At 45.2% G+C, this 246,879-nt stretch overlaps 7 protein-coding genes across 21 annotated transcripts; 3 read left to right on the top strand and 4 right to left on the bottom strand.

The window, feature by feature from the left end:
• Nucleotides 1–11,504: 11,504 nt before the first annotated feature.
• SGSM2 (small G protein signaling modulator 2) lies at nt 11,505–69,396 on the bottom strand. Of its 4 annotated transcripts, none has more exons than XM_086475459.1 (24): nt 69,340–69,396; nt 61,240–61,315; nt 42,622–42,784; nt 38,564–38,725; nt 36,231–36,298; nt 35,554–35,699; nt 34,994–35,128; nt 34,440–34,564; nt 33,350–33,417; nt 31,425–31,588; nt 30,754–30,883; nt 29,211–29,345; nt 25,662–25,812; nt 25,060–25,124; nt 24,461–24,606; nt 23,889–24,017; nt 19,833–20,015; nt 18,384–18,788; nt 17,570–17,694; nt 16,297–16,379; nt 15,735–15,844; nt 14,309–14,405; nt 12,954–13,121; nt 11,505–11,598 (listed from the first exon to the last, which is right to left on the bottom strand). In XM_086475459.1, the coding sequence occupies exons 1-24, from the start codon at nt 69,394–69,396 to the stop codon at nt 11,510–11,512; spliced, it is 3,180 nt and encodes a 1,059-aa protein (XP_086331585.1). In that variant the 3' UTR covers nt 11,505–11,509. The 4 variants fall into 4 exon arrangements, with proteins under 4 accessions (XP_086331585.1, XP_086331586.1, XP_086331587.1 ...); XM_086475460.1 differs by having other exon boundaries at nt 31,425–31,585; XM_086475461.1 differs by lacking the exon at nt 29,211–29,345.
• A 6,887-nt stretch (nt 69,397–76,283) lies between these two features.
• On the bottom strand, nt 76,284–85,018 carry TNFAIP1 (TNF alpha induced protein 1). The gene is made up of 6 exons (XM_009953959.2): nt 84,802–85,018; nt 82,524–82,693; nt 80,619–80,708; nt 80,461–80,513; nt 77,765–77,960; nt 76,284–76,519 (listed from the first exon to the last, which is right to left on the bottom strand). The coding sequence occupies exons 1-6, from the start codon at nt 85,016–85,018 to the stop codon at nt 76,301–76,303; spliced, it is 945 nt and encodes a 314-aa protein (XP_009952261.1). The 3' UTR covers nt 76,284–76,300.
• Nucleotides 85,019–88,234: 3,216 nt separating this feature from the next.
• On the top strand, nt 88,235–90,290 carry IFT20 (intraflagellar transport 20). The gene is made up of 4 exons (XM_086475241.1): nt 88,235–88,373; nt 88,823–88,908; nt 89,720–89,823; nt 90,174–90,290. Exons 1-4 carry the CDS (start codon nt 88,247–88,249, stop codon nt 90,253–90,255), a joined length of 399 nt encoding a protein of 132 aa, XP_086331367.1. The 5' UTR covers nt 88,235–88,246; the 3' UTR covers nt 90,256–90,290.
• A 1,856-nt stretch (nt 90,291–92,146) lies between these two features.
• On the bottom strand, nt 92,147–94,667 carry TMEM97 (transmembrane protein 97). Its single transcript, XM_086475349.1, has 3 exons — nt 94,548–94,667; nt 92,917–93,061; nt 92,147–92,407 (listed from the first exon to the last, which is right to left on the bottom strand). The coding sequence occupies exons 1-3, from the start codon at nt 94,665–94,667 to the stop codon at nt 92,157–92,159; spliced, it is 516 nt and encodes a 171-aa protein (XP_086331475.1). The 3' UTR covers nt 92,147–92,156.
• Nucleotides 94,668–96,974: 2,307 nt separating this feature from the next.
• NLK (nemo like kinase) lies at nt 96,975–161,264 on the bottom strand. Of its 2 annotated transcripts, none has more exons than XM_086475079.1 (11): nt 159,956–161,264; nt 127,105–127,234; nt 125,464–125,519; nt 115,238–115,344; nt 113,356–113,441; nt 112,225–112,434; nt 107,543–107,644; nt 102,492–102,578; nt 100,589–100,787; nt 99,200–99,293; nt 96,975–98,673 (listed from the first exon to the last, which is right to left on the bottom strand). In XM_086475079.1, exons 1-11 carry the CDS (start codon nt 160,411–160,413, stop codon nt 98,619–98,621), a joined length of 1,584 nt encoding a protein of 527 aa, XP_086331205.1. In that variant the 5' UTR covers nt 160,414–161,264; the 3' UTR covers nt 96,975–98,618. The 2 variants fall into 2 exon arrangements, with proteins under 2 accessions (XP_086331205.1, XP_086331206.1); XM_086475080.1 differs by having other exon boundaries at nt 98,645–98,673; nt 99,194–99,293.
• Nucleotides 161,265–162,202: 938 nt separating this feature from the next.
• Nucleotides 162,203–202,697, top strand: LYRM9 (LYR motif containing 9). Of its 11 annotated transcripts, none has more exons than XM_086475160.1 (7): nt 162,506–162,643; nt 163,507–163,626; nt 178,456–178,530; nt 180,332–180,446; nt 199,429–199,569; nt 200,272–200,364; nt 201,575–202,697. In XM_086475160.1, exons 5-7 carry the CDS (start codon nt 199,444–199,446, stop codon nt 201,590–201,592), a joined length of 237 nt encoding a protein of 78 aa, XP_086331286.1. In that variant the 5' UTR covers nt 162,506–162,643; nt 163,507–163,626; nt 178,456–178,530; nt 180,332–180,446; nt 199,429–199,443; the 3' UTR covers nt 201,593–202,697. The 11 variants fall into 11 exon arrangements, with proteins under 11 accessions (XP_086331288.1, XP_086331285.1, XP_086331280.1 ...); XM_086475158.1 differs by having other exon boundaries at nt 199,426–199,569; XM_086475161.1 differs by lacking the exon at nt 180,332–180,446.
• Nucleotides 202,698–224,641: 21,944 nt separating this feature from the next.
• Nucleotides 224,642–242,691, top strand: NOS2 (nitric oxide synthase 2). Its single transcript, XM_009949952.2, has 26 exons — nt 224,642–224,748; nt 225,834–225,930; nt 226,515–226,637; nt 226,728–226,876; nt 228,905–229,067; nt 229,516–229,607; nt 230,002–230,143; nt 230,542–230,681; nt 231,242–231,416; nt 232,197–232,298; nt 232,942–233,136; nt 233,494–233,576; nt 233,893–234,037; nt 234,292–234,396; nt 234,565–234,614; nt 234,710–234,884; nt 235,404–235,536; nt 235,946–236,024; nt 236,881–237,059; nt 237,710–237,873; nt 238,676–238,886; nt 239,197–239,284; nt 239,698–239,819; nt 240,912–241,060; nt 241,785–241,979; nt 242,521–242,691. The coding sequence occupies exons 1-26, from the start codon at nt 224,642–224,644 to the stop codon at nt 242,632–242,634; spliced, it is 3,477 nt and encodes a 1,158-aa protein (XP_009948254.2). The 3' UTR covers nt 242,635–242,691.
• The last annotated feature ends 4,188 nt before the right edge of the window (nt 242,692–246,879 follow it).

The raw sequence follows: 246,879 nt of genomic DNA, 5'->3' as shown, positions 1-246,879 counted from the left end.
CCTTGTGGTTTAAGGGTAACAGCGTCACTATGCTGCTCGCGTACAAGTCCCCCATCTTTGCCCGTTTTTCTCTTCCCCCTTAGAGTTCCGCGGTGCCGTTAGGTCTGAGCCCCTCGGTCGGTGTTCGCCCCGCTCGGAGAACGCCTTGTCCCGCTCGGCCAGCCTGTCAGCTGGTCCGGAGGTCTTGGGTCCCCCCGTTCTCATCTGCCTTTTCCACAGCTCTCAGAAATGTTTCTTTGGGGTTTTCTGTTTGGTTTTTTTTTTTTGGTCAGCAGTCTTCTTTCTGTTCCGTGGGGAAAAGAGCAACCCGCAGCCCTTCTTTCCCCACGTCCGTCATTCCTGCTCAGAAACTCGGGATTTACGCTAATGCTCTTAGAAATCATGTTCAGTACTGTATAACAAGGGGCACTTTAGAAATGTCTCTCCTCCTTTGATATATGTGTTTTCCCTATGGAGAAAGCTATATATAAATATATATATATATGTACACTTTGGGATTCAGAAGATCTAATTTGTCCCAAAAAAATCAATAAATATGAAGTTTACAAGAAATCTCTTCTGTTGTTGAATAATATTAGTTATGGGTACCCATACCACAGATGAAATAGCAGATGGATTTTCTGTGCAGCAGTTTTGAGGAGAATGTTCTGTCCCGCCAAGGCTGACTGGGAGCCCGTAGGTTAGTGGGGCTGCTTCCACCGAGGGCAGGCTCCCGCGGGTCACGGCCCGCTGCCGGCAGAAAAACGCGCTCAAAAGCTCGATCTGGGCTTAAAACTTCAGCCAGCGCGGTCGCGTTCGTTGGAAAGAGACACCAGCAGGTCTGTGCGAGCAGCCCCCGGCCGCTGCGGCTGCGTGCGGAACGCTCTGGCGTTCGCAGCTGGCCCGTGCCCTCCCGCAGCCGAGCAGTTCCGCTCCTCGGAGCCGGGCTCCCGCGGCTGCCCCGGCGCGTGGCAGAGCCGGGGGGGCTGCGCGGGGGCAGCGGGCTGGCAGCCGGGCGCGTCCCCGGCGTGGCCCCCGGCCGCTTTCCGCTCTCACCTGCCGAGTGAGCGCAGGCGGAGAGGCATAGACCCAAACTGCTCCTTCAGAACCGCCCTGAAGGGTTCTTGCAGCTGACGCTTCAGACAGGGGAACGTGTTCCGGACCTGACGGTGAGCCAGAGCCCCGTAGCTGCGGAAGGGACGCGGCCCCGTTTCCCACGTTCTCCGCAGTCGCTTGAGCAGGGTCGGGCATCCCCGTGCGCGAGCGCCTTGGTGTGCGCGGCCGGTGCCGTCCGTGCGCCTCGCTCGCCCGCGGTGGGCGTCGGAAGGAGGGGGGGGGTGAGGCTGTTCTCCCCCAACTCCTCGGTCCGGTGACGGCACCGGCACCCGCCGGTCACCGCCTCTTGCTGCCCGGTGCTTGCTGTGGTCCTGGCTGGAGCCGCCGCTGCCCTTTGCTCATCCTCTGGAGGCTCAGGACTTCCAAAACCCATCAAAGCAGGCGGGGAGAGGGAGGAGTTTAAAAAAAAGGCAGACAAATTACCAAAAGTAATTATAGCCGTTTTGTTGCACGGTACCAGGTGGACAAGCAGTAGGAATTTTTTTATCCCCAGTCACTGATCTGTGTTTTAAAGCCCTGCTTAGGGTTGCACCCTGTCCTGGTACAGGGTGGGGGATTGTCTTGGCTGGAGGATCCTTGGCGTTAGTCAGAGTGTCAACAGTCTCCGTCGTGCCACCGCTGCGGGGGAGGCGGTGACTCGTCCCCAGACCCGGTGACGGCCAGGCTCTCGGCACAGCTTCCCCCGGAGCTCCCGCTCGGCCGCTGTGCCGCGGCGGTGGCAGCTGCCGAGGGCCACATCGCCAGGTCTTGGCTCGTTCCTTTCTCAGGCAAAACCCGCGCTGATCTCAGGAGAGACGTGAGGATGCCGGGCCCCGCCGGCGGCGGCTGCTGCCCGCTTCGGAGTGGGCACCGGGCGTGCAGTGCGGCAGGTGCCACCCCGCTCCCAAAGCTGTAAGTGACGTGCCAGCTGCATCATTCAGTAAAACTGAGCATTTTAGTTGAGTCTAAGCCAGAGCGTTGCCTTCAGCCTCCCTCTCAGACGAGGCCGTTTTTCTGCGGGCACCTGGTTTGCGAGGAGCGGGAGCGGGACGCCCGCGGAGCGCTGCCGGCGCGCGGGGCAGCCCTGGTTCGCCCAGCGCCGGTGTTAAACCACCTTCGGTGGGTTTGAGAGGTAGTTTTCGACCAAAAACATTCCTTGTGCATTTTCCCTGTACAACCACGGCCCGCAGAGGAGGAGCCGCGTGCTTTGTTTGTGCTTTGCCTTCGGCAGCGGTGCTCCCTCAAGGGGGGTGAGCCGCGAGGGGTTTGCTTGGGGAGGGGGGCGATAACGTGGGGAGGAGCAGGGGCTGCGCTTCGCTGCTCAGCGAGGCGGGCGAGCACCCCCTTGGCTCACGCCCGGGCCGTTTGGGTCTGTGCGAACCAGCTGGATCGGAGGGGAGCAGGACGGCGGCCTCCGGAGGGTTTTCCCGCGCCCGTGGTGTTGCCGGGGGCGGTGGCGGTGCCATGGTTCGCCGGCTGTTCCCCACACTGGTCCCGGGGTGCGTGCACAGCCCTGCCTGGCGAGCGGGACCCTGCTCTGCCCGCCCCGGCGGCAGCGTGTGGCTCCGGGGGCCCGGCGGGGGCCCGGCAGCGACCCCGACCCACCTCTCGCCCCCGGGAACGCAGAGCTGACGCCAAGCGCTGCCGCCGGGGCGTTTTTTCTGCACGTGTGTGTGAGTGTGGCCGCCCGTGCTGGGGTGGCCCACGGGGTGTGACGGCAAGGAGGGCTCAGGCGTCGCCGCGGGGCAGCCCCCGGCAGGGTCGGGGTTTGTTTTCTTGGGCAGAGCTGGACGGAGGTGACGTCCCTTCTGCTGAGGCTGCTGCGCTTTTAAACTGACTCGGGCACGATTTACCCGGGTAGGGAAGGTGCCACCCACGGGTTGGCATTCAGCGTGTTACCGTGCAGGGCCAAGGCCTGGCCAGGCTGCTGCCTGCTGGCGTTGGGCTACGTGTCTCTTTTTCTTTGTTTTAATTGAAAGTGGCCTTCTGTAACAAAAGAATAAAAGAAACAAAAAAAAAAAAGAAAGAAAAAACAAGACGTAAAATGCCTTTGAGTGATTTAGGTGGAGGTGAGACTATTGCTGCTTGTGTCGGTGTTGGTGTGACTGTCCGTATGCACGCCTGTTTATGTACCTGTAGGCATTCAATGCAAGACTTTATCGTGTCTCTGGTTTTCGTATGTAGCCTGTGTCTCTTTTGGACTGGTTTGCATCCTGAGTGAATTTTTTTGCATTTAAAAAAAAAAAAAAAAAGTATGACAATTGTTCCAGGTTGGGTGGGGACGAGGGGTGTTTGGAGACCCCCCTTGTGCGCCTGGGGAGGGAGGGAGGCAGGACGGCCGGGGCAGAAGATGTGATTTGCCTGGTGTGACGATGCTGTTGGTGCTTGTCGGGCCCCTTGGCTCTCCGTGGCGTGCGGTGCCGTGTCCCCAGCGCAGGTTGAGCCGCCTTGGCCGGTCGAAGCCATCGACCTCTGCTTGCCTGAGCCGCCCCCCCGGCTCAGGCCCTTGACTTTTAGGCACTTGCTTGAGCTTAGTTAGGCGAGCGGCTGGGCTGGGGCTGACCGCCTTGAGGCTCGTGGGGGTGGGCAGCTGCTGAGCACCTCCCAGGCGAGGCGCCTCTTAGACTTGGCATCTGGTTTTCTCTTCAGTGAACAGTTGGTCATTTCAGTCTTATTTTAATTCTAAAAGATACTGGAATGAGGAAAGGAAAGCTCTCGTACCTCTGGCCTTTTTCCCATCCCCTCTTATCACTTTGAACAGATTAAAGTTGATCATAACACTGGTTTTAGATTGTTTCCTTCCTTAGTCAAACATCAGTTGTCAGGAACAGATGCTTAGCGTTAAGGAGAACCAGTTGTGGATCGGGTCGGTCACGGCATCTTTCTCTTCCTGTTAAACAGAACTTAAAAATAATGGTCCAAAACTTGAGCTGTTAAAATACCAGCGTGAGCACAGGGTGGGATCGGTGCAGCCCTGGCCAACGCTGCCGTTGGCTGTTCCCAGGCCGAGCCCCAGGCCCCGCGCTCCTTCAGCCCCCGCTGCCCCGCTCGGCCGCGGAGGGACGGCCGGGCTGGTCCTGCTGCGGGTCAGGATGAGGCCCGTTACCTCGCGGCCTTTCTTCGTGCTGTGAAACCGAGTTTGAGCGTGAGGGAGCATGGGTGGCGGGACGCAGAGCCCCCCGCGGCTCGCCGGGGGACCGAGGCTCGCCTGTGTCAGCTCTTGCCTCCAGGGGAACACCCCAAACTCCCGTCCTGTCTCTGTACTGGGATTTTTTTCCCGGTCTGACTGGTAGGCACGTTCCCCCCCCCGCATCGTGTGTTCTTGCCGAAGGTGCCCGTGCTGGCAGCGGTGCCGGACGCTGGAAACGCACCGGCCAGTGCCCGCGCTGCCCGCACGGGGCTGCCGGCCGCTGGCACGAACGCCGCAGCTGCGCCTGCCCAGCCCGAGCCGAGAGGGGGTTTCTTGGCAGAGTGAGAAACCGAGCACCGGTCGCATCCACCCCGCGGTTTATTTGCCTCTGGTCAAGCGCCAGCCTTGGCGTGGCTGGGTGAGGAGCTGTGGTGGGAGCGGGGACCTCCCGCCCCTGCTGCCAGGGTCCCCCGCGCCTGTCACCGCGTGTAACCGCCCTCCGGGCTGCAGGCGTTGACCTTGATCCTCGCGGCGCTCTTCGCGTTAGGAGTGTGTCCCTGGCGATGCTGATGGCAAGCGCGGGATTGCTGCCAGCGCCGGCCACCGAGTCAAAGCCCTGGCGACGGGTTTGCCTCCCCGTGCCCCTCGCAGGAAAGCCGCCGCATCGGCACGCGCTCACGCCGGGCAAATGCAGTCTTTGTTTACAGTGAGGACGTGTCACTGTGTTACCGATTTATTGAAATACTAAATATTGAAAAACCTAGACTGTAAAGATTTTTATGTGTTTGGATACATCTGCTATGTGAAAAAAACAACTAATTTTGTACATATTGTATTTTTACTATTCAGCTGTACTATACTGGCTCTTCATGCTCCAGAATTTAGGTATCCAACATGAATAATATCCATGTAATAAGCACTTGCCTGAAATAAATATAAAACTGAAATAAACATGCACTGAAATCCAAAACAGGATTCTGCATTTTCCTCCTTGTGCTTTGCATGCAGGTGTTTCACTTCATTTGCAATTCTCCAGCTGCAAGAGCAATGCCTTTCTCTCCCTACGTAGCCACAGCTGCCCCTCCAGATGCTGCTGCTGCTGGCCAGGTCTGGTCCTCTCCCTGACCAAGCCCGGACCTTCTCCCATGTGTGTGTACGTGTGCCCCCAGCTCAGGCAGCGCCGCGCCGGGGGAGCCGCAAGCCTCGTTCCAGCCTCTGCAGCTTCGAAAACGGACGTGACTCGAACTTCCATCAGCAAAGCAGCTTTAATCCATTGGCATCCTTTAGAGATGATTAATACCTGTCACACGCGTGAGCGGGGCGGGGGTTGGGGCAGGGGAAGCCATCAGCCGCGGGGCCGGGTGCCGGTGAGCCGGACGGGCGCTTTCTGTGGGGCACGTCCCTGCGGCCCCCGCTGGCGTTGGTCATCGCTTGCTTGGGCGTGGGAGTGGGATGTCAAAATCAAAACCTGTGTCCGCGCCGCTGCAGCGGGGGTTTATGCCAGCAGGAGCCCCAGAGCACCTTCAGCCTGGGACTCTTCCTCGCCTGGGCAGGGTTTGGGGCCCCCTCTGGGCTGAGCCCCACAGCTTTGATGTCCCGGGGATCTGGTTGTGCTCCCCAGCCTTGTCCCAGGGCTGCTGGCTGGTTTTCGTCAGAAGCTGGTCGGGGTTTCAGGGACAGTCGTTCTAATGTGCCGTAGCAACGTTGCTACCACTGTTAATTGGCAGTTTAATTAATTTTAATTAGCTAGCAGCTGAAAGACTTAATGCAGCAGTCCTCGCGCCGTGTAGCTGTTGTTCTCCCTGTTTGCAGTTTGGGGAGGGGGATGGTGCTCGCTCCCAGCCCTTCTCCCCACGCACTCGGAGCCCACCCCCGCCCCCGGGCGCCCTCCCGCTGCGGGTGCCACAGGGCCGGGATGGGGGGGGGGGGTCCCACCAGGCCCCTCTGTCGGCTTTGGTGCTCGTCAGGTGAGGCTCCCGGCCCGCCGGAGAACGGTGCTGGGCACCGCACCACCGCAGCGGGACCGTCCTGTCCCGACCCACGTCGGGGTGTCCTTCTGCCGCAGTGGGTGGGCTCTGGGAGGGGGATTTGCTGGGCCCTCACCCCCGTATGACATGGAATTGGAAATAAGCCTGGCTCAACCTTCTTTGCCTAACTGGGATTTAAATGCTCTCTCCTGCAGATGATGGAGCCGGAGTCTTGGGTTTTCCCAGTTTCCTTTGCCGCCAGTACGTGGACGGGGAGCCCGGTAAGCCGGAGTGCGGGCGGGTGAGACCGTGGTGGCAGCTTTGGTGGCAGCGGGGCCTGTGTGCAGGGTCGGGGGGGGTGGGTGGGGGTGGGGGTGATGTCTGGCTGGTGTCCCCCGGGCGAGGCTGGAGCAGCGAAGCGCTCCCAGCCCTGTGAGACCCCCCCCCCCCCCCCCCCCCCCAGCCACCTCAGCCTCGCCCTGGAGGGGCGGGGGGGGGGCACCAGGCGCAGGCTGGTCCCCACTGGCCGGAGGGTGCGGGAGCCGGGGCATCCCCAGCCGCAGCGGAGCTTGGGGGGGGCTCAGCAGCCATGGGCAGCGCCCGGGAAGGGAGCTGGGGTGGTCTCAGGACACCTGAGCAGAGGCACCTTGGAAGGGAATTGCCAGCTCTCTGCAGCCCTCAACGGTTGTTTTGGCTTCTCCACCCCCACCAGAGGTTGCCGGTCGCAGCACCCAGCGGCCGACAAGCTGCCACAGGCCTTCGCAAACTTGGATGAGTGGATTAAGGGGGCACTGGGGCGTTCAAGGGCAGCGTTCGGAGCCAGAAAGGGTCGTGAGGCAAAAAAAAAAAAAATTAAAAAAAAAAAAAAAAAAATCACTGTGACGCCCTTGAACACCCTGCCCCAAAAATGTCAGTTGTCTCTTTTGAGCTATTTATGAGAGTGGGGATTCCTTCATGCACACACAGAGCCACAGAGGCTGGGGGAGCAGCCAGCCCCCCCGCACCCCAGGGCTGGCGGCCTCGTCTCGTGACCGCTGCCAGCACAGGGTGTCCCTGCCCGCTGCCCCCGGCAGCCGCCGAGGCCCCAGAGCGTTGGAGAATCTCCAGAAGGAAGCGCTCGGCAAACCACGGTCAGTGCTGGCACTGCCGAGGTGTCAGGAGGCCTCGTTCAAATCTCGGGGTGGGGGGGGTGGAGGGGTGGGGGTGGGGGGTGGGGGTGGAGGTGTGTGAAGCGTTGCCTGCCAAACCCAGCACTGCCCGTGTGCCTGCATGGGGTTGGCTTTTTGGGTTTGTTTTGGTTTTGGTTTATTTTTATTAGTTGGGAAACTAGAATATTTCTAGGCGAGGCAGACCTGAAAAGGGAAAGCAGGCCTAACTGATAGGCTGCGGCACTAAACAGTAAGGGCCAAAGTTGTTGTGTTTGGCAAAAACGCGTGGCAGAGCGGAGAAAGCAGCCGGAGCAGCTGCCAGCGCTGGCTCTGGGTGACAGAAAAGGGGCAGGAAACAGTGGAGATTTCTGTCGGTTTGGTTTTCTTCTGGCAGTCAGTAGCAGTGAGACTTTCAAGCTGATGACACTTAACTGGGATGCTGCATCTTGCTGAAATAAATTCCTGTTGCTGCAGGGGCACCGCAGCTTGGGGGGGGGGGGGGGGGCCGCCAAGTGTCTAAATATCGACTTTAAAAGGTTCTGAGAGTTTGCAGAGAGGGGGCTGCGTGTGGTGCAGTAAGACGGTTCTGTAGAAAAGCAAGCCAAGGTGCAATCCCAGCTGCAGCACCTGCCTCTCCCTGCCCACCCCAAGTCCCACCGTGCAAACAAGGTGAAGGCAGAGGACACAGTGGCCCTGGAAGATTATTTAAGCCAACATGTCACGGGATGCACTTCATAAAGGGCTTTTCCCCTTTTATAAGGATAAATACACCAGTAACAGCCGTAACAGTCACGAGCGCCGGCCGGGGGATGGCTGCACCTGCCCCAGCACAGAGGGGCACTCGTGGGGCGCTCTTACAGCAGAATGGGGAAACGCTCCCTTGTCCTGTGGGGACCCACTGCTGGGCAGAGCTTTCCAGCCTAAAAACCTGGAAGGATGCTGGAAAACCCGCCAGCAGCAAACCAGGTGAGACGGCAAGTTCTGAGAGAGGGCGCGTCCCTGCCGCAGAGCAGAAGCAGCCGGAGGATTTTTAGAGGTTTGAGGGGGACACTGGGAGCGGTGGAGGAGGATCTCTCCTGGAAGCCCAGCAGCTCGGCTGGATTTAATTCTAGCTGCAGCACGATCAGGCCTAAAGTTGTAGGATGAAACTTCTATTTTTTAACACTTGTCATCGGCCTCTTCTGCTCCCACTCCTTGCCAGGGCAGGCTGGCAGCAGGCTCTCAGGCAGCGCTGCCTGTACCTTAAATCTGCCCTTAAAGGCATCCAAGGGACATTAGCAGTCCACTTGGCGACGACCTACTTACTTCCAAAACTGCTCAGTACAATAGCCCAGGCAAGGTCGTCAGAGAACCGTTAATTACATATCACAGGCTCTTCCCAGACAGCCCTGTCCTTAGGACTCCCTGTTCTGTCTGTGAAATTACCTTGGGGGGGAGAGAAATCGCTTCCAAAGAGCTCCGCAGAATGCCTTGACGATAAGTATTTATTCGTATGTTACATTTAAACATAAATAATTGAGCAATAAAGAGAGTAGTGTGCTCCCGACGAAAATAAATAAGTCAATACACAATATTCATAAAATACAATTAGACAGAATGTTGTAACAAATACATCGAAGGTCGCAGAGGTTTGAACAGGTGTATAGTACATTCCCAACATACCAAAGAAAAATAGTGCAGTGGCATTTTTTACATCACTTCCTCAGGCTCTGTGAGTTGGAGGGTTTGCTTCGCTCTCGTCAACCTTTTAAAAACCGCCCTTTCACCCGCCGAGCGACCAGGCACCCCCACCCAAATGCTCTGGAGAGCTGCAGGGGCCCGACACGCAGCTGCAGATGGGGCGAGCCCGGACTGCAGCACAGCACCCCGCACAGCACCCCGCGTTCCCGGGCCGGGCGGTGGAGCGCGCAGAGCTGGTCCCTCTGTAGCTCCCCCTGTTGCTGTTTGAGCACCGGGTGCGCAGAAAGGGGGTTCCCTCCCCGCCAGCTGCCGCCCAGCACCGCTCTCGGCACCGAACGGGTGCTCTGGTCTCACTCCTGTGTCGGGCCCGTGATGCTCGTGAGCCCAGAGGCCAACGGGCTCGTCCCTGAAGGCATCCGGCTACACCAGCGCCAGGGGACGTCTGGTTCGGTTGGGTTTTCTACTCTCCCCTCAAATTTTGAGAGGCCAGTTTAAGGGCGGGCTTGGCTGTTGAGCTGAGCAGCACTCTGTGTGCATTTTTTCCCTTTTCAGACCATTATTTACCATTTTTACTGCAATCACAAAGGTCTGGACACCGATAGTCCTTCTAGAACCAAATCTACCTTTTCCTTGAGCAAGTACCACTCAGCGCGTGGGGAGCCCGAGGCCGCACTCGCCCAGGGCGACGAGCAGGAGCGCCCAGCGCTCGGGTAGCAACGAGACCCGTTACTAGAGTAAACCCCTCCTGTCAGTGTCTGAATCTTCAAACGGGACAGGGTTATTCCCTACGCCTCTTTTTGCAAAAAATCTGATGTTAAAAGTTCCTGTGAGCTGATCTAATTCCTGTGAATTTCTGTGAGCAACCTGCTCTGGTGGAAGGGGTCCCAGCCCGTCGCAGGGGTCCCTGCCCGTCGCAGGGGCTGGACTGGATGATCTTTAATGGTCCCTTCCAGCCCAAACCATGCCACAGTTCTGTGAAAAGCACAGAGTTCTTTTCCCTACAAGGTTCAATGGAAACAAAGCTGGGTAACCCTGTCTGCTCCGAGGGATAAAAAAAACCACCACCAAAACAGCAGAAACACAAAAGTTCAAATTCAAACTCTTTTTTTTTTTAACATCCCACAGGTCTAACGGCAAAGGGCAGGACGCTTTGCAGTCCCTGCAGCGCTCACATGAAGTCCCTGGGCTTTCTAGAAGGTCACGACTGCCCCTGCGATCAGCGGCTGAGCCCGTTAGCCAGACCCTGCCCCTCCGAGCCCCCCTCGCCGGCACCGAGGCACACTCGCTCCCGGGACGGCCGCAGACGGGTGACGGCTTCAGAGAGCGCGAAGAAGCGTGAGGGCAGCAGCAGAGCCGCCGGCGGCTCCAGGGCAGAGCCCAGCCCACCCTCAGCCGTCTGCTGCCCAGGGACGGGGCGAAACGGGCGCTGCTGCTGGGAGCACGCGGGCGAGCGGGGAAAGCGGCGGCGCGGAACCTCCCTGGGCGCACGGCGGCTCCGCAGGCCAGCGCGGCGCCGCAGCAGGGCCGGCTCCCGTGCAGCCATCGCAGCCGCCTCGTCTGGCAAGTGGCCGTGCCCGCCCGCGGGGACCAGCGCCTGGTTCAGGCTCGCAGGGTCCCGGGGAAGGTGCCCCCGGGAGCTCGGCCGAGCGGGAGGAGGCGGGTGGCAGAGCGCAGGCTGGGGGGAGGCTCGGCTCTGCCCCGTAACGCAGGGTCTGCGCGCCCGCGGAGCGGCTGCCCTGTGCCCAAGGCGTCAACCTCGGCTCCGCCGGGCAGATCTCGCCCCCCGGGAGCATTCGCAGAGTGAGTTTGCAGAGCAAAGCGAAGGCAGGGCTGGGGCGTGCGCAGGCCGGGAGGGCTCAAGGGCACGAGCTGTCGGCAAAGGCCAACTGATGGTTTTAGCGAACGTTGCCAGATCTTCACGGCTCATAGTAACCGTGGTATTTCGTTTAAGGCCGTTCCCCCAGATGGTAACCTTATTTAATTGCTGCGAAACACAAATCCGCATGTTTTACCAACAGGCGCTCACGCACGGTCTCCTCCGTGTTCAAGGCACAACGAGCCCTCGACCGTGCTCCTCCCAGGACCCCATGCAGTGCTTGCAACACTGGAGTGAGTTACTGGAGCCGGCCTCACCTCCCCGGAAGGTTCTGGCAGAGCACACAACGTGCACCCAGGCTTTCAAGGTGCAGTAAGTCAAAATATAAATGTTCTAGTATGTCAAATCCCCCCTTTTTAATATCTCAAATATGGAGACAGACGGTCTTCTAGAGAGGGAAAGAAGAGAATGCAAAAAGGGCTCGTCTCGAAATACAAAGTGAGTGTAGCAAGGACTATCAAACACAAACCTCGTCTGGTGAAGGAAAAGTTCTGGTTGTAAAAGTCTGTTACAAATCTCTTCGGTATTTATTACATTACATGGAAGATGCAATTAAAACACCATTTTGAAGTAACAGTGCAAGAACTGCTCCGTCCGATAGCTCGCAAGGCCCACAGTGACCGTCTGTTCAGCATCACTTGTTTTCAATCAGTGTCTGCACTTTGTAGACAAGGTCTCTTGCTATCCTCAGAATTTCCTCGGCATTATGATGCTCTGCCATTTCTAAAAGACAGACAAACATTCCTTACTGCCAGCGGCAGGAACTTCTCTGCCCTAGCATTGATAGTAGCATTAGCATTAAGTAATTAGTGCAACATTAGCAGCAATCCAAAAGCATCGCAGGGGGTCAGGCCTGTGGAATTAAAGACAGCGTTAAGTGGGTGAATCCCCCAGCGCTGCCGGTCCTGGCGCCGAGTTCTAACCCTGCTGCTGTCCGTTCTCTTGGGGCAGAATTCCCAGCGCCTGCGACCCCAGACCGGGAGGGAGGTCTGTACCCACACGTGCCTGTGACCAGCCCTCCCGGGACCTCAGCCTGATCTAAAGGTCCCTCTCCAGGCAGGGACTATGCTGGGGAGTCTGGGACGCACGTGATCCGTGCGGCGAGGAAGGGCTCCCCTGCCCACACGGTCCCGCGCTCTGCGGCTTGAAGCAAGATCAGAAAGTCGCTCTCGACAGACCCGAATCCTCAGTTCCACAATAAACATTTCATTCAGCTTAGGCAAGTACTGGGGTCTTTTTGTTCGGTTTTATTGGGGGTGGGGTTTTTTGGGGTTTGGGGTATTTTTTTTTTTGAGAGAAGCATTAAAGTACAGCTTTGGAGTAAGAGTGGCTGAGGCAAAACCAAAACCACATCTGGGGCTGCTGCAGCAGACGGCCGAAAGCCACGGCTTTGATCATTTAGTAAATGACTGTGATTACACAAAATTGTTTCCAAACTTCTTAGAGTACCCTAACAGGGGAGCACTTGTTTAGGACTAACTTGCGTTCTGCAGCCAGGAAGAGACCTCGCTGGCTTGGGCAGAACACTTTTTGCTCTGGCAGTGGATGCTGGCTGGCAGCTATGGACCCCTACGGCAGGCAACCAGCCGGGGAAGCACTTTGGGATGTTTTGCATGAACAGGCGCTCACACGTTTCAGCCTCAGCAGGGTCAAGCCCTGTAAACAGAAACGACTCTGACAAGCTCAAAACCTGCGAGAGGCTTCTGCAAAAAATTAAGCAACATTTTAGCACCTCCCATTAAAGCACGGGCAAGGAGTCACCGCGGCAAATCTTTTTAAGAGAAACTGTGAAGCTTGCTTTTGTGGTAAAAATGACCACTGGCACTGGAAAAGCTACAGTCTTCTGTGGTCCACATAGGCCTTAGAACGCTGCATGAGCCAAGTCAGGTCTTCCGGAAGCAGGTGAAAATCTGGGCTCTTCATTTACATGAAGGGGTAAGAGATTTGGAGCTTAAAATGACAAGGGGCTTGTCACGACAGCAAGGACCCTGCACAACTGCAGAGAGTCTGAGTGAGGGAGAAGGAGCAAACTCTCGTTACTTGCTTTTTATCAAAATGGCTCTCTTAAAGTCTCTTACCATTAAAAAACTTGATGATATCAGTGAAGTCCATGTTGTTATCACGGATAATCTCTCGATAAACTTCCACAAGTGCTAAGGCAATGAAAAGGACAAAATGTTCTGAAGAGATGTGCTTTGCTGCCCAAATAACTTCCCACACTGTAAATACATCCTCGTACAACAATTCTGAATGGGAATAAACATTACAAGAGCATCTGATTATTCAAATTGACCATTTCCCCCTCTCTAACCAACGTCTTACAGGCCTTACGCAGACACAAACAGTACTGGACTCCTTTTCCTCTCCCCCAGCCAACTCCCGTGACTGACTTGTGCCACGTTACGGCGCCAGAACTGGGTTTAAAGGAAAGCTAAGGAAGCGTAGCTGTGGTGGTGCAGACTGGAGCCCAGGAAGACGCCTGAACCGCAGTAAGCAGGCGCCAGCCGCCCGCTTGTTCTCGGCCGGGCTGCGCGACAGGCTGCACACCTGAACGTGCACCTGGGGCCCTCCGGCTTTGCAGGGACCAGCCAGCACCGGCGCTCTGCTGCTTTCAACCGGCCACAGTTCACTGCGAGGCGGGTGTGTGCGAGGTCCACACGTGCCACAGCTCACGTGTGACCCAAGGAACATTACGGGCTCGTCCTCTGCCCAGCCCGCGGCCGTGAGGTCCAGGGGACTGGGATGCGGGGGACAGGCAACCCTCTGTGAAGGGGCAGGCAACGGGTTTACTGTTCAGCTGGGAGCCACAATTCCTCCCCCCTGGCTGCCAGACCGTTGCTCATCATAAACAGCTGATGGACGCGCATCGTCTCCCTCGATCACCTTGGTGCTTTGGGGTATTTGGGAGGGATGTCCTCCTCGTTCTTGCCGAGGAGGCCGTAACTCAAAGGAGCGACTGACTTGCCTGACAGCGAGATGGGTCTCTCGACTGTAAGCAGCTGCTAGAGCGGGTGTGGGTGGGTGGGCGTGCTTGTGCGGGATCCTGGGGTGCTCCCGCAGTTTATATAAGAGTACGTCACTCGGCAACGTACAACAGCTCTTGAGCTATTGCTGAGCTGGGCCTTGTTACCTCATGGCTTAGGAAGGAGGGATCAAAGCTTACAAAGGAGTGGGATCAACTTGGGATCACCCTCTTCAGCAGGCATTTACACGGAGCAAAACTTGGCTCCAACCACATTACCAGGAATTTACAACACTCCTCTCCCAGCTCTGACTTCGTTCCAGTGCTAGCTCATCTCCGAGAGCTGCATCAGCTTTCCCAGCTACAAACTCTAGTGAGCCTCGCTGCTACTCACCAGCCAGACACAGACCAAGACACAGAGCTGTTCACAGTTTTGCACAACTCTAAGCTACAGGCGTAGAACATTATTACCTCTTTTAAAGTCAAGCAGGAACCAGCGATAGCAGAAGTAAAAGTGAGTGTAATCTCCATTCTGGTGCATCAATTCAAAAAGCTCCGAGTCTAGAATCTAAAATGCAAAACATCAGCTGTCAGGACCTTGTCTGAAAGTAGCCAAGATCAAAGGTGCTGGAGCCTGGTTAAGAGTTCCACGCTGCTCTCTACCACCTGATCCTGCATCAGTCAGAGCTGCTGCTCGGCACAGATACATCCTTCCACTGTGGGTGTTTGCAAAAGGCCCGTGATGTGGGTGCCCCGGCACAGCCTGACGGGGTGAAGAGCTACTGCTGGGCAGGTATCAGGGGACAACAGTCAGCCTTCACTGTGCTTTTAAAGGCCCAAGCAGCAAGTTACAGATCCTACTGGTTTTCAACAAGCGGCAAATGTTCATCTCCCCACCCAACTCTACTCTCAGATTGTAACACAGGAGCTGGGGCGCGAAGGCCGAGATCCATTTACCCGGAGAAAAGAAGGAGAGACCTTTCCACTGACAGTTTGTAACCCTGATGGGCAGTGGCACGGTTCTGCACCGCAACGCCCGAGCTCTCTGGAACCCAACAGCTACTTGCCAAACGCCTGACAGATGCCTCAAGTGTGTCCACAGCCGCAGTCGCTCCTCTAGATGCCATCCTACGGGCTGGATACGCCGGGTGGCACCCTCTGACACTGGCTACTCAACAGAACCGCTGCAGCCCTCTGCTCCCGTGCTGCCTGCCTCTGCCACGCTGGCCATCTGCTTTGTCGGCTGACCTCTATCTCCATTACTTTTTAATACGCCACCTATCAAACCAAATAACGGCTTTTTTGGATAGTTTTCACCCTTCTTTGTGCTAGTCTTGCTCAGGTGCCTGGTGCTTTCTGGAGTGGAATGTCTGGGCCTTAAATCTGTCCAAAAAACCCCCGTTCAGCAAGCATCCTGTGTGAATACAAGTACAGCCATGGTCTATTTAAACCTGTAAGAAATTAAGGTTGTGCCACAAATATCAGTGTTTTCTCTTCCAAGAAGCAGTGAAGACTGGACCTTACTGCTGTTTCTCACTGGCTTCAGCTGGAGCTGGACTGAGCCATCAACAGGAGCCAACGGAGCCATTGTGACACCGTGTGGGGGGTGTGCTGGAGGCAGACCTTCGGGGGGGGGGTGGTGTGGTTTTGTCTGTCAGGTTAAGACAAACTGACCTGCTCTAATCCACCCGCTCCGTTGTGACAGCAAGTGCTGTCCCGAGAAGCAGGAAGTCAGTCGGGGGCTGCATAAAACAACTCTTACCCTCCCCAGCTCTAAAGTACCAGATCACCAGGAACCCCTGTCACTGGAGTGCCTGGCCTTCCCCGCGGCATCGAGCCGGTTCTGAGCCTCTGCCACCGCCTCGTCGTCTTTCAAACCAGATTACAAAAGACTCACTTGGATTAGGGAGCGCATGTTGGCAAAGTGTGTGTCCATAGCACCGCCATTGGGGAAGTTCTGGCTCATCCTCTTCATCAGGTGGCTGAAGCAGCTGTACGCCAGCTGATCTGCAGACACAACGCAGAACCTCAGTGTTGCCAGCTGCGGGGCTGCCTTGAACCACAACAAACGGCAGCGCAAGGGAAAAACTGGGGTTTCCCCTCTGCTGTTCCCTAATCCCATCACCAGTATTTACATGAAACAGAAGACGGTACCTGACTCTGGACCATTTTTACTAGGTATGTCTCAAAAGAACCCAGCTTTCAGCTTCAGCCACTGCCAGAACACGGCTGCTTTGAAAATTCAGTAAAATTTTCAGTGAGTAAACAGGGAATCCCCAAGATACTAATGTTAGCCTTTTCAACAACAAATACACGTAGAGAAAATACAAATCAAGAGCTGCAGGTTTGAGTTTCCTGGTGAGCTCGCCCTGGGGAATGCACACAGCTTCTGAAACAGCATTTCTAAAGAAAGACCTCCCTGAAGAGACCAACGTGTTCCAAAAGAAAACCCTTCCTACCATTGTCAAGTATAACCATCAAAGGAGCCAGGAGGTCGCACATGCCTTGAACATAACCAACTTCTAGGTGCTCCCAAACATAACTGCAGAAAGAAGAAAATACAAGAGATAACAGGATTAAAAATCCTGTCGCTGCATGGCGGCCTCAGAAGTTTGTCTTACGCCTACAACACAACTCCTTTTGGAAGCTCTTAAGTGTCTTGTTCTAGAGTGCTGTAAAAGAGAAAGCTAGAAGTCCAGAGAACTACAACAATTCAAATCTTCCAACACACTGGTATAAAATGACGAGTATTTCTGCTGGGTTTTTTTTCAGGAAAAATCCTCAAGGCTCTATGAACAATCCACAATAAGGACAGAGCAGCACCTGAGACAGGAGTATCTCTTGTAACGTGACTCTTCATGTGTTGTGAAAGGGTAAAAGCACATGATCGTGTGTACTCACAGCATGAATTCATGTTCAATTTTTCTCTTCCTGCTCCTCAGAAGCTACATACTGTTACTGAAGTCTAATTTGATTCAAGCAGCCGTTGAACGTGTGTGTCTCAGAACTTTTTGACACTTCACATTCCAGGTATTTCACAGCCCTGTATTGTTTTGTGCTTGGACAGAGGGGACCACACCTCACAGGCATGGCTTGCATAGCTTGGGAAAAAACAGCTGACAAAAGCGTAACGGTCTGTGGAAAGAAGGCCAGATTTTTTAAAGGTATGTGCTTTTTTTTGGAATCTTGGTGCCTTTTCCGAGCGTTTCTGTGACACTTTTCTGCTTTAAGTGTTCAGCTGAACAGCCGCCTTCACGGAAACTTGCGTTCCAAAACGTGAAAACGACTTTTCTGTGGATCCCAGCCGCTCTCAGTGGTCAAAGATGCTGTTTTGATTTGAAGATGGGGTCTTTCTGTCTACTTAGCAGATGTCCCTCAACACACATCTGGGCACCTCACCGCTACTGTCATCTTTACAGCACGCCACTAGAGCATGGATTATTATCCTCAGAGGCAGGAAACCACAGCTAACAGTACATTTAGAGAATAGCTCCAGGTGACTGATGGGGTCTGTCTCTTGAGGCAGAAAGAGAATCTTCTCCAGACTGCATTCCGAACTTGGACCACCTATCATAGCCATGCTCTCTAACCTACCATCCTACCCGCTCCTCTTTCTTGCTAGTTTTAAGTTCATTAGTGAGAATTTTTATACAGACTATTATTTTCACGTTGTTATAGTTTACGAATTACGACTGAAATGCAAAAAGTAGTTCCGTTTACAAGCTGAGTTACCTGCACATGACATTTCGGAGTTTCTCCAGGTTATCGGCAGTAAAATACCAGTAATTCCGATCGCATCTCTGGACATCTTTATCAATTCTGTGCAAATTTAAGGCAACAGTGTCCAATAACTCTATCTAGAAAAGGAAAGTTTTAGTTAGATCTGCTGAGCGTAGAGCATTCCCAGGACTTGGTGCAGATTCGCTCTGAGAATCAACAAACCAGAAATAACTCAGTTATACTCTGGGCATATGAGAGCATCAAAATACTCGATTACTGTCAAAAATCCCAGGTAAAATGTATACACTTTCCCTGGTAAATGTTCCAAGCCTGTCCTATTTCCAAATGGTTATTTCCAGTAGAACAACTACAGCAGAGAGAGATGCAAAAACTCAACTCCTGATCTGCTGACAGCAGCACTAAGAGAGATGGTGGAGTCATGGATCTAGATTTAGATTGTGGTTCAATTTGATTAATTCAAGCTAAAACCTACATTTAAATGACACAAAACCTTACAAGTGGTGGGTTGTCCACATCCCCACACCTCCCCCCAGCCCCCAGAAAGTTTTAGCTGCTGGAACTGTACTGCATTCTTTTCCTTGACCTCCCACTCAAAAAGGTCCTAAATTTTTTTTGCTGCCTTATTACCAATCTAGCTCAAAATCCAGCTGAAAAGATTGGGATGCAAAACCCCTCAGTTATCATCCCACCACCTGTAGTTCTAGTTTGGGGTTGTCTCTCGTTAAATCCTGTCTGAAAAAGTACAAGTCGTTGCTGGAAAGGCAATGCTGCGCAGAGAGATGACGATACTTATGTCGTGACCTACTGTGTAGGATGCAGCGCAGACAGAAGCAACATCCATTAAATAATCCACCTGGGAACACAGCTGCTCTTCTGACACAGAGTCCTGAGACTGCACTACCACAGACTTGGCTCTCTGCACGCGGGGTACGTCTGGATCAGTCCTTTCCAAGTCAGTGCTAGCTTCTTCTTCAGCCCCGTCTTCAAAGGAGACACTCTGCCCGTCATCGATGCTGGACAGGATGCCCGAGGCCACCGAGTAGTTCCTCGAGGACGGCAGCCCGGAGTCGGGGGAGTCAAACTCCACAGACTGTTGCTCCACGGCAGCTACTGCTGCTGGCGTGTCGGCAGACACCACGGTGAAAGCGGGGTCATCCTGACCTTTTGAGTCCCGCTCCGCCGAGTCTGTTTCATCTACAGATATAAAGACCTGGGGGTGGGCAGGGGAGAGAAGATTCGGATAAAGCAGGGGAGAACAGAGAAGCAAGAAACATTAATGCAGTCAACAAACCTCCAGCCAGGAGAGAGAAACGACTGCGCTACTGCAGTGAACAAGATTAGTAGAGCTTCCCTGCATGCAAACAGTTGAGAGCTGCTCACTCGGTCTTTATACTGAGACTGTAAGTCTAAAAATAATACCAATGTATGATCTCATATCCATCTCCTACGAGGATGTCTCCCCCTTTCACGATCTTCAATTAGAAATACCTTGGAGAGCAGTGAAGCTTCCCCACCTGCAACACCAACGCTCAAAACACGGTCATTGCAACAGATCTGTGAAGAGGACCAGCGCACCTCAGGCCTCCGACAATCCCGTTCAGCTACTGCTGTTTGAAGTCAAGACAGGCCTTCAAATTCTTTTCACCCCGCCACCACTTTACCTCTTCTCTTGCTAAAAACCTCTTTGTTGACCTATTTCAGTTCTCTTCTCTCTTGCCTTCCTGAATCAGTTAGCTAACCGTTTGAAGTCTGCTGAAGTAATGGCTGCCCAGACACGTTTGGCACAGACCTGACAGCTCTCCTGTCCAACAACGCGAAAAGAAACCCCTTCCTTGGTTATTCAAGTTACAGAGGGGTTAATTCAGTCTGCCTTTCTACTGCTTAGCATCTGACCTTAGATTGACAAAGATCCCCTCTCTCAAAACCACAGCCAACCTGTCAATCAGGGACAGGGCAGAATCAAAAATACGCTTTAATAGGAGCAATCTTTTGCTCTATGCTGGATCTGAATAAAGGATCTACAAGTAAGAGATCTAGAAAGCTGTTCCTCTACTGAGAGAAGGATCTTCTATAGCAGGTAAACCTCAAAGCCCCTTAGGCAGGTCCTGCTTAAGAACAGCTCCAGACTACCCAAAACACAGACCTGCTCTGAGCTGCGCTAACCCACTTCTCTGCTTCCTGGGCTGTACCTCTGCAAACGCCGAGCTTCCCGCGCTGCCTGCACCGCGTGGGTGAACGGGAAGGGAGTACCTACATCGTTGCTGATGGTGGAGTCCCTGTGAATCAGTCGCTGGACGTGACTGTCGATGCTGCTGCCCGATGAAAACTTCGCCAGCGTGGCAGAATGCGATTCCTTCTCTCGCTGCTTTACAATCACCTCGCAGGCTTTCCACTCGGCCATGACCTTCTGATACCGGAGAGCAATGTCTTCGTCCACCTGCGGGCAGACAGGCAGGTCCTGAAATGCTGGTCCTCCTTGGAAGACAGCGTTAACAAGGACTGGAAGCCAGGAGGGAGAGGTCTAAAGCACGTGTCACGTCTCAACCCGAACGCCTGAAGGATCCTGCGTCCCTCTTGCCAGAGCACACAGCGCTGCGACTGCAAAGCGCAATGACTGGGGCAGCGAGATGTTGCATGTTTACTGCAGGGAATAACCCATCACTGTGGAAGCCAGAAAAGATTCATACAAGCACGGGTACACGCTACCAACAGCGCTTCGACCTTGTTTGGGAAAGAGCAAAAGATGTCACTGGCTTCCACGTGAAACCTCATGTAGAAGTCAGATGCAAATCTGGTGGAGCAACTGCTGCCTCCAACCGGATTATTCCTAATTTCATTACACCTCCTTCCCAACTCCTTCTCTGTTCCAGCTCTAACATAGCCCTGGCAGTGAGTGCCAGGTCGCGGGTTTATAGACGTCAGCCTGGAGGGAGTTAGGTGCTGGCAGAGACCTCTGAGCAGCAGCAATCCCAGCTGGCCCAGCCCAGCCGTGCGGCTGCGCTGCGCATGGCCAGATCCAACCACGCTGGTTCCCATAGTAATAAAACAGATTTTTGCCACTGCTGGCTTCCTCTGTTGTAAGACAGACACAGAACCCCTCCCCCCCCGAGCTATTAAGGGACATGTAGTAATTTTACTGCTTTGTCACTTGTCAAGAGTTGAAGAGAAACCGCAATTGTGAGTTGGCTTCAGGCTGTGGACTCTGCTGCTGGAGCTGCTACCAGAGCATTCATGCTAAGAGCTGCAGGCTATTTGTCACTTGAGGTAGCTGTCGAGTCATAAATCATAAAATACAACAGTTAGTGGAAGGCTGGAGGACAGCCACGTCTGGGAGTGCCCCGGGTACTGACGGATGACTGCAAAAACACCATCGGAAGGCACAGATGATAGATCACCCGCGATGACTTCAGTTAAGGACAAGGGAAGTTTCCTGTACATGCAAATGTTATGACTGTCTTCATGGCATTCATTTAATAGACTCTTACGTTCAAGGGTAAGCTTTAGACTCCAACAGCACACTTCTCTGAGGAGTCGGTTATTACTGTTATTTACTGCTGGTGTTGAGTAGCTCATCAGAATTTCAGATAAGGTTTGGAGCACCCTGGTGTTAGTATGGTACAAACTCAGGGAAAAAAAATTTCCTACAGGACCTTGCATTCTGCAGATCAGATCTTTTATACCTTACAACATATCTTTTTGAATTTACTGTAATTCCTCTCATACAAACGGACTCAAGTATTTATCTCTTCTTGCCAAATCTCTTAGGTTCTAGCTGTATACATGTGTGCCCTTTGAAGCTGAGGCTAGACTCCGTGAGTTGTGGCTGCAGATGTCCCACTCTAAAAACTAAGTATCTGGGTCCTTTTTTTCAGTTCCAGACATACCTTCTATTTCTACACATGGATCATAAATCTGATGGTTTATATACCTTGGAGAACAGAGATGGCAAAATGCAACCTATGCAAGAAACCTCCAATACCCTCTATTTCTTGAAAATTTGTGTTTAAAAAAAAAAAAAAAAAACAAACCAAAAAACCAGAAGAAGAATGAATGGAGCACCAAATGCAAATGTAATAAATTCACGCTGATCTGGAAGTGCTGCAGTTTAGCCAGATCGCTGCTGCTGGAGCTCTGAACCCAGTTCATAAAGGTGTTCGGAAGGGCCCTCCCTTTTTCACCAATGCAGTAAGAGTGAAGGGCCCAGTCCACATGGTGCTCTAGGAGGACTGTTTCTTTAAACCCCCTTGTGGAACAGACGTACTTTCCAGCAGGACTATGGCAACGTATCAGCCTGGGTTTGCTTCTCTTGGGCGGCAGTTTGCCTGGCCTTCAGGAGATAAGGCGTCCAGCAGGACTTACTGCCCTCGGTCGCTTCTGAGGGACTTTGTCTTCTTCCAATGCTGGTGTCATGGGAGGGCAGGAATCTACCTCAGCAGCTCTCATCGGAACTTTCCTGATGTATGCACTACAGCCTTCCGGAAAAGCTCAACATAAATACCCACACAGGTGACTGGATTCAGGATGTAGAACCTGGATTGTGACCCAGTTTGAATAGTTCAGGGGTGTATTTCTCCATCCGTGTTCAGAACTGGTTTGTAAAGATTAGCGTAAGGAAAAACCAGTCAAAATGCTCAGCAAATTTTAGTAAGAAGAATGCTGCTTCTAAAGTGCCTGCTGTTTGCAAGAGAGCTAATTCTTCCACGGCAAGGCTCTAGGTGAGGCTGCCCTTCCGATCTGCAGGTGCTCCCAGGGATATAAAGTATCCCTTGGAACATAAAATAATTGGGACTTAGCACATGCCCAACACTTTGATATATAAACCACTCCTTACCCATTTAATCCAGAACAGGATCAGCTACTGCACGAGTGCTACCTCCCTGGTAATAACACCAACAGAAAAGCAGATTCATGTGTTAGTTCCTCATTACCGCTGCAGAAAGTTCAGCAAACATTTGGGTGGTTCTCACTGTCAGTTAAAAGCCGTATGTGCCAACATCCACATCCAGCCCTGACCCGCAGGGCAGTGCCCTCCTGTAGCCCTGCGGCCCTGCGAAGGAGAACATCCCTTTCCTCGACAGCCAAGGCGTAAGCGCAGCGACAGCGCTGGGGTTTGCACTGGCAGGCTGGTGCTCCCGCCACGTAGGAGCCCAGGGACCGCGGGAGACCTTTCCGACGGCGGCGCTGCCCGGTCTGACCATCGCGGCGGTGCCACGCGGGAGCTCTGGCTCTGCGCAGGGATCAGCCCTGCAGCCGCGCCGCGGCGCGAGCCCGGGCCTCCTGCACAGCACGCGAGGGGACCGCATCGGCCGCGGCTCCGCGCTGTGGTAGATGCCAGAGGGCATTCCCAACAGCAGCCCCGCTGGATCAGAGGCAGGCTGGTGGACGGGAAGCCCACCGGCGTACGGAGCTGGAGCGCTGCTGTGTCTCCTCAGCACCCTGGCGTCGGACCCCATCCAGCTGCTGTTCCGTACGCGCAGCTGAGGCAAGGCTGGACCGTCTGCTCCTCGCCTGGCTCTGTTACCGGCCTCGTTTGTTATCAAGGCACTTACCCGGTAATTACAAGAAATGAAAGCACTCAGCAAAGTAAAAAGTGGAATTAGCAGAGGGAGATGGCGTGAGAGACAGGCAAATTGTGATTTCGTTAATGGAAACCATATACTTAACGCAGAGTTTCAGCCTGCGAAACAAGGCTGTGACATAACCTCGGCAATTATTCACTGATCGATGCTAGCAGCAGCATGGGAGATATTAAGAGGAATAATGTCTCATGTGAAAGTGCACCTTGTGTTTTACAGAGGCACATCTTATTTAAGTCTCACAAAAGCATAATGAACTTACAAACCAAACCTTCCTCTGGGGGTTTTCAGCCTCTACAAGTGCCCTTCAGAAGGTACATCTGGGCTGTTCACAGCCCCAGTAGAAGTCCACACATGCAGATAAAGTCGTTATTTCCAAGAGCACTTTGAAGTATAACTCAGCTAACACACCACATTAAAGAGGGATGACTCAAATTACTATCCAAATGTCAACCTCTCCCCATTTTATAAGTGACAAATTTATGAAAACAGGATTTGCTCAGGGCAAGGCAGAGGCTGCAGGCAGGTTTCCTGACTTCAACAAGAACTCCCTTTTAGTGATTTTCAGACATGGTAACATGATGTCACAGTCCCTCTACTAACACGTGTCACTCATGTTTTCAGCAGCATTTTCCCCTTAGGAATATTAACAGTAAGAAAGACAAACACTTGCTATGCAGAAAACAGAACCTATTCCGCAAACGTCACTCAGCCCCCCGGCGAGCTGTGCTTACCTGGTCCATTTCCTTTTTGGCCATGCCGAATTTATAGTGCCCCAACAAGAATGGCCACACTTCCTTTCGAATCTCATGCTGTACCCCGCCGTAGTAAACTCTTCTTAGTAATTCCAGTTCCTTGTAGTTCTACAACAGCAAGGAGAAAGAGGTGCTGAAGTAACACATCTTTATTTTCCTCAGGCATCCTCATACACACTTAGTACCAAGTATAAAGACTGTGAAATGCTCGTGTGGCACTAAATAAATTTCGCAGCTTGATTCAAGCCTTTAGGGCCCGAGCTCCAATCCAGTCTAAATTAAGTTGTCATGCCTCCCATGAAAAGAATCTAACTTTTAACAGACTAGAGTCATCATGAGATCAGTCGCTTTGATGTTAATTGATATCTTTGCCATTATCAGAGAAGCAAAGGATAAAAGAGATGGCGAGAATCCACTCGCTCTCCCTAGAAAGAGAAGGGATCCTGTGCAGACCAGAGAACAATTCCTGGGCCCTGTTCTAAGGGATACCACGCTCGACACAGCGGTGTATGGGAGCTGCTGTGGCGATCGTAAAGGTGCTTGTTACTGACCTTCTTGTCCTTCTGGTACTTGCTCCAGACCTCCTTAGTCAGGCCTCCTGCAGCGCTGGACGGTTTGTCAGGGGGGATGATGGTGTGGTTCACGAGGGCAGACAGATGCGTTCGCACTGTTGACAAGTGGCGGCAGTAGGCGAGCCCTGCGGTTGGGGCAGGAGGTGAACTTCGATAAACGAGCCCCCCACCTCACACCAGCTCCCCCTGCTGAAGGGGAAGCTGCGACGTTTGAAACCGGCCACTAATAATCCCGCGTGAACTAAACTCGCATTGTGCTGTGTAAGAGTGAGGAAGTGCAACAGAGCCAAAGATTAAGCAAATCTTACACAGACTAGTAAAATCCAAGTAGAGCGTTACACTGCAACGTAAGCTACGTCCTGGCTTCACCGAGCATCGGCTGGCCCATTGCTATACGCAGAACCCCCAAATAACGGAATATGAAGCTACGATACTTGAGTCACGTCCACCCTACTGCCCTGAGGTGATCTGACTCACAACAATAAATTTGGGGTTGGACTGCTTCTAAACCAAACATCACATGTTTTTCAGATAAGCACAGGGATACCACAAGGGGGGACAGGAGAAGCTTCACTTACATCCATAAAAGGCTCTGGAAACTATTTGCCTCTTCATGCTTTCACACAGCATCTTCAGAGGAGTTCTGTGGGGACACATGGACAGGAACACGATGGGTCATGAGGAGCGAGATCATCATGAATTTCATGCTGATCCCTGTGACCTACACACAGCAATTCTTTCTCTGCACCAAGGCTTATTTAGCTAAAGGACAACAATAATGACAAAGTACACTCTTTAAAGCATTTTCCCCACCAGTATTTTGACCCAAAACTGATTCACTCTGCACATTTAGCTACAACTGCTGCAGGTGCATCGTAAAGCTCCTTGCAAATTAGATGAATTCACTGTAATTGTTAATGACTTGTTAAAGAAAATGCTTCCAGAGCTGAATTGTATCAAATTAGACAAAAGAACTAGATGCAATTTTTCTATCAAACTGTGACTTGAAAGGTGTTTGAATAAACTAAATTTCTTGCTGTGTGACTCCACGTTTTTATGTTAGAAACCACTGGGAAATTGTTACTCTCTGTCTCTGGTGCTGCAACCAGTAACACCTCCCTGCGTTCAGCTGCGGCACGCACCAAGTCTCCCAGGGAAGCTCTCTGCACAACTCGCTCACCTGTCGTGGATGCAGCTGCAGCAGCTGGGTATGTCGTAGGGAGAGCTGCCCGTGGAGCAGGAGAGGCAGGAGGAGCCTTGGCTGCAGTGCTCCAGCTGCCACGAAAGCAGGTTTGCCCCAAAGCCTTGCATCTCTATCATTTCGCTGGTGTCTAGAGAAAAAAACCAAACAAAACAGCAGGCCATCAACGGCTTTTCTTCTTTCCCCCTCTTCCTTCTGTGCATCCTGGTGCCTTCATGCTTTGCTTCTCAGCAGGCTCTGAACCTTGGTTCTAAAAAGGGGAGAGCACCATCCTAGTGACCTAAGAAAATCTGCTCTCGGCACACCTAAACCAGCTGCATGCTGTGCACGGTCCCTGCCCGTGAAGTCAAATCCCTTCGCCTCTTCCCCCTTCCTTGCCCATGCCCATCCCAGTTCGTCCTTCAAGAGAACAGAGAAAAGGGTGCTGCCGTAACAACTAAAACTGGCTCTTGCTATGCTATGCTAATGTTACTTATGGCCAGAAGAGATCATCTAACCTGACCTTCTATTTAATTCACGCCTCAGAATTTCATTTTGCAGTTCCTGGAATCAGCCATGTAACTGCTAGTCCAGCTGGAGTGAAAGTTTGAGTGTAAAAGAAATTAAGACAAACTCATTCAGTTATTTTCAGAAGACGCTTCTTTCCCCCTCAGAACCAGATCCTAAAATCCTTAGTGCAGAAGGACAGTTCAAGTCCTACTAATGTCAACCCTGTGTTTATAAAAGTAGGATACTCTGCAGGAAGATGTGATCCAACAGTACAGTGCAGCTTCTTGAGTTATCATCCCTGCTCCACCGAAACTATTCGCCTCTTTAACCAGCTTCAGGAAGGCAACGCCAAGAAACCACCAGTTGCCTTCAGAAAGCTTGGCTTCAGCTCTTCAACTTTCCCAGCTGGCATTTGAGCTCGTGGGTTTTTTGTTTTATAATAAATAACTGGCCTTTCAGCTCACCCATGATTAAAATTAAGGCAAATGCCATAATACTGTATGTCACTAAATTAACATTTGTAAGCAAAATCCAGTCCCCTGGGCCGTGCTTTTAAAACATACATTTGTTGGGGGGTGGTAGGGGCAATTCCAAACCATCTCATGCATTTTAAATCAAGGTAGCAGAAAGCATTTTAGTAGTGCCTATTAGAAAGTGGGCGTAGGTGAGGAAGGAATGGAGTAAAAACATTTGTTAACAGAAAAAGCACAGGCTCATGCGGAAGCAGTCATGTGTGTTTCATTTCACAAAACAGTGTGATGCAAAAATGCTCTTCACCTTAATTCTTCAGGAAGGAGCTGAATGACCCAGTATTTATTGCAGCTTCTTATTGGGTTCAAATAAAGACCATTGGACAAGCATTTTTAGATCTTTTTTTTTTTGCCTCCCCTCTACAGACAAGAAAAGTGGGTTTTTCAGTTTTAATTTTTTTATTTTATTTTTTAGAGAAACAAGGAAAGAACCCCACAGAACCTAAATATCCAGATGAAAGGTACCTGAGTTAGTGAAGAATTAGAGTGAACAGCATCTTTTATTTAACTGTAGTGGTGTTATCTGTAACTTCAGCTACATGCAAAAGTCGAGCATGTTGCAAAATGTAAAAGCAAATGGCCAGCAAACCTGCTACAACAGTGCTGTCATTATTGAAAACGTGCTGCTGGAGAGACAACAGCCAGTCCGATCTAGGTCAGCCAGAATCACTACTCCAACAGCAGGCGTTCCTAACGCTGCCACTACCTGCAAGAGTAAATCAGCAAAAGCAGGTACCTGACAGCCGACCTAGCGGCGTAACTGAACAGTTCCGTCACCTGACTAAGGACTAAGGTGTGTGTCTCACGCTTCGGATCACAGCGTCAGCCTCTTGACGTGTGCATGTGGCACAGTTAGAGCTTCTCCCTTTCCGTCATCACCCAGATCCAGACAGGATCTGTTAAGGCACCCAAACTTCCTGAAACAGCGTCATTTTTCCAAGGGCAATGCTGTATTTTTGGAGTTTCTTTCCATCCATACCTTCTAAGAACTCTTTATTAACTTGGGCTGGGCTTTGCCAGTTTCTAGGGGCTACTACCTTGGGATAAGTGTGTGGGCAGCCTACAAGAAACAGGGAGGATCTCCTTGACTACACTTTCCCATCCTCTCTAAACAACTTAAGCACTATCAGCAGAGATCGGGGCAACAGTTGCCTCCTGCCGTCAGTCCCAACAGACCAGGGCTAACATCCATTTGGAACCAAAATCATTGCTCCGCTATTTAAAGGTGTGAGTACCTTATCTGGAGACAAGCTACACTGTGTTTTTCTTAGGAAATACAAGTACCAGAAAAAGCATGTTCACGCTAACGTCACGAATGAAAAATATAGACAAGAGCCGAATTTGCAAGCAGTTGCTCTCCTTCCTGCTTCCTCTGCAGATGTCGGACCTTTGGCAGCTACTTCACAGCCTGGTAACAGAGAAGACTCTGTTCTTGCTGATACACTCCAGTTATCAGGAAGAGGTGGAGGCTGTTTTGATTAGAACAGGAGCATGCCAGGTTTGGCACGTGCACTCGAGAGGTATCAAGGCCAAAAGTCTGGAGGTATTGAGGCTGTACAGTAACCGGCAAGTCTGGAGGGGGAAGAGATTTCACGTGGAGAGGCCTCGACAACACCTGCCCATCTTCTGAACAACTGCAAGCCGTAGAGTCCAAGCTGCGCAGGAGGGGTTTGGCCTGGGGAAGGGATTATTTTGTACAGCACTCGGCTTCCTCCTCTGAGAACGCAAGGACTTCTCCATCTCCAGGACTACACGGGCAGATCCTGAATGCTTGCCAGTACATGCCAACTTAATAAATCTGCTATGCTCTGTGCTTTAGGAAAAGAATCAGGTGACAAATATTTGGAGGGCGGGGGGTCTTGCAGCTGATCGTCTGAAACCCACCAGGTTATGAATACAAGCAGGAGGAAAGCACCTGACCACAGAAAGCTGTCGCATCTCCGTACGATCTAGATCTCTGCACACTCCTGCTGCCTTACAGAGTTATCCGAAGTGTGGGAGCACGCATACTTGAACCATCCCCGGGCTGAAACTGGAGCTCACTGCCCTGTTCTGTCTACACAGGCACACTCTGTTTCTGACTTGGCCCAGCACATCACCGTGGCTGTAATGGTTCATCTCTGATCCTTCCTACACAAGGCTGCCCTCCCCAGTCTGGTACGCTGCACCCGACCAGCTCACGGAGGCAGAACACAAAGCCCTGTTCCACTCCCTCCTCTTGGGAGGACGTGCTCTAGTATCCAGCTGTTATGAAGGGGGGGCAGGAAGCCTCTGGAAGGAGAGCAGGTTTGTCTGTTCAGCAGCACACACGCTCAAAGGAGAGGGAAGGTGCTGTTGTTTCCACCTCCCATAGGTTGTGAGCATATTCCCAGCCTCTCCGCACAGTCAATCCCCAGATCTCACGGCGTGAGTGAAATGTTCTTCCCTGTAATAATGCCAACACTGTTGTATGCATCAGTGGAACGAGCTGCAATAGAGCTCTGGGACACAGGGGGAGGAGGATAAAAACCTTTCATCCTATTAGGAGCTGTGAGGTTCCGAGAGCAGATCATTGATAGCATTGCGTGTAGCTTATCTTCCTCCTCCTCATCATCGTCAACAGAGGTAGAGCGGCTGGCAGCTAAGTGGTGGTAGTTAATAGTTACTGCTCAAAGAAAATAGTGAAAGAGGAGCATAAGAAGAGAGAACTCGGTTCTGCGGGAAAGCTCAAAAGGACACGTTCAGCAAAGACAAAGGACTTGAATCCTGCCCTCTTCTCGAAGGCCAAGCTCCTTTGAGTGGGTATGAAAAACGAGTTCCTTACACAAAAAAGCATGCTCCACCAAACACAGGCTGCGTTCCCAGAGCACACACGTCCCATCCTGGCGATGGAGAGAGGTCCCAACGCCAGCCTGCAGTAGGTGAGGATGCTTTTTAGCAGAACTCCACGGGAATTCTAGGCTCCAGCTAGCTTCTGTCCTTTGCCATGCCCTTATTAACGCTGTGGCCTCTTCTCCGCTCTGAAACCTCTGCCAGATGCCTCTGGACAGCAAACACGCTGCTCCCCAGCTCTCTCTGGCACTGCACACATGCCAGGTACAGGCCTCCTCCTAAGGAGGCCCGAGGCAGGAGCCAGCTCGCTCTGTCCTGCGCTCACCAGGCAGGTCTGTGCTGAACGTGCCCACAGAATCTGCAGTCCCCTTCACTCAGGCAAAGGCAGAACATGCTTTTGCTGGTGTGGGCACGAACTTACCTGTGCAAATCCAGAAGCCCTAATAATGCATGGCCACCACTGGGGTTCAGTCCCTGGGTAAGGAGGGTTCAGTTGAGATTTCTGCTTTTTCAGCTGCAGTTAAGTTCCAATATAAGCAGTAAATCCACAACCCCTGTAAACTTTAGGGTCTGATCTTCCTGGGAAATTCTTGCTTCTTTGCCAAGGGGAATAAAACTGAACATGCTGTTTGAGAACTAGCTCAAATGCCTTCTTGCACGTAAGGAATTTGTATTCACTGATGACATGAGGTGGTTTGGTGCTTGGGAATTCATTTAGTTTCCTTGGAAGGGCCTTTATTTATCCATTGTTAAGTTCTTGGTTCCAAGCCAGGAAAACTTAGCCCAGGGAGTTCTTGGGGCACTTTAAGAGTTGAGTTTAGGCGTTTGTTTTTTTTCTCTAATAACAACATTATGAGCAAGCAGTGTGGCCAATAAAAATATCCTCACTTCAGGAGCAAAACTGCTCTTGGCTAGTTAAACAATCTTTTTGCTTTTAGTCTCAGTTTGCAAGCCCAGGGGAGTATTTTTGAAAACTTCCTCTGCAAAACACAGAGTAAATATAAATAAGATTCCCCACCTCAACTCCATTTCCACTAAGATAACAAGTTTCACTGCTTTGGGGAAACCTACAGTAAGCTGTACCTGTTGATCACAATCATATCCCACCCCCAAACCTGGCTTGTCTGTTACCTTCAGTTACTTCCCAGGATATTACATCAAAGTTTTCTTAGTTTTTTGGTTTGTTTTGGGTTTTTGTTTGTTTGTTTGTCTTTTTAACAAAGCAGAACAAAGGCACTTACTGTTATCATGCTTGTGTCCCGGGTAGATGATTCTGAACACATAGTCTGTAGAAGTGTCTTCAGCTGGCACCTCCTCTAGGTCCACTGATTTGTTACTGTTCCGTTTTCGAAGCTTTGGAAATACCTTACCCTAGAGAAAATAAGGATTCCATATTCAGCTATGAATGACTAAGAGCTCAACAAACTAAGTACTCCAGACCTTTGGCATCTTAAATCTTAAAACTAAACTTTCAATGTGGGAAGGAGGTAAGGCAGAAAACAATAGAATCCGACATAGCAGGTGGTTTAGGGGTACTTAACACAGCTTTTCTGTGTACTTAAACCACAGCTTTTTCTCGTAATCCATGGGAGCTGGGCACCAGCTTCTTCAATAATCCAAGCCTCTGACAACACATATGTCCCAGTCCATTGGAGTCTCAGTCCCTATCGTTTGGGATCACATTTTGATACAACAGCAGATTCCAGTCCATTGCTCAATGGGGTAATGAAGGTATGAACAGTGTTTATAGACTATCTGGATAAGAATCAAATTGGAGTAAATGGAGTTACTTTGCCTCCCACTTCAGTGTAGCTGGAAGTCAACACCCAGGCTGTGGAGCAGGATGCCGGTTGAACAAAGACAGTAAGATCAGCCCTGCCTACTGCAAGCCGCTCGTCAGAAAAGGCAGTACCTTGCCCTGCTGGGACCAAAGTGGTGGCTCCAGCTGACCCCGAGGCAGAAGACCATTTTCCAGACAGGAAAGAAAGGCGAGGAGGTGACCTCCTTGGGGGAAGTGCAGCGGAGGTCTCTGAGTTCCATCCTGACTCACCAAGACTAATGTCCATCTGCTTTCTGCTGCAAAGGAGGACAAGGGGAGTCCACACTGTTACATCGGAACCTCTGGTTTTGGCTCTTACCATCTAAGTAAGTTTTATTTGTGATCACCTCTAAGTAGATAAATAAACTTCTGTAAGTCACAGTGCGATCTAGGGGTGATCTCAGTCCTTTAGTCCTGAAGAAGCTCAAGATACAAGCAAACTATGACAGGACTCATGCAGACACATTTAAAGTCATTCTGAACACTGATATAATAAGTAATAAAGGAATAACTAAACTAAGCCTCTGGTGTATGCTGTAACTTGACAAGGGACGCACAATTTAGAATGAAAACCAACCTAATAGGTATAACCAGAGGCTGTCAGCTTTATCCTTGTGAGAATTAGCAAGTCACATTCCCCGTTGTAAATTTTTCTCATCTATCTTCATTGTCACTAGAATCTTAGCACAAATAAGGAAAACCACCCTGGGCTCTGGATGCTCTTAAGCATAATAATCTGCATCTTGTACAATTTTCACATATCATAGGCTTATACGAAGCCATGTATCATAGGCTTATATGAAGAGCCTAATATAAGTGAATTAGGCTCTTAATTTCCTTTTCCAAACGGAATGAATGAGGCATCCAGAGCCACCTAGACAGAGGGAGGAATCTCTAAGCGCAGGACGTGATCCAGCTGTGCAAGTCCCGGTCCGGTAGCTAGGTGCTGTGGCAGGACCGCCAAGTGTCTCACCTTGTGCAAACAACAAAAATCACGTGATGTATGTGCCTGGCACCTGATACAGGAACCGCTTTCTCAGTGAAGAACAAAGGCTGCCATGTTCCACATCTGTTGTTTAATTCCCCTCTTCCTACCGAACTGCCACAAAGCAGCGTGGTGATGCATCTGACCAGTCGGTGAAATACTGGTCAGGCACAAAGTGTCCTGGGGAGGCTGATCGGAGAGAGGCAAACGGACCCGAACTAATGTTGCAGTTGTCATCCTCTACCAGCCAGAATTCTGGATTTTAACACTCATCCCCATACATCCCTAACTAGTTTGAAGTGTTAATGACACTGAGGAGGGAACAGCAATCATCCAACTGGCTCTCCTGCTTATGTGTTTTAAAGCAATACATATAAACCGTCTTCTAAAACAGGCTCCCAGTTCAAAAGGTCCTTTAGTCCAACTGTAACTCAACTCTGACTCCACATAAAATTTCTAAATGCTTTTTGTCTTTGCCCTGTGATTTTGACTCAAGGCTTGTGGTAAGGAAAGCAGCGGGAGAGACGTTTCGTTCCAGATTCCTTTCCTTACACTGTGCGGAATGGGCTACTGAGAACTGGATGGTCAGCGGGTGACAGGGTGGCTCTGGGTACACACACTCCCCTTCTACAGGTTGATGATCCCACTACAGACGTGGCTGACAGACCGGCTTTCCCCCCACCCCACCCCTGTTTGGCACTGCTCAGTGAACGGGGGCCCACGCCTACAAAGCCAGAGCTCCTGTGTTCGATACCTGCTGCTGCCAGCTCCTGCACAGGGGCTCAGAAAAAACAAAGCACACAGAAAAACCACAGAACACAGAAAGCGACCGACAACTGGAGCAGTGTCAGGCAGAGGAGTTCTTACCAGGCCTTTCAGCGAAGACATCGGAAGAAGAAAAATGCTCTGCCTCCTTCGGCAGTAACCCCCTAACAGGCACCCCGTGAAACGGCAGCAGCATTAGCAGCACTAACATTCACCCGGCAGAAAGGGGCTTTGGGAAGGCCCCCGGGAGAGGAAGGTTTATGCTTACGTTGCTGATGGCAGTGGATGCAGACGATCTGGCTGAGCGGCACTATTAACGCGTAGTCCCAGTAAACACTAACAGGGGAGGAAAAAGTACAGGAAACATTTGGTTTTTTTTTTCCATATTCAGGAGTGCTTGTGGTTCCAAGCACCCAATAAAAAGACTCTGCTAAGTTAATAACTGCTTATTAAATTGAGTCAATTAAGGTAAATTAATAGCCAAGTAAGAGGCAAAGGAACTAGCGCTCCGCAGTGGATACATCTGGCACCAGCCTCTTCACAACCTCCCCTTCCCCCCCACCGCCCCACACCAGGCTACAACAGCGCTCTGGCTAAGATGAACACGCCTCGGGCACAGCCTTGCAGCTGGGTGTCAGGACAGCCGGGTTCGGTTCTGCCTTGCACGTGTGATTTACAGACAGCAGCACGTAAATCCATCGGGGCTCACGCTTACAGATGAAGCGCTGGAAGCAGCTCCGAACCCTTCCGAGAACAACCTCGGCAGACTTTAGCAATAAAAGCAAGGGTAGAGGGGGTTCATTAATGTTCTGTTAAAAAATACACGTGAAGTTTTAGAAGAGTAATGGTGTGGATTAGGCATCTGAGAGCACTGTTCTGGGGTTGACTGAAACATTCCCTGAGGAGACATACCTGCCCGGTTCAAGACTTTACCAGCCTTTCTACTGAAGCAGAATGCCAAATTAGATGAATCTAATGAAAGGCAATGACAGTGCAGGTCTCTCTTTCGAGGCTGAAATTAGCCATGCTTGCCAAGTGATTTGTGACCCCCTGAAGAGAGGTACTAGAATTGTAATGATGGAAGGTAGCGGTGAGCCCTTTCTCCCAAACACCTGAGAAAGCAGGTTTTTGTTTTCCTTTTGAAAAGGCCTTAAATCCAAGTGCATTACAGGACCCTTGGAAAGTTGCTTCATCTCTGGCAAAACAGGAATAGAACCCCAGCGTCTGACACCTCTGCTTATGCACTATTCAGAAGCCCTTCAATTAAATCAGCCTTGTTACACTTATGACAGATTGCCAAGTATTACAAGAAATAAGCACCGTGAATGCTTTGATCTTTTCCCGAATGCAATGACTACCTTTTCTCCAGCTCTGAATCTCCAAGGGTTCCGTTCATCAACTGATTTGGAGTCCATTTTAATGTCAAACTATCTGCTGACTGATGAAGGGAGAGATACCCAGGGATTGCCTCCAAGTCATCCTTCTGTTCACAGAAACAAACAACGGACAATCCAGGTGACTCAAGCGCACAACTCAAATTGTCATGTTCCAGTCTTCCCAGGCCCCACAAGCTCCAGAGCACTGCATTATCTAAGAACTGCCGAGGGAAACCTTACCACCAGAAGTACTAGTAGTTAATACTGCTGTCAGAAAGAGGGGAAAAACCGCAGTACGGTCACTGGGTTTATGAAATACAGGCCAGCACGTTCGTTCCCACCTATAGGCTCACTTCACATTGGTCAGGCAGCGAAAGCATTTGTCACGTCTTAATCCACCTGAGCAGAACAGAGTCAAGTGGGAAGGCAGCGCTGTCCTGAGGACAAAGGCAAGTTATATTCTCCCCTACACTACTGACTGCTCCAGTCGCAGCCCGGCAGCAGCTGTGTGTCGGCCCAACGCTCAGCGTACTCACCGGCTGGACTAAGACGTTGTTTTTCCCGTACAAAAGGTGCGTTCGGGAATTCTGGTGCAAAGACTCCACGTATTCTCTTGCCGAAGCAGCAAAGCGATCTTCTGACGTGCTCCCACTTGAGTGTCGTTTCCGGATCTAGCACACACACAAACACAGCCAAGGCAGCTCAGGTAGGACAGGAATGGCTGTACTGGCAAGGCAAATAACAGCAACAGGTCCATTTAGACCCATCTCTGTAGAGTGGAACTTCTTCTGGAGCCAGGAGACCTTGCAGAGAAATGACCTGGACTCTTACACATCCCTGACCAAGGCAGCTCATAATTTCTTGTGAACTTCCTGGTCAGATCACAAGTGTCAGAAGCCACAGAATTTAGTCCTGGATCTCAAGCTTTTCTACATAAAGAGGACTTTGGGCCCAAATGCACTTCTAATCTGTGATAAAGGCTCCATTACGGAAGAGAAAAGAAAGGTTGTTCCAGATTCAGATCTCTCCCTCCTGGGGTTGCTTTTATTATCAACCTGTGCCTTAACTCAGAAATAGCTACGCAGTAAATACCTACTCCCAGGGCTGGGCGCTTCGAAGGAGAGTCTTGGCGGCCGTGTACTCCATGGATCCGGTGTCGCTGAACAAGCTCATCTGCTGAAGGGTCTGTCCAGTAGTGATCTGCTGTCTTCAGCTTGGTGTACTCCAGAGCACATGGTCCAACTGAGAAAACAGCCCAAAAGAGAAACTTCCGAGTCTGTTCAGAAACATACCTGGTCTTATCCTGCCGGCCAAGTACTGAAAGTGAGATTTCCTTCTCCAGCCAAGTGAATATTAATGATCACTTAATAATCCTACAGGATCAGCCCATAATAGAGACAATACATAGAACAACATATCAGGTCCTATTATCTGGGGCTGTATAAAAACATTCCTGTAGGACACAATACCCTGCCACAGCAGCACTAGTAGTTACAATCTCCTGGCGAGCATTCAGTAAAATGCCATTCCCGTTCTGTTCTCCGATCCCACCAGTAATTAATAATAAGACCAGATGACTGGTCTCTACTGGTCTCATAAGCAACAAAACAGTATTTGCTATGTTGCTGTATTATAAAAGGTTAAACTAAATGCTAGAGATAAAAAAATAAAAAATTAAAAAATCACCTTTTGTGACGCTGTCATAATACAAAATGTTTTAAGAAACAATTTATTTTCTTTAGCATAAGAAGTAGTAATTTTGCAAGAACTCACCTAGGAGAGAAGCCAGTATTGGGCCACAAACAGGATCTGCCAGTAAAGCTTCTTTTTCATAATATTTACTAGGAATAAAAGATCAGAGCCCAGTTAAAAACCCTGGTGGTTATTTATAAAGCTCTTATGCCTCCTAGCAGCATGAGTTCATTGACTTTAAAAATAGCACGTTACCGCTTACCAGAAAGTATGCCAAAGGAAGCAAAAGAGATAAGGGCAGAGACCCCAGACATGCTGTTATTAACCTGACAATTCCTTCAGCATTTGCCGCAGCCCACCAGTAGCCCAGTGGAGGTAGACTGTGGTGCAGTGGGAAGCGTGACTACTGCAGTCATGTTCCAGGTCAGACTTGGGAAAAATTGAGGCCAAACACTCTTTTCAAGAGCAAAATCAGACATGTCCATAAAAGGGACAATTTAGGAGTTTAGAGTTCTACAAGTTTTCCCAAGGCTGAGAAGGGGATCTAGGCTGTACATCTGGAGTGCTGTGCACGCACTGAAGCAGAACACGTTTTCGAAGCTTGGTTCTAGTTGCAGTTCTAACACAAAAATTCTGGCAACAGAATTTTGCTGTGATTATCAAATACACTCTCGCACACAATGGGCCAATAAGAAAACTGTATCTAAACAGCCAGAGGCAGGACCAAAGGGATCCAACCCCCACAAATTTCCTGAACCTGACAGGTAGAGGAAAAGCAGTTTCTAGGATTGCCTAGAAATCACCGATGCATCCATCTCCTCTAGAAGCTCTAACGGAGCTTGACTGGCTCCGCTACTGATCTCGCAAAGAAGGAATGTTGTGTTGGGTTTGCAGCTAAAGAAGGCTTTTACACATGGTATGTCCTGAAATATTGTTAAAGATCATTAAAATATATAGTAAGAAAGCTATGCAGAAATTAATTTAGCCTGTTTTAGAACTGGATCATTTCCTAATCTGTATCAGTAACACTGACTAGATCTCCACGGAGCATAAAAGGAGCCTAGAACAACCAGTTCAATAAAGCTACGCTCCAGCCCTCCACATTTAACAAGATGACCACCACCCCTACTTTGGACCCATATTCTGCCCTTGATCAGCTGTGTCATCTCAGGCAAGTCACCTCTCAGCATGCTCCTTCTGCCTCATCTGTTTTCGAAGGGAGCTCTTGAGAGGCAGGAGCTTGCCCTTTGCTAAATGTGTTTACCCAGTGTATTTGATTTGGGGCTTTGGGCACTAAAGCAATATGGAGACAAACAATAACTCTCTGCAAGCAATTTTGTCAGTTTTCCACAGAGACTAAGAGATCCACACATTCTTAAATATCTCTTCCATCTGTGAGGAATAATCTTGAAACACTGTCAAGAACAATGAACTACTACAAATCGTAGCTCTTGCCATGACCCCAAAGTCTTCCCATCACAGCAGGCAAAGCTGACTTATAAAACCACATAGCTAAAAAAATCAAAACACCCAAATTCCTTGGACTGTCATTATCCTCTGCCATCTCTTCCACTAGATGGGGCTCAAAGTCTAAACCACTATCTCTTCCTCAAGAACAGAAGAGCTGAAGGACTTAAACATGGAGCACTTCAGCAGCACTGTCACAAAAATGCAGGAGAACAAGCCTTATGAAGAGGTTCGTTTTATTCACTAAGTCAGGTTCTCAAAATCCCACACCTGCAATTCAGGACCTGACCCTAACTCACTGGAACGGACGGAGGAGGCAGTAAGGTGAACATCTACAACACACAGTAATGGAACAACTGAGATCAAACTCTCTTGACGTGTCTCCAGGTGAATTATGTGGAAAGAGAAACTAAAAAATCCTTGTATCCACGTATCAGCAGACATATTGATGGACTGGACTAAAATGCTTTCATTAACGTCGCTGCCAACTATGCGAACCCTCCCACTGTCTCTTCTGCACACAGCTCTTCAACTGGCACCAGATATCCCAAAGCAACAGTTTTCTCTGAACAGCAAAAAGACCTTTCTTCCATTTTCTTTCTTTTTAGTGGCAAGATACATCATGAAAACAATGACAAGGAAAACAGTAATGCAAACTTGGAAAATACTGTGAAAACAAGTTCCTCTGCCCTAGCTCTCTTCCTTGTTCAGACCCGTGGGCTTTGGACAGCCAAGAATGTGTCCACCCAGTGTGGAATTACAAGAGCACCACTGTGAACAAACTGCAATGGCAGTGGGTATCATTGAGCCTTTCTGGGACCACACCAAGCTTTAGGGTTCCTACCTTTCTCTTCTCATGGCAAATTGTCCCCAGTGTGCCCCATAATTCTTCTTTATCAGTTATGGGAGGCTAGGAAGGCTTAAGAACCTTCTGATTCTCTCCTTACCTGCAGTTATCAACAATATACTGCACAATCTTGTCGAGCACTTTCTCAATCAATGCTGTCCGAACCCATATGTGTTTGATGGCCTGAGGTGTCAGGACAGGGGTTTTGCTTGTGGTTGAGCCCTGCCTCTTCAGGGGCTCCTGCCCATTTGGCTGATTTTTCCTGCAAAAGGAGACAAGTAAAAGCAGTCAGAATTCAGGCTCTTCTTTGCCCAGAAAGCTCTCCACTGAAAGGCTACATGGAGAGGTGCTGGGATACGCAGCACGCGTCTGACATGCGCCTCTGTATACTAGCTGTCTACATCCCTGTGTTAGTACTCACTGCCTCTGGGGTGCGGAGTTTCAGTCAGTCCGTCATGAGGGATTTTTGAAAGTCACGGCTCTGATTTAGGATGCCTCTGTTCCGAGTTATGAATAGGAGAAGTCTGTAAAGGTTATCTAATTCACAGATAGAGGCTAAACAAGCTCTAAAAAAGCCCCCAAGCAGGCCTGTATTAGCTATCTTAGGCTAGGTAGTCACCTACCAAAAACCTCTTTTCTGCTTCTGTAGCTTTAGAAAAAGCCCAACATTTGAGCCCCTCAAACTCCCACATACTAGGCTGCAACAGCTGGGCTGTAAATCCACTGCAGACCATACACCCTGAAAGAATGAAAAAACTACAAAACACGAAGTGTAGCAGGAAATAAGTAGCACCTGATGAACGGGAATTTGCTTCTCATCAAACAGCGCTTCACACCTAATTGGGAAAGCCACAGGGAGGACGGTGAAAACAAGATCCTTGTCTCCCAGCTTTGTCTGGTACCTTCAGGCTGGAGCTAGCTGCGAGCCCAAGGCGGCACACAGCTGTCTCAGCATGAGATATTCCCATGGAGCAGGATCTGAGATAACACAGGCAGAGCTTTTCCAGGGACCTCCTGCCACACCATCAGCAGGCAATCCTTGGGCACAGGCCCATCTCTTCATTCTCTCTGTAAAGCACCATATATAGCTATAGCACAGTCTGTGCTAGCATCTTGGCAGCGAGATCCTATCTCCTACCACCTACAGAATGACAACAAGACAACTAAGGGATAAGCAACATCGAACTGAGAAACCAGAACTATAGGAAATGAGCATCCAAAGCCAGCTGGGAGCTTGCTTACAGTCAAGACCCCCTGCTTGTTCCTACAGCGTAAGCCAGCATGGCAACAGGTCCACCTCGGAAACGAGGAGCTTAATGCTGCCTTTTAGCGGCAGGATGGCAAGCTGGCTCTGCGAAGCAGAATCACTCCCCAAGCGCGGCTGGAAACAAGGACGCGGGGGCTGCTCAGCGCCGTGGTCTCTGAACCACGCGGGAAGTTGGCATTCCCCCCCATGGAGTTACCTGCTGCCCAGAAAGTCTACTTGACCCCAGTCCAACGAGGGACAGCAGCACGCTGTGAGGTGGTGTTCTGCCCCGTGAACAGGGTGGTGCTTTCCTCTGTAGACCCCAGCACGCCAGGCTTCCTGCAGAGCCCCCGCGCCGCTTGGCGGGGTCGGAGCAGCAATTTGCACCATGCCAAGGGGCGGTTTTGTGCGTTCTCAGCTCAACACATGGGCTGGGTGTCCTGCCACAGCAAGCATCCACCTCTCTCATCCACCGAGTACTGGTGTCCAAAACACACATTCAGGCTGACAACAATGCTCCCTTCACTTCTTCGGTGGCACTGACACAAATTATCACTTGTCACTGTAGAGATAATTAATGGCCTGAACAGATTTGGAACCAGAGACTGATTTTGAAGCTGAATGTGCTGCCTAGAGCACTCCAGTTTCTAAAAGGTGACCCACAAACAGGAAAATAGGTTTGTTCTCTCCATTTCTCTTTCCTGCTGCTTAGCAAAGTAGCTGAAATGTGAATTTGTGTTCCCTCCCTCCCCGCCAGCTTCGCCTGCGGCACGAGTTATGCAAGACAAGATGACAACACCGCTCCACGCTGAATACCCAACGGGCAGCAACAAGTGACAACGCACAGTTTTACAAGGTGGTACCAGCCACACGGAGCCTGGTGGGGCACTGCCCCAAACGCACTCCTCCTAAAACACATAATGCACCCAAGCCACACGTCCATAGCGTGGCTGGTGGTGAAGCCGCGCCAGCCCTGCCACCACGCGATGACATCTCGTGATGGGTCCATACTCCTGCATCAGGTAATGCAGTTGCAGGAGAAAGATGGGCTCTAAAGCTGAGCACTGGGAGAGCTTCCCACTCCTGCACAGTACTGCAGGTTTGCCCTGGCTCTCCCTACACTGCATAGGGCTGACAGGGAAAGACTAACCCTCTTAATTTCTTTATCGGAAAATTTTCCCCTAAAAATAGCAGAAAAAGAAGGTTCAGTGTTGTCCTAATGAGGAGGGAAACCCTGACACCTTCAACAATCTGCAGCAGGAAATCCATGTTCTCCAGTCATCCTGTTCTTTGACAGCATTCGGTGCCCTTTCAGGAAAGCGTTTGATTACAAAGAACGTCCGATGACATATTGCTTGGTGCCACTTTGAGCGAGATCTGTAATTCCCCTCTGCATTTACACAGTCCCTAGTCCTCCATGATGCCAGGACAGCACCTCTACAAGGCAACACACAGTGACAATCCCAAGTCAAGAAGCACACATGATGCCACTGACATCAGAGGAATTCAAATGCGTTTCACGGCATCCTAAACAAGGGCTAAACAGCCCCAGCAGCAATTAGATGGCTACAGCACATCTGTCTCATTTTGCACATTCAACGAAGCGAGTCTACCCCCTGCAGTATTTCCTAATAGAGTCTTGGGGCTCTGCATGTTTTCTACAGCACTTAAAATCTGTGGTTGTTAATAGCTGAAACACACAAAATTTCTCCAAGAGAAACCACAGAATTTAAGTCCATTTGCTCCCTTCTGTTAGAGGACACAGCCAAAGGGCTCTGGTGGTTCAAGTAGGGTTCATGTGGGCTCTTAACTGAGAAGCAAGGCTGGTGAATTTTCAGCAGAAAGCATCCCTCTTCCCAACGTTTAAAACACTAAAATTAATAAAATGCCAGTCTATATCAATAGGCACACAATTGAAAAATATATCAAAAAATAGGTACTTATCTGTTAAAAACTACATAGTAAAGTCTAATAAAGATAAATGCCAGAAGATTACACAGACATCTAAGTGCTGATTTAAACAACTGTCAATAATTGAAGACTTCAATGCAACACAAACTGAAGTTAAGCTCTCTTGACAAAGCCCTTCATACAGCAAGTTGATCAAGGGGCTGAAAGCTCCTCCAGTGTACAAAGACCTCTTAAGGCTCAGCAGTGCCACTGCACCACTGTCTACCAACAGAAGAAAAAAATGCTCCTGTCCCAAGTTTACAATACCAGACGCTCATCCCACAGGCTCACGCACTGTGATTCTGTCACCAGAACCACACGGCAAATTTTAATTGCACTGCTCGCCACTAGCAAGATGTTTAAGGACTTTCAGCAAAATCAAGTCCTTGACTCCAGCACTAATTCAGCTGTGCTCAAGTCTAGCATGCACTTAACTGCTTTCCTAGAATCAGTCTCTCACTGCTGACCACCTCTTCTTGAGTTCATCCTTCTTCCTATCATTCACTTAACCATTTCTACCATAATACCCACAAATCTCCTTTCACTGGTTTGGCAAGGAGCACGCCAAAACAGCTTTTCCAGTAAGTCTGTTCCTCAGTTCCTTTTGCCACCCACATCCCTTCCCACCAACAGTCCAAACTGGTCCGCCGCACCCTGACTGTGCGCACTCTCTGAAATCACCAGCTATCCTTCACTTTTGTTGCTTTGTGTGGGCTGGACGCGCTGATCCGCTATACTGAGGAGCAAAACAAAACACCGAAGACCCAGCTCCCAACCTCTGTCCCTTCGCTAGCTGCCAGCTTGATCAATTTCTTGCCTTATAGTTACGGACGCTAAAGAGACAGAGCCTTAACGAGCGTGGCCAAGAGAGACCCCTTCGCATTCACCAAGCAGCCTCTGTGTCCCCTCCAGGCTGCACACACATCTCATGAATTTTGCTAGGAAACAGACCTCAGCCTCACCTGCTTTCTACCTGCTGCTGCAGTTCCTGCACCTTCTTGCATATGTCTCCAGCTACTGCGTACGTCTTGCCCACTTTGGTGAACAGCGCAGCCACCTTGTCAGTCCGCAGGAAGCCGGCAGCCCTGCGCTTCAGCATGTGCAGGAGACACGCCTCCACAACACCTGCAAGAAAGGGACGGAGAGACAGTTACAGGTACTGGTGTCCTTCAGCCTGCTCTTCCGTGAATGCCACCTGCTAACCCCTGCTGGCCAGCAGTCAAGAGAACAGAGGAGGGGGGGGGGACAGATGGACAGACTGGATCTCCGAATCAGATGCTGCAAGCAGGGGTCTGATCTGTAAGTTACAGATAATGTCAGTACATAAATGAACCAAAGGACTGAAATACCTCCCAGTATTTTCACCCCATTTCACACGTGTCAGTGTGAAAGAATTCCCAATTCTACTGAAAATGAAGCCAAAGGCAAAACTTCTTCTCAGCTCCTCATGGCAGAACCAGGTCCCCCAACTCAAGATAGAATGAGCTAGAAATCTGCTTTTACTGATGATCTCTGTTTTGAGCAAAGGCTCCTACTTATCTTTGTGAGTTACTGCATCCGTTTCTCCCACTTGTATTTCTCCATATGGTCTGGTGTTTGCAATGAAAAGGACTAATTTGGGGTCCTGCTTTCCTGTTATTTGCTACTCATTTTTAAAATCACATTGTAGGAATTTTAGCACTGGCCTGTGAAGAATGATACTGGCAGGAGGCATCTCATGTAAGTTATACAGAGTTCAGGTTCAAACCTGACCCAATCTCTGAATGCAGAATGTAAGAAATTGCTGAGAATTCAACCAACTACTGGCATTTAGTTGATCGCTCTGTATCATTTAATCTATCTAGTGAGCACACAGCATCTTGATTTGCAGGGTAGAACAGATCATCCTTTTATTTATATTTATCTGATATTAATTCTGATTAAAATATTAACTCTTCATGTCCCAAACAGAACTGAGATACTTTCATTATGCCACCTCTCATTGGAAATAGGCGAGAAAATAACAAAAAAAGTCTACCAAAATCCACCTGTGAGGTTCAGTTTGCAAACCTTGCTGTAACATGGTCTGATGGTCACCAGTAAAAGACCGCATTGCACTATTTCAGCCTTGCAAGACTCTGCATCAGAAATCTAACCAGCCCTCATTTCAACTGCTGCAGGAAAAAGAAACAAGATAAACACAAATAAAAAACCAAAATAAAAACCAAGCCTTCCCTGTCTATCAGCTTTTAAATCGAGATGGCAGATGACTCATCCAGTCAATACTGTCCGTTAAAAGGTATGAAGGGGAACAGACCAATTCATTCACGGGGAGGGAAAAACCCCAACTTTATCTGCAAGGTATGCACTCATGAAATCCAGGCCGGCATGCCAGCCCTTACAGAAGGGTCTGAGTTCAGCATCCGAGCGATGCTCTCCTGTGTTTAATGACAGCAGGCAGCCCTGTGGCAAACTGCAGGCAGAACTGCCACATTACACTGTCGTTACGAGTAACAAATGCCACTCCATCTGCTCTGACACGCACTGCATCTCCCCAAGGTTCAGCAGCTGATTTTGAACGGCGGCAGTATTTTGTTGCGCTTTCAGCCCGATACCTGAAGAATCCCCTCCTGACTGTGCTGAATGGCCTCCACATCCCCCGACAGCCGAAAGCCTGCAGACCTATCCCCACTGCTCCGTCCCGGAAAGTAACCGCAGTCCCAGGCAAGCGCGAAGGGCACGCAGGAACACCTCCTGCCTTCAGCCTAGAGGCTCTGGCAGTCGGGGGGCCACAGCGCATGTCTGCATTGAACGGCGTTAGTGAAAACGTCCCCTTCACCTCCAGCACTGCCAGCCTATTTCTTTGCTTCGCGAGGCTGAAGAATGACCTGCTGAATGAACAAAAAAATTAAGAGACGCATTTATGAGGTACTAATATCTTCCCATTTTGTGTCTTATCACCCTGGAAAAAAGAAAACTCTAATTGGCTTCCTGCTATTGCTCACCACACAAATTAACCTCATGCGTGTTCAGAAAGCGCAACCATTTGCACTGAGAGTGCAGAAAACAGCACTGAAAAACAAATTGGAAATGCGCCGGGGGATAACCATGCCACTATTTTGCTTTCAACTGTGAAAGGAGACATGTTTTTAAGCTAAGTAGCATTGGATAAAATCTGACAGAAGAGAAAATTTCCATGGAAAGCCCTAATTTCCCTATGAGACAGCCAGTGGAATTAAAAACTGATGGCTTGGGGATTTGGGATTGTTCATTTTTAACGATTTTGATCGAATACAACTAAACTGAGTTAACGAAGCCAAGTCTTCTAATGGTATACCCTGAATTCATTCTCTGTAACATAGAGAAGCCAACATTCTCTCTTCTCCTCCTTCCTAGCCCTTTTATTTAGACTGCAAAACCTTCAGAATAAATTTGATATATTCTCTTACTGCACAACCTATATGAGAACCACCGCAACCGAACCTCCAGTTTCATCTTACAATTAAACAAGAAACAGGCACTATCTTAACAGTCTCTCCTCAAGCTGCCTAATCCAAGACATGTCACGTACATGCCCTCGGCGAGCACGCCAAAAGCCCAGGATCGTGATGCACTGCGCTGTGACCAGCTTCTTCCAACAACAGGGACGGTTCAGATAAACACAGGAAAACCCTACACACACACACAGCCATCCTCCAATAAATGAGTAACTCGGGAGGCTGGCAAGCCCTGTGGAAAGCAGTACAGCTGGTATAAATGGAACAGCATGTCTCCTGTACTTACTGATAATGAAGGACTTGGTTTTTTCTTTTGTTGCTGGGGTTTCTTTTTTATTTCCTTTTTTTTTTTTAATAAATAAAGAGCATTTGAGCATTCACAGCATCCGACTGATGTCTTCAGCGTAAATGCTCGTGCTGTGCAAATCCACACCCTCCTCTGTTTCCAGGGCAAATGGACAAAGTTGCTGTTGTGTTAAAAAGTGGACAAAAGAAATACTGGCCCATCCATGTTATTTCCATGTCGCTGTAACCCAAATAAAGCCTCACTGAGCGGCACAACAGGGTACGCACGCACTTTTACGCCCACTATCTCTCTGAACAAAATAGCATGATTCACCTTTCTTTGTGATCCCTCATTTAATTGCTTATTACCTTCCATTTTCACTTTAAACAGCACCGACAAACTGCTGTTTGGATGGATAAACAGAGTATCCTAAATTGTGAAAAACTGGTTATTACTTTCTGTATTAGACTAAGATCCCATTGCATCAAGCACTGTATAAACACATACTGAGATACAGTCACACTCATGTAGTTTAAGACCGATAAAAAGTAGAAGATGATATGTATAACTTTATCCCACTTCTTGCAGTGAGAGAACAGAATCCTTGCATAGTTAAAAGACTTATCATCAGGAACTGAGGATCAACGCACTTATCAGCATTTTCTCTGTTAGGCAGATTTACGTGGAAGTAGACAAGAGAGATTATTCAGCCTTATCCCCTTGGGAGATGGACAGTAAGTCACCGTTTCTCCTCTCTATCATATCCCCACGAAGAGAACACCAATAACCCCTCCATTGCTGCAGCTGGCCCTGGGCTGCACTGGAATAACTGTCCCGGCACTTCTTGCTGCTGTGTGCAAAGAGGGTCCTGCCCAGGCTGAACCCAGAGGAGTCCGAGCCCGGGAGAAGCAGAAACCCAGACTCACTGAGATGCTGTATGGCTGCAAAGGAACAGTGCCAACGGCCTCAGGTTTTGCAGACTCCTGTTCTCTCGGGACACGAGCCTGACCGCATCAAACAAGGCTCCCGAGCAGCAAGTCTGACACTGCTCCCCACACGGGTATACTCCCCAGGCAGAGCTACTGCCTCAGAAGACAACCACCCCCCTGCTTTTTCACCCACAGCAGGCACAAAAGCCCAAGCCGTGGCACTGCTCGCTGACAGGAGGGCCAGGACACACGGGCGCAGCCCCGCTTGACCCCTCTCAGCAACCAGCTCATGCCAGGAAACATCCCCTGCCATCGAAGGACATCCGTAGGTGGCAAAGGCAACGCCTGCGGTCTTACACAAGCGGGAGCCCAGCGCTGACGACATCTCGGCAAGCAAGGCTGTCTCCACTCAGAGGAAGAGGGAGCATCTGTGCATCTAGCACAGAAGCAGCAGCGGGGGCGAGCACTGTTTGGTTGCCCATGGGGTTTTGCAAGGCCAGGTAGAGCGGCATGGGAAGAACAAAGAGTGATGACAGCACGGGGACGTTCTTCACATCACAGTCATAGATCCTGTCTAGCAACCATCACAACAACTCTTAACCCAGCTACTGTTTTGCTCTGTCTTTCAATTAGAAATAAAGAAAATGAAAAAAGAAAAGCAGCTTTCCGGATGCCTGCAGCAATGCAGCAATAATTGGTTCCAAATCTTAAATGAAGCAACCTGCCTTTAAAAATAACTGCAAAGAAGTGCATTGCTGTTGCTTAGGAAACAGGCTCTCTTCCCACCTTCGCTGTTGTTTTTTTTATTCTTTCTTTAAAACAATAAAATATTAATGAAACAAATTCAGTGAAAAGCACAGCAGGCACAGCTTTAATTATTAATAAATGTTGCAGCTGCCACGGAGGGCAATTTCCACAGCGACTGTCCCTAAAGCCCCAATATTTAATTATTCCATTGCGACATTTCTCATCACAAGGACTTGGCATAACATCAGTCCCCAACTGCCTGTAATACACGTGTAGTGGCTATTTGCAAGGGGAGAGACACTGGAATTAGCTGCTGGATTGCCTCAAAACCTATGTTCCACGGGATGAGAGATTAACTCACCACCTCCGGTGCTGCGTGCAGGGCACCCTCAGGTCTGGGTTCAGGTCACAGTCCCAGCCTGTGTGACCTTCATGTCATTTTATTCTCCTCTACTTCACCCATGGACAGAGGCTGACACTACTGTCTGCCTCCAGCTTTTCTCTCCAGGCTCCTTTATACAGGGGAATTATTCCAGAACAGCTGACTGACTCTACACTCACATCTGACTAACCCGCGTTAGCTTTCCAACACACAGCGGCTTTTACCCAGTTACACGATGAAACACTTGAGGAGGGCAACACAGGTGCCCTCCTGTTCCAACCCTTGCTTGTACTTCTTGCACTCTGGTAATCTGCAAGGGAATTAGCGTTGCTTCTTGGCCAGCTCTTGGATTCAAATCAATTCTCCATGGCAGGCTCTCGGCATCCTGTGTGCTTGTGGGAACAGGTGAAAACAAACTGAACTTACCCTGAATATAACACACCCCCCTCCTGTCGTTCTGCTGGTGTCAGAAATTACAAGGAATTTTAACTGAATACACAAATGGGTACGGTGCGTGCCAGCACTCCCCTTCCCCATTTCCACAGTGCACCAGCACACATTTTCCATCAGCGGAACCCAATACAGATCATGTGTTACAACCACAGCCAGACACGTGCATAAAACCCAACCAGCACGCAATGGAGACAACATCAAGAATACGTGGTAGAGCTGGTGGGTGGGGAAAAATCATCTTGACATATTTTGCAGGAAGAGAGCTGGAGGGTTAGGTAAATCAGGCTTCTGCAAACCCACTTTTCTGTATTTTTGAGAAATTAAAAATAGGTAATCCCCCTGGAGTTGTAAACTGCAGAACAGAGCTCAGATTGCTGCCTTAAGAACCACACAAAACATTATAGTTAGACGAACCTTTGGGACAGGAAAATGAAGTTATTTACTTATTTTAAAGAAAATGAATCATTTTCCCCATTTCGGAATCTGACATTCTAAAAAGACGAAGATTTAGCTGTTTCTGGGGGAACTGACAGCATCAGAAAGACATCAACAGATAGTTTTGTGTACAAACAGGTAGTTTGAACACACCTACACATGCTTTTATTTGTATGTATCCATGCACGTGAGTTAAATAACTACTGCGGGCTTTCTGAGCCCAGCACAATGCGACCCTGAGCCTGCCTGCTGTCACTAACAACGATAAATACATACAAAAACTGACTACAGAAGAACACAGATACTCATTACATATAGATTGGAAGAACAGCACTGCACTTGGAATAAATTGACACAGCTCAGGTAATTCCCTTGTATGGTTCAGCTGACAGCAGCCATCTAAAAACTCATTAACTCCAGCCAGTTTTGAGGAACATCCCCTGCAGTATCCACTGCTGAATTTAATTAAGTGCAGATATGTTATTGATTTACAGTCCAAATAATCACAGTCCCCAACAAGCTTTGCAAAATGTCACTTTTTTATGACTTCAACAAGGCTTCTTCTTGCAGAGTCAGGTGAACAAGTTCAGCTTTCTCCTTTTTTGCCTTTATGAAAATCTTGACTTGACTTAATGTGAAATGAGAGCTCTAGGGATGAGGCTGGAAGGGTGGTAAGCAGAGGAAAGAAGGCCTGTGAAAGGTTTATTTATGGGGTTTATTTAGCAGACGAGATTTCCCTTAGACAGGAAGAAATACTGCAGCTAAATACCTTGTTTTCATGGAGACTGTGCACAGGGAATTGAGCTCATGAGGCTGAAGAAAATTAGAAGTGAAAAGAGGAGGACGATAAAGAAGCAATCAGATGCTCATGATCTCCAGCTGCTGCTGCTTCACCGAGCTAATCACAGACCTGCCCAGTACGAAACCGGTTTTATTACCAAGTTATAGCACGCTATGTCATGGAGAAATGCATACTGAGTGGAGGACATACCCAGCTGTACCTGCATACTAGCTAAGAAGCAAACGACTGCAGAGGAGATAACCAGACTTGCTCCTTTGTCCAAAGGGTACCGCTTTGTGCATTTTATGGAAGAGGGAAAAACTGAGTTTCAAGCATGTGTTTAAGTCTCAATCCCCATTTGACTTTGTGTCTTCAAATGCCAAGGACTGTAGACTCTCCGGATACAGCTGCGCTGCAAATAAGGGACTTCATGTGACAAATCCAAGTATGCTCATGGGATGCCAGGCAAGGTTAACAAGGAGAGAGCTGTGCCCCAGCCAAGCTCAAATCCCCACCTCACCTGATCTTCAATACCTCATTCATCAAACCCAAGCACGCAACAACCACTGCCGCTGAGATGGAAGGATCCCCTCGCCTATCAGAACAAAAAACACTAAAAAAAGAAAGTGGTTCATTTTGAACTAATATCTTCCTCAGAGCTCTGGTGCTGTGATTTAAATATCATAGCATGGGGTATGAATGACATAATGACATAAAGATATCTGTGTCCACTCCTTAATCAAGGTTAAGCACATAAACCTCTGCAAGGGAAGAGTTCATATGGCACCAAGACAGAGGAAGCACCCTTAGTACAAACGAATTGCTTCATAGAAGAGTAGGAAGCAAGAGTGTAAGAAGTAAATTAAACATTTTCTTTATAATCACAACCTCAAGCTAATGCCTCAGTAGTTAAGTACAACTCACGCTTTACAACTGGGCATCCCTTAACAGCTACATGCATCAAAATTTCCTGTGCTGATGCGTTTCTTCCATTGCTGATGTACGACTTCAGTACTTTCTTTTAGCATATACCCATTCCTCATTTCACCACAAGGCTGTGGACATCTGAAGCCTGCAGCTTCACTGCTGCAACATTCACTGCTGGTCTATTTATTACACATTCTTATTTACAGCAGCCCTACCACGGTTATGTTAGAACACCACCAGCCCTGCTAAGAGACAGGTGTCTTAGGGAGTCCAAAGGCACTGTACTCCTGCTGTAGCTCTGACTGGTCAGCTGAGAAGTCAAGATGCCCCATGTTAGATCAACTGGGAGGGCAAACTATTTTCACATGTAATTTCATTTTCATTTCAAGCTGCAAAATGAAGACCTTTAAAGTATCTATTACTTTCATTAGTGTTTGTTACAGCACTAATATAGCAAATCCCTTGGAAGCCATGCAAAGGAAAATACCAAGGTGATAGGTGCTAGAAGAACACCGAGCATTTTTATTTTACAACAGCACAAAGAGACATTATCTGCGATCAGGACTGCACAGAACTAGGTCCTGTGCAACCGTCTAGGGGGAGACAGTCTCTAAAATGGCACTTGATGACTAGCAGAAAAAAACCTTTCCATTTCTCTCGTGGAGGTTTCACATGAAAGGAGATTCATTGTTTAAGAACTGTTGAAAACGTACTACAAAAGAATGATTTAATTTGAAAACTGCACTTATAGTTAACTGGATGGTTCGAATCCATACCAGGAGAAAGCACCTCTTCCCCCTGGAAGCAAGGTAAAACCAGCAGTTACTGGGAACTGAATATCCAAGGCCGTGTGGTTTAATGGTGAAGTTCACCTGGATTCAGGCTACTTGCATTCTGCTCTGACACACAGACAGGACACAGGCATCATATTTACAATAAAGCCCTGGGGAAAAAAAATAAAATCTAAATAGGCAATCCTCAGTTCTAAAGATAGCTCTGGCTGGGAAACATCAGGGCTGGAAGTTGGTGACAGCTCCTCTTTAAAACCTTGGCCATTAAGCTTCAAGGATCTCAATAACCTTCAGAAAATTGAAGTGTCTCCATTAAACACCATTAAGGGTAAATAAAAATTACTGAGGTTTCTTTAAATAATTTAATACGATCCAGTTCGATGGCCCAGGACTGAAGTAAAATGTTTAGCAGAGTGCTCTAAAAAGCATGAGAGAGATTTCCTTTCTCAAACTAAAATCACGTGCAGTTCAAAAACTGTTAGATTTCACATCAGAGCTAATATTCACTCTATAGCACCCCACTCATCAATTTAAAGCAGTCATCTTTGGAGCACAGTCAAAAACCTTTTAAATTCGTGTGAAAAAATATTTGCCTCCTCCCAGTTATGATCATCTCTGGTACTCTCTCTGGGCTACTGTGTTTATGAAGTGAGGTAGAATCTCTGTAAATTATAAGCATTGTTCATCACCGAAAATGTTTCATTTGTTTTCCAAACAGAAGGGGTAATACAGGGAGGTTCATATTTTGTTTATGAGACCCCTGCATTTCCATAGCAGATTAACAACATTTAAAAAAATATCAATGCCAAAGGTAGAAAGCCAAAAGAATTAAAATAATAAATCACCTGGTTAGACAATATTTACATCTATTTCTACCTAAGTTACATTTCTGTGAGATAAGGAAAAAAGAGAGGAAACTGAATTCTTAATTTTTTGTCAAACCTAGGAGCACTGTGCTATTTAGAAGCCTCAAGGGAATCACCCGAAAACTCCAAAGCATAGCCATCTCTTCCTAACGGGGCTGATCTCCAGAGGAACTGGAAGGCTGCAGCCCCAGCTGAAACTGATGGGAACAGCTTGCCGTGTGGACACTCAGGACACTCTGAAAAAGAGGTCCAGGCTAGCTCCAAATCAATCTCCTGTTCCTTTCATCTGCTAACACTTTGTTGCCACACTTTAAATAGGAAGCAGAGAAAGGGCTTCTACCAGGAACTGATTTCTCACCTTAAAAACAAAGAAGAGTTGCCCACATTGCTGCCTTCCATGCAAGTCTGTGGATATTTGACACTCTTCTGAAAGCTTTATCGTCTTGAAGCGTGCCACTGGAAAAGAATCTCTGGATAAGAAATGTATTCAAGAAATACATTTCTATTCCTCAGTCGATTTTATTTTCCTGTCATGAACTTTAATCCAGTCTTGTAATTTAGGGCCATGAAGGAAAAGATTTCTGACTCATGATTTTTCATTGCTTGGGGCTCGCAATCGTGACGTTTGGTGACTCTGATAATTGCTTGGATTTCAGGTCCTGAACAAGAGAAAACAGAACACAAGCTCCAGCATCATGCAGTCATTGGTTCCTAATTAGATCTTCTCTTTCAAACACAATTAACTTTGTGCAAAATGGGATAACAAGTCATCATAAGACCAATGAAGAAAACAGTCCCACAACTAACTACATTTTTGTGGTTAACCCTTATGTATGTTAGCAGCTTAGATTCCTAACGAGCACTACCAGGCACTCCTGCAACTCAGACACGCTCCCCGTCCCAGAAATACCCCAGAGAGCTGGTCTTGAGGGCCATATTCACGTTCAACGTTTTCCTGCTTTTCCACTGCCAGCTTGGACAGCTTGGACAGAGACATATCCGTGATTTCAGCTGAAGCCATCTGACTGTATTCCTACAAATATTTACAGACCCTGAAACTTATCTTAACTGATCTCAGATTAAGCATGTGGCTCCAGAAAATCCAGCCACAGAATTGCTCTCCTATTGTCTACCACCTGAATGGACTACTCGCCTGCTTTAGGAAGATGTGACACCTAACTAAAGCTGGGAAGTAACGGTGAAATTGTTTGACAGAAAGTCCAGTCTTAGTGTTTTGCAGATTAACTGCAATCATGTTATATATTGAATTGGTTTAAAATGTTAACGGTGCCCAAGAACCACTCTGTTTCTCAGGATTTGCCAGTCCCTTCGCTGTGATCAGATACTGACTGACACAGAGCTATTCCAACTAAAACTCCCTCTACTTATCTTCCAAGAAGGAACCATCTTACACTGATGATTATCCAAGCCTAGGTGCCCCAAGACTATGCCAAAGGAAACCGCACGGAGGGATACGGGGCCTCCACATGAGGTCTCCTCTCGAGTGCGGAATTACAGCCCAAAGCACTGCTGCTTCGAAAGCACTTGTGTGCGACAGTTTTCCTCCACTTTGCTTCCACGAACAACAAATGCCCGTGCGGTCCTGATGTACGCAGACACTTTAGGAGCTCGAAAGCAAGAGCACACACTGCGAGATACACCCCGACAAGACAAACGGGGCATAAACAGCTCAAAGACACCTACTGCACCGACAGAATGCAAACTCCGAATGAGATTTCAAAACCCCACACACTTTAAAGTCTCTGAAATAAAGGTGACAGGACTTCCAGCCTCACGTCCTCCAAACCACCACACAGGCACTAGTATCGCTGGCATCAAGTCCACAGAGTATGCGAGTACCCCGACGGGGAACGCTGGCAGGCTGCGGGTAACGCTGGCAGGCTGTGGGTAACGCGCACACAGGTTAACGCAGACAAACCAGCGTGGCCGTATTGCTCCACCTGAAGAGGAATACAAATACCAGCTAAGGAGTATTTCACAGAAGCAGCCATTCTCATCCTCAGCCTGGAGTCCAGCTCTGACCTAACCCAACCTGTCCCGAGTCTCACCGCACCAAAGGAAACGCTGGGAAGCTGAAGGAGCCGCTTCACAACGCAGAGGAGCTCATGAGAGAAACTGTCCTGAGGAGCAGCAGTGTGACAATATTCACCTGCCACCTGGCACGCCCTGCCTATAGCCCTGGAAGTCACCCACAAAGGACGGGACGCAGGCGGCAGAGCCGGCCAGCTGCACGCGCAGCCCTGTACAGCCGCCGCACGGACCTCCGCACCCAGCCCCCTCCGCACCCGAGGGCTTCGCAAGCAGCTGCTTCCAGAGGAGAGCGGACTGGTGGCTGGGCAAGTCAGCGCTCGGTTGTGTTCAGGCAAGAGTCTGCTCGCTTTGGGATGGCAGATGTCGGCTGAAAGGCCTCAGGTCACCTCCCCAGCGCGTTACTCACACCGAGAAAGAGCACCGCTTGAAGGACTGCTCACTAACGCGAACTCATCGCACCACATGCTCCCCCCGTGCAGCGATCGCGCCCTTTTGTTCGAAGGGCTGCGTGCATGACTAAAGGCAGTCACAGACCGCGCGTCAACACCTTCGCTCAGCAGTCAGATCCAGCTCTGCCGTCAAACCAGGTTACCTTGCCCAGCGCATTACTGGACCCATCATGACATGGATTTTGGTTTTGCTTTTTTTAGATCTGTGATATTTAAATGCAGCATTACCCAGGGAAAAAAAAAAAAAAAAAAGTAATTTTCATCAGTTAACAAGAGAAGAAAAGCAATACAGAAATGGAAACAACAAAACCTGAGGTTAATGCAGGGCTGAGCAAGCCAAGCTCTCTAGTCTCCTCTCACAGGAGAGACTCTCTGTTCATCTTCTCGGCACTTCCAGTCTAGAATGGATCAGCACATGGAATTGCACGCTCTGCAGCGAGTATTCTCAACAAATCTATCAAGATAGAACAGTAACTAAATGTTCAGAAATAGCAAATTTTCTTCTTGGGTATAAAGGGGGAAAATGTTTCTGGTCTGTAAGTCTGGACTTGATAAAACACAGCTTTAGAACAGATTTGGAAGGCAAAGATAATTAAATGACACTGAGTAAGGAAAAATAAGTATTTCCAAATGCATCTGAAATGAAGGACTGTAACCAAGGCTAGCAGTAAATTACACTATATTAATAACTGGAAATAGGAAGAAAGAGCACACGTCAAGTATCCAAAGTATACCAAAATGATAGTATCAAGAAAACAAAAAGAACATAGGAGTTTTGTTGTTGCCCTTGACAGAAGAGCCTCAATGCCTTACAGGACTTGAGGTCAGTTTCTTTGCTTTCCAGTTTACAGGCGGTTTGGTCACACTCACACCAACACCTCTGTTTCAACGGGAACACATGATGCAATCCCGAGAGGCATGTGGATCCACAGGTCTGCCCTTCCTTGACAGCAAAAAGCTCAGCAGTACAACAAAACCAGAGCAAGCTGCCTGAAACACCAGCTCCACACTATGGCCCACTCCTGGTTGACCGGAGTTCAAGTTGAGACACTCGCGCAGACTCGCGGTGCTGAGCCGGCGTCCTGCGAGGCCAGGACCAGCCGGAGCAGCTGCGAGGCTCTACACCAAAGGAAAGCCTCTCGCCGTGCTGCACCGAGCACAGCTCCCTCTGTGCAACTCCTCGGTCATCACCCGGGGAAAAGAGAAGAAACGTGACTGCCGCAATAAAACACGCACGTAAATATTTTATTTTACACATAATGCCCATAACGACCTAAGGAGGAACGCGCCCACAGGGATGAGGGGCCTCCTTCCGAAGCCATCCAGCGGCGTCACCCCGATCCTTTCAGCCCTGAGGTTCGCTAGAGGAGCACTGAGCACAGCTACGGGGAAGGGACCGCTGCAGCGACCTCCTGTCCTCCCGCGCAAGGGGCTCCAAAGCAGAACCGACACCAGCCGCTGGCGTGGGAGGACAGGAGCAGACGCCGGCGACTCCTGCGGTGAAGCCATCCACCCCCAGCACAGCTCCTCTCCAAACCAGACGGGTCCCCAGGGAGGTCCGGCGGCACAATTCCCAGGGACAGCGACAGAAACCCCTGGCTCTCTTCCCTCCGTTCACATCCCAAGGAACACGTGCAATGCAAACCTGCAGTCCTCAAAGAAGGTTTAAAAGAAGCCTCAAGCTCAACATTAAATACTATTCTACAGCTCAAAATCAGAACCGGCCTCTTCACTTCAACCACAAAGGGATTCTTACATTTTAATTAATGGGTTTAATTACTGGTAGCAGATTTATTATCTAGGCCAAAAAAAAAAAAAAAGCTTTTTGTGCAGTTCATCCCTTCCTTAATTTGTATAAAAACCTCACTGAAAAGCCAAGTTCTACATGTTTGACAGGACCCAAGTTACTATTTTTACTCATGTTTAGTACCAACCTTCCCCCAAAATGCAGTAACTACACTCACTTTGACAAGCAGGCAGGCTGGATTTACACCTAAACAATATACATTTTGGTTCTGCCACATCCCAGCTTGTAATAATCCACCTGAAGTCTATGGCAACTATTTCACAGCATGAGAATTCAGGATTATTTCATTTAATGTACTCAAAGAATTTATTTGAAGAGAACAAACTACTGAGACTCATTTCAAACAATATAAAAATGCCTTTAGACTATAAACCAGGCCAAGCACAGTCAACTCCTACGAACAACCATTTAATTACGAGTCAATTTGAAGTTCACGTTTCCTTTAAAACAAACAGGCAGCAAATTCTGAATGTTTTGTACGATCCCAGTTTTTATGCCAGCATCCTTGCTAAGTTTAAGTAATAATTATGCCAATCAGAAGAATACACTGTTAACTTCACTGAGGGAGATACTGTCCGGACAAAGTTTGTTTTCAGAGTAGTTATCAATTTACCTTTAAAAACAAAACATTAAAAATATACTCTATATTTCATTACTATTACTACAGGAGCAGTGTCCTTCGGGCAATGTAACCCATTCATTGAGCGTGCACCATGTACAGGGCTTGCTTTAAGTGCCTTTTCCAGGAGAAGGCTCCCTACACCCTCCGCAAACGGAGCACACGGTTTGAGCACTCAGGCGCAGCGACCACAGCTCGGCACGCAGGGTAAACCAGCAAAACATGAAGCGCGTTAAACAAACGTCCCGGTGACCCGTGCCGCTGCAATGAACAGTTCGGCCACCCTTCCACCACGGATGCAATAACCAGGAGAAGGAGTACAAGTCTGCGGAAGCCTTTCCCAAAGTCTCTCTTTCCGATGTTCCCAAAGGCACAGGGACCTTGCGAACTGGGCAGAAGCCCCTGCCTGTGCCCTGCTGAAGGCACCAGCTCTGTGAAGTGTTCTTGGCTGCCCCGGTTCCTCAGGGCTGCCGAGCCGAGCAGACAGGACAACAGAGCTCATCACACTCGCATTAAACGCATCCACTGGAAATGAGACAGCTCTTTGAAAAACATCAAAATGCTGGTTTCAAGGTTGAGATGCAAAGTGTCTGAAGGGCTTTTTCATTTTTTTTGGACAAGATAAAGAGTGTCATTAAGCACAGTTTGAATTGGCTTTGTGCATCTGAAGTAAAGATACCCTAATCTAGTACATTTCTAGCTTCTGTGAAACCTTCTGTACAATTATTATTTTTTTTACATGAAAAGGGTAAAAGAAAAGAAATATTAAAAAGTGAGTTAATGAAAGATTCTGACTGGATACATAAGAGAGACCACTTGGAGCAAACCAGTCCTGTGAGATTCACGGCGTGAGCTACACGCCCTTGAAGACAAAGAACAACACTCGGGTAACCTTGTCTCGGATCCACTCACAAACAAGGCATGTTCCATGATGTTTGCCATACAAAGCCGATGTAAACAGGTTTTTGATTCTTTGCTTACAGCAGCATGTTACTGTCAGATCTAAAGATGGGCAACCACACAAAAAAAGGCTTAGCGAAGCGGCAGGTGGGTAGTTTTGGGACAAACACAGAAAGTGTAACGCAATGGACTGCAAAATGCTGCTGGCTGATCACTGGCAAATACACGCTGCGTGACTGCAGAGGCAGCAGAAGAGAAGATTCCTTTCTCTTCTCCCTTTCCCTCAGAAGTGTAAAAGCTGGGAAGGGCTCGTATTCCTGGCAAGAACACGACCAGCCATGAAAACTTCAGGGAAGCTGGTGAAAGGCCGGGTGCCGGAGGAGAGCACAGCGTTCTGCCTGGCCCGCAGAGATGGCACTCGGCTGAACCAGCAAGGCACGGTCCCTACGTCATGCGATGTCAGCTACCGTTACTAAGGAAACGGGACCAGATAACCCAGGCTGAAAACATCCACATCCAGTTTCCAACAGAAACGCCTGTCCACTGAAGAGGTTACAAACATCCACAGAGCTTGCGTCACTTCACCATACTGGGGTTGACAACACAATACAGGTGAAACTCACTCAACAGCAACCTCTAGCCCTAAGAAATTTGGAATTCTTGTCCCAACCCATTAACCACACTGCACACAGTGCAAACTGAACCGCTGTGAACCACAACGCTCTTTCAGAAATCAGACAGGGTGAAAGAGTAACTGGAATGTGACTGGGCTGAGAACAAATACGAAAACATTCATTGCTTCCCCACAAGGGTGAAGAGGGCAGCGCTGTTTTCCTTCTCTTAGGCCACACAGGTGAAGCCTATGGATTGCAAGCAGAACCACTGTGGTTCCAACAAACCTCTCCTGCTGGGCGAGCCGAACAGACCCACACGGAGGTGTCATTCCTCCAGGGGCCAGCAAGGGTGGCATGGAGCAGCCCCGGGTCAGGAGTGGCATTTCCTTCTGGAGCTTGCAAAGGCGAGCCCACTGCCTCATCCTCTGGGCTCAAGAGGCTAGACAGGGAGTTTCTCGCCCTTACAAACCCCGTGGACTGTAACGGAGAGGCACCTGTGGGTGTGGGAAAAATGCTGCACACTACTTAATGGGCACCTTTAGCCACTTAGGGCCTAGGAGATCTAGGAAATTTTCAGTTACTGATGCAGACAGGCCCTGAAAATCAACCACCATGTATTTAAGAGACTCTTGCTAAACTCACCCTTGCAGGAGAGTAAAATGATTCACAAGAATTCTATATTTATAACAAAGATTTACTGAAAGTGACTCATGTACTGAACCAATCTAATTTAAAATAGAAGGGAAAAACCTCTTGAAGAGGCACACGAAACTGTAGTGGGGGAGGGAAGAGAACTGCACACACAGGAGAGCCCCAGCCAGGAGCTGTTAGCCAAATCTACTGAAAACCGTTTCTCCTTTCAATTAGCCGAAGTGATAGCAGAACATTCAGCTTCACCTACTTCTGGTTTAGAGTTAATTAAGTCCTACATTCAAAGCAGCTGCAGGTTGGAATACTTTCTTAGGACTGCTGGGCAATAACAAGGCAGCTCACAGGGAGTTACTAGTTCTTCAGACCCTACAGAATTCAGAACACAAACCCAACTGGAATCACAGTGGGAGGGAGGAAGAAATACCAAGAAGATTTTACAGTATTCCTAATTCTGGCCGAGCAGTTTCTAACAGAAATAGCTGCCGCCCCACTCACTACCCCTTACATCAACACTGCAGCACGTCTTGCAGAATGTAACGTCAGAGACAGAGAACAGACACACAGCACCAGGAGCCCTCCAGATCCACCGGCAGCAAGGGCACTAGCTCAGGGCTCCTTCACCTCCTCCTGTCTCGGAGTAACTCCTCAGTTACTTTTTCTCCTCCGTATAGTACAGATATATGGCAGATAAAAGGGGAATACTTAACATAACCACAACCTAAATGGAGGAAACTGCTATGGTCTGTATCAATAGTAATAAAACACTAACCAGAAAACATGGCCAAATCGTGCATTCCTGCACTGAGTACATAGGGATGAATAAATCCTCCTAAGCTGCAAGTAAAAGATAACTTGGAAACAGCAAGAAGGCTAGTGAAAGATTAGCCTCACATTCGTAATAACCACGCACAGCAGAGCAAGTTGGAATTTCCGTGTTGCGACAGGAAAGGGTTACTATTCTCTGACTTTGGCTTTCAGTAACAAGTGTCTATTCTTCTTTGCCTAAGCAGCTCGCTTATCTCCAAAGCCAAATCTAACTTCCACTCTTCTTAACCTCTCCACTGTCATCAACACACAACTGGGTATGCTTGGCTGCAGATGCTCCATTCTGCGAGATCCAGAAGTGTTCAGGCAATGGCTCTTCTCCAATCATTCTCAGCATCGCTCCCAGTTAAGTCTTCAATTCGAAGCACAAAGAGAAAGCAGCCAAGAATTCACAGGCCAACACACATATTTACAACTGTACGCAGCTTTAATTCTCAGCAGTATCTTGCTGTGATGTCTCTCCACACACCAAAGTCTGATGAATAGTGTTATATTCCTATTGGCCCTAGCAAATCACGGGCTAGATTTCAGAACTGTTGAACCAGCATTCAACAGTTCCTTCTCACACACTGAACACAGTGACTGCCTCCAAAGGACTACTTGGCATGAGCTTTCAGGAGCTGACCTCTACTGCGAATCCAGCATTGGGCCACCCTTCACCCACCCACACAGGGTCTGCTTTACTCTATCATCACAACACGCACACACCATCTAAGTCTGCAGGGACCAGGCAAACCACCACCAAATTTCAGAATTCATTCAGACTTCGATCAATTCACAGAGCTCCGAAACACCAGCTGCCCCTGGTATACGTGATTTTACCTCCAAAGAAATTTTATTTTCTTGCTAATTCTTGGTAATGCAATTTCCAAAATACAGGCATGAGGAAAAGTCACCAACATAATGGCTCACTGACTATATTAAAAAATATACAAGAATGTTCAAAATGTCAAAGCCTAGACCCCAGTCTCTCAAATGCACCGTTTCTGTAACACAGCATTCAGTGCGCAGCGGAGAGCAGCAAAGTGTTGTGAAGATCTGAAACACGCCAATTAGCCAGTGGCATGATGTTGGCTAGAAAAGTCACCGAGATTTCCATTCTTCCTCTTCTTTTAAAAAACACAACAGCTCTTTCAGTGACTTTTTGGGCTGGATTCTGCCATGTATACTCAAAATGAGACACCTTGTTCTTCAAATACACTGAGACAACTTACAGAACAAAGGAATTTCAGCTGGAACACAGCTGCCAGATTTTAACCCCTGGCTGTGAAAACTTCATTTTTTGGCAGTTATTCTCTGGGTTGAATCTTATCTCAGATTCCAATATTATTTAACCTATTAGCGCTCCCTAGTAAATCACCTTGTTGTTTTGGCTTGGTACTTATTTTGGATAATACTATTTTAATAACAGTTACTTTCTTATTTGTAATGTACATACAGATGTAGGAAATGTAAAGGAAAGGTGACATGGGCCTGAACTCCACAATTACTAATATTTAAATCCCTGCATTTACCTCTCCCAGGAGAGAAATTACATTTCTATAGCAAAAGGAAGCTTATGTAGTCTTAGCTCTTTTGTGTGTCATTTACCACATAAGGCGATGATGTGACTGCTGTCTTCGTGTACAAATTTCCGGGTGACAGCTTCTTCCATGATCTGCTTTACCTAAAATAAACAGAAAGAAGGGATTGTGAGATCCCAGCACAAACCAGCACAGCACTTGGGAGGTTCAGTTTCAACCTTTGCTTGCCCTGTCCCCATCACCAAAAGACTAATAACTCACACAAGTTACGTTCTGCGGGGAAGGAAGGATCGAAGCATTTGAGGAGAGAGAGGAAGGACAAACCTGAGCAGCTTTTCATGGGATGAGGGAACCTCTGGTAGAACAACGACAGGTTTATTTGGGGCGTGCCCCTATAAAAGGCTGAATTATTTCAGAGTGCCCTCTGGAGAGCTTCTTCAGCAGAAGTTCCAAAGAGCTGGGCAAAACTTTTTACATGATTCATCCTTGGACTTCCTGTGTATAGTCACTTCTGCTCATGAAACAAGATTATGTATTGCCATGTCCTCTTTCCACTTCTGGCATTCTGCTCTTTTTCAAGCACACAGAATCCCTGAGCTACACAGACGTACATCCCAAGAGAGGTTTACAGCAACGTTTCCCCCGTTTGGGGACTTCACATGCCACAGTAAATTACAAATTAAGCTCTCAAAGCTCTGCTGCACCAGACACTATACAACAATAATATAGTACCTATAGAGGAGACAGAGCATTCAGTTTTTGCTTCTAGACACATTTTAACAATTATAGCAAATAAAATTACATTTATCACACTTCTTACTGATTTTAAACAAAGTTCCTCTCCAGTTTCAAGGCTGATGTATCAAGCTCCAGAGGGAATTCATTGCAGACTACTGACTTTCAAAAATTAAAGAAAACAGACAAATTTACAATTTGGGTCTCGAGAAGAGGCTGTAGTTACCCTCCATTCACCTGCTAGCCTACTCCTCCCCCAATGGCTTCCCCAGCCTGATACCAGATGAAACCTATTTGCCTCAACCAACTCATTTATCAGACACTCATTCCTTCCTGGCCACGGAGCACTTGCTTTTCCAGATACAAATCCACAATCATTTTTGGCTGCTCTCATTTGTGAGCTATAATTACAGGGCTAGGACATTGTGCCTAAATGGATGCCACATCCCTTTCAATATACAAAAGTAAGTGCTGCTGTGGCAGAAGATTTAACAAGATACTCTCTTCTTCCAATGTTGTGGGTTTTTTGTTTGTTTTTGGTTTTTTTCACTTGAAAACAATTTTTACAGCAGTCCTGAGCTCCATCAGACAGTGATTATCTGGCAGGTAACCACCGTGTGGCTGCTCTTCACCAACAAGCTCGGCAGCACAGCCTGTACACCAGCGTGGTCTGACTGGAGCGCCAGCGCAAGCTGTACAGCCACGGCCCCACCAGCCTGCCGCAGGGGCTAGGTCTGCACACCCAGGAGACCTCGACCCCACGCTTCTCCCTAGGGTTGGCCACCGTGCACTCAGCCCTCACTGGGCTGCACCTGGTACCCAAGATAACCAGTTTAAAGCTAGCTGGGTGACCGCTTCTTTGCGGTGCTGACAGGTCCAGAGGTTTCCAGCCTTCCCACTTGGCGCTGGAACCAGGAGAAGCTGCAGGTGCAACGCTTCATCCGCAGCTGGGCTCTGTGCTCGCACTGCTGGGATGATGAGGTGGCAGCTGCCTAGGAAGGTGCCTTCTCCAGTTTGGAGGGCTTCCTCCTTCAGTAAGATCATTTGTGACGCCAATCCTGGGTGCTGTAATCAAGCAATGCCTTCCCCCGGTAATCATCTTGAGCCTCCATGCCCACTCCTACGCCCCCACGCCGGCTGGCAGCAGTCTGCAGCTCCAGCTCTGGCACTTGCTGCACAAGCCTTTCAACACACAGCGTTGTCCTCGCCCCAACTTCAGGATCGGGTTGACCCTACAGATTTGGGGCTTCTTATCAAATAGGAGCCCTCTGGGCTGCAAAGAAAATACTGGGGGGAAAGCAAACATGTAAGAGGCTTTGAAAGTAGAATGTGTTTTATACCTGAGGACTTCAAAACAGATCTTTTGCACTTCATAAAACCTGGCTCACTGTTCACATACTGGGGCCCGACAACTAACTCCTACCAAGGCAATTTGTTTCCTTCCTAATGCATTTCTGACATGGCTGTAAGCACTTTGGACCTTACAGTAAAGCAGTGGGAATTGGAGAAGTAAAAGGATATCAAGAAGCAGCAAAGGTGTGAGAAGGTCTCATGGGTGGGAACTCATACAGGGAGCACCTGGATTATCCTGTTTATCCTTCTCACCTTTTTCTTCACATCATTGTTGATTTACAAGCTCGATGCCGGTTTGCCTTGGCAGGAACCCAACAAAATTTGTTCCAAACCTCACCCAGAGGTTTGAGGTCATCTAAAGGATAGCACCCAGGCAGGGCACAGCCCAGCAGAGGGGAGGGGACAGGACAGCTGCGCAGCTCTGGCTGTTTAAACTCCAGATCAGACCCTGACCTGCATTTTCACACGTGGGAGGCAGCACGTTCCGGCAAAGACAGCTTGCGGCAGAAGCACAGGGACAGTGCCATCCGCTGCCTCCAAGCCAACTCATCTCTGCGCCTCGGCCGACCCATCTGTGAAAGAAGGACAGTGACCCAACCTTCGCAAGCTGCTCTGACTTCACTGGGTGAAAACCTTATCTAACCGACCAAATGAAAGGCCTGGTTTCCTAAAGGGAAACGGTTCCTCCGAGCATCACTAGCATTTAGGTGGACAGAAGAGCTGTGCCAAGGCAAGTCTTGCACACGTGGCTCATGTCCCCAGACATGAACTCGGGCACCAAGAAGTACTCGGGACTACAGACTGGCTTTCAGCCTCAGCTCCCCAGAGAACAGTAACAGGAATTCTGTTCCTGATGACGGGGAGGAAGAGTCATTTACTCAGAGCAAGAGCTCTGGAGCTCAGGGGCCAATTCCCCGCTGTGACACATTTCCCAGGCACACCCCAATCATCAGTCTTTATTAGCTCAGCATGTTATTTAGATCCCAGTCTGTAGCCCAGGAACAAAATACTTAAAGCGTGTAAAAAATGAGAAAGAAAAAGGTTTCGGCTGCAATAACCAACGCTACTTTTATACAGCAGCACCATATGGTCAGTCTATCTGCAGACTTTGAATCCGGGACCTCCAGAGCGGAGCAGTACAGATAAGGCAAGCAACCAGCGTCTGCTCCCGACTGCCACCGAATACAGAGCAACCTTTGTACGTTTTCTGGAGAGTTAGTGAACGTTATTAGAAAACATTTTCAGGGCATAGTCAGTAGATGTGAATATTCAAAAGCTGGGATGCAGTGTTCTTCAATCCCACGTCATTCCTCACTGCCACGTAATTCAGGGATGCTCCAGGCAAGGAGCTAAATCAAACGTTTCTGATCAAATGGAGCAGAAGCCTTACCCCCCCCCCCCCCCCCTTGCAATTTTGTGCAGCTCTCTTTGTAGGGAATTAAGCTGTTGTGTCTCTGTTCCGGCGAGGCACTTGTCAATGAAGCTTTCTGAGCATAAGCCTACACAGACGCCCACTTGCAGATACCAGTGGACCTGACCGAACTGCAAATTAATCTCCTTAAAAGGAACATCAACAGCCAGCCCCCGCCGCATTCACCCACCCACCTGCACAGGTAGAGAACCCTCTTCAGGCTCCCTGCTCTGGAAACGTCCGTCCTGATCTCTGTGCCTCCTTTGCGAGACCAATACAGGATCTACTCATCTTAACCAGGCTGTTCATTTACACCTGCCAGGGGGCACACGCACGCAGAAAAGCGGCAAGCGCTTCGATTTCTGTGCGTGTCAGTCTCTCCATGAACCAGAGGCAGCACTGCACCACGGGAACCACAGGGAGCTACAACAGGCTGCAGCGACAGGCTCAAAGCCATCCTGCTCTCCCTGGAAAAGGTACCAGGCTCTGTGTGCACCACGTTTACCAACCACTGGAGCAAGGATAGGAAAGCTCTGCCTACCCAAGTGAAGATCTTGACATCCGAGGAGTGAAGCATGCTCTGGTGGTAGCATCATCCAGGCAAACCAAAGCAAGCTCCTCGAATAGAAGCTGATAAGCATTTGCACAATGTTATAATGGATCACTGCCCTTTCCTACAATGGCCAAAAGCAGCAGTCAAACACCGAACACAGGTCATAGTACATGGATTATTTAATAAGTTTCACCAAAGAAAAACACAAGAGAAATGCCTTTATGTTTTGGTGGTCTGGTTTTGGGTTTTTTTTTTAATTTTTGTTATGAGGAAGCTTTAAAGATGGAAATAAACTCCAATTTTGCAGCAACCTGCTAGTATAAGAGATCAAGAAAACAAAGACTACTAAGACACGATGCGCACTGGCTATATGCTACTTTATTCCCAAACACAGGGCTGGAAGAGACCCACAGGTGTTGGCTTTTCCATCCCTCTCGAGTTCCTGGTCTGCTCCAGTGAGCACACAGTTAGGACTTGCCTCACTGCCATTTTGCTCAACTGTCACAAAGATGGATTTCTGACCAGGGCTGACCCAGCACATCTCAACGTACCTGCACCCTTCAGGGTTAGGAACAACCTTTCAAAGCAGCACCACACTTTCAGAATACAGGTTGCAGCACTCCCCCAACCATGCATCACGATGGGACACTGGAGAAGCACCACAGGGGCAATGCAGCGTCAAGAGGCAAAGAACAGTGCTTGTAAGATACTGGAATAACCAGGACCACAGCTAAAACGTGCAGCAATTTTTTCCTCAATGGAGAAAACCTAATGTTCAGCATCTATGTCTGCAATAGCTTGTGCAGTTACTGTTCATCCCATTTATTGATCGCTCCCGCTGCACTGACTCTGTTACTCTTGATGAAAAACGGGGTGGTGTAAATACCAGCTGTTAAATAAGTACTACATTTCTGCTCAGAAGTGATGGTATTTTAGTTGTAAGGTGAGCAACCGCGTTTCTCAAGTGCTCTGAAATTTTTCAGGGTGAAATTGCTAAGGTGGTTGTTACCCTGTTGGTTTCACAGCTAGAAACACAGCACTGTGTTTAAATCCAGAAACGGCAAAAACCCCTCCATTTCAGTAGGTAGAAGGAAACGGACACAGAAAAGCCTGTTTTATGAGCCTGCTTGTCACAACAGATTTTCCTGCAGAGACAGATAAATGTTTGAAACGTGAACTTATAAGCAGCCTCAGCATGAATCCCAGCAGAGTTAAATTCTGAAAACACATTACATGTCCTCCTTTCTATTCGAGCCAACAAAACACATTCGTTACCAGTGGGAACTGAAAATCCATCTGAGAAAAAGCAAACAACATTAAATTTTCCCAAAGGAAACATGCAGAAGTTTCTGCTGAGAGGGAGAGACAAAATAAAAGACCACTTTGCACCAAGTGACTTTGGAGGCAACCATTTCATATTTTGCAAAGACAACCAAATTTTAATAGTCTTGGTGTAAACAACATACAGAAATAATATGCTTCCCCTGAACTCCATTAGATAGCGAGGTTACATGACAATCCTCAACATGAGGAAGAGCCTGGGTTTAAAGGGGAAGGGAACGATCGCTTTGAGAATGCACATGGACTAGCCACATTTTCAGAACAAGACCACCAACACACACCACACATGCAGGTGCAAGCGGCTGTGTAAAAAGCCACACAGAATAACAAATAAGGTTGAAAATTCTGTTGGAAAAAGCTAATTGCCATCATTAAGGGCAGCATAATCTGGAGGCTGGTATACTAGTGGTGCAAACTGAATGCGCATTCAATTCCTGGCTCCGTTAATCGATTATTTAAAAGAAAAATAAAATCTCAATCTCAGTGTCTCTGACTGCCTCCTGATGCCATTCGTCTTCAACGTGAGCAGAACAGGCACGTCCGTGCAGTGCACAGGCAAGAGGTGTCACCTTAACGTGTGTACGATCCCCCCAAAGCTCTCAGGACTATTTTAGGATTGAAAGCTGTGGGTGACCCCCCAAAAGCCAAGACAATATAAATCCTCTAAAAAAGCATTTGTGAAGATTTGGAGAATTAAAAACCAAATAAAAGACAAAACAAAAATGCAGATGACATAGAAGGTACAAATAACACTTTCAAGCATTATTCAAGTAATTTAAAAGCTAAAGCGCAATTAAAAACGTTTTAGAGACTTTAAAAACAAATTAGCCTCAGATTTTTTAATTATATACCGCTCGTTCTCCTCAGCTCAAGCTGGCTTGGATCACAAAAATCCATTTCACTTTCAATCTCGTGCATTAGCACAAGACTGCAACGTTCAGGGTTGGAAAACATTTCTCAGATTTATTTATATATTTAAACATTAACCTGGGAGAGCAAGCGCACACACTTCTCAATCAAACCTTACACTATCTTGGCTCAAAGGTCCTAGTTCAAGCTAAGATTTGTAAATGAAGCGGCAGGTTCACGGCTGTGTTAAGCCGCAGCATTTGGCACGTGAGCGAGCAGGAGGAGGCAACGCCTGCCCGGTGCCCTGCAGCCAGGGGCTGGCTGGGTCATTCCAGGACACGGTCCTACAATTCTGTGCACGGATCGTTCCTGACGTGGCTGTCCCTACTCCACCACTTCCAGCCAACCTGCACTGACTGACACGTCCGCTATTTTCTGGTTTCAACACTAATAGTAAGACACCAGATTCAGGCTCAGGAACCTCAATGAGAGCAACTTTTCACTTGAGCTTCAATGAATCCTCCTCTCTGGCTACTGATTTCCCCAGCTGTGGGCTGGGAAAGGAGCAGGAGGACAGTTAGCTTTTTAAAAATACTTTTTATTGCTGTGATGGGTAAGTACCACATTCTCACTTCGCTCCTGTGTAAGAACAGGCAGCCCCACACAGACAGTGCCACAGAAACGCAGAATATGGCCCTGGGGTGTACGGGGAGAGGTGGCCGCCCACTACGCCGGCAGTTCCACCTGGAGCACGTTCACAACGGTGCCCTTCGAGCAGGGCACGTGTGCACCACCAGGCACCTCCTCCTTGGCCGGGACCCCAAAAGCGTCCTGTTGGAGCGGGCTCAGCACGAACCCTGCTCTGCAAGGGGAGCCCCTCCACCCAAGAGCACAGCGTGGCAGGAACCGTCCCACCAGGTAACGGCGCCGTTCTCGGCCAAGACCGAAGCGCTCCCAGTCCAAACGCAACCCCGACCAAGCGCCACTGTCCCATTCCGGCACGGGGTGTTCGGCAACTGATCCCCCCAGCGGATCTCGGGTTGTCCCAGCGCACCAGTGTCACACAAACCAACCCAGTCCTCCTCCCGCCTTTCTCAGCACGCTTCCCACAGCGCGGGCATTGACACCGGAGGAGCGGGTGCTCCTGCCAGGGCTCTGGCATTTGGGGGTCAGCTCGGCTCACCCGCGGCTGTCTCGGGACCAGCTGATCATGGAGTTTCCCCCTTTCTCCTCTAAAACTCACAGCTAAGGAAAAGTTAGCAAAAAATTTTTTTAAAAAAGAGCAATAAGGGAAACATCACCCCAGGGGAAGGGAGCCGGGGCCGCCGGCTGACCACAGGCCCCTGCCTGGGCAGGTGAGCGCAGCCACCAGCCGCCGCCGGGGCAGGACGGGGCACAGGCACCCCTGCTGCCCACCTTCACTTCGGAAAACCCAGCAGACCCCCGTGCGCGTTCCCGGAGCGGCAGCACCCCGCCAGCCCCAGCACCCCGCCAGCCCCAGCAGCCCGCCAGCCCCAGCAGCCGGGCGAAGCAGCGCCTCGATTGACTCGTGTCGATCGCGGGAAGGTCGCAACCCCCCAGCAGCAGCACCGAAAGGGAGGAGCGGCTCGGGCCGAACCAACCCTCCGCTCGCCGCCTCCCGAAGGGAAGCGGGCTTTAACTCAACCCGGCCAAAGCCGCGTTTTGTCGGCGCCAAGAGCGGCTGAACGAGCTCATCAGGCGGAAGGTTCCACCCTCCGTCACCGGCCGAAGCCCGCCGCGGGAGATCGAGCCCGGCGGGAGGGCGCGCAGGGCGGCCCGAGGCCCCGGAGCCCTCTCAGGGGATGGGAACCCCCGGCTAACCCCTAGGCGCCGTCCGCAGCGCGGGGCTCTGCCCGCCGCACAGCCCCGACCCCCCCGGGGACGACGCCCGCCTCCTCCCTCACCTCCTTCTTCACGTTCCACAGCAGCTTCTCCTTCACGGCGTCCGCCGAGCAGCTCATGGCGGAGCGGGGAGCGGGGCCGCCCGCGGCGCCCCGCGCTCAGAGCCGCCCGCCCGCCGCGCCGCTGCGGGAGCGCCTGTGGGGCGAAGGCTCCGCACAGCGCGGCCGAGCGCGGGAAGGCTGCGGCGGCCCGCGCGGCTCCGCGGCCATCTTCCGCGGTGCCGCTGACGTCAGGCCGGGGCGGGGACACCGGCGCGGGGCGGGGCCAGGCCGCACCTGCGGCCGCCACCGCCCTGGCTGTGGCGGGGGGGGGAAACAGGACTCCATGGCAACCGCGCCGGGGGCGGGGCCAGGCCGAGGCGGGAGCCCGTCGCCTCCGGCCCTGAGGCGGCCCCGGAGCCGCCGTCTCGCAGCGGGCCCGCCCCGCAGCCTCGGTTCCCTTCGGTACCCGGCCCTGCCCACCGTGGTCCTGAGAGAGCCTCAGCCCGGGAGGGGCCCGGGGAGCCCCGGTGGCCGGCAGTGCCCTGGGAGCGCAGCAGCGGCACACCGGCCTCTCTAGAGAGGGGAAGGGGGTTGAAGCATCAGGTTAGTGACGTATATTAAATGTTTTTTCCTAGTGCTTATTTCCAGGTTTTCCGCTAAAATAGTGAACAGCACACTCAGCTTGAGTCACCTTCTGATCCTGGCAAAAGCCCTTTGCCAAACCCCACGGGGGCCCAGGACCCGCTCCAGCTCTTCCCTCCAAAGCGAAGGAGGGTGGAGGCGAGATCATTCTCCAGCAGAGGCTCAATAAACCCGAGCTCGCTCTCGGCGAGGCCCCAGCTCCTGCTGACAATCCTGCATGAGCTGCGGCTGCAAAGGAGCCGAGGCCGCAGGAACACCCGGGCAGGGGGAAGGGTGCACAGAGAGGGCAGGCAGGAGAAGCTGGACCACACCGAGAGCAAGACAGACCTTTGTCAGTGCAGGCAGAAAAGGGAAAAATAGAAGAGTTGTTCCATTTTTGAAAGAGACAGCAGATAAAGAAGGCTGAACCATATCATCCAGTCACAAGAACCCAAAGTCCTACCACAATGAATAAAAGTAGGGTGTTTCTACAAGCGCTCATACGACGTGAAGTTGGGAAGGAGCACCTGCCTTATAGGTAAACCAACTCTCAACAATACAACTGTGGGAAAGAACAGCCAGCATGCACTAGAAATCAGTCAGGTAAGACAGGTTTCTCACCTTTCCAAACAGGATTGCCCAACTTCTTTCAAAGACACTCAGCTACTTTGTGGAATAGTGTTTGCAGCTGTTGCTCACAACACAAAACCATAGGTTAGCTCAGAAAGCAAGGGAACAGCAGCAAAGAGAACAGCTCAATAGAACAGATTGTGTTGGCTACTTCAAAAGCACACTTACTGCAGAACACAGACTGAATCTCTGGGTTTAATTCCCTGCTAGGCTGCTCCGTCAGTCAAGAAAGGTTAAAGATTTTCAAAATACAAGTTAGGTTACCTTCGTGGTAATACAAATTGGGTGTGGACTTACTGAAAGATCAAAATGCTCTGTGATTCTTATTAAGAAATGAAGTTATTTCCAGGAACGTGAAAAACCACTGCAGCCAATGAATTGTTCTACAACAAAGGAAAAGCCCAGAGAAAAATCAAACCCAGTTGTCTGCAGAGCACCTGTAAGTACACTGATAACTCCTACAAATAGCCTGCACTTGCAGGGCATGGGTGAAAGGGAGCAAGAGCTCAGCTCCATCTAATACAAAAGCCATTTGCTGATACAGTATTTCTGTGGTTCAGGAATCCTAAATACTTGGTGAGGATCACAACTACAATGCAGAACAGAAGTGCAGAGACCAACATGATGAATAAAAAGTTACGATGCTGGAGAAAAATCACAGAAGACAAAATATAACACTTTATTAAAAATTAGTGTTCCATTTCCATTTAATGCACTGATAAAAGAGAAAACACTTTAATCAATAGCTAATACGGTTACTGCATTAACTAAGTATTTTATCCATAAGGCTGACCCTTGAAAGTTAGACATAAAAATAAAGGCTGATGCTATAAGAAAACAGCTTGATCACAGAACGTCAGTTTAAACAAGATCAGCAATCCTATTTGCTATCCTCTGGATATAAAATATTACAGAAATCCAAAGTCCTTCACTATTATTGAACAAATTAAGCTTCAACATCCCTCTGAGGTAGGGGAGGGTCTTACCACCATTTTATTACAGATGAGGAAAAAATACGCACATACAGAACAACTAACTTGCTGTATGTCACTGAGTTAGTGGCAGAGCTGGAAACAGGACTCATGCCCACTCATCTCTTAATAAAACCACAGTTCTCCCAGCACAACGGATGGTGTGAAATTCGGCTGTAAAGATTTAATGCCAAGGACTGTCAGAGGGTATAATCTCATTGTGTAAGACAGGGACTGCTGGGCCAGACACATTCAGTTAAGGTATACTTCATCAGCATTTCCTAGAGTGAATTGTGTCTGAAAAATTAAAAAACCTCAAGAAAAAAAGTAATGAAAACCACAATAAGCATTGCCTGTTCCAAGCAGAATGCAGCTTTTCAATAACTCCACAGCATCGGTCCCTCCAATGCCCTCCCAGTCTCGGTCAGCTATTTTATATTTTAACCAAGAAATGCAAGAGATAAAAAGTCATCGGAATGGAACATTCTGATAGGATAAATGTCTCCTGTTCCAAAAACTAAATGCCAAGGTGAAGGTTAAACATTTAGTTTTGTCTCAGCATTTATCAAGCAGTTAGAGGCTGCTGCCCTGAGGAACTCTCTCTTTTGACATTACTGCCTAATTAACACTGATACTGAAAAGCTGTTTAACAAGACATTCACTCAAGGCACAAGTCTCCTCTGTCGAAAGGCTGAGGTTGGTTTGCAATGTGTTAGGACCCCGTTAAAGAAACACGCAACCCTTTATTACAGTACTTGGGTATGGATGTCACAATGTTTTCCATTCATTCTCTCAGTCTGCTAATACAGTATTTGAATGCACAAAAGTTCACGTAAAGAGGACAGTAAGGTCTCAAAAAGGCTCCAGCAGCTAAGGAAGGCTAGCTGATGTAGTTAGAACTCATCGTTACGGATGAAGCAAAAAGGCATTTCTTCCTCCTAAAGGCTACGGTAAATTCACAGGCACCTCAGTAAACACATCCATTGGTGACGGTTTGTGCGGGGAGTCATTACGAGTCTCTTGACCCACAGACAAATGCATGTAATTAGAAATCTATATTGTCTTAATAGGGATCATAATTGGCGATACGTAAAGCCAGCAGAGAAGACTCTCAGGAGGCACAGCTGTGCACTCTCTAGAAGTGGACAGCTCACCACAGCAAACGCTGCAGTTTAAAACTGCATTATCCTCTTCAGCACTGCTTTTTTTCCTTTATACCAGGCTGTCAAAATGTGTTCTACAATGTTTAGAATGTTCTTGTCAAAACAATTTATAGCCTTTAATTAAGGGATGATTACAATGAGAATACAAAGCATGTGCTACATCAAAACTACAATATTCAAAATTATCAGAACCTGGTGGTACCAAGACCGTATAAATCAACATGCCGTGATGTTGGTGGAAAGGACAATCACCATCCTGAACCGGAGCAGTTCCAGATAAGCAGGACTCTTAAGAGAAAATACTGTGTTCTATCGCTTGTACTAGAAAGACGTTCAACCCATGAACTGTGTAGGTGATGGCTGCATCCATGTCCACACTGAGACTTACTGACACTTCATGGAAATGATCCAACTACGTAAGCACTCAGGTAGAAATAACGCAGGGCGTTCCAGATTTCATCAGAAGCCCGAGTACAGCAGCCCCACACAGGGAAGGGATCTCTACCACGACCACCACTTTAGCCTCGTGCACGTCCACGTAGCACCCTCCCCAGAACGCGCCCATGCAGGGGACTTCTGATGTTCTCCCATTCCCACCAGTCCATACAAGCAGAGGGAACTACAGAACTACCTGTGGTCAGGTTTGACCAGCAGTTATTTACCTGGGATCTCAGCCACATCCTGAAAATCTTATCAGGACAAAGAACACCAAGACCATGGTTCTGAAACATCTTTTGACTAGACAGAACTTTGCAATGAGATTTTCACTCTGAGTGAAGCTTACAGACAGAGTCTTCTGTCCACAGTGGCCAAGCATTGTTCCAGTTCTAGTCGTATCTTAATCTAAAAGCAGATGTTTTGTGATCAGTACTAACCGGGGCTAAAGAAGGGAGAATGAATTGGGATGAGAGAAGAGGGGGAAATGAAACTGGTATCTGTACACATTTAAACACTGATAACTGCTTACAGTCCTTACTGATACTCCACAAATACAGAGATTCTCACAACCCAGATGGTTCCCAAAACAGATTGCTTCCAAGATTAATTTAATCTAAATTCAAATGAGAAATTAATACTACTTGTTGGCTATGGGAAACAGGGAAAAGAAAACCAACACGAACTTTTCTCTGCTGCTTATAGCGCAACGATTCACAACACGAACCCGAGGAGTACAGAATCCAACCCCAGAGCGAAGGGCTCTGCACTGGCACGCAGACGTGACACTCAATTCTCTTTCACGCCCTCCCTCCCATACCTCTACTCCCCAGAGAAAAGAAATGCAAAAATATCATTTGTCTGCTTATAACTTCTTTTAAACCAAATTTTGCAAGGCTACCAGCATCACTTACTTAATCTGTTAACATTCACTACGACGGTAACAAGAAAAAAAGAATATAAATCATTTGCCAAGAAACAGAAGTGCCAATAAATTTTAAATGGCATTCTTATTTGTTACAAGATGAAAAAAAGTGCAAGAGACTAAATTGAAGCTATTAAGTCCAGCACAAAGACTCTATCACTACAGGCTCTGCTGGTAGCGTCAAAGCACCCAGCACAGTGTAATTTAAATAGTGTCAGTGGAGGGAAAAAACCCTTAAAAACCGTCCCCATCCCTCTCTAGCAGAATTAAAGAAAAAACCCCACAAAGGTCTTTGTCAAAACTAATCTCAGCAGCTGTATTTTCACTGGCACAACAGAAAAACCAGCTGGAAAACAATGACTTACAGAAAGCAATATAAAAAGAAAAGAGATTATTAGAGTTTTGAAGAGGTCTTTCACAAAAAGGCAGGTGCGTTACTCTGGCAATGCTACTTCCTGAACGCGAGAGGAATTCCGTGAACGCCTGCCACATGTGGAGGTCTGGCTAGGCAGAAAAATCCTGAAAGTTTGCAGCCATTAGTGTTTTCTTACCAAGCCTCAACAACTGCATTTTCAAAAGCCTAAATGAGTGGAAATAATGTCTTTGTTCCCTCCCCTGCTTCTATTACTACCAAACCCTCTACCATCTTAATTCTACTTATGACTTCACTGTATTTATTTGGGATTATTTTCCTGTCAGGCTTTTGCAGTAATTTGCTTTAGAACTTATCGGTAGATTTGGCACCGGTCAAAGCAGTTCCAAGACCAGCCATCGTGGAATCTGAAGCTTCCTTGTTCATGTACAATACGGGAACATAAAAGCAGCTGCAGAGCGTGCTCCACTGCTGTCACATAGCCATAACTGCCAGGCAACAGCCATCAAGTAACTATCGTTTATGACAGTGGTAAAATTTGAACCCGCACCCTACAGCTGAACCATGCAAGCAAACATTTAAAAATACAGTAAGGACTGTTCATACTGAACTCAAAACTGTTTCCAGAGACCCCACTTGCAGAGCAGCCTTGACTCCAACCTTCTGAAAGGCCCTTCACAATTACCACCCAGCCAAGCGCTCAGAATAAAAGCTATCACTTCACTTTAAAATTCAGTATAAGCTACCTCTTCTCCTGTGTCCAAAGACTCTTGCAGTTCCATGCTAGAACCAGACTTTTATGATGATCCTTCTCTTTCCACTTCTATGCTCTCGAAGGGACTCAGAACACAAAACTTGAAGTCACCCTTCAGTACATGAACATTATCTAGCCTTATAAAATGTAGTTTACTCTGTACTTCCCCAGTCACCGCAATTTTTACCCTGCTGCCTAGGAAATTTATCATCAAATAGCACTTTTGGGCCCCAGGAGGAAACTAATGTAAAACTAATTCCCCAGATTGCCATTGTTGATACCAACAGGAATATGCTACCAGAAGCCTAAACAATGGCAATCCACCCACAGCCTATTCCTGAAGTTTTCTTCCTTGAAGAAGTTTCTTCCTTCACCGTACCCATTTCTCCATCTCCCAAGACAAGTCACTACATATAAACATAAATCGTCAAAGTTTTCTCATTTTTCACAAGGGGATGTTTTTCAATGACTTGACTCTTACCTCTTTGGAAGAGCTTGCCTTAGAATTAATGACTTTTAAAGACAGCTATCTTGGAACACAAACCTTTGGAAGTGCACTGAGGGAAAGGTGGGAGAAACCACATGTGCAGTGCACCTGACTACTGGATGGCTAACCATTTCTTCTGGGGGTCATCAGATGTAGTGTGTGCTAAGAGTAGTCATGTTCAAGTTCCCTCCACCCCCTCTTTAGCACCTTGATTTAAAAACTGGAAGTTCCATTATACAAAATCCTAAAGGCAGGTATCTGGGAAGAGGCTTTCCAATCACGCCATCTCACTCGGGAAGAGCAATACAGGGAGTATGAAAACTGGTGAGTCGTTAGATATGCAAGAGCAACCACAAACTGGCAGAATCGGTGTTCCCAACTCCATTCCTCAGTGGCATGACAAGGGGGCCAGCCTGTATTTAAAGCACGTGGTGCAAAATTAGTATCTTAGTTCTCAAAGCCCTCGGCCTTTAGCGTTGCTTTGGGCGCACAAATGCCCATTTGCTTCTCTAGGGAGCCAAGCAGCCACATGAAGATCAATGCACAGAGTCCAACTGATCCCTTCCTACCTCCTGATGTCCCTCAGAGAACATCAATACAAGCCCTTCTCCTCGACTGATACGCTAGTGGCCAAGCTGACGGTCATCATAGGTGCTGTATCTCTTCACGTGGATTCGGCGCACTCGATCACGAAGTTCAAAACCTTCATCATCCTCGCTGTGAGACGCCTGGCTTCGGCTCCTGCTTGTTGCTTCCAGCAGGGAGTTATCAGGAACCCGTGGTGTTTCATATAGTAAGACATTTAGTGTTTCCTCATAAATTCGTGCCTCAGGGAATTCAACCTACAAAAAACAGCACATGTCCTTTTGCCGACCCGTACAGGATAACTCCACTGGAACACAGACCCGTAAGTCAAAAGGTACTTGAGCCATAAAAACACAGACATGACAAAGAGAGTAAAACAATTGTAAATGAGAAAGATGAGCAAAGCGGTCTTAGTTCCTGATAGAGGATTACCCCCACCACCAGCTCGCCTACCTCACCTCTTCCAGAACAGAATACACTATTTGTGATTCCTATGTGCCAATGTGGGACTCCAGCCACCTTACCTGCACCGCTGCAAGTCAGAACTCTTGAAGTTAGGGCAACTCTGTAGAGTTATCATGCTAATCACTGTCATGTTTTCATGCATGTAACTCATCTCTTGAGGACGTATTATACGTGAAAGCAAGTCTTTAGGTAACCTTTGCAAAATCAGAGGTGGGAAGACTAGGAGAAGAATTGCTGGAAACGTGGGGTAGTCAAGATAGCTTGATTACCGGGAACCTGCACTCCTGCTGAACCTTCTTCCTAACAGATATTCTGTAGATTTGCACATAAAAGCACAACGATAATAAAAACATCACATTTTTAAACAGTGTTTGAGCTCAGGTTTCCGTGTCCTTAATTTCATCCCATCCATTTCAGTTATTCAGGTTGGGACAGATTGGTTTCAGTCTTCTCCTTTTTGGCATATACTTTCCAGCACTCTGGAGAAATTTATACTCCCAGACACAACCATTTAGTTCAATTACAATGATTACATCAGTGCAAGTGAAACACAGTACAAAGTAACTGCAATGAAGTAAATTTATATAGGTATAATTAGGAGCAGAATTAGATCTTTACTTCATCCAATTAGAGAAGAATTTAAAGGCATTTACATGCTTTAGGGACACAAAAATCCATCAGCTTTAAGAGACTAGTGCTAAAATGCACATGCTTTCAGAATTACCATCCTCAGTCTTTCCTTCTTGTAACCTGCTACTATATTTAGTCTTCTCTGAGTTCTATCTATATGCAGCAAGACACCAGCTCATCCTGCAGGCCCTGAGCAGCGAGCCATTCTAGTGATTTCTATGTCACTGACCACCAATTCCAGTCAATATTCAGGAGAGTTGGTATCAAAGCTTTTCCAGCAAGTGATACTGCTCACCCCTAGCAATTTGGCTTAAGTTATACAAAATCTCTATCCTTCTCCGATGTATCATCAACCTGATTTTTTTTTTTTTTTAAACATAAGAGACAGGTGGGTAAAACTCCATTACCTTGGTCTGCTTCTTCTCCGTAGCGTACACTATAGAGGTACAACAGACTTCGGCAAGTTTCCGACCCTGTCCATAGAAAGACCAGCAGCAGATTTCATCCCCTATAACATCCTTAATGAAAAGAACTCTGCCATTGAATCGGAGAGAGAGTTTGTCAAACAGCTCTATGTTCTTCAGCAAGTTGTCATCTGAGTTACTGAAACACAGCAACAAAAGAAGGGATATGGTTTTTGCGGTTTTTCAACTGGCCATCTCGACAGAAATTATATGCCTGTTCCACCAGTTTTAAGCATTGATCTAACTGCAGCATACAAATAAGTAGTGACTCACTGCCATGTGCTGCCAAGAAAAGAGAGGGTAATAGCCAATTTCAGATACAAACAAGATGCTCTGATTCCCATGAGCAAACACACCAGCCTTTAGAGGTCAAGTTATATAATTAATAACGACAGCACAATTTCCCAAATCATTGCATCAACTATCCACAACTACCTCTTGACTGACACTCAAGACGATTACATCACACGCTAACTGCAGTTCTCTCGAGCCTAGTAACAGCAAAAGTCCAGAAAGTCAATGCATGTTAGAAGGCCAGCTAAAAAAGCAGCTGTTCTGCATGTAACACCAGTGATACCACACACAAATTTCTAGGGCAACTACATTATTTAGGAAACTAAGGTTTATTGATGCGATGTAGAATCTTGATTACTTTTCAAAGCAATATCTAGATGTTCTAGAGGAATAAAAAGCATACACTCTATTACAGCTTTAAAATCAAGAAAAGCTATCAGAAAGCTGTTCTTAAAATTTAAAATATTTTACATAAGTAACAACATCACGGCCAATCCATGTCCAGCGATTTGATTAAGTAACAAAAAAACCAAACCCCAAACCTAAAAGCCTTACTCCTCTGACATTAGGCTGAACCCAGCAGCCGTATCGAAAAAAAGTACTCTGTGCCTCTTTGTCACTTTATAGGTGCCTGGGACATTACATGAGGATACCTGGGAATTGGTGAACATGCTATTGCCTAGACCACAAAGCCAGCCTTGCTAGCTTTAACAGTAAAATTCCTTACTCTTTGGACCAGAAGCCCAAGGTTCACACCTTGCTGCCAACAGTCCTGCCCAGAGTCGTGGCATCGTACTTTTGTATGTGGCACCTGAACTTTTGCAAGTGGTCCAGGAGAGCTGTGAAATACTTAGGAGTCAAGACACTGCTGACAAGACCAGCCAGCTGGGCTCTGCACAAAATACTTAGTCTGAGAAGTATTTCTGTTCAGATCAAAAAAGAATGATGCGCGACCAGATGAAAACCTTCAGCTCGCAAGAATCATTTGATAAAGCAATCTGGGTTTCAGCCTGAGACAAGTCCCAGCCTCTATCAAGCGGCAGAGCCGGGAAACAAATGTGGAAGTCTTCATCCATTTAGTTCTTAGACCGCACTGACAACGCGGCTGAGAAAGCTCCTTTTATACTGTCGATGAGGAAGACCAGAAGGAAAAAAAAACCTTTGCTTGCTAGCAGCCAGTGTGGAATTTTAAATAAAGACGCCTCATTTAAACACCACCAAGGCATGCAGATTCATGGGCAAGGAATAATGAGAACTCTACAGCTAGCTGAGACACCAGCACCTCCCAGTATCTGGGCTCTGTCGCTCTCATTACTAGCACGCTCCCACTGCCAGCCCCACGGTGACTAATGTGCTATTCTGTGCTTGCTTTAGCACCACTGCCATAAGCTGAAGGGTAACGCAGGGAGGAGCCCCACAGGACTGGCAGAGACAGAGTGCTGTCTGCTGAAACATGGGCTGCTCTTCAGCACTCCCACAGGCAGCATTTCCTGACTACCTGAAATACCATGATAGAATCCATCTCTTCCCACAGACAGACAATCAGTCTGTCTAGAGCAAAAAAGCTTTGAGGATTGCATCTCGGACTGAAAAGGCTGAAAATGAGGATTCTGCATAGCATAAAGGATTACTGGCATTGCTTCAATGACTCGTTTGGGAAAATCCAAAGCCATTCCGACAGCACCACAACAAAGGGATCACGATAGTTACCGCATAAAACTAAATAAATCATGTTACTTTATACAGGAGGAAAGCCAGTAAATTCTTGTCCTGGCTTTAACCAGGTTGTTCCTGAGCAGAACAGGTACTTTCCTTTGTAACCAGATAATTCATTAATTTAGAGGCACTGGCACACCAACAATGTCTGTAGGTCAGAGGAGAGTGCTGGCAGAGCTACATGCAGACTCAAAAGCAAAGCCAAATGGACAAGGCAGGGATCATGGCTGCATTAGCTTTGCATTGACGAGGTAACACTCTGGTTACCGGTTTGCGCTGCGTTACCTAACTTACAGCCAGTTTCAGCCAACATTAACAGCCTCACCGTTCCCATCTCTCATCCCGAGTTTCCATTCCTCTTTCTCACACAACTGAACTGCACACTAGACTGCAACAAATATTTGTTGTGTTCTCCCCCCATTTAGAGTCACACCAGTCAAAACCAACAGCACTCACATCCATAAAAGAACACTGTGGTAAGCAAAAAACCCCAAAACAATCCAAACAGGAAAAAAAACCACAAAAAACACCCCCCCAAAACCCCCAGGTTAGGTTGTACCACATCTTCCTCCACTCCCATAGTCAAAAGAAACTTCCCCATTACAGTGGGGGAAAGAGGAATTACATACCTGGTGTAGGAGTATTTGTTGTTGCTTCTGTTATAAAGCAGCTTAACAACGGGCTGTTGGGAGAGAAGGAAAAAAAGCAGAAAAGGTTAAGTTCTGTGTTTGAATACATTCAGCAAAAATTCAGTTTTCTCACTGGATAGTTGTGGAAAAGCAGTTACTTTCATTGAAGATTCTATCAGTCTCTCCTCTTCTTTTGGAGATGTGATAATAGGGATGCTACACACAGGTTCGTACAAGTCTTTCTTGTCCTGTTTTAAAGAAAGAAAGGAGAGGGGAAATACACCAAAGTGAAATAAATGCTAAAGCTAACATCTGCTGCTGTCTTCTCCAGCCCCTCCGGCCATGTTCCCAAATCCTGTGATGCAAAGGAAAAGCTCTGTGTTGCTATAGCAACCACACAGCTCACCTTGATCTGCAACCCAGAAATACAGCCGAGATTTCTTATCCCCAGAAGGCAGCAGTAATTGAAACACCGGGACGCAGGTGGACGTCCTTCCTAGCTACAGCAAGGACTCTGAGCTCAAGGCACACTTGGTTTAAGTGGGTTTATTATTCTACCCTTTTTTGAAGAAAAGGATGGCAAGAGTTTGCACTAGTTTTCATCAACTCAAAACACTGCAGCACATAAGGTTATCAGCCACTATGAGCTGATCGTTGGGCAGGAACAGCACGTCCCCAAAACGGACTTCAGCCCCTTATGATACACAAGCAACAATCAAGAGCTTGTAGCACAGTCTGTGGCTCCAGATTCCTCGTGTAGCACATTAAGGAAAGCTCAACAGCTATTAGGGGAGCATCAGAACATTCTGGTTTTAGAAGAAAGGTTTTAAATTCCAAACCAGAAGGACAATTGTCAGTGTGGCTTTGCACTTCTTCCAGCGGATTCAAGAAGTATGTTGAACCTAGTACGTGAGGCATTTATTAATTACTAACTTTTGTCCTGCCAGAAACACTCATTTCACAATCTTAAGGCTCATAATAAGTTATATATATTGCATCTGGACTCATCTCATCAAAAAGTCCGCAGAACAAGCTGATTTGAGTCAGCTGAATGCAGAGGGACTCCAAGTGAATAAAGCTACTACGGGCTTACGGATTTGCAAAACTGATGGAACGGAAAGCCCTTAGAGCACCTAGTGCTTACCATGTACGTCTTTTTCTCCATTAAGATTCAAACTTAGAAAAAAGTTACCATGTTTGCAAAGATTCAAACCCATTCTGCCTATAAATATTATCTAATTAGAAGTGACGTAACTTGGGGGAAATTTAGACAAATGCCATAAGGTCTTTTAAATCATATGCTCAAAATAATCATGTTTATTCAATCAGTTTCCTTTAAATTTCTGGCTTTTATTTAATTTCACACGAGAGGAACTCATTCGCTGTCTATTTCCTAAATAAAATTTAAAAAAAAGAAATAGAAAAGAACCAGTCCCTCTGTTTAAATGACAAATTGAGAATCCAGTTTCTCCTTTATTCATCCCTGCGAAGTAGAAAAGTGCCACTGTCCCCATCCTGAGGGGGCAGCTGGGCAACTGAACAGAAGCAGAGGGAAATGATTTACCTGTCATCATAACAGACATCTCTGAAATGACAGCAACTGGAACCTACACTTTGCACGTTCTAGATTCATATAATCTAACCAGGGGACGATCCTTCTCCTCTTATAAAGAAATAGCTCCCTCGGTAATGCAGTCGCCCCACTAATTGTGCTAAATGCCTTCAGCGTACAGGCCCCTGTGCCCTGGAAGGCCATGCCCTGATAGCACACGGGTCTGAAAACATTTCCAGGGAGATCATAACCTCATTTTTCACCTCTTATTCAAAGCATCAGAGAATCTCAGGTGCGCGTACAGAGAAAGGATAACTCTGGCTTTGATAAACACATTGGATAAGATCTTAGAACTTTCTCGGCTGCTGTCTCATTTTCTTTCCAGGCTGTCTTGCACATCTAAAACTTGATCCCATCTCTAAGGCCATGAAATACTCTCTCAAGTTGTCTTAAGTAAATTTGATAAGCAAAACACCCACAAAAACCTTCACAGGCTACTTCTATTTCTTACCTGCAGGGCTGTTTGGCACATGTCCACTAAGCCCTGAATGAGATAATATTTGGCTTCTGCCATCAACTCTTTGATCTCCTGTCTGTGTTTAGGAAGTGCAATCGTGTCATCTCGGAGATAGTTTAAAATTGTTCCAAAGTGCTTCCCACAACGGTCTATAAGGATCCAGCCTGAAAAAAATAACCATCACATCATTTCAATCGCCTCAACACTAGGGGGCAAGAAAAAGCTCCTCAGCGTCCTCAGCGAGGTTAACTAAGCCCAACGTTTCCTGAAGCTGCACAAGGTACTCCTCCTGGTTCACTCCGTGGAAGCCTCCACTGCCTTGGAGCAAACTGAAGCTGGTCACAGTACAGAAACTGGCAGTGCAACCGCTCCTTTGGCACCTCCTGTGTGCCCTCACCGCTTTCCACCCCCCACCCAAAAGAAAAGCCTCAAGCTAACAACACTTGCCTTCCTATCACAGGACACTGAAGTCGCTGCAGGAACCCGACTGCACTGAATCACTTGATCATGTGCTGACTGACCAAAATTCTTATCCGGGCTTCGCCTTTTCTCCATTAGGTTCTGATTAAAGGAACGGACCCTTTTACCCACTGCAGGAAGTCTAAATTACATCTGTTTGACTGTCCAAGCCACCCAAATCTTGAAAAAAAGGCCAAAAAAAACAAACAACCAAAAACCGCAGCTTATTGTTAGGTAGGTTGCTTCTTTTATTGAGAGGCTTGTCATATTGCCAGCAAAATGGGAGTGTACTGTATTTGCACAGGAACACATGCAGTAACTGCTGCTACAGGGTAATGCTGGGCAGTTGGAAACAGCGCTAAGAAAGCCGGGAAACCTAGAGGAGAGAATTCACAGCTGTCTGCAACAAGAAGACCTGGGATAAGTTCTGCGGCCTAACGAGAAGGATCTGTCAGTTTTCCAGCCACACCTTCTGCTCTTGTGTGGAGTTAGAGAGAAGGGTTCCCCAGGCGCTAAAAGGCAAACTAGCCCAGAATACCCAGCATGGGCAAAAAGCTGTTCCAATCTCCAAACAGGAGAAAAGAACAGGAGAGAGACAGATCAGGAGAGGGGATGCGGCACAGGAAACAGCAGCAGACAGGCAGTCCTTGCGATGTTAAAACATCCCTAAAGTCACATTCACCAGGAAACAGGATGTCTGACCTGCTGGCAAACAATAGCAATGTAGGATGCACACAGGCAGAGGGCTTAATATGGTGTCCAACCCTTTTCCATAACATGGGAGGCAGGCAAAAAAGTGTTATTTTGGGACCTAGGTACAGAAAACAACACAGGAAAGCCGGCTGAACCACTGCTGGATTCGCCAGCTGCAGCTGTCAGGGCATGAACCTTGTTTTCTGTCCAGGCTGAGGCTCTTACACAGAACTGCTGCAGTAAACGGATTTAGTGGTACGTAACACTCAACAAGACCCAGCCTACTCAAGGGGGAACTTGGTTTAAACGACACGCAAACCCCCCAAGGAGCTGTTTCAGCCTAAGCAAGCACACGGTTGTGCGTCACGTTTAAACTGATGTCACCTGGGCACACGGAAGAGCTTTTGCATACGAGTGTTCAGAGACACCAGCTCTGCCAGCCTCTCTCAGCCTCTTCACAGCACCACAACCCTTGTTCCTAAAGCACCAATTCGCCCTGGACTACCAAAGAGAGGAAAACGAAAGCACTTGTAGCCACTGCTGATATTGGTCTTCCTACTTGTTCTACTCTCCATAACCGATTACGGATTTTTATAACGCCAATATGGGTGTCCAGCAAGAGGTGACTACTTGACTGATGGCTAAATACTGTCACAGCGTCACGAGCCACAAGTCGAACATGCTACTGGGAGGAGGAAAAAAAGGAATTTTCAATGTAGCAAGCAAGGCTGCTCTGAGTTTTGTCAGCAAGACGAAAACTGAACGTCCCTCCCCACATACGCATGTCGCATGATGCCACTACATGACACCACGCAAACAACAACCCACATACTGTCTGTTCCGTCTTCGTACCAACACCAACAATCTGCAGACCAGCTGAGACCGTAGGAAAGAGAACCAGTCCTTCCGCCAGCTAATTTTAGTAACAAAAGGACACGTTTTCGTAAGGCACAGAGGATTGTTAGCGCCAATGGGAGTCGACTGCCTAATGTTCCAAGTTATTTTTGGAATATATCTTTCCCTACATCCTTAACTGAGCGTGGTCTTTTAAAATATTAAAAAACCCACCACCAAACCCCAGTTGTTTTACAAAATTCTCAACAATAAGACATTCCCTTACCTTCCTTGTCTGTGAGCACCTCCATCCTGCCGCTGAACATGGCCTTCAGCATGGTGTCGTGCCGGGTCAGCACTTGCACTGTAGTGTAATACAGAGAGCCCCCAACGTTCAGTCGCACGTACTTGTTACCAAGGCTGCCCCCTTTGAAGCTGCAAGTTTTGGGCTTGGGCCCTGCAGCTGGACAAAGGGTGGAGGTTAGGCACGTGTCCCCCGACATCTCCTTCTGTAGGTAGATGACAACCCTGCAGAGCGTGGGCCTGACGGATTCCGCCGTGGTTGGTGAAGAGTCACGAGTCCCCAGACGAGGATGGCAAGGCAAAAGCTGTCATAACCACGGGGCCCTGGAAACAGAAACGCGCAAGATCAGTACAGAAGCCTGGAATTTCCATTTACAACAAAATCATGAAGCCCACAATGCAGAAGAGATACTTTCAGTAGACTCCTAAGGACACATTTACGCACATTCTGACAAAACAAGATTCCGGTGCTTCCGAGACAATTTACGCGGCAGTACAGCGGTTGCTCAGCACCACGCAGCTATATCACTGTCAGGAAGACACGCAAAACTCTTCCTGTTATTTCGTCTTCAGCCAGCACTGCACACACCACACAATACCGTGCCCGAGTGCAAATGCTAGCTGGAATTCCGCTCCCTCTCCACTTCCCAAAAGAACGCCAGGCTTTCTTTGTGAGAGCTGAAGGACAATGGAAGAGCTCTCTGCCCTTCCTTCAGCCGGGGCGTGTGTCTGCACACGTGGTGGCCGTTTGTTTTTTAACCAGAGACATTCACAAATGTCTCTTCAAATGCCTTGACCCTGAAATGCTGGACCACGACGTTCTAGCTCCTGGCAACTCCTTTCATTCAAAACTCTTCCTCCTCCATCCTGGAATGCCGAGCAGCCAAGGTAGTTTTACTTTAAAAAAAAAAAATAACACCATCCCCCTGCCAAGTATGTCCACTCTTTGGAATATTTGTCCCAATTAAAAAGCCAGCTGGACATTCACTGCTTCTTTCTCTCCCCAGTATCACTGTGCTTATTTTCCATCGACAACAAGCTCAAAACGGAAACAAATACAAGAGCGAAACTCCATCTAATGTGCCAGATATAAAGTTCTTTAACTGGAGAAGTACAAATACCAGTTTCTTACCTATCCTTCCAACAATCACTGCTCTCAAAAACATTTTGCTGTTTGGTTTTTTTTGATGCTGTTTTTATAAAATTTTTTCAGACCACAACTATCTCCTCCCTTCTCTGTCCTGTGCCTGTGGCACATGAGTAACCTTTCACAAATAAATATAATAACCTGATAATCATATTGCTATTCTTCTTCCATCCCTTTTTGCTCTCACATCACCTCAGCTTCCAACATCGAAGAATCCCCACAACCACCCATCAGCGCAGCAAAGTACTTGGCAGCTACAGACAGGACCTCAAAATGGCCAGAGCTGTGGGTAACTACTGAACGTAGAACAACACCTACAACAGAACGTTATTCTGCAACGCCTGGCTCAGTTGTTCTAACGAAGCAAACGCTGCAACTGATGTCTACTAAATAACGAGCAATACAAAGGTTGGGCAGACCATCAACACACAAACCAGTTCTAAGAACTGTAGCACCAAAAAAGCTCAGTTTGCCCATAAATGCTCTAACGGGCGCTCCCACTAGCTGCCAACACACTCTACTTTGAGCTAACTGCGTAAAACCCAACAGCAAGCTCCAGCCTCCACCTGGGCAAGACCACGTCTTTTCCGGCTACACCCCTTGAGTCAAGCAGCCCGTGAGCAACTCTAAGTCAAAGGCAAGTGCACACTGCGAATGGGACTGGCCAGAGCAGCAGCAACCAGAAACTGTCTGTTGGGGTCGTGGTGTTACCCAAGAAGTTAATCACTGAAAAAAGCAGCTGAGGGTTACAGAGAAATCAATCAGGACCGGCCGAGGCACTGCCAGTAACGCCGCTCCTCCTCACGAGCCACAGGCAGGCTAACAGGCAACAGCAAACAAGTAAATCCAGACCAGAAGCGACTACGCCTCGCCGGGCGGTTAAGGGCTTTGGGAAGGATGGAAACACGCCTCAGGTCTGCGCACCTGCCACCCCTGCCCTGCCTTGCTTTAGCCCCTCAGCGACCCCCTCGGCAGAGCAAAGCACATCTATAAAGGCAGCCAGGGTGATCTCGCAACGAGAGAGAAATCCAGTCGCAAACAGCTCTCCAATTCCAACGGTGCTCTGTCGGAACGGACCCGTTCGAACCAAGTTTTCGGCCCGTTGTACCCCCTCAGGCCTTCGCTCACCCCTCTGGCCGAGCAGCACGAAGCTAAGCAGGAGCAGAATCCCCGCGCAGCGGGAGCCAGCACTGTTACCCCAACGCCTTCGTTAACCAGCTCGGAGGGTCGCGCTGGAACCAGGGCTGCGACCTTCAATTACCCACGTTAACACCCGAGAGCGTTCTCTGCGCCCCCTCCTCCCTGCCCCGGGCGGGCGGCGGGAGCAGGACGGACACCCGCCAGGGAACGGCCCCTGCCGAGAACTTCCAGACAAGGAACAACCTCAGGGTTCAGGGGAGAAAACCCCAAACGCCCGACCCTCCCGCGCAGCGCCGCCGGCAAACCGGGCCCGCTCCTGCCCCAAGTTCTGCCGCCCCTCACCGCTTTACACCTAACGGTCCTCCCGGCTTCGCTGCACCCCCAGGCCCCGCCACGGCGGGGCGGAGGCGGGACCCCGGCCCCGCTGAGCCAGGCCCGGTCAGGCCCGGGGCAGCGCGGCGTGTGCCGCCAGGGGCGGCGGGGCCGCGGCGGGCACCGAAGCCCTTCCCACACCGGGGGACGGTGGCACGTCCGGGGAGAGGCCTCCGCCCGCCCCGACGCCGCGCTCCGCACGCCCGCTCCCTCCCCGCGGGGCCCAGCCCGGCACCTGGAAGGGCAAACCAAGGCTGACCCAGCGGCGGGACGGCTGCTGCAGGAGGCCCGGCCCGGCCCGGTCCCGCTCGCCACCCGCCGGTCCGTCGCACCGAGGCGCGCACACACGCACCGCGGCGTGAGGCGACCCGGCAGAGCGGCGGCCGCTCTCCCAGCCCCGGCAGAGCGGCGGCGGCGGCCCCGGCGCTCCCCCCGCTCGCTGCTCACCCGCCCGCGGCCGCCGCGGCCCCCGGCTGAGCTCATTTCCTCCGCGCCCCGCTGGGAACCGGCCGCCACCCGGAAGCGCTTCCCGCCGCCACCCCCCGCGGCTCCCAGCGTGCCCCGCGGCCGGCGCGCGCTGTCGCCGTGGCAGCGGCGGGGGGGCCGGGCCGGGCCGGGCGGCGGCGGGTCCTGGCAGGCCGCGGGTCCCGCTGGGGCCCCCAGAGCGCCCCGGGAGGGCCGTGCCCGCGGCGGGGAGGGCCGCTCCGCTCCTGTCAGCTCCGGCGTGCTCGCCCGTGCCCGGCCGGAGCCGCGGGACGCGGCCCGAGAGATGGCACAGGCGGCGCTGGGCGCGGCGGGCCTCCACTTCGACGAGCTGAACAAGCTGCGGGTCCTGGACCCCGAGGTGTCGCAGCAGACGGCGCAGCTCCGGGAGGAGTGCCGGGCCTTCCTGGACAGTGAGTCCCGCCGGGCGCCCGGGGCCGGGCCGGCCCGGGCCGCGCCGCGCTGCGGGCCAGGTGGTGCCGTGAGGGCAGCGCGGCTGGAGCCCGCCCGGCCGGGCTGGGCCGGGCCCAGCCGGGCTGAGCCGAACTGGGCCGAGCCGGGGCGGGCCGAGCCGAGCCGAGCCGGGGCGGGCCGAGCCGAGCTAGGCTGGGCCGAGCCGAGCTGAGCGCTCTCGGGAGCCCGGCGGAGGGCTGGGGGGCCGGCAGGGGCGCGGGGGGGGCTGTGGTGACTCCCAGGGGCGCTTCCCCTTTGGTACCGCTGCCCGATGGTGAGGGGAACCCTAAAACGCGCTGGGTTACTGTAGAAGAACAAAGCCGCATCTAAAATTACAGCGGGTAGTAGAAGCGTCAGTCGCCTTTAGGGGGGCTTTGAATGTGACTTGGCAATTTTTTTTTTTTTGCAGAGATAGTAGAATTTCAAAAAATCGTGGGTAGCTTAATTGAACTTGTTGATCAACTGGCAAAAGCTGCTGAAAGTGAGAAGATGAAGGTACTGTGCAATTACTGGCTTGTCACATACTCTGCTCCGTACTGTGCATGAAAAATCACGTCCCTCCCTTCCTCCTCTCACGGCACAAGCACCCTGCTTCTGTCCGGGCCGTACCGGCCTCTCCGCGGCGGTTACACCTGCCTGCGCTGCAGGGCGCGGGCCTTTCCACCCAGCACTCGCCTGTAGCAGACTTGCACAGGCACGTCGCTCCTCATCCAATGGCCCTGCTGGTCCTGCTTGGCTGTGTGCTTGTGCAGAAGTAGAACGTGTGGTTTTTAATCACTCCTGCTAGCAGAACTTTGTCCTCGAGAGGCTCTGCGAGGAGGAGGGGGGGGGGGGGAGGAGGGGGGCTTTCTAAAGACCAGATCAGTGAAGAGCTCTGTAACTACGTTTGGAGTTTTCATTACATGTTTCTGTGTGTCACCGAGAGGTGTGGGTTTTTTCCATGGTATTGTGGAAATGGAAATGAATGTTTAGCACAATTGTAGGCAATTGCTTTTTCCCTTATTCGTTCTGGGGAAAAAAGTACAACCAGCGCTTGCCTGTCTGTAGGACAGTCCCTGGTGACCAGTTTGTATCTGCAGAGGAGTCGGTGGCTTTTGTGCCTTGAGTGTGAAGGAAGTCCCTTCATCTGCCCAGCCCCTACAGGGACTGTGTGCCTGTTCCACCAGCCCCTCAGCATTAAGGTGTCGCCCGCCTTTGTCGTTAGTGTGGCTGAAACGCCCCAAAATCAACCTGTGAGTCCTGAAAGGGCTTAAAAAAAATAAAAAATCCCAATACAACCCCATCGCTGACCGCTCTCTTTCGACAGGCCATCGGCGCACGAAATCTGCTGAAGTCTATAGCGAAGCAAAGAGAAGCTCAGGAACAGCAGCTGCAGGCGCTAATCGCTGAGAAGAAGATGCAGCTGGAAAGGTGCGTTTCGGGTGGGGTCCTTCTGGGGCACTACGTAGGCTGGGACGTCCGTCGGAGTGGGCGCGGGGCGAGGCCCAGCCCCGAGCCTGGGGTGGCCTCGAGGCCTCCAGACGAGCAGGTTCATTCCTGACGCCGCCTGACGTGGCTGAGCGGAGGCGGCCGGAGATCGCGCGGTTGGCGAAACGGTCGAACCGCAACCGCGCGCCCCGGGCCCGGCTCGGGCAGGCGCTTCAGAGCTGCGGGGTGGCGGCAGCCGGGGCTTCTGCGCCGGCTCGGGCTGGCCCAGCCTTCCTCCCACCACCCCCTGAACGGGGCCGGGCGCAGCTGTAACCGTCTGCTTTGTCTTCCAGGTACCGGGTAGAGTACGAGACCCTCTGTAAGATTGAAGCAGACCAGAACGAATTCATTGACCAATTCATTTTTCAGAAATAGAGGCTTTTAAGATTAAAACCAAACTAACTCGGAAACTTGACCATTCCGGAATCTTGAGAATTTCAAAAATATGCAATTTTTCACTGTGTGTGAATGACGAGATGGTTTGTACAAATGGAAGCGTTTTTAATCCCGTGTGAGTGACACCCAAAGTGGCAATAAGGGGGGGGGGGGGGGGGGGGCGGGTAGTCCAACAGGTGACAGACTGTTCTTTGTCTTACAGACGTTTTGTACAGGCAGTAGTTCTAATTCAGACCGTGGCTGAACTAATACTACTGTTGCTGCGTCTCTCACTTTTTGAACTGTACAGCTCTTTCAAAGAAATCAGAAAATAAATTATTGTTTTCAGACTTTCTGGATACACCAGAATTAGTCGCTTCCGCTGTTATTTTTGAGCTTAAGGGTTTACAACTCCCTGGATAGTCACAGTGGTTTTCCAGTGTGTTGTATTTCTCACACCTAAAGACCCAACACACAGGCAGCAGTAACTTTTACCCATGTTGAGCAGACTGTTTTTTCTATACAGTTAGGAAAAAACCTCAGAAATTTAAGATTAACAGAACAGATTAATTACAGACACGCGAAAACACAGAAAATACAGCAGAATGAAGAACTTTGAGCTACGCCTGAGGTACGTCCGTGCAGGGAGTAATGTCAGCGTTGGATTCTGTCGCGGGCAGCGTTGGTGACAGAGCCGCCCGCTGAGACCGACTGTTCCGCGCCTGCGGGGACACCGGGACACGCGGACGCTAAACGTGAGCGTGACTCCTGAGAGCGGCCTCGAGGTGTGGGTTGTGCCTGTCTGCGGGCGTGGAAGTGCTGCCCTGCCCAGAGCCTGCGGGAGGCTTCGGTTTTACGCCAGTGAAGCCCTGGGATACCCAGGCAGCGGCTGGAAAGCCCTCGTGGTGACCTGCCATCTCACCCCGATCAACTGAGAACTGAAAACACGGCAGCAACCACCCCGGAGCTCGGTCGGCGGTGGGTTTTATTTACTGTAGCTGCTGTGGACATTTACTGTGTGGACTGTCTGCGATCTCGTGGTCGAATTTTAAGCTTGTTTTAGTCATTCCTTTAAGAAGATTAAATGCAGTTTAATGCGTTTAGTTATTTATTTCCATACCAGAAGTGATTTCATGGGAAAGTTTACAAATCCTTGTGTACAATTTCCTGAAGCACTTCAGAATCCTGTAGGAAGTGTGCCTCCTTGTCAGAGCTGGCGTTAAGCAGTCATCAAGCCAGATTTTGGCCTATTTCTCAGTGATCAGACGTTTATAATTAATCAAAACTGAAGCAGAGCAAAGGAAGGTGAAGGTGTGAAGGAAGATGGTGAAGGAAGGTGGTGAAGGTGTGAAGGAAGGTGGTGAAGGTGTGAAGGAAGGTGGTGAAGGTGTGAAGGAAGGTGGTGAAGGTGTGAAGGAAGGGCTGAGGCAGTTAAGAACTGTGTGATCTGAACTGCTGCACAGGCATCGCTTCGCCAATCTGTATATAATCAATTACGGATTTTGCGGAATACGCCCTTGGGAGACAAATCAATGGTTTTCTAACGGTCGTCTTGGAAAAAGGTCCACTTGGAAAGAAAGTATCAGCTGTAGTTCCCCCCCCACCCCCGTCAGACAGTTAACCCATCGAGTGGTGAAAGTTCATCGTCCTGTTCCAGATGCGCCGCGCAGGACCGGCTCCAGGAGAGGAGCGAGGGCCCTTCCCCTGCGCGTGCCCGGAACCCGCAGGGACTCGGGTCCAGGCGTCCGCCAGAGCCGCTCCCGGCCGAAGGAGAGCCCCGGCCTCAGCACAGCTCACGCTGCCCCGCAGGAGCCAGGCGCTCCGGCAGCGGCGGCTGCAGCCACCGGCGCGGGGCCTGGACCGAAACCAGGACGAGGGGTGGGCGCGCCGCTGTTGGGGGGCTACTTCCTTTTCCTCTTCTCCATGGCGTTGTAGTGGGGGTTGCAGAGCATGGTGAAAAGGATCAGAAGGGGTATCAGGAGGTACGGCACGTAGACGGACAGGAGGATCAGGCGCTCGCGGTGCGTCCGAGGGCCCACGTGCTCCGACCGTGAGAAGTCGTGGAACAGGATATGCGCCAGGATGGCGAACAGCGTGGTGGCGACGTGGGTGGAGTAGATAATTGCAGGAGTCCTTATCCATTTGCAGCCACCTGTATAGAATAGCCAAAAGGAAACGATATTTGAGTAGTTTGAAACACACGGAATTCAGTGGCTTTTAAATCAACAGAACATGAACCGCTGTCTGACGGGGTGAGCCATCGTGTCAAACGGGGTAGAAAAAACCGTGAGTCCTGGCAGCAGCCCAGGAAAGCGATCCACCCTCATGGAAACATAGAACGATGGTGGGACTGTGAACATTACAAGTAACAAAATGAGTTTGACCCAGAACTTTGCTTTGGAAGTGCCGGATGTCAGAGGTCAGTGCTGGTGACACGCAGATGGCTGCAGCCCACGGGCCTGCAGCCGCTCACGGGTTCGTTTCTGACGGGCCTCGGCCCGTGCTGCTGCCTGGGATGAACTGTGCCACGGGAAGAGCGCAGCACGCCACGCGGCACGTGCCCCTGTAATTGCTTAAGGCTGATCAGCTTCCTCCGCTGCACAAAAGCCACGTGTTAGGCAGCAGCGCCGCGCAGGACGTACCAACGTGTTCCACACCAACCTTTTAAGAAGGCGTAGGCCGCGATGGGGAAGAAGGGCATTTGGAAGAAGGCTTCGCAGTATATGAACGCCTTGAACCACTCGGGGGGCTGGAGCATCATGGGGTCTCTAAAGGTGGCCACGTACCACTGTAACAAGTCTGCCAGCTTAAAGAGAAAGAACGAAACAGCAGATTAATAGACGGGACGTTGGCAGCACCGGGGCAACAGTCGTGGCCTCAGCCGGCGGTCAGGTGAAGGCACCGCCGCGGCGGGAAAATCAAGTGAGCTCACCTTGACATGGGGCTTTGCACGACAACCTGGTTTTAATAGGGACTACGTTTCTGAGGTCTTTAAAATGATGAACCCTTCCCATTAACTCACTGTTAAATCTGCACCACAGGCAGTTCCAGGATCCCTACAGCACTAAGTGCAGCTGCTTTCCAAAGCCTGTTCCCGAACTGTCAGACTTTCCTGCCAGAAAAAAAAACCCAAACCGCAAAAAATCTGCTCCTTGCCCCGAGCAGATCTTATTTTCCCCTTTCTGACCCTCCTGTTGCCAGCTGAGGCGGGCGCAGATACCTGCGGGTGCTCGCTGCCCCTCCCCAGGAGGGTGCCCCAGCCTGGTGTCGCCACCTCGTGCAGCCGGGGAGCGCGTCGCTGGATGACGAGGTTCATGGCCGGCTGCTGCTGCTTGAGCAGCTCCCGGTCGGGGTTTTGGCTGAGCGAGGTGCAGCTCGTTTCCATGACAGAAATGTAAATTCCAGCATGGCTTTAAGTTGGACTTTGAACGGAGAGATATGTATTGGTATTAGCTGGTTAACCATTAATTAAAAATGGTGTCTCTAATGGAGTAATTCTACAGGCAATTCTGATGACAAAAATCAAATTCACTAATTGTTCAGCTCCTATAGGAAGTTATGGCCCATCTCACTCTGATGTCAAGAGCTGAACTGATTATCTTCTGTCCGGCCGTTACCGTGATTTACCTCATTATCTTCATTGTCTTCTGGAATTTTATTCTGACCGAGCAAACCAGAGCTCCCCACTAACACCCCTGGGTGCTACCGGGCCTGCTGCTGCGGCGCTCACGATTCCCTCTGACGTTTCGGCAGAGGTACGGGCATAACCGGGGACCGCGGCGTGACGGGGCAGCGACAGCCACGCCGGGGCCACGTGGAGCGAGCGTGGCACCGCCAGCACGGCCGGGGCGTTCCTGCCAAGGCGGCGGGTTCGCTTCGCTCCCACCGGGGGCCGCGGCCACAGCCCTCGAGGCCCAGGGCAGCACCCGCGCACCCCCGTGACCGAGTTAAACCGCCCCCGTCGGCCCCAGCTGCCACCGACAGCCACGTCTGCTCCCCCTCGCCCGAAACGGGCCGTCGTGCCGGTCGCAAGTCTTGGATTATTTTAAAATAGCGTTTCGCTCGAGGAAATGTACTGCTTTTTTCTCTCCCCGCCCCCCCCCCCCCCCCGCCCTTATGCCTCCGCATACCAGATTTTGCACAAAACACCCCAGGATCCGTTAAATGGCTCCGCCGGAGCTCGCTTCTCTCCAGAACCCCGGCGCGGAGCAAGGCCCCGGCCCCGATCCCGACCCGGCCCCAGCCCCGGCCCCGGCCCCGGCCCCGCGGAGCCCCGGCCCGTCCCCACTCACGCCCTGCGGGTGGAGGCCGGCGGGCAGCAGCGCCTGCAGGTCGATGAGCGCCGTGACGGGGATGTGCGAGAGGAAGTAGAGGGCGAAGAGCCGCTCCCGCCACCGCGGAGCCGCCGCCATCGCCGCAGCCTTCCCGCTCGCCGCGCCGCGCCCCCGGGCCCCGCCCATCCCCAGGCCCCGCCCACCCCCCCACCCCCGCCGGCCCCGCCCCCAGGGCCCCGCCCCATCCCCTCCGCTCGCCGTTCCCGCGTCTTTCCGCGCGTTTCACCCGTTTCTCCCGGTTCCCGGGAGGCGCCGACCACGACCCTCCTCCCGCGCAGCCGCCGCCGCCAGCCCGGGCAGCGCCCGCGGGACAGAGCCGGGGCCGAGCGGCGGCTTTTCCCCCCGGGCCCAGGGGGGAAGCACGGAGACCCCCGGCCCTGCTGCCAGGCGCCAGCCGATGGCGGCCCACGGGGCTTCCAGTCCCGCCGGTTACGGCATCACCAGGCGGTTCGGTGGGTCCGACCCCGTCCCTCATCGAGCGTGGGAGCTGCCAGGGTGCATGCGGGTTACACACCAGTTACTGGCTGGGATTCCAGTTTCCCCCCTTGTCCAACGTCACACACCACTCCAGGGTGACCAGACCTGAGCAGGACTAGAGGGACAGGGAACAGAATTTTCCATCAAGTCATACATGACAGGAGAATTTTTAAAAGGTATAAACACTTCAAGGATCTCACGCTACTCTGCCACCAGAACAAATAAAGGGTAAAAAAGTTGGTAAGAAAAATTCCCACCCAGGAAACAGTAAACGCATCAGTTCAGGCTGGTGAGTGCCGACACGCTCCCCACGGGGCGAACGGCAAAGTCCCAAACAGCCCCTAAGGAATCGGCTGAAGGAGAAAAGCACTTCGTAACTTCCGCACATTAATCGATCCAAATCGGTCAGTGACGTTTCGCCGTACGTCAGGAAATGGGTTTTAGCAACTTACTTTTCTGCGGCTGCTCCGGTTCAGCTCCTTGGCATCACCTTCGAGCCGTCCGCACAAAGAGCCGGGGCCTTCGAGCGGGTGGATGTTCCTTCGACAATTCTGAGTCTGAAGTCGCTCCTTGCACTCACCGCTTCGGTACTCGTCCCCAGGCACGGTTAAGAACAGGAGAAGCAGAAGCTTAAAACTCACGATTACAGCCTGCCCTTCAATTGACATTGAGATCAACAACGCTTAAAAGGGCTTAAAATGCAACGCTGCAACCTGCAAGCCCGATTTTAACCTCACCGGGAAAGAGCAGCTCCCCCAATGACCTCACGTTTAGATCCCTCTAAGCGCATCCACACGCACGTTCACTCTAGAACTGGAGCTGTCGCTGTCAGACAGCCCCTGAGCTCTCGCTCTCATTGGAGCCGATTTAGGTTAAACATGTAAAACGCAGCTGAGGTTACAGAAAACATTACCATAACTGGGTTTTATCTGTATTTGCACCCACCACCTTAGTTACACGTTTGTGCCAATTGCAGTCACTGTTCTGCACGGCGCCTTGCCCGCAGGCGCGTGAAGACGCCCTGAACGGTGAATGTCCAACAGACGTTCATCAACGAAGAGACTGAAACGAGATTAACCCACGGACCCCCAGCAACGGGCTCCTAAGGGCAGAGGGATGCGCAAAGGGGCCTCTGCCAGCGGTGCCGTGACGTGCCCACCCTCAGAGCGAGAAGACCGAACCCGTGAACCGCCTGCCCCTGCCGTGGCCCTACGCCGAAGGGGCAGACGAAGCAAAACTGGTGGCGAGTTGATGGCAACTAGTTAGTTCAGCAGGAGGCAGCCGTGACGCCGTAACGACACCACCATCACCAGGCCGAAAACACGCTGATGTTCAGCTCGTGACGGCACACAAAGAGGCTGGAGAAGAGGCACAGGCACGAGTCACAACAGTGTCTGTTGTGAGCGGCTGATGAGTTTGTCCCTCGTGACGTCCCGAGGCTTGAACTACAGCGGTCAGTTGGCTTGACCCTCCGAAAGGCCGTACCTGTGAAACACGGACATTTTCAGCCGCATTCTGCCACCCCGCTGCTCGTCGGATTCTTGGCACCAGGACTAAAGGAAACAATGAGAGCATCTGTGCTGAAAAAGCAGCATGAACTTTGCAAATTAAGTAAAATCCATCCCTGGCGGGACGTCTTTCAACCTCCCAATACAGCGCAATTGCTTGGTTTGATTTGGTCAGCACGTTTTGCCTTTACCCAGATCTTAACGGGTGAACGAACGGTGTTTCAGAAGTCTCTGTGTGTGTGTGTGTGTGTGTGCATGTGTGTAGAAATCAAAACCATGCCCAACCAAGGAGTCATAAAGTCTTTTTACTCGCATTCTCTCAGGCAGTGCTTAATCCAGATTGCAGCAACTTAGTCTTAAATAAAGGTGGGAGATCAGACAGAAACAAAGATAACGCCGCTTCTTTTTCAAATGTCACATTTAATGTTTTCACCACTGTACTTCAAATCTACATTTTACAAAGTGACCAGCAAGTGTGCCACATTAACTGACCAACCTCTGAGATTTTACCTTTCATACCAGTGTCTTCTCGGGCTCTTTTAATTATTCAAGTGAATCGAAATGCTTCAGCTGGTTTTATTCTCAGGAGCCTCATAAAAAACAAAGATATTGCACCATCTTTGTTCAGTTATTCAATGTTTGTCTCTTTCACAGCAAATAATTACTTCATTGAAGTTAAAACTTCCAAACATAACTTACTAATAGTCTCCAATTTCAGCTCAGATCACTCTTGTTGAAAATACTCTGCTAAATACAGATAACTTACAATAACTTTAACAGTTAATTGTCCATAACAAACACCACGGTTTTTCTCCAGACCAATGCTCAAATTTTAAGACCGCCCTTTAGTATCCTTTGTACAGGTGAAAAACAGTCTTCAATTTTCTAGTCTTGTTTTAAATACAAAAGTTGGAAGGGACATTCAAGTTTCAAGTCTCCACACTGAACTTAAAAAAAAAAAAAAATCATGTGGAGGTAAACAAACCAAGTTGTATACTCCAGGAGGTAGAGGCCTTCAATTTGTGTTCATATATACATATGCACAGAATTCAGTGTTCCAACAGAAAAAGAATTAGCCAAAAAGTAATAAAAGTTATTTACTACTGTGACATTTCAAGACTTCCACAGCTTTGCCTAAAGACACGAACACAATTAACATAATTCCCTATGTGCTTTTTTTTTTATCTTTTCTTTTTTTTTTTTTTTTCTCTCAACTGTCCAGTGCAGGAAAAAGTTCTCACAAAATTTCACAGACCTAAAATGTGCAAGCTAGTTTCTCTCTATACAGCAATGATGTCAGGGATCTCTGAAATTAGCCCATAAATGGAATTATTTACACACATAGAAGATGCATGCTGGGGGGTTTTATGTAAGAAAGAGCAGAAAAACTTCTAATAAAAATAGATTAAATATATATATATATTTATACTGGGTAAGGAAACAGAAGTTTAGTCTCTCCTAGTCACAAACTCATTCTCTCTACTCACAACATCTGATTTGAGAACAGCACACATCACCATCACAGCTCTAGTGAGAAGCTATTTATAGGGTTCGACCATCAGGTGACCTGCCCACGTGCTGTGGTCGCCGCCATCTGACGTGACTTCATGATTGGTCGCAGTCAAGTTTTCTGTATTCCTTAGTTCTAGAAAACCCCAAATCTTCAGGAATGGCTCAATATCAAAATGTATGTCTGTCGTTTTGTACAATCTCACTTCGATAAAAAAAAAAGAAAAAAAAGAAAAAAACCTCCCCAAATTTGGTTCAATTCTGTTTGTTCTGAGCTGAGCCATCACAGCTGCACTAGAATTCATAAAACACGTGCAACTCTGGGTAAAATATTTTCTTCTAAAAGCACAACCACTTTACAAGATTAAAAGTCTAGTACATTTCTAAATATTATTCATATTGTACAAGTAGTGGTTGTTAATTTAAAACTTCATTAGTAAAATTACAGTACAAGCATGATTAACCTCCAGAATTGCAAATCCCAGACTCCAGTGGAAAGCTACATTACATCTTCAGTAGTCCTTTATCTTCCACTTCACTCCCAAACCAGTGGAGATGGCGGCATCTCGGATGGTTGAGCAACCGTGGAACTAGAGCGCAGGCGAGACAGAAAATCAGTGTTCATTTGCAATAGCCAACAGGCAAGAAAGTTACGCTCGACCAGCGAGCGAGCGTTTCAAGGAAAACAAAAAACCCACCAAAACCGAAGCAAAACACCCCAAGACCAACAGTCAGCAACACCGACACCAAACACTTCGCTATGCTTTATCTTCTTGCTCTCTTAACCGCCCTCCATCCATCAGTCATTCCTTTCAAGGTTTTTACAGCGCAATTCTACAATCAAAATTCCATTCGTCAACCTTTCAACTCTAATTTTTAGTCTGACTTCTGTACTGCTACGCAAAAACACTACGCGGAACTCCGGCACATTCTACTTAAATTCTAGAAGAATCCACAAAAACATTTCTAAAACGTAACCCCACAAGGGGTTGCTGCAGAAGTTATCTGTGGGCCCTTCCTACCCTCAGAAACTTAAAACATAAAACATTGTAGATGTGTGAACTCTGTACGACTAATGAATGTGAATTAATATCAGATGTGATTACATACAGTTACCTAATAAAGCTCTTAAAAGCAGCAGACTGAGGGTTGATGCAGAGAGGCACTCTGTTTCCTTTCTGCTGTTCCAGAATGAACTGATGAATTATTTCTGTAGATAGGGGAAAACAAAAAACACCGTCAACACTTCTTGCTTCAGTCGACTGGAGGAAAACAGCTTCCCTTCCCGAAAGGGCACTGTAGTAAGGATGAACGAACTCCGGCTTCCCGCCATCGCCAGAGCTCACAGCACCCAGCCCCACAGGACCCGTGCAGGCACACTGAAGTGTGCGTGAAGTAAAACCCCAATCACCGCTGCAATACTGAGCTGAATGTACCCCGTTCTGGATTACATCCCGGTTTTAGGGCGTAACTTTTTGAAAACCAAAGAATTCTCAACCTGGAGTTGATTCGCAAACACCCAGAACCCCGTTCATCTACTCCTCAGTCCGGCCGGACTCAGGAACTCAGTGACTGCCACCAAGCACAAACCTGCCGCTTGGGAGGATCAAAACAAAACCATGGATTAAACATGGCAACATCACGGTGTATTTTTGTCCCAAATCATGGAATTGTTTGTTAGGAGCTGCTGAGGCAACGCATTTCCTTTCCCTCTACTCCTCTTGAGTTATTCCAGCCGCCACCAACCAGAACCCAAATCCCTGCCACCATCTCCCACTGTGTCGCTCCCACCCGAGGGCTGCTTTCCTGACTGCACCCATTTCACAAGAAGCCAAGTCTGGTTTACGGCTTGTTTCCGTCACGGAATCGGTCGTCACGTCTCCAGTGCCACAAAGCCACCGCTGGCGTCTAGTCACCGGCTGCAGCAGCGGTTTCCTCGCCCGGGCTCCGGGGCCGATGTGCCTCACGCCAGCACGTCACGGCCCGGAGCGCGTCCCCCCCTTCGCTGCCAGAACCACGGTGCGGCACCGGCGGCGGAGCCGAGGGCAGGGCCTGTGCCAGGGCCCCGCCAGGGCCTGCCCGCGTGAGCAGGCTGCCGCGGGCCGGCGGGGACGAGGCGGGAGCCGACTGCGCAGTCGGTTCCCTGGCGGTGCCGACCCTGCCGGCAGGACAGCTGCCAAGGTCACGCCTCGCGCCCCGAAAAGGCGACAACAGTGATGGCCCCTTCCCGCCGGTGCAACCCTTCGGCAAAGGGCGAGCGGCCTGGGGCGCGCCGAGGCTGCTGCGGCCTGGCACCCGCAGGCTGCTGCACGGCAACCAAGGCAGGGGACACTGCGTCAGGTAGAGGCAATCCTCTCTGTTCAGTGACGGGAGATTATCTCCAGTATCTGCTACAGAAAAATGCCTAAAAGAAAAAACCGCCGGGGTTTAGCGTGCGCGTCCGGACACGCTGCCGAAGGACGGAGCGGGAAGATAAATGCGGCTGCAAAGGAAACCGCTACTCACCTTTCACCTGCCGGACAGAACTGAGGTTCTTCTCGAAAGTGTCATCGAATTTGGGATTAGTGATGGGTTCAAAATCACTAGTATAAACTCTTCCAGTAGAAGTGGAAAAACAACATTTACACATACAAGTGTGGTATCGCAACCGCCCTTCATCAAGATATGGGTGAGCTAAGGCATCCTTAGCAGATATTCTTTTGGACTGAAACATTGCATTTAGAGAAAAGAAAATGAGAAACAATCAGTTATTTTAGGGTATTTTCAGAGGTACTGAAACAGCCTAAAGAATACTTACTCACCCATTAACTCTGAACTGTTTCATAAACCCCCAGCCACGCTACAGGATTAGCTCCTGGCAGAGTTTCGGCCCCGCGCAGTGCCACTAGGGGGAAGATTTTACTCACAAACAGGCAGCAGCGCTGTGATGACACTGACCTTTCTGTACCACAGCTAATGACAGAAAATGCTGCTAATACGATTTTTAGAAATAGATTTTTCAACAATTATTTTCTGCAGATAACCTTAAAATCATGACTCCTACACTAATAAAGCAAAATAAGCCCAAAGAATTTAATGTTGGCAAATACAGCATCTGGTAGGTCCACACTCTGCAAAACGTTTTAGCGTGTCCTTAAGCACGTATTTAAAGTAAAACGCAGATTTAAGCGTCACTGATAACAGAGTAACTCCGGATACGGCACCTGGAGTTCTGAGAAATACTTTACACACCAGGCTGCAGAAAACAAGCGGTGAGGGAAGCGCAGGGAAGGAGGTGTCAGAGCAACGGCCGAATTACAAAGTCTACTCCACGTTGCTACAGCTCTTTTTGAGCTTAAGGGTCCAACACCAGCCCGTCAAAAAAGGAGAACAGTCTCCGTTCCTAAAGAACTGCAGACAGAATTTGCTGCTGCTGGTTCAAGGCGGAATGAAATCCGCTGTTACGGGTGCATTAAAAAAGCCAAAACCAACAGAAGAAACGGTGCTCAAAGTTACAGAGCAAAAGCTGGAAGCAAAACCCAAGTGTCCCAATCCCCAGGATGGTTGCAGATGAAATTGAAATCGCCTGTTCTGAAGGACTGCCCTGGTTCCTTAAAAAACCAAACCCACATTTATTTAAATGTGACTTGGGGATAATGGTATTGTCAGTGCTGAGGAGTTCGAAGGGAAAAAGGTTAAGTTTGTTTACGTGGAAGTTACGATTTAACGTTTCTGTGCTTTTGTTCAGTAAAGCAGCCTTCAGGTTTCACAAAACACAATCAAAGGTACTGCCTTTGAACGCTTTATCAGCGACACGCTCGCCCCGTTGCAGTTCGGACAATCTGTCTATTTTTCATTTGAAACGTTAGGGGGGTTCTGTAAGAACGAAATAATTAGGATCATCGATTCAGGTATCAGATTTTCTGGCGACAATTTTGTATAGTAAAGCCCAAGAGATGAAATCCAAAATCCACAGCAGCACATTTTTATTAGAAAAACAGATGCTCAGTGGAAGAAAAGATCCTGTTATGTGACTGTGTGGATGCAGAAGGAATTTTTTGTGCGTTGCAAGACCATGAACACCCACGCGTCTCTAATTAGAACTGCATCAAAGTATCTGATGTTCTGCTACCTACACCTAGCTAGGAAAAGACAGCATGATTCATGAACACCCTCGTCTTTCTCACTCTGTCGTAGCTTTCTTCAAAAGACCACTAGATTTTAAATGCAAAACCCCCATTCCAGGGGGAAATTAATTGACCAATTATAAGATGATAGTTTTAGGTCTTTTACCGACCGAAAAGTACTGAAAAGCAATTTAGAAGAAAATCAGTTCAAGCAGTCCTTTCCTTAAAATAGTCATTTGAGTAGCAGACAACAAGAACTGTTAAAACAAAAAGTATTAGAAATCATTTTAAATCGTACTTACTGGATCAAAGACCAACATTCTGCAAAGGAGATGAACTGCTTCATGTGTAGCTTGACTGGAAAGTGTATATAGGACAGGAAGGGATGGCTGTAGGGGAAACAGGAGAAAGAAAAGTACAGATACTTGTCCTGTCACATCCATCAGCGAGAACACACTGCTACAGCACGCGTTGTTTTATGGTCACCAAGGACAAACTTCTTGTTAAAAAGGACATGCACTACCTAAGGCTTTCCAACCAGACGATAATCACTGTCACAAACTCAGCAATTGCAATGGAGATCTAATTGATTATTTTTTCCCTTAGTTCAGATGCAATCCCTCGACAAACCTGCATTTTAATTATTTATTTTTCCATAACACTTTAAGCTGTAGCTGCTCAGGGGTTTGATTAACCACGTCACTTCCAGCATCCCATTTTTCTGATCTCAGTCACTGCCAAATTACGGATCATTCCGCCTTTCCTTACCCCCGCGATCCACGTCCAACTGACAATGAAAACGACCTTCAGGCACACGGTGGTTTCCATAACCCAGGCAGCTACCGAGGCTTGAGGGTCGGGAGAAGGGGGTTCAGTGACCCCCTGGGCGGAGTGTGCAGCACTCGGGCCGTGAGCTGCACGCCCAGGAGCAGCCGGGACAGGGCGGCAGCCGGCGGCGACGCTCGCGCTGGTCAGCCCCAGCACCACCGGCTCTGCGGACCCCCCGCCTCGGTGCGCTCGCCCTCGCGAGCACGGCAGCCTGCCCCTGCCGAACGCTTCCAGTTCCAGCTGGGACTGGAAAACCCCTGGGGTGCAGACGCCCCAGGAAGGACCGGTTTGGAAGCCCGGGGACACGCAGCCCTTCCCGGGAGCAGGAGCACAGCACCTTCCCCAGAGGCTGGCCCGCCTCCCAGCAGGGCTGCTGCGGGGTCGGGATGCGTCCCCGGCCGGCCAGCGAGCGGGTCACACTTCGGCAAGGTTTTACTCAACATATGAAGTTGCCATTTGATGACTTTTGCCTGCATGTACTCTCCAGCCCGAGAGCTGCCTGACTCTGGAATTAAATGGTAGCCCTTTGGTAGCCAAATGGGAAGACCACCCCCGTCCCCACCGCCCTAACGCGCGGGAAGAGGTACTGCCTGAAGTTGTCCCAAATGAAAAGGATTAACCAACAGTAACGTTAATGTTACATGCCATCCATTTGAAAGCATTAGCTATATCCCAGACGCTTGGGAATGAGCTTCAAAGGTAATTTTTTTTAAAGCCACAACAATGGCAGCTTCCAAAATCAAGTAAAATATTTTCCAGCTTAATTCATGCTACTCCTATTCCTAGTTAGCTTAAAGAATGGCAGCAGAGTGCACTGGAGTTAGTCTTCAAATAAATGAAGTCTTGCAGAGCAAGTGAACAGTTACTCCACCAAAGTGAAGGTGGGGAGGAAAGGAAGGGAAAAAATCCCCAACAACGTAAGATGGGGAAAGGACGTCTCAATTTTCACACTTAGGAGAAAGCAAAACCACAAACCTATTGAAAAAAGGAACCAAAACCCCCAGCCAAATCAAAGAAGAACCCCGCAGATAGTAGGCCAGGCACTGCTGCAGAGAATATTCCTGCTGTGGACTGTGTTACTTCCCGGTCCAACACTCCTAAAATGTCCTTTTTTTTTTTTTTTTTTAAGGAAACAAACCACCGCATACACACGCAGCCCCGCACACACACCTCTGCATTCCTCCCACGCAAACTGGAACAGCATTTACGTTGGCCAGTGACCACAGGTGTTGGGAAGAGCCATTGGGGCAGGATTACACAGAATGCTTCACCCCTGCGTGATTCGTTACTACCGAGGTGGGGGAAGAACGTCCTGGCCGGCTGACAGAGATGGCTGAAACGCTCCGCCGAAACTCCAGCAAATCGATGCAAGCTGGCTAGTGCATTCGCGGGGCAGGGTCCCTGACAAACTCCGCATGGACCCGCGGGGTTTCCTGAACTGCGTGAACTCTGCACAGACTCAACTGGTCTGCAGAGCTAATATTTGGCAGGCAGCTGTTGCTTCTACCCGTTTAGCAAAGCAGATGAGTGCGAGTTATTTAGTTGCTGTCAATTTGTCAGGATATATAAAAATTACACCTCCACAGTGACATCATTCGAAGCTAACCCCGAGGTACCAAACACAGCACTGTGCGCTTCTCGGCCTTAGTTTCCAAGTGCATAGAACCTAAAGCTGTAGGATTTGGTAACTTCGCGCGATCTTTCTAACCAACAAGTACCATCTACACCAAAGAGCACCGTCAGCCAAGCACTGTGACTCAGGAGGTTTCACCTGCATTCTGGGGCAGAAAAACGTGATCACACTCCTTACTGACGGAAGCCGCTGCACCCCCTGCGAACGAAGGATGCGCTTTTTTCCGCTGCTCTCATGCTCCTCATCTGCAGCTCGTCTGCCCTTGCAAGGGCGCCGGTTACATCCAGCTTCGGCGACAGCGTTTTCTGGGCGAACCGCCACCAAGTCCTCAGCGAGAGACCAGCACCAGTCCTGACAGGAGCGCTGGCGAGGGCGGAAGAGATCGGTAAAAGCGGGATTGCTGTAAGATCTGATCAGCGTGGAACCAACGGGCAGGTCGCTCCGCCAGCGAGCTGCCTCGCGCTGGATCTCCCTCTCCCCTAACGGGGATGCCGGAGCACAGCGGGGTGAACTCCAGCACGCCTGCACTGCTCCGAGGGGGTCCGCACACGACTGCCCGCGAAGGCCGAACCGCTCCTTAGGGCACACTCTGAGGGGCGGGGGGAGACGCTCTTCCTAGGGCTGCCGGTTAAGCAACTTCATCAGTTCGCTTACATTTAAAGCAAAATTTTTAAATACGAAACTGCCAAAGAAGTTTACATGGTATGTAAATGTTCATTATGCCAACATGCAGCGGGGTGGTTGTTTTTTAATCAGAAACTTCTTGCATTAATCTATTTTTACGTAAAGCAGCAAAATGCTTTACCCCTTAACTCCCACCATGCTCACCTACATTGATTAAAAATAGCTTGTGTGACAAAGTAATCACCAGTTTCTGACTTGGTTTTCTCTCCCTATTAATCTAATTAAGAAACTGGTAATATTTAGCTATTTATAACCAGCAAAGTCTCCATTTTCAAAGGTGAAAAGCCATGAACTGGCATTCAAACATGAAGTATGCTTGAAGCTGAAAACAGAAACATGAAGGAAATCACCTAGATGCACCGTAACCCCCTATTTCCAAGTTGCAAACGAGCAGCCAGCTCCAGAGACTGCTCAGCTTCTGCGGCACTCCACAAAAATCGAATGTCGTCTTCCTCAACAGACACAGCACTAACTGCTGGGTGTTTATCTCCTACGACTTAGAGGCTACAGGACATCAAATCTCTGTTGGAAGCCTTTGGTACCATCTCACCTCACTCGCTTTTTTGTATTCCCACCATTCAACGGGCCAAGAGACACACAGCTTCAGAGGCTCGTGCAAGAACAGCCTAAGCACCGGGATCAGAGAACCAGGAGACGTTCCTGCACCCATCTCGACTCTTGATAAAACATCCTGGTTTAACCAACCGAACAAGGCTAACAAATGAATTCCAGAGTTCCTGCTGACTGACAAGAGCACAACTACTGCACTTCGGAAATGTCAAGCGATTATCAAATTACCAGAATTTAAAACCAATGTATTCTACAGAGCATCTGGCTGTATTTGTACACTGTTACCTATCTTTATACGTAAATCATAGTGGATGTATTTCTCTCAGCTTCAATCACTCTAAAACTTTTTTTTTTCCCCAAACATCTCAAACCTTGAAAGTGCAGGACTGCACGCTTAAAAGTTACAACTCTTCTAGCACATGATAGCAAAAAAAATAGACTTGATTTGTTTTAAAACTGGTAGAGAAAGTCTTAAGGAAATCCTCCCATTATTAATATTAAAAGAAAAAACCACCTGTCATAAAATGGAATAGAGACAACCTGATGTAGTGAATCGAAAGTGCCAAGGAGGCAGAACTCCCACCTGCTAATAATGCAGCAGAATATATATTCAATGCTCATTTCTATGGTAACTACTATTGTGGTGAGTAGATGTTTGAGAAATTACTTCAACGTGCAGAAAATAAAGATGCAAACTTAACTACTGGAAAGACCTGATGTATTAGCACGTATGGGTTATTAGTTTTGTTAAATTTTACTACCTAACACACAAAAATCACCATACTGGAGGGACATACTGCTGTATTACTGCACTACAGATTCCTGCATAAGCATTTCTTTGTATCTATTAACAGTATGTTTCATTTGTCCTTTTTATTGTCCAGTCAGCACAATGACATCATCCTGCCTTTTCTTCTGTTTTTTTTGTTTTGTTTTGTTTATTTCATTTTGGTTTTGTTTCTTTTTTTTCTTTTTTCTTTAAATTAGCTCTGACTTCAGTGATGTTGAATGTGGTATCTTGGTTTCCAAGACCTTGTCAAGCCTTTCATAACCAGCTCAGGTCCCTGCACAGACGTGCGAGGAGGCCCTTTGGTGACGAGCTGCTGGATGTTCCCTTTACGGATCTGCGTAGTGGGTGATTTCCACTTCCAGCACTCCTGATCCAGTCAGCACAGGAGTCCCTCCAGGGCTTTCCGAACTATTCCGTCAATTTTAATTTATCTGTCTTCCAATATTATCACTTAAATTTAACACCTTCATTCCAAATAGCTACCCAAACACCGCCACTTCAAAAAAGGAGCCTTTCCCTTGTATCGTCAAGTCCAACACCACGTACAAGCCAGAAAGGCACTTTTCTAGCGAAAACCCACCTTGTCTCGACAGTAGTTTGAATAACTGCACCATTAACCCACGCCACTGCAACGCCACAACCGCCTTCGGTCACCTTAACCCGCTTTACAGGCAGAGACAGCTCCGAGATTGAACATCCAAACAAAGCACTTAGGAGCAAACACGCTCTGAGAATTCTATCAAGACGCGAAACACCGGCACGCTGCCGCGGCAGCGTTCTGCACGAAGGAAAGGCCAACTCGGTGGCTCAGCCAAGCGCCCCAACAGGCTAGCGACCCCCAGCCGTACCTGTTTATGAGGACCCCTGAGTATATGTGCCTTGGCGCCTTCACAAGCCGTCCTCATCGCTTCCAGCGACGGTGTTCCCAGCAGGTCTGTGATCAGATCCAACTGCAGGTACAGAACATACACATTTGAGATCTTAGACACACAGAAATACATTTCACTACGTCAGCAGATTCTTCAGCCAACGAAAATTACATTTAAGGCATCAATCAGTTCTAACCCACTATTTTACAGGTATAAATTACAAACACTAACGTAAACATTTAGTAGACAGCAAATGCAAACATTTGTAATTTCACTGAGAAAGCCCTAACAGAAGCTGACTTTCAAGTCCGGGAGCTTTTTTTTGTTTACAGGTTTAGTACAATATTCTGTCGCAATTTAAAAGACCATTTTACACCATTAAGAAAATCGTTAAGTATTGTTCGTGGTGTGTTACCCATTCTAAACCCCAAATATTCTCAATTGAACATCAGCGTTGCATACCAATATACCACACAAAATTACTTCAAAAAACCAGCTCAACTACTACTTACACAAAATATTTTGCCATCAAACAGGAATAGAAAATGGGGAAAAAAACCCCTCTCAGAATCACAGTACAAACATACTATACAAAAAAATCCAACATATGAGAAAAATAAGTTAAAAAAAACCCCCAAATCTGTCCAGTACCAGAGGAAGGAAAAGGCGTGGTGCTGGTTATAAGGAAAACAAAAGCTACCTAAAAAAGAGCAAAGATGATGGTGTGTTTAAAACTGGTCTCAACTTGAAATGAAATGACATTTCATTCACCTTTTTCATTTTGGAAAGCAACCGACAAGCTTTCACCTTCTTTCTACAAAAGTGGGTGCCTATACTCCCTTAGTGGACAAAAACAACAAACAAAACCCCTGTATAAGTCAAGCAAAGTAAATAAGCCGAAATAAGTCTTGTCAGTGGCGAGATCAGCGCCCGGGCTCCGAGCACCGTCCACCCGCGCTAACGAGGCCCCGGGAGCTCTGCTCTGCCAACAGCCCCGTTACCGCCTGTCGGCGGGACCCCCGGGCTGTTCACCGCCACCCACACCGGGTGACTCTTCAGTCGGGGCGTCCTCTCCGTCTCGTCCCTGCTCTCCAGCGGCAGCACTGGGCTGCCCAGAGCCAGCAGGCCCATGCACCGCCCTACCCGGGCACCGGCCACGCGTCCTCCCCCTCGCCTTGGCACCCCGTGCCCAGGGCTAGCCTAGCTTCCGAGCGCAGCGACAGCGAAGCACCTACGTTTGTCAGGAGATGGAAAACTAGACAGGAAAAACATTCCTAAACCTTGAGGTTTTTAGATGTGGAAAAGATAATTGAGAAACTGGCAGATGGAGCTGACATAATAAAAGGCCAATGCATCTATAAAATAGAAAAATATATTCAATTATACCAGAGCACCAGGGACTGTAGACTGCATTAACTGTGTTTTTCAGCCAACTACTCCTGAAGCACTCAGCAATGACACAGTAATACACCGTTATATCTATACATATAGATACGGATGTAGATACCCACACTTTATTCTAATGGTTACAAGAAAAAACACTGAAGACAGTTGTCGTAACAATCTCCTGGAAGTTCACATTTAACATCTCTCAGATACAAATTCTCTTGTCTTAGCCCACACATTTCCAATACATTCGCAGAAGAGTTTTGCTGAGGCCCGATTTCATTTATCCAGATGCACGTCATCAGTCATTAAACATATTTTTCTGAAGTATTACAAAGTACATCTTGACATTTCAGTGTAAAAATAGAGAAAATATTACAAAACATTAATTTGAATTCAGCTGACCTCAGCTGCGTGCATTTCAAGTCTTTCGGGTACACACAACGAATCTACACTATTCCCTTATTCTTTAGGTCAGGAGGAGACTTTCACAGCCAAGGGCTGAGCTGCCGCCGCTGCCTGCACCCCGGTTCGCACCACGCAGGCACGGGGCTCCTTTTAGACAGGGCTGGCGGGGGGACGCCTTTCGCCAGACCCTCTGAAGGTACGTCACCCACCCGCGGGCGCCCAGCGCCCACTCCAGAGCGCACCCCGTCTCCGAGCTGTGGGAAACGGGGGCGTCGGGTCCTCGGCACCAGCTGCCTCGCTCCACAGACCCCTCGCTAACGGCTCGAGTAACTGTGGCGGACGTCAGGAACACCAAAGCGGGACCCGGCGACACGCACACCCCGGCACACCGACGGGGGAAGCCGCGAGCCTCCCCGCTCCGCGTCCGTGCGGCCGGAGGTGTCCCAGGCTGGCAGAAAGCACCTCCTGGCACTGCTACGGCTGACGGGAAGCGGCCACGCGAGGCTGGCAGCACCTGCCCCGTCCTCCTTTCTTCTGACACTCTCGTCCTTCCCAGTGGGTTCTGCTTCAGGCACGTGACTCGTTGTCTTTAAGGGGGATTAAGCAGTAATCAGCGAAATCAGACTGGAGGAGCTGGCTAACGCAGGAAGGTGGCTAACACCCAGCACTCTGTAACCTGCCTTGTACAAGGCGGCGTGTAGGCTTGTCTTGAAAGCAAGCAGAGAAGGCGTCTGCTCCCAGAGAGTCAGAAAGTCAGAGATCACCCTTCCTGCACCACAGATGCACTAAAAGATTAAATTAGATGTAATAAATGTTTCTGGACATACAGCTAAAAATGACTTGTATTTGCACTTTTAAAAATTCATTTTTAAATAAAAATAGAAAGATTGTATCAAACAAAAATGCTAACTATTCTGAATAGTATCAGTAAAAAGAAAAATAGGAGGTGGTAGGAAATACTACATTTGAAAGTGTTTCTGATCTGGTATAGATTATCTCATTTCTTACGTTTGTATGAAATCCCACAAAATCCGTATCAAAAGTTAGCTATTGTAACTCGAGTAAGCAACTTCGATATATTCATCACTTTCAACATGATACTATCCAAAGTTTAAAATACCAAAATCACCAGTTCCAGTCTGGTTTATAGTGTGAAGCTTTATTCACTTTCTTCGTCACAGATTTGAGTTAAAAATTCCAGTACAGTCCGTTTTAAAATGATCTCTCCCTTGTTTTTTCTACCAGGAAAACTTTAGCCTGATGGTGGCTATCCTGACACCAGAGAGGTTTTGCTGTCCCGGCTGGCTCCACGGGGTGTATGGGACAACCAGTTTTAGCCTGCGGTCTACACTCAGGGGCACAGGACTGAGGGAAGACAGGGCACTTCTATGGACTCTGCCCACCTTTCCGTAGTGCTGCATTTCCCAGAACATCACTGAAATGTAGATGGTGACTCCTTCTTAAACCATTCTGCTGCACAGGCATTATAAAAGATCTAGGAACTCTTCTGTAACATTATACTACTTTTCAAACAAATAAAGTGAACACGACCCAAAACCCCCCACCCCCTAATGCTATTTGAGAGTTATCTGATTAATCTCTTTGCACTTTAAATTTCAAGAAGGACAGCCAAGGCGATGAAAACACACATACATTTACCTTCAGTGTAGCAAAAGATCAAAGATTAGAAAAACAGGACATCTTAAACATTTTTGAGACTTCAACACACCAGCTGTCATTTCAACTGGCGGTTCTGGTTGCATTATTGCTTTTCTCCTCTGCAGCCTCTTCACAGGGTAAGAGACAGCTGTGGTTTGGGAGGAGGTCTGCTTTTTGTGATCATACAAGGTATCAGCGCTGTCTAGAATGACCAGCAAGTCCCTCCTTGGCAAGACTGCTGTGGTGGCACGATACGTACCGCTAGACAGGACACAGCATCGAAAAAACAGATACACAAATCGACCACACTTTAAATAGACGAGCGTTGAAACCAGCACGCTCATGCGAACGTCCGTCAAACCCACGAAAACGCTACGTGCATAAACAAAGAAGAAAAGTAGAGAGTTCGGGCTGTCACCTTGAAGTACAGTTTGGAATGTGTTTTTACTTCTTGCCAATCCACACACATACTTCCCAATTTCAATGCTATGCAGTTTCTAATCTACAGGTGAATACTAGCAACACTGAAGACAAACGTTTTTATGTCAGCGCGTGTTGTTCCTTCTCATAGAATCATAAATGCACCCATCGCCAGCATCTTGCGGAGGACATTATTTTCTATTTACTGTAACAACAGCACTTCAAGATTTTGAGAGATACAAGTACAGTGTGTTAGCTTGCCTACTGTTGGAAGAGTGATATTCTGGTGCATCTCATGCTTTTATACCTAGCTACAGCTATACAACACAAAAAAATATTCAGTACCTTCTCACGCACTTGACCATTACTAAAATGAGGCAGTCCAAGCAATACTACTAATTGGCAGTTCAAAAGCTCAGGTGCCAACGCCGTATCTCCAGTTACATCTCAACAGAAAACTACTACTTTCTCACATTAGTCATTACAAAAAAGCTTGATCCCAGTTATATCACCTTTACCTTAGCTCAGTGAAATGCTACGGCAGGCTTTGGTACTGCAGCAGATGACAGGGGATTACCAAAAAGTACACATTTCAAAAGCTAACGTTAATAACCGCTACTTTAATACTGTCTGGAAGCTATCGTTGCAGTGTTTCAGAGTAGCTTGGTTTTTTGCCTGCGTGTAAACCAAGCAAAACAAAAGCAAGTTTGAGGTTCAAAATGCATCAGTGTAACTGATTCCATGAAATTATGCAGTAGAAAAAATTTTAAAGGGAAATTTAATTATACCTGCTGTATGGGACTCTGTGCCTGAAACAATATTCTTCGCCCAAGTAATTCTGCAAAGATACAGCCTACAGACCAGATGTCAATAGCATTGCTGTAGTGACGGCTGCCCATCAGGATTTCTGGAGCTCGATAATACTGAGTGACAACTTCCTGAGTCATGTGACGAGATTCATCTAATTCTTCCACCCTGGCCAATCCAAAATCACAAATCTAAATTGAGAAGGTAAATAAAAAAATTAAAATAACCAAAACACTTAATGCATTTCAAATAGGTAACCTTCTGGTAACGAAGCAGGAAATTCCAAATCAGCATTTACATAAATCACATAACCTGCTGTAACTGCATAAGCAAAGGGAAAGGGAAATAGGAAGAAATTACACTACTTAATTCCACATCCATTTAAACTTTCTACAATTTTATTTGAAATCACAGTACATTTTTAGTTGGCATTACAATATTTATAATCTAAAAGATTACAAAACTTTGCACTAAAAAAGCATACATATTGCCAGGCTCTGGGTACAGAGTACTTAATCCCAAACCAGAATTCATTTGTTCGTGATACACCTCCAAATGTCAGAGAAAGATTCCGCCTTCTACTCACTTTGGCTTTGAGAAGTTTTAAAAATTTCTTGGCCCAGAAGGGTTAAGAAAACAAACCAAAACTTGCACAATTAGAATGCTTAGCAAATCAGTGTAAACAAAACTTACTTTTTTTATATTTGGCATGGCTGTACAAGAGGCCCCAGCCCTCGGAAACGCCATCTGCCCAAGAAGCTGATGGAAGAGCCCTGGGCACTCTGTACCGCCCTGCCGGCGGCAGCGCCCTGACCACCACCGCGGTGACGCCTGCCCGCCCTTCCCAGCGGCTGGGGGCACCAGGGATCCCAGCAAGTCAAGCAAGAGTCCTGCCTACCTGGCTTTCACAGGTTTGGGGAGAGGCAGGGAGAAAAGGGGGAAGGACAATGTTTGTTTCATTTACAATTCTTAAAGAACCTGGGGGATTTTTTTCTTTTAAAACGACTTTCAGGAAAAGTGTTCATATTAAATGTTTTCGTTCAAAAAAATAACAAGTGATTGATAATGAACAGCATATACATATGTACATTTTCAATAAATTTAAGTAGCACCTTAAGAACACAGTTGCTGTTCACAAGTAGGTTCCCTGGTTTAATGTCTCGATGTAAAATGCCAGCAGAATGTAGATATTTCAGACCTGAAATATTAAACGAAATTAAAATAAATACTTTTTTTTCCTTTTAAAAGAAGTTTAAGGCTAACAACATTTTTCTGGAAGGTCTTGCAACTCCTGACGAGCAAAGACTTTGCCATTGGCTCATTTTTCACACGATTCTAACTTCCAGTCTGCAGTATACACTCGGTCACTCAATGAAAGGATAAAACTTTTGGAGTATACCAACTAGACAGAGCAAGTAATTGAAGTAGTCTTTTTTTAAAAAAAACAAACTAAACCATCATCTCCCTGGTTATGACATGGACCCCGCTAATCAGAACACTGGAACATTGACACACATCTCTTACTGCTCTGCTTCCCAGTAACAACTTTAACTTCTGCTGCACGAAAATTTGACTTAACGATTTCCTAGGTAACAGCTGCACTTCAGAAATAAACTCAGATTAAACCCAAGCTCATTTGCATCTAAAAAAAATAAATCATGTTTTTCAAACTAAAACATCACAAGCCAGCAGCAGATAATGTAAAACAAGGCTAAGAGAAAACAGGCTCAAACCACAGCAAAGCCTAGGCCCGCGTCAAAGCTAGAGCTAACGAACTTGGGACAGCTGACCACAGCCAGCGGGGCCCTTGCTGACACTCGGGAGGTTACGAATGATAAAGCTCTGCTCCCTGGGTGTGTTTGCTACCCCTGAAGCTGCAGTTCCGAACTTTTTAAGAAAATGAAAGTAACGCAGCAAGCACCTCGCTAAGCAGCACAGCGGAAGAAAGCATACCACCATCAAGTTGTTTAGGCACACGACCCACGGTGGTAGACAAAGCACGGAAAATGGAAAAATGGCCATAATTCAGGTAGGGTCAGACAGAGCAAAAATAAATAACAGCATTAAACTGGGGAACACTAAGCACTCAGGCCAAATAGCCGGGCAAATGGAATGAGAACCCAAGGAACTCTTGAACAAACTTTAACTGGCAGTTTTGCATTGCCATTTGGACGGAAATTAGAAGTTTGAGTGTTCCCCCAGTCATCAAACTCAGTAATCACGGAGGCACAAATGCCTTTAGTCCTTTAGAAGCATCAATCTTTTCTCTAGCACAACAGGTACCTGGAATAGCCCACACTAATTCTGGGTATAATTTAGATTTCTCTGCTTTGCTCTTTATGAATACGAACTACTATTTATTTACTATCAGATAAAACTGACTGTTTACTTTCAGCTTATTCCAGTGAAAATACTCAAATAAAGCCAATGGAAAAGCAACTGGACTAACACTGATCAGATGTTTAAAAGACAAGCACAATAAGCTCATTTCTTGGATAAAAGTTTCCAAATGGATTAAAAGAAAATAAATCAAGTTTAAAATTACAATTACGATAATTTCTTTTAGCTAAAAATCAAACTTTAGTGGACTGTTCCATAACAAACTACACTGTTCTCCAGAATAAATGGGTATAGTTACACATATTTATCAATTTGTCTCAGTCTAGGTGTCCTTTCCATACCTTGATTTAGAAAGCAGTGGAGGACTGTTAAAACACACGCACCCACCTTAAGGCCACTGAAAAAGCCTTTGCAGCTGAAGTGTAAGTCTTGCCATCTTTCCCGTGACTATGACGGGAGGCGGCAGGGCTGCCACGTTCTTAAGACTAGAATAATTAATGCTTGCTATTCATTCATAATACGAAATAAGAAGAACAAGTTTCCACAGGAAACTTAGTGAAAATGAGGATGTCTTGAGAATAAACATTAAGAAATACAAAAAATACTACTACTACTACATAATATCTTAATTAAATTTAAAAGAAGAAAAATTACCTCTTAAAATCTGGTAAAGAAAAACTTTGACATGATCCGAGCTGAGTGGCTGAGGAGAGACGATAATCTTATGGAGGTCACTCTGCATCAATTCAGTGACAACATATCTTCAATTTATTAGTTAAGGCAAAAGCAGAAAGTCCAGCACATAATCTCTTGATACATTTACTCTAAGTCCTAGGAATTTGAGCTCTTACAGGTCAAAGCTATTGAGTAAAAAAGAATAAAGCTTCTTCAGAGGTCAAGTCTCCAGACTCTTACAAGAATGAGAATAAAAAATGGGTTGTGAAAGAAAACAGGTTACTCAATAAAGTAGTGTTTGCATTAAGGTAGTTGTTACAAATTATTGCAAAGGCAAATTACGACTCAGAAAACAAAATTAAATGTTAATATAATTAATGGCATCTCAAAACCTTTAAATTTTCCCTTAAGATCAGTAAGCCACAAATTACAAACAACTCAAGTAGCGTCTTCATGGCGGACATACATCAACACGGTTTAACTGGACAAACTGGCAAGTGCAAGCCTGTGAAAGCTGGTTATCAAAAGTACCGTGCAGGTTGCTACACAATCAGTAATACAAACTTATTAAAATACATATACTTCCCTAAATCTACCCAGTACCCACTATTTTAGCTTCTCAAGCATCACATACCCCTGCATACAAATCCCAGTCATAAAACCTCTTCTGAGTTATAACAGGAGAAGAGAAAGAAAAAAACAAACCCCAAAGCTCTATCTGGAGGAAAAACTAAGAAAACAATCAGAAACCACTATTTCACAGACGTGCAGAACACAGCAATAGTCACACTCGCTGGTAACTCACACAAATACCTGAAGATACAGAGCTGTATATGCTGTGGCTTATACTAAGGCAAGGCGTGGACTAGAAGGGTATTGTGTTTATTCAGGAAGCACTAAAAATATAATATTTCAAAAATGGAGAAATATGGAAGACACAAGCAGCGTATCTTAACCCACAAAATCGACGTCGTTGCATCAATTTCCTGAATACGTTTCAGTAACGAAACACACACAAACATCCTGACGATAAGCACTGGGGATACCACGGCCACACGCAGCCCACGCGCTGCCCAGGGCCGTCAGCGACAGGCGGCTTCGGCCGCGGCCAGCGATGAAGAGCCTGTCGAGCTGCAGAGAAGCCGCCTCTGCTGTGCTCCGTGTCCCTCACAAACAACTGGCAAATTAAGTTTTGATTGTGGAGCTGTGGTTCAGAACAGAGTTTAAAGCCAGACCGCAGCACCTCAGCTTTCAAGGACTGCACTTGCGATACTGAGAACTTTCAACTTGTACAACGAATAAGCTTGATAATTAGGAAACATTACTGCTTTAAAAGCTACCTCTAGCAGTCATATTTGAAACAGAAATCTCTGATATTATTACTTTTGTGACTGAAGAAGGTAAAACACAGTAGCCATAAGTGAATCCACTTTACAGCAACGTTTCAAACATCTCACTGAGACCCCTGTGTTAGGCATTAGGCATTACATGTCACACCAAGCCCTGCAACGTTCAAAATCAACAAAAACGAGGTAGAGAGGTGGAGCGTGCGGCCAAGGTCACGCAAAAGACCAGGGAGAGAGTTAGAACTAAAACTGCTTCTCCTGGGCCCCAGCCTAGTACCTCCCTTGGTGCCCCAGGTTCATTCCCGGTGCAAGGTGAAGCAGCAGTCAGCTCTCAGCCTTCCAAAGCCACGAACCGATCAGCTGCGAGAAGCGGCAGCAGCTCAGCTGCCCTCCTCCGGCGGGCGCCACCTGAACGTGGGGGTCGCACGCGTCAGTTCTGCTCCTCCTCCAGCCTCCACGCTTGAGCTCCGGGACCTTCACGAACTCACGGACCTCCTGGCAGTATTTTTCTGAGGGTGCCGCCCTGACCTTTCCTCTGAAAGCAAAGCTCACTAGGTGAGCGTGGAGGGGTTGGGTTGGGTTTGTTCCCAAATCTCACCATTATCCTGTAGGAGCCTCTCAGTTGGTTCAATGCTCTCCACAGCCAGCTCTGCTACATGTCAAGTCCAAAATATAATAGTAAACCCTGACTTCAGTCAAGATCTTTATCTCTTGGTAACACAGCAGGCAAGTCAGCTTCAGCAGAAACTTCTACTTGTCCTCACCACTGTCACCAATTAACTGGCACAGGTCAAGATGCACTTACAACAATCTAAAGAAAACTTGTATTTTCTGTCACCTCTACCTAATCGATGCTCTCCTTCCATCTGTTGCCCCGCAAACCCTATCCGGCCAAATCCCTATCAGCCAAATTGTTCATCCGCCGTCAGCACATCACACAAAAATTAATTTTGAAAATTAAATATTGGCAACTTTTGGACCAAAATTAAACTTGCATTCATAAAGAATTCATAAAGAAAAAAACCAACCCTCCAGCACCATAATTTCTATTCCTCTAATTTTTCTTTTCCTTTCGCAAAGCCCCTCTTAAATATTTATACCAGCCTTTTAAAATTTGGTTTTTACCTTATGGCTGCAACAAATCTTTAAATTTCACTTTTAATGTAAAATATTAAAAAAATCCAAAAGCATTACTCTGCACTTTATTATGATAAGATTTTTGTTTTGCTACGCCACAAATCCTCCTAAATCTCAATCCCAAGCATAATGTCTCCCAGATGTCTCAACTAGTTGCCATGCCAACTAAAGCAGCTTAAATTAAATGAGGGCCTGAAATGGCACCTGCACCACTCCAGGTCTGTTGCGCATTAAATAAAGCTCTCTTGACAGGGGCTCAGAGGTGCCATTAGCTTGAACAGCAGCTATCTGATTATTGTCTCTAGATAATTTAATGAGGGTCTCTAAACAAGAGCGAAAGCAGCACTTGCTTGATGTCCCTGCCTTTTACAACTGTGGCAGCTTCTTAAGCAGCTGGTACCCAAGCGGGTCAGTGCCTTTACTCCGGCCAGTACTGTAAGTGTTTTGCAAAAACAAACCACAAAACCCCCACAGGATTTCAACCAACTCTTCAAACAGGTACCTGCAGTTTTCCTTTTCAAGTCGAACCATAAAACATGCTGGCTACGAGGTGGTCACTGGAGCTGTAACATGCAGCTAAGCCGAACATTACTACTAGATAAAAATTGCTACTGACAGCAGTAATTAGTTAAGTAGCTGTATAAAATTAGAACTACAAATGTACCAATTTGCTTCAGAATAATTATCAAGGCAAATGCACGGCACCAAAGAACTTCACTTACTCTGTTGACTGGGAGACCTGCTGAGCTGGTAAATTTTACAAAATGACAGGCAAATTTTAAAAAGGAATAAAGTACACCCTGTGATGTGGCATTCTCACAATGATTTGGATCCTTCTTTACTAGGTCTCTGCATACCTCAAAACTTAATTCTATAGACTGTTTTTCTGGGAAGAGGCCAGAACTATGAGCAAGTTCTAGGGTAGGTGGATTAGCTGGGTGCTAACAGCGGAGTGGAGGTGTCTAACTGCACCATACTGTAAGAAACACACTTCTTTTTTAAAAAAAAAAACAACAAAAAAACCCACAAAAAACCCCAAACCCAACCAAAACTCTTTCTTATATATTTCAGGATTTTCTATAAAATGGGGACAAAGGGGTTTCTCCTACTTTACTATACTATAGTTATAATTGTTTTTACATTAGGATCTCATCAAGCTTAGTTTGTGATGCCACCTCTGTTCTCTTCCAAGTCTCTGCAGACTTTATAGCTTCCTAGTAGAAATATTTCTATAACATCCTCATTTCGTATCAATACTGAAAACATGAAAAAAAAAGATCTGGTCCACGCAAAAATAGTGCAACAATCATTAAAAAAAAATAACGTAATGTATGTCTAAATTATTTTTTATGTTTAAAATTTGCTGACTTTTCTGTTATAGGTAAAATTACTGATATATTTGCCATCAAGTCGCCTCTAGTTATGCAATGGCCAGAAATGGCCATCTATGGCACGTGTCAAAGACCACAGGCAAGCAATAGCAGAAGCTTTTGGAGGGACATGGTTTCGGAGTCAGGGGAAAATAAAGATGAGGTTTTCGTACCAGGAAGAAAATACTGAAACTCCATTTGAATCCTACTTCTGTGTAAGGTAAGGGCTTCAAAGCACTTGATGAGCTCCTAAGGCAGAGGAAATTCAGCCTTTCAACCTAACTGAGCTGGGGTTCAAGGAGAGAAGCACTCAGGTGAAGCGGCAGCTCCCACCTCTCCACTCCTGCTCAGTTTCAAACCTCGTCAGGCGCTGGAGTTCCCCGCCTTCCACAACAGCACCATGTCGTCAAGCAGCTCAGAGTTAACAGCATTGGTATCAATCACCTGCAGTTTAGTTGCACCGTATTTTACAGCATGTACAAGAAGAACAGGGATTTCCCTATCGAAGTAATTGTATCCATGTATCTGTAAAACGAAGCTGTAATGCTGTGAAGCACTGGTTTGGGAAAAACAACTACATCTGGTGTATCGCACCTGCAAGGGGGCGCACAGGCTTGTTGTGACACCTTTTCCTGGCTGTATTCTGTGGTTAGCAAGAGTAAGACAGGCAGGTTCTCTGCTGTCAGTAAAAAACACGTGTCTGAAACGGAACAGCGAGCCATTCCCCAGAGGTATGGCAGGACACAGTCTGCAGAATACAAAAATTAACTCTGCTACTTCAGTATTAGTTTCAAAATTTCCCTCAGTTATTTAATTATTTGCTCTTGAGGTTACATGAATTTGATGTTCAAATGGGAAATACATTCGTGCTACACAGCACTTCTTGCAGATCACTATTCTGATATTTTACAGTGCTTACGGACAGATGGAGTAAAATTATCAATACTTCCATGAGTAGAAAAAAGCAAAACAGTGCAAGGGGCAACGTGATTTAATCAGCAGCAGATCTGGGGATACATTACTAACTACTGTTGATTTTAAAAAACGCAACACCAAATGTCAAACATGCACCTAGTCAAAGTGAACGTTTTAAAACCCTCTCTCCTAGTGCCATTTCAGGTTGTTCAAAAATCAAGCCAGAATCTTGAAATTAGAAATTAAGATAATTTGAGTACCTATAAAAGGTTAAAAATTAAAAATTTCAGCTCATTTTTACTGAATCATTCACAGCCAGGCACATGCTGCCAGCAGATTCTACTTGAAAGACCCCTGCTAACAGTACATGATATGCAGCTTTAGAATCTCCCTGGTATTTTCCCATGTGTACACAATCTTCTTGATAGAAATAATTTCATATCAAAGCATACTAGAGAAAACCATCGTAATACCAGTATACTTAGATAGAGTAAATTAAATTCCACAAGTAGCTTATTCTCTTATTAAATGAAAACTACATGGAGCAGACAGTTCCATGTTGAACTAACAGCCTGTTCATTCTTGTAGACAACTCTACTGCGAGCTGGTAATGCTGTACTGGTATTTTAGCTGGCCTTTCGACACGCTTTCACTGTAAGAAGGGATGGTTAACAAATGCCACCCTGCAGAGCTGGCCTCTTACCAATTAAACCCCTTCTGCACAAGCTTCTGTAGTGTCCATGTATACTTGTGCCTAATTTAAAGAGAAAATTTTGGGGATGGGAATATACTTGCACCTAGACAGAGCTGATGCCAAGAGCTACGTTTTCAGTTCCAGGCAATATTATCCAACTACATTTTGCAAATACTGGAATAAAGGTGTTACAACTTTACTGCTGAATAAAGGAAAGTTTTAACCCAAGGCAAAAGACCCTCACGTTACAGTGAGAACAGAGCCGTTGTGGCACACAGCTCATTCCAGCAGACATCTAGGACTCTCTCTCCCACCGTTTACTGGTTTGACACCACCACCACCACGCTTTCATTACCTGTAAAAAGTATGTCAAGCCATTCTGTCCTCACGAATACCTAGTGAGAATCTAATTCGCAATTCTGCCTGATCCAACAATATAAACTGTCATGTTACCAGCTGCAAATCGGCAGCCCATAGCCTTCTACAGAGTACACTAATCCTCTTAATCCTTGAGGTCCCCGTTCAATTTGTTTGTGTGTTGGCCCAGAGGAACTTGCCGTGATGACATTTCAGAAGGGTACTTAAACAAGGAAGCCCTTTCTAAGGACACTGTGAAAGAACAGGAAGCCTGAGCACACGCTGCTTGGTAGCCAACACTGTTGTCATTGTCCCTTTTACCGGCTGGAGGAACCAAACCTTACCTTGTCCCTGTCCACCCTCCTCCACCCTACACAGAGGAGGGATTTACTCCGTAATACGTCAGAGAACAGCTCTTTCTCCTCTTAATACGATCAACAGGAAGGAATTGCTGCACACCTTTGCTTTTACAAGTATTAATATCTTTTCAAGTCAGTAGACAAGACTGACAAAGTTATGTCTTTTCAGCTGCTTCTAATATTTACTTTAATGGAGTAAGTTTTCAAAAAAATTACTACAGAAACTCAGGGTAGTTCTTAGAGGAGAACATCTGTATCTCCACTTGCAGAATTCAGTATTACAATCAACTGCAGAAGACTTTGTACATCTAAAACTGCTGAAATGGCCTTTGAGAAAAAGAGAGCTATAAATTAGTTCTATGAAGAATTAACAGATATGGGTTCTTGTAGCAAAAGGCTTTTTAGATTCTCTAGCAAAATGTGTGAGTCACTGTTTACCTTTATCACTGATGTGCTTTAAAGCTAGGTCAGTCCACCTAGGAACACAGGCATACAAGAGAACCCAAACATCATCCAAGCTTGTATCAGGGATTATACTTCTGTTCCACCAATTCCCTGACTGCAGGGATAAGCCTTGAACTTCAGTTTAATGACAAACTTAATGATGAACATATAAACCCTAAAATTCACTAATAACCTCTTTTTAACTTATTTTCTCAAGACAGACATCTAGAATAATATATGCCCCATTATCTAGTCATATTTGCACTAGGTGATACGGGCAAAAATACCAATACCCATATAAGATGTTATACGCTCACAAAGATTTTCAATCTAAACCTTATTATACATTCGAATTGTATGTCAATCTAAACGTTTGCAAAAAATTTGCATTCTAAAACAAAAATCTCACTAGATAAAAATTCCTTTATTCAGCACCAGTCTTCTAAGAAATCTTTTAATTTATCATCAAAATTTTAAGTCAGTTTTATAATGAGTTCTCCTTACAAAATATACTTTGCAATTCTTGCAAGTACCTATGAGACACTGAATAATTCAAACTAACTCTACCAGTTCATTTGCCACACATCATTCATATCATTTTAGTCATTCTTCTACTGGTTTTTTTTTTCTTTCCCCAAGAAAGGAACTACAACTCCCTAGAAAGAATAAAGGAAATCAAACCCTTTACACTTTTACCACTGATCGTTACACCTTATTTTAAAAATGGGACATCACCGTGATATCATTAGGAACTATACTAGTGGATCAACATGAGTTTTGACAACTACGTCCCCCAAATATGGAATAAAGTTACCTGATCTTCTTAAAACGAATCTGAAATAAGTTCTCCTTCTCTTACAGTAAGCAGAAGCACATGCAGTTAAAAATGTGCACATAAAGTGAAACACCTGTTCATTCATTGTTCTAACGAATTTTAAGGGTCGTAAGTGCACTTACTGCCATTGTTTCAGAAGAAAGGAGAAAGAAGACTACACAAAGCAAATAGTCTCCTGTTACCCATATTAGAGTCAAGAAATTCAAACAAATTAAAAAAAAAAACCCAGCAGCCCTATAAAATATTAGTCAGAATGACTTAAAATCAGTTAACCATGAAGGAAACTAACATTTCTGGGTTTACATTCAAAACTTGGCAGTAGCTAAGCTCATAAAAATAAGCTTATCCCATTTAAATATTCTTGACTGTACAATTAAACGGAAGAAGTAATCCTTAACCTAGATCTGATTTATAACTCATATGACTTGCTATAAAATGAGGGCATTGAACTAGTGCAAATAACCAAAATCCAGTTTTTGAAGACTACTCATATGCTGTTCACATGAAAGAAATATCAAAGCAAAAACCTAAGAGCTTTATCTAACATTGATACAAAAAAAGCCCTAGCAATCCTTTCAATCAAGGAATTTTTTTATCAATCAGCAAATCATGCTGTACTTTGGTTAAAATCATCAAGTTTAAAATACACCTACTTTCTTCTCCAATCAATTCAAGGTATTATAAATACCTCAAACCACATTTCACAAAGTTCAGTTTATCTAAAAATAAAGAATGACAATTTCGCACCCCTTAATTGCCTTACAAAGTGAGTCACACACCCCTCAGTAATTAACAACCAACCTTCCAAAGTCTGACCGTAAGAGTAAGCTGAAGCACTCAAGCCTCAAGCAGCTCCACTGAAGACTGACACCAACATAACAAAGCTACTTGTAGGATAAGCAGAACACGATGTGGACATCTGCGGGACAGGGCATTAATTTTTTTTTAAACTTAACAATTACTATGCATCCAGGTAAAAGAAAAAGCTCACATGTCCCAATTACGATAGTATAAAAACGATACCATTTTAGAAAATAAACACAAATCCTCAATCATAACACTTTATATATGCTCCTGAATGTGTATGCATACATTTTCAGGTGAAAATTGATTGGTAGGTGTCTTACATACACTTGTAACAGACATTTCCTTACGCTCCGCCTCATCCACAGGGAGATTTTGGTTAACAATTTCGGTTTGGGGAGATTATTTTGTTTTATTTGCACAATTTGGTTGTGAATGACAAACTTGAAAGACTGGAACCAAAGCTGTAAAAGGAGCAGCAGTATAATGAGATGACACATAATTGAATATGCCATGATTCAAGTGTTTGCTTTCAACAATTCAGCACTGAGTTCAATTTTCAGTGTTTGCTTTTGGGGTTCTCCATAGAAAAGGCAGAAGTCTATTAGCTGACCTCAGCTGTATGGCAGATCCCTGTACTGAAATGCTAATTTGATAATGGAAATGTCAATGTGTTAGGATATTTGATCATCTGCTCTCTAAAATACCACTTTTACTAAAGTCTACAAAGGGTATTTTGTTACTAACAGCATGTTGTAAAAAAATATCTGAACAGTTCATAAAACTCTGCAAATAATCTTAAAACTGTTATGGGCAGGAGTCTGGTGAAGAGCTTTTTTCCTATACACATAAAAAACAAAATACAAACAAACAATCTCATTCAGTGCTAATTATCAATTTAATTTTTTATTAGCTAAAAAATCCTCAAAAATTGGATCTTAGCATGTTAAATTTTTAAAATAGCATAAAGAAGAGAACAGAAAGCAGGATTAATCTAGGCAGACAATCTTTATTATGATTCCTGGTCTGTAACTAGTAAAGTCTCTGCAGAGGACAGAATTACCCCTATTTAAAATATTTTCTTGTTCTAAATTTCACAATATTTCTAGATACTTTCTGTACCATGAAAATCCGTACTTAACTCATTGCATTAGAGTAGTTCCCAGCAATTCAAAAACTAAAGTACTAAACCAACCTGCTTTGAGTCACAGACCTTCTTTTCCAACTAGTGAGTAAGAGCCTACCCAGCTCAATGACTTGCTTCTCAGTATTTCAGAACACAGAAATTCCCACCCCCAAAAATTGATGATATCCCAAACCATGACACTCCCATATCAAGTTACGTACTAAAATTCAGTTTTATAATACAGTTACCCATAGATGGCATGTACCTTTGCATCAGTGACGCGTTAAACAGCACATACATCTGTGTGAAATCTTGATCAAGTTAGAGGATGAACAAGGAAAGCCACAACCCAACTAGCCTGCTGAAACATCCCTGAAAAGTCATGGTTTCAAAGCATGTGACAGTAGCACTCTCTGAAAACACCAGAAAGTATTTTAAGGTACTAATAACTGAAAGGAAGTTAATTATGGGACATAGTTTTCAAAAAAATATTTTGGGGGAATCACCGTTAGAAGCAGCAGTAGCTGTCGTTACACCACAATGCCCTGTATTTACTGGCTCTGACATATTCAAGGCTTCATGTTCAATCCTGCACCATTTCGTCTCCAACGTTAACAATAACTAAAGAGTTCTTGATGGTGTAGATTCACTTCTGTAAATAAAACTGTTTAGATACAGGCTCAGGGTTTTGTAGTTCTATGGCACAGATCAGGTTTTTGTAGTTCTATGGCACAGATCCCACCAACTCCTTGCAGTTTCTAAGCTAATGAAAATTACACCTACCTCAATTAAGTTGGTCTATTTTATATTTAGGATACATTTCTTCAAAATAGTCAATGTGTGGAGGCTGGAGTATGTCGAGGGCAGAGAGCACCTAGGAAACACCACACAAGATCAAGACCTGTCCCAGTCAGAACCAATCCTTTTCAAAAACACAGTCAGACTGCACCTTTCTTAGAGAGCTCAGCTTTATTCTATCCCACACTGACAGACACAGACCCATATTCTGTCTCACTAGATATATGAATTTAATAGCCCACCAAGTCACATATTCTGTACATTCAGGGTCTTTTTTTTTTTTTTTTTTTTTTTTTGGAATTCAAGCACTAGCTTAAAAGCATAAATTTATCTACCCAGTAAAAATTGGTTTATTTCAAAAATATACATAGCCATGAAATATTTGAAAGAAGTAATTCTAGGAAAGGATATTACACTTTGTTCTGCCTTTCATCTTTAAGAGTTTCGTGATACATTGCTTCCACCTGGGAATTACAAAACCCAAAGTTGTTCACATTCTGAATCAGAAGCTCAGCTCTCTGTGCAAAGCAAAAAGGTAGAAAAGCAGCAGCACAGAATTTCCATCCTCTCACAAGAAAAAATACTACCTTGGTGTAGTCTTTTAGGTCCTGTCCTAGAAATATCTATGACATTTAGGTGAAGTACACAAACTTCAGTGGTTACCAGGCTCAACTTCTGACTGCTTATGGAGACGCTTGTATTTGATTTTATAGTCCTCAGTAAATTCTTCTCCATAATGGCAGACCCTGGTAAGCAGTTTAAGGTACCAGTTCAAAAGAAATCTTGTCCCACAATCCATCTCCCAAGGATTGGTGATAGTGGGGGGGGACATGACCCTGCAATCTGGTACAAGCTTGCAAGGCAGTCCACCTCTTTTGTGCCTCACTACCACCACCGCTTATCTGAACCCAGTGCTTAGCCACAAATAACATCTTTCTTGGAATACGATACCCTCAGATAATAAAAGGTAAACTTTAAAACAGGAGGAAAACAATGAAAGAAGGTTCTGAAACAGACATCCACTTCCTGATCCCATTCCACCAGAAGACAGTACTCCCCACGCGCTCATTACTGCTCATCATCGGGAGAGGCTACCACAGCCGCAGCGGCACTTGTGGAGCAGTTCCTGCAAGCACTTTTTGATTCACTTCAGATGCAACTATATGCGTCTATTCAAATTTTTTTTTTAAATGTTTTAACTAAACCTAGCTGATTTTACCTAAAGCAGATTTGGGAGTGCTTGCACAACCACTCTGCTAGAAGAGCTGAGAGAGCAACAAACTCCAACAAAGGGGAGAGGAAGGTGGAGTAAGTAAGAAACAGCTTGGAAGCAAAAGCATCTCCAGCTGGCATAGCTTTGTACAGACTGACATTTATCCAAGCCTAAAATAAGGTTAGGTGGAAGTGTATTGCCTGTCTCTTTGCAAACATTTTGGAAGGGAAATTATGAATATCCTTAGATTCTTGATAATTTCATTTTTTATAGTGTTTGCAACAGAAATATCTGCGTTTCCAGGAAATCTGATAACTGTAAAATTAGAGAGCTTTTACAGCATTTTAGATATTCTATAACTTAAAAGAAAAAAATACTTCTGTTATAGATAGCTCCATTTTACAATTAGGCGTTACCATAGACTCAAAATTACTTTGAATTTACTTACATTGTCATGCTTAAAAAAACACAACATCTTCAACTCCCGGAAGACCCTTTTACAAGAGACCAAATTTTGGAAGACGTTGGGCATCTTTTTGAGTGCAACTCTCTTTCCATCTCGTGGATCTGTTACTGACCTACAGAATAAAAGATTTAGAACATCACATACTACTGTTAGACAAGTTTTCTAAATCAGAAAAGAATATTTTAGAGTTGTTATCATTCTCAACTTAGATGGTGAGTCAAAACAACGTGAAGACACTTCTAGGGAAAAAAGGATTAAGCAAAGGGCATTATGCACTGTACTACACAGTCTGTATCAAATGCAGTGCGATCCTTCTTTGACTAGAGCACGCAGACCCACACCCAGTCAAGCTTGGTCGCTGCTGAGTGGCCGGACACGTGTACGTCAGCGCACACGCTGCCCGCCACTGGCACATGCTGCAGCTCAAAGTGAGACCAACACCTTGAGCCGAGGAGCGGATGTCATGATAAACATTCCTTCACCTCCCCAAAAAAACCTTATTGAGAGTAAAAATTTTCTCGGGTACATAGATTTTATTTTGCCAGGTCTACTGCTTTCTTCCTCCTCTTCTATGGGAGCAAAAAACTTAATAATCCCATTCCAAGAGAACACTGGCAAGTGTAAGACTATTAGTTGATCTATCACTAAATCACTTTACATCTGGAGAAGCAACAGCACATGGTATCCAAGTTTCCATAACTGTGGAACAGGCATGACGCCTGTCTTTCTCCCATAGACCTTATGGGATGCCAGTATAGTAGTTCAGAAATTATAAGGTGCTTTGCACATTTTAATTTAAAGTAATTAGATTCTGAAAATAGAATTTTATAATAAGAACCATAAAACTAGAGCAAGGAGACTATGGTGCCTCAATTCCCAGACATGATTTTTAAGGTGAGGCTTCTCAAACCTCACTAGAAAACAGGGTTTCTAGATCTTCACTTGTTAGGAAACCTTCATTTTTTTCTGCATATTTTTATTGGGATGACCAAAATAACTTTCTTCTCAGTGCAATGCCTTAACCACGTAAGAATCTACATCCAGCTATGTACCCCGATGACTACTTCTGTCCTTAAAAAGTTGCTGACCTTTCTGTCTGTCATGTGAGTCTCCTACAGATGACACGGAAGGCTTTTTCTTTTGTCCATGTTGGTTTAAGTATCTAAATTAAAAAAATCTCCAAGTACCACATCTGGCTTCAAAATACAAAACAACTCAATCAATCCAAAAAGTCAGAAGCAGCCACTGCCACTAGTGGTTGGGAGCCAAAGGAGAACTATCCCAACGCACTCAGCTACACCACCTGTTAACAGCCACTCATGTTTATATCTCAAATAAGGGGCCGAGGGGGAAGGTTGATACCACATTATTTCTATGGTGGGAAACACAGAGCCAAAAAGCATCTGCAAAGGTCTGCTCATTCACAATCTGCTTCCTCTTTTCTCCAGGACCTCTGCCTCTTGCCTCTAGCCTACATTGGAAAGAAAGGGAATGAAAACGGAAAGAGCTACTGAAAATCCACTGTTAATGCCTCTCACCATTGGCCGGACTGAAATATCCTCCCTCACACTCCACAGTAACTTCATTCACAGACGATGCTTAACCTCAATGAGTCTCTTTGCAAAACAAGGTGCTATTCATCGTGAGCGGGTGACATTTCAGGCTGGCCCGTAGCTTTGGGACTACAGCAGAGGCTGGTTCTGAATGACACACAGCAGGGCCAGGACCAGGCAGTGGCTCACAAATTCGTATCAATTTGATCCCAGCATGAGCTGAGAGCTCCCGTTGCTCACAAGGTCAAGCACCACTGATCACCTAATTAGTGGTATTCTTCCATCTTTATGAGACAGTATTTCTGGCCTCCGTCACGTTTTTACCAGCTTTAAAAAAAAAAAAAGCCAAGCCACCAACCTTCTGATCTGTAAAAAAACCCTTGAAAGCTGCTGATTCCTGGAAATTAGATAAATTCTTGCTACAACAACAAAGTTGTAAAATTTTATTAATAAAAATCCTCACTGATTACACTACCAATGCCGCTGAATTACTAATTTTTCCCTTTGGGGTTGTGACACTATTGCTGACCAATGCACGCACACCACAAACCACTGCTATCAAGAGGATATTCACATCTCTGGAAGAAATTCCACTAGTGGGTCACACTGATGATACACTAAAGTACACAGATGCAAGACCAGAGACCTCTGACAATATGAAATTTCCTCACAAATGACTGTTAATACCTAGGCAGACCACAAGCACCTTCCTCAGCTATGTTACAGTCAATGGTACAGTTAAAACAAGAGCTAAACAGCTATCTTGGCTATGAAAAATATTCAATTGAAAACCTTCAAAATTAATTTTATGCTATATTACATATTCTACAATTTTTGTAGAATTTTTTTAATAAGTAGAAGAAATTTAAATATGTGGGTTTGTTTCATTATTTTTCCTTAGAAACATATCTAAAAACATAACTACAACAAAAGAACTTTCTTTAAAAAGACACAATTTTTATTTTACACTGTAAACAATTTCATTCTCTAAAACTGTTTCAATTTGTTTGAAGACATAACAAAACCCGTGCTTAAGATCCATACAGCTTATTCGAGAGAGTTCACATCTACTTCCACCAGTCCTATTATCTGTCATAAATCAGTGCAGTAAACACATACAACTTTCTCTAAAGACTAAAAAGTCTTCACTGATCATGTCCAGGGGTTGTACAACACAAAAAGAGCGTAAAGTAACAAACGACGGCAATTTGTCTGTAGGTTTACTTCCTTGAAGAAATTAGCTGCACCTTCACAGATTTAACCAGGATTTTTTTGCTTTTGGCCTCAAATTATCTAAGCTTAACAGAACCCGAAAGGGACAGACCAAAACCCAGCAGAAGTGGCAAACAACAACGTTTTTGAAGACAGACATGTAAACAAGTACCGCACCTTCCATGACTGATAAAAATCTGTCATCTGAAACTTCGGCATCGCCCTGACTGTTTCAGCAAGAGGAAGCCAATTTCCATAAAAGCAGTTACAGAGAGCTTGCGCTTTTGTTAAACACTCTTCCTCTCGTTCTGGAGAGTGTAAGCTTTACAAGCTTCCAAGCTTTTTAGGCTCCTAGTTGTATATTTAGGCTGTATCTATAGCAATCGGCTTCTCAATTTGAGTACTATCACAACAGAAAGACACCATTCTGACTAGTCATAGAAGAATAACCATTTTGTAAATGTTAACAAGCAAATAACTCCAAGTATCAGAATCAGCTTTGACATTTTAGGTATTTTTGACATATTAAAATTTCATAAACAGGTCAGACGTGCAACACAGTTCCCATACCTATGCGAAACAGATAGAAAAACTGAAAAAGTGCTTGAACAACGCACAACTAATCAACCAGTAAAAACAGTATTCTTTAAAAAAAGAGCAAGAAGAGTTTGCCTTTAGTTTTGGGCTTAAGTACTAACAAGAACCAAAAGTCTGTAACAAAACCTGTTGCAGAAAATTCTACACTGCCGGACTGACAAAGCACGCGCTAGAGTCCTCTGCTCTTCAGGTGGTTCCTCATTATTAATGTCCTGATGGCTTTTTAGACCAAATGCACCGCGGATTTGAGTGCCCAGAGATCAAACGGCAGCCAGCCGCGCTGACGCACACAGCGGGGTTTCAGCCACGTTCAGGTCTCCCTGTTGCAGCAGCACCACCGAGACGACCCCGGATTTAAGGCAGGCGGCAGAGCTGTTCCTGCAACCCTGCCTCTCGGCAGACAGGATGAAACCAACCTGCTGGAAGAGGAGCGGATACCAAAGCAAGTTCCCACTCACTTGCGGGTTCATTTCGAATGGGGCACGGGGGAATCACCTGCTTGGGCCTTGAGGACGAGGCCAGCGGTTGCCCTCCCCCATGACAAGCATCTCAGAGGCTGCCAGTGTCAGTAGCAGCAACGCAGCTTTGGGAACCTACTCTCAAGACCTTTTGGAACCATTTTTAATAGCCACCTTTTAACCATATTTCCATTTAGAAACTTCCTATCTGCCTTTTCCCAGCTCTTGTAAGTATAAATATTATTGCAGCAATCGACAAGAAAAGTGCTGTAACATGTATTGTTGGACGGACCAATAAGACACGTGGTTTCAAAGTTTGCACTGCGTCTTGTTAATGTTTTGAGGTAAAACTCACAAAGTGGCATTTCTTGTTGTTATTATTCATGCAAAGACCAGTCATGCTTGTAGCTGGTAACAATATAACCCTAATGAATGTGAATGGAAGCGCAGTAATTTCACGCCATGTTGAGTTTGTTCTCCCTTAACTCAGGGTAGCAGCTGCTTTGGTTCAGCACAAACAGTACCAGAGAACAGAGATAAGTGCTGAAGCCTGTTACAGAGGAATGCTTTTATTTCTTTGTTGCTGAAAGGCTTGCTGGGCTGAGCTCTTCTGGTTCTGCCACACAGGGGTTACCCCATCTGCATTGGCTGACGACTCTCAGGCTGTAGAGATAACCAACAGCTCTGAAGGCAGCTTCCGCCATCTCCCGTGACAATGACCCTGTTCCAAACGTCTCTGTCTTAATGACCAGCTACTGGCCAAACTGAACTTCACAGAAATTAATTAAATATTACATATATTGTGCTTTTAATGCATATACCAAACAAACATCTGACTTTCGCCATAGCAAATCTATTTATACAATCCTATCTAATAAAACGAAATTTTAAGTAAAAACTGCTCATGTTTTAATTTTACTAGTTTAAAAATCGAACTATTAAAAAGTAGAACCTACACTCACGCACACTCTTCAGATAGTGCCATACCTCCACACAAAATGACCAGAAGACCTCAGAAGGTGTCCTGTCAATTGATTTACAGATCAAAATAGTCACTCCCAATTCTAATAAAATATTAAAATAGAATAATAGAATTCAGTTTGAGAATAATAACCACAAACATTTTCAGGCAAAGTCTGAAATTCAGTACATTATTTTAAAAGAAGAGAAGTATCCCCTCATTTTGCTGAAATGATGAAAATGGTAAAATACAGAATAGCATTAAATACAAAGTTACTTGCACTCACTGATTTTCAGTCACACTGCCTCTGTGGTGCCTGGGACGATTTTTAGAGTAAGCCATAGCAGCCGTTTAAAGTAAGCAGTCTGACCTCATCACCTAAATCAAACCTACATGCTGAAACCATGTGCACACATCTACTTCTTGCAGTTGCCCGTGAGCTGTGTTACCAGCAGCAACAGAGGTGATGTGGGTCAAGACTGTGAAAGTAATACATTCAAAGTTAAAAATCTGAATCCAAGGCACAAATTCAGAGCAAGTCTTCTCTGGAGTTCCAATAGACAAATGCAAAACAGAAAAGTTGAAGTGGAGGTAATTGTAAAAAGATATCTAAAATAGAACTTTCGATGGATTTAAAACACTCGCTTTCTTCGGCTGTTCTGCTACAAAATTACACTAGTTGCATACAAACACAAGAATCCAACAGTCAGCTTTTCCAAAAACTAGTTCAGATTTTGAAAATAAATTTTAGGACCTGAATGTTGACCATCTACAGTTGAGTGAGTTTATATCTGCTCTGCAGAAAGTCATGAGGCAATTTACAGTTGCCTAAATTAAAGTCTTCATAAATCAATGTTAATTACACATGAACAGTAATACAAACTGCAGAACTTTCTTTTCCTATTGGTATTAAGCCTGTACTTTGTCTAATCTCCTTCATAATGCCTTTATCCAAAAAAAAAAAAAAAAAAGGTAGAACATTTTAAAATAAACATCATCTTAAAAAGATGATACAGATATGAAAGTAGTTGCTGGATGCCTAAAACTTCTTTCAACCACTACCCCTAAAAGATGAATCGGATGTCCATCTTCTCTCTGACTGAAGGTACATACTTAAAACCTTTGAGTACCGATTGCCAAGCCTCTTCTGCGGCTGAGCCGCCCTTGAGAAAACTGACGGCACTTTGTACCTCGAAGCACCACAGCCCTTCAGTTCAGCACCCACCATGGCGCTTACCGAGGAACGCTCAATTCTGTTGAGTCAGAACACAACCGCGCAACCGACACCAGCGAACATCAGCGTCCTATCAAGCCCTACGCTTCTCCCATGGATGTGGCTGTTGCGCAGCCTCATTAGTGAAAGATTTGATAAAGTGGTTGGTCTTTAATCAAGTAATACAAAGCTCTCATTTATATTGATAGCTACCACAGACTTACTGATGCTCATTTTCACTCGTTGTGGGACCCAGTTTAAAAAACAAAGAGCTAAACATGTCGCAGAACTGTTACACCTCATCACAGCTGTGTACACAAGGCCTGGTATGTCTGCTCTCTGTTCTTCCAAACACCTCCGTACAATAAAAACTGGTTTCGGTGAATAGCCTTTTCCTGGTGCTCCTGTTGTAGTCTCTGACTAAGGAATGAGTTAAATGGGGTTGCTGTGACATACGCATTTAAGGCCAGTTTCTTTTTTCTTTTAAATAACCCACTTCTACAAACAAGTAACGATCACCTGCAATAACCAGCTTGAAAGCAATTCTTCCACTCTTTCCCCCATAGCTGCAACAATTTCACACTGCTCCTCACCTCCTTGCCTTAGCGTGTGAGCTTTATACCACTCACTAGCAATTTCACTTCAAGGGGCAGCACAAAACTAACAATCAAAGTTGTGAAGATCAGAAATGTCAGGACTGCATTCCAAAGAAGAACAGAAAGACAGAAGGAAGCCTGTCTGAAAAACTGGTATTTACAGCATCCAATAAAGATTCTGAAAAAGTTGCGTTGTGTTTGTGTACAGTACCTACTTTGATACCAGTAAAATAATTACTTATAGCAATATGCTATCAGGTCACTTATCCTCAAGCGAAACTAGAAAAGCAGGAAAATCTCCTAGGAGCTAATTGAGAGAACAACTAGAAAGGCAGCTTTACTTACTGCTGTTCTCAGAAGAACACATTTCAATCCCCTCCTCTGCTTTGTTAGGATATTACACCCTAGGTGAATGGAGCAGCAAAGTGAACAGCAGGCAGGGAACCTGTCCATCACTCAGCACAGTCAATGGGGCGCGCTTTCAAGCTACTACTGAAGTCTGCAAAGGTTTCACTTATTAAGCATCAACTGTAGCTGGGGATAAAGAGCTAAGCGACCAAGACTTAAACCAAAAATAACCTGGCAAAAAATTAAATATAGGTATGGGTCAAAAAATAAGTTAATAAATATAAGGGGGGGGTATTAAGGAATATCTAGTTTGGCTTTAACGATGCCTTGAAGAATTATAGGATTCCAGATGTTTCTGCAAGAACACCCTCATCATTTTGGATTCTTTATTACACTGCACAAACCATGGCAAAAAGCTCCTCTTAATATTATTAAATCAAGGCAAACATTTGCTTTCACAGCAACGACGAGTCTTTCAGTACAATGAACTGGTGCTGCAGCAGCAGCTTGGTCACTGCTGGAGGAGCGGGCTGCCCGGCTGCGGGTTCATGGGCACAGCCAGGGTCGTGGCCCCCGCCGCTGGCTTGTGGCTGGGAACAGCACCCGCCTGCCCCCTCGTCACTCCCACTTTACCTACACAACAAGGGCAGAACATTAACTTGTGAAAACTACCAAACAATACATTTTGTAAAATTCAAAAAAGTTCATTGGGAGCTGCTCTGCCTGTTACCTAACCAGGTTTTCAGTACTTAAGAGGAATGTAAGAAAGTAAAGAAAACATTTCTATTAATTTCCACTTAAACTAACTGGCTTCATGATTCAGCCACTTAAAAAATGGTAACCTACTGCAACAACTATTTGTAGTAGCCATATCACCTACTGGTACAGGTAACACCAAGACTACTATAGCCAAAATATTAGAGAAGGTTATTTCTCTGTTCTTGATTTCTAAATGTATTTGATACCATGCTGTTATTTTGAACAGTTTGTTTCCCCTGTAACACTAGTTTGGGCAGTTCTCCCTTGTTATAAACATGATAAAAATGATCCCTCTAGTCAAAAAGAGGGAAAAGAAATACCAACATGAAACTAAAGAGATTAAGATTCAGGTAAACAAGATAATTTGTCTTATTTCAGACTCTGGCTCTCATTAAAAAAAATACTAATCAAACGCACATATATTTGAATGCTTAACATGAGACTGAAATGTTCCTCTTGAAATATTGCCCATTTTTTTCAGACACCAAAATGTTGCAAAATCCTTCACGGAATCCTCAATCAAGTTGAAAGCTAAACTTTCTGTACCTAACCAGAATGTATTATATGTGTTCTGGACTAAAGGCTGCAAGGCACTTACCGTCTATCTTGTTTAATTCTTCCATATCTAGCTCTGTATTCACTCATAAATCTAAACCTGCCTATTGCACAGCAAGAACAACTGTATTTTTTGTTCTGTCTGTCTTTTAAAGAAAAGACAGTCAAATCCAGCAGAGCACTTTCACCTTTCTCTACAGCAGAAGTTCAGGACCGTGTCACTAACGACCAAGCTGACTCTGCAGGTAGCATTTTTCACTAGCCGTCCAGCACTCTTGTTTCACCAGAACAAACCAGGGCAAAGAAGCAGACATGCTTTCAGCACGCAAGCCCTTGCTCTGGCTGTGTCTCCAAACCATCCCAGATACAACAGCACTATTCCAAGTAAAAGACTTTTACCCTTTCAACAGGCAAGTTAGATAAGGACGTACTTGTCCCAGCGACTGACTGACGGTGTGGTTTCACACTACGCTATCTTGTAGAACTGCCAGCTGCTGCGGGAAGAGGGGGTCCTGCTCCCCCATCGCTGGTCCCTGCCCTCCTGCCGGCACTGGAGACAGCCAAGAGCTGCCCAGGAGGTGACTCAGTCCAGCACAGCCACCCGGCGCAGACAGCTCGGCGTTAAGCGCGCAGCAAGCGGAATGAAGTCATCCCGACGCCGCACGATCCCTAGAAGTGACAGGGGGGAAGCTGTGCGAGCACATGGCTGGGGCAAAGCGCAAGACAGTGATTTTTTGGTAGCAGACCGCAATTACACCAGATTAGGTACAGCAGGAAACCAGGCCCTCGGTCACGCTGGCAGCTTAGGGACAGAGCCAGAACTGGGGATTGCATCTCCTGAGCTGCGGCTAGTGCCCCACCTAGAAGGGCTGCTCCTCTGCCCAGCAGAAAACTTTTTTTTGTCCGATTATACATAATATAAATATGTATGTCTTATTATATTTAAGAACTACGTAAGAAGTTTTTAAAAGAGTCTGATATAGAACCTATAAAGAAAAAAGACACTTTACAAAGACTGTAGCTTCTACTGACATTGCAGGCTAATCGCTCCAGAAATAATAAAATCGTAGAGAGTAATAGAACTACAGAAAGGATTACAGATACAATCCAGACCTCTAGTTAAAATGTTTTCAAAGACAATTCTTATCTCAAAGAATCCTTGCAGGCATTTTGCCTTTTCAATCACGCATTTTAAGTCTTCAGTAACTCTCTTCCATGTCGATGGCAAATTTTCAAGGTGGAGACTGCGCCAACAGTAACTCTTGCTCTCTCTGAATCCCGGTCAACGCATACACGTTGTTCTACAGTTTCAACTGGTAGAAAAACAAGTTTGTGACTACTCCATGGCAGTTATTACACAGAAGGAAGATAGTGAAAGAACGTTCTCAGGGGCAGTGTGGGAAACTGCTGATGGAGTTTGTTCTAAGATGGAAGTGAACCTTCCCTTATGTTTATACAGAATACCTATAAATTTACATCAGGACTTATCAGAAGATGGGGGAGGACCTTAATAGGATTACTTTCCAAGTTTTTATTATTACCCAGTGAACTTTTTTCCTCAGTTGCTTGACTCTTAATCATGCAGACTTTTTCCAGAAAGGCTATATAGATAAAAAGATATATAACAAACCTGGTCCCACAAGCATTTCAGCTGCTCACCCAAGCATATCTGATATACCACTTTTAAACAAATAATGAAGCTCATATTCAAGGGCATGTGATACCCAATACACCACTTTTTCAGTGCACAGTATTACAATCAATCACATCTTGGCATATCTCAAAATACATTTGAGCATGGGATGAAATAAAAAATCCTTCAGGAAAGGTCACAAAACCAAAAGATTCCCAAGACTGAAGTGAAAGGGCAGGGAGAGAGTGTGCAGTTATCAAATCACTTATCTGGGAAACGTTTGAGTACATAAAGTTTACACACAGGAACAGGCCATCAGATCCAGTGTATCTGTTCTCTCTAGAATTACTGACAGGCAATGAGCCCTACCAAAACACGACAAAAACTGATCAGCAACATTTAATGGACTATTAGGTAGCAGAAGGGAGAGGTGAGGAAAGCATGCACATAACGTGTGAAATCATTCGGAAAATAAAACAGTATATGTATGCGTATTTAATGATAGATTTCTTATTGAAGAATAAAAAGGAAATTTATGCACATATACTGAGTTTTCAAGCAATGTAAAGTAGCTGCTTTAACAATTGTACTATTAGAAACACTGAAGTACAAGTGAGACAGGACAAAGGTAACGTGCTAGATTCTCCAGTGACCTTCCCTAATGAACAGAAGTATTTTCTCCAATCACAGCCTAAAGAGTTCATCTTCCGAAATGGTTCCTGATCGCCAGTGGTGGTGTTCACCAACACATATAAAACAAATTTTAAAGCTTCGTGACAATTCTTAATGGAAGTTAAATTACTCAAATGCTAAATCATTTTGTTCTAACTTCAGTAGCCTAAAAGTCAACCTTCCAATCCAAGGCTGCAAGCGTGGCACGCTTAAGCAGGCTAAGGGCTGTTGCTGGGCTCCCAGATCTGGCTCACCGTGCGGCCCTGCAAACAGCTGTGCTGGCACAACGAAGCAAAAAGCAGGAAAATAAGTAGCTGAGACAAAGAGGAAGACAGACAGACTGCTTTTTCAGTTACAATGACAGCTTAAGCATATGTCAAATATGATCTAAGTCAGTCACACTGGCTCTGTCTAGTCAATAAGGAGAGGGACAGGTGGGATTAATCTCTTACAGAGGGCTCTTGGATAACACATGAACTGCTTCTCTAGAAGTGCCTCACCCTACCAGTTAACTGCAGAGAACCAGCCTAAAGCAAAGCCTCACTTGTAGATAACCCAAGCTTGCTGATATGAGGACCCTATTTTTTTAAATGGCCTTTTCTCCCCGCATCTACCAGATCTGAACTGAGAGCCAGTGCTGTACGTGCAGTGTTCAAGGCCAGGTCAGATGGGGCTTTGATCAGCCTGGTCGAGCGGAAGGTGTCCCTATCCATGGCAGGGGGAGTGGAACCAGGTGATCTTTAAGGTCCAGTCCCACCCAAACCATTCTGTGACTGAAATCCTGTCCTGTCAGTGCAGTGACCTAGGCTTCCCTTGCAGTGAGGAACAGCAGAGGTGGCTAATTGAGCGGTATCACTAGAAGGGAGTTAGGTTTTGGTTTTGTTGGATTTCTCACAACAAGAGAATTTTAGCATACACCAATGCAATTAGCATGGTATCATAATGTGTTTCACCCTCTGGCTGTACACGCATTGCTTAAGAGATGCAAAAGCTGATACAATCTCATTTAAAGGAGACATTCATAATCACTTCAGCTATAATTTTTAAAGAAAAAGCCACACACTGATAAGTTACAAGACAGAGGACAGTATTACAGCAGTGTGGTGTCCAGTCTTCTCCACTTTATTGCAGTGACCAGAGCTCTCTGGAAGGCTGTTTTAAACCTACAGCACAAGGCCCGTCACCACTAAGGAGCAATAAAACACATCAGGCCGTCACAGCACCATCAGTGCTGACGGAGCAGCAGAAGTTACAGAAGCACACCAAATCCAAGGGTGACCACCCACTGGAGTGAGGAAAGGCGCTGACAAAAGGAGGCTCCTGTACTCACCCAGTGGCCAGAGACACAAGTCTAGGGATGAACTACATAATTTCTTAATATCCTACTCGCGAGCTACATTAAGTACCTGCTTACCCTAAGTAGCTACTCAGGGCTCACAAGCAGACACATGTAACACAAACACTGACACAAAGTGCAACCACTTATTTTCACCAGCAGTTCGTGGACTTAAAAAGCTTCCACAAAATCTGTTTATGACCCTGCTGCAAATCATGGCCTTCAAAGAGCCCCCAGTAGGTGCAGCTCAGAAGACTGACCCATTTCTAACAGAGTTCGAAAGCATACACTGAGCAAAAGCTGGTACTGATAGCTGCATTTTTAGCACACAAGCATGGAAAATAAGAAAAGGTTTCACTGTTAAAAGATATTACCAAAAAGAGCAGCTGTTATTTTTTGAGATATTTAAGAAATGGGTGTGCTCCTAATGATTTTCAGGTCACTATTGCTCTGCATCAGTCTCCAGCTGGCACCACTTCAAAGACGATAAAATGAAATATTAACAGCGGGTAAAAAAAAAAAAATCTTTATTTTGAGAGATATGATATGAAGGCAAACTGAAAAAGGCAGCTGAGGAGATACTACTGAGCAAAACTTTGATTTCACTTAGATTTAACGTTGAGACACAGACATCCAAGACCAGTCAGTGTAAAAGTAACAAGGAACTATGCAGCCAGTGCAATGACAGTCAGAGGTAAGAGCTCAGCAGATCTACTGGAGGATGCCACAGCATCACTACTGCTGGAAGACAAAGCACCCACCGCCCTCTCTTGGATGCCTATTCTACTCTTTCAAAATAACCTCTGCACCATAAGAAAGCAGCTTGCTTGACTTATCTTTTGGTAATGGCATACTCTGCCCCTACAACTAAGTAAAAGAAATTTAAACAGTTAACTGCACGACACAAAACCTTGTTTTCTCAAAAATACAGATGTAGTGAAGTGGCATATCTAACAGCCACCTCTCCGGGGTTTTTTTGGTTTTGTTTGTTGGCTTGCTTTTTTGCTGGTTTTATTTTCCTCTCCTCTGATCTTAACTGGTGCTGTAAAGACCCACTCAAAATTGAGCCCAGACTGTGCTATGCAGTTACAAATCAAGTAAGTAACAGTATAGATCTTGAAGGGACTGGTCTAATTTGAAACAAGTCAGGGTAAAAAGCAGAGGAAGAAGCAAATACAGAGTAATTGCTATTAGTTATTCATTTACAGGTCAATGTTGACTGTATTAATTCAAATTTGAGAGTACGACTAGCTAGTTATACTACTTCTAAGCAGTACAGTATGTTACTGGATGTGTCGAGAATGTCTCAGAGTCAACTTTCAGCTAAAGAAATGAACATATCAGAAGTTTAAAGAAGCACAGGGTGAGATGTGCAGCAGTCTTCCCAGGCAAACGTAAAAAAAGTACAGGAAAGAGGAAAAATATTTTGGAAGCTGTTATTCACTCAAGCAAGACAAAACCTGTTGTGATTGATTTATGAACGGTGATAGCAAACACTTTTCAAAAAATCTCTTTCCAATTCCCTTTTTAAGTAAATCAGAGTCCTGAGTGTTTTAATTAATTTCAGCATTCCCCCTCTTCCTCATCTCACTTCTTATCCACTCCTTGCCTACAGTTAAGCCTGGCCCATGCGTGGGGAAAATACTTCTTTTAAAACTGAAGTGGCACATTCTAACTAACATAGGAAGCAGGAGCCGTGTCTCGGATCAAGTAAAACAAAAGCTAGTCAAAGCTCCACAAAAATTAAAACCACACTAAGAACACCACCAGCCTTAAAGCACCTGACTGTGGACACAACCCAGTAGGGCCTGCACACTGCGGGAACGCTCGGTTTCTCTCCTGAAAGCACTGCCATGGGCCACTGAAGGCAGGATGCTACAGCTCCAAGGCAGACCGCTCCGGGAGGAGGCTCTATTACACGGGCTGTTCAGCATCTGCCGTTCAACTAGCTTTTGTTCAGAAATCTTCACCAGCAGTTAGCATTTGCTGTGTTTTGTAGAAATGGTAGAGGGATAAAAGAGGTCTTTTATCCGGTTTGGGCATGTTTTTGGCCACGTTACAAGGTAATACGGGCTGTACGCGAAGTCTGAAGGGCTGGTTGGGGACCCGAACTCCTCCAGCACCGCTGGGGGCAGAGGGGGAGGTACTGACAATTTCCCATCCAGATGTCCGTGTGGTTTCAAGGTTTGTCGCCTGCCTGAAGTGCAAAGTGTCCCACCAGCTTGCATTAAGATGAAGGAGCAGTATTCCATGCCGAAGCGACAGTCCATTGACAAGCAGCTCTCCCCTGTTGTACCCACCGTCGGGGCCAGCTTCAGGAGCTCTGCCTCCCCCTCAGTGCTCCTCCACACAACAGATCGCTTGATATTAGACAAGAAGTCATTTGCAGATGGATACATGGGTTGATATAAGTTGGGTGAAGCTGTTCATAGCAAAAACTTCTTAGACATCTGGAACCTACGAAAATATATTCTACCAGCTAAATATTTTCCTGAAATTTAGCCAAGTAAAGTAGGTTTCATATGCAGGAATTTGCATTTGAACACCAGTTTGTGTGTATTTTAAAGGCACTGAACAGAATACAAGTTCCTTAACACGATTATCAAAAAAGGTAATTTAATGAACTTACTGCCAATGTGCATTCTCAGCATTTCATTAGGTTTTCTCAACATACTCCACAGAGTACTGTAAGGTAATCAAAAAAACCACTCAAAGGCACTCCAAGAAACCTGTACTGTAAGTCACTCCAAACAGCCAAGTCTTTCTAATACATATTCTTGATAGGTGGTCTTTTTAGAGGTACAGGATTCACCCACGGAAAGAAAAGACTGAACACAAGCAAACAGATTCAATGTATGACTTTCAGATGAGACTGAAGAAAACACCTAGGTTTAACTTCCACTAAAAGGTATTTTATGTGAAAGGGTTAAGCAACTTGCTCTTCATACCATACTTCAAAGGTATGCTTTATTCACTCTTGCTCAGCTGCCAAATGCAGACCTCTCCAGAGCTCTTTTTTCAACCATAGATGTCCTAAAAAGCCTTTTAATGTTGCGTTCTAATCACACCCTCAAGCATGTGCGCCATTATCACTTATTCTTTAAAAATCAGAGCTAAAAGCAAAACTGATTACTGCAAGAAATCCGTCTCCTTGAACAAAAATTGATTCAGAGTATCTTACTTAAAAGAAAGGATAGAAAATTAAAGGGATACTGTTATGGTTAATATATTTAAAAATGTTTAATTTGTCTTCCTTCATGGAAGCTTAAAACTGAAACTGCTTTCCAAATCAAATTTATTTCCCCATTTACACAAAATTTTCTGGCTATGCTTGAGACCTTTTTATTTACTTCTCAACTGACTATATGAACCCCAGCTAGAATAAGTTATTACGCTATACAGGACATTTATTCAGATATATTTTTTAATTCCATAAGACCAGGGGTTTTTTCAGTCAATGGCATAGCTCTGTAAGGCCTGTGATGTTCATAAATAAATCACATGCCCAAGAAACATCTAAATCTCCATGTATTTCCGTACTTCCTTCTTCTCTATTTTTAAAGCCTATACCGCAACTACATGAACTACTACATTCCTGGCCCAATTCACTGACCTCTATTCCCATTCCCACTAGCAAGCCAAGGAAAACCCAAACGAGAAACCTTCCTCTCCGTGTCCAACAAGCCTCCAGGCCTTGGCACCGTTCCTAGAATATTTTTGCACCTCCATAGCAAAGCAGGTTAACAAAGTCTCTGGTCATATCCTCTAGATAAATTCCTGGTTTCCCACAATAATCATCCCCAACACCTTAAGCTTCACGATCAGCTTTCCCTTGCACCTCTCATCCTCTCTATCACCCTCTTCCCAGGGTGGGGGATAGGGACCAGACGAAAAAAACCCAAAAAATAGTCACTAAACTCCTTTTTGCCCCATGACCTCCATGAAGCTACACAATAATCACTGTGAAGCAGTACTGCACTTCATCTCAATTAGTACCTCAGTACTTCATCTTCCAGGTTAGACCTACTGTTTGCCAGCCATTCATTTTTTTCCCCCCACTATCATGTTTGGCTGTTTGCCAGCACATGGAAAAACATCAGAATTCAAACCAAAGTCTGCAACAAATATTTGAAACACAGTCTTCACTCCAAAGTAATTACACTCCAGTGTTCTCTGCTACCACCAAGGGAAATAGTGGTACCTGTCAGTTAAGTATTAAGCCTCAGGACTTCACTACATTCGTTGTATGAGGCTCACAGTACCTTTGAATTTTATAAAATACTGCTATTTATACTCATCTCCCCAAATACTGTAGTAACGATAAACCCATGAACATTCATCAAGGTTTTTACCCGGAAGAGACAAGTCTTATTTATTGACCTTTCAAGTTTCAACTTATATCCTGCCCATTCTTTATTGTAATACAAATATTTATCACAGTCATACAGAATGGAGTATTGCGAGTCAGAATACTTCTGAGTTGCCACTCTCTCTTCCATTCCCTTTGCCAGAAATTATTTTAGACAACAATATTTTTATTTATCTGTCTTGCATGGGAACAGATATTAGAATCACAGAACTTTAAAATATTACTTAAAAGATACGTTAGGTTTATAAGGTACTGTAATTCCCAACACCAACATTTAACAATGGTTGCAGTAAACACTAACCAGACACATCTCAATTCCTCCTCTACTGAATAAACCAAAACCAAAAGAGCTGAGAAAGGAAAGAACAGCACATCTGATAAAAGTTCTTTCAGTGCTACTTCTTTCAGAGACAATATAGCTTTTTCTCATGATGGCAACTCAAACTGAAGATAATCCTTCATATACTTGGACAATGGTGGTAAAGAGCCCAATTACATTAACGGCAGCTTCCGCATCGTTGTATACAAGGCAGCTGGGCATCGGTTTTTCTGATGCTCCCTCTGCACATTTTACTCACGTAAATTATTGTAAACTGCTGCCATGTTTTTTTTCCTGTGTAAAGATTTCTATGCCATCAAGGCTGCACAGTCATTCCTTATCTGAATTACTGCAGGAACAGAAGGGACACATCAAAGCACAAGTGTGAACTAAACTCATAACCCGTACAATCCCGAAGTCTAGAAGATGCTTTATGGATATGGGATATTTCTGGAACGTGAAAGAAGCGCTTTTTATTTTAGTATATGTCAATGAAGATTTAAGAAACACCCACAACCTTGCAAAGAAGAGGAAAAAAAATAAAAATCAGGCTTGTATTTATTAACAGGGAGTTTAAAGAGGCATCAGTCTCCCATTACCATGGACCAGTGAAGTGAATGATCCTCTGTCACATACCATCAAGTCTCATAGTGCCGTAAAAATTCCACCTATTTCCTTGACAGTCTCAATTACACTGGAGCCATAACCACTCCTTTTCATTAGATTCAAAAGGCAATTTCAGAAATATTAAGATACTAGAGTGACAGACTAAACCAGGCAGGTAAATAGCACCTTTGAATGAACAGACTGCTGAGAGCAATACAAGACATTCTAAAATTCTTTCAGGTCTGCGACAGGCAGAACATGCAACCAATGCAATTTCTCATCTTGTCGATAATTCTGTGAGATCGTTTGGCTTACTACTCAAATGACTGAAATGATGTAAAATTTGCAAAATCTAAATTTTCAGGTAAAAGGAAGTCCTTGTCTGTATATTTTTTTTTTAAGTAACTTAGTATTGAGCATTTGGCAGTTCAAGTCCTTTAACCCTAACCTTCTACCTCTGTAACACTTCCCAAGACTTAACGTGACCTCCTTTCCAACTGTGATAAGGTATACGACCGTGACTCAAACAGACAATCAGGTTTTTTTTTGCAAGACAGAACAGCATCTCTATGCCAGTACTACATCTAACGCTTATCTGGAGCAAAGCATACCTTTTCAGATGATTTGTTAAAGCCAGCGAATGAACATCTAGTCTCAGAACTGAAAAATTTTTCCATTGGAAGTCTATGAAGATTTAATAACTGCATAATAATACAGGAACAAAATTAATGGTCAATGTAAAACCAGCAATGACTGATTTTTGATGGTCTCTGTTGCTGACTTTTATTTTTGTTCCCTTTTCCAGGATAATATTTTCAGATTGAAGTAGAACTGAGTAATAAATTCATTATAATGATCAATAACTGAAATATTAATCAGTGATATCCTCAACCATACCAAGCCCTCAGAGACTAAAATATCAATGTACTTCGGGTATAAAATGAAAGACCTGTTACTGCAGCTCCGTCAGCCGATGTGCAGAGTATTTTCTATCGCTAAACAGAACATGCCACACAGCTCTTTTACTGGCATTCACAAATAACAGAAATCACTCAGAATGGTCTTGCTCCTTTAATCTCATCCTTCCATAATATTTATTACATTAGCTTTATGTCTTCATTTAATACATTTGATCAGGGCCTGAAGGTGTGATTCGCTCATTGGCCAGCGATTAAAGTCACTGGCTGAAGTGACAAAGGGCGTCGTAAGACAGAGTGGCAAAGTTCAAAGGTTTATTGAAAGGCGTCGTCCCCCGTTCCTCTCCAAGTGCTGATGCCGGCAGGAAGCTACCCCTAAGCACTGCTGAAAGTTTTCATTTTTTATATCAGTAAATGTCTACAAGACTTGTCAGCAGAACAAAAAAACCCACCCAACCCTGTTAAGAAACCACCCAACGCTGTTAATCTCACGGTGCCAGTGCCCGAGTCAGCGGGTCCAAGCAGCAGGTGCTGGAGGACACTGCACCCTCAAGCAGGCAGCACAGCGTCAGTGATACTTGGCATTCTTCCCCCCCTTTTAAAACTTAGGTAACGGTTTAAAATACTACAGGATCTTCAAGGAAAGTGTGCTTCTTCCCTCCCCCCCAAAAAAACCCCACCTGAGTGGTTATAAACCAAACTAATTTACATCCTACACAGCAGCTGTTTCGGTTTCACAACTTTATCCAAAGAAACACCAAAGTCAGACCTGCAGGGCTCTTGTCTAACCTATTAGTTCCAAAGCTGCAATAAGTTTTAAATATCTTCATGAAGTGACCTGCAAACTCTAATATATGTTTCTCTATTCCGAGTCAGCCAAAATCCTTGTGATAACATAAATCACCACCATGGGTGTAATTCCAGTCTTAGGACATTCTAAAGTAAAATGCTTTAAACCCGAAGTTTAAACAATAATACAGTGTGAAAGAGAAATGATTACAGAAGGATTCCCTTTACTGGGTCATACGATAGGTGAAAAAATTTTCCTGGGAACAACTGTGGGAGTGATAATATATACATTTAATATTCAAATTACCAAACATCTGCCAGTCCTTAATGTTTTAGATGAGGCTTCAGATGAGTAAACAGAAGCATAAAAATGATAAGGTGGCATGCCCAAGACAGAGATCAGAGAAAAAGCCACAAGTAGGTCAAGGCTGGTCCCGATTCTGTCAACATTCACCTACTTTTCTCCAACTGCTTCAGAAAACAATAAACAATCCAAACCTCAAGAACATAAATGCTTTTCTCCTTCAGCAGGGGCACAAGGAAAGCTGCAATTCAGATTATGGGCTTGGGTAAGTATGTCAATGCCCTGCTGTCAAAAGCACAGTGGAAGACCTTAATCGTGACTTTTCAAATACAATCAATGAGCAAATACACTCAGAAAAGCACTTTGATACCTTGAGATACCTACAATAACTTTAAAAAGAAATAAAAGGTACTTTCCACTTCATAATTAAGAACTGCTTTTAGTTAAGCTGTTGGGTAGAACTCTTATTCAGTTGAATTAAATCAGGTGACCTATGGTAAAATATATTTTTTTAAAATACATATATTTTTGCCTATCAGGGTTGCTTTTTGATGCTCACTGTTAGAATAATTATTCATAAAGACTGACAGCACACAGGGTCTGTGCTGGTTGTTCTTTAGCCATTGACCCAGAAGCATTGCACAGCCCATGCCCTGAGACTCGCCCTCTCCAGAAGCAGTCTGGCTCTGCAGGGACGAGATCGACGTCTTGCTCTGCCGCATCTTAAATGGCAACTTTTAATGGCTGTAAGATTTAAAGCCGAAAAGAATTCTAGCAGGTCTTCATTTCATATTCTTTTGTTCCAGTTCATGATCTGAATATTCACTTGTGAAGCAGTGCTCGACAGAAGACTAACAACTCCGGACACTGTCACATGAATGCCAGTTCAGGCACAGCGGATGGGCTGCCACCAACGCGGCTGTGAAACTGCATCCTTAACCAAACACAGCTCCTAAATTAAAACTGAGCCTTTCAAATCAGATATCTACTATGCTTGTCAGCAAGGATGAGGCACATGAAAAAAATCTGAAAATGTCATAGACAGTGAATTCATTTGGTCATTTGAAAATAGCGAAGGAATAGGGGACAAGGAAAAGCAGTTTTCCCTATTTAAATGAACTGCAATTACTATGTGGGAGCTTCTCTCCCCAATAATTTGAATTTAGACACAAAAATAAGGTAGATGCTAGTTATTACTCATTCTGTTGATTTCACTTTAAGAGCTGAGTATTTTTCTCAATCCAACCCTGGCTGCTTTTGTGTTTGGGGTTTTTTGTCATTTACATATGCTGAGCTACAAGAAAGCATAAACCACTAAACTCCATTGTCCTTTAACTGCTCATCATGTTAACAAGATCAGTTGCCAGAGCGATTACTTGGAGGACATGTGCCCTTAAAACTATTGGCAGATCTTCATTTTCCAAGACGTCACTTTCAGCCTGTGTCTATTCTTGTTTGTTCTGGATATGTCCTTGCAATTGAAATAGGAATCATGACTTGAAAAATGCTAATTGAATGGAACACTCCTAACTTTTGTTAAAAACAAAAATTAAAAGCATCTCAATTTTTCTTGTATTGTTTTGCCTGTCTTTATTACCTTTTTTAAATGTACAGGAAGAGTTACGAGCCCATTTGCAGATGCACCTCTCTAAGCTGTGAGCCACAGGCCAAGCCAGATGCAGCAGCTCTGTAAGTTAAGGCACGCTGAGACACCAGGTACTCCATACAGTTACAGCATTTGTAACCTTGAGCAGTATCGCATTATGCATATTAATTTTATGAATCTCATGTCTTTCCATGACCTGTTTGATCCATGTCCCTTCAGTCAGTCAGAACAAAACCAAAAAGAATAATTTTGCTTCATCAACATACCCACAAGCTAAAAGTCAACATCAAGAAGGTCTGGGCCACAGGATTTCACAAGCGCCTGGGGAGAATGCAGGAGAGTCAGAAAGCACTAGGAGATTCAGAAACTTCTCTTCTTCATTTTCCCTAAACAAGCTAGCCTGGGAGTTGATAAAATTAAGAAGATGGGTTGCAAGCAGCCTGGGAATAACTGATATATTCTCTTCCTTCTTCCGTAAATCTTACCTGCAAGATATTCTCCTTCCAAGTAAGAGAACTGAAATAAATGAGCCAACAAGAATCTACAGAAACATCCAAAGAAAAGTTACATTGCTATATGAGAACAGCCTTTTTAACAATGCTTTTGTTCTACTTACTACGTAATCTCTGGGGGGGGGAAAAAGCTTATTTAGGGTTTTCATATCAGATGTCAAGTGCCTTCAAAAACGAAGGCAGGAGGAAGCCAAAAAGGTACTCTGTTGAAAGACAGAAAGACATACTCTTCTATTCAGAAGTCAGTGCACTGTGACTTCCACCCCAGACAGAAATGCCATACAGAAATTAAAAGGGTTCAAAATGGGCTGTGACATGCCTTTTCCTGTCTGTCCTGCAGTAAACCTTAACCTATTAATCAGGAACTAAAACAGTTAAAAGAAAAAATAAAATGGTTTTCAGTGAAACAAAGTCCACTGACCCAGACCACAGGCTAGACTCCCTCCTTCCTAATCTACAACGAGCCTGGCTTTCAAGTCTCATTTGCAGAGCTCAACAAGTGCCAGCACAGATCTTAGCAATTACTTCATATGAAGAAGATTCTCATTTCTGAAAATTGCTACTACCATTACGGAATAAATTTTGCTATTCATAGACAAATATTCTTCAATAGTTACAAGAATTTATATTAAATAAAATAATAAAATGCATTATCTGAAATTAAAATCCCTACGAACACTTTCAAGAGAGAAGGGAAAGTCAGTAGCTTTTCAGAAAAAAACTAATAATGTAGATCAAAGCCAGAATAACTACTTGACCACCAGTTCAACACCATCCTCAGCTTTATTGCTCCCATTAAGCAAAGGCTCTATTCTGACACTACACTTAGCTTACAAATGAAGAAACTATAAGAGCACCGCCTGGTGGTGCCAGAATAATGAAGAAAAACACTGCCATGAAACCAGGAATAGATTTAGCATAAAAATTTGGAATAGCACCATTCCAAAATGACAAGGAAATTAAACCACCAGCTTCTCTAGTGATCACTTTTTTTCCCACCTATAAAAATTTGCATATGAAAGAGAATGGGGGAAGAAAATCCTTCTCTAGAGTCCAAGGATTCTTACATTTCCCAGTATATTTTACTTTTCCACAAAATTCCCTGCAGGAGTTCTTGAACAGAAAGCTCTGCACTTACATTTTTCAAATTGCACATAAACACCATCATACCACGTTCTAAGAAAATTAAAGAAATAACAGAAGACAATTTATCAAAGTACACATTCTACGAAGTGATTCTGCTATAAAGATCCCGGTGTTATATCCAACATCATAAACAGCATAAAAATTCCACTCACACACATTCCAAGCCTTTATAGAAAAACACCGCATCAGGAAATTAAAGAACGATACTACTAGGACACACTGATTCTGCTACAGCCCTCATGATTAAAGCTCAAATTCTTACTAAGCACTTTTAAACACTGTACATGGCCATGTTCCAAAGTCAGCCATAGCCATGGAAGTTATTTAATATCAAGGCTGATATAAATCTACCTTCATTTATCCATCACTCTCACATAATAAAAGAAGATACAGCTTTAAATATTAAAATTAAGTCCAGATTGTTCTGGTGGTTTGGGGTACGGATCAGCCATGCGTTTTGGCGAACGGCTGCCTAGTCTCCCGCTCCCCTCCGTGGCGCCGTACGCACTCGTGTACTCCAGCGTTGTACTTGTGCCCTGTTGTACCCACTCCCACATTACACACCCGAGTGCAGTTGAACACAACTGCCACTTTTAACACGATTGCCGAAACTCCCAGTAGGCAATTTGTAGCAGAACTACAAACTCTGAAACCTAGAAAAACACGCTGAGCATTTCATCGATCAATGCTCTCCGTCTACAACATATAATCAAATATTAGAAGTACCAGTACCTTAACAATTTAAACATATTACACTTTGGCCAAGTTAGGGCATTTCTGAGCACAGGCGAGCTGGGGATTTCCCCCAAGGGTACTCGGTTCTGTGACGGGCATGCTTGGGTCACAAGTATCTGCACACGCCTCGCACCCACCGGCCAGTCTGCAGCCCATCCGTACGGCATATATGACATACTGAGCAATGCCAAATGTTTCCACGGAGCAGATGACTTTGCTCTTTTCCCAGTTACTCCCACAATGCAGTATGGATGGGGCTCTAGTGATTTCCACAGAGAAGCAGAGTTTATTTTCTACAATTTAGCCCTCGTATCTAAACGCTATTGTCTTCATTTAAACACGCTGTTGATAAGCTGTACTTCATACAAACTACCACAGACAATACTGGAAAATAAGAAAAAGGTTTGGAAGTGATGACAAGGACAGTCAGAACACAGTGGGGGGGAAAAAGTAAAGAAAATATGTTACCTATGCTATTTATTTAGAAAGCACGGCTTACTGCTACAAGAATAACATTCGTTTTTATAACCTCTCTGTATTTAGATAGCAGATAATTGCTATGGTTTGTACCACCTTTAGCTACCGCCCCATTCACTACCCATCCCATCCACTACCACCCGCATTCACTTTTTCCTTGTTACCGCTTATTATGGTCAAATACTGTTATCAATAAATAAATGCATTAACCACATCAGCCTCTACCCTTTACATACACATTTGTACTGCCTGTCATAAGCCACTTTCATGTAAGCACCTACTACCTCACTCAGGGGTCTACTTTTACAAAATTGGATGTAATAGTTAGTTTGACTCACTATAAAGCAGAACTTACAGCATCTACTACGTGATGTATTTTCAAATTATAACACTGGGGCTTTGTCCATTCCGATGGCACTTAACTGCCTGTAGAACAGCTGAACACATCCACATTAGACAACTCCGAGAGCTATAAAGCTTCTTCCTGTGTTTGAAACCAATCTGCACTGTCCCAACCCAGACAAGACAACTGTCATCTTTGAGAAACGTCATCAGTGACAGACGCAAGACACAGGTCTGGCCCCGGCCAAGGGGGTATTTCACATGCAGCAGGGATTCTCCCATTTCCTCCATCCTGCATTTCCAGTTAACCCACCCTCATCCCAAGTCTCTCCTCCTAGCAGCTCCCACTCTCCAGCTCCACAGGCTTCTGCTCCCATCCATCTCCAGCACACACACCACCATATACTGTTATTTCCATAACTGGTGCCACGGGAGGAGATCTGTACAACTCCAAACTCAACAGCTGACTCCACTGCTAATGAGTCTGCACAATCGACACTAAAGCTGCATTACCCGAAACCATTATTTATTACTTTAAGAATTTCCCAACTTTACACGTAATTTAGGGCAGACTCAAACTGGCATAAATTCAAGCTAGAGCTTGAACCGTACTTTGTTTACAGGAAGTGATTATATCACTGTAAATACCTGGTGCTAAGCAATGGAGAACACAGTCATTGATCACAGCCATTAAATAATCTATTGCAGAAATTCAAAACGGACGTCAGCTATTAAGTAAGTACCAGGCATGCTACACACTTGAATTTCAGAAACAAAATCCAAACATTTTCAGATAAGTTACTCCTGTAATAATATTTGTAACTTAATCTTTAATCAAGTGCTTACTCAGATTCTAAAGGTTACAGAGGAAATTGCAGTAACTGAGCCAAGCTTCTTTTTATTTAATTCTTTTGACCAGAAATAAATGGGTTTTCAGTAAACCCTAGAAGCTGTTCTGAGTACAGACCCTACTTTTTTACATTACTTCTCATATTCTAGAAGGATTTTAAAATCTAAATTGCCCCTGTAGTGTCCTATTGTCTGTTCCAAGGACTTTCATATTTCAATGAATTCAACAAAGTAGCCAGTTCTATTCCCAGGAAACCTCCAGAGTCAGGAAACAGGCACAGAAATCAGACCAACAGAAATCTAAACACAGCAAAGGCATAACCAACAAAGGTAGAAAAAACTAATTTATTCCTTGTCTCAGTTGCAGTTCTGTTTGGAGCAGTTAGAACACTCCTGTCACATATCTTGCTACTAGCAAGTAACCAACATCGCCCCAGCACACCTTACGCCAAGCACAGTACGGGAACACACACGTTACCACGCAATTGCAACCCCCGGAGCTGTGACTGGGGTGGCCACCACGCAGCCAGCACGGAGAACCTTTGTCAGCACAAGCCGCGTGCAGACGCAAACTGATGACATGTGGCAACCCAGCGGCACTCGCCGCCCAGCTAAACCGTCCCCGCGTCGTGCAAGAGGATCGGAGCGTTCCCTAACCGCCACTTCAATCTTCCAAAAATAGAGGGGAAAATTTTTCACATTCTGTGTAAAAAGAGGACTTGACTGCTCCACTGCAACTTTTCTTATTAAGAAACCAAAGGCACGCTGTGCGGACATAACCAAAACTTCCTTATAAAAAAACCTGGGAGCTAGATCTCGCTGGTTCACCAAATCTAGCAGTAAACCTTCTGTTCAGTATTTGCTTACAAACAACTCAGACAAACAGGACTTCAAAAGCTAACCCTCAAATACAGAACAGATGGGCCTACTTGGGTACAGGGGCCTACAAAAATAGTTTAACCTAAAACACAGTGTTATTCACCCAAATATCTCCTTCCATCATAAAACTCATTCATCTACGCTCAGTTTTGCAGACTAGGCCAGCTTCTCAGTTATTTTCTAACACTTTAGTGTTTTTTAGATATTTTAATATGCCATTTTAAGAGACATTACCAATTATATTAACAAATTATTGTACATTTAAATATACACAAATTCAGTAAGCTCTCTATAACTTTGAGCTAGCGTTTCTCATATGAAAAGCTGAATGTTACGTATCCCAGACTAGAAGGCAGAACTTTCCAGAGGATTAAAGATACATGAGACCCAGATACAACCATTACCAGTCATCAAAAAACACTTCAAACATACCCCAAAGGCTTCCTTCTACTTTACCTGCCCAAAGCTATTTTCACTCTCAATCCCATTGCTCCCCCAAGAAATCAAGCAGCCTAGTGACATCAAGCAGCCTCATCCAACACACACACTTGTTAGGTGCCTTTATTTACTACTCTATGTGATCACATAAGATCGGTGTGAATGCGTACACCTTCACCCACTTATACAATAAAGGTACCTGTGGGTTTGGATTAGTGAAATCAACAATTTAAACACTCTCTTAAAAAAAGGTGAAAGAGTAGGTGGGGGGGAGAGGGGAAAAGAACATCTGAAATATGTCTGCTGGAAAATCAATATTAGATTGTAGATCCAGCCACAAGCTGCTGCGCTCTAACGTCTGCAGACTTCAGAAGAAAGAGAAAGCACCGAACGCTACCACGACCTCCCTGTACAATCAGCGTGCAGTTGTGTGTGCATACAAACAACGTCAAGATTTGCAGGTGCTGCAAAACAAGGCGCATTTCAAGTGACCTGTGAAACACTGACCTTGGCATAATTTACAGTGCACTAATTTATCCAAGATGGGCCTTGCCCAACTTTGTGGAAAAAAAAAAGAGAAAAAAATGGTATCCACATTCCTTCCTTCTTGCATCATCTTACAAGACAATAACGAACAGTCTAGTATATTACTTAGATAGAATTTCACCTAATTCCCAACATCTCATTTAAATGCAAGGAATTATTATATCCATTTCATTTAATTCAGCACATTTGGGAAATAGCCATTTAAATGTTAACAGAATTTTTCTTTCCATGAAATTTGAAAAAAAAAACCAACAAACCCAACTTAAACATACAAGCTTTGCAAAATTTCCCATACAAAATACCTGAATGAGGTCATTGTTCTACTATATTTCTTCACAAATAGAGCCAGAATCCAATTTAGATAAAGCAATCCTTTAAAAAATACCGACACAGCGATTAAAGATAATCACCTGCAGATCCTCAAATTGCGATGGGAAGTGTGAAACACAAGACACGCTCTGCTCCGTAATGTGCCCGTTGCCAGCACTGCCTCTTTCGCCTTAGGCATCCTCCCGGTTTCCTCCAAGAAATAACTGGATAAAAACGACTTAGTCTCTTTCTTAGGAAATCACTGCCTATCTGCATCAGATGCCCCAGACAACAGAAAAACTCACTGAAGTATAGCACAGAAAGAGGAAAACCAGAAAAGCTGGTATTCCCAGCAGTGCTCCCATCCGGACTGGGTCTGTCCAGCACCCCCAGCCCCTTCAGGACAGGCTACCAGTAGCAAACCCTACCCAGCTGACCCATGAAAGGCGACGTTATTTTTAAATGTCATCCATAAGAAGTCAGGCAATTATAATGACATTTATGTCTCGGCCTCTAATGGGAAGTGTTTGCATACTGGAACTAGAAGGAGCTAAACAGTGGTAAGCTTTTCTAACTGGAAATTTCTGTTCACAATCTTCTGTCCCAGTCTATGTAGAAAAAGCAGACGCATCATTTGAATGGAAAAGCTTCACATTTACCTAGATGAGTGAAGAGCATCAGCAATGCTAAACCCAACAGTCAATACAGACAGCCAAGTCCTCCAAATATCCTGGAAGGATTTTTTTTTTTTTTTACATCTATTTCTGACCATTGTATTCATTGATTTTGAGTATTTTTGTTGCCCATTACTAAAAGCAAATTTCACGACACAAAAATCAACATATCACATTGTAGATCCTTTCCACTCTTAAGAAAAACCCCGAGCTGTATTCTTGATTAGTCCTGTTGTGGCATCTCAGCCAGCTGTAATGTCAGTACTTTAAAAGGCTCTTTGGATTTGTCTTGGATTTGCTTAGTCTGAATGTTCTGTGGGGATCTTCCCTCTGGATGACATTATTGGTGTGGATTACTCCTTCCAGAGCCTCTTTATCCAATTCTGGTGGATATTCTGTTCCATCTACCAGAGGTATCGCTCCCTGCTTACAGTTCTCTGTTATGCTCAGTCTCATTCACAATGAGCGCTCCCGGATAAACTTCAGAGTCCTTCTGTAATTTTTTGATCAGCAACAAAAAAGTCATTTTAGACTAATACAAAATGTCAGATGCAATAGGTTAAAGCAAAGCACACAATTGTCCATTTAAATGCTAATTAACTGGGACATGTCCCTAATGCTCAAGTCCTGTCTTCCACCAACACGTGAGTTTTGAGGGGCTAGAAAAAGATCATGATACAAACAGCTTTAGCTCAGGAAAAATCTCTCACACCAAAAGTGTTAAAGGGTTTTGTGAGGCAAACTTTCATAATTCAGCTTTTTCTAAACCTTCCATGCTTACCAGACTGGACTTCTGCATTACTATTTGCATTAACTACGCAAAATGTCATTGTGGTTTGCAGCAACGTCAGACATCTGAAGGGGAACTTATCCATCAGTTATTCATACCTTTTTGAAGCTGGAATACATCTTTTTCTTTTTTTTTTTCCTAATACACATTGCAGCGATTTTGTCCAAAAACATCACCTCTATTGCATACTTGCTCAGCACGAGCTGTTCCTTTAAAGTAACAGTTAGGAGATTATCGGTTTATCCTAGAAACGTCTTTCTTACTGCTGTGCTTAGTATCAGCAGAGTGATAAAACACTCTTAAAATAGTTCTAGGGTCCAGGCAACAATCAATTTATGCAATATTCTTTTGATTTTTATTTAGCAACGACTTTGGCGATTTCAGGTCTTTGAAGGCCAGGAATGAACAGTCCATTTAGGCTAAATTATTTCTGCCTTTAAAAGTCATGGCAGCCTGTACATAATGTCCTATCTCAACATCACCAGCCAAACTATCTGGAACACTACACTGCTGTTTGGCTTTCTGAATAAAAAGTATTAGAAGCAAATACGTTCAAAACCACACCGCAATTTAAAATTGTGTACATCAGGACTTTAAAAAAAAAAAAAAAAAGAATTAATATACTTTTTTCTATTGTCATTTGTAACAGATTCGCCACAGCGATGCCTTTTGACACCGTTTTGATAACAATTGAGTCATTGCTTGAGTTCACAACCTTCGATGAATGACAAGAACTTTTCAAAATCAGAGACACACATAAGACAAATATAATCCCCACACACCTTACAGAGCCACAGTTTCTTATCCCACGAGAGCGGACATATCCCAACCAACAAGACATTACTTCCAGCAGCAGTGTTAACTGCTTGAGCCACAGCAAAAGTGACCGCTCCCTGTCTGCCTCCACAGCAGTTACAGTTCCTCTTCACTGGTCTAGGAATCCTGCGTGGAAACAGCACGAGTGCCTCTTGCTTTACCCCTCACTCCAAAACCTGTGAGCCTTGGCAGGTTCAATGGCTATTATTATTATTACTGTTATTGTTATTATTATTATTATTATTAAGAATCCCACCAGATGGCAGTAGCATGTCTCCCCACCAAACAGGGAGCACTTCGGCGAAGGACAGCTCCTTATTCTTAGAATATACACAAGACTTCCAAAAATCAGATAGGTCATTTGAAATAGGGGGCACAAGCAGAGTTTGTCACTGACACTAAAACCTGAATTTTTTTTTCAACACCTTAATAACGTGTTAACAGCGAATACTTAAAGAGCAAATTGCTCTGTTTTCAACAAATTAGGTATGCAACTGGGTTCGTGGCCTTTTGCCAAACCAGAGCACAGTTAAGCAAATCGGCAGAACCTGGGGGAAGGTACCGACGCAGCTCTTCCTGCTCCAGCAGTCACAGCTCAGAAACACCAAGCTTCGGTTTTGCACTGATATGCACATCTTCGTGTCAAAGCACAATGAAAACGGATAAATGGAGCAATTTAATGCTGATTGTTCAAAAGAGTCTTTCCTACTTTGCTAGCTTGGGTTAAGTTCCCTTTACAACCTAGATGCAGGCAAAGGGGACGAGGTGCCAAGGAGCGCTGATTTAGAGCGCAGTGGTGACTAGATGAGCCAGGACACAGTTTGTGTACACAAATACTCGCAGCAGCAATACAAGCCTGCAGGAGTTAATAATGAAAATGCTGAAGCACGATGCTTTGGCTCTTCATGAGTGAAAAACTCCAGCAGCACATTAGCTACCCCAAAACATCATAAAGTACCAGACAAATGAACTAATGACAAATGCTAATTCAACTGCCAAGTCAAAATCTCTCTCAGTACGCCAACGGGAGACTCAATACCACACGCTACTGATCACTTATTTGACGAGCTGAACTTAACTGCAGAAGTTGTACCTTTCCTGACAATGCAATGACACATCTGAGTAGCAAGATGAAAGACTACTTCTTCAAATACTCGAGCTGTCTGTAGAATAACATCCATTTCCCTCAGAAGCACAAGTATGAACTTTTCAGTTATCTACATGCTCAGAAGGAGATACAGATAAGCAACAGAATCCTTATTCAAGATTAGCTTAGGCCTTACGTTACTGGAAAACCTGTGTTACGCTTGCACCAAAGTGTACGTTTTTCACGTCTAAGTCAACTTAAACTACAAATACCCGAATCGATGTTTAAGTTCAGTTGCATTATCTCACATGGCTAAAATTAAATTACACAGGCATTCTTTCACGCTTTGAATGAAATCTAAAATTCAGTTTAATTACTGCTTACAGACTCTTAAATTCAGTCTGCATTCACTTGCAGAAGTTATTATGAAATGCCAAGAGCCTAACAGTGACCAACGAATTCAAATATATGTGAGCAAAGAGGAACTGGATTTCAGCCAATTACACTCTTGGTCTGCGCAGCCTTACAGCTTTACCAGAGGAGACCTGACCTCCAAGCTTCTGCTTTTATTTTATTCAACAACCTCCCCCACGCTTTGTTTTTTAAGCTGTTGTTACCTCGAAGGGAAAGCTGCAGTTACAACTTCGCGAGCACAGTCCCACTAGTGGCGATTCCTGCGTGTGTGGACGCAGCTGCACGTCAGGGGGTCTCGGGACGGGTGGACACTGTCGGCACCGTCCGACCTGATGTCAGTCAAGAGCAGACCCTTCTGCTTTCTACACTTCTTTTTTTCCCTCAGCATTCTTAATGAAATTATATTTAAATATGCAAGCTTGACCTTTTATTCTACTGAATATTATGAAAGCAGATCTCTCTCTGCACCTTATTTTTTGGCAGATATTTTTTTCTCAGCTAAAGCTGAGAAAATCGAGACCTAGGAAAAAAATACAGGTAAACAAAGTGCTTGTAGAACGATAACGAGGTCTGATCTTACAAAACAACCTACATTTAAGCAAGCCTTTAACAATTCAGTTTAAAAAAAATCCACACTTTACCAAAAAATATACGAACAGATGGAAATAATCTTTAGATAATTTTTTACAGCAGATCTCTTGTCAGTTTTCGTTCTTTTTTATACTGCACCATAGCAAGATCACAGCAGTGCTAACTGTTCAGCAGCACCCTCCGACTTTGAAAACTTTGTGTTCGAATTCACTCTCTAGGCCTCCCGAGCGAAGGGACGCAGGATCAGCTACGGCATCAACCCACGCCCCGTTTGTGCAGCTCGTTCAGCCTTCCTAGAAAACATGATTTTATCACAAACACCGCTCTGGTTACGAGTGACCAGCTTTGAGGGCTGGGACAGAGCAATAACGTGTCTTGCTCTTCCGAGGCCTGTCTGCAAAGGGCTTCGCCACCGTGTGCTGGTACAGGCTGCAGCCCCAGCACACAATAACTTCTGCCTCGGCAGAATTAAAGTGCAGTCGGTACCTAGAGCAAAACTCCTTAAGCACCACAGAAAGTCTTCTCGACTGGACGCTGTGGCAAGCTCGGCAGGACGCGAGGCGGTTGCACCCTTCAGACTCTGTACGTGCGATGCAGGAAGTGCGCTGCAAGGCGCTGGCTCTCAAAACCCCACCGAGGCGTCCTTCGTGTTCTAATGAACCTTTCAGAATTCGGCAAACTGACAACCATTTAAAAAAATAAAAGATATAGAAAATCATGCCAGTTTTTGCTTCAGTGATCCTGAAGAGCAATAATTACATACACTGTAGTAAGGTGGTCACAAAATGCATTAGAAGAGATTATGCTCCACCAACAGAATCCTCTGAAACAGCGGCTGGGGAATAAAAAGGACTGTAGGCAGCACTACAGTAAGAGAGAAAATCCCATTTACATTTATGAGAGGAGAGCAAAGTTCAGATACTCTCTTTCAGGTAGCACACAGCATACTACCGCAGGTCAAACAGACTCCTAGACAAAGATCTTGACAGATGACTGAAGGAGGAAGACATTTTCATACGCTTTTAACTTCTAACTTTTAAGTCAGGTCAAAACACACATTCTAATGCTCATTTGTTAACCTGAAACTTTAGGAAGCTTTAGGAAGCTCAGCTACACAACATACATATTCTAATAAAATGCGTAGAAGGTATATAAACACGTTGCATTTGTCTCAAAAGAGATTGATGGCGTGGCCTGTTAGTCAGAGGTTACTCTTCACCACTCTAAACCTCGTTCTGCCAACAAAAACAAGTGAAGCCAACTTTCTAAGAACAGAGAAGAACCAGTAAAAAAAAATTTGTAGTAAAGCAGCTTTCTTGTATTCTGATTCAAATGACAAAACCAGGAATGAATTATGATCTGGTAAAAAAAAAAAAAAAAAATGAAAAGGAAAAATCGGTTCAGTTTTTTTTGATCTTTACTCACCAGACAACACCAAAGGCTCCATATCCAATAGGTCTGTCCGGCTCAATATCCAGTTGCTGTTGTGGATGTTGTGAGTGCTGATGATGGTGCGCTTTAACTGCAGCAGCTGCTGCAGCTTGTACCTGAGCTGGGGCTGCTGCAGCTGGTCCAGGGGCCTGGCCCGGTGCCGGTGATGGGAAATATGGCTGCTGCTGCCCTGGGTTTAACATCGCCGCGGCCGCGGCCGCAGCTGCCGCGGCCGCAGCTGCCGAAGAGGCATGCTGCTGTACGGGATGTACCGCAGCTGCAGAGCCTGGATGCAAGTGATGTTGAGGGTGGTGGTGGTGATGGAGGTGAGGAGGAGGGAGGTGAGGAAGGTGGTGGTGATGGTGGTGGTGGTGACCTGCTGCTGCTGCAGACGTACCGCCATTGTAAGCCGCCATCATTTTTGCGTTGGCTGTTGTGCCACAAAGAGACATTCAAAAAAATGCCCTTTGATTGGATAACAACTGGGTCAAGCTGTCATTTGGCCATAAAAATGAAATCTGCTACACTTTAAAAGAAGTTGGGTTTCATCATACACGGCCCACCTTTAAAAACATTGAGCTCAACTGGCCTTATCTCTTCGTGAAGCCAAACAATTTGGAGAATCTCTTCATGTGTGCGTGAGCCAGAGTGCACGAACCCTCTTCCCCAAGAGTCCAGCTGTGGTTGGCTACTGAAACTCCATCCTTGGGCAACTGGGTTGGGTTTTGTTTGGGTTTTTTTCCTTCACTTATGTTTTGGTTGGTCGGTTGTTTTTTTTTTTATAAAAAAGAAATACAGCGATCAATCCCCCTTCCCTCCAGGAGGAGGATTCAGAGTCTCTCCCCTGGAATACCCTGAGAGGACTGACAAGTCTACCCCTTCCATTCCCACATCCTCTCCATTTATCTCCTCGAAACCTCCCTGGGCGCCCGGGCACTCCTACATAGCTCCCTCCTTTCAGACACCTGCTCCCTCAAATAGAGAAAAAAAAAAAAAAAAAAAAAAAAAAAAAAAAGCCAAAACCCAAACTTGGGAGTTTGCAACTTTTCCTTGAAGGCCTGAAACACACACAAGCACCCAGAAAAAGTGAAGGGGGACGGAAGGAGCGAGGAGAGGAGGGCGAGGATAAGGAGGGGGAGGGCAAAAGGGGATGAAAAGAAGATAAAAATAGATGGAGGAAGAGCAGGGACGGGGCAGAAAGAGAAACAACGGCGGCACGGGAGGGAGAAGGGGCGAGGGGAAAAAAAATGGGAGCGGGGAAAGTGACAAATGACAGGGGAGAGCGCGGGGCCGGGGGAGAGCGGGGCGAGGGGGAGGAGGCGATGGGGGCGGCGAGGGACGGCGGCGGCGCCCTGACAGCCTGACCCAGCGCCGGCGGCGGGCAGCGCCTCTGCGGGGGGCGCCGGCGGCTGCAGCCCCCCCTCCGGCGGGGCGGGGAAGGACCGGGGCCGGGTGGGGGGAGGGGGTCTCCGCTGCGTGCGTGCGGCAGGCAGAGGTGGGGGGGGGGGGGAGGGGGGGGGGGCGAGGGGGGGGGGGGGGGCGGCGGGCTCTCAGGCCCCCGCCGCGCAGCGCCGCTCCGCCCCCCGGCCGCCGCCGCCTCGGCCGCCCGACCCGCCGCCGCCGCCGCCGCCGCCGCCGCCGCCGCCACTCACCTCCTCACGGAGCCCCAGCGCGGAGCGCACAGCGGGCACGCGCACCCGGCCTGCCCTCCCCCCGCCGGCCCCCCCCCGCCCCCATGCGGGGCGCGCGCCCGACACCCGCCCGCAGCCAATCGGACCCGGCCCACCAGGCTCCGCGAGAGCCGCCCCCACCCAATCAACGAGCGGGACCCAGCTCAGCCGGCCCATAGGACGCGGCCGCTGCAGAGACTCCCTGACTCAGTCCCGCCCCCTTGACCCCCGCCGCCCAATCACCGCGCGCCTCCGCGCCCAGAGCTAGCGAGACCCCGCGAGATTCCCTCACCTCATACAACCCTCACCTCGGGTGGCCCCGCCTTCTTCACCTTTCCTGCCAATCACATGGTGCCGCTCCAGCCTACTGGCCAATTGACTCTCCCTCTGAGCCGAGTCCCGCCCCCAAGGCCTGCTTTTTGCCCAATCGCAGCCCCCTATCCGATCCAATTAGCCAATGAGTAGAAACGAAAGCCCGAAAAGGGGTTACTGGGCCAATGGTACTCGGAGGCGAGGCGGCGGTGTGATTGACAGCTTTCCTTACGAGTGATTAGCGGCGGTGGGTGTTAAAGGAGCCGTTGTCCTTCCAATCGCAGCGCGAGGCGCCGAGTGACGGACGAGGAAGTCGCTGGTGCGCCCGTCTGCAGGTGGGCAGCTGGCCAATGGGAGGCGGGGATCCGCCTGATGAGCGGCGGGAGGGGCCAATGGCGCTCCCGGGGCGGGGTGAGATAAGGACGCGGCGGGGCGCGGAGGTCACTGTGGGCGCTGAGGGGTGGTGGCGGGGAGCGGAGCGGGAGGGCCGGGTCCCTGTGCCCGCCTGCTGGTGCGGCTCTCCGGGGCCTCTGGCTGCCCGCCCCCGGGGTGGCGGCGGGGCCCTCGGTGCTGTGCTGGCTCTGGGCTGTCCTGGCTCTGGCCTGAGTCCGCTCCGCTGCCCGCCAGGGCCGAGCGCGGGAAGAGGAGCTCGGTTTCCTGAGGCAGATGTTTTTGCCTCAGCCCCGCTCTCCAGAGGAAGGTGATTGCTAAAGCCGTATGTCACAAAAGCAGCTTGCCTAACGGCTAACGGAAAGGCGGCTGCGCTTGAAAGGCGGGGGATGGCCTCGAAGTGTGTGTGGGGGGGTTATTTGGTGGTTTTTTTCTGGGGTGGCGGTGATTTGGGGAGTTTTTCTGTTCGTTTTTTTCTTTTTCCCCTCCGGTTTGAAGACCACAAGGTGAAGTTTTACCTTAAGCTTTCCCTTAAGCTCCTGAGGCAACCTGAGGGCGGTCACAGTGCAGAGCGCTGGCCCTGAGGGCCTGAGCCCTCCCCGTGGCTCCGGGAGCAGGTGGAAGCACCGTGTCATGCTCCAAGATGACTTTCCCTCTCCCTTCGATCGGGAGGAAAACCAAGAGGGTTTAGATCCTTTCGGCAGGTAGCTGGTAGCAGACGCTATAGGAAATTCCCCTCGAAGCCTGTTTTTCTGAGGCTTGCTGCAGCATGGGCGTTAACGCGCCCAGAAGTTACGATTCAGATGTGAAGTACGTGTTAACCTGGGACCAACGTGTCTTGTGTCGTTTGTTGGTTTAGTTCGCTTATGCCGTTAATCTGCGTGGTTGGGGAATGCAGTGTGGCTCTTTAAAGCGTGAGTGTTCCCAAAAACATAGAGATTAATAAAAATTTGACAGTTTTAACACTTCCCACTTTCCTGTGTGACCATTAATCATTTCTGATGAATAGTTTTACTTCGGAAAAACTCCTAGTTATCAGAGCTGTACCCATGATGGTAGTAGAGTTAAATTAACTGTGATAGTGATAAAGAGGTTCCTTCATATGATTAAATTGGGTGAGCAGTTCCAAAGGAAATAAATGACTGACAGTGAATTTGTACGTGCCCCCGTTAGGAGCGAGCTGACAGCCTTTCCTTCGCTGCATCTGGTTCCTGTCTGACCAGGGGAAAAAAGACTAACAGAACTACAGCAGTACAACTGCGTTGCTGAAGTTTTACCAACAAATCCCTGATGGTACAGTATCAAGTACTGTGATCTGTCTTTTCTATGTCTGTCTAAAAACTGAACAGCATCGTTGGACTCCTGTACGACATGGGGGAAAGGAGACTATAAATGTGAAAACCTGTTGCAAGTCCTGAAACTTGAGTGAAAAATCTTTCTAAGAATGGGTTTTGGATACTTTCTGTCTGCTCTGTGAGAATGTAAGCAAGAAAAGACTTGCAGGAATTAAGACAAGTGGTTTTGTTAAAACAGTTTCTGTTGCATGTTGATAGCTGATATTCCAGTCTGGAATTATAGTAGAGTTTTGCTGTCATGTCACAGTTTTAAAAACACAGACTTCACTTCAAAAAAAAAAAAAAAAACCAAAAACAAAACAAAACAAACAAACAAAAAAAACCCAACAAAAAACCAACCAAAAAAACCCCCCAAAAAAACCAGTAAGCAAGAGGCGATTTGGTTTCCAGCCATTTTGTAATATTACATATTGGAAGAAGGGACAGAATACTGGTTTAGAACTTGTATTTCTAGCTGCTGCTTTGAAATTTTTGTTGAAGTTGTTAACAAACTGCGAATGTGAATATGAACATGGCATGCACCAAGAATTCTTTTGGTCTCTGCTTCCCCTCAAGCTCTGGAGGGGTATGGTGTGGTGTGTGGGACAAGGGAAGGAAGCAGATACAAGGTAGGTTGGGTGGGCCTGGGCATAGGGTAGTGCTGTGAGGACTGGAAGGATTTTAAAAATCGTACACGTTTTCATTATGGACTTTTTTCTGTTGTTGCAAAATCTTTAAGTAGTAAAATCAAGCAATTGCCTAATAACTGTTGTATGGAAATTTGGGTTCTAAATGTATTTGCAGATTAATGTCTCTGTGGCATTATTCAAGTCCAAATATAGAGTGTCATCTTAATTATTTTTTTTTTTCAGTTAGGTACGTTACTGATCACATGTCTTTAAACAATTGATTTTTTGATAGAGTTTAATTTCTACTGGTGTATTTCTGAAATCTTCAAGTGCATGTTGGGAAGAAAGGAAAGGAAGAAATTATTTGTCTTGTTCTCGCCACTGGACTATAGTTGAATTTATGGTCTTGAAGTGCTCAGTGGTAGGGAAGAAGGCAACCTTTTTGTGACAAACTGAAAGTCTCGTAATGGCTGCGTGTTGAGAAGGTCCATAGACCTGTGTGGCTTTGGTGACTAATTTAGGAGCCAGATCTCTGTAGGCTCCTTGTCCTTAGCAGTAGAGGTATACTGCGTTGCTGTCTGGGGGAGGCTACTTTGGGTGTGTCTGGATGTCACCTCAACATTTCTTTCCCCGTTGACTATACGGAGCCTTTAGGCAGAAGCTTCTGAACAGCAGGGTGGTTTTACCTACTCATTTTTGCAGTGGATGGGGAATAATTCAGGCCCAGACCTCTAACAGCATATTTTAAAGCTTTATGTAACCAGCTGCCCTGGAGCAGCTTGTGTTCCTGAGAACCTTTTCTTCCAAGTATTGTGCTCATGAAAAAGTGGGAATTGGATCCACTTTTCATGAATGTTTAAAGCATCTGTTTACACTTCCTCATGAGCAATCCAGTTGCCAGTTAACCCGAGGGAAGTTCCAGCTGAAGCTCATGGTGTTCCTTTATCTTTATTACTTTAAGGAAGGATCAACACAGTAGGGGTTGTACTCAGCACCTTTGCCGTAGTTGGGGATGTTACATGTGTGCAGCTTTCCCTTGCAAGTATCACACGGTGCGTTACAGTAGCGTGAAAGTTGCCTGTGTTTTTATGAAAAAAACAAGACTTCTTAAAATAATACCACAGGCAGACTTATGAAGAAGTTTTATATTGTTTATTGATACTCTTTTTCTTTATGATTATTATCACCCCCCAACAATCTCAAGTGTTTGGATAGAAGTCATCTATAATAAATCCCAGAGAAAAAAGTAACCCGTTCCATCAGCTCACCTTCAGTCTGTTTGTGTTGCCACCAAGTGGCCTGGGCCAACTCCTAGGTCCGTGGTTTGGTGGGTAGCGTTAGCTGCCTGGACCAGAACACTATATCCAGCATAAAGAGTTTCTCCTCGCACACCTTTGTCTAAAGATACTGACTTCCTAGCGATTTGTCATTTCTAGTAGCTTTAGTGATTCAAATCCATGGTGACTTCATTTTGGGCTGTACCTGAGTAAATAAGTGTTTTGTCTTAGAAACACTCTAAAAGTGTCCTTAGACACTGTCATGTGGATGAATTTTCAGCACTGAGAGCAAAAGGAGTGAATTGGGTTGCAGTCGTGGCATTGTCACCAGTTTTTCTGACAGCTCTTGACTGGACCACTACCAACCATGCTTTCCATTTTCCATGTCTGTAAAGTGTAAGTAAAATCTGGGACCCATTTTACTTACTACTTTTAGTTTGACTAAATGCTACAACCATATTATTCGTCTTTTATTTGCCATTTGAAGTCGAACTTTTGAGAGCTCTTTGGAGTGAGGTGAGAGACTGGTGAGATGGCAGCTGAAGGGATCCACTTATCTCGCGTGTCCATATGGAGTCACGTCAGGTGCCAGTGTTGCACCACCCACCCTGACAAGTATATCTTCTCCTTCTGCACTGCTGATTGGTGGCCCTGGCCTCTGTCGTGCTGTGACGCTCAAGACTGTCCGTTCAGCTGCTTTGTAAGCACTTTGTGCTGTGAAAGTTAAGGGGGACAAGATCCTGTTGATTCTGATGCAGACATGTTTAAGGAAAAAACCTTCTAAGAGAATATTAAGGAAACAATAAACTTGCAAAGTGCTCAGCTTCTGACGGACCCTTTGCTTCCTCAGCACAGTCTGTTAGTTGGAAGTGTTGCCTATTAGTTGTATCAATTGCTCCTGCTTAGATCAGGGCCGCAGAATGAATTAATCGTGTGCCATTGTAAGTCAGCGCTTCCTTGTTGTTTGGTGCCTCTGGATAAGAAGCGTAAGTCTGAGGGGGAGCTCATTACAGAGCTGGCTCAGAACTTTGAGCAAGAGTGTTTTGTGAATAGTTCAATGAGCTTGAGCTGCTTGATGAGTGAGTTGGCAAAATCCAACCATAGTAATTTGAACTGGGCAGGTAGAGACAGTGCTCTAGATGCTGCCAAAGCCCAGTTTGATTGCAACTAATTTGTCATCCCCAGTGATGCATGGAGATATGCGATTGGTGACTACTGCTGATGAAACGTGACAGATCAATTCTAATCTCTTACTGGTGAAGACAGTTATTCATGGGGGCATGCATCTGTCTCTTACTATTTTATTCACAGTAAGAGTGCTGTAAAGCAGTAGCAAGTCTGCTGTTTGAGTATCAAACACTGAGTGCTAGTGTATCTAGATTTGTCAGGTGCTCTTTGCTAAACTCATTTAAAAACTACATGTAAAAGTAAATACTGCGCATTAGAAACACAGGGCACAGACCTGTCCCTTTTTTTTAAATCTACTGCATCAAGTTTAGTCTTTTCTGACTCTCGAGAGATTTATTTTCCCCTTGGATTTGCCACTTGCTTTGCCAAGGGTATAGTCTTTTTGACAGCCCTCTGCATAAGGGCGAGGGATGGAAGACAATTTGTAATCAGCCAGTTCTATTTCTTTGGTGCTCCTCAGCCACGTTTTAACCTTAAAACTCTCCACAAAAGATTGTATCACATTGCATAGTATAAAATGTTTTGGTCCAGTTCCAGACATAGGCTATGTGGGGGTTTTTGTACCACAAGAACTAGCTGTGAAAACAGGACTAGAATATTAGAATAAGTCTTTTGATTTTGTGGCTGAGTATTGTGCATAAATGTCTTTCAGCACTTATGCATGTAGGGGTTTTCGTGACCCTGTAATGCAGGAAAAAAAGTAACATTAAGTGGAACAAAGCATAATAAAATGCTTGCACAGATTTGCCTCTGATCCACAAAAGGGGTACTCTGAGCTGCACTATTGATAATTTGTCATGTGGGTGTTTGACAAGCCCACACGTACCTTGATATACAACTCTGCAGATGCACTTCTCAGTATTCTGTGACACCCTTGTAATATTTTATTCATAAATCTTAATGCTGAAGCCCTTAAGGTGTCATAAACATGGTGCTAATGCCTGTGAATTTGAGGGGGTTTGGTTAGTCAGATAAATATCATGCTCTAAATAAACTGTGGTCCTGACGTACAACAGAATAAACATTAATATGCACAAAGTATCATCAGTTTAAAATTCCTGTTGGTGAATACTAGCCCTCTTCTTTGCAAAGAATAATTTTGCAGAGTTTTCATCTTTAAAGTCTTGTCTCTAATTTATTCTTTTCCAGTTTTGTAATCTATTAATAAAAATGCAGTGAGGATCAAGGGAAACAATATTTTGGTTTAACTTTGGTTATGTATAAAGATTTGTGTTGTAAAGTTTGCAAGGATGGCAAAATGCCCTGATGTAAGAGGAAGGCAGGGTTCTGCTCATCTTGCTGAACGAGGGACAAATACCTGTCCTGTTCTGAGCAAAATTCTTATTAATTAAGAAGATGGGGAGGGGGGGAATCAAGTAGTCAAACCGAGTGGATGACCTAGCATAAGCTTGTTAGCCTGTCGAAAAGGCATGTTGACTGAGATGAGCCTCATCTTTGTCTTTAAAGCAGCAGTGTGGGAACTTGGCTGCTTCTTTGAAAAGCGATTAAAATGATGGACTGGAGCTTACTTCAACAGAGCTGCACAGATATGACTGAGATGTGGGGTAGGGGACAACTGGTGTAAATGACAGATGGTGTCATCTAAGATACTGCATGTCTCTGCTGTTGGAGATCGGACTCTACAGGCACTTATGTTGCTTCATTTGCCTGTCAGCCCTGTTCGTGGCTCTTGCAGTTTATTTTGTGGTGGCCATGCTGCAGCTGACAGCCTTGCCCCAAGTTTGTTCAGCGTGCTGTATATACAAGTGTGAAGATCCTGGTTAACAACGGGCCTTGAATCCATCCCAAAGGCTGTCGCCTCCGAAACGCCGCACTCCATACGCTGTAGCGCTTTCTAGCCAAAAGTGTCACCTTTTGAATTTTCTGAAGGAGTTACTGAATTCTTTGCTCACTGCAGAGCTTAAGCATGAGCTTGGCTTTTAACTGGGAGTACTCAGGTGCTTAAAGTTGGTTTAGAATAATTTGCCATTTAAAGACTTCAGCCTGATTGTTTAGTTCTGCCTGTCTCATTTTCCTTCTTGCTGCTAAACACCGGTTGCAGGAGGCAGAGGGGAGGTCTTTATCCCCTGCAGCTTTTTGGAGAAAGTGGCAGTTCTGCAGTTCTCTCTGTTCTACATTTCTTTGCACCAGAAATGACCCTGCTGCTCTTTGTCACCAGTGTTGCTTTTTATCCCTCTCCTGGCAGCTGCTCTTGCTCCATTTTGATGTTGGAACAGCAAATGAACTCCCTCTGAAGCAAATGTCATGCCAGTAAAGATGTTGAAGCAGCAAGAAAATCATCTCTGTCTCTGAAGACTGAATTGGAGACCTTTGTGAATGAGATGTTCTTAAAATAGCTACACAGCATGTTATCTTCCCTAGAAGGTGGAGAATTGAAAACACCACCACCAGCCACTTGTTTTTGTGTGAGCAGGATGCCTAAATAATGTTTTTTGGAGTGGGGAGAGAAGCAGGTACAATAATATCTGAGCACTTTGTTTCTGCTATATCTTTTATTCGGTGATGGGTGAGGGAGGAAGGGAGGCTAAGACACCAGTTCTTACGATATGTTGAATTTTCTGGGTAGTAGATTTAATCAGAACAGAAAATGCTGTTGCTGTGGTGGTGTTTCTGGGAACGCCATCTTTCAGAGACCTGAATTCCTGCTCTGGTTGTCCCACAGTTACCTTTTTGTTCTGTCATTGATTACAGTGACAACAAATTGAACAAATTAATTGAGTTGATCTGAATTGATTGTGTGCTTCTCTTGATTGTATACCTTTTGCTAAGAGTTTTGTTTGCCACATCACGGCTAATGGTCATCATTATTTCTTGTCCTGCATTCAGTTATACTGAAACAAAGTGCTTGCAATAGTTTGCTATGTCAGATCATCTGTATTTTGACCCAGTATTCTATAGGTATGATTTGGTGAAGTCCTGGGTAGGAGATAAAACCTTTAGGTTGTGAAGTTCTTGCAGGTGATGATGGATCTGTAAATACCAGTTAGTTTTGTTTGCTCTAGTTTTATAATGATAGCACAAAGTCCAGCCTGATTCCTCCCCTCGCCCTTTATTTCCAGTGTGGATAGCTGCTTAGAGCTTTTTTGTGTAATGGCTAATTTTATCTAGCATAATAGCTCGTAAATCCTTCCCCATGTCAGAGTTCCTTGACTGTTGTAATAGACCATACGCGTTCAGTATCAGAAAAGAACAATGTGTTATGGAAGCACTTAAACAGCGATTTTTAGATTGCGGTCTGCAGCAGCACACCTATCCATTACAGCAGGGCAATTTTGAGAATGCAGCTTAAACAGTTTCTCTGAGGTGCAGAGTAGTGAACAGAAACAAATTTCTCCAGGCAAAAACCAGCGTGATTTTTAATCTCTGTGTGACAGTACGTTTATATCTTTTCCGAGAGTTGCATCACCGTTTGCTGCTTGTTTAAACATGTCACATGTTTAGTGACCTTGTTCTTCTATGTGCTCTACTGTTTCTGGAGTAAAACCTAGCTAAAAATAATACTGAGCCAGCAGTTGAGTAGAGTTGCTCTAACTTACCCTAGCTGACGATGTGGGCAACCATGGCCTCTGTGGATCCCGGAGATTCTCAGTGAGTGTAATGGAAAACAGGCAAACCACTCAAGGAAACTGAGTAATGTGGGATAATAAAACCTGTGTGGTTCTGGCTCTATGCGGTCTGTTAGAGTTTGGTTACGTTCTTTGGACTGCTGTTGCTGCAAGGTGCTTCTGATTCACTCGTTTTCTGCAGCGTACCTCTAAGGGCAGTGGATTATTCAATTTGCACAGTGTGACCGTGTGCGCGGTTATTTATCGTGTTTGTAAATATGGTGAGTGTAATGTCAGGCACAGAGGTAAAGATCAGGAGGTTTATCAGTCAGGACGAGCCTCAGGCAGCGATCACACAGTTTAGCCCTCTCTGTTCTGGGTTGGGTAAGCACGTTTGCTTAATTCAGCGTCCAGTTTACATGTCATGCGATTCAGTTGCTGTCTTGATTCAAACCAACTAGCTAAGAAAGGTGAAGGGTGAGGAAGTGATCTTCATGTACATGTAACCTGGGAATTACTGGTTCAGGTGACTGGAAGGTCTGTTTCTTTGCTTAGACAGACAACAACCATCATGTTGTACATGGAGAATTTTGTTAGTTTAAGAGCTCTTGCTGATATTTTTCCGCCTGGATGATCAGCTAGCTTCGGGTGTTTGATTTCCTGATAGCCTCAGGAGAGCCCCTGTCAACCTTCAGTCTTGGCAGCAGAAGGCAGTGGCAGGTATAGCATGAGCTGTTTTGGCTAGAACATCTGTTGCCTCTTCTCTCGGTGCATTGCAATGCTCTCTTTCTGAACTCCAAGAAACTTTGAGTCGTTTTACACAAATCACGCAAATGAGGCAATACGCCACGTGAGGTGCGCTTGGAGAATTCGTTAGTTATGCTGTTGCATCACATAATCCTTTACTTGAAATCAGATGTTTTTGAAGAAAATAAATCTCGCGTTATGTGCACTTGGGAGCAAACAATGCACACCTTACGTGTAACACACACATTAACTGATATTTTGCTTATCAGAAAATGATTGCAGTGAGTGGAGTACCTGTCTTGCGTATGGAATTGCATAATCCGTATAGGAGTGGGCAATAAAATGAATCGGGAAAAGTCTGTTACAACATATTGCCAGAAACATGAAGAGTATCTTCTACAGGTCTGTGAATATCTGAATACTTTTATTTTTCTTGGATCCAGTGGAAGGGGAATTGGTAAGTAAAAAGTACTAGATGCAGAATTGAAATCACTAATTGAAGAACATGGACTTTCAGAGCTAACAGTTTCATAATTATGTTCATATAAGTTTAGGAGAAATACTAAAAATTTGGCGTCTTCAATTTTTCACCTTTTGTGTGAAGGTGAAAATAATTTAACATTACTGATAGAAGTTTGAAAACTTTGTGTTTCAGTTGTTTTAAGACGATTAATGTTTTTTCTAATCCTGCTTTTTGACATTATAGTATCCCTTTAAGGGCTTTCTTTACCAGATCAATTCCTTTCCTACTAGAAGAACTAAAGCTTTTCAGCTGTCCATCCAATTTATCCTTCTGGACTAAATTTCTTATAGCAAGATAACCAGCAGCAATACTCCCCTGAGGAGCTTTGTGTCAGTTAGTTACGCATCACTAATTTCTGTGGTATTCGTGGACCAGTCGGTTGTAAGAAAGCTGTTTTGTGAACAGTTATGGCTGTTGGGGGTTTGTCTTTACTGTTTTGGCGAGGATCTTTGTTTGTGTTGCAATACATCTTTTACCTGGCAGCTATTGAAAACCCGCAGATTTACACCTGCGCGTGAAGAAATACGGGGCAGCTTTCAACAGCTCCTTTTGGGATGTATGGATTTCCCGTGGCACTAATGAGGGGCTGTGTTACACACAACTAAGCAGATTTATTCCAGAACCACTTTTGATGGAGAATGTGTCATCCAAGAAGTACAGGGCTCTCGGCAGTTGCTCGCAGCCGTTGCGTAAATCTCTTGTGTGTGTCGGTGTACGTGTGCCTGCTACCACTGCGATGGCACTCACTCTCTTAGACGTAGCGGTCTGAGTTCCAGCATCCTGCAGGCTGCTGGTAACTTTCCTTTTGCTCTGTGGTCTTAGTGTTACTCAATTTATTTCACTGTAGAGGAAAGTGGCATGTAAATATTCTGTAAATGAGACTCTGGGGTGGCATAGTAGCAGTCTGGTATGAAAAAGAAGGGGTGCAGTCTAAAGAGGAACTGTGCCTGAGATGGCGGTCACGATTCGGAAGCCGCGGTTGCAGCCTTGTACGGTGATGCGTGGGATGAAGAGGTGGCTGTCTTGTTCCAGCGCGCACCGAGCCCGGGTTTTGCAGTGTGAGGCTGTGCTGCTCAGCAGATCCTAGAGGATCTGTACATCATCAAAATCGGCACATCTGTCTCATGTAAGCTTTTCTGAGTTGCTTCTGATAAGTAGTTGGACATCACTTGGGTTCCTGTTGTTTAGTGGAGGACTTGGATGTTGTCAATTAAGTGCTTGCTTGGCTGTCACACCCCGTGCTTCTGTTGCCCCTGCCTGCCAGCCTCGTCCACGTGTTTCGCTACATAGATTTGTGCATGTGTTTTATTTCTGGGGTTTTGGGGTTGGTTTTGTGCTGTATGCGAAGAGACAGACTTGGTGAGAGCCAAGCATCTCTATCAGGCACGTTTTATACTCTCTAGCCCCAGCACTGGCAGCGCTTACATCCCTGGTGTCTCTTTAGCTCCTCAACATCGCTGACTGAGTTTGAGAGAGTGGAAAGAAATGGTGGTGCTACATTGATGTGAGTGGCAAATGCAATCTAGCAGGAAAGCAGGTTACTCCCCAGCTGGAATGCAGACCAGGCTTCAGTTAATCCCTCCCTTAGCCAGAGAAAGGTGGTTTTAATCTATTTATTATGCATTTGGTTGTTTTTCCAGCACTGATATATCTGTAAATGCCATAGCACTGTTAGTCTTTTACAATCCATTTGCCAGCAGATGTATCAAGGCATGAAGCTGTTTTCAGTCGCTCGAGTCTAATCCCAAGTAGTGCCATAGGATCTTGTGAATCGCTCTGGGTTTGTACGGGAGTAAATGACAGCATTACATGGCATTTTTAAGAACCTGCTACCAACCGTCTTAGGAATTTTTGGACAGCTGAATTTCTTTTCACTGATGTTTAAGACAAAACTAATTTAATATGATTATTAGAGAAGGAAAATTAAAAGGACAGAATGATACAGGAAGCTCATTAAAATGGAAACACTGAAGTAACTGGGTAATTGGGCATTGATTCTGTCCTCACCCCCGCACTCACTTCATGAGCAGTTTTGTATTAGAAGTAACATGTCTGCAGGATGATGCTCCAACATCTGTTATTGCTGAAACAAAACGATTTGCTTGGTTTTTTCCTCTCTCCCCATTCTTCCAACATCTGCATGTGTAGATCTGTCCTGTATATTTGTCATCTCTAACACGGCTCCTTTCCAGGGAAAAGGCGTCAAAAGGCACAGGATTCTGTCCTCGGTTAGGAGGGGAACGGCTGGGTGTGGGCCTCGGTGTTGCTGTTCACTTCGAGATACTGGGTGACTGGCTGTGTTGCTCTCAAGTGTGTTTGTGTGAAACAAAGAAGTTCACAGGCTCTGGCCTGTCTGTCTTCTGAAATGTTAGTGTCACCTTACGTTGTTAAAACTACGCAAATAGTTTTCCCCATTTTCTGTTCTCAGAATGTTTGCAGCCAAATCACCATTTTTTAGAAGTATTCTACATTAAAAATCCTCGATAATTGTGTTGGGATTTTGATTTTTTTACTTTATAGATTGATCCAGTAAATTGATTCTAAATCTATCTTGCTGAATGTTTTCTATTTCAATCACTCTGGCTGTGATTAATCTGATGGGAAGCAATACATCTTCTTTGGTTTATGTTTTGGGTGATTGAGAAAATATATATGCTTGCATGTGCCAGTCTTAAGATTCAGTTTATTTATGAATGTGACTTTATTGTTTCCCTTCAGTATTTGTACTGTGAAAATAGAACTGCATAAAGCTTCATAGGAAGCAAATAGAAAAAGCTGAACAATAGATTTGAAATAATTGGAAATTTTTCTCCTCTCTCATTGTCACGATGTTAATTGTGTCTTTCAGTCCTCAAACTATGCTCTAGTTGGGAAAGCACATGCTTAAATCCATTTCTATCCAGGAAAATGCTTGAGCTTAATTTTAAGCATGTGCATAAGTTGTGTTAGTTAAATGACTCATAACTGTTTGCTTAAATCCTATCCAGTGTTAGACTGACTAAATATATTAGAATTGCAATGTAAATACTGCAGTAAATAAGATAAATATGGGTGTCGGTTTTGCTACGAACTTATCACTGATTTTGACTCTTACAGTCATTTTCATGATACACAGTTGAAGTCAGAAAAGAATGGGAATTTCAACTAATTTTTTAATATGCTGAAATGTATTAAGTTACACAAAAGAATCCATATTATAGTAATCCTGAATATATACAGGAAAAGACTACCCAGTGTGCATGGCAGATGGTTTCAAAGGAAATCCTCGAGAGCTAGGATTAAAAAGCAATTTTCAGCAAGTTTAAAATGGGTCTCCATATTTGGGTCACAGATATTAACTCTTTCGTTGCGAACAAATGAAGGAGAAGTCCTGTTGGATTATTTCAGTAAGAGCTGACCGATGCGCCCTGTGGGAGACAGAAATGAGGATGTCAGTTGATTCTGCCTCTGAGCCTCCTCCAACAGCGGTGGAAGTGGAGGTGTGATGGACAGAGGCAGTGGGGTGTTGCCAGTAAATGGAATTCATCATCCAGCTAACAAACACCGGCAACCCTTTTAAAAAAATGCGTGCATGGCTTCAAGTTTTGTCTGCCCACTGAAGCAAATTTACACAAAGACAAAGACAAAAATTGAAGAACAAAATATAAATAATTATTTTGATGTTGTTGTTCTGGCTCTGCAAAGTTGGAATTTTCAAGGAAACCCGGGGTGTGAAGGTGTATAAATCTCGTTTTCGTTTCAGTTTCTGAACTCTGCCTCTGCCAGTTTTCATTTATTTCATTAACTATTGGATCAGAACTTCATATTTTTATACTGCAGTAGAGATGTGCGGATAATCCTGCTCCTCAGTCCTACCCATCACCTTCTCCTTTAAATTTTCTGATAAATAATTTTTGGTCTGTTAGAGATGGCAGATTTATACTGTTTACATTTAGTAAATCATAGTTAATCACTGTTTATTAAAGTGTAAAGACTTTACATATAGTGTTTTTCTATTCCTTTTGGATATGGCAAGTGTCTGACACGCGGTGAATAAGAAATTGAAGAGCAATACTTCCGTTCCGTCATAGACAGGAATGCACATGGCCTCCAAGTTTTGCTTGGCAGGATGCATGTGCTTTCAGAGGGAAAGCAAGCCCATGGTTTTTCAAACATGTTTTAGGGGCACGCTAGAACTTGATTTATCTTTTTTAAAAAAGGTTATATGCTAGAATAGCACCATGCAAACCCTGTACCAGGCTGCAGCTGTTTGTTGGTAGTGTTCAGACATCCAGAAATGTTCTCATCAGTATGATGCACAGAAGTGACTGAGTACGGATCAGCTTTCTGTTGTAAGAGCAGGAGAAGACACTGGGTGTTTAGTTGGAGACTGTTGGCTTTGACTGACTTACACAAGCTAGTAAATGCGTTGGGAATGTGAGTCACATTCACATCAGTGCTCCTTCGTACACTTCTGGTAGCGTAAAGGAACCTCAAGTTTGGCATGAACCAACTTTTCTTTTAGAGACTCTTCTATTTCCAAAGCCAAAATTCAGGTTAGTCCTTAAGCAAGTTTATCACTAAACAATGAAATATAGCAACTGGTACTATTTGAGTGTGTTCTCAAAGCTCAACTGGGTGTATTTTGAGCAGGTTTGGAAAGCTTTCTGAGCAAAGGTGTCTGATGCTCTGCTAAGTGAATTATAGAAGTAATTGCTGGTTTAAATTTCAGCCTATGGAGAAGTTAATTGCATTGTGCTTTGGCTGTTATATTGGCTACAGGTTAACAGCAAAGGACAATGTACTTCTGAAAGGGCATCATAAATGTCCCAGTGGGATAACTAACTGCAGGTATATGTGCAAAATGTTAATTAGCAATGCTAAATAATAGGTGTTTTCTGCAGGAGTGATCCAAGGGAGATATCGGAAGTCCTATCTGCTATTCAGAAGAGAAAATTCAGATGGTGGATGAAAATAATGTTATAAGGCAGCTTTCAGTGTTCAGTTCTTGTACCAGAGCTAGAAGGCTTCATTGGACTCAGGATTGGCTTCTAGTTAAAGTTTAAGCTGTTGTTCTAGGTCCTTGTTTTACATCACCTCCTGTGGGAAGTTTACCTGAGTGCACCTTGATACGGGAAGACCTAGCTTCAATTCAGTCTTACCAGGTGTTCTTTGTCTTGGCGTAACCTGTGTTTCAGGTGATTATTCCAGCAAAAGGGAAAATTTAGTCTCTTGATTTGTAACAGTTGGCTTTTAAAATTCTTGAGGCATCAGGACAAGGGTCAGGCTTAAGGAAGTGTTTGACGTGGATGTTTGCAGAGCTATCCTCTGCAGCATGGGAACAGCACGGAAGAGAGCTTTGAGATGATTGTTACACTTAAAAATTTACAAGTAAATAAGGGAAGTTAGTATTACAAGCTAATTAGAGGCAAAATTCCATCTCGGTGTTAGAGGTGTATAAGGAGAGAATATGCTATCGGGAACTTGGCAATTAAAGTAACTTACTTTTGTTTATGTAATAAGAGGGAGAAGCAGTAAGGGAATGCGAAGACAAGACTCCCGTAGGTGAAGCAGTGGATTTGGAAAACATTTTATAGCCTAGATGAACAACAGCAGGACAACACAAAGAAAAGAGCACTGGATGCTCAAGGTGAGATTGAGAATCTGGATGGCACTATTAATTGTGTGAATGGATGACAAAGGCTTTGCCTCGGGTGTCTTGCAAGGAAGGATACTCAGGCCTTAGCTGCAGAGCATCTCCTAAGAACATAACCAAAGTGCGATTTTAGAATGCTTCATTCTTGGAAGCCGTGTTCCCGATGCGGTTGTGTGCCTTCAGAGGGCAATTACGAGTGTCTGCTTTAGATGTCAGAAAATGAATATCCCAAGCGGTTGTCAACCATCGTGTGTCACCAAGTTGTGATACTGTTAATACTTGAAAAAAATTCACCCATGACAACAGTTCTTTGATCTGCATGTTTGTAAATGCAGTTCAAAATTTTGCCTTAGATTTTTCAGAGACTTGCATCTTTCAAAGGGAGGCCTCATAGATCAGTTCAGATTCTTCTGTCATTGTTACCTTCCAGGGCTTTTGTTTCAAGTGGCTTTTGAAAGTTTCTGTGGAGTCTGTCTGAGATAAGACCTGATCCAGATGTCTTTGGGCAGTCAGCAGTCCATTCTCTTGCCTTCAACAAACTTATGCTCAAGTTCTCTAAAGTCACCACTGACTCCTGTCTCTAGAATCAGCTGGTTTCCTTTACTCTCTGTACTGTGTGTACTTTACTCTCATTCCCTCTGCTGCTTCCTGCAGGAGTGTACTCAAGCTCTTTGAGGTGACATTGCACCGCTGTGGCAGTGGGAACGGAAAGCCAAATAACCATCCAGGCCTAATACTTTCTAAATTTTCCTGAGGAGCTACCAGGCTCTCCTAATGTTGATAAACACTTTTTCCAAAGCAACATTCCCTGCTCTGACAAATATGTAAATCTCTGTGAAATTACTATGTTGTTGTACAGAGTTCTAAATACTAGAAACTATGGCTCTTTAAAGCAGGTAAATGCTTTTTTACCTTCAGAAAGTCTTTATCAGGAAGTATTGAAGGTTCAGTTCCACTGAGTGCTTTCGAATTTCTCTCTACTTAGATCTTTTTATAGTGTATATTTATTAAAAAGTTTTTTTTTCTGAGTAGGTTATTGAAAGCAATTACCTGTTTGTATCAAGGCCGTGAATTAATGTTTAATCTAACTAGTTAGACAAAAGTGAGAGCTTACATCCTGATAAATTGTGCTATAGATGGGCTTCCCTGCACTTCTTTATTGATGGTACTTTCAGTTGTGAGTTGAGGAGAAACAGATAATGAAAATTGATTCTTCTCTGCAGGTCTCTCTTGCTTACTGTTGGACTTTGACAGACCTAATCTGTGAAGATAATTAAAGTTCCGTCACTCTGAATGCTGTAAGTGATTTATTTTTTTCTTGTTTTATGGAAATCATTAGGCACCAATTTGCCTCACGTCGGGGAAAAAAGGTGAAAATGTCAAATCACAAACAAATGGTAGAAATGAAGTTGGTGCAGATTTGTTACATGACTGTACATGTTTTGCAGGAGATACTTCTAACCAGCATTCTGTGTTCAGGAACACCCCTGTCTCCATTCCAGCCATGCTGAAAAATGCAGTAGCAGAACCCTAATTGCGAATTGCCAGTAAAGATACCAAAGGAAAAAGTATTTTCATGCTTCTGTCCTGAGTACAACTAGATTGGTAATCTCAGCATGGTGGAAGGAATCTCTTGTGGCTGTGTGTCTTGTACTTTCTTGAATAGACACCTAAAGTACCCGTGTAGTATCTTAACCAGAGTATCACGTAGAGAAGTTGGAGGGGTGATAAAACTTGTGAATGAAAAATTTTCCTGTTGGTAATGGCACAGGGTGGTGGCTCTGGCTGTTATTTAGCATAGCAGTTGTTTGAATTTCAGGTGCCATCATAACATAGCAGGAGTCCTTACTCTTTAATAGACTTCTTACAGGAGCAGACTCGCCTGCTTTAAACCCTGTAAATACAGAAGCATGGCTTCTGGAGCATCTGGGATAGTACCCCCCACAGCACCTGCAGTCCAGCAGTTGTATCTGGTAGGCTACTGCAGGGAGGCAGAATGGGGGTAGGAGGCTGGAAACAAATGCCACGTTTTTGACCTTGTTTCAGCATCCTTTTAGTATTCTTAGAACACAGCTCTGCTGATTCTGTAATTGTTATGCGTGTTGCTAATGACACATCTCTTATTTCCACGAGAGTGTCTTTAAAACAATTTATATCCTTGCACCACTGAAAACGTGCAAAAAGCTCTTCATACCCCCATTTTTTCCCCAAAGCTGTGGGAACAGTTCTCTGGCTTGTAGAACAAAGAAGTTAGAACAAATTACATAGCCAACATCTGCACCTGGCTCACTTATTAAGCGAGTATTTGGCATAGATGCTAAACTACCTTCTGCCAAGAGAGCCTCGCTGGTACAGTTGTTCAGGGATGAAGATGTGATAATGTCTTTTGCTTTTTGGTTCACCAAAGCTATTTTCTTAATCTGTCAAAGTCAAAATTTTGTTGGAAAGGAATATATCTTTTTACTCTTAAATATCAGAGGTTAATAAATGGTTAATCAAACTTTTTCTAACCAACCGTGTTAAGATTATGATGGTGTATCACTTTAGTTCCAATGGCAGACACTTCACATATGGGTTGCCATTTTGATGGCTTTGAATGGTAATCTGACCCATAAAAACTGAAGCATAATATGCAAACTGATTTTTTTCTGGCCTGCCCTATTCTCGATGCCATCTGTGTTAGGATGGAAAGGAGCCTGCTCAAAATGTGGTCTGCCTGCTTTGAGCAAGGTGGTAGTGCCAATCACAGATGGATTTAAAAGAATAGCCTCATGTGAACAAGAAGAGAAGGAAGATTCTCCTGAGAGCAGGAAGTTTCCCTTGAAAGCATATGATGTCTGTTAAATCCTGTGGCCTATGGAACCTCCATCAGACTTTTCTGTGAATTCTTCACATGGATTAAGTAAACTAAACTCTCTAAAAAGCAAGAAAAAACCCTCAACTTCCAAATGTTGCTCTCCTTCCCACCACTGCCTCCTGTTGCTGTCATCCATATTGGAAGACAGTGCAGGAAGCCGACAGTATTTGATTCTGTCAGGTACTTGCAGTGTATCCATTCAGCAAAACCAATCATAGTAAATTTTTTCCTGAGTTTTGTAGGTATGTGCTAATCTGCCGTATGGATCCTGTTGAAGCCCTAGCATTCAGCGTCCTGGGCTGCCATTTCTGAAATCCTGTCTTTGACAGCTAACAAAAATCGATGTTGTAGGTGAAGGTGAGTGCCTATCTGCTGCTGATCAGAGTTTGGGTTGGAAGGGACCTTAAAGGTCATCTGGTTCCACACGCACCCCTGGCCCCCATGGGCAGGGACACCTTCCACCAGAGCAGGTTGCTCCCAGCCCCATCCAACGTGGCCTTGGACACTGCCCGGGAGGCTCCTCTGGGCAGCCTGTGCCAGGGTCTCGCCACCCTCACAGGAAAGAATTTCTTCCTAATATCGAATCTGAATCTCCCCTCTTTCAGTTTGAAACCCTTGTCCTATCACCACACCCCCTGATCAAGTGTCCCTCCCCACCCTTCCTTTAGGACCCCTTTCAGCACTGGGGGGCCACTCTAAGGTGTCCCTGGAGCCTTCTTATCTCCAGGCTGAACAGGCCCAACTCTTTTGGCCTGTCCTCACAGGGACATACCAGGTCAAAAATGAAGATATTTAAGCAGCTAGTTTTCACTGTAGTTCATGAGCTCTCAGCTCACTTCTGCTCAATTTGAGAGAGCCTGTGCTCTGAAGGTAGAGATTTGATGACCTTGTCTTGTGTGTAACCACAAGTGTCTTGGTACTATTTGTAATCCAAAGAAACACATTAAATGATTTTCACTGGTTAGGCATATGGTCTACAGAAATCTCTTTTTTTTTTTTTTTTTTTTTTTTTTTTTCCCACTCTCTTCAAATCGATTGCATTGTTTGAATGATCATTGGCTTTTGCGGTAAGGAAGCATGTAAAAGAACATATCGATGAATTTCATGTTCATGAAACACTTGAACATCCCTCTCAAGCCCTCTTTAAGCCTTTTATTTCCAGGCTAAATAAACACCAATTTCGGCAATGTCTCATCTACTCCCTTTAATTACTGCTGTTGAGAGAAAGTTTCTGCCGATGCAAATATGCTGTTTTGTCATGTCACATCAAATTGCATCAGCCTTATATTTAGGAACAAAAAGAGGGGGAGGCTGAGACAGGATGTGGCTACAAATGGAACCAAAGGGTTTTCTTAAATACGGGCTGAAAATAGACAATTGAGGCAGTGATGCTTTTTTGAGCAAAAATCCATGAAAGGGAAAATCAAGTCTGTGACGACAAATGAAAAGCAGGGCTGGGGGTGTGAGAAGAGGGAGTTCTAGATGGAGGCGTGGGCTGGTGTCAGGGAAAAGCTGATGAACTTCTCATTAATGCGAACACCCTTTGCGCTGTCAGGTTGTCATTAGAATCTGTTAGACCACATACATCTCCTCTTGTTCCTTCTGTGCTGGTAAAGAAGTTACTAGCCGTGCTTCCCTCCAGGTTGTGGCAGGGCTTGCCACCTGCCCTTTCCTTTGTGATTATCTCCCCCTCAGGTCTCGAAGCTGAACTTGTTGATTGTTTCCCAACTTGACTTATTTTGATTGAAAAACATTTTAATGACTGGTCTTTGCTAACTTGGATCTCTCAGCTTAAGCCAGTCACTTGTAGGAATTGTCCTAAATACCGTACAGCTTTATTCTTATTGACTTACCTGTTGCTATGTGCTGCCTTGATGGAGGGATTGCTCATTAGATTTTTTTTTTCTTCTCAAAACATCGTCAAATTCCCAAGCCCAAAATCAGTGTGGTGCAAATTGGCTCAGCTTTGTTCAGTTCTTTGTGCCTGTTTATGTGATGGTTGAATTTTCTAATCTTGAAAGTATTTCTTCTGGCTCCTGGGTCAACCTGAAGAATTCTAAGTGTTTTCTGTGGAAGCTGCATGAGCAGACATCAAGTGGTTTGTTCTCTGCTATTTTTGCATGTGTTTTGTAGGGCTGTACCTTACTAGATGAGATTTGGAGTTTGTTTTGTTGTTTGGTTTTGTTTCTTTTTTCTAGTGGGGTAACCAAACAAATTGCCTGGACAAACTGTGGTAGAAAAATGAAGTCCTCCAAATCAAGTTCCAATACAGATGCCAAATTCATTTATGGCAACATTCACTATTTCTGTTTATTTCTTTTAGCAGTAACTCTCAGCTCACTAAACTAAATAGATTGTGGTAAATGGGCATAGAGAAAATTTGCAGCCCAAATAAGTGTAGGAGACTTCTCACACTAAATTTACTTGAAAATGTGGTGTCTCTTCACAAATAATATTTTTAAAAATTTTGTTCTTGAGGAAAGTCAGTTTGGTTCTTCGGAAAATGTTAGCAGCTTCCCCATGGAAAACTTTTTGCCTTCTCAGAACTGGGCAGAAAGTGATCTGTTGAAATCAAATGCATAAATTATGCATGTAATACAACTTGCTTTGAAATGAGTCTGATCAGAGCCGGATGGCAATTAAACCGAGTTCTGAAAGATCAGCTGTGTTTGCGAATCGTCAGAGCTCTCAATGCGGATGTGATCTGTAGGCGTGCTAGCAGCACCTACTTATCAAATTAGGGAAATACTATTCATTTCTTACAGCTAAGCGCTTGGATTCTCTCCTCAGAAGTAATTGGTGATGTTAGAGGTAATGTTTTTATTCTTGTCACCGAGGATAATAAAAGTGCAGTAGAAGCTTAGAAGCCTGTGTATTTACAACATTATGACAAATGTAAGTCAAGTAGTGTTTCAGACTGAAGCTAGACAGGCAAAGGCACGCAGCTCTTCATGGTTAGATATTACCAGTCCTCCAGGACTGTGAAATATTAAATACAGTGATGCTGTAATCTAGACTTTATGTTCTTTACAACAGGAAAATAACAACCCATGGTGCTAAATCCATACACAGAATGAAGCTTGGTGGAAACAAGGCAATGAAAGACTTGGGCTTTGTACACAAAACTGCAGAGTCTGGTAGTCTGTGCATACTACTGACAGCTTCTAGCCTGAGTAGCAAGAGGCTTGTGTCTTTGACTCGGCTGCAGTATTTGGTATGCTGTCTTTTGGGGTTCTTGTTTGGTAAATGCATCCCGTGCCTGTGGCATCCGACTAGACCGTAAATGGAAGTGTAACAGCGTCTAGGTGTGCTTCCTCCAGGAGTGGAGGGAGGAGGTGAGAGAGTCCTGTAGAGATTCTGGTGATACTAAAGCATTAATTTGCATAGAATTTCTTATTTTTCCTTTTCAGTTTAATCCACTTCCCCAGACTTCAGACAATCGCATCTGATTTTTTTTCCTCTGGTGACTTTTTTTTTTAGTACATGAGAATTATAAAATGCCACAGTAAAATGTGTATTTTCAGAGCAAAGAATGCATTTCTGTTATACTTTTTTCAAAGCAAATCACAGAAATATTAAATGGGGAAGGAGAAAGATAGCTGTTCGGTTTTATAGTTGGGGTTTGTTTGTTTTGAACTGAATAAGTCTGAAAATACTAGATAAAAACTGCAGATCAAATGAAAAGGCTCCATAAGCTTTCTCCAGATTGTTCATCAAAAAAACACCCAACTGACAACACTACAACAAGAAAATGTTCTTAATTAATGTCTTCAGTTAAAGGAAAAGCATTGTGGATCTCTTATGTATTATTAAATCTGTATTGTTTAGATAATAGGATGGGGAAAGACTTGTGCTGAGTGCTGTGTCAAATGCGTCAGGGCATGTTTTAATTCTAGTTCACTTGCTGGATTTCACAGCTATTTGTCTGAGTCTTGGGGTAATTTAGAGGGTTGAGTGAAGCCAGATGACTGTAATGAACTCATTTTGTGTCTTTGACTCATTCTGGCAAAAAAAAAAGATGCTATTTATGGGGTATTTTGTATTGTTAAGACTTCTGTTCCTCCTGTCTCTCAAACTTTCTCTGGGCCACTGTCTTTGCGCCATCACCAATAATTACGTCAAATTAATTCAGCATAATTGAGTTAATTATTAGCACTGGAGGTTAACAACATGACTTCAATTGAACCGAAGCTTTTATCCCCCTTTTCCTGAGGTTTCACAAAATGTAAACAAATCTGAATCATGGATGAAACCTAAGGCAGCTCCATTTCCATCAAGTGCCTTTGCCAGTCAGAACTATCCTGCCACATTCGTTCACTCAGGCGGGTGTGGATATATGTGCTGTCTGCTGCAAAGGGAAAAGACAACTAACTGTACCAGCACCCAAGTGCCTTAGAAAATAGGAAATATTTTAATCACCCTGGAGCCATTCAGTCAAAACCAGAAAGATAGAATAATCATTAATAAAAATCTGGGTATATAGAGGATATTGAACCTGGCTTAGCTGACATACATCAAGAAGAGTTAAGACATAGGTGCCAGAGTCAGATGATAGCTTTTTGAATTAGGGGGCTACGGTGAATCACTGTGTAAGACACAGCAACACGATTCCTTGTACAAGGTGGTGGTTTGAGAATCAGAAGATACAGCTTCTGTTCCCAGCTCCGCTATTGGCTCATTGTGTGACTTTGCACAAGCTGCTTAATTTTCTGGAGCACGGTTTCTTTTCTGAGAATTTTTCCCCTCTTAGAGATTCAAGGGGCTAGGGTTGTCTCTACCTGTGCCTCCATGGTCTAGGCATAGTGCAATGGGATATTTGAATCGCTGGTGTCTCGATGTCCAGCAATGGATCTCTGCCCTGGGGAGCTAAGAACTCTGCCTTTGCCAAGGGTAGAAGCGAGCTTTTACCTTTAGCACCAGGGGCTAAAATTGAGGTCCAACTCCTGCTTTCCACAAAGTGCAGTGTGTGCATGATCAGTTACATCAAGAGCTCTGAGCTGGATGCTCAGATCAAGAGTTTTGGCTTGAACTTAACTCAATAGACAATAAAACATGAACTTTTTTCCCCTAATTTCATCTTGGCCAGAACTATAAATCTCTTTAGTTACTCAATATAGTTGGTGCATTGTGTGTAATCGATTAAAAGCAAGCTCTATACCTCCAAAAACAAGTGTCCTGAGAGTGTTTTTCTTGTATATCATTCTGGCTCGATGACAAAAGTGTCTAAAAGGCAGGGGAAGAAGTGAAAATTTGAAGAAATCATGTCCCAGTTGTAAGATTTTTAGCTGGCCAACAGGATATGCAGGATCTATTTCTGGTTCTGCTATTGATATGTTATGTGGAAGATTAAGAATATTATTTAGTTTCTTTCTTTGTGTCTTTTCAGGGAAAGTAGGGCTAAAGATACTTGTCTTGCATTTATACCTGATTTGAGTTCCGTGAGTTCTGTATACAGTATGGATTATTTAACAACGGATGAATTTTCTGGGACAGGCTGAAGAAGATGGATAAAACTGTCTTTCTTGGAAACTGCTTACAAGATTCTGGGACAAAGTGAAAGCGAGTCTGCTGCTGGCATTCTGATTCTGGGTTGAGATGGTATCAGCTTGGAAGGAAATAAGATCACTTTTTGTTTTGAAAAGGTGCAATACAATATAGCTAATAATATAACGTGTAACACTGTCATGCAGTGTTATTTCCTAATCATGAGGTGCTTATCTGTTCTAAGGAACAGACAACAGGGGCTTTAAATTGTAGATACCTCTGTAGTTCTCAAATCTGTAAGTAATTTTTTTCAAAAATACTTTTTATTCATCTTACTACTTGAACTGATGTTAACTTAAATCTAGGTGATGATGGGGGAGGAGGAGGAGGGAAATTGTATTACTAACATGGAAATTCTCAACATATGCTTTCCATTCTCATCGAAATCATGTCCATGCCTTTGCCATGAAAATAGATGACATGGGGGGGTGTACTGGGGTGCACAGGTGCCAAGGAGAACGATGCTCCCGGGAGGTCAGATCCTGTACCATAAATGGCGCGGGTTTGTTGAAGTCAAGGGAGCTGTGCCAGCCTGCTGATGTTGTTTGAGGTCTGGTCTACTGGTAGACTTTCGAAGCCTATTTGGAATTTACAGAACTGTCCTCTTCCAGCATACAGCTTCTGTTTTGCTTTTGGCAGTGTATATTAAATCAGAATAGGAGAGAACCAACAAGGACTGAGCTACTGTAGGCAACACTTAGTCCTGCGCTCAGGCCTGTGGTTTGAGTATATTACCCTGTGTAGCATCTGCCATCAACGTCAGCTGTAGTTTTAATTACTTCCCTCATTTAGTTGGGTCAAATCGTAAAGCACTGGAATCAATTGGTAAGTAGCCCTTTCTGGAGCCAGGCACTGATTTTCTGGGTGATGGAGTTCCTTCAAGTATCTTATAACTTCCTGAAATAACAGTATCTTACAATATGTAGAGGAGGCTGGTCCCTGAAGCAATGGAGGGGGTGTATCCAAAGCATGGAGAATGTACAAGTCTCATAGCACAGCTGGCTTTCAGGAGCTCTCTCCTGTGGCATCCCACTGCAGCCTGCAGAGGTTTTTCAGGGGTAAGGGTCGTTTCTCAAAAACCAGTTGCTGGACTGGGAACCCTTTCTTTGCAATAAGCTTTTTGCTAGGCAGACCTCTCCTTTGTTTTTTCTTGTGAGACAGATTCTCTTTGAGCTAGGCTAGGCCATGGAAAGTGACAGTAAAGTTTTTGGAAAACTTGAGATACAGCTTTAAGACCTCAGAAATGTTCCTAAGATATGGTGGGCATCTGCCCACATGATTAGCTGTTGGTATGGTAACAATCCCTGATTAGTGAACTGTACAAGTTAAAATCCCCCTTAAGAGGCTAAAGACTCCTAGACTTAAATGTTCTGTAATACCGCTTCGTGTACACATTTCTGCTGCGAACAGGCGTGTATTTTGCTCAAGATGTGGTGGCCCAAATTTATCCACGGTATAATTCCACTACAGACAGGGTTTGTGCCAGGGAAGGGTTTGGCTCAGATTATGACTTGGATTGAGAGCAAAGGATTGGAAGATGCTAGTTTTCAGCAGGCGTGGCTTGGAAATAATGAGACAGCAAGTTGTTCTTGATGCTGCTGTGAAGGATCATGTAAATTGGGAAGGACAATTACAGGGCAAGCTGTAGGTACCAGGGCCTTGTACAAGTACTGTCGTCATTAGTCTGGGGATTATGTGTGTGTGGTTAGGGCTGGAGAGGATGTGCTGCGGTAGGTGGGTAAAACGAGAGGTCGTACTGGAAAGCCCTGTTAGACTGCAGGTTTTATTCCCTTGTAGGCTGGATATGATGTTTGCACTGAAGGAATGGTAAGAGGTGTATGTTAGCCATTCTGGGTTTATAAAAAAAAAACCAACATTTTTTATTAATCTTTAGTCAATAGTGTGGGTCACAGTGACTTTTGCTTTTTTAAAATTCTGACTCTACCTTCCCATGACTTTGTGCTTCTGCTGAACTTTTGTACTTTTACTTTCTGAAGTAGAGCCCTTTCTGCACTAGGTGATAGCTGCTTGTTTGAATTATGGGCTTTTACCCTCTTGCCTTTTTAAAAAAAAAAAAAAGTTGGATTGCGTGAGCAAGGTGAGCCTATCTTAAAGTGTAAAGGTAAAATAAACTGTAACCAGTTTAGTCCTTCCTGAGTCAAGTTAGGAACCATGACAAAAGCTTATGTAAGACTTACTACCCAATGTTTATATGACCCATAGTTCACAGAATTAGTGTTTGCACTAATCAAAGACAGCATGTTTGCACCATTCAAAAGCGCTTTCATACCTTGTGCTGCCATCCTTTAACAAAACTTGCGGTAACTTTTCAAAAATTTGAAGATTCGGAAGGTGTTAGAAGGTGATACAAGCCCAACCAGAAAGTTGTTATATTAACTTATCATAAAGTGATAGGGAGAACTATGGTTGCTAAACTGGAACCAAGCACTGGAACATTCCAAAATATAATATTTTTAAGGAAGGAAGGAGTGAACAGGCAGTTTTGTTTTAAAGCTGATGGCATCAAGATATAACTCAATTCGTATTCAGGCATGATCTCAAAGGTAAATACTTACAGATTTGGTCACTGAACAAAATTCGTGTTGACAGCAGTTGAACTGAGCAGTTTACAGCTGGGAAGATAAAGTTCTTTTGAGACTGAGCCTTTCAGAATTTTCTTTAAGCCAGGAGAAGTCATTGTCAGGAGAAAAGAGTAAGTAGAGAAGTTTGAATTGCACCAAAACCAGGGAGATTTGTATCCTCCCATTGCTGCCTGAACTTGACATTTAGTGAGCATGCTTCAGAGAATATTACTCTAATTAGTCTGAGCATGCTTATTAATTACCCAGAACAGGGTAACCTGGCCTCACTGTGGGCAGCATGTTTCCTCACTGGTGTTAGATTGCAGAAGTCTCAGTATTTTATTTGCTGTTTGATGTATTGCATGTCTCTGCTTCGTGACGCCAAACAAGAGTGTAAGGTAAAACATTTGCCCTGTGGCTTTGGTTAATTTATATAAGTGGTCTTCATCATGACAAAAATTTGATGTGTTTTTGTGGCTAAACCCCAGAGCTTTTGTGCCTTTTTATGATGTTGTTGGTTTGCCTCTATATTCAGTTTTCCTTTACTGTACAGATCTTTTGAACTTTTACTCAGACCCTAAGAAAAACACATTATAGGTCTGATTTCCAGTTGCCTTAAAGTTGCTTTACACCATATCAGCAGTAAAGGGATCACAACGTGAGTGCAGATACCAAATATAATCTACATTTGATGTGTAAGAAAACTGTCCTGCTCGGAGCCTGAAAATGTGGATCTCATGCTGAGTGTGCTAGGCTTCCAGGTGTGCTCAGGTCTCTTTGTTCAGCACCTACCTGTGTTTTCAGGGTTTGAGACCAGAAGGACAGCTAGTTTATACGGATCGGCTGTGTAATGTGATATGAAAACTTGACCCAGGCAGCTCTGCGTCCAGTCAGACAACTGGTGTTGGACCAGCACGTCTGCCTTACAGGTCTAGGCTGTGCGCCATTGCCAGGACAGTTCAGCTGGGTGAAGCTCTTTCCTTTTTGCCCTTTACAAGGGACTTTCAGTAGCAGGTTGATGGCTGGATGAATTGCTATGATAGTAGCAGCCCATATCTTTAAAAAAAAAATAAAAATGTGGATGTACAAAATACAATGGATCTCCATTCCACTTTCAGAGTTAAAATCACGTTTTTTCCTTTTATTCATAGTTTCCTTGTTTATTCATTTAGGGATCACTCCCTATGGTGGGGTTTTTGCACAGCAGCTCGTTGGGAGCTGAGGTTCAGTTGCTTCTTCAGTATGGCTGGCTAGGTTTTTTTCAGAGCTATTCCTTCTAGGTTGTGGTTCCCTATTGTGTAGGTGTAACCTGTACTCCGAGTTGTTTCAGACCCAGCTTATCCAGAAATCTGTCACATCCTCTCTGAGGCCCTGTTGTCATTATGTACAGTTCTAGCCATCTTTGTTATTGTCAAGTTTTCCCGGTTATAATTGTATATTTGCAGGGAGGCGACTGCTGATAGTGTTGAATAGCATTAGGCCTGATACCGATGCTATAGAACCACATGAAGGACGTCCAGCCGGGGGTGATTCCTTGCCAACAAACAGATCTTTGAGATCTGTCATTTAGACAGGTCTTAATGCCCCGTCTGCCCTGCTAATGCTGTGTAAAGCTGCCTTTACACTGCAGGGCTGTGCTGCTGTTGTGCTGTCATTTGACGCTGCTTCTCTGCCTCGCCCATCAGGCAAAGCATAAAGCAGAGAAGAACAGAAATAGCAGTGAACAGAACAAGATTGGCTGTCATCATTCATGCAATAGGACTTTACAGATCATATTTAGAAAGGACAAAATCCACAACAATGACAGGCCACAGCTCGTCAGAAGTGATCACATCAAAACGGCAGATCTTAATAAAAGCCCAGCGTGCTGGAGAGATGTGTTTATTAACAAGTGACTTCAGCATTGTACGTGCTCACCCACACACAAGGAGGGGGATATCTACAGGGCAGGCCATTGCCCAGGGCTGCAAAATATTCAGTAGCTCTATGAGTGAATGTGACTTGGTAGGGACGGACGTTTGCTGGTTTGCCTGGGGCAGCAGAACCCATAGAGCTGGCCTCGAACACAGTGCACTAGTCATTCTCCTGTGACCTACTGGGGAATAAAGAAAATACATTTCAGTGCAATAGCCAGGGAGGGCAGTTAGTTCGTGGAAACCGGCAAGGTCTGCCCCTCTGCTGCAGTGAGCTGTAAGTGTGTTTAAGAAGGCAGAGCCTGGAGTCATAGGCCTGTCCTATATTTGCCAGCTGGGAACCCATGAAACCTGGAGGGAGGGCTGATGTAGCCAAGCACGAAGACAAGAGTGAGAATCCTTCTGAGTAGCAGCAGTCCACTTGGGTGTCTTCCTGGACTGATGTCAAAACATGAACCAAGATGTTTTGTGGTTAAAGAGGTTTCAAGAGGCTTCCAATTTCGTTCTTATTTTGGCAGCTTGATTATTACTTTCCCGTGCAGAAAACTTCACCATCTCATTTTGCACAAATACCACTTTTGGAATCTGTATTCATACCAATAAAAGCAGGTCCAGTGAAGGCATAATGAGTCAGGTTACAGAACTTGGCTATGAATTTTTAATAGTAAGTTCACTAATGATTTTTTTCTTGCAGAGTCTGTTATTGGACACTTCAGGGAGGACAAATAGCTTTGGCACCTTAAATGATTGTATCAAATGTTCCAAGTTCAACACCAAATTCCCAAGATGCCTAAAAACACACATAGATTTGAAAAAACAGTCAATTTCTCTATTGTTTTATGAGTACGGCTGGGAATATTCTGAAGCATCTTCCTAATTAAAACAGGACTCATGCTACTCAATAGATGCTTTGCATTTGTTTTTCTTCTTTTTTACAGGGTTTGTTTGCTTAATCCTAATTTGCAAAATTCGCTCTGTACTTTTCAACAATTTTTATGATTGAGTCCAAACACAGCCTGCTAACACCCAGGGAGGTGGTATGGGTTTGGGTTGTTTGTTGGAGGTTTTTTTGAGGAATTTCTTCTTGAACGTGCAGCGTGACCAACTGGCTTAACAGACAATCTGGAGCAAGAGCCTGGATCCAGCTACAAGCACTGGTACCAGCTTTTGGATCCTACAGATACCTTCAGTAACACAGAGCAAACAGTAAAAAAATCGAATCAAACTGTTCTCTCTCTCCATTTCTAGTTTCTTTTCCCTCCGACTTCTGTTTTGTGTGGGATGGCAGTGGTCAATGGCAATGCATTCCCCAGCAGAGAACCTGATTGTAAAGATAAGTTTATCGTGAAGGATGGTTCAGTGGTCAGAATGCTGAGGCGGTCTGTGGGAGCGCAGCTCCGTTCTGCTGAATACTACCCCGTGGCTGGTATTCAACGCCTTGGGATCTTTGCTGCCCTGTGGCAGTGGGTATGTGTCTCACCTGACTGCAGTGAGCTGGCCTGGTAGCTTCATACCAGATAAGTGGCCAGGTTGAGTGGGTGAAATCCAGGCCGGTCTTCATTGTTAAAATGGACGTAGTGTTACTGCGCTGCTTTAGTAGGGTACTGTAAAATCAACACTTTGGAGATCAGGAGGTTTGACTAGGATAGGAAATCATAAATTCCCGAGTTAAACTTCTAAAGATGTAATACTTCTGAAGTGATAAGAAAACACATCTCCAGCTTGTGTATTGGCAGGGAAGAGAGGGAATGGGGACCCAACCTGTAAACAGCAACAGCTCGGGTAACTCTTGCAGTCCTTTAATGAACACTTCCAGCCTCTGAAGCCCAGCTTTGGTGACCGTTTAACTAGTCCAGAGAGACTGAGATTCTAACTGTTGAACCGTAGGGATTTGTTTGAAAAACAGGCAAAATAGCAGGGGGAAAAAAATAATCTGAGAGCAGTGGCATAGTGTCGTATCAGTATCATCATGGGTTCAGCTGTACACTGGGTCAATTGACAAGCTTGCTAATGCAGAGTGCAAGATTAATTGGCTTTGGTCAGCCTTTGCTCACTCTCTGAATATCATTATCAGGAATGTAAATGATTATGCAATGCAGAGAAATGCCACAATAGTCTCAGTGTCTCCTTTTATACTTGTCTCTTTTTAAACAGGGCTTTATCTAAATGCAAATGTGATTTCAGCCTTCTGATTAGGACATTATACAGTCATCAATTCCAGAAAAGCACAATTAGCAGATTATTTTATTTCTGACTCAACAGTTCTTGGTTCAGATTGTTTGTTGTGCTATGCATGATATTTAAGTTGCCAGAAGGAGATTTACATTATAGCCATATATAGGATTATAGCCAGATTTTGTGAGGTCGAGGATTTTTTCTTCACAGATAAAAATGGTAATGTCTGTGGGATTCGAGGGGAATGTTTTTAGAACAAAAGGCAATAGTGCAGATTCTTACTATGCTTCATTGTCCTTTTTGTGCCAAGTAAGGGGCAAATTGCAGTAGTAACTATGCAAATTCCTCAGTGTCGTGGGGTACGAGTGCAGAGTTCAGCCTTGCCTGTTTTCAGGATCTGTTCGCTGTCGAGTTGTGCTCATACAGTGCCCCAGTATCTTAGAACTTAATAGTGGGTCAGGTCATAAGATTATTTCTCATTAAACAGCCATTTTACCAAAATAGCCATCAAATTTTCCATGTGCTGGAGAGGTTTCCAGTGAAGTTACATGCTTTGAAAAGTACAGACCTTTGGTGATAAACTCTTCCCTGTGAGGCTTACCTGTGTCACAAGATTTGTAGCATTTTTGCAGCTATGAATCTGCCAGAACTCAGGATGTTTTTTTTCTTTCAGTATGGGAGCTTCGTGCAGCATATGTTTGATAACTAGACCTGGTGAAAATGTCAATCTTCAAATCTGTTAGAAAGTCCAGTATTTGTGGGAAGGTGAAGGATTTTTTTTTTTCCAAAATTCATCAGTGTAAATGTATTTGTCACACTATTTGGGTTCAACAGCTCATCACTTTCCTATGAAAAATTACTGCAGTGGAAAATTCCTAATTATCTGTAGTGAAGCAACATTTTCAATTCCATTGATCAGTTTAATCCTTCCTTATTCGTATGTTTACGTGACTCTGGTTTCTTGCTCTCTTATTTTCTTTACAGTGAAGCAAGCTGTCCTATACATTCCCAACACGAGGGATCTTTGCTTTTCTGACAGGAAATCTATTGCACCACTTAAGTTTAATTAGAGCACAATGACATATGACGAGTTTACACATCAAAGCCTAGAAACAACTCAACAAATTGGCTCTAGTCCCAAAGTATATTTTGTGATCTATATTCAATTGGGATGTTGCACTGTATTTAGTGGGAATATGTGAAATACAGGGTCATGTTCCTAGCGTCAGTGGGGCTATACCAATTCTTACCAGCTAAGGATCTAGCCCAAAAAAACCTGTGTGTAAAGTTAAATTTAGGGTCAGATCAACTTGAATCCAACTGCATATTCTGGATTTCTGTACTGGATGATAAAAAGCTGTATTTCCAAAGGTTCAATGTAAGTAACAACTTGAATCCTCTGCCCAGTTCTAATTTGCACCAAATGCAGAGAGTTGGGTATAGACCCAGGACATATTTTAATCTGCCACGTAGTGGAGTGAGGGCTTAGCTTACATCTAGGTGCACAGATGGTCTTTATATTCTGCTCACTTATAGCGCTACTCATGTGTTAGTGAGGCTCAGTCAGCGATTACAGTGCCCTGTCACTTACGTAAATGCAGCTCTGCATCTCGTATCTTTAACATGTATGTGGGTTTGTCATTCAAGGACTTATTACTGCAGCAATTTTTTCCTTCCATAAATGCTTTTCGTTAAATAAGGGAATTTTGGCGTTTCAGAGATAGATTTTTTTAATTTGATTTTAGGAAAGCTTAATTTGAGACATCCAGATGCAAGCTTTGTCCACACTCGGGGTTATGGAATGGGTCCATTTTTGTCTTATGAACAAATGAACATTAATAACAAAATTACCTGAAAGATAAAAAACCCCTCTCCTGTCTGGAGAATACAAAAATGTAATTTCATATGGTAAAAAATTTCAAGGCTACCAAAGAAAGGCCACGTGTATGTTACTGTGTTCTTTAACTTCTTGTTACGAAAGAAAAATAAATCCAGATACTGATCAAAAAAATAAAATCCTTACATCTCAGTTCCTCTGGAAAGTAGAAGCATTGACATCCCCTTCTATAAATTGAATATTGTTGTGACAGAATTCCTTGAACTCTCAGTATATGTCAGGAATATTACTCAGTCTACATATATCGTTCCCAGTTTTGTCACCTGCAGTACTAAATGCTGGGGAAAACTAAAGGAGGGGATTTAGCATGGTGTTTGTATGGTAGGTATTTTTTCCAACATACGGTGCAAATTGGCAACCCCAAAATACTTTCATTAAAAAAGTAATGCCAGCTGAAGGCTGGAAGTTCAATTTAAATAGTAGGGGAGAAAGAGCTAGGTGTCAGGTGAAACTGAATATCCTCAGCAGGAGAGGAAAGCGAAAGCAAAGGCATTTGCATAACAAACCAAAATGATTTCAAATTTGTGTTCTCTGTGACACCTAGTAGGGGTATCCAGAGATGTCACTGGACCGAGTGCTAGGAAGAAACTGAAGGAGAGGACCAGAACCGCTTTTGAAAGTCCACTTGTATTAGAAGGGTTCCTGAGAAAACAACTTCAGAAAAGAAGTCAAGGAAGGAGGTTAGTGCTGAGAGAGATCTCAAGGGTGGAGTGAAAGGTATGTGCTGGCAACACACCCTCGGCGCTGTCTGGTGGAAGAGAGGCCCTAGGGTGGAGCCCCACGTTGCAGTTAGAAGCGTAACACGTACAGAGACCTGCTTGAGGTACCTGTCGAGGCCTTCAGAACTTGGAAGGGAGGTCAGGTGGGGTGTTACACCGTGAGGTGTCCACTATGCCGAAACAAAGCGGAGAGCCACTCTGAAACAAACTTGTTATTTGACATTAGTGCCCCATCACTGGAAGTGTTCGAAGGTCCATCAGGTCAGATGGGGCTTTAAGCAACCTGATCTATTGAAAGATGTCGTGCCCGTGGCAAGGGGGGTTGGACTAAATGATCTTTAAAGTTCCCTTCCAACCCAAACCATCCTATGATTATATTTCTATTTTCAAAATAGGACACAGACTTGGAATCATCATACCTAATTTAGGCTTGTAACTGCAGGATCTATATTATAATTCTTGTTTTGCTGCTCCTTCTGTGTTCAGTGGAGAGAAGGGCAGGAACTCATTCAGTCTATATAATATTTGAGTCATATTTTGGAGTTGTTTTTCTTTCTGCTGGTTGGAGGAGGAGTGCAGGGATCTCTCTACTGACTATCAAGAGTATAATCACCTCCAGTACTCAAATGCCAAAGTGAAATGAATCCAAACCAAAAAATGCATGGAGCTGATGCCCAGCGTAAGCTTCATTGCAAAGAGAAAATGTTATTTTAGAGAAAAACGATTGGAAGTAAGCAAGAGATGAACATTTTGAAGCCTGGGGGTATCCTGATCTGTATTTTAAGCTGAACTTTTTGGGTAGAGCCATAATTAGCACATCTTGTGTGCTTGGAAAGTGAGCTAGTAATTGGACTAGTTAGACTGAAGCCATTTTGAAAAGTCAGCTCTTGGTCTATATTTCTGAATTTTTGTAGCATCTTTCTGCCCTACATATGGCTCTCTTGGATGGTATCCAGTTCCCATAGTGTGTGAGGCTGAATGGATTTTATTAAACAAATATGAAAAATCAGAACTGGAATCAAACAAGCAGAGTGAAAAGATTGCAGCAGCAGCAGTATAGAGCCAGCTTATTGCCCTCGTGGTGGAAGAATGGTTTTCTAATTGTTTGTGAAAGCTAATGGAAACTGTATTTTGGCTGTGACTAGTTCTCAGGAGGGATCATTGTGAAGTCTTACCTCATCTCTTGTGCTTTACTGATAGAACATATCATGTATTCAAAAGCAGACACACCCCATGAAGCTCCAAGTGCAGAAAACCAGTGGTCAGTTTTAGATGCTGAAGAAAGGTGGGACTCCTCAGGGGTGAGTGAGCTTTACTGGCTCGTCACTGACCTGTCAGAGGCTGCTGCAGATCTGCCTTCGTTACAGCATGTCAATTGTGGGAGCGTTGGAGAATTGGCAAAGGGAGAAGGTTATGATGACAGAATTCAGGAACCAACTAATTAAGGTTTTCTTGCCCACGACATCACAATAGCACACTCAACCATGCTGAGAGAAGGGTGTGTTTGAAAACTTAGTCCAGTTAACATCATCTGCTTCGGAGTTACCTGTAACTAAAAATCAGAAATGCCACTTGCGTTTCTTTTCCGTGGAATCTTTCCTAAATGTTATACCATTTCAGTCCTGGAGCTCTTTATTCCGGACTTTATTAGTAACAACCAAACTAAAGTTGTTATCTTAAATGTTAAATTTGATCCACCTTTTGTCTTTCCCTGATGTGTGTTAGCCCTTCTTGCGCTGGATGGGGCACTGCCAGCACAATACAAACCAACTGGATTTCCAGTTGCCGTGTTTGACATTGGCATCACCCGTTTATCCGTCTTGGGAATGGCCTTTGTCTACTTTGCTTTCCAAGATTCTCTGAACAGGTAGTCCTTAACCTATGATTAATTAAGGAAGTGGAAAAGCTGAGTCTTGTGCAGGTCATTGGCAAGCTGTGTTGTATTAGCTGCAACCAAAAATCATCACAGCCATTTACAGAGCTTCGGGTCCAACAGCCTTCTTTTGGCTGGTTAGGCTTTTTTATAACCTTAATAAGAGAATCAGGGTAAACAGCACCATACACAGATCCTTCAGCTCACTGCAGTCACAAAAAATGTGGCATATTGGGAATAAATGTCAAATTGGGATTTTTGTAACTTTTGTGGGTATTTTTCACTGGAGAGTTAGTCACTGTGCTCAGTGGTTTTTTTGGAATACTGTTTGCTGTAACTCTATGTACCCCAATACTTCGGGGAAAGGGCTTTGCTTGTTGAAAGTTTTGCTAAAGTGATTTTGACTAAAGTAGCAAATGGACTACCCAGAACCCATTTCAGACAGAAGGAAAGTTGTGAGCGTAAATAAGCAGGAAAGGGATCTTCACATGTTCTTCAAAGGTTTATGCCTATTAAGCCTATTGTATATCTTAGAATTAGTCTTAATAATTTACATCACCAGCTCATGAGGTAGTAACCCTGTTAAGTACTTCCCTAGACAGTCATCTTTTTGCCTTGGAAGCTAAAAAAGCTTTTTCTGAAGTGTCATCAGAGCCTTTCTTAGGGGCTTCCATTGCGCCCGTCAGCCATGACTCACCATGTTTCTGCAGGTCCTTAAAAAAATGGTGTTATGAAACTTGCCTGTTGATAGGAGCCAAGCAGGTGGCGAGCTATATTGTGTGCTCCATTAGTCTGCACAAAACCAGGCTCGTATTGCTGTCACCTCCTCCCCGTTCCCTTCCCACCTGTTTGGCTCATCCTGCCTCATCTTGTGACTTGTCATTAGTTGGCCTTGTACATTCTTTGTGGCAGAAACTTTTTCATTAAATATGGAAGTATATATATAGAGAGAGAGCACCTACCATGATAGAGCCTGAATCCTTGGCTGAAGAGCATGGGCACGGTGCCAATACAATAATAATGCTGATGTTGAAGGCTCTTTCTCACACGTCTCCTGCAGACAAGAAGCGCTGCCACAGGAACAGCTCCCTCTTGTTTTACAAGATGTTACTCTTTACAAAAGATAGTTAGATTCAAAAAATCGGCATAGCATAGGTTTCACCTAATCTTTCAGTAATGAACAGAAAAAACTCAGTACCGTGGCGTGCTCGGATACGACTTTGTGCTAATGCTGAGTCGTATCACTCAGACACAACTTTGTGCCGTGAGTGACGCGATGTCGTAGAGGCCCATCCCTCAAGAGTAAGACACATTCTGCGGTTTTGTCGTAGAATTCTTTATTTTCTTTCCACGTAGAGGAATCATACTTTTTGTGCCTGAACTAAGGTTTTCAGGGACCTCTGCTACTGTAAGTCAGCATAGCTCTTGTCACTGCTACGGAGGTGTGCTAATTTGTATCTGCTTAGTTATAGACTGAGATGGCATTTTGTTTTACTGAAAACACAGATTGCAATAGGACCCATCCCATTATGACGGGCCCTCTATGGGTACATAGCGAGGAGGTTTTCCCCACTGCAGGAGGAGCTGGTCTTTGCAATATACAGCCCAGGCATGCGATAGCCGCGGTGTTCTATTCTGAAATAAATTGGGTCAAAGGACTTTACTTAAGAAAAAGGAAAAAAATATTCCAAATGATGTGTCATAATGGGTGCTAATATAATGCCATACACCTACTTCATTATTCAGTTACTTATTTATTATCTTTATTCTTAATAGTAATGATGTAAAAGTGCTTTTTTCCAAATGTTAATTTAGTTCTCTGCAGATGGTAACCATCTGTTAAATGACAAGTCATTTACTGTATTTGATTAGCACTTTATATAGCTTGGGTGGACTTATTGTTATGATATCTAAGTATAGTTATGGAGGTGAAACTCGTAAGATTTGTTCTTTTCCTGTTGCTGTAACCAAAAAAATGGAAAATTTCAAACCTATCAATATTTTTGCCTGTCTTTTCCTATATTCGTATGTGTTATTTCAAGTTAAAGCCTGATATTCATAGGCCAGCTCACAAGATATTCCTGAGAGAATGACAATACTAGGAAAGGCTGTTAAATTCCACCACCACTTGTAGCAATTATGAGCGTCCTCATTCTACAGTGTCACCACGGGCTGGACTCTTGTGCATGTTCCAGGAAAGCACTGGAAGCTTGAATGAATCTTCAGAATCATGGCTTATCGAGTAGAAAACTCCCTTGGGGCTGTGATCCTGCTTTATATACTTACAGCAGCTTACACTGGGGGTCTTTTTTTAAACTAGAAAAAAATTAATATTGCAATACACCTTAATATTACCATCATAAAGTGATCTTCTTGCATGAGCTGCACACTCTCGGATTTTAATACCTTGATTAATGCCAACTAACCCCAATCTGTCTGTAAACTGAGCAAGTTCTGGTTCATTTCATATTGTGTTTTCTTCTAAATCTTCTTCAAGTTATGCTGCTAGACCTTAATTTGCTGACCCTGTTCTCATTGTTGTAAAATTACCTCTTTTTTTTTATTTCTGTGTTTTTAATAAAGTTCATTTGGTGTTTTGATTTGTGGGTTTTGTTTTTTTTTTTTATTTTCAGCAGCTGAAAACCTTGATAATGGCCCCACTGCCGAATGCTGAATTAGTTCAGAACTCTTTGCAGCTCTATCGGTACCTGCTTCGGTGCTGCAAGCAACTTCCCGAAGAAAATATTCGTCAGCATTACAGACATGCAGTCAGGCAGGTGAGAAGCAGATTTTTCTGTTGGTGGAGTTCAGTGTTGTGGGTTTTTTTGGTTTGGCTTTTCTCCTCCTACAGTTTGGGCCAACTTTTTATAACTCCTGGCACTTAAATTACTCTTCTGCAAGCTTGAAACATTAGTGGATTTGGAGGATTATGCTGGGAGCATGTGAAGGAGTGTTTCTTTTTGTTTGCTTTGAATCTGAAACCTTCTATTTTCCTTGGCTTTCATCTTTAATTCTTGTGTTAGTCAAGAGAGTGAACACCCATTCCTTGCTCATCTAAACACATCTTTTATGGTGAAGCTTACTGGTTCCTTGTCGGTCCTTTATAATATATATGTCCCAACCCCCCTGGCTGGGTAAAGCTCATCTAATTGTTCATATGGAAGTAATTTCATACCTGTGATCATACCTGTGGTCCTGTGTCTTTCTAGTTTTAACATACCAGACAATTTCAGTTGTTCTGAATTGAAGTTGTCTGGGGGTTTTTTTGCTGATGTTGTATGAAAGGAGAAAAATACTTTACCTTTGACAAGTCTGTTGTGGAAATAGCAGAGCCAGGTGCAGCGATGTATGTTTCTGCCTTTTCAGATCAACAGTTTGTTTGCATCAGGTGTTTTCTTTGCAAGTTTAAAGCATCCTTGTTTTGACAACTGTTGTGTTGAGCTGGCTAGTCAGTGTGACGCTGTGATTGAACGTTGCAGAGTTTCAAAGTTCATGCTGACGAAGACAATCCCGAGCGAATCCAGCAGATTATTAAGAGAGCCATTGAAGATGCTGACTGGGTCATGAATAAAGTGAGTGCATCAGATTGTCAGAGTTTTACTCTCACTCAGTTCAGACTGAAGAAGAAAACGTCGGAAAGCAAGTCAGGAACAGCAAACTGTTCCATGGTCCTGGACATCAAAGTGCCTCACTGAAAGGAAATACCTGCCCACTAGGGATTTAGGATTGTGGTGGTGGCTGATTAAAAATTCTTCTTTGTCGATATCAACTTAAGTGTGTCTTGTAGAACCAGTGACGCTTTAAGCTGGTCTCTGTATGAATCTTTGTTTCCACAAAGAATTCTATTAAATTTCAGCAGGGGTGGCTGGTGTAACTGTGTTACAGAAAAAGTAACTACAATATTTTGCAAGCCGTGGTTTGTTGATGTGCATCAGCTGCTTTCCTAACAGGAACCTATCCTCTCTTAGTCAGTTCACATAAACTCCCAGAACGATTGTTTGGGGTTTTTTTTCCCCTCAGATTTTGCCCGTGGCTGTGCAGATCAGGGTTAGACCATATAGTGGCAAAATTGGGGTAATTGGTTCACTTCTGCAGTAGTTATCACCCAGCGAATGTGCCTCTACTATCACAGCACTCCAAGACACCACTCAAACTGGTTTCTTAGATAAGGGTGGAGTTTGTTTACCATTAGACAGCTGAGTGTCACCTGTACTTACATGGATTTAAATCTGCTTGGGGAGCATGAGATGTTAACCTGGATTTCTCAGAGTATAATGAAACAAGTCAAAAGTTCAACTTGCTCTGAATATCTGTGATTTAATTTACTAAATGACTGTTAAGTCTTTCTCTCTGCCAGTCCATGAAATCCAAATGAGAATTGTTACAGGAGCAAGCATAGATTAGTCATAGATTATAAAATAGCAGTAGCCAAATCCCAGCAGTTACAGCCTAGTAAATAACTGTCTGTGCCTGAATCTGATTTTATTTTTCCTACAATTATGAAAAGCCTCATTCTGATTCTGCTACAGAGACTGTAGTCTGCTTCAGTGGAAAACTGGTAATTGAACTGTGTGAGAGTAGGTTCAGATTCACAGTGCCTGCCAAGAAGCTTTATTTTATATTGTAGAAGGAAAGCCTATCAAATTTCAGTCTAACTTAAAGGAAACTGAGGTCATTTTATGTAGATCATGAAGAGGATTGTAAATCCTTGTCAGTATGAACTGTTACTTTTAGTTATGTGCTCCTTCCTGCAAATAACTGTTTGTTTCTTCTTTTTTTCAGTATAAAAAGCAGAAGTAGAAGAAGAATGATGAAGACAAGAATGCCATTGGTAAACATCCTTAGAGGACTTGCAGTCAAGCCCAGTACTATATTATAGCTGTTGCCTGGAGTTTTCTCTTAGATGATACAAATACAATAATTTATATCTTACTGGGATGTCCTGAAGCTAAATCAATATTTCTGAAGCTATTTCCATCTGTAGATTGAAAGGCACAGTCTAAGTTCAAAGTATTAGTTTGCATAATCACCAACTTAAAGCCCGAACTTTTCTAAGCTTTGAGTAACACAGAGAGCTTTTCAGGAAAACTTAGTGAGAATAAAAATGTAATGGAGTACAAGTCATTAACAAATAATAAATAATGCCCTGTCTGTCATTCGTATCTGATGAATTACAACGTCTCATCTGAAAGAACTTAACTAGTACCTGAGCATAAAGGTCTGCTCTGGGAGCCTGCAGACCTCAGAAATGCTCACTGAGGATCAGAGTGAATTTTTCTTTGCTTGATTGTGAACTAGACTATACTATATATATATATAGTGGATATATATACACACGTGTATCTATACTACATATATCTAGACTGTAAGTCTAGATCCACCGTAGGATAGCAGTGTTTGATACACTCACTGGTAGGTTATTTGGTGGCAAGGTTCTTCTGCATAAGTAGCTGTGGATTTGAGTTTGTGTTTGTGTAACAGTCCGAAGGATGTAGTGCGTCTGTGTCAGATCGTCCTCTGTCAGGACCATGGATCTGGTTTCAGAGTGAAGCAGAGGTGTGAGCAGAGCACAGGTTTTAATCTAGTAGCAGACAAAGGCTACTGAGTGGAGAACGTACCCACAGCAACTTTAAGCCCATCTGACACTTGAACCGCAGTATTTTCCACTTGTGTGTCTGTGCTACGGGCATGTCTTCGTTCTACTCTGTAGGTTTGCACTTGAACTTGTGGTTGTCTTTTCTTATTTAAAGGTAGGTGCCTGTCACCCCACTCTCATGAAAATGGACACCATTCCGACGGGCTGGGTGCACTGAATGGTATAGTCACCGAAACGTGCCATGTTGTACAGATATAAAGGCCTTCGCTTATTTTTGCAACGTATAATAAATGTCATTTAAAAAGGGGAGTCCATGTCCTTTTTAAAAAGACCGTCTTTTCACTGCCCTAAGAGATTTTCATCAGGGAAAACTCAATAGAAATTCTAGCTATCTTACATTAAAGTAATGTAGGGGTAAACCCGTTTGCTTTTGAACATGACCTTTGCTTTTAGCTGTACTTGGAACTTTCTGCCTCCGGGTGGCAGTGCATGCTGCGATGTGATCCAAAGTCCCGAGTATTTGGGGGCTGGGTTTGTTTTTACTGGTCCCAAATTGTTGAGCTTCCTCACCTGCCAAAATAGAACTCAAGTGCTAAGGCAGATCCCTTTTAGGCTCCGGATTTTCTTTTTTTCGTTCAACCATGAAAGAGACAGAAAGAAAATCCTGCCTCAAAGTAGTCAAGAAGAATTTGACAAGCGCTATGTAAGCAAAGGGGACTGTAGGTGAACGTTTATACAAAAAGTATTGTATCAAAAAATTTCCTTTGTCTCTGCTAACCCTAAACCCTCTTCTTCAGGAATTCCTGCCCTCTGTTATTCTTTCCTCTGCCATCACCACTATTATTCCTCTCTCTACTCCTACATCTTTCACATCACCTTATATACCCTCAGCTTTTGTTGTTCTTGCTCTACATATTCCTTAATTCTGTTCTCTCTCATCTTGTCTCTCTACCCTGCTTCTTTCCCCTCCTCAAATCCTTTTCTGACAGGTGCATCACAAGGTGCTCAGCTATTATGCTGGGCCCATTCTTCTGCTTAATTTCAGGTAAAGCATGAAGGTGATAGAGTTTCTCACCAAAGTAGGTGTAATTTTTTCTTCTTCATGTGAGGAAAGCCACTTGTCTTTCTACTTAAATACATTTTTTTGAAAGTGCAAGCATTCCGGCTTAAACTTTCAAAATAATTTGGTGCAGGTAGAGGATAGGAAAAAATCAACCTTGGCAGCTAGTGAGGAATATCCAGTATGAAACTGAACACTGTACTAAAAAAGCTCAAGCAGATTTGATAGTAGATATCAGAGTGTGCTACTTTTAATCAAGAACAGCAAACGGATGACCCTTGCTATTAGATATATTTGATCTGTGCTATGTGGATGCACTGAACTTCGTATCAGTGCCATAGTGAAAACTATAGAACTCAGTAGGATTAAGAGTATATGGGAACGTAATAGTTTCCTGAACTTTAAACATAGTGTGCTCAACAACCCTCTGTTGCTTTAACTGTCTGGCTTTTTGTAGTGTGAGACATAGTATTTTGTTAGTTACTAAACAGGATAATTGCATGTGCCTAAATCATTCTTACATATTATTTAATTTACGGATAGTTCAAGAGCGAAAGCACCGAGGAGCTGGAAGGTGCAACTGTGGCATGTCTGCAGCTCCAAATGTGAGGTGCCACCTGCGGTATGGGAGCATCAGACCGAAGGTATGGTAGATGTAAGTGATATGGTAGAACCAGGATCTGTGAATTTTAGGTTTTGGAAACTGGTAGAGCATGCAGTTCTTAGTAGGCTGCAGGGGGAACACACTTGCTGAGGCAGGAGACACTGTGACTGAGTATTTTGACAGTAGTGATTCAGTTGCAGGGCATGATGAGATGTCTGAGGTGGTTTTTGTTTTGGTTTGTTTTTTTTCCATACAAACATAATCCAGTTTTCGAAATAATAAGCCTTTTAATAGAATGGAAATAAAATGTAAAGGTAAGTTTATTTGCTGTCTTACAGAACAAATAACTTTCTTGGTGGTGAGGAGACATGGTGCAATAGTGAAAGTAACCCCCACGTCTGACAGACGTGTTTCTGTAATGACTGGGCTGAAGAGTCATTCAGCTGCATAGCTGAGGCTTTTCTGTTTTCCAGACAGTATACAAACTCTGTTCCTCAGCAGCATAATTTGAGACCGAAGATGTTATATTAGCCTAGATGTAGATGAGAACCTGAACTCTGAAAAGGGATTTGGCAGACCTTCAGTATTTTCAACCAAAATTATTATCCGGAATACTTCTACTCAGAAGTCATTTAATCCTGGAGTTGCCCTAATTTGCCACTCACTAACCTGTTTGACCTGGGGTTTATACGGTAAATTGAGTTCTCTTCATTCGCATCCGGGGTCACCTTTTAGCAGCTCTGGCGCTCTGCCGCCCAGCCTTGCTGAGACCGAAGAGCTGTTCTTTGTTTCACCAGTGTCTTCAATTGGTGCTAATGCCGCTGTGCATGACCTTATTCCTGCTGCTCACGGGGGAATGCTTCGTTGGTCAGTCTCCTCCGTGGCTCTCTGATAGCAGTTGCACAGAAAATATCAATACCAAATAGATTGGTGCCTCTGTGTTTCCATATTTGGTCATCTGGAATCTCTGAAAGTAGAGATGTTGGGTGCAAATTAGTAGGGTGCAAAAAGAGACGGTGTTATATACTGTACCTACTATTGCAAAGTTTGAAAGAAAAAAGCTGACATGCTCATTAATCTGTTGACACAACAAAGAATAATGTCAGTAAAAAGGGACAAGCCTATTCTATCCACAGGGTTTAGTTTCCATTTACTGAAATGAGGAACCCATTTCTGTACTTGGATGTCATGCCAGTTCTGGTAAGTAATGGACTGTGAGAAGGTACATACAATAATTGAGTGATCAAGGGCCCCTCGGAAGGTCACGTGGCTCATAAGCACTCCTGCAGCCAGCATCCAGTTACCCACATCGCTTTCGGGGTGGAATAATATCAGCCAGTGTCCTGGTTTCAGCTGGGGTAGAACTAATTTTTCTTCTTCGTAGCTAGAATAGTGCTGTGTTTTGGATTCGGTATGGGAATTGGTATGAGAAGAAGCTGATAATATACTAATGTTTTTAGTTGTTGCGAAGAAATCAAGGACATTTCAAGGTCCCATGTCTTGCTAGTGTGCAGGTGCACGAGAAGCTGGGAGGGAGCAGAGCCAAAGCAAAGGACCCAAACTGGCCAATGGAAGATTCTGTGTCGTATCATACGAGGTCATGCTCAGTATAGAGATGAGGGTTGGCTAGGAAGCTCACTCTGTCTTCCAGGACTGCAGTTTTGGGATTTTCTCTCCTCTGGGATCACTAGTCGGGAACAGACTGGGCATTGGTCAGCGGGTGGTGAGCAGTTGCGTTGCATCACTCGATTGCATGTTATTTTATTACTATTATTACCGTTATTGTTTCAATTATTAAATTGTTTTTATCTCAACCTATGAGTCTCCTTACATCTGCCCCTCCAATTCTCTCCCCTGTCCCTCAGGGCCAGGGGAGGGCGGGTGAGTGGCCATGAGGTGTTTGGCTGCCGGCTGGGTTCGAACCATGACACCTGGCCGTTCATTAGCCGGAGGGTTTTCATGGTGTTTACACAAATGTAATAACTACGTTCTTTAAACAACAGTTTTGCAGCTGGTTACTGTAAGACCTTGAGTCAATAACTTCTCCTAAGTACTCCTGTACAATTAGAAGAGGTGAGTGGAATTAACTGTTCAAAGGTTGTATACAGACAGCTCTGTCGGTTAAGCTGGAGAGAGGGTTTCACTGAAGGCTTGTTATGCAAGACAAACATTAGAAGAAGGAAAAGACAGTTGGGAGACTTCTGTTTAATAGGTTGTGGTCACGGTTTTAATTCTTGAAGTATGGAGAAACAGATTATTTAGATGCCATTCTAGCTAAGGAAAATGAGGAAAAATAGTTCTTGGTCATTAGCTCCAGGTTATAGACTTCTCAATGTTCGGTCTAAGGACAGAACCAAATTTGGTGATATACTTTTTAATTTATATATATACATATATATGTAAAAAACATTGGGAACCTAAAGCTGAAATTGTGTGGAAATAATCTGCACATTACTAATACAGAAGTAACAGAAAGGCTGGAACAATGGCAGTGTGTGAGTGGATGTGGTTAGTTCAGTGTACAGGTTCTTGCTCTTAAGCCTACAGACAAATGTGAAGGCACCTACTTTTGTCGTTACCAGCCTTGGAGCCTCATGTAGAAGCTTTCTGTGTAGCAAAAATCATTCCTTTTTTTCTTTTTTAATTTGTTAATATCAGGTTTTGATATGGAAAAGATTGTAAATTTGTAGTTTACCTAAAATACAGGTTAGTATTCTGCATGTCACATGGTTAGAGACACGTGTATATTTTTGATCCCGTTCCTATGTCAGAGGTGTTACTGATTTCAGCTCACTCTTGCCACTGAAAGTCGTTTGAGCCCTGCGGGCACCGACTAGAATACTTCCACCCCGAGCCAGGCTTTGCTTAGCACCATTTGTCAATAACTGAATATTCTTTAAATCATTCTTCAGCTTTAGCACTTCGTAAACTCTTTTTCACTTGGTTCATTATGTCACAGGCATTGCTTTTTGTTTAGAGACACGTGAGCTTAAGAATTTGATGCTAAACAAAACTCTTGTGTGGGCTTTGGCTCACTTTCAGATGTCATAAGGAAGTGATCTTTACTGCGATACTATAAAGAACAAGTATGCACACTGTTTCTGAGAGAAACAAATAATATTCGCTGTGATCTTTTTTTAAGGGAAACAGTTTCTTATTTGCGAATGGCTTTTAACTCGGCATTACACATCGTGCCTTCACGTAAAGCTCTGATAAGGTGCAGAATGAACAGGCGGCACAGCGGCTGAGTCTTGGACATTCAATACCATAATACTCCTCCATTATGAGAGTCCTTGACCTTAAACTGTAAAAACGAGTCTTTAGAGCTTTATGATCCCCAATGTAATGTCCATCAGTGTCCTCCCCCAATGTAGTGTCCGTCAGTGATATCCAAAATGGGGTAGTTTGTTTGGAATGTGCGAGTAGCCATCAAGAGCCGTGTTCTGTCGCAGGTCAGGAGCAGGCACTGCACTGTGCTGCCCTCCTGGCCAGGTGCTTTACTGCAGGCTCTCCCGCTGTTCAGAGGAGATGTATTTCTTCTTGAGCACAAGCCAGCTGGCGCATCTTTCAACTTTTGTATTATTTGGTTAATTTATCTTATACTTCTGTCAAGCCAGGTTTTATGAAATAGTGTTAACTGAAGTATACACTAGTCATCAAGTACTCCTTTCAGCTTCTGATGAATCAGGGCAGACACATTAACTTTTAAAAAACCCTGTTCTTTGAAGAATATTTTCTGTTTTCCTCATAATTCTGTCTGATATTTAAAAATAGTTTTTGAAAGTTTAGAAGCAGACAGAGGTGTCTGTCACTTGCAGCGAAGCGCTTAATATCTGGACTTATCACTGATCAGAGAGGTCCCCGATACCACACACTTCAGGGAGTGATCCTGCACGCTTACGTAGACTCGTAGATTAGAGAGAGGACTGTTGTGGAGCTGCTGTTCGTTGTCCCTACCTGTGAACGAGACAGCTAAGAAGTTAACTTCCCTGTTCTGTAACTATCAACCTGGGCGCCTTTTCCCCCAGAAGAATTTGCCCTCGTATTCTGCATTAATCCATTTTGAAAAGGATTAACTTGATTTTTTTTTTTTTTTTTTAATCAGCAACTTCTGAGAGCGCTTTGTTGGGATGCTTCACTACCTCCTATAAAATATTTTCTTTCAGCTGCTGCCCATGGCATTAGATTGAACTGCCTCATTACCCGTGTGCTTCCTTCTGCTGGGGTTCAGCTCCACCTGCTTAAGAACTAGCACACTTTATGTTCTTTTATTATCACAGCTTGTTTTTTGCACAGTGTTTGGTATCCTTCTTGAAAGAAGTTTAAAAATGCTGATGTTTTGATTAATATTTCCTGCCATTCTACAGAATGGTTTCTAAAAGATACAAAATCAACAGTAAATTCTTGCAACTGATTGGGTTGACTCATGTCTGTGCAAGCTAACATCACGCAGGATTTGCTTTTTTCTCAGTCTTTAATTTTCTCAGAAGTCGTTTCATCTACAGACAGTCAGCTGTATCTTAGATGGTATGAAACAAGGAACAAGGAAAACTGTGTGTTTCAAAACAAATGTGAAAGAGAAGCAGTAGTCTGGAAAATATTATATCATTATGTATTTGCTGGAGACACCTCCCTGATACTCACCAATCTGAGGACTGATTTTTCATACCTAAAAATAGAGTATTTTGTTTTCCACAATTGTGCAACTGCAAGGGTTGCTTTCTCTTTTATTTTCTGTTTTTTCCTCCTTTTTTTAGAGGTCACAAAATGGTGTGTTTAACCAGAGTTTACTGTACATAATGCCGACTGTTGAAGGCTGTTGAGCCTTGAAGACTTCTCTCCCCGAAGAGCTCTGTAGAGTTTGTCCTCTCTTAGCTGGAAGTATCTCACAGAGAAGGTTGCAGCTTTATGGCCAAGACTTTCAAAAGTAATCCTCAGATTGCTTTTTAGGTGCTTAACTTGGGAGACCTTAAAAGTTACATATTTCACTGTGTTGCCATGTGACCTCAGGAAAATAAGATCACCTCTCTGGGCTGCTGTTTCATATTCTGTCTTGTCCGTTTGGATTCCGTGGAAGGGTCTCCGGTTCGCTGTGCATAGCGATGCGTATTTGTAACTGCAGTTAACAATTGGGTCATCCTGGGCAAGACAAGAGTAAACAACAACTTAGGGTGGATCTCAATGCTGGAGTTTTTTTAAGAACCAGTGAGAGCTCTTAACCAGCCCAATTCTCTCACATACTCTTTCGCTCCCACTCCCAGTGTTGTGTTCACCATCTTCCTTTCTCCTGATGATTGGGACTCTGCTGGCAAGTAGCAGTAAAACGGTTATTCACCTACTAGCATGACTCTGGAAGGCACTAAAATGGTAATGATCATTTTAGAACAATTTCAGAAGCACAGTTTAAAAATATAGATATCTCCAAATTCTGCTCCCAACTGACATAACGCAGCCTATAGGATTTCACAGTTCCACTATACCAAGTCTGGTAATTTCTAGTTGATTAAATGCAGTGAAAAGGCATCCAGTGTGTATGATGAAACTCAAGAGATGAAGAACCAATCCCTGCCCTCTATGACTGGTTCATTATCCTCAAAGTTAATTCATAAACAAAGGTGCAGGTTTTATAGCTAATTAATAATACAAAGAATGTACACAGTGTGAGCGGTATTCAGCGAAAAAAGTAACTTGAATGAAATCCATGTCTGGTTGAGAGAGGAACAGAACTGTAAATTCTTTTACCTAACAAAGACACTTTGAAAGGAGCAGATTGGTACCATACTGAACCTGTAAACAGCTGACTTTATTGTACTCTGGGGGGGGGGATTTTTTTATTTCCTATTTAGAAAGTGGTTTCAATTTTATAAGTATCTGGAAGAAATCACTGATCATGATTATGTAACTTTGCTCTGTAACACTAAGAACCTCTTGAATTCATAGGGGCTGTCTGTTAAAAGAAAAGCTGGGGGACACAAACCTTGCCTTTATGCTCCCTCACATTCTGCCCTGGTCTGTAAAAGCCATTCTAGATAATTGCTTCTCTGGACGTTTACTTTTCATGCTGTTCGTGGGTTCTGAGCCAAAGCCCCTGGAATCAAAGGGAAAGACTCCTGTGTACTTCAGTGAGCGTTCACCATCTCATTCCATTTCTCACTGCCTTGAATACTTAGAGGAATGTACTGTGCTTCATCATGTTTACCAGAATTAAAAGTGAACCAGTTCCATTTATCCAGTTTTACAAACGTAGTCTCTGCAGTAGTCCAGATGGGCTCAGTTCAAGAGATGGGTCTGATGCTCAGGATGTGTTGGCCTTCAGCAAGTCAGCTTGGAGACTGGAAGCAAACTGGCATTACTCCTGCTTGCAACTGCTAAATAAGGGGAAGTCATAGAGAGGATTCTGAAGTTTCTTTGACCACTAATTAGTTGCTTTCATTTCCCATGCTCATATACTCTTTTGAAAAAGTAAACATTAAAAGTCACAGTTCTGTCTTCTGTGCTGAAGAACAACATTCCCTTTTTCTTGTTTTCAGCATTGTCAATATTAAAACCTGCAGTCTATTTAAAAATGAGTTGATGGATTGCTTATCATTCGTTTATGCTGTGTGTCAGCACTGACCCGGAATACTTCTCCGACTAAAACGGTCACTCATTCTTCATGGTGCATTCATTTCTGCTAATTAACCAGAGATGGGGTGATATGTTTTTTCCAAAATGATTGTCTAACTGGGTAGGAACTGATCATCTGAGATGAAGAACTTATTACAAAAACCACCAAAAGCATCCATGAGCTATCATTTCTGAGTTCCCTATCCAGAGCTATCAGACATGTGTGGGCAGAAGCTGTAGGTATAATAGTGATATATATTTGAGATGTCATCTTTCCTGATAGGATCATTCTACCAAATCAAGACTGTTCACTGTGAGGATTTATCTCTTAAAACTGGGAAGTCATTTCAGGATGCCAGTCATCTGTCTTTCATGCATGCAGATTTGCTGTTCCATTGAAAAGAAATGGGATTTCAAAGGTAAAAACATAGGGGAAATGGACATCAGAGATGTTATGTTGGATGAGAGTTTTGACGCTTCATGGAAATACAGGAAATATTGGTCCCTGAAAGCCTGACTAGGAAGATGAACAATGTGTTCTTTTGGAGAATTCTCAGATGGTGAATAAGTCTTAGAAGCTAATACGTGAGAAGAGGAAATAACATAGTGGTTTTCAGCTTGTGCTGGTCAGAGCTTTCTTGAGCTGCTTTAGCCTTACAGTGTTGTGGAGTCATAGAAAATTCCATTTTACATTTCCTTCTGCCAGGTTTCAGATGACCAAGCCAAAACTAATCATCATAAAAAGATGAGGCAAGAACATGCTTTTGACCAAAAACCTTACTACTCCTGTCACTTAACAGCAAAGTACATAGTTTACATCAGCTCCTTTGGCTGTGGTACAAATACCCCGTTACTGCAATAGTTAGATGAAGCATTTAAACTCTATGAAGTTATTCTTTTACATATTATCCTTTTAGGAACAGAGACAAAAGTTGTTATGGCTAATAATAGCACCTGCTAATTAATCTGTAACGATCCTTTGATGTTTGTACCAGGACCGCTTATTATAGATTGAACCCTATGACATAACCTGCTTCATAAAGCCATCCATCTCTTTCTAGAGTCTGACCTTGCTATATATCAGCACATGTTCCTCCACATCTCTATTATTTTTTTATTTTTAGTAGGTGACTTTTCAAACTCCCAAGTGATGCTCCTCCTTCCAAGTGCAGCTTCAAAGCCTGTCCTGTCTGTCTGTGTGGTCAGAGAGTTGTGTAAATAAGCAGTGTGTTTGCTCACCAAATGAAAAACAAGCTAAATATTATGTCCCTAACCTGGAATTCTGACAGAGAGTGAAGTAGTAAAAGCAGCGTGATTAGAATATCTGTGTCTTTTACTGCTAGAATATCGTGTCCAGTCTGGGCCTCCACTACAAGAAGCGTTCAGTGAGTGAGTTCAGTGGAGGCACCACCAAGATGATTTGGGCTGGGGCACACTCCTCCTGAGAGGAAACTGAAGGAACTAGGGTTGTCCAGCCTGGAGAAGAGAAGACCCAGGGGAGCTAATCACAACCTTCCAGTGACTTGAAGGAGGTCACCAAGGAGATGGATCCAGGCTCTTCACAGTGGGGCATGGTGGGAAGATGAGAAGCAATGGGCGGAAGTTGAAATGAGAAGTCCAGACGGGGTATAAGGAGAAGCTTTTTCCCCACGAGGATGGTCTAGCGGTAGAGTAGTTTACACACGTATGTTGTGCAGTCTCCTTTCTTGGAAGTCTTCAAGACCAGGCTGGATCAAGCCCTGAGCAACCTGGTCTGACCCCATAGCTGACCCTGCTTTGGGCAAGACATTGGACTAGATGAAATGCTGAGGTCCCTTCCTCAGCCTGCGTTCTGCTCTAATCCTGTGCCTGATGTGAGTTTCTTTACTGACTTTTTTTTCAGTTATGGGAGTTCCATTTGAGGAATACTCCCTAAATCCTAGCACTAGGCAGTGTCCCGTATTTCAGCAGCTGCCTAAGTTCATTTACGTGTTGGTTTTGCTTGCTAGGCAGTTCCAAATGAGGAAACAGTTGGTTTATTCAATGGTGAAGAATTGGTCAGAATGTGTCAACATATTCCTAAAACATACCTTTTGTACGTAACAAGGAGACAAAGCATCGAGGACACAAGCAAGCATCACGTTTTAACAGCACTGCCTGAATAGGAGTTTACAAGTTAAAGACTGCTTGCCTCCTGCTGACCATTTAGGATGAATGTTTCTCAAACTCGTATAATCGTTGGATGATCCACAAGTTAAAAAAAAAAAAAACAACATAGAAGAGGTAGTGAGAAGATACGTTCAGACTAAAATCTTTATTTGGATTTGCGATAAGAGACAGAATTTCCTAAATTAGTCCAAAGTTTTGCGCCATGAATTGGAACTGGCAGCAGATGGGCAGAAGCTTGCTTTCTAGTATACTCAATGGAGTCTAGCAGGGTAAATTGTATTTTAATGTGTAAGTATTTAGCTGGACTTGCAGCTCAAAATCGATGAAAACCAACTAAAAATACTCTGAAGATGTTGAAAAACGTGCCATGGAAATTGTCTTTTTTGGTAGGGGAAGGTAGATAGTTGCTAGTAAAGGCGTTGTGAGCTCACGACCACAAACCCTCTAGCACTAGCTTTTTTGCCTAACACTCACACAGGGAAGGTAATTTTATTCTCCCTAAAAGTTTTGAAAACGTGGTGTAGTTTTCACAGAAGTTGAAAGTTGTGCAGTCTTAGGCAAGACTGGCCTAAGTGTAGTGCTTTGAAAGAAGTCATTAAAAACAGCTTAAGCTATAAAAAGGCTCATAAACAGAGCCATAAAGTTGTCCAAGAAAGCCCCTGTCTCCATCCAGGAAACAACGGAAAGCGGCTGAACGTGCTCTGATTTTGTGTAGGCTAAGCTGTGCTGAGCAGAGTTTGACACTTGAGCGTGCAGAAAAAAAAAATTGAGTAGATAAAGGCTGGAATAAAGGAAAAGTTAGAGACACGTAGGTCAGCAATAAAGATAAGCACATGAGCTTTGTTGAAATTGTTTCAACAGCGCTATATGTTTCAATAAAACCCAAAGGACTGGACAGAGAAATCTCGTCGTTGGAGATTGCAAGTTATTTTCCTTTTCTAGCAGAGAGATCTCATGTGCTGTATTGAGCAGGTGAGAGACTGACGTGAGGGGAAACACACACTTTGACTAGGTGTACGTTGCTGCAGGTAGTGGGGGGGAACGCTCTTGCTGAGGAGCTGAGGCAGGAAGGCTTCGCTACTAGTTCTACTCAGGAATAAAGGACAGATTCCACATGGACTAAAAAATTTCAATTTAGAAGCTGTATAAAACACTTACCTATCTCCTTTTCCAAAACCAGATATACTAATTTCTGTCACATTTTTCACACTGGCTCTTAGTAGTAGTAAGTATTGGTAAGTATCTCTGGACCCAGAGAATCAAGGAAAATCTTCCATTCCAGAAAGTGGTAGAACAGATGGGGTTTGGTTTTGGTTTTGTTTTTTTTTGTGTCATCCAACTGACATATTTGAGATGCTTGTATAATGAATGCCCCTCTCTGCCAGGCCTTATGTGCAGGTTATATCATGGTTCATGGTAGACTGTCACAAAAACTAAAGAAATTTTTAAAACGATGCAGATAAATTTAGTTCTGTCAAACCAGGCTGACCCAAAGAGATAGGCATGGTTACGAAAAGGAGCGTTTCGCATTGCACAGGCAACCCATGAGGGTGGAGTGTCGACTACTAAGCAAGGAGGCTGTGCAGAGCTCGTCTCAGGATGTCTATTTCCAGACACGTTACTTCATGAGAGAAGGCTTATTGGTGGGCTTAGCGGCAGTGCAAAACCACAGTCGGGGTGGGTACAAAAGGTTGATCAGTAACGTGGTCAGCAGAATGAGATTTAGCGTTTCTAGATGTGGGAAATGTTCCTGAGGCTGTTTCCTTCTTGATCTGCCCGTGTATTTAATCCCTTTTCTTATCAAACAGATAAGCAGGCTGGGACAGTATTGACATAGAAATATTAGACGGTTTTTAAGAAAAGTTCCCTGATAGTCATTTAGAAGAAATCAATTAGAGAAAAATTCCAGAGATTTGAGAAGTATGACTTGATAGAAAGAAAGACGTGGTAAATATGCAGATCAGGTAGCTAGGTCAGCTTTCTTTTTACTTGATGTGAACTGTTTAGTGGAGCCATTTTAAGATTTTTTGGAGCAAGTGACCAAGAGGCCAAATGATTCTTTCTCAATGTTAAGCAGCTCAGCTGCTCCAGCAGCTGCAACTGCTGCAAACGTTGTGAAGAGTTCAGCAGGAGGGTGCTGTCTGTTTGGATAATGAGTTAGTAATGTCTCGTGGATTCATTTTAGCATTCTTAGCCAACCTGCATCACAGACTTTTTATGGAAGGAAAATGTCTCCAAATTGCTTCATAAAGAAAGCACGTGGTTTAATGGGATAAATAAGGAAGTGGTACGCTTTCAGAAGACAAAATGATTTATGAGTGTGCTCTTACTTTCTCCTGGTTTTGTCCCCTTCAAGTTCAGCTTCATGATTGTCCCTCAGTGAGGAGATAGAGAACTGGATGATGATCCGTCCTTCTCTGGATATCACAATCGGTCCATGTTCTTCAGAGCCAGAATTTTCGGACTGGGATGCAGTGCCTACAGTGAGTGTCAACACTTGCTTCGGGAATGAAATTCAACCAATGTCCGAATTGTGCCTAAGACCAATTTCCCTTGGCCGCAGTCAAAGAAATGATGGCCGGTGTCTTTTCAAAATGGGCACAGCAGCACACGGCATGAACACGCCAGTCAGGAAGGCACTCGAATGTGGAGATGAGTAGGGTGAGAGAAAATGAGAAGAATGAGAAACGTAGTCTCTGGGTCCAGTACAGGAGGACAAGGGAAATTTCACAGTTGTACACATCAGAGGTTTTGTGGGAAAGGCTGACAGGAGGATTAGGGATGCTTTAGCAGAGAAAACATGCTTTCCAGTTGGTCAGAGCTCCAGAGGTAAAGCCCTCAGCACAGTCCCAAAGGAGAGAGAAAAAGAAATCGCTGTGAATGTTGTTGTTGCCTACGCTCACAGTGAGCCTACAGAAACCAGGAACGCTAATGAAAAGATTATGCTGAGAGGAAAAAAGGGACATGAAAGCATGTTTTCTGATTATATCCTGGTATAGGTGAGATCATTAATAGTTTTCTAATGATTTAACTTCTTAATTCATTATTCCAGGATGAAGCACTGTTGCTTCTGTTTGCATCTAAGGCTATCCTGAGTGTATATTACCTGTCCTAGTATTAAGCAAAAATGTGATTTTTCATTATTTTAATATTATGCCTATGTGCTTCCAAAACAGCATATGGATTATGTGCAGAATTCAGGCTCTGGGGATTTTGGTGGACTTCCCAATAGACTTAATCATAACCTTTTTCAGAGCTCGTTAAACTCTGAAGAAAGAGTCTCTGTTCATATTTCATGCAAAGCATGGGCTGTATTTTGTAATTATGCTAAGCCTAATGTAAACATGTGAAATCAGTCATTTAGGAGAAAGTGATGTGAAAGGTAAGAAACAAAAACCCCCACATTTCAGAAATCAGGGATGGAACACTGGATTAAGAACCCTCATCATTGCCCGGACTGACTTTAAACATTTATTTGGTGTGAATGGCAGGGGAGTTCTCAGGACCTGTCAAGCTGAAGGACATGATCCACCCTCTGTGGTAGCAGAGACTTAGAACCCTACTCAAGGATTTTATAGAGTGGCTAAATCAACCTCCAGAACTGTAGCATTCTCTATTCAACTCCGCAGTTTTTGGAGCAGTTTCTTCACATTGTGGTTAGGGACTGTGCTGTGAGATCAAAATTTTATATATATTTTTTCAATATTTTAGTAAGTTTGGATAAAAAATGGTGCAGAAATGCAGAATGCAGTTATACCATATCAAAATAGTGCATATGATTTCTTAGGCTGATTTTTAGCTTCTCTTCCCTTCTGTTTAAGGTTTTTTTTAGCTTTCAGAGCTTAAGTTTCTTTTATACTTGAATATTGTGTTCTTTGTTTCAGCCCACAAATTTATGGATTGTTTTTTGAAAACCAGTATTTAAATCTCTTGACTTGATTAGAAATTCTGAATCCTACTGACATCAACCAGTGCTCGGTTACTTAAATTGGAGTTTCTTCCTCAGACCATGCTCTTAGTCAACGAGAACACATTTACAATTCTGTAGTTCACTGTTACTTCTCAAGCAAAACAGTCTTTTTGCACATGGTAATCTTAAAGTCATCTTTCTCTAGGTTCTGCTGTGACAAGCAGGAATTGCAGGGCCAGAAATAACAAACACTGTTCTATACATTTTGCCTGTCCACATGCCAGTTTTTCCTCATGTTCCAGCCAGTGACATCTTCAGTAGGCTAAATACCATGAAATTATGTCAAGGAGCGTAGGGCACGCAGCCCGGCGTGCGTGCAGCCCAGCAGCCAGCCCCACACAGCACACCGCGTTTCATGCCCAGTCGGCTGCCGTTTGCTGTTTCACTTTTCTCCTGAGCCTGGCAGTAGCTGCCTTTGCTGCTGCAGCGTGGCTGAGGATGCAGGGGGTGAATCAGTACGTTCCCAATGTCACATCTGCGCGAGGGAACGTGCGCCCAGGCACAAAGAAATCTGGTTATTGGTTGTCTCATTGCTTCGTCCCTCCTTCACTTCCCTGTCGGTGGCTGTGATATGCACACATGGGAATTTTGGAAAGAGTGGCTGTTGAGGGAATTCTGTTATTGCTGCATTTCTGTATTTGCCCTAGCTCTTACAACTAGCAGACAGGAAGGGATGGGTTTACTGGCACAGCACTGTAAATTTAAGACACTCTCCTTAACTTTCATTTTCATGTCATGAAATTTTCCACTCTGTCCTGTCATCATTTGATGTGCAATCTTACACTGCCTAGGTCCAAAGATGGCAAATGAAACATTACTCTTTTCACCCTAAACTGCTGCTTTTAATATACCTTAAATCTGCAGAAACGAAAAAGGAGTCTAGACAGTAGATTTGCATGTTTGGCTTGCTTTTATTTGCGTATTTTAAAGTGCCTAGACCTGAGTCCTTTGTTTTGCTTTTGATAGAAAGTTTCTATCCCTGCTTCATAAAGAGCATTTCAGAATAACTAAGAAGCCAATGAAGAAGACACCACAGTTAATGGTAAATACGTTAAAATCCTTAAAGGTGCAGTAAGCAATCAAAACACTAAACCAAAGAAACAGTTTCGCTGTCTTGCAAAGTTTGAGGGAATATTCAAACCAAACAAATTCCCTTTGGGAAATGAAAAACCAAATCAGTGTAAAAAAAGATGATTAACAAGTAGTCAAGATGAGGAGATATTTGGGAACAGCTTATTGAACAATAGTTACTAGTGTTACTAATCGTGTCTGTCTTTATCCGAAACTATGAGAAGCTTCCAATAAAAACAGTGAATCTGTTGAGGTTCCAGAGCGTAAAGGCAGGAAGGATTGGTGAGAAGCTCTATTGTTTCATTGCGTAGATCTTTATTTTAAGACATACGGTGCCTGGGAGTTGACTTCCGTGGACCAGCTTTTTTGTGTGTTTAAGGGTGGAATGTCATAAGGAAAGAAAGTGTCCTTAGAATTAATTTTACGTTTTGTTCAATTAAATGTAGCAAATTGATGAAGTTGAAGTCTTGCGTGTTTACAGAAGGTGTCGGTTTCATTTTCCATATCTCCATTAGACTTTTAAAGACGTAGAGGGTGAAAAAGTGGCAATTTCTAGTCAGTATTATTGTGTAATTCTCCATGTGTGACGTGCATATGCAGTTGTCACTGTTTCCACTCCATCCTTTAGTGCAGAACATTTTCACCATACTCCGCTCAGGAGCTTTAATGAAACATTTAAGGACAATGACTCTGAAGCATACCCACACGAGATTAGCAAGCACTGAAAAATAAGACGAGCAGGGGTGGGCCACCTATCACCTTTAAAAAGTTCTTGTCATACAACTCCTGGATTCATCACAACCCATGTATCACAGGTGCTCTCTGCCCTTTCTGGCACATTTGGCATTTAGCGTAGGGACTTGGGAACTAGGAGTTTATTTTTTGCAGATAACATTTTTTGCATGAGAAGTGCAGAGCTGCTAGCAATCTGAGACTTGCAGATACTGTCCCAGGGTGGTCTGGCACCCGCTCGATGACACAAACCCTCACCATTGTTGTTATTTATGTATTTATTTACCTCTGAGTTGAAAAAGGTTGAAAAGAGAGGCTTTCCTGTGGCTCCAGGCATTGGAAACAGCACAAACAAAGGGACAATACTTGTCTTAAAATAACTTTTTGAGTATGTGATATGCACTAAAGTGTTGCCAGGGAAGTTATGTCTCTTCTACAGTTGAGTGATAACAAGCTGGGAAATGTGAATGAAGTCTCATCCCTACTTCAGAAAACAGCACTTCATCCCAAAAAAGGAACAGAAAGTGAATGAATGTTCTGAATGGACCAGATGAGTTATTTGTACCACAAGGTGGTCACATGTGAAAGAAGTAGTGAGTGTTTTACTGAAAAGCGTGATGTAAATGGTCTTTTGTGATCTGACTCCGTTTTGACTGATTATCTTACTCCGGTGTCTCACCTCAGGTTACTAGGCAGCCTTTTTGCTGCGAGTCCTGCCCCTCACACTGACTTGTAATTGTTTTCTGGTGGTTCAAAAATATCTTAGTTACAGCTGATCTTGCCGGTGGGGCAGGGAGATGGACCAGGTGCCTTGCTGAGGTCCTTCCCAATCCTTTTTTTTTTAATGATTATGTGTTACTGGTACTTTAATCACCCAATTTCCTGTTCAGCCAGTGGAGGTAATCAGATGGGGTAAAGCAGGAAGCAGAGTGTTTCCTCAGGAAAAGGAAATGCAGAAGGAACAGAGACATCAGTTTGTAAATGCAAACGGAGTACTTCATCCTTATCACAGGGGGAGCACGAAGGCTTAACAAATCTTCTAAGATGCCAAGTGTTTGTAGGTGCCTGCAATGTTCTGTTTCGAATTTGTGATGCCATAGGTACCATTTCTGAAGGACCATCATGGAGATCTCTCAAAGAGTTAGAAAGAAAGTAGGTTAGTTAGGAAAAGGGAGATAGAAAAAAGTCACTAGTAATTTATGAAAAGTTGGGACAATTGAACTTCATCTCTTTAGGGTTACATGAAGTTAGCAAAATCAGCCCTTGTTATAGAGTCATAGAATGGTTTGGGCTGGAAGGGACCTCAAAGATCATCCAGTTCCAACCCTCACCTCCCACCAGACCAGGTTGCTCAAGGCTCCATCCAAGCTGGCCTTGAACGCTTCCAGGGATGGAGCATCCACGGCTTCCTTAGGCAACCTGTTGCAGTGTCTCACCACCCTCAGGGTGAAGAACTTCTTCCTTGTATCTGGTCCAAACCTGCCCTCTCCCAGCTTCCAACCATTATCCCTTGTCCTGTCACTGCAGGCCCTGGCAAAAAGTCCCTCCTCGGCCTTCTTGTAGGCCCCCTCGAGATACTGGGAGGCCTCTATAATGTCTCCTCGGAGCCTTCTCTTTTCCAGGCTGAACAAGCCCAACTCTCTCAGCCTGTCCTTGTAGGAAAGGTGTTCCAACCCTCTGACCATCGTCGCCTTTGCCTCAGTGTCATAGTTCTTTGGAGACTCAAAGTGTCCTGATTTCAGAGGAGCAACATTACAAACAGCTTGTTTTTAAAATGTTTTTAAGAATGTAACTTCTTGAGCTGGTGCAGAAGATCGCAGTCAGAAAAAGCATGTGACTTGATTTGAATTAGATTAAATAGCAGAGAGCTTGTTGTTGAGGCTACAGCCCATCACATTTTCAGAAACAAAACAAAATGATCAGAATGCCATTGAATAGGTCAAACATTCTGCTCTGAAAGGGCGCCTCTTTCATCAACGTTAACGCAAGAAAAGCAACTAGTTCTTGCATTTTGATACGGCAGAGGCCGAAGTGGCTGTGCAAAAATAGGAAATACGTGTGGAACTGGTTTTCTGAGGGAATAACTTTCCAAGCAGTGTAGAATATTTGTTGAAGGGGAGTGCACAGTGAGCTTGTTTAGTTAATCTCTGACTCCACCTGAGAAATGAATGGTGCTCTCATATTCTTATTATGCAGAGGGAGATTTATTATCGATTTTGGAGTAAAAGAGCAGGCCCTGATTGAAAACCTGGAGTGATTAAGTAGTTCCCTGAATGGCTGTACCTCAGCCAATCCTTTAAACAATTCTCGTAAGGAAAGAAGATGTTTCTCCTCTTCCAGTCATTCCAAATCTGATTTTTCATATCCAGTCCCCACATAGCCTGCCCTTGATTTCAGCAGTCTCCAAGCCCAGGGAAATAAGGAGGCTGAATAACAAAAGCTTAGAAACCATTGGCCATAATTGAATTCACTTAAATTTCTGCTAAGAGATGTTCTTTCGTACAGTACTGGACATGAAGATAGAATGATTAAACCCTGACAAAACAGCAAATGCGAAGAAGGGTGTAACCTTGTTCTTTGAACTCTGAAGTTTCCTTTTGGTTCAAGCACCTTCAGTTTGACCCTTGAGATACATAGACTTGTATTCGCACTCAAGCAGTTACAACTGTCTGTACGGTTTGGGAAGAGCTGTCGTGCATCAGAAGCAAGGTAGAAATTTGTGGCGTGGCGCTGGCTCACACAGCTCACACGCTATTTCTGCGTGCCGATTAGATGTCTGGAATATTTTAAACAAAGGGATGTCAAGTGATAATTCCAGTGAGAGGAAGGGAATCATGTAAAAAAAATCATGAGTGTGAACTTTCATGAGCAGTGAATGCCAAGAAGCATGGGCTTGGTACAGTCAGCAGCCGAGTGTTCAAGCCGCAGAAAACGGAGGTGTGTTCACCTCTAGCAACCCTGGATGGGGTATACACAGGTGTACTCGTGCATGAACACGTGTACACATAACTCGGTTTACCTCTTGCAGTGCCTTACACAAGCACTTAATGTTCACTTTTAAATAGAGAAACTAGACACAGAAAGAAAAAAATGCCTTGCCCAAGCTTGTCCAGTAAAATGTGACAGATGAAAAGAGAATGTGCATTTCCTTGTTTCTCTTGCAGCCTTTTGCCTTGTTTCTGTACATCTCTGACCAGCACCCAGTTATCATTCTCTAGTTATCATTGTAATGATTTTGACCGTGTGTTAGCCAGAGGATTTAACTGTCTTTAATTTAAAAGAGTTCTAAACCGTTTCTTTAAAATAGTCATACACCAAATGACTTGGGCCAAAACCTTGCGAGTGGGCTGGCATTCCCCAGCGTGGCTGAGGCTGCCGTTGCCTGGCAGCACGTTGCGCTGCATGCCGCCCTTGGCTCCGGGGTTGCTTTTGGCTTTCGGACCGCAGGTAGAAACCTGATTTTGTAACGTGGAAATGTCCACGTGTTGTCTAAAGTCGAAAACCAGCTCAATAACCCCGTCTTGACCATCTCGCCGTCCTTCCCGTGTTCGCACATGCGGCATGCTGTGAATAGGTTGTGCTTCGGGGACTTGCAGTTCCCTTCCCGTTTTTCTAGCAGTTGGGAAAGCACAAAGGGACAAATCTGACAGGCAGCAACAGATAGAATAGGGAGCTCTGGAGAGGAAGAAATTCCACAAATACTGGAAAGAACCTTTAAAACTTGATCAAAAGTAAGGAAGTGATGTATGTATGTTAAACTTCAAATACCTGTCCTTAGCTATAATCTACCTGTTCAAATGCTTTACTGGTCCTAAAGATCTGTGGTTCTGTAAAATTTCTCTTGCAGCCGCTTACTCGCTTCCTACAGCTGCTGGTTCAACGTGTAGGAGAGCGGCCATCCTGTGATAAAAGCTGTAGGAGTTCTTTCAGGGTGTTTCTTATTTATTTATTTTAACGTCGCCGGCAAGGTTGCCAGCGCGGTTCAGCGTGATGCACCGTCCTGACCCCCGAGCAGGTGCAGAAGGCAGGGCTGCGGCGCGCTGCAGGAAGGAGGGGATGCTCACGGCATCGGGAACCAGTCGCTGCTCCCCTCCCATCCCACGTTGTGTAATGCCCCAGGCGCCGGCAGCCACCCGCCCCCTGGTTCTGAGGAGTGCGGGACCGCCTGGGATTCCCCTTTTGGCCAGGGTCCGTGTGGAGCCTCGCTGCTGTTTTGCATACACAGTCCTGGGGTATAAAATGCCTCTGCCTCCCAGGAGGGATCCAGAGCAGGAGAGATTACAGGAAAGACGCTTTGGCAGAGAGGACCATCTCCTGGCAGGTCTGGACGAATCCCTGGCAGAAGCGCGGTAAGACAGCGCTGTCCGGGTTCCCTTTGCCGTTCCTTTGCTGCAGCTCCCAAGTGAACTAATTGTCTGGCAAACTGCACTTTTTTTTTTCCCATATTAGGAGTAAAGTGTTGGAACCGGTCTCCTGCCCTATTTCCCAGCTGTCCTGCTGCTCTGAAAACTTGACCCTCCTTTCCACTGATTTAAAGGTTTGTGCACCTAACAGGTAATATGGTAAATGTTATTTAAAGAACCTGGTTGTGGAGAACAGGAAAAGCAAGCAAGTTCTGAGTCTGAATGGCAGTGAATGGAAAATGTGTCTTTTTCTCTTTTTTTCTTTTTTCTTTTTAGTCTTTTTATTTGTTTATTCTTTTAATTTTTAGTCTTATTTTTATTTTTCCATTTATTATTTTTTCTTCTTTTTATTTTTCTTACTGCATATTGTTTTTCCTTTTTTGTTTCTTTGCTTTTTTCTTTATTCTTCCTTTTTTCTCTTTCTGCTTCTCTCTAACTTTCTTAATTTCTTTTCTTTCTTTCTCTCTCCCTATGCTTTCCTTCTGTCTTTTTCCTTTGTGTTTTACAAGAATGTATAGGCACTCTGCAGCATTTTTTGTTGCAGAATAGTGATTTAGATTTGTTTCTATTTTGTAACTGTAGAGAAATGCTTGTTACACACTATTTCTGTCACTTGGAGGAGCAGACAAGTCCCAACACCTTAGAGTTTCGGCTCAGGTCGTTTGCGTGCGTTTCTTTTCGTGTGTGATTTTACAGCAAACAGCATATTGGGGGCTCAGCAATATAAATGTTCCTTTTACTGGAAAAGCAATATGAATAACAAAGTAATACATAATTTAGGTCAGTAATATGTGGCAATGTGTATTCTCTCCCTTTATCTTTAATTTTTTGGAAACATCTGGTTTTGATTTCTGTTCTGAAACAGATTCAAATGCTGCAGCTAATTCTGCTTTAATTGGCAATTTACTAGTTTGCTCTTTTTCTCCTGTCACACCTTCCCTGGTGCAAAAATCCATTTTAGGATCAGAAATTAGCAGAAAATGTAGAGCATTAAACCTTGTGCATTCCTGTATATATGTTACGTTCAAACATATGCTATGTATATATATCTTACCAAATACAGAATTCAGAATCTCAGAATTCCATTTGTCTCTGGCAGATGAATACATCACAAAATGCTTTGGTTAATTTACAGACCAATGTTTTTTTCGGTACTATGTGAATAACACAGCAACATTTTACATCCTATTCCTAGCTAACATATAGTGATGGGAATTAACAGAACATTTGATAACACTTAAGAAACTTTTGAAAAACACCCTTTTAAAAACCCCCAAGTGTCAAGGCATGCTTTTCATAGAAGTAGAGCACGCATGTGTTTTTCTTAGATACTGATATCTGCTGGTTTATGCAACTGGGGCACATTTGAAATTCTCTTGCCAGTATTTTAAAGTAAGGCATGGCTGCAGCATTACACTGACAAGGAGAACTGTTAGTTTGAGTATCAATACTGACAAGTCAAGTGATTTTCCTTTTTTAAAACAGGAAGTTAATTAGGTCAGATCAGTTAGGCTGGTGAGCTGCTGAGCCCTTTGAAAGGGAGTTACCTTCTTAGTCAAAAACTGACCTTGTGGCTTTTTTTCCCCCCCTCAGAAGTGTTCCCACGTCACACAAAACGAGATTTCACTGTGACCTAACATCATAAATAAAGCATACAGAATGTTGTGCCCATGGCAGTTTGTATTCAAACCTCGTGCTGCTAAGAACCAGTCCTCTGAAGAGAAGGATATCAATAATAACGTGGAGAAAAATGGGAAGATCCATGGGTAAGATCTTTGTCTTTTAATGGCTTCATAGTTTCTCTTTCATTTCAAAAGGGAAGATATTAAGTGATATGGTTTCTGAAGAAACCATAATGTGTTTCCGAAGCAATAGTATTAGTCAGAGAACAGTTGTCCCTGGGGGTCACTCGGTGGTGTTGGCTTGGGAAGGTACATTTAAGCTTTTGTGTCTAAGTTATACAATCATTGAGGAAAGAAGTCTTCTTGCTTTCTCTTTCATAGTTCTATATTTATTTGGTATGCTATAACGGTTTCATGTAGGCTAGGGCTTAGGAGGCATGTGTGTATGCTATAAAAAATTAGCAAAGTGATTACTAATGCTGTAATTAAGTTGCTAAAGTATTTCTGTGATCCTGCCTGTACAACACACTGTAGCACACATACAACATTTCACAGTTTTCAGGCTGTTACTTCAGTTTTCTGTTGCACACCGGTTCTTTCTCTCCCATTCCCTACGCTTTCCTGTCAGTGCTCAAAATAGGCTATGTTCAAATGTGAAGCTACGTGCAGCTGGTGGAGGTGGGTGATCCCCTATGCTCGGCTTGGAGCTCGTGGTCTGGATGCCTCCTGGGTGGTTTTGAACATCCTCTGAAAACCGATACCCAAACTAAAAAGTGGGTGTTCAGAAAGTAAGACAGTGCAGAAAACAAAGGAAATTAATATTAAAAGTATGGTATTTGCTTAATAAGCTGGAGACTGGACCTAGCTGAAATTTTCACACGCTTCCCTGAAGATTTCAACCTCTTTTTTTAATTCCTTTGAATATTTTCTGGCCAGATCATAGTTGTACAGATGCCCTTTGTTTAGCGTACAGCAATGATACTCGACCTTTACCATTCCAGGCCATATCTGCTGTTTTCCTTCCCACACAGTGATCTGGAAGGGGTGATCGTAGCTTTGCTATTGACTTCTAGTCCACTCCACCCCTCACGCTGCTGCGAGTGGTTGGCTTATTGACTCAGTGCATCTTTCAGAGACAGCTCTGAGCATCTCCCTACTTATGCTGCAGGTAAAACCAACAAAAACAAAGCACATTGCGTTCTACTGAATTGTCTTTCTCTCTTTTAAAGCTGCGAAAATGGTGATGCCAAGTTATATGATGTGAGCCAGAAGCGGGTAGAGATGCCGCCTATCGTAACTTCAGCAAAGGCCGGTGATGGGGGAGAGGTCTGTTTCTAGCATCGTTCTTTGGTACTAACAGTTCACATGGTTGTGCTTACTGCTCAAAACTTCTCAAGGTTCTCCGGTGAGGACCTACTGTGGTTACACGAGGTTAGGACTGCTGTGAGATCCTCGGATGAAAGATCTTTTCTGAATGAAAAGGAGCTTTGGTCAGACTTAGGGGACAGAGGTCACCCAGTGGGATTGGAGTGCCCGACTCCTTTATTCACCTTTGAAAACCCAGCCTTTGGTAACAAACATGTCCTTTCGCTAAAACTGTCTGGTTCACTGTTTTCCTGAGACTGTGACTACTATGTTAAGAGGCCTTACTGAAATGTAAAAGGTGTTTGCAGTGGCAGATATTGTTTGATTAGTACAGAAAGACTTTTTTTCCTGTTTTGTATCAAACTGTGAATTAGGTCAATAGTTTAGGACTCAAAGGAATAAATACATTGGAGAAGATCACAGTTACACCTACTTTCTTGAATTTAATTTGTAGCATTTTAATGGTCAAATAAAATATAAAATGGAGCTTTAAAATATTTAATAGTTCTGAAGACAGTATGTATTTTTATCTCTTCTCTGTCCAGAACCCTCCCCAAAATGGTATCAAAGCTTCACACCAGATATCAAGATGTCCAAGACATGTAAAAGTAAGAAACTTGGAAAATGGATCCAGCTTTCTTGACACACTACACCTGACAGCAAAGGAGGTAAGATACAAAAACCTGAAGAGTGATTTTTCATAACTTTGAAGAGGTACAGAGTGCAACATTGGTTTTTGACATTTTATTGTTTTTCAGGTTATCAACTGCCGGACCAAAGCCTGCCAAGGGGCACTTATGACCCCAAAGGGCCTGGTGAAAGGTACCAGAGATGGGCCGGTTCCACCAGCAGAGCTGTTACCTCAGGCAATAGACTTTATCAAGCAGTACTACAATTCCTTTAAAGAGTAAGCCAGCCTCACCTTCATTTTTTGATGTAAAAGCCCTCTGCCTACCTACCTGTCTGTGAGACTATAGGAGTGTTTGGTTTATTCACAGCTATCAGTAACTGTGCATTCCAAAAATAGATAAGACCATTAGAAAAGGTAAATAAAACACCGCACTTCGTGCGCTGTATCTGCCCGTCCCAGCTCTTGGGAATAGGGAAGTGGACTCTGTACGTCCCTCAGCCCCATCCCTGCTGCCTGCGTTACGTTATGCCGTGTTTACAACGCGCAGCTCGGTGAGGACTCTTACAGAACGTTACCTTCTGTTCTCTTAGCGTTGGATGTTAACAGGATTAGCTCCTCCTCAGATCAGTCTTGGACGTGAATGATGTGGATAATGCTGTTTGTTCGTGCTGTTCCCCTGTGTTCTTTTGTGCTCTGTTTTGACTCCCAAGGCTTTAGCCAAAGATTGGAAGGCCAGTCTCTTGCTTCAGAACCTTGCTCTGTGCTGCCATCGCCATAAGCTTATGGAGCATGCCGAGAGGGATGCTCTAGCTTCAGAGAAGAGGTTTGTGTTTTTGCAAAAATGGACGTGGTGCAGAGCCATTGTATTGCAGGAAGAGCTGGAACATCTGGTTGAGGTCCAAGAGTTTGCAGTGACAAGGTTTTCAGAGTGACAAGCTTTCAAGTGACAATTCGAAGTTTGCTCATCCCATTATAAATCATTATCAGACTTTCAAAGGGACTCGGCCACATAATGGCTACTTCTTTAGACACTTTGAACTCTTCTACAAAGCTTTCTTCCATCTGAACCTTTCTGAAAGTCCCTGTCTTACACAGGCTGTGCTCACTTGCCAGCGTATTACATTTGCACATCTCTGTGTTTCTGCTCATGGCTATTTGATCACATTGATTTACACTATCTTACATGCTTGCCCTTGATCTTTCATCTTGTTGAAAATGTGAAAACTCTCAGACAGTGCAGGCTATTTTCATTCTGTCTGTAAGCCAACAAAACAATTTTTGTCTGTGCTGTGATAAATATTTCCTAATGTTTTGACTTCATTCTCTGTTATCGAGCTAAAGAATTTTAGAGTTGGTTTCCCTGACAAAGGAATTGCTCAGCATTTGCTTTTAGCAATGAAAACCCTACTTACTTTGCTCAGAAGAGCTGTGTCCCTGTGAAAATAATAGAGCTTTGAGAGGACAGTCACTATAATCCTACTTCTGGGCTGAAGCTAGCTCGTTCTCTACTTTTCATTTACTTGTGATTTGGCGGTTTTTTCCAAAGTGATCTAGAAAATCCAAATTTAAACTGAAAACTTACACAGGAAAGCTTGTGACCAATCCATGTATGTGTTGGGTGGTGAAAGGATGGTGTAGGTACTTAAATTTCTAGTGTTAGTTCCTTCATTAGGCTAGTAAGCTCTGTCATTTGCACTCACTAAGGACTGTTGCTAAATTCTGAAGCCAGGAAAAATTCTCCTCAGCAGTCCTCTTTCAGAGTCCTATGTGTGGAACTCGTCCCTTTACCTAGAATAGCCCTTGATTTTTGGTAAAAATCTCAGGCCCTGGACTGCTGCAAGAGGTAACAGCTATGCTTTGGGGACAGCAGTGTCGTGCAGTAGAGGGGTGGTGGGGAGCAGATGATGGTGACTTCTCACAGCCAAAGCACAGCAAAATTGCTGACTTGGTGAGGTAATGGATGTTTTCATAAAGGATAGAATATTTTGTGTTGACCTCTCTCACATCCAGAGAGTGTAGATTTATAACAGGAAGAGGTTTCTCAGTGTTGATCCAAACTTGCCGTATCTCAGCTTACATAGATGCTCTCCCCTCCCTGGAAATGTACTCTGCCTGCCTTCACAGATGAAATCAGCGGTGTAAGTAGCAGTCATCTTGCACAAAAGGATGCTCAAAAGCTTTATGGCTTCAGCAATGCCTGTGCTCTTCTCGACCCAGAACATAAGGAGAATGTCTGCACTTTAAATCAATTCTAAGTAACAAAATTCTCATTGTTTCTTTTCATGGCTGTTTCCTCTTCAAAAGGCCAAAAATAGAAGAACACCTGGTCCGACTGGAAGCAGTGACCAAGGAGATAGAAACAACAGGAACCTACCGTCTGACAAAGGATGAGCTGATCTTTGCTGCCAAACAGGCCTGGAGGAATGCGCCTCGGTGTATTGGGAGAATCCAGTGGTCCAATCTCCAGGTAAGCTATGAGTCTAGACATTAATGGGCCAAATAGGCACCTGCTGTAAAGCAGAGGAATGTCCTTTACTTGGGTAAAATATGCCGGTTGCTTCGACTGAGGACTGCTCTCTCCTGTACATGTCATCAGATCAACATTTTTTTGTAGTTCTCTGCCTCATAGTTGAATGAAGACACGTGTAGGAGGGCTAGCATAGGAGCCAACTCTGTCGTAGAACGGGGTGCGTGTCTTGGTCCTTGGAGAACAGTTACGTGTGAAAATGATGCATATGAGAACAATAAAAATGAACCTTTCCTACTGGAGCTACAATTAAATTGAGAAATACTGATTTTTCATTTCACTTTTTTCCTTAATCTTTCCTTTCCTTAAATGCATAAGAATAATAATGAGCTTACATTACTGTTTGAAAATCAGGTTTTTTCTTTACATTTCTTTTGGAAACTTACAGGTATTTGATGCACGTGATTGTACAACAGCGAAGGAAATGTTTGAGCATATCTGTCGTCATATTCAGTATGCCACAAACAACGGAAATATAAGGTAGGTCTCTTTAATTTTAATTTTAAACAACAAAAATCACACCCAGATCTGGATTCAAAACTCTACGTGAGACCTGAAATGCTCTATCTAAATATTTTGACAACTTGTCTCTGCCCTGAATTCTCCTGGTACTTACTCTCATCTGTACCATCAGCCGTTTTGAAATTTTGTAACTTCCATGGCTGATGCTGCGAAATCTTTTGTAATTCCTGAGGAAAAGAGATGATTTGAAGATTCAGGGAGGCGGGCAGAGAGGATGAAGGATTTTATTTCTACTGACGTTTATTTTAGAAATATAAAGCAATTACTGTCGGTAAGAATTTATGTCTCAGTAATTAGAATGTGTTCGATGGGCTGCCGTGGCATAACGGGGTTCGATTGTCTCTGTGGGCAGATCAGCCATCACAGTCTTCCCCCAGAGGACTGACGGGAAACATGATTTTCGCGTTTGGAACAGCCAGCTCATCCGATATGCTGGATATCAAATGCCAGATGGGTCTATCATAGGAGACCCTGCCAGTGTGGAGTTCACACAGGTACGGTTCTCGATGCAGAATCACCACCGCTTTCCATCTTCTCTAACCCATCTGATGTCTGGGTGGTTTTCTTGCACGTTTACGAGGAGTGGGAGGGAAGCATGGCGGTCAGGAGAGAATGGGATGTTCCGCCCCACAGGTTCTAGGTGCTGGAATGATAATTCCTTACAATCCTGATATGAAAATACTCCCCTCCATCTCCCAGGAGGGTGAGCTAATGCTCCCCGTAAGTCAGGCGCACAATTGGTACTTGAACAACACGTGTCAGCACTGTTCGAATGGGAAAGATTGATTTATCACTCAGAATTAACCTCAGCAGGTTTTAGAGGGTTAACACTCTTTTGTCTTCAAATCCAGGGGGGCAAACCTAAAAAACCCCAAATGTACTTTATTTACAGTTGTGCATTGAGCTTGGGTGGAAGCCGAAATATGGCCGCTTTGATGTAGTTCCACTCATTCTCCAAGCGAACGGCCAAGACCCAGAAATATTTGAATTCCCGCCAGAAATTGTCCTCGAAGTGCCAATGGAGCATCCAAAGTAAGCACACAAGACTCAGATAATTGCATTTTTGCCTCTGCCTCACCTTGGCAGGTTATGAGCCTGCGCCTGTGGCAGTCATTTTATGAGTTCTTTGTTAGGATGAAATTACGGTAAATTGTCCTGAAAGATAAAATGCCTGTTAGAACAATGAAATGAGATTTAAATTAAGGAAGCCAATAGCAATTTTGCTGGAAATCCTTTTTTCCCAAGCTACGTTTCAATCATATTTGGAATTTTAAAAATCATCATTCCTTATGCCAGTGTAATACACATGTAAAATATGGCCGCATTCAGAATGGTTATTGCTTTTCTCTCTCTGGTTTTTTCTTCGTGTTGGCTTTGGGACTCGCCTGCGGATTGCAGAACTCTGTAATAGTGTTCTGCAATCTCTTTAGCGGGCAATTCCCAGTTACCACGTTGTAACCGAAAACTGCTGTGAGCTTGTGCAGACCGTGCTTTGTGGGTGGCTTCTCCTAGAGCTGTCCTCCTGGACTTCCCTGGTTGTCACCTAAAGGAGTCTTTTTAGACACATCAACTCATAAACGCGTGTTTAACAGGTACGAATGGTTTAAGGAGTTAGATCTGAAGTGGTACGCGCTGCCTGCTGTTGCCAACATGCTTCTGGAGGTGGGCGGCCTGGAATTTACTGGGTGTCCCTTCAACGGCTGGTATATGGGGACAGAGATAGGAGTGCGAGACTTCTGTGATGTCCAGCGGTACAACATCCTGCAGGTAATCTTCTGAAGCAGAGGTGTGTGCATCCGAGAAGGGAATGAACTGGGTGGGTGGAGCGTTTCTGAAAAAGAGACGGATGGGTGGTTGCTGGGGTGGGTGTTGTGTTCACATCACACTAACAGTCCAGTGCTAATCTGGCGCGATATCCTGGCTGTTGTGGGACATCTTGAATGTCTGCCGAGTTATGATTCCCAGATTGTGTGACTGTTTTTACAATGTTCTGACAGAATCTGTTCCAAATAGCTGTATAGGATGGTGAAACTGCAACTGTAAAAAAAAAAAAAAAAAAAAAAAAAAGGTAGGAAATGGCGTCCAAAGGGAATTCTTGCCCAGTCTTACCCCGAGTCCTGCTGATTCAGGGCTTTTGGACTCTGACCGTACATTTCTCAGAGGTCTGTTTATGTCAGTTCCAGTCTGCTGTTGACAAGGCAGAGGAGTTCTGGTGGTTGGCTGCAGGTCTTGCTCACCTCGCCAGTACAAACTAGTGATGATGACTTACAACCACATACTGCCAGTTTTTAAACCGTTTAGTCCCGGAGAGAACTGCTCCCCGCTTTACCAGGCTGGAATGGCCTCAAGAACCAGAACTCTGTAATTCAAGTTTGCCTCTAATCTCAAGCGGTTTTGCCGCCATCACTTTCCCCAGCACAGGACTGAATCTTCCCCCTTCTGCAGTGCTTTTTCCTGCATATTAATGTGATGAGGTGGAGAAATCATGAGGTCTCAGTCCCCCACAGTAAATGTGCGTTTCCTTTTTTCTCTCTTTTTCACGTGTAGGAGGTAGGGAGAAGAATGGGACTGGAAACAAACAAACTTTCATCGTTATGGAAAGACCGGGCTGTGGTAGAGATAAACGTGGCTGTGCTTTATAGCTTCCAAGTAAGTCAACAAGGGTGGAGAGACACTGAATACTGAGTGTCACTTTTTCCTCTCACTTGTAACAGCTTTATGCAAATATAGTGCCAATGGGCCAGTGCTCAGTGGAGGTTATCAGTGTGATTCCAGTAGTTATTCTTGGTTTGCACCTGGGAAAGTGCTGGAATCTTTATTTCCTGTTGTTGACAGAAAAAGATCTCAGGTGAAGGCAGAATGGAGAGGAAAAGAAAAGGAAGTTAAGGGCAAGATTGTTCATCCTTTTAACATGTACACCTAAGTGTCAAAATCGATGTAAAGCTGTTGGACTAATGTCTTTTATTTGTAATTACATTTTGTTTAACATATCCTAACAATATGAAAAGTGGGTAAAAATGAATCAGAGGCTCTTCAGCATGCGCTCCCAGTGCTGGGGAGGTAAAATGCTGATGTTAAAAAAAAAAAAAAAAAAAAAAAAGGCCCTAAGAGTCCTTAATCAAAAATCAAAGGTCCACCTTGATCTATATCCGTATAATAGTTGCTGATAGTAACTATTTCCCAGCACTGAATAAAGTCCTTGAAATAAAGCAAAAGGATTACTTCAGCTGCATCAGGAAGAAGAGCAGAATGGACTTTGTACTGTATGCCTTTCTTTTTACAATTATTCTAGAAACAAAATGTGACTATCATGGATCACCACTCAGCTGCTGAGTCCTTCATGAAATACATGCAGAACGAGTACCGTGTGCGAGGGGGCTGCCCGGCGGACTGGGTGTGGATTGTTCCTCCTATATCAGGGGGCATAACTCCCGTGTTCCACCAGGAGATGTTGAACTATGTCCTCACTCCCTTCTTTTACTACCAGGTACACATTAGCCAAAAAGTTATGATTCTGGTAGACAACTGCAGCAGTGCAGATGATAATAGGGGACCTGACGAAGTCCCAATGAAAAGCCCTGGTTAGTGACAGTTCACTAGAGAGACTCGTAAATGGAAGGCAGTGTGGATGCACCGTGGAGGGTTATGTAGTCCTGTGAATTCTCAAGCTATAAGTAAAACGCCATTTAATGCTGCAGAGAGTGATCCTGCAGTTGTACACAGTGGATTGTCTGTACAGATTCTATTTAATCTGGCCTTTCAAAGATATACGAATTGCGTATTTATTATTTTACATTTCTTACTTGAAGCTTAACTTCTCTTTTTTTTTCTTTTTTTTTTTAAGGTGGATGCCTGGAAAACGCACGTCTGGCATGATGAGACCCGGAGGCCAAAGAGAAAAGAAATAAAGTTTAGCATCTTGGCAAAGTAAGTTGTTCAAGTAAGAGTCTTTATGCTTTTGTCCAACCGTTCTATTCTTGTGACATTTCTGTGCCACACTTTTTAAAAAGAAGTATTACGGTAGGGACCACTTGCATTGCTTGAATCGTAGACTTCCCTGTCCACAGGCAGGTACTGTTCACATCTCGGATTCTTATTCAGGGCCATCTATAGTGTATTGCTTCCAAACAGTCTTCCAAGGAAGAGCCGTGCTCGAGATCAGTCTCTGCTAGCCTGTTCCTGAAGCTATCTGAGTTACTCTGCAGCTATATTAAAAATTATATGTGATTATTTTTTCCCCCAGGGCTGTACTCTTTGCATCTTCACTCATGCGACGAATGCTGGCAGCCAGGCCCAAGGTCACTGTAATCTATGCAACAGAGACTGGGAAATCGGAAACATTAGCCAACAATCTGTGCAGCTTGTTCAACTGTGCCTTCAACACTAAGGTAAGAAAGGATAAATCGTCCACACCAAATGGAGAAAGAAGTTTGGGTAGTTTTATCAGCTTCTGCAAGCTTTTTCATTCTCTGAGCCTGTGTTTGGAATGTTCAGTAAAAGCAAGCTGGACTAGAACTTGGATTTTGTATTCATTAGCGTAATGCCTTGTAGATGTGGTCAACAGTCACCTGGCAGTCACAGGGATATCTCATGCTAGTTCCCATGCCTGCTAGCAATTTCTCATGAGCTTTATACCTTCCAGATTCTGCGCATGGATGAGTACAACATTTGTGACCTGGAAAAAGAAACACTTCTTTTAGTGGTTACTAGCACTTTTGGGAATGGAGATTCTCCAAATAACGGAAAGGTAATATTCCCCTCAGAAGTTTATAGGAGGCTGAACTGAAGGTGTGAGGCCAAAGACAACCCTTTCATTTGTCCTGTGTACTTGAGTAAGATGTGGATCAGGGTCTCACTTCTGCTGTAAAGCAGACTGTTTTTCTAACCTTAAGTATTTTGTGAAATTTTTATACAGACCTTGAAGAACTCCTTGCTCACCCTGAAATTGCTGAGAAAAAAAATTAGGTAAAAATACTTCATTGTTTGGTTTGCATGCGACTGAGTCCCTTTGCGTTTCATTTAGCATAACAGAGCGATCCTATTTTTATCTCCTTCTGCAGATATGCTGTGTTCGGTTTGGGGTCCAGCATGTATCCAGAGTTCTGTGCCTTTGCTCACGCCATTGACCAAAAACTGGCCCAACTAGGGGCTGCTCAGCTCACTCCAATAGGTGAAGGAGATGAACTCAATGGGCAAGAAGCAGCCTTTCGCACGTGGGCCGTCACTGCGTTCAAGGTGACTACAGAAATAGTTAGCCCCTATTTTAGTTCGTTCGTTCATTCGTTTTATTTCAGTACTCGCTAGCATCCCAGGAAAATGGGGGGAAATGAAGGAAAACAAACACCTGGATTTCTGCCTGACCCATTTCCAACTCCCCTCTCCTACTGCTTGCCTAAGTTGAAGAGGGAACTGGGCCCTTTTTCTATTTTTTTTTAATATTCACATAAAGTTCCATGAAACCTTTTGGATAATGGAACGCTCAGTATGAACAAGAGTGGTAGCATCAAACATTTTTTTGTTGCAAAATTCTTGCAAACAAGAATTTTTTGAAGTAGATCAGTTTTTTACCTGTACTGGTGTAGCTATACTGGTGGACCCTTACGGAACTGACTGGACACCCATAACATCACTGAACTCAACAGAATCGATAAAAAAAGAGGAACCTATGAAGTTGGTATCCCCTCGTTCGGGTTAAGACAATGCTAAGAATATTTCTTTTTACTATGAATAGCCTTATTTTTTTCTTCTTTCTAGACTGCCTGTGACATTTTTAACATCCGTGGGAAAAGCAGCATCCAGTTGCCTGCTACATACACTTCTGAGGAGAGCTGGGATCCTAAGAATCACAGGATCGTGTTTGACTCTGAAACCATGGACTTGGCTAAAGGTATTGCCTCCCACCTGCCGCTTCCTCGGCCCATTTCGCTTCCGATAGGTCTGAGCTGTGGAGGTTTCCTAGAGGTGGTGCTGGTCCTGCTGGGTGACAGAATGCGTACAGTAAAGGACAGGGGTCAGAGAAAAAGAGCCATTGGTTTACATTGCATAAATCATTATCTGTTCCAGCACAAGAGCATCAGAACACCAGAACGAGTACACTTTGACAGACCCAAAAGAACAAAAGCAGAGATGCACTACTTTCAGTCAGGGAAGGCAGGCATACAGGGGACAGAACTGACTGAAAGTAATTCACATTGTAGGGCGAGCATGGTTCAGTTCTTTTCTGCATATTATTTGAAGACATTTTAAACAAACCTAATCACAAAATTGCCATGAGTCATGTCCTCTTTTCTCAACAGCGCTTGCTAACATTCACGCCAAGGATATAATTCCCATGAAGCTGAAATCCAGACAGAATCTTCAAAGTTTAAAATCCAGGTACGATACCTCATTCTTTTGAATATTGCAATGCTACGTTTCACTAAAATCTTGAACATCTTCTCCCCGCAGTTATTAAGAAATATACATGAATTTTGTACCATTGTTAGTAGAAGTAAATCGTTACCACAAGACCACCAGAATACGTACAGTCTTATTTCTGGCTTACCCAGGAGCTGACTTCCCAGTAGATCTCTAGGACTGTAGGGAAATAAACAACTTTGTGATATGGCCCTTTGATACCTACTAAATGTGGAAGGTCAGATGTTCTCCCTTGCTTGGTATGCTCCATGCCAGGCAAATGTTTACTTCATTTACGGGAAAAATTGCCCCTTAAGAGAAAAAAAATAAAAAAGGGAGAGGCTGTCGTGCAAGAAGCTGCTGCATTCAGCTGTGCTGCGACGCAGCCAGGACAAGGCACTGCGCCAAGAAGCTCCGAAGGACAATCGGTGCCAGCGCCTGCCGCGGAACCGGCACCTGGGAACGGCTCTTCCCACCCTCCAGCGGGTCCCTCCCGGCTGAAGGCAGCGGCCCCTGAGGCGGTGCGAGGCGGGAGCGGCTGGTCTCAGGAGAGCCGGGCTGCCTTGCGCTGCCTGCCTGCAGGCACGTTTATCCCGTGCTGGGCTGAGCGGAGGGCACTCCAGCACCTTATTTGTTCAGGTACAAGTACTGCACTTGTCTGGACTGTTACTTGGTTAAGTCTCCACGAAGTACGAAGCTGGTCTGATAATTTGGTGACGAGCACCCGTAGCCCTTTCCAACTGTCACTTCAGGTTTATTCTTTTTCTGTGCAATTCAAGGGAAATCCTGTCGACGTAACCAAGATCTGTCTGGTCTCTTTTTTTTCTGTGTCTAGTCGTGTTACCATTCTAGTTAAGCTTTCCTGTGAGACCAGTCAGGAAGTGCACTACCTGCCCGGAGAACATGTCGGGATTTTCCCAGGCAACCAGCCAGAACTCGTCCGTGGCCTCATGGCACATGTCAAGGATGCCCCTCCAGCTGATCAGACTATCAGACTTGAAACCTGCACTGATGGTGAGTTGGTTCTGTTCAGGTGAAATAACAGAGGATGTTTGACAGGTTTCTCTAAAGTTCCTGGGAAATTTTATCGGCGGAATTTGATTCTGTTATCCTTTTCTTAAGTTTCAGTAGGATTTTGTTGATGCTTTTAGTTATTCTTACAATTCCCGATTCTGATTTTGCATACTCTGGCGGTCTGTGGGAACTTCAGCAGTGCTGGCAGCCTTCTCCTAGGTTGACACTGGTTGTAATTCAGGTGCTGAACTGGCCGTTGACTGCAATTAAATTAATCAACAGTTTGCTTATTGTTGCTGCGTACCAGAGCCCTAAAATGGACTTGCATGTCATGACCATCTTTTCCATCTTACTAGGAGCAATCCGCTGAATCACAGGATTCTGGCACACGGAAACACGATTTCCTCGTATGAAAGACTTTTCATTTTAAAGCGATGTTCTGTTATCATGCAGTTCTCTGCATCCCACACTTCCCTTAGAAGAAGTTGGAAACCTCGCATTAACCTCTTCCCAGAAGGGCCCTGTGGTCTAGGCCTGCTGCAACCCAGGCTGCAGTCTAGTGGTTTGAAGGACACTGGGTTTTGCAAAGCTCTGCAGCTGCCAAATGACGTGGGAATTGCCAAGTGTTCTTTTCTTTCCCGCATTTCCAGGTGGCTACTGGACAAGTGACAAAAAGATTCCAGCCTGCACACTCCCGGAGGCTTTGACATACTTGCTTGACATCACTACTCCACCCTCCCAACAACTGCTAAAAAATCTCTCCCAGCTGGTAACAGCGGAAAGGGACAAACAGAGACTGGAAGTTCTATGTCAGGTGAGCGCTAGGGCTAGGTCTCTGTTACAAGTCCTGTGTACTGGGCCATCTGATGCCCTTTTACTGGGTAGCAGAAGCTTAAGAAATTTTTGTAGTGATGGTGCTTGATTCTTATCCCTCTGTTAACGTGTTCTGGGTGCTTGTAAAACCAACCGCAGCGAGAGAAAGGGTGGTCTTGTGGCTCAACTTGGGCGTGGGATCACGAGATTTCTTCAGATCGCATGTTTCCTGTGTGGTTCTGGGTGGGTCGGTTTGCCTGCCTGTTTCTCGTGCCCGCCTCGTGGTGGTTTCTGATGACACCCATTAAAGGACCTTACAGTTTGCAGGTGGAGGGGTTGCAGGGGAGCTGGTAGATATTTTTGTCACAGAGTTTGGTACCGTGAGAGTAAGAGGGATGTAGCTTTAAGCAACCAACGACTCCTAGGTGTGGAAAGTGCTTGCTTCCCCTGCTGGTTCAGCCAGGCTCGCAGGTATCGGGACCTAGGCCATGCAGTTTTGTGGATGTCGCATAGCAGGGGGCTGAGAAACAGATTCTGCTTCGGTTTCTGCGTCCTCACCGAGAGAGCTGGTATCTGAGAAAGTGATAGCGGGTATTCTGTACTCCTGTTTCCAAAAATTGAACTATTTCTTAGGAAACCCCGGTATTGGTCTAGACAAAGTTTTGAGGATTCTCTGTTGATTTCCCTGCGTATTTAATTTAATGTAAAGCAGGAATCTTATTTATAAGTGACATTTCAAATATCCCCGCTCTCCTGAACTCCGTGTGACCTGTAACATTGTGATGGTGACCTTTGGCTTTCAGAGCACGGAAGAATACAATAAATGGAAGTTTTACAACAGCCCAAACATCCTGGAGGTCCTGGAGGAGTTTCCTTCTGCTGAGGTCTCAACAGCTTTCTTACTGGCCCAGCTGCCTCTTCTGAAACCCAGGTACTACTCTGTCAGCTCCTCCTGTGACGTGACACCCAGAGAGATCCACCTGACAGTTGCAGTTGTGAACTACAGGACAAGAGGTAATGAATTGTTGTTTTCATTTCTCTCTTAATTAAATGATATTTAGGTTGCATCGTGATTCGTATGGCACAAAGCATCTCTGAAACAAGGAGTTTGTATTGTGATACATGCAGAGTAGGATACTGCAGTGCAGCTTCTCATACCGTGTCAGGATTTGGTAAAATCCTGCATCATCATCAGTGTATCCATGGTTTATACATCATTACTAGATATACACACTTCTTTAAAAAACATAATTTTAAGTATAAACTGTGCTTTTTAAAAACAGAGAGTTTTTGAATACTGACAGAGGTGTTTTGCTCTGGTTAGATGGACAAGGGCCTTTGCACCATGGGGTTTGCAGCACGTGGCTGAACACAGTAGCTCCTGATGAGATAGTTCCGTGCTTTATACGCAGGTGAGTGTACGACAGAGAAAAAAGAAAAAAATCCCAAACCCAGTGGTTCTTAGTTCAGCTTCTTTGGGGGTTTTCCCTTGTTTGGGTATGATTTCCAAGTGAGTGGTGAGTGCAAGTTGGAATATCTGAGTTTGATAAGAGAGGGGACTCCCTGTCTTCCAGAGATGAGATCCTTTACCATGTCTCATGTTGAGTAAAATCACAAATCGTTAGAAACTTCTGAAAGGACACCATGGCCACTGTCGGTGTACCCACTGTGAGGGAAGGAGAGCTAAGGGGACAAGAAGCAGACAAGCCCCATCACTGTTTTCAGATTGGTGACTTGGGCTGTGCTGCTCAAAGTCGTTCAGGGAACTGACAGCGAGATGTCAGTCATAAACTAAGTACCTAATTAACATATTTTTGCATTTTAGTGCTAATGAATTCCATCTCCCAGAGGAGCCAAGCAAGCCATGCATTCTCATCGGCCCAGGAACAGGCATTGCTCCCTTCAGGAGTTTCTGGCTGCAGCGTCTCTACGACTTGGAAAAGAAAGGTACTGGTGGGGGCTGCCGCGAGGGGGAGGCCGTCACTCCTCCAGCAGCAGAAGACATCCCTGGTCCTCCAGACAGAGCCCCTACAGCTGCAGACACCCAGAAACGTTAGCCGAGTAAACCCCCTAGAGATTTGTCATCCCAAGGCTGATGGAACACTGCACTGAACCAGCCAGCCCATCCCCCTCGAGAGCGTTCTGGTGGTCCTGAGGTTCTTGGTCACTTGGAGGGAGCAGCCTACGTGCCCTTGCAAATACCGTATGTTCAGTGGCTGCCCCAGGTGCTCACGGGGGGGCCACAAGATGGAGAGGAAACATTTTGGCCTGCCTCTGTCAGCCCATTTGGGGAACCTGCTCCAACAGGTGACTCCACACAGTTCTCCAGGGACTCGGACAGGTTCAGTCCTACTGCAAGACCCCAAAATCAGAAGCTGTCGCACACAGACACTCTCCTTCTCAGGCGTTTAATGAGAAAGGCTAATGAGAAAAATCACACAATACCAGGTTGGAAGGGGCCTCAAGGATCATCTGGTTTCCTGGGAAAGCCACGGTCTAGCCAAGATGCCCAGCACCCTGTCCAGCTGAATCTTGAAAGTGTCCCGTGTCGGGGAACCCACAGCTTCCCTGGGGGGATTATTCCAATGGCTGATTGTTCTCATGGTGAAAAATCTTCCTCTTGTGTCCAGTCGGAATCTTCCCAGGAGTAACTTGTACCCGTTACCCTCCTCTTTTCCGTGTGACCCCTTGTAAAGAGGACGTCTCCATCTTCTCTGCAGCCACACTTTAAATACTGGCTCATGGTGATAAGGTCTCCCCTGAGCCTTCTCTTCTCAAGGCTGAACAAACCCCACTCTCTCAGCCTCTCCTCATGCCAGGCTTCCCAGTCCCTTGGTCGCCTTTGGGGCCCTTCTCTGGACCCTCTCCAGCCTGTCCCCACGGGTTCTGTGCAGTGGGCACCGACGCTGAACGCCGTGAGCCGGGTGCGGCACAGGCGGCCGTACCCAGTTACTGCGCCACCGGGGCCCTCTGTGGGAGTGGTGAGGAGAGGTGACGGGCCTTGCCAGGAAAGACCAAAACCTCCAACGTTGGTTTCAGGGATCAAAGGCGGCGACATGACGTTACTGTTCGGCTGCCGGCAGCCAGACATGGATCACATCTACAAGGAAGAAACTGAGGAAATGAAGAGGAAGGGAGTCCTGAAGGAAGTCTACACAGCTTACTCCAGACAACCTGGCCAAGCTAAAGTAAGGCTGGTTCCTTTGCCCTTTAAGGGTTGGCTCCTTCCAGGATGGTCCCTCAGGTTGAGATTTGGGCTCTGTGCAACGATGTTCTTTAAAAACCTGTTAGCCTTTTGCTTCAGCGTGCTGCGAGCAAGTGGCGAAAGGCCCCGCTCCTTCGAACCGAAGGAGACCCTCACTGGGCGCTTCAGTACGCGCGAGCTCTGTAACTGTAAACCCCTCAGGGCCCTGCAGAGGCACGTTGAGTGCAAACGGCCTCTGAAACTGGAAGCTGGAACGTTCTCAGAGACGTTCAATTTTGCAGGATTTGATTAGCCCGTGTGTTAGAAATGAGTCGGCTCTGGCCGTTTGTCACCATTTCAGGGACACAGTGACCCTGGAGGTTAATTTTGCTTGGGTGAAATCTGGATTGGAGAAAACCGCAGCACTTCGCCGCCCTCGTTTTCGCTGTCCTGGCAAGTTAGGAGGCTTTGGCGCTTGTAACTGGTTCTGAAAAAGAAGAGTCTTGGTCTGCTCTAGTTTAATCAGGGGACAGGTCTGGCCTCCAAATCTGGGGCACGTCGAGACAGCGTGAAGGTGTTTTTCTTCTCCTTTGCCGTGGTGTGACACACCGCTGGGATAGACGGGGCATTTGCACCTCACTGCAGAGACCCACGCTGAGTTTAGAAGAGCCGGTAGCCAGGGTAGCATTTAAGAGACTTTGTCTAATGATCCTTTTCCTGGTTCTCAGGTCTATGTTCAAGACATTCTTCAGAGCGAGCTGGAGACCCAAGTGTGCCACCTCTTGCATGAGGAGGAGGGACACCTGTACGTCTGTGGAGACGTCCGCATGGCCAAGGACGTCGCTCAGGCTCTGAAGGGGCTGCTCGCGCGGCACCTGCACCTCCCGGAGCGGCAGGCGGAGGAGTACTTCTTCCAGCTGAAGGTACGCGCTGGTGCGCGGGGCGCGCTCGCCGGCCAGGCGCTGCTCCGGGGTGGCTGACAGCAGCCTCGGGTCCCACCCCAGACCCTGCAGGCTGCTGTGAGCTGCTTTCCAGCAGAAGGCACGAGGGAAAAAGCTTTACGTGGCCAGCGTAGCCCACCCACCGTGATTAAAAGGCCGTTTCTGTTTGGTTCGGGTGTGAGAGGGACACGGGACGTCCTTCCCTCACACCGACCGGTTTCCCCAGTGTCTCCCCGTGGGTCCTGGACGTTGCTTCGGGGCACGGCCGGAACATCAAGGGTGTGGGGCCTTAATGGAGGGAAGTGAGGTTAAGGAGTCAGCGGGCCCATCGCTGAAAGCCCAGAGCTGGGGTTTCGTTGTCAGAACCCGGGGTTCGGGAGGGCTCCCGTTATCGGCAGCAACAGCAGCCGCGGTCACAGAGCCGCTCGGACGGAGGCAAAAGGCCTTTTAGTTCCTGAGTTGCTACGTGAGGAGGAGCCAGCGGGATTTAATGAATCTCTTGGTTTCTCTTCTTTCTTTGCAGAGCCAAAAGCGATACCACGAAGACATATTTGGGGCTGTATTCCCACCTGAAGTCAAAAGAGGTGGAAGAGCTTTGCAACCCACCAGTCCAAGAACAAACCAACTGATGTTTTAGACAATATTTGCACATTTGATGTTATTTTCAAAAAACAAGGGATCAAATCCCCTTTCTTATACATGTTAAGTCATACACATGTATATGATTTTAGGATTTGACCTTTAAACCTCAGCCTTAATTAAGAAAAATATTAAATTTAACTTTTGTTGCTATTTATTCTGAGACTTCTTTTAATAGATTATCTTAATAGCAAAGATGCAAATTATTTTTTTAATACTGTATGCTAGTATAAATCTGCTATTTTTTGTAAGTACAAGGAAAATGTAGAGGTTTTTACTATGTAAGCTAGATCTGAAATCGTTTTTTGAAATGTGCTGTTTACCTTTGTGAATTTATTTATATCAGACTGTTTTACTGTGCATATTATCTTCACTTTAAAGCAAGTAAATGGATGGTTGTGTCACTTGGAGTGTGTAGCCACACACCTCGTTGGATCTGAAGCAATCTTTGCAAATGAGATAATAATATAATGGTCCGTAAGGGGAACTACCTGCTGCAAACACTTCAGATGTGTGTACGGGGGGAGGCCGAAGTTCTGATGCTGCTTTGTGTGAATCCGGTACTTGAACCTGAGTTGTTGCTGTGGTTACAGAGCCCGCGGCAGGAAGGTTCAGAAAACTCAAAAGCACTTTGTACATTTGGATTCTATGCCCGGATTTACTTGATTTGTTTGTAATAAAAGATGCCTTTATATTGAGAGAAACGAGTTGGTGCGGATTAATTGTCCCTCTCTTTGCCTAAAGAAGCAGGGGCAGGTGAGTCGTTCTCAGGCTGAGGTGAGGTGGGCCTGGGCTCCAGCCAACCCTCCTTCCCTGGGTGAGGCGCCGTCCCCAGGAGCGGCGCAGTCTGCCCGGCATCAGCTGTGCGGTTGTGGCTGCCAGGAAGGTGTGAGTGTGCACCGTGGGCTGAGCGATCGGCTGACCCAGCAACGCTGCGCTTTGCCCCAGCTACATCTCGACTTCGGCTCCTCCTGTGCCTTGCAGTGACGTCGGAGCTCTCGGGTCTGTCTCTAAAATTACCAGGGCTGTATGGTCGTATTGAAAAAGCTTACGGTGAGATCTTCCTGTCATCCCTTGTCTCCAGGAGCTAGAATCTGATGGAGGAGGAGCTGAGACTCAAAAGTCACCAGCGCCGTGTGTGCACAGTGTGTTTCGGATGTGCTCCAGGCCAGCCTTAGACCAAAACCACAGCACAGCTGAAAGCCTGGACAGTGACGTGCCAGACAACAGCCACAGAGAGTGAGGACAGAGGAGGATCCCGGCAAGTGGGGAGCCCTGGGGGCACCTGGCGTCAGTGGTATTTCGTACTTTGTTCATTGATGGGTTTGGATTTTAGATTTTTGGGGTGGGGTGGAAGTGGACAGGGCAGTTGTGCTTCCCACTAAGCAAGCTCTCCATGAGCCCAGGGCTCGCCGAGCCTGGGCTTCAAATGAGCCCAACAAAAGCAGGAAACAGAAGTTCCACACGTCAGAGCACCAACACACTCTGTGCCCGTTTGGGAGGTGCGTGGCTGCACGACCCGGTGTCACACGCGTGTCTCCACAGGTGGATGTCCTTGCCAGGATGCTTCCTTTGTATTTGGTGTCATCTCACTCTAAAGCGCGACCGTAATCCTTTACAGATGCTTGCTTGTGGGCTCGCTTTCATCTGGAGGGTCAGAAACTCAGAGGGGAAAAAAAAAAAAAAGTCCTGCTGTCTGTAGGAAGTTGAGCACAGGCTGGGGGGCCCTTCGGTAACGCCACGTCCCGAAGATGGGAGAACTTTGAAAACTGCCAGCCAGGGAAGCCAGAACATCCGTTCCTTCACGGGCCTCTGGCGAGTCAGAGCAAGAGGCACAAGTGGTGGCTGTGTGTCAGCTCGGGAGGCTGATGACTTTCCATTTCTATGCCCTAAGCTGATGAGGCCGGTTTTACCGGGGACCTTTTCATCGTCATTCCACCACTGCAAAAATTTCCCCTTAGCAGAGAGGTGAGAAGGCAGTTAAAGGAAAGGGTTCGGAAAAGCAAAGATCTCCTTTGATTCTTGGTGAGTTTCTTTAAACTGCTCCGAACTGTAAGTTCACTTCAGTCGCAGCACTGATCTGAAGCGGGGTATGATTGCTTTTTCTACAGAAGTAAATGGGGAAGATAAACAGGCAAACACCGCGCTGTTCTGGCTCGCAGCTAGTGGAGTATAACCTTTATGCTTGAGGGGGGGCTTTTATGTTGGGGTTTTTTTGTTGTTTTTTTTTTTAATTAAACACGCTTGCCCTTCAAGTTTAATTGAGGATTAGATTCATTATTTCTTACTCTTTATGGAAGACAACAAAGCTCAACTTATCTTGAGCTTTTTATTGTTTGCGTATGACAGATCTAGATAAGAGGGATGAAATGTAAAATTGCGCTGCTGTAATGCCTTGGCCTTTTCCCCGCAGGACATGACAATGCTGCCGTTATTTTCGGCACGGAGCTGTTTGGCAGCAGCGTAACGTTCCCGGGATTAATTAACACACGGCAATGTCACCTCTGCTGAGGAGGCGAAGCTGCCCCCCGCGCTCTTCTGCGCAGGTGAGGAGGCTGCGGCAGGGCCCGGGGGGCTCGGGGGCTGCCGGCGGCCGGGGTGGGGGGCTGGAGGGGTGGGCGCGGGGGGCTCTGACCGACCCTGCAGTGACTGACCCTGCGGTGACCGACCCTGTTGACATTGGCTGCAGCGACCGATGCCAGGAGGGGGAGGACAGAGCTCCTGGCTCCTGGGGAGGCGATGGAAGGGTGGCCCCGGGACCGGAGGGCGCCCGGTTGGTTCATGTGCGGGCTGGGCTGTGTCCACCGGCCGGGCCGCGGGCGCTGGTGGGTGCGGAGCGCGGGGCGGGAAGGCGGCGGGCCTGAGGGGCGGGAAGGCGGCGAGCCTGAGGGGCGGGAAGGCGGCGGGTCTGAGGGGCGGCCTGGCGTGCGGAGGAGGTGGCTCCTCGGCGTGTCTCGGTGCTTCGAAAACCTAAATGGCGGCGCTGTTCAACCGGGAAATAACGTGACCCACCGTCCCCGCGTTGAGTCTCTCACCGGCGTCATGCGTTGGTGCGGGGGGAGCGGCCGGGGCCCGGAGGGTGGGCGAGCTGCAGCCACCGGCGGTAGCCACGAGGAGGCGATCGAGCCCCAGGGAAGGGTTTGGCGGGCGCAGCTGAGCCAGGAGGGGTCTGGCCTCGCGCCGTTCTCTTTTTTGGGGCGGTTTGTCGCCAGAACGGGAGTTCCAGCGAAAGGCACGTGAGGGGCCCGATGCTGGAGGCACCGCCCGCCAGCTGCACCGTGACCGGGGGCCTCGACCTCGGCTCCGGAGAGGGAACGAAACGGGCCGTTCTTGCCGCAAAGGCCCAGGCTGTGGTGATGTCATCTGTGGAAGGCCGTCAGCTAAAACAATGGGATGAGAGCAAATGGGCTCGAAGGCTGTAAATGACCAAGTGAGTCTGGCGAGAGCAAGCTGTAAGACACAGCAAGGCTAGAGGCACAAGCTGTAATGCTGATTTTTTTTGTTGTTGTTTTCTAATCTTTTTTTTTTATTATTATTATTTTTTTCTCCTTACATGAGCTAAACAAGAGCCTTCTGTCGCCCTTCCTTCAGCTCGCTCGGTCGGGTTTCTCTGCTGCGATGGGATCTCTAGAAACAGGGCCGCCTGCTGGCCCGACAGCTGCTCCCCCTTGCCCAAACCAGAGAAGGGTTTCACTGCCGCTCGCCTCCCGGCTGTCCCCTCCCCAGGTGCGCCGAGCTCGGCAGGGCAGGGTGGCGTTGGCACAGCCCCTGTAGCCTTGGCGTGCCGGGGCCCGGTGCTCTCCCGCGGGTTTCTGTGTGCCACAGAGGGGCTGCCCTCGCCTATCGCCGGGGCCCCACTCGGGTCATTGACTCCCCATGGGCTGACCCGTCCCGTTTGCATCACCCAGAGTCTGTTGGGCTCTCGTGTGGCAAAAGAAATGGGGAAATGATGGGAAATCCCCTCCTGCGGCTTCACTCGGGACAGGCGGAGGGCAGGGAGGGTGAGTGCCGCGGCCAGAGCGGTGATGGAGCGGGTGGATCCTCTGCCCCAGCTGGTGCATCAGGGTAGGACGGTCACTGCTGTCCAGCCACTGCTCTTTGTCCCTATGGACCTACCGTGTCTTCTGGTCTTCCCAAGCTATTGCCTTGAATTCCTAACTCGACTCCCCATCGGAAAGCCTACGGCTCCCTGCGGGCTTTCGCAGCCTCCCAGCAGCACGGCCCTGGAGCTGGGGTGATGCCC

Source organism: Leptosomus discolor, chromosome 18 (genome assembly GCF_034619465.1).
Source record: "Leptosomus discolor isolate bLepDis1 chromosome 18, bLepDis1.hap2, whole genome shotgun sequence".
Classification (NCBI taxonomy): domain Eukaryota; kingdom Metazoa; phylum Chordata; class Aves; order Leptosomiformes; family Leptosomidae; genus Leptosomus; species Leptosomus discolor.
This window is presented reverse-complemented; position numbering and strand designations above follow the sequence as displayed.

What these genes read in the sequence shown, in the direction of transcription:
- SGSM2 (XM_086475459.1), bottom strand. Translation starts at nt 69,396, where the DNA reads ATGAGCTGCTCGGCGGACGCCGTGAAGGAGAAGCTGCTGTGGAACGTG. An exon ending in CCAAAAAGGAAATGGACCAG is followed by an intron (nt 20,016 to 23,888) that starts GTAAGCACAGCT and finishes GTCTGCCCGCAG; the next exon opens with GTGGACGAAGACATTGCTCT. An exon ending in CTCCGAAATGTCATGTGCAG is followed by an intron (nt 16,380 to 17,569) that starts GTAACTCAGCTT and finishes TTCTTTCTGCAG; the next exon opens with TTATGTTTGGGAGCACCTAG.
- TNFAIP1 (XM_009953959.2), bottom strand. Translation starts at nt 85,018, where the DNA reads ATGTCGGGGGACACGTGCCTAACCTCCACCCTTTGTCCAGCTGCAGGG. An exon ending in GGTGCTCACAGACAAGGAAG is followed by an intron (nt 82,694 to 84,801) that starts GTAAGGGAATGT and finishes TATTTTTTTCAG; the next exon opens with GCTGGATCCTTATAGACCGT. An exon ending in CGGAGAAGAAGCAGACCAAG is followed by an intron (nt 76,520 to 77,764) that starts GTAATGGAGTTT and finishes TGTTTTTTGTAG; the next exon opens with GTTGAATTCCCTGAGGCACG.
- IFT20 (XM_086475241.1), top strand. Translation starts at nt 88,247, where the DNA reads ATGGCACAGGCGGCGCTGGGCGCGGCGGGCCTCCACTTCGACGAGCTG. An exon ending in GTGCCGGGCCTTCCTGGACA is followed by an intron (nt 88,374 to 88,822) that starts GTGAGTCCCGCC and finishes TTTTTTTTGCAG; the next exon opens with AGATAGTAGAATTTCAAAAA. An exon ending in CTGAAAGTGAGAAGATGAAG is followed by an intron (nt 88,909 to 89,719) that starts GTACTGTGCAAT and finishes CTCTTTCGACAG; the next exon opens with GCCATCGGCGCACGAAATCT.
- TMEM97 (XM_086475349.1), bottom strand. Translation starts at nt 94,667, where the DNA reads ATGGCGGCGGCTCCGCGGTGGCGGGAGCGGCTCTTCGCCCTCTACTTC. An exon ending in CCGGCCTCCACCCGCAGGGC is followed by an intron (nt 93,062 to 94,547) that starts GTGAGTGGGGAC and finishes TTTCTCTTTAAG; the next exon opens with CTGGCAGACTTGTTACAGTG. An exon ending in GGCCTACGCCTTCTTAAAAG is followed by an intron (nt 92,408 to 92,916) that starts GTTGGTGTGGAA and finishes TATTCTATACAG; the next exon opens with GTGGCTGCAAATGGATAAGG.
- NLK (XM_086475079.1), bottom strand. Translation starts at nt 160,413, where the DNA reads ATGTCTCTTTGTGGCACAACAGCCAACGCAAAAATGATGGCGGCTTAC. An exon ending in GGAGCCTTTGGTGTTGTCTG is followed by an intron (nt 127,235 to 159,955) that starts GTGAGTAAAGAT and finishes TTTATTCTGTAG; the next exon opens with GTCAGTAACAGATCCACGAG. An exon ending in GAATGTTGGTCTTTGATCCA is followed by an intron (nt 100,788 to 102,491) that starts GTAAGTACGATT and finishes GCAATGTTTCAG; the next exon opens with TCCAAAAGAATATCTGCTAA.
- LYRM9 (XM_086475154.1), top strand. An exon ending in ACAGACATGCAGTCAGGCAG is followed by an intron (nt 199,570 to 200,271) that starts GTGAGAAGCAGA and finishes TGAACGTTGCAG; the next exon opens with AGTTTCAAAGTTCATGCTGA.
- NOS2 (XM_009949952.2), top strand. Translation starts at nt 224,642, where the DNA reads ATGTTGTGCCCATGGCAGTTTGTATTCAAACCTCGTGCTGCTAAGAAC. An exon ending in GTGCCAATGGAGCATCCAAA is followed by an intron (nt 230,682 to 231,241) that starts GTAAGCACACAA and finishes CGTGTTTAACAG; the next exon opens with GTACGAATGGTTTAAGGAGT. An exon ending in CTCCCTTCTTTTACTACCAG is followed by an intron (nt 233,137 to 233,493) that starts GTACACATTAGC and finishes TTTTTTTTTAAG; the next exon opens with GTGGATGCCTGGAAAACGCA.